This window comes from Bos mutus, chromosome 7 (genome assembly GCF_027580195.1).
Source record: "Bos mutus isolate GX-2022 chromosome 7, NWIPB_WYAK_1.1, whole genome shotgun sequence".
Lineage (NCBI taxonomy): Eukaryota > Metazoa > Chordata > Mammalia > Artiodactyla > Bovidae > Bos > Bos mutus.
The window spans coordinates 101,701,015-101,967,796 of NC_091623.1; the positions used below are offsets into that span (position 1 = coordinate 101,701,015).

The 266,782-nt window shown below is 44.1% G+C and overlaps 5 protein-coding genes, 1 long non-coding RNA gene and 1 pseudogene across 11 annotated transcripts; 5 read left to right on the plus strand and 2 right to left on the minus strand.

Moving 5' to 3' along the window:
- Nucleotides 1-25,593: 25,593 nt before the first annotated feature.
- On the plus strand, nt 25,594-64,182 carry SYNPO (synaptopodin). 3 transcript variants are annotated; one of them, XM_070374641.1, is made up of 3 exons: nt 25,594-26,231; nt 53,843-56,190; nt 61,465-64,182. In XM_070374641.1, the coding sequence occupies exons 1-3, from the start codon at nt 25,835-25,837 to the stop codon at nt 62,095-62,097; spliced, it is 3,378 nt and encodes a 1,125-aa protein (XP_070230742.1). In that variant the 5' UTR covers nt 25,594-25,834; the 3' UTR covers nt 62,098-64,182. The 3 variants fall into 3 exon arrangements, 2 of the variants coding, with proteins under 2 accessions (XP_070230742.1, XP_070230743.1); XM_070374642.1 differs by lacking the exon at nt 25,594-26,231 and adding an exon at nt 48,012-48,158; XR_011464866.1 differs by lacking the exons at nt 25,594-26,231; nt 61,465-64,182 and adding an exon at nt 31,430-31,679 and having other exon boundaries at nt 53,843-53,891.
- Nucleotides 64,183-65,682: 1,500 nt separating this feature from the next.
- Nucleotides 65,683-83,129, plus strand: MYOZ3 (myozenin 3). 3 transcript variants are annotated; one of them, XM_014478693.2, is made up of 7 exons: nt 65,683-66,023; nt 67,698-67,759; nt 75,084-75,238; nt 76,367-76,420; nt 76,498-76,633; nt 77,063-77,225; nt 80,426-83,129. In XM_014478693.2, the coding sequence occupies exons 2-7, from the start codon at nt 67,699-67,701 to the stop codon at nt 80,592-80,594; spliced, it is 738 nt and encodes a 245-aa protein (XP_014334179.2). In that variant the 5' UTR covers nt 65,683-66,023; nt 67,698; the 3' UTR covers nt 80,595-83,129. The 3 variants fall into 3 exon arrangements, with proteins under 3 accessions (XP_014334179.2, XP_070230745.1, XP_070230744.1); XM_070374644.1 differs by lacking the exon at nt 65,683-66,023 and adding an exon at nt 66,046-66,351 and having other exon boundaries at nt 67,681-67,759; XM_070374643.1 differs by lacking the exon at nt 65,683-66,023 and adding an exon at nt 66,047-66,351.
- A 5,238-nt stretch (nt 83,130-88,367) lies between these two features.
- RBM22 (RNA binding motif protein 22) lies at nt 88,368-99,760 on the minus strand. 2 transcript variants are annotated; one of them, XR_011464867.1, is made up of 12 exons: nt 99,602-99,760; nt 99,119-99,172; nt 98,192-98,221; nt 97,312-97,444; nt 96,155-96,255; nt 95,878-96,050; nt 94,524-94,724; nt 93,394-93,558; nt 92,448-92,536; nt 92,119-92,250; nt 90,448-90,630; nt 88,368-88,701 (listed from the first exon to the last, which is right to left on the minus strand). XR_011464867.1 is itself a non-coding variant. In XM_005897334.2 (11 exons), the coding sequence occupies exons 1-11, from the start codon at nt 99,653-99,655 to the stop codon at nt 90,500-90,502; spliced, it is 1,263 nt and encodes a 420-aa protein (XP_005897396.1). In that variant the 5' UTR covers nt 99,656-99,759; the 3' UTR covers nt 89,491-90,499. The 2 variants fall into 2 exon arrangements, 1 of the variants encoding a protein (XP_005897396.1); XM_005897334.2 differs by lacking the exon at nt 88,368-88,701 and having other exon boundaries at nt 89,491-90,630; nt 99,602-99,759.
- A 10-nt stretch (nt 99,761-99,770) lies between these two features.
- Nucleotides 99,771-101,391, plus strand: LOC138988570 (uncharacterized). Its single transcript, XR_011464868.1, has 2 exons — nt 99,771-100,030; nt 100,438-101,391. It is a non-coding gene; the product is annotated as an uncharacterized lncRNA (long non-coding RNA).
- Nucleotides 101,392-108,786: 7,395 nt separating this feature from the next.
- Nucleotides 108,787-141,744, minus strand: DCTN4 (dynactin subunit 4). Its single transcript, XM_005897333.3, has 13 exons — nt 141,579-141,744; nt 138,982-139,052; nt 136,682-136,860; nt 131,775-131,818; nt 129,593-129,700; nt 127,928-128,001; nt 127,595-127,707; nt 127,182-127,291; nt 123,088-123,161; nt 120,265-120,319; nt 119,112-119,219; nt 114,272-114,369; nt 108,787-111,379 (listed from the first exon to the last, which is right to left on the minus strand). The coding sequence occupies exons 1-13, from the start codon at nt 141,711-141,713 to the stop codon at nt 111,166-111,168; spliced, it is 1,383 nt and encodes a 460-aa protein (XP_005897395.1). The 5' UTR covers nt 141,714-141,744; the 3' UTR covers nt 108,787-111,165.
- On the plus strand, nt 112,345-112,545 carry LOC138988718 (U2 spliceosomal RNA; annotated as a pseudogene).
- Nucleotides 141,745-167,809: 26,065 nt separating the features above from the next.
- SMIM3 (small integral membrane protein 3) lies at nt 167,810-187,728 on the plus strand. Its single transcript, XM_005897331.3, has 2 exons — nt 167,810-168,108; nt 186,399-187,728. Exon 2 carries the CDS (start codon nt 186,410-186,412, stop codon nt 186,590-186,592), a length of 183 nt encoding a protein of 60 aa, XP_005897393.1. The 5' UTR covers nt 167,810-168,108; nt 186,399-186,409; the 3' UTR covers nt 186,593-187,728.
- Nucleotides 187,729-266,782: the final 79,054 nt, after the last annotated feature.

Here is a 266,782-nt window from a genome sequence, read left to right on the forward strand (position 1 = left end):
TGGACAAGGAGCAGGAAAGGTTGTGCGTGGGCAATGCTGGGAACTGAGGCAAGGATGCACCAGCACACGGAGGGGAGTTCCTTTTCTGCAGATTCTCAGCCTTTGGGAGCTGCCCGAGAGCCCTGGGCTTTGTGCCCTGTTCAGCCCCTGACTTGCTGTGTGCCTTCAGGCAAGTGTCCTCTCCGTCCTGGGCCTTAGATCTCTGCCTCATGCCCTGTGAATGCACTGGCCTGTTCTTACAGGTAAAAATATCTGTGTCTGTTCTGATTGACTGGTGCTGTGCTGGCTTGGATTTCTGTGATAAGAAGGATTCTGAGGCAGTGTCTGGGGCCAGAGGGAAATTAAGCCATGTACAGACAGTGCAATAGTGGCCCAGGAGCTGCATATGGCTAGTCGCAGCCTTGAGGGGGCTGCCAGTTCTGGCAGGGCACGACTCTGAAATGACGAAGCAGGACAAGCCGAGGTGCTTGGTGAACTCAGGTATGGGGCAGGGGCTGTCCCTGTGGGGAGCAGGGAGGAACCCTGCGCGGTGTTGGTGGCCTTGGCCCTGTCTTTGCCCAGCCTACTATGGACTCTCACACGTGTGCTGGTCCACACCCTGCCACCCAGAGGACCAGAGGACAGAGTTTCTCTGTAGAATCCTGTGAGCAGGCCAAGACTTGTGGCTGGAGGGCCGTGTGGAAGGCGACAGGGGAGGCTGGCAGGGTGGGGCTCAGGGAGTGCAGATGGGGCTTCTCTGCCAGGGGCAGCTCTTTAGGGAACAGAAACATGGGTCAGAGCTGGGGCTTGGTTTCTACACAAAGGGGCTTTCTGCCCATCCCTGCCCTGCAGGGCTGGGAGGCGGGAAGAGGGCAAAGCCCAGACTCTGAGTATCTCAGAGGGCTCAAATTGAATTTCCAAGCTGGGTAAAATCTCTTTTTTGGTCTTCAATTGCCAAGTCATGGTCCGACTCTTCATGACCCTATGGACTGCAGCACTCCATGCTTCCCTATTCCTCACCATCTCCTGGAGTTTGCCCAATGAGTGCAACGGTCTGGTGGGCAAAATCTCTACAGATCAACAAGTCCTCACTCCAGTCTATGAACAGGCTTTCCGGACAGACGGCAACTCTTAAAAGGTGGTAGAAGAAGGGGGTTCCTCCATCTCCCTCTCTCTCTCTTCTTGCCCCTAGTTCATGACAACTTTGTCAAGTTCCTTCCCATTTCTCTGGGCCTGGCTTCCCAGTTGTACGAGAAAGGAGAGATAGTCTTTAAAAGTCCTGCCAGGTCTCACATTTACAGACTCCAGTTTCTCAGGAATGACGGTGATGGTGATGAAGAGCTCCAGGGTTTACAGAGCACTCCCTACTTCCCATTCAGTTTACCTCCTAACAGTGAGGTGGTTAGTGCAGTGAGCATGGTAAGTATTAGTCCCCTAACTTTTTTAAGATGACAAAACTGAGGCTCAGAGAGGGCAAAAGTGTCTTCCAGGGACTTCTCTGGTGGTCCAATGGGTAAGACACCACGCTCCCAATGCAGGGGACCTGGGGTCAATCCCTGATCAGGCAACTAGATCCCACATGTCACAACAAAGATCGTGCACAGCCAAATAAATAAGTAAAATAAATAAATAAGGGCCTTCCAAGTTCATACGACAACGTGGCGGCTGAACCAGGACTTCCATGTCCGTGTCCAGACCTTAGTTCGCTTGTAACACTGGTTTGCAGGCTCCCAGAGTGGGACAGATGGGGCCTGGGCCAGAAAAGCCACGGTGGCTTCACCTGTCTGTTTTACATGTAGGAAATATTTTGAGGAGGAAATATTTGTGTCTAAAAAGAAATGAAAGCCTTGTGTTCTTCCAGGATTTCTCAGGTAGGAGCTGGGAAGGACCCATTTCTCAGCTGCACAGACTCTGGGTTGGGTAGCTTCGTCTGGGGTTTAACTGAGAGCTTCATGTGTTTAATGGAAATGAAAGGGATCCGCACAGTTTTTAGTATGTGATGGCGTTTGGGTGAAAGCTGGAAGTTTTCACAACGTAGAGAACCCCGCGGTATGAAAATGTCAGTATCACAAAGTGTTAATGCTGGAAGGATCTTTAGAAAACATCTGGCTCATGCATCCCTCCCCCACCCTTTACTGAGGGGAAACTGAGGCAAAGAAAGAAGAGGTTTGGCCCAGGTCACACAGCATCAGAGACAGAGACAGGATGTGGGTACTCTGACTGCCCAGAGATTTTCGGCACAAACCATTTTCTGGGGCAGGGGAAGGGGAAGAAGCCGAGGGGGCTGCAGCCCTGGGACCATCAGACGAGAGGTATGTGGGACCCAGCCGCCTGCTGATAAGAGACCCACAATGCCTTTCCAAAGGGATATTTTATCAAGATGTAATTTTTCTCGCCGCAGACACTATTTTCTTTCTTGCAGACCACGCTGGCCTTCGCGATAAGGCGCCCAGACATGTTCACACTGAGGCAGCCAAAACATGAGGCAGGAGGAAAAAAATTCCCTTCTTAATCTACCCCCCACCCCCACCACCATAGCCCAATCCCCCCCTCCATTTCCTCTCATTCTCTCCAAGTTCTCGTGCCCCCCCCATTCCCCACCCCCACCCCCACGGCTGGCTGGCCTCTTCCTGCCTTCCAGTAAGTCAGCCCGAAGGAGCCAGGAAGGTATGTGGCCCGAGGAGGTCAAAGGAGAGACAGGAGGGGTCTCCCCTGGGAGAGGAGGCCCAGATCACAGGCTCTCCGGCCATGTGCAGGGGTGGGTGGTGAGGGGAGGGCTTCCCCTGGAGCCTCTGCCTGCCCCAATCCCCACAGATGGAACACAGAGCTCTCCCTGGTTTGGGGGTTTGAGTTGGAGGTGATCCCCAGACGCTTTACCTCCTGACCCCCATTTCTGACCTCCTAACTCAGGGTTGATGGGAATTTCTGGGGAAGGGGCTACCCTGCCTACTTCTATGCAAAACCCCCCAGATTTAGGAGATCTGGGACCCATCAGTCATGGCAGAACCAGTCCCTTCTGTTCTCTAAGCTCTCCAGGCCTCAGTTTCCCCAACTGCCGGCTACAGGGGGCTGGATTCAGATGTCCTGGCCCTGAAATTCTCCTTCTGGCCTTTTCAGAAGATGGAGTTGTATCCCAGGCCTCCCGGGTGCTTGGCAAGTTGGCTGCATGCCCCCGTGTATCAGTACCCCGCCTCTGCTTTGCTCAGGAAGTCCACCCCGCCCTCCACATCTGGATGGAATTTACCCCCCAAAGCAACTCAATTACCGGTGATCTGATCAGGACGGATCATGTGTCAGAGGAGGCCCTGGTGAATGCTGCTCTGCCAGAGATGAGGGTTCCTGGGCCTGTGATCTACCCCTCAAACAGCCCAAGGGCCCTTCCTGGGGCCCTGAAGACACTGGGCCAGGTGGGCAGTGTTCTGCTGAGCAGGAGACTCAGAAAGGGCTGCCACCCCCTTCTCTGTCCTAGGCCCCCTATTCAGTTAAGACCAAATCAGTGCATAAAAGCTTAAAGGGGAAGGAAGGCGCTGTGTGAATTTTACATTGTTGATTCAGCCAAGTGTCCACTCAGTGGTGTTTGTGAGGGTAGCAAACCTCATGCCTTCTCTTTACACTCTGATCCCTAACAGGGCACCCTGGAAGGTAAAGGATACCTGCAGCTCACATGCAGAGCTGCAACAGCAAGGCCTGGGAACCCAGTCCTGGGTCTTGGCATAGCCTGTTTGGGAGAACCCCTGTATAGCGCAAGGGACTCAATGCTCTGTGGTGACCTAAATGGGAAGAAAATCTAAAAAAAGAGGGGATATGTATGTACGTATAGCTGATTCACTTTGCTGTGCAACAGAAAGTAACACAATATTGTAAAGCAACGATATTCAAAAATTAAAAAAAAAAAAAAAAAAAGCAGGGATTTCCCTGGTGGTCCAGCGTCCAGTCCTTAAGAATCCACTTTCTGATGCAAGGGAAGCAGGTTCACTCCCTAGCAGGGGAACTAAGATCCCACATACCATGGGCTGCAATTAGAGAAAGGTTGCATACCATAATGAAGAATCCTTGTTGCAACGAGGACCCAGCACAGCCCAAATAAAATAAATAATAAAACTTCTGGCTCGAGCAACCAGAAAAAAACAGAAAAGACAATCCCTGCTGTCTTCCTGTGGCTTCTGCTAAATGGGTGAATGAGGGGCAGTGAACATGGAGGTTTCCTATTTCTTCAGGTCTGCCTTCAAAACCCCTTATTCTGAGCTTATTGCTCAAGAAATGTTTTCCTGGACATGAGGGCTCCCAGCCACTCAGTATCCACGTAGGAAGGAGGGTCACTGAGCCCTCCTGCACTCCAGGCACTAGTGCTCTGTGCCCATCAGTATAGTGACCTCCCGGGAGCAGGGAGCACCAGGTTGAACAGGCCTGGGTTGAAAGTCCAGTGGATCAAGACCCTCGTGCTCAGCAGCCTGAGGATCACATGTGAGTGCCCACTGCCTTCCAGGTGACACGGCCCCACCACCCTCCGTGTGGGCTGGGCAGCCCTCGCCAGGCCGGAGAAGCAGGGTACATATGCACAGACATGCCACCTCCTTCCATCAGAAAATCAACAGCATCAGCCCAGCCAGTTGACTCACACTGGTTAAGAGCAAAGCACCGAGCTCAGTGCTGCTGCGGGGAGGCTGAAGTGTCTGAGGCCAAATCTCACTCCTCTGGAGGCCCACACTGTCAGTGGGATGGAAAACACCGACCCAAAAGGCAGTGAGGAGCCCAGGCCGGCGCCAGCAGGCCCTGCATGAGTACGACTATGCCCCGTGCAGGCAGAGGGCTTCAGGCCAACAGGTTAGCCTCCCTACCTTCCTCTTGCCATTGGTGTCAGGAGCGAGCAGATAATGCATCTGAAACACTAGCGAGTACCGTTCCCACAGAGTAAGTCCCCCATGAAATACCATCTTACTGTCCATCTTATGAAATAATGAGCATCGAGGCAACCACCTCTCACTTGCCTGGAAACCTTCCTACCTAAAAGAACCCAGCCAAGAACTTGTTGGAAGCTCCCCTTCTAAAAACACCTCTGAGCCGTCACCAATAAAGAGTAGCGAGCTTGTGCCCTGAAGCTCGTGGACCTTCACATCAGTAAACTGATGGCAGAAGCAGGAGTGATGAGCAGGTGATGGGGGTGCTGATCACTTGGAGAAGGGAAAGCTTTCTGGAGGCCCAAGGACGCCAAGCCGATGTGGGTAGAGGGTCTGGGTTGGGAAGGAGAGGGGAGGCTCAGGTTCGGACCAGGTTCCTAGAGGTCATGATTGCCTCTCTAACTCATTGACTGCTGTGGGGTCACTGTGGGGGTGACAAGATGAAGGGGCTTCTTTAGGAAGCTGATTCTGGGGGCTGATGTAGGTTCCAGCAAGGGGTACCTACTGGTAAGGACGCCAGTCGGGGCATGTTGGAACCTAGACAGGACTGAATGCCAGGATCCATCCATGATGTAAAATTCCAGACAGGGAAATCACCATGTACATGGTAAATCCCCCCTCACATCCTTTATATCACATGATCTTCATGATTCATCTTCCCTGAAACCAGGGAAGAAACCGTGTCCTTAGCAATGGGACCTCACACAGCTGTTAATGTCAGGGCGAGGCCAGGAACCTGGGGCTCCAGCTCCTGCATCATTGCTCCTCTTTTATGGAAGTTTTGGGGGTGCTCTGCCTGCCTGCTCTTATTACCTATAGAGATATTTAATAATAACACAGTGATGGACAGTCTTGGGCCCAGGGCACGGCAAGTGATGAGTGAGCCCTTAGAGGGTAACAAGCATTGATTCTGGAGTCAGGAAATCCTGGTTGGAGGCCCAGCCCCATTACCTACCACCAGTGTGGCCTGGGGAAGCATCTGAACCTCACTGAGTCTCACTTTCTCCCAACTGGGGAGAAGATGTCTGTAAAGGAGGCTCTTTCTCTTCCACAAGCCCTGGGAGGGTATGGGCTTGTCCCCTGTGCCCGGCATGGGGCTTGGGGCAGGGTAGAAACGCAGTCAATACCATCCTAATAAATTGTTCACATTTACCAGGGGAATTTTTTTCCTGTGTCAAGCATTACATTAATTACTCAACTAAATGGATGGTTAGATAGTTGGTAAGAAGAGTTTGGACTCTAAGAAGAATGGTGGGGGTTAGCGGGTGAATGCACATCAGTAGGGAAAGCGCAGACCAGGAGGAAAGGGCCCTGTCTGGAGGGAGCTGGGGAAGAGCTTGCCAGCAAAACATGCCAGCAAGCACAGAGTTCGAAGACGCAGGTTCAATTTCTCACTCTGTCATCATCTTGCTGTGTGACCTTGGTCAGGAACTGACCCTCTCTGGGCCTCTGTTTTTTTTTTCAAAGGGGACAGATGGAAGGCACAAGGGAGCTGGGAGCCAAGCTATCAGGGAGGGAGGCTCCCTCACCTGAGGTCTCCAGGCCTGTTGGGATCTGCCAGCCTGAAGGGGATTTCCTGGGGCCGGCCCAGTTTCCAGCCCAACTGACGTCTCCCCTGGATGGGTGCCCAGAACAGCTCTCTAGTGGAAAAGGCAGGCGGGCATTCTCCCAGCCCATACTTCAGCCCTCCCTCTGGGGTCTCCCCACCCCCAGCCTGACTTGGGGAAGTGGGGGATCCCTCCTGATGAAACAAGAAGGCACTGCCCCTTGGCTCAAGCTCCTGATTTGCTGTGTGACCTCAGGCAAGTCCCTGCCCCTTTCTGGGGGCCATGAGGAGGGCAAAGATTTCCAAGCTCTGTGGGGACGCTGACACTCTGGGATCCTGCTGGGGGCTGGGGGTGCTGGGAAAGAGACTTGAGATGGGAGCTGGACCCCAGGGCCTTGCTCTTCTTGCTGCAGAGTAGACGGTGGAAGGAGGGCAGTGGGAGGCCCCCAGGTGTCTGTGAGAGGGGGCAAGGCGAGCCTGGGGTTTGGGAAACATATTTACTTTTAAGTGTCCGGTGTCACCGGGGGTTTTTTCTTTGGGTTTTGAAATGCTCCAGAAGTCAGCACTCTTGTGCGTGTTTGCCGAGCAGAATATGGGCTGTATTTATTCATCCTTTAGCCCGAGCCCTTAAAAATATAGACGGCTAATGTCTTCAGTATGTATGAAATATCCCATATGCTCGGAAACAAAAGGGGCTCTGTTATTAAAGTTTCATTTCCACACGCCCCCTCCCCTCCCTCCCGCCCGCCCCCCTGACACCCTGCCCTCCTCCCATCCTGCTCAGCCTGCTCGAGACAGAGCAGGAGTGAGGAGGCAGGCGGGCAGCCGTGGCTGGAGCCTGGGCACAGCAGTCCCCATGAGAGAGGGTACGGATTCGGCTCCAGGTGAGGTGGAGACCGTGGAGGACGAGAGCAGGGTCTTCCTGGGGAGAGGGGCCTCTGGGGCTGCTGGGATGGCCAGTGGAGGGATGGGGGCCAAGGTGGCCCCTCTTGTGGGCGCCCTTGGGGCCAGGGCCTGGCAGGGCCCTGATGTCTGGGACGGAAATGCCCGCTCTGCTGCTAACTGAAACCACATGTGTCTCCCAGGCAGCGGGACAGAGAAGCCGCCAGGCCTGGGGCTGGGGACTGGGGGGAGGAGAGATGCAGGCTGGCCCCCACTGTGTGCCCAGGGATGGCTGGGGGTAGGGAGGTTCGGGGTCATTTGCATGTGTACAAGAATGTGCGCGATGCATGAGTTGTGTGTGTGTTCACATTGCATGGGCGGGTGGGCAGTGTGTGTGTGTGTGTGTGTGTATAAGCATATCTGCAGGTTGGTGGGGTGTCTGCTCGCAGGACCAAATGAGTCTCCCCGTGGCCTCCTGTGGCCTGAATCCTGGGCAGACTCCTACCTAACACTCAGCACCTGGGACCCTGCTGGCTGCCCCCTAGGAGGGTCCTCCGGGGATGAGGAGACAGCCGGGCTGAGCTGGTGGTGGTCCTTCTCTGCTGTACTCTGTAGCCACCATCCTCCTTCCTTTTGCCTCCAGCCCAGTTCAGTCCCCTCACGCCTGTACCACTTCTGCCCATTTCCCAGGGAGAAAGGCTGAGGCATAGAGCAAGGGGCTGACAACAGGCTCTTCTCCCTCGTCCACCTTCATCTTTTTCAGAGTGCTTGCCTCCAGGAACGTGGCACCTTCACTGTAGCCCTGGGAAGTGAGGAAACCAAGCCCAAGATAGGGGAGAGCTTGCTCATGGCACCAGGAGGACAGAATGGGGCTGCCCCAACCTGCAGGGGTCAGGGGATGACTGGGACAAGGGCTCCTTGGAGAACGGCTACACCTAGATTCTGCGGCAAATAGGGGCAACCCCCTGCCGGGGGCCCTGTGACCTGAGTCTTCTCTTCCAAAAGAGCAAGCCTTGGTGGGAGCTGGGCTCTGGGTTCTGGGGGTGACCCTGCCACTCCCCTGCTCTGGATGTTAGATGGGCTTCCTCCTAACTCTGGGCTTCAGTTCCCCATCCTCCCAACAGCAAGTGTAGACCAAAGTAGTATTTCCCAGAGTGTGGTGTGCACAGCATTGGCCGCTTGGAGATGGTGCCATGGGGACTGCCAGTTTTCATTTTAACAAAGGTTGTGTGTTATTTATACCCCCCCGCACATTAGGGGAAAATATATAAAATCCAAACCAGGGAGTGGATTTAAAGAAAAATATAAACCACCCAAATGAATGAAGACAGGATTGCTAGGAGATCCCTGGGGTCCTGTCCATTTTGGCAACAGACTCTCTTTATGTTTCTACCATTTTTAATGTTCACGAGAGTGTGGATTCTGGTTATCCAGGATCTAAAATGTGATCTGCCAAGTAGATCATTTTTTGGCCTCCACAAATTAGCAGCCCTGAAATTCCGTGATTGGAGTAAAAAGTTCAGTTGTCACCTTGCGGGGAGGGTTGGGAGGAGAGAGAGAGCGTGTGTGTGTGTGTGTGTGTGTGTGTGTGTGTGTGTGTGTGTGTCGTGTAGTGTTGTGTTATGTTGTGTAGGAAGGGACTGCAAATGGAATTGGCAGATCTGGAAAAAAGATCAGCCCATCTGAGGTTGAGGCTGCGTGCCCAAGGTCAGAGGCAGGGAGTTGGGGAAAGAGATTGTTCCCTGACTGACATTTTCAAGTGCTTTGTCTGGCCTCAGCCTTGCACTGAATCATCAGGATGGGTGGGTAGGCGAGGGGCCGCCCTAGCTTCAGCCTTTCCTGCCATTCAGCCCCAGCTCCCCAGCCATTTGGCTGCATTTTATGTGCCAACCCAGGGCTGGCCCAGGAGAGGTGCCCTGGGAGGGTGTGGGGGTGTGGGCAGCCCCTCCCATGGCAGGGCACCGTCACCTCTCCAGGCTGGGCTGGTTGGAGCTGGTATCACTGAGGATGTACTCCCTCATCTCCACCCTCAGCCCCTGGAAGACTCCCTGTTGCTGCTATTGTTACTCATGATGATGCCTCCTTTTCCATGGATTTTCACTGGTGATTTGTCTCATCACCAGCCCTCCAGGCTAGCGCACATCGCCCTGATGCAGGAAGTTCACCTCCCCAGACTGCCTGTCTTGTGTCATCCTGCAGTGGGAGGAGGGCATTCAGAGGGCTCACGGATATGGATGGCATCCTTGTGGGGATGAATGCATGGCCCCTTCTTGGGGAGGCAGCAGGTGCGGAGGAAGGAGCCCAGGGCAAGCGCCCTGACCATCTGGGGCCTTAGTGTGCCTACTGACCTCAAGAGGCTGAAGTAATTTTCTAGTTCTGCCCTGGGATGGACCAACATCCATCTACCTCTAGAGGGTTCTTGTTCCTCTGCATGCACGCCTGCATGCGTGTGTGCTCAGTCACTTCAGTAATGTCTGACTCTTTGCAACCCCATGGACTATAGCCCACCAGGCTCCTCTGTCCATGGGATTTTTCTAGGCAAGAATCCTAGAGTGGGTTACCATGCCCTCTTTCAGAGGATCTTCCCAACCCAGGGATTGAAGCCACATCTCCTGTGTTTCCTGCAATGCAGGTGGATTCTTTACTGCTGAGCCACTGAAGAAGCCCTCTTGTTCCTCTACAAAAGTGCTTTCCCAGGGAAAGTGGGGGACAAATCATGCGAGTTTGGGGAGGAGCTCCCTGAGCAAGGATGGACCACATGTAGTCATCCACACTCCTTGGGCCCAGGTTCCCTTGGGGGCTGGACTAGCTATCTCAAACCCTGGGGAAGCAGCTGGCCGAGGTCATGGCCAAAGTTCCTGCTTGTGGACCTTATCACATTCTAAGTGACTTTCAGTGGCCTTGAGAATGACCAGCAGCTACGCCCAAGACCAAGGGCAAACGGAAACCTGGACAGTTTTATGGGCATCGTTACAGAGAGATCAGCCCGGCCCGGGAGTGGGAGGTGGCCCTGATTAGCAGGGAGGACATGGGCTTAAAGAGCAACTTCTTCCTAAGGAAACATTCTCATCTGGAAAATGAAACTGTTTATATGACCACCTTGTGCTTAAACATATTCCCATGGTGGACTCAGCCATGGATTCGGATGGAAGGAGAGAATTGTAGTTAAACTTGTTGTAGCTTATCTACCCACAGGGATGCCCGAGAGCCCTGCTTCCTTAGATTTCATCTTGTTTTTCCTGGGTTTGCTGCACACAGGGTATGAAGCAGTGACAAAGCAGTCAAACCCAGATCTACTGATAATATTGACAGAAGGCAAAAGAAAGCTCAAGTTTGTTCTTGGGTGAGGAAAAAAAGAAAGGGATCAGGTGACCCTGAGCTCTTCTACCACAGCAGAAGTCCAGGCCCCTGCATCTCTCTCAGCTCGACTTTCCTGATCTGTAACATGGACTGTCACAAGGAGTCGGGGGTGATGGCACAGAAGGCCTGGCACACACTGTACCCAGCACTCAATAAATAGCATCTCCAAGGTATCAGGTCTGACCTAGGGAGGAAATGGCACTGCCACTCCACGGAGGGCAGGGGACACAGGGCGCGAGCAGCGAGACGAGGGAAGAGCACGGGCTCCCCCAGGCCTGGCTCCCTGGCTCTGAACCTTCCGGCACCTTCCTTCACGCTCTGTAAAGCTGGGCCACGGATAACACCTACCAACCTTGTGGGACAGCCATGGCGATTAAACAGGCCAACCTAGAACTCCCAGTGAGTAGCAGGTGCCCAGAGAACACTGCTCTAGCAGAGAAGGAACCTGGAGGCCTGAGGCCAGGTCCCTCAAAATCTTCACTTCAAATTGTCCCACTCATGCCCGGTCAGGGCCAAGGCGCCGGGAGTAGGAAGGCCAGGTGGCCAGAGGCTCCACAGCCCGGGGAAGGCATCCCCCTAGACGGTTTCAGAACCTGCCACGCACACCACCTTCTGGAGCTCTGGCCCGTCCCCGGGCGGAGGGTGGGCAGCAACAGGGCTCCTGTCCCTGCCAGCAGGGCTGTGGGGCAGGCTTCCCACCTGAAGGGTCTCGAGAGAAAGGAGGAAACGGAAAAGTGAGGCTTCGAGAAGGAAAGGGGCCTGTGTGGGGTCCAAGTGGGGCCAAGGCAGGAACCGGAGGGGTAGAGGCGAGAGGGTGGGAACCCTGCAGGGAGAGGGAGCTGGGGAGGCCCCGTGCCGACCCTGCCAGGGCCTCCTTCCAGCTCTGCTGCCTGGAAGCGGGAACCGGTTGAAGGAGAACCGGAAAGGAGAGAAAGAAAGCAAACAGACTCAGAGAAAAGCCTGGAGCTTCGAGCGCTGGGGTTGTTTGGTCTGGCGGAGCCACCTCCCGGGCCACTCCCAGCCGTTCTGCAGACAGACTCCAACAACCCCCGCCACACGGGGTGTGTGCACACTCACGCACACACACACACATACACAGATACGGATATCCAGGCATATAGACACGCACACACACAGACATATTTGTGTGTGCAGACACACACACACACTCACACACATGCATACATACAGACACAGACACATACATATTCACAAACACACACAAGGCACATAGACACATGCACAGATACAGGGCATAGAAGGTCTGAGGGTGAGGGTGGGTGCTGGGGACGGAGGGTTTCCATAGCATCTTCCAGCTTAACCACCTCGCTCCTCTCACCCCACAACATGCACAGCTCAGCCCTTCGCTGCAATTACAGTAACACCTCCCATGCACTTACCCTGAGCTCTAAGCTCCTTACTTGGATAAACTTGTTTAAGCCTCACAGCCACTCCACAAGGCGGGCACTGTAATTAGCCCTGGGGTGCAGATGGGAAAGTGGTCTCGGAGCAGCAGGGCCCGGAACATGGTGCCCCTCACTGATTCTGAGGGCACTAAAGCCCTGGCTCTGTGCCAGACCCTGAGACCAGCACGCTCAACCCCATGGTCCACACCACGTGACTGGCAATGTGCTGCTGCCCTTTTCTCAGGCCCTGGGAAGAGAGGGCACAGAAGAGTGGAGGCTCGGGGCTGGATGTCTGTGTGCTGAGCAAGGCTTAGCGGGAGGAAAGGCAGGGGGTCGGGGCAACACAGACTCTCACATCACACTCAGTGCCCTCAGGCCTCTTCTTCCAGCATCCCTGCCACAGCTCCGTGCAGTCACCTGCCTGACCCCTGACACTCAGTCTGCCTCCTAGACCTTACCATCCCGCATCTCTCACCCTCACATGGTTCAGCCAGCCAGCCACTGCCTCAACAAGTGTGTCCTGAGCTCCCTTAATGATAGCTCTGGATGCCTGTTGACAAAACATGTTTCCCTTCCATTATTTTATTTCATTTTTCGTGTGTGTGTGTGTGTGTGTGTGTGTGTGTGTTGGGGGGCTTATTATTTTCTTTCACCTTGGCTCCACCACTCACTGAGAATCCTTTCAGTCGAGAATCAAACTAAGATATATATACATATATCAGAGTCCTCTACTGGGCTCAAAATGCCAACTGCACAGGTCCAGGGTGTGGGAAATGTGGCAGAAAAATAGCAACAGCTTAGTGACGTCTTTGTGAACCGTATGGATAATATAATCCAGCAGAGATACAACTGTTGAAGGGGGAAGTTAATCTGATGTTATTCGGTTGCTCTGATGTTTATGTCTGGCTCTGCGATCCTATGAACAATAGCCTGCCAGGCTCCTCTGTCCTCCAGTATCTCTTGGAGTTTGCTCAGATTCATGTCTATAGAGTCAGTGATGCTCTCTAACCATCTCATTCTCTACCGTTCCTTTCTCCTGTTAGGCTGCATTAATAAAGATAGAATGCCCAGAATGAAGGAGGTAATGGTCTTGCCATAATCTGTGCTGGTTTGATTTTCCTGGTTTATTGTGGTCATGTTAGTTCTGAGAATCTGACAGATAGGCTGACAGTAGAGGAGGGTCAACAGGCTGGAAGGGGTAAGAAATTCTTTCCTGTATGAAACAGTTGAAGGGACTGAAGTTTAGCCTGAGGGAGAGAATAGAAAATACTCAGAGGATGGGGTTAAGCTCAGTAGGATAGAGTGTGGGGAGATTTCACCTCTCTAGAAAAGGGACACTAAAGATGGAATGAATGAGCTGCCCCTCTGGAAAGTGAGGCCTCTGACACTGAAGATGTACAGGCCAAAGTGGGAGGCCTGAGTGAAAGAGGCCAAGATCAGTGTCTCCTGACTCCAGCTCTTTCAACAGGTTGTGCTGAAGGGAAGGGGTCCCCAGGAGTCCTGAGCACACCCGCTCCCCTGGTCTCTCCAGGGCCTCAACTCCTGCCCCCGCCCCATGGCCCCCCAGGATGAGGACAGAGTCTCCAACAGGGTAATCCACAGGGAGGGAGGAACCCCTGGGCAGCACCCTTTATGGAGGGGTGGGTGAATGGAGGCAACGGAGGAGAAAGGGTTTGCCTGAAGTCAGTGGCTTGGACAAGATGGCAGATCATAACCCCAGCTTGAACCCAGACCTCCAGCCCTGGTTCCTGCCTCCCCAGCCTGTGAGGTCATTGGTGGACCAACAGTCTGGTTCTCCCCAGGGAAGGCTCCCAAGCAGAACCAGTCCACTCTTTTCCTCCGTCCACAGGGCCTCAGATTTGAGGTCTGCTCAACATGCATTTATTGAGCACCCCCTGGGTGCAGGCATTACACTGGCACCTAGGGGTGCGATAGCAGCTGCGCTAGAGTAGGGGGTGAACTTCCTCCCTCTGTCCTCTACAGATCACTTCTCATTTTTGAAAATACTTGGTTTATTTATTCATCTGATGGCTTACTGTCTGTCTTCCCTGCGCCACCCTGCCCTGCTCTCGACCTATCCAAGCCCCCACTGTACTCCCAGATCCAACAGCAGTCCAGGCTCATAGGGTGTGTTTAAAAACTGCTTGCCAGGGGTTTCCTGCTTAGGACTCTGCAATTCTACTTCAGGGGGAGCGGGTTCAATCCCTGGTCAAAGAACTAGGATTCCCTATGCCTTGTGGTGCGGCCAAAAATTAAAAAACAAAAAACCCTGCTTGCTGAATAAATGAATGGAGAGTAAAACTCACATGATGCCAGCCCTTGTGGAGCCAGAGTAACAACCAACACTTCCCAAGCCTGTCCATGTGCCAGGCACAGGGCAAAGTGCTTCTCTTGCATCATCTCATTTCATCCTCACAACAGTGCCTAGAAGGTCGTGCTATCATTCACCCTATTTTACAGATGGGGAAACTGAGGCTCAGAGAGATTGAGGCCCTTGTGACCCTTGTCACCTGCCACCTTGTATTATAGCTGTTCACGCCCCTGTCTCATGCCCTTCTGCCCACGCTAGACTCCTGAGTGGCAGGAACCACATCTGCTCTCCCTCTGATATCCCCAGTGTCCTGCACAGGGCTGGCTTTTCATGGCACTTAAAAGCATTTATTACATTCAATTGGGTTGAGTGAAGATTTGTGAAAGGAAAGGAAGACATGTTGAGTAAGAGAGGGTGAACAGAGAGCATTAAGCAAGGGGCATGAGTGTGTTCAGTCGCCTCCAACTCTTTGCAACTCTGTAGCCCGCCAGGCTCCTCTGTCCATGAGGATGCAGGCAAGGATACTGGAGTGGGTTGCCATTTCCTCCTCTAGGGAAGCAAGGGGCAGAGAGCAGCATAATGCAGTGTCATGCTGGGAATCATCTTCAAAGATCTTTTCACCAGTGTCTCTCCTACCCACATTCAGCTTGGGGACTCCCTCAAGAGCAGCCTGCCAAGGAGTTTCCAGGCTCTGCTTATTTACCACCAGTGACAGGGAGCTCAGCACCTATGAGGTAAGAGATGACCCAAGGGTATCACTCAGCCCAGGGTCAGGTAGTCCCCCGATAGCTCATTTTTACTGAGTACTTTCTCTGTGCCAGGCATATTAAATCCACAAGAGGCAGGTACTATTATTATCCTAGTTTGACAGATAAGGAAACCGAGGCATGGGGAGTTGTATAACTTGCCAAGTTCTCACAGTTGGTAAGTGGTAGAACACAGAACACAATTCAAAGCCCAGGAGTGTGGCCCTAGAGAGCCTGCCCTCCCAACCTGATACCAGTGTTGTCCATTGAAATAAATGCAAGCACATAAGTAACATTTTCTAAAAGCCACACTAAAAAAAAAAAAAGGTGGGAAAAAAGGAACCTGAGAAATTTATCTTAATAATACACCCACTTGAATCCAAAATAGTATCATTTTAGCATGTAATTAATCTAAAAAAGTCATTCATGAGACACTTTACATTCTTCATTGGGTTCTAAGTCTTGCAAATTTGGTGAATATTAGAGTACAGCTTAATCTGAACTCATCACATTTCCAAAGCTAAGCAGCCCTTGTGACTAGTGGCCACCGTACTGGACCTCACAACCGAATACTAGACTGCCTTTCAAGGTGCTTGCTGTGCTATATCCTAGAGCATAGGAAGCAGCCAATAAATGTCAGGCACTATGATGATTATTTTTATCATTGCTTGTTGTTGGTGATGGTCCAGGGGGAAGCTGGGCTGAGGCCCCAAGCCCTTGGCATAAGCACTGCTGTTTCTATTCTTAATGTGAGTCCTTCCAGCCAGCAGCTTGATGTCTCCCAGGCTAAGCCAAGCTGTGTGAGCCCTTGGCCTGTAGGTTGAGAAGAACCAGCCTCATTCTCTCTAGGATGGGAGGGAAGAACCAGGCTGAGGTCTCCATCTCCCCAGCTGAGAACCACATGAAGTGAGGCCTCCTTGGGGTTTGTAAGCCTGTGGTCCATCTGCCGTGGTATGTGGGGTAGCCAGGCTCACATCTGGAAGGGAGCGTGCAAAGGCCCCTCCTTCTGGGTCCTTGGAAGGACCACACCTTCTGTAGCACCTCCTGTATGTCTTAGGCAGACTAGGCCTTTACACAGAACAATCAAACAAATCCCCACCATTTTTAAAGTTGTTTTTCCATGAGACCCCATGAGTTAAATGGAATAAGGATAAGGGGTCAGCATGGTCCCCATTCCTCTGAGGTCCCTGGATAGTTGCTGAGCACTGGCAGAGTGGTTCTCAAACCTAAATTTCAAAACCTACCAAGCCTCAAAGGTTGTCATCAAATTGGCCTAGGCTGTGGCCAGGGCTCTGGGATACGTAAAAGATCCTATCTGCCTGATCTATCAGGCAGACAAGTTTGGAAACTGTTGTGCTAACCCTTTGGGGCACCAGCTCATCTAATTCTCACAGTAGCTAGGGTGCAGGTGTGGTTATAGTTCCCACTTTACAGATGGAAAGAAGCTCACAGAGGTAAAATAACCAGCCCAAGTTCAGACAGCCAGCAAACAGGCTGTCTAGGGTTTACTAGCAATGGTCTTAGCCAGTGGTGTGCAGTTAAATGTTTAACAAAATCACTGGACAATGACTGCAGCCATGAAACTAAAAGACACTTGCCTCCTTGAAAGAAAAGTTATGACAAACCTAGACAGTGTATTAAAAAGCAGAGACATTACTTTGCTTACAAAGGTCTGTATAGTCAAAACTATGATTTTTCCAGTAGTCATATATAGATGTGAGAGTTGGACCATAAAGAAGGCTGAGCACTGAAGAGCTGATGCTTTTGAACTATGGTGTTGGAAGAGACTCTTGAGAGTCTCTTGGACAGCAAGGAGATCAATCCAGTCAATCCTAAAGGAAATTAACCCTGAATACTCATTGGAAGGACTGATGCTGAAGCTCCAATACTTTGGCCACCTGAAGAGCCGACTCGCTGGAAAAGACCCTGATGCTGGGAAAGATGGAGGGCAGCAGGAGAAGGGCCAACAGAGGATGAGATGGTTGGATGGCATCACTGACTCAATGGGCATGAGTTTGATCAAACTCAGGGAGACAGTGAAGGACAAGGAAGCCGGGCGTGCTGTGGTCCATGGTGTCACAAAGAGTGGGACACAACTTAGAGACTGAACAACAACTACTCCAGAGGGAAAAAAGCCCTGATTCTTAGCATTTGCCTATATCCATGGTGTAATGACTCCCACCACAGCTCACTTCGAGCTACCAAAGCGATGTCACTGAGCACAGAGTTGGGAAGTGCTTCACACAACTGACTTTTGTGTCAGTAATGGGATCCAGCACATGGCTGGGCCCAGGCGCATGGTGAAACGGAAGTCCTGTTGAGTGGGAGGCAGATATGGTAGCAATTTGCTGAATTTTTAGTCATGGAACACTTCCTCAAATGAAACATTTGAAAGCCCCAATATTTCCAACACATAAAAAGCATATGTTATCAAAAGTAGAGGTTTATTTTATGAACTTAAATGATAATATCTTGCTTTTGTTAAACTAGGTGAGCCCCAGGGCAAGGTGAGGACTTGTGATCCTGGGCAGAGTAGAAGATGTAAAGAGCAGCCTCTTCTCAGAATCAGGAGCCTTGTGGGCCAGGCCCACTGCTGACCTCACTGTCCGTGTGGCCATGGGCACATCCTTGCCCCTCTGGGCCTCCATCTTCTTGTGTGTCCCGGAGGAGACTGGACTGCTCACAGGACCCCTGGGGTGTGGCCTTCCAGGCTGGCATTGGCTCTGTCGCACCCCCTGCCCAACTCCAGCCAGCCTTGTCCTGTATTTATAGCCATGACTTCAGTCTCTCCAGTTCCACTGAAGCTAGTTCCCAGGCCACATATTTATAAACCCAGCAGGGCAGAAATAGACGTGACGCACAGAGAACTTGGCTGACTTGGTGAGCAGGCTGGATTTGGTGTGTCCGATGGAATGGACTCAAGCCCCCAGTATCCCGGGTACCAGGACGCACGGGAAATTCAGAGCTGGAAGGGCGCTTGGAGACGCCAAGCCAAGCCCTGTGTGTGTATGGCTGGGGGTCACCAAAGCCAAGGATTGAAGGGCTGTGTCCAGGGGTGCAGAGGGCATGGCAGAACCAGGCCCATTATGAAGAGATTTTGGCTTTGTGCAAAATGGCTCTCCTCAAACCCTGGGGGACCTTCCCCCATCAATGAGCATGCCAGGTAACTTTCAGGTACCAGCTTGGTTTTTTTCCTGCTCTGGGACCATGAAAAGAGATTATCCTCTCTCAGCCTCTGTTTCCCCATCTGTTAAATGGGAATAGTAGTAGGTACCTATTTTATAAAGTTGTTATGGGAAATAAACAAAATCATACTTGATATCATATACCTGGATGGTGCCCAGCACACAGTGTTCAGTTAAATATGGCCCTTGTTCTAATTATATCCTCAGTCACCTCTTAACAAACTTAACAATTATAACAACAGCAACTGCCTCTTCACAAGCATCTACACACATTAACTTATTTAATCCTCACCACAGCCATAGGATATCATTATTATTATCCTCAAAATCATGGGATAACATGTGTTTCACATACAGGAGACCCTCTATCCACTTAATGAACTTGGGAAAGAATTTTCTCAAAGAAATAAAGCTAATATGTGAAATTGCATTTTTATATACTGAACCATAAAAATACTCAATCCTAAATGGTAGACAGGTTCTTAGCAGGACATGAAGGTTCTAAAGTGGTGAATGATCGAATAATCAGAATGTTAGCATAAGACATATCTCAGGGGCTTGCAGGATTTGTGTTCCTGAGTTTTCCATCTAATACGGATTGTATGTATTTTTAATTGCATATGAGAATTCAACATAATAGGGAACTTGAGGGACTTCCCTGGCAGTCCAGTTCAAAGCATAGTAAACTTGAAATACATATGCATATAAATAGAAGACAGCTCTACACGTGTGTGTGTGTGTGTATACATATGTATGATAGCACTACATATATATGTTTTCGCCACACTGCCACGGTATGTGGGATCTTAGTTTCCCAACTAGGGATCGAAGCCATGCACTCTGCGATGGTACCACAGAGTCTTGACCACTGGGCCGCCAGGGAAGTTCCAAGATAGCATCATATTAATGCCCCTGTTTTTTCTGTCCTAATGATACACACACTCTCCAGTTCCCTTTTCTGCTTAATTATTTTTCCATCACACTTATCACCCTCTGACATATTTATTTATTTTTCGTCAATCTCAACTAACACGTGAGCTTCACGTGGGCAGGGTGCTTTCTCTCTCTCTCTCTCTCTCTCTCTCTCTCACCGTGTACTGCCAGGACTTAAAATAGTGGATGGTGCAGAGCAGGCGTTCAGTAAATATGTGTCAAAAGAATGAATGAGTAAGCGACACTGTGCGTCTCCATCTTACAAGAGGGCGACTGGAATTCAGTTCCAGTTCAGAGTGGCCCAGCTATCATGGGGCTTCACTGGGGCCTGGCTGACACTCCTCTCTCCTGAGACTAGCCAGTGCATCCGGTTCAGGAGTTCTTCCCAGCCCCTCACAGCCACCCCTTGTCAAGGGACGGTTTCCTAATGCTTCTGGAGCTCTCCCACAGGATGCTCATCCAACACCAGCTCCTCATGTCCCAGGAGTAGGATGGGAACCCAGGGAGGAGGGAAATGGGGAGGAAGGAAGAGCAGTCGGAGCAGGCTGGGCAGCCAGAGTGGTGAGAGCTGCAGGTCAGACAGGAAGACAGGAGGCCCTGATTGGTCAGTCTGTCCCACAGGTCTGGAGGGACAGGTCAGTAACATTGGGTCACATTTCCATATCTTTGGGGACTGACTCTGCCCACTGGAAAATGCCTGGAGAGGGCACATCCAGTGAGGATTTGGGGACACCTACAACCTTGCATACTACCATCCCCACCAACCACTCTGCCTTTTTCTGTTGGGAAAACTGAGGCTTATTGAAAGGAAGTTATCCTTCCAGAACACAGAGCAAGATAACTTCAATCGGTGGGCTTCCTCAACCTCACCAGTTCTGGAGGTTGGAGGGGTTTGAGATTCTCCCTTTGGAGTCAATGGGGAAGAGACCCCACTCCAACCATGGCTCCCACCCTCTCCTGGAGACAGAAGCACTAAGGCAGGAACATACTCTCAGCTCAGACACCTGCGGACCACAACAGCTCTCCTCCTAGTGGCAGAGAGAACTCAGCTGTGGACAGTCCAGACAGTAACCCCCACCTCAGCCCCGATGTGAGGTGCTGCCAGATGGGTGGGGCAGGTAGGTGCACCCTGAGCCATCTGGATCAGTACTGGATTACCCCTTTCCCCAAGGTGACTCCATTTTCATCCCTAGGCTGTACAGTTAGTACCTCAGTCACACTCATTATTACACTTGATAAATATTTATTGAGTGATTCCTGTGTACCAGGCTATGTACCAGGCATTAGAGATAGTCTTTCCCTTCTCCCCCTCCCATCCTTCCATCCTTCCTTCTCATTCATCCATTTGTTTGGTAATTACTTTAACCATTAAGGCAGCACATTCTATGGATATGAGTGATATTTGGAGCTAGACTATCAGGATATGACCCCTGACTCAGTCACTCACTAGCTGCGTGAGCTTGGCCAGTCACGTAAGTTCAATTTCCTTATCTGCAAAATGGGGATAATAATAGCATCTTCCTTACAGGGCTGTGATGAGGGTAACATGAGTTAACGCACACTAAGTGTCTGGAATAGCACCTGACGTAGTAAACACTTCATAAACTGCAGCTATCATCCTTGTCATTGTTATTATGTGCCTGGCCCTGTGCCAGGTGCGGAGGAAGTTCTTCCAAAATGCTGCTCTCACAGGGATGCCTGCACGCCAGCTCTAGTTCCAGCCTCCAGCTTCTGCTCTGGCCTTGCTGCCTCCAGTTCCACCCCCAGAACAGGGCCTTGCACTGGCTCCCCCAGCCCGACAGGGCTACCCTCTCCATCACCTCTCAAGACAGCAGGAAAGAGTCCAGGCAGCTGAAGTCTGTCACAGTTTGACCATGTTCTGTCACCTCCCTTGGCCCTGCCACACATGCCTTAGCCTCTACCTATTCAGGCCCTTGTGGTTCTCCAGGTTCATCCTCAAATGGTCCTGCTTTCTGGCCTTCACTGGGTCTTGATGGACGGAGTACTCTCGACTCATCAGAATGCCAAGCACTTCCTGCCAAAGTCCGTCAAATTCAATTGAAACATCATCCTTCATCCCCAGGAAGCCCTCCTTCCTTCCCCTCAGCCAAGAATCATGAGACCTGCCTTTGAATCTGCATTTCCCTTTGTTTGCAACTTTTCTTTATCCCATGATCAATGGGGAGCCACAGAAGGTTCCTGAGTGGGTGAGCAGCACACTCAGAGATGTACTTTAGAAGAATGGACCAGATCCTACAGAGGATAGATGGAGACAGGGAGAGTTTGCAGATGGGAAGGCCAGGGATGGTCTTTCAGAGGAATAAGAGTTTAATCTTCCTAGACTCCTTCTCCCCTTTCTGCCTACTCTAGTCTCTTCCTTACACAACCAGATCCTGTGATTTCCCCAGCATTGACTTAGTAAGTCAGAGGAAAAGTCAAAAGTAGAACCCCAGGCCTGAGCCTGCAATGCATCCACTTAAGCCCTGACCCTCTGGATCCCCTCACTCCGTTTACTTCCTCTGCAGCTGCAAAAGCAGGCTGGGGGCCATGCAGATGATGGAGAGTCAGGGGAGGCCAGACTGGGCTTTCCATTTACCCAGCCTGTGAGCCAAGCATCCCTAGAGCCCCACAGGTGAGCAGCACACAGCCCTGGTCCCCCATCCACTGCCGAGTGAAGAAGGAGCCTGTATTTCCCTCAACAACCCTGGGAAATCTGGCTGTGTTTTCATCTGTTTTACAGAAGGGGAAACCAAAGCTCACAAAGAGTCGGGCAGCCAATGAATGGAGGAGACAGAATTCAAACCCAGATCTGATTCCAAGGCCAGTGCCCTTCCCCCATGACACAAGGAACAGCAGAAGGGACTATGAGGCTCCGAGGGCATGTTCCTTGAGCCCATTCATGGCAGAAGCCAGCCACAGGAGGAGCCCAGGGAGATCCTAGCAGCAGACCCTCTACAGCCTTGGACAGAGGCTGTAGAGATCTGATGCTCAGCTCGGCTTCCTGTCCTGGGGGCCCTGCTTGCCCTCATGGGAGGTCAGGGGAAGGAGGACGGGACCACTAGGGAGGCAGCAGGGGTTATGTGAGGGGCCAGAAGCAGGTGACTTGACACCTGGGCTCTAGCACCAGGCCTGCATCTAGACTTTCTCTACAACCTGGGTGGTCCCTTTCCTGTTCTGGGCTCAGAGCCCCCTCTCCGAGGTAAGCACTGTGGGTATGCTGGACTGTCAGCTCTGTGCTAAGGCTGGATGGCCTAGAACCTCGGCCTGCGTCCAGAGCAGGGCTGTGGCTTTTAGCGAAGCTGATATTAGAGGACCTCCTCTCTTGTCTGCTGAGACTGGAGCGGGCTGTCTCCTGCCCGTGGTGGAGCCCATACCAACAGTGTGCTATGTCTGAGCGCAGCCTCAGGGGCCCTGTGGGGTGTTGCAAACTAGTCTGAATATGTGAGTAAGAGGACAGGGGCCCAGCAGCTCTGCCACTCACTGCCCTGTGACTCTGGATGCTGAAGGTACCTCTACGTGCCTCAGTTTCCCCCTCTGTAGACAGCACTCACGCAGCTGACTCAAGGGAGTGTCAGGTCAAAGCCCTGGCCGAGCACCAGCAGATGCTCAGTAAGTGGTGGCTGCCATTATTGTTCTGGGTCCCAACACCCTGCCCCGGCCCCAGGCTCCCGAGTAGGGTGGGTATTCCAGGGCTTGGGCCCACACGGGACCTGCCCAGACCCCCCAGCTGGGTTGGGAGTCTTCCCTCCTTGGGAGGGAGACTTGAATTGGAGTGCTCCTGCCAACTCCTCCCCCCCAGCTTGGCAGTGTGAAGACAACGCCGGCCAAAAATATTTGTGTGGGTGGCGGAAAGTTAACTTTTCCGCCTCTCTTTTCTTTCCTGGAAACCGTGGCCACCGTCAAATAGAGCAAAACAGAAGCAGGCGTAGAGTGAGGCGAGGCCCCGTGGGGCGTCAGAGGGAGCCCTGCCCCCCTACACCCACTCCCGCCTCCTGCCATCTGGCTCTCTGGTGGGGCGGTGGCAGTGCTGGTGGGGAGAGCCAAAGACTTAGAATCATGGCATCCCATGATGCCGGCGTTGGATGGACTCTCCAGCATCATCTGGCTTAAGCCCACCATGGTGCCTTTGCAAAATGACTCCAGAGGGCAGAAAGCACCTGCCCAAGGTCTCAGAATTCTCCTGGCCCTGCATGAGATTCTAGATTCTTTGAAACTGTAGTGGCATAAATCTGGCAGCAGCTGGTGAGTGAGAAGGAATTTGGAGACGAATGAGACTCTGGAGCCTCTATTCTCTGGGTCCACCAGGGCCAAGGTGCCAGATCCAGGTTCAGAGATCAGCCTTACCAGTTGCTAGGTGTGTGACTTAGGCTGGAAGTCACTTGGCCTCTCTGATCCTCAATTTCCTCACCTCTGAAATGGGATAATAAAAACAGTACCTCCCTCACAGGGTTGTTCTGAGGATCTCTTTCAATAACCTAAGAGAATAACCCAGTGTGGAATAGGTGTTTAATATCCTGAGTGCCCATTCTCCTCCGAGCAGAAGGTTGGCTTCTCTGTACTGATTTCCCTGCCACTGAGGCTGCTGTAACAGGTGTCTCTTATCTTTCTGACTGAGGTGCCTGTTGGCCTCTCCCTGGTTGGCACTGATATGCTGCAGCACCTGGGAACATACTTATCTTTCCTCTGGTCTACCACACTCTGCCAGCACAGCTCCAGCCAGAAGCCAAGGCCTTGACATAGCCTGCTGAGGTGGGGGATGCCTGGCCCTGCCTGTGGACAAAGGCTTGGCCTCCAGGCACTGCAGCAGCAGAGGTCAGCCCAGGCTCTGAGGTTGCCGATGTCCACAGTCTTTCACGATTCTCAGGATTCTCACCATCCATGGGCGTGCAAGGATTTTCCCCTCCCTGTTTTGCAGTAGGATAAGAGAGTTATAGAGAGTTCAGGTTCTCCCAAGTTCACACAGCTAAGCAGTGGTGGAATACGAGATCTGGTAACCAATATCTATAAACGTCAAGGTTTCCTCCCAATGCAACTGGTCATCGACCCTGTTGTAAGCTCTACCTGCCTGTCCTGGGCCATCCGGCCCATCCCTACCCGGGGCCTCCACAAGTGATTTTCAAATTCTTGTCTCCAAACTGGAACTATCGCCTGCTCTTCAGGCCTCTGTGTGGAGCTGACCGTGTGCATCTCCCCCGGAAATCCCAAACTGAATTCATCTCCCTGCTCCCCTGAACACCTGCTCCTTCCATTTATCCCTGATCTCTATTAACGAAATCACGCTGTCACCAGAGTGACGAACTGGGCTGCATCCTAGCCTCCTCCCTCTTCCTCCACACCCACTCTCCATCTGCCTCCCAGCCCAGCCAATTCTTCCGCCCAAGTTTCTCTCCCATATCTCCTCCTTGCATCCCTATAGGAAGCCTCCATCCCCTCTCTCCTGGATTATTCTCATTTTTAACATTTATAAATGATCATACTGTTATTATTATTGGCCCTGTTGTCATTCACAGCTCCCCCATCCACAGCTCCATGAGTCAGAGTACCATATCTTCTTTATCCCCATTGGGTTGTCAGGACTTTTTGTGGTGTCTGAAATGTAAATAGGAGCTCAAATTTTTGTGTGTGTGGAATGAAAAGAATAGTTGATATGTATTAAGTTATGACTCTGAAACAGTCTTAAACCCTCTGCAACACATTTTCTCACTTAATCCTCATTGCAACACTGAGATGGAAATATTACAGTTCCTGTTTTACAGATGGGGATGCTGAGGTTCACAAGGTCATGTGGCTTGTTGCCCACCACACAGGTGGGATTCTAGCTCAAAGCCTGGGCAAATCACTGCACCACATCCCTTGGTGCAGAGCCTCCTCAGGGGGTTGTGCCCCTCGTCTGTACCCTCCACACCAGCATTCCTGTGATTCCTGTGGCACATGTACCTTTGGGCCACATGAGAGAAATTTTTCTAGGAGGTGCCCAAATAAATATTTTTAAATAACTAGATATTTATTTAATGGGTATTAAGGGGGGAAATGACTTAGCACAACATAGTTGTGGTTTTCTGCAATTATTGCTTAAGATAAGCCTAAAATAGTACAAGTTATTTAAAGTTGATTTATGGGAAGATAATAAGCAAATAAAGTGTCAGGTGGCATAAGGGTATAGCAGAAATTGGGGATGTTGAATGACTAAAGCTTGGGACTTTCCTGCAGACACGTGAGACCGAAATCCCAGTCAGTTCTCAGGGTCCCCCTAAAGTGGACTCAGAAATTCCGCCTGTAACACCCAGTGAACCATCTCATGCGCTGTTTCTTGTCTCCCTTTGCAGATAGATCGTCTTGAAGGGGAGGCCTCACAGACAAGAGAAAGGTTAAGAAGGAAGCCTTGGGGGTCCATCACCAGCCCCCGTCCCAGCCAGGAAGGCTTGCAATTGGACCCCCTTCCAGCTCTGTGAATTGGCTGAGGAAGGAAGGGCAGCCAAGAGCCAGAGAAGGCCCCAAGAAGAGCAGAGACCAACAATCACTCAGGCGCCTCTGCCCAGCCCCAGTGCGGGCGCCAGCTTCTTTGTGTCCGTGAGGAGAGGCTGAACCATGCTGGGCCCCCACCTCCCACCCCTACCCCCGGCACCCAGCGAAGGTGGGTCTACCCCTTGTGCCTTTGGGGTCCCTGATGGCAGCTACAGGTGTCTGGCCTTGGAGGCCGAGGAGAGCGGCGGTGAGGAGGGCCTGCAGGGAGAGGCAGGGCTCACAGACTTGGAGGAAGACCAAGTGGCCAGCAGGAGTGGGGACAAGGCCTGCAGAGCCACCCAAGGGCCACCACAGCTTCCCAGAGCCCTGGGCACCCAGCCACCCAGCTGCTCCAGGGAGGCACGAGGGGTTTCCCAGCTTGACAACAGAGCCAGTCAGGCCGGGGACCCCGTGAAGTTCCGGCAGGTGATGACAGCCAGCCTCAGCCCCAGCCCGGGGCCCAGGGTTGCCCAGAAACCAGGTAAGCTCATGGCCCTTTTCCCCTGAACTGCCAGAGTCATGGAGGACCCCATAGGTGCTCAACATGTACACACACCTCTGGCCATATTTTCCCATGGTACACAAGAGACCATCCGAGTCCTGTGGGCCTGCACAGACTAATAGCTGTGGAGACACAGGGGAGGCTGTGCCATCCGTGTCATTCCAGCTGGACCACATCTAAGCACACTCTTGGCTCTGCAAAAGACAGCACGTGAGAAGGCTGTGAGAGAAAGCCACGTTATCATGCTTAGTTAAAAAAAGCCCATCGTTCACTCTTGTCTGCCTGTTAATCGTTCGTGGTAACAAATGACCTTGGAGTGGGAACAACTGATGGGATGGGACCATCTCGCTGAACACACTGAGTGCCAGCTAGTTGAGGGTGCTGGGGACGCAGTACTGGGTCACACAGGTGTGGTCCCTGCCCTCATGGGGCTTTTGAGGTAGAGACTGAGCCTCTGGTCTAAACAGACCTCCTGATCTTACAGGTGGGAAACTGAGGCCCAAAGTGAGGAAGAGACAGCTCCTGGTCAGCCTGTGGGTGGTTGAGTTGAGCCCATATTCCTCATCCGGGCTTCAGTTTTCCATCTGTTAGAGGTGACAGAGGCACGTCACTTGGACTGCAGTGAGGACCCAATGACAGTGTGTAGGGGAGAGCTTGGTGAACGTGGCATGAAGGAAGGAAGGAAGGATGATCAATTTCCTATGGCGGCAGGAGACAGCTGAGCAGGGCGGGACAGGGAAACCCACACTGAATCACCTCCACTGCCAGGCCCATGGAAACGCTGAAGTGGGTCCAGATGGGAGGACGTGAGCCGGGCCATGCTCACTCAGGCATGAGATGCTGCTAACAGATGCTGGGGCGCAGGGCATGTGGGGGACCCAGGCCTGGGAGGGCTTGTGCGTCAGGAAACTGAAGGAGCACTTCATTTCTGTGCAGGCGTTGCTGACACCCAACCTGGCATCTCACCAGCCTCCTGCCCACTCTCTTTTCTGAAATAATTCTCTCCAGGGTCTGACCAACCCCCATGGCCACCATTTCCTATTCCCTTCCAACAGGGAGCAGGGAGGAGGGGACTTAAAACCAAGGAGGGGACTTCGAGGCATCTAGCGCAGGAAGGGCGGAGGGTCCCAGGAGGATCCAGCAGCCTTGAACTTGGAGACAGGCCTCCAGGTCCCCTAGAGCTGGGAGCCCCAGGATCTGCTCCCTCCCCTCTCATAGACCATGGCTAGGGTCAGGAGACAAGGGTGGCAGTTCTGGACCCCCTCAAATCCTTTCCCAGTTTCTTCATCCATGAAAATAAGAACATGATCCCCATCTACCTCACAGAACTATCATGAGGTTGTAGGGTAATTTAGATAAGCACGTAAGGGATGTTGATAGCAACTAAAACAATCACCATCAGTTCAACAACACAATAGCTATTATTTGTTGAGCCCTATGTGCCAATTCCACTGTGCTAAGAGCTTCACATGTATCACTTCATTTAATCACATAACAATTCCCTAAGGGACATACTGCTACTATCTCCATTATACAGATGAGAAGACTGAGGCCCAGAGATTATAAGTGACTTGTCCAAAACTCCCAGCTAACAAGCTCTAAGGCCATCATTCAGTCACAGTGTTTTGCATGTGGGCTTTGCTCTTGGCTACCACTGCATTCTGAATCTATATGGGAGAGTGTTGGGGAGAGAGTTGTCTGCTGATATCTTGGAGGGGAAGAGACCGTGTATGGAGAGACAACCATTAATGGGTCCTGATGGCTTCTCACATGGAGCTGGTCCATTTCATGGTATCTCATTCTTGTTGATCTTACTCTGGCCTTTCATGGTAGGTTTTATTATCCCCATTGTACAGGTGAGGTAATTGAGGCTCAGAGACTTAAGCCCAAGGTCCTAGTCAGCACTGGAGCTGAGACTATGATCTTATTCTTCTTGCTCACAATCTGGTTCATTCTTCTCTTTAACATCCAGCCAGATGGTTATCTAGTTCTGTCCTGAACATTTCCTAGGACAGAAGAGGCTGGAGTGACCTCAGGAGGATGCAGTGGGCAGGGAAGACTTCTCAGAAGTAGAGGCAGAAAGGAAGCTGGGTCTTGCAAGAGAGCAGAAACCTGGGTGGTCTTGGGTTGGAGCCTACACTAGCCTTTCTGCTCCCTTGGGAAAGGGAGTGGCCACAGTCCCTTCTCTCTGCCTGGAGATCCAGAGGGAAGAGGCCTGTGGGGCTGCCAGGTTATTAGTGGATTAGGGCTTCCTTTAAAAGCTTCCTCCCATTATTGCCAAAGGATTATAAGCATCTTCAGACAATTGCATCCATCCTTCCACAATTATACCTGCCTCTCTTGAGTGCTCCCTGAAAGTTTTAAGCATGGGCCAAGGCATCTTCTGCATTGGGCATCCAGCACTTGGGATAGGTGGGACCCAGTGCCATTTCTCTAAGGCCTGGGTACCAACTGAGCAGGGTAGGATGGAGTCCTTAGCAGGCTGGAGGGTCAGGGGATGCAAAGAGATGAAGTGGGCAGCAGACTGCAGCTCAACTTTCTTGCCATCAACTACTGCCAACTTGAGAGAAGAAACGTGGGAAGGAAAGTTACCTAGGGCTCCTGATCAGCGCTGGTTAGTCTATAGCTCACCAGAGAGCCCCCTGCTGTCCTCTCCACAAAGTCTCAGCTGATCATAACTGGCAGGGCTTATTGAAATTATTCTATAGATAATCTTGTGGAGATTCTAAAGTCTAGAGATGGCAAGTAGCTTGTCCAAGGTCACTCAGGAAGCTGGTGGCAAAGCTAGAGCTGGAACCCAGGGTTTCTACCTTCCAGTTCAGCTGCCAGGCCCTGGGCTAAATGCTTTGTGTGGGCTATTTCGTCTTATCTTCTAAACAACCCTAAGAAGTGCACGCTTTTCTTAACTGTTTCACAGATGAGGAAACTAAGGCATAGCAAGTTTAAGTGACAAGTCAAAGTCTTAGGCTGGTGGGTGGAGGAGCTGACATTTGAACCCCGGGAGGTCTGGCCCATGCTTTCCACCACCCTCTGTGCTGCACTGTCTCCATGGAGACAAGGCAGCAGGCTGTTTTTCACCCACGGGGCTGGGGAAGGTTGGGCTCTGGGGGATGGTGGGGGATTCTGCCAAGCCATACCCTCTCCTCCCAGGGAGACCAGGGATCCACTGCCAGTCCAACCCCTCCTCTGCCCAGGGCTTTGGGAGACCCACCTTCCCTCCTCTCCAGGCATTGTTTTTGGGGGCCTGGGGTATCAGGAGGATTTGGAGACCTTCCCAACTCTACTGGACACAGCTCTGAGCCTCTGGGGTGGAGATGGGGGTATGGATCTGGGTTGTCAGGGTAGCCCTGCCCCTGGCCACGTCTATCCTGTTGAGGTAGAGGAGTCAGTGTCCATGATGAGAGCTAACAGTGGTCACTGGGCCAGGGACAAGGCCCTTGCTCCTCAGGCCCGTGGAAGAGAGGCCAGAGGCAAGGCCCCACCTACTCCCCTTCCCTCCCTTCACCAAGGTGACCATAATAGGGGGTGATGGTATAGAGGCAGGGATCACACGTTCACACATGTACCCACACATACACACTCACACCCCCTGCAAACATAGGTACAAGCAAGTGATGTCTACACACCACGTTCTTATGCAAATACTCACGGGTATATATTCACATCTGCACACATGTGCATACACGTACTTGCTCTCAGATACCAACACACCCGTGCATAGGGTAGGCATTGGAACATACCCTCCCACAGACCCCTGCCTCACTCATGCAGGTCTAACTTTCACATGTGGACACATTCATCAAATTTGTATACATAGCAGTCCCATCAGCAAACATACAACCACACACATTCCTTCCCTTAGATACAGGTTAAAAGCATGTTTTTCTCTCCATTTTCTTTTGCTCACACACCTACACTGTGCAATCTCTCTTGCAGGCACACACGTTTTTTCTACAGGCATATCCACTCTGCACACCCACTGTCACACGCCCACATACAGACCGAACCACTTTCTGTCCTTCCTTTTCTCCATCTTTTTCACTTTCATACCCACCCACGCAGTAATCCTAGCCTCCCTCCCTCTCTCTCTCTGTCTCCCACACAGTTTGTTTCCTGGTTTCTCACAGGCTGGGCTGTAGCGCATGCACTCACAGAGCTGGCAATATCCTGCCTGATGCCAATCCCCCAACCCCGTCAGTGCCTGCTCCCCCCACCATGCCACCTGGGGCAGCCCTGGCACAAGAGCAGCCACTGGGTCAGAGGAACTCTCTGTGGCCAAGAAGCCAATCAGAGGGTCAGGAGAAGCTGGGGAGGGCTTGTCCTGTCTGTCAACTGACCCCATGCACTCTAAGTCCATCCGCTGAGGACAGGGGACATCTCAAACCAGGCCACTTGCGGCTCTGCATTTCACAGAACCTCAGGTGGGTGGGCTTACGTCACCACATTTCCAACTTCCTCTAGCAGAAATCTAAACACAGAACCCTGATAGAAAAAACATGCAAGTGGAATCATCCTGGGTAAGGGGGTGGGGTACTTGGAACCCAGGGAAACTTTGGTGAAAACCCAGGACAGCGTTTTCCAAGTGTGGTTTTGTTTCAGAATTGCTGGGGGAATGAGGGTGCTTATTATTCCAAGTCCACCGCCAGCCCTTCCACCACTGGGAGGAGGCACCTGATAGTGAGATCTCAACTTTCCACAGCATCCCTACTTGATCCTGATGCACGATGACCCCGCCATGGGCCTCTGAGCATCACTGCCTCTGTTGTTGCTGGCTCACCAGTTAAGTCAGCGGATGGCCCCAGACAGCCTGGGAGGTGACAACCTTCCTCAATCCCCCTTTGCCTAAGTCCCACTTGGCGGGCTGGTGATATTGGAGGTGCTGTCAGTTATGGGGGACAGGATCACAAAGACAGATTTAAAATGGAGTTAATGGGAAGGACAGAGGAAAGTGGGTGGGGGTGAATAGATGCGAGACAAGAAGAAACTGAGCGAAATAGCAGCAGAATTTAGGGACCGACCAAGAGAGAGAGAAATAGAGGAAACAGAGACACACTCAAGCAGTAGAGAGTGAGGCTAGGGAGAGGAAAGAGAGGAGGAGACCCGCGGGGAGACTGCAGGCCGAGCCCCAGGGGGAGGGAATCGCACCTCCGAGGGCTGGGCGGGGCGGGAGGGGCGGCGCTAGGGCCCCGGGGAGCGGGCGGCTGGAGCTCGGCTCGCCAGCCCGCCCAGCCCTCCCGGCTCCGGGTCCCCACGCAGCCCGCTAGGCGGTGGTGGAGGGGGCCGTGGCGGAGGCTCCGAGGGGCCACCGGTGTGGGGTGGGGGCGGCGGTGGGGGGTCTCGCTCAGGGTGGGGCGCGCTGATGGACTCGGCCAGGTGCGCGGAGGTGGCGGCGCTGGTGAGATCTGGGACCAGGCGCGGAGGCTGGAGGTGAGTGAGGGGCGCTGGCCGGGCAGGGTGCCGGCGCCCAGCAAGCCTCTCCCCTTCCCACCTGTGTCGGTCCGGGCGCCGCCCAGGTGGAGGTGCAATCTGGGCTCCAGTCCCCACAGGCAGGGTGACCTTGGCCAAGTGGTTGCTACACGCTGGGCCTCAGTTTCCCCACCTGTACAGTGGGGCGGCAGAGGAGGGGGTCTGGGGAAATCTCGAAGCCTCGAAGCAGCTCAGCGGCGGAGGAGGGGGTCGGGGGGAACACCCCCGACGCCGGGCAGCTACTCCCCGAGGCTTCGTGGGAGATCCAGCCCTCGAGCCCCAAGCCGCCAGCAGATCGTGGCTGGGATAGCCCCGGGCTCGCAGGTGGGCGACAGCCGGAGGTGTGAGCACCCGTACCAGTTCTGGGGAAGAGGGGAACGGCTGGTCTCGTGAAAGCTGAAAGCGGCGGGTTGGGTTGGGCTCCTTGCTGGGTTGACCAACATGGGCGCCTGTGGGGCAGAGGGAACGGCGTGTGCTGGGCCCGCGCCCCCGCCTCTTCCCGCGGGCGGGGTGCCCACCGCGCTGTGCCCGCTAGGTGCGCAGGATCTGGGCCCCGCAAACCGCAAACCACGCGGGGGTAGGGGGGACCTGCTCAAGCCCCACCTGGGGAAATCGAGGCCTCTCCTGAGTGCCTACGGGGGCGAGGTGGAACTGCCCTCCAGGCTCTACATCACATTCTCACAATTCGCCCTGTGTGCCAAGGTGATTGCTGAGGCCGGACAGCTGAAGGGTGGGGCTCCTATCTAACTAACCACTGCACCGCCGCCTCAGCGGGCTCCGTCCAGAGCCCTGACAGGACCTTTTTGAGAACTCGGAAGAGGACTTCTCCCTCCCTCCCCACCTCCACTCCAGGTTATAAGCTAATTCTGGATGGGGACAGGACTTTCTGTGTTCCGTGGGTCTGGGTTGTTCACAAAGGACAAGAGACAGTGGGGAAGCATCATGCGAACCGGTCCCCACCCTACCCCAAGTGGCAGGTGGCACGGGAATACACCATTTTGCTCTGTGATCTTGGGGCAAGCCCCCTGCCCTCTCTGACTCCCAGTGAGAGGGTGGGCGGGTGGCCCCTGAGGGGCTACCTGCATTGAAGACAGCAGCCACTGGTAGAGGCTTTAGGGGCAGTCAGAGGTTACCCCACCCTTGTCATGGTGCAAGGATTAGGATGAGATAGGATGCTGTTCAGAGGGACTAGGGTAGGCTAGGTAAGGGACTGGAAGCCTTGCAGGTGCCAGCCTGCCTGTCCCCAACCCCAGGCCTGGGCCCCATCCTGTCTTGGGGGACAGCACCAGAGACAGACTGATGGCCTCTTCCTCCTCCCAGACCTGTTGTGTTAATGTCAGACAGTGGGATGGCACCTTGAGGGAGATGAAAACACTGTGCGTGGGGCGGGAACCCCTGCCTCTGTCTCCCAGTGGGATCTTGCATTGGTTCTTCCTCTCTTCCTTATCTGTACAATGAGGGCAATGGACACAAATCACCCTAGTCTGATATTCAGAGAACTTCCCAAAAGTGAATTGTTTGCTGCTATGCCAACCTTGGCTCCCAATCGCCACTTTGCAGGCTGGCCCTTGGGACCACCTCCCTTCTCTCCAGTCTAGTACCTAAATGAAACTGTGGTTGAAATCAGGATTTACATGGTTAAAATAAGGTCTTTAACTCCTTCCTTCGCTTGTTATCTGTTACTTTTCCCCTAAGGTGAAAAAAAAAAAAAAAAAAATAAATAAAGACAAAAAACCCTGTGGCATTTCTAGCCTGGCCTGGTTCCCAACTAATCCCCAGCCTCTTCAGTCAGCATTTTATCTAATCTCTCCATTTTAGAGCTGGGGAGACTGAGACCAGGGAGCAGAAGAGATTGGCTCGGGGGGTTCTGTGAGGAGAAGACAGCAGAGCCCCCTTTCCTTGGGACAGAGCAGCTCCTCGACAAGCAGGAGGGCCAGTGTAGCCGAGGAGCCTCTGGAGAGATAGGAGAAGTACAAGAGGAGCCTCCTTCACGTCTCCTCTCCAGCCGTAGTCATGTCCCATCTCCCTGGGTGACATGCGTTTCCCTGAGCCCACCCCACAGCCTTGGGCGCTGGGCTGGGCAGGGGTCAGCCCACTTTCTCCACCTGCCAGGACAGCCATGGGCCAGGGAGAACACACCTCCCGGCCTAGGGGCCTGGCCTGGGAGGCACCTTCTCCTTCAGGGCAGCTCCCAGGCTCCCAGACATGAGCTCATCGGAGCTGCTGGTGCCAGAAAGGGAGGGACTGAGGGGGAAGCAGGCCACACTGCCCAGACTGGGGCACTGAAGGCCCCTGGGGCAGTGGAGAGGCACAGCAGCCCAGGCCTGGCAGGCTCTGGCCCCACTGTAGTGTGAAGGCAAGGAAAAGGCAGGTCAGCAGAGGGTCAGCTGGGGTGGGGATGGGGGCGGGCTACGTGCTGCGGGGGGTCCAGTGCAGAGGTGCAGGTGCTAGGCTGACCTCTGCCACTTGCCTGCCACGTGACCTTGGGTGAACCCCTGTATGGACCTCAGGGTCCCTGTCTAATTAGGGTGCACGGGTCCTTAGGCACTGGGGTACAGTAGTGATGATAGACAAGTTCCTGCCTTCAAATTGCATTTTAACTGGAGGGAGAAGAAAAAGGAAAGCAAAGAAATCAGCAGGACAGTTTCAGATAGATAAAAGTCATATGAAAAACAACAAAAAGCCATGTTGCAAATTTGGCGAGCACTTAAGAGGGGCTTCTTCGTGTTGGTGCGTAGGGAAGGCCTCTCATCGGAGGTGACACCTGATCGGAAACCTGAATGGTATTTGAGGGTGTGGTCATGGCAGGCTTTGTGGATTTGGCTTGTCCAGAACTTGGATCTAGAAGAATGGTAAGAATTTGGTTGGGAGGAAAGATGTTTCAGAGGATGGTAAATACTCTAAACTAAGAGCTGGGGGTGCGGAGTGGGGTGGGCATGGGCTGTGGGTTGTGAAAATGCCTTCATCCTCAGCGCTTCGGGCTGTGGACCCAAAGGAACCCAGGCCCGTGAGGGTCATGGGGTGGCTGGGCTCTGCTGAGTAAGGCCTGTGAGTGTGAGTGTGAGCTCAGAGTCTTTTGTGAACTGTCATTGGACACTGTGGCTCAATTGCTACCCGGTGTGGCCAGAGGAGGAGTCAGCATGGGGACAGCCTCCAGGCCCTGTAACTCCAGAGGTGCACAAAATCCCTCTCTCCGGAATGAAATCTTCACCAACTGGCCGCTGCCTGAAATTCCACCATCCTAGCTTCATCTTTTCCACTCAGTGAGGCAGTATAGCGTAGGGCTGTGTTGACCCGACCCTACCCTGCCCGGCCTCCCAGGGCTGCTGCAGGTGAAGCAAAATTCTGTCTACTCCTGTGCTAGCCACTTCCTGCATGCCTGATACACAGACCCTGGGGTTGGACCCCTGGACTCTCTCTGGCTTTATGGGAGATCTTGAGCGTGTTACATAACCTCTCTCGGCTTGTGTTTCCTTGTCTATAAAACAGAAACAATAGCAGACCCTATCCTGTACTGTTGTTCTAAAAATTTAATATGAAGATAAAAATAACTATTACCTTTCAAATAGTATTATCATGTTTTGATCTCTGTTAAAATAGCAAGCCCTGGAGAAGACAGACACTCGCTCAAGACTCGTATCTCAGTGTATGTTACTTTTTGACGTTTAGCCAGAGACAGGTTTTTATAGTGGGAGGATGGGCACAATATAGTGGCTAGGACCTGGATCGAGCTTCAGGAATAGATACTTGAACACTCTGCCTCAGCTAACAGGCTGGTGGTCTTGGACAAATCATTTGTTCCCTTGGGGCCGCAGGCTTTGGTTCTGAGCTACTATGGAAAGGACTAGGAAGGATGGAAGGGGATTGTGAGTGGGAAGGAGCTCGACAGACACGAAAACCACTGGGCTGGCAGGAGGGGCAGCCACCAGGGTGGGGGAGGTGGGGGCAGGCTGGATGCGCCCCAGAGATAGGAGAGGGGGCTGACGTGAGACTGAATTACGTGAGGCTGCACATAATCCTCTGGAATAAAATCTCTTGGAGACTAAGTGTTTGACAGATAAAAAGCCAAAGTTCTTGGGAAATAGTTATCTTTTAGGGTTACTGTGTGCCAGAGTGTTTTAAGTTCTTTACATGTCAGCAACTCTATGAAGTAAGTACTGTTATAAGTACTATTACTATCAACAGTTTACAGATGTGAAACAGAGGCACAGAGAGGTTAAGTGAGCTTCCCAAGGTCACACAGCTGGTGACCGGCCAGGTTCAAAATCAGGCCTTTGGCCCCAAAGCCTTTGTGCTTAACTCCAGTACAGCATGCTCTCTCCTGCCTTATGGAGTGCCAGAGGCTCAGAGGGGCCAAGCCACGTGCTTGAGAACATAAGTCATTCCCCTCTGACCCTCATCATCCCTGCCCCCTAGGTGCTGGAAGGAGGAGCCTCCCTGGGTCTGGGGTTCTGAGGTGCACCCTTGAGCCAGCTCAGCCTCTTGTCTTCCCCTCTCCCCTCCTCTGGGAGCAGGTTGGGGAGGATCGAGTGCACTGGGAGTGCTGTGGGCACGGGAGGCTCTGCCAGGGCCTGACGAGCGGGCATCCTTAGTGTCGGTCGTGACGCCTGAGTGGATCCCAAAGCTGGAGTCTGGCATGACTCCCATCACTGGATGGACGGGCGAAACTGAGGTCAGAGAGTCCAGGGACAGGCCCAAGGCCCCAGGCCTGAGCCTGTCACACAGGCTCCCTGAGTCTCCTCTCATACTTTCCAGGCTGCTCAGGACTCGTGGGCTTCATGAGGATGTGGGACTTGGGGACCCTCCCACCGATGGCCAAGGTGGCCCCTGGTCTCAGCCAGGACGTGATTCCTGACATGGCACCTTTGAGGACGGCACATGAAGCTGGGGGATGGGGAGGGTGCTGATTAAAAAATAGACTGTCACGCGCATGAGGAACAGGCCTGCACCGCCCAGCTCTCGCCAGTTGGCTCCCAATGCCCAGCTGCCAGGCCCCACTCAGGGCTCCTGCAGGAGGCCCCGCCTACCCCAGCACTGGCTCTGGGCCTGAGGCTGGATGCTCCCAGCCACCTCGCCTCTCCTCCTCCACCCCTGCCCCACCTCCAGGCAGATGGTGCCCTCACTGGGCCTGGGTGGGCCTGTTGGCTTTAAGCTGTGCAGTGGGTAGGGGGGGTGGAGGTCTGGCATCCCCACACACTGGCTGTGTGGCCTTGAATGCAGCCCTTTGCCACTCTGGCCTCAAACACGGAGGAGCAGTGTTACCAGCTAAAGCTCTTTCCTGCTTCCAGAGCCTTTCTCAGATTCCCCTGCTCATTTAGACCTGACCACCAGCGCTCCCCATTCAGAGAGGTGATGTGCCCTGTGAAGCCCACTCAGCCGGAGTGTAGCAGGGCAGAGGGTTAGAACCACATCATCTTCCAAGTCCTAGTCCCTTACAGCTTCTCCAGGGTAAGAACAGTCACTGAGAACCACGGAGGTAGATGTGAGCACTGTTTTTATTCATTTGTTCCCTCATTCAGTCAGCAAATGTTTATTCAGCCCAACTATGGCCTAGGCCATAAGACTGGAAAAGGTCGATTTTCATTCCAATCCCAAAGAAAGGCAATGCCAAAGAATATTCAAACTACTGTAGAATTGCACTCATTTCACCTGCTAGCAAGGTAATGCTCAAAATCCCTCAAGCTAGGCTTCAGCAGTATGTGAACCAAGAACTTCCAGATGTACAAGCTGGATTTAGAAGAGGCCAAAGAACTAGAGACCAAATTGCCAGCATCCATTGGATCATAGAAAAAGCAATATAATTCCAAAAAATATACCTACTTCTGTTTCATTGACTATGCTAAAGCCTTTGACTGTGTGGATCACAACAAACTGTGGAAAATTCTGAAAGAGATGGGAATGCCAGACCACCTTACCTACCTCCTGAGAAACCTGTGTGCGGGTCAAGAACAACAGTTAGAACCAGACGTGGAACAATGGACTGGCTTAAAATTGGGAAAGGAGTACGTCAAGACTGTATATTGTCACCCTGCTCATTTAACTTATATGCAGAGTACATCACGCAAAATGTTGGACTGGATGAAGCACAAGCTGGAATCAAGATTGCTGGAAGAAATATTAATTACTTCAGATATGCAGATGATACCACTCTAATAGCAGAAAGCAAAGAGGAATTAAAGAGACTCTTCATGAAGGTGAAAGAGGAGAGTGAAAAAGCTGGTTTAAAACTCAACATTCAAAAGCTAAGATCATGGTATCCGGTCCTATCACTTCATGGCAAATAGATGGAGGGAAAGAGGAAACAGCAACAGATTTTATCTTCTTGGGCTCCAAAATCACTGTAGACGGTGACTGCAGCCATGAAATTAAGAGACATTTGCTCCTTGGAAGAAAAGCTATGACAAACCTAGACAGCATATTAAAAAGCAGAGACATCACTTTGCCAACCAAAGTCTGTATAGTCAAAGCTATGGTTTTTCCAGTAGTCACATACAGATGTGAGAGTTGTACATAAAGAAGGCTGAGCACTGAAGAACTGATGCTTTCAAACTGTGGTGCTGAAGAAGACTCTTGAAAGTCCCTTGGACAGCAAGGAGATCAAACCAGTTAATCCTAAAGGAAATCAACCCTGAATATTTACTGGTAGGACTGATGCTGAAGCTCCAATACTTTGGCCACCTGATGCAATGAGCCAACTCACTGGAAAAGACCCTGATGCTGGGAAGGATTGAGGGCAGGAGGAGAAGGGGGTGACAGAGGATGAGTTGGTTGGATGGCATCACCAACTCCATGGACATGAGTTTGAGCAAACTCTGGGCAGTAGGTCAGGGAAGGTCAGGGAAGCCTGGCGTGCTGCAGTCCGTGGGGTCACAATGAGTGGAACATGACTTAGTGACTAAATACCAACAAAAATGGCCTAGGCATGGGGGCAGGGATACAGCAGAGAAATGACAGTCGAGGTCCCTGCCCTGAAGGGGCTCCTGACCATGGGGCAGGACAGACTGACATTAAAACAAATATTGATGGAATTACAAATCTCATGAGAATTTGGAGGAGAGGTAGAAGGTGCTGTGGGAGGAATGTGACCTCCTAGGAAAGGTGCGTCCTCCCTGAGACCTGTCAACAGACCTCAAGGAGAGGTATAACCAGAAAGGGACAACTGAGGGACATGGGGAGAGAGGGTTCTAGGGAGGAGTAGCAGCCAGTGCAAAGGCCCTGAGGTGCAAAGTGCTTGATGCCTGTCTGAGTCCTTGAAGGAAGGCCAGCATGGCTGGAGTGTAGGGAGGGCAGACACCATGAGGGGAGCTGCAGTGCAGCCTGGAGGGGCAGTAAGGCTCGTCTTGCGGGGCCTGGAGCCAGCAAAGGGGCTTGAGGCCGAGCCTAGAAGGGAGGAGCTGTTCCTAGTGCTGGTCTTAGAGGCTGGTCTTGCCTCCTTTCTTTTCTGTTTTCCCTCCCATTCCCATCCTGACTGTGCAGCAGACCCCTGCACGCTCCCCCAACCACTTCACAGGATGACAATGCAGAGTGCTCACACCTGACCTTCCTCTGCCTGGATCTTGTTTGCATTCTAATAGTCCGTGTTTTCATCCTGCCTCCCAGGAGGGTTCCAGTCCCTGCGGCCTTGAATGCAAGCTGAGGAGGGCCAGATCTTGGGCTAGAGGCTACTGTCACTCCAGCTGAATGCCTCTGTTCAGGTGGGAGCCTGTGGACCAGGAGGTTCAGCTTTTGGCTGAAGGAAGGCCTGCCGCTGGACCGAAGCCCACTGCCTGAAACTGTGGCCTGTCCCCTGTTCCACTCCAGGCACGTTCATTCAACCCCAAAGCCTTGCTAAGACCCAGCCCTAGGAGGAGTTAGGAGGCCTGCGTTGTGAGCTGAGCTCTGCTGTATGCTTTTGGGCATAATTGTATTCATTTCTGGACCTTGGTTTCTCCATCTATTTTATAGAGAAATACTTGAGTTTTCCTGCACGCAGTGTATGGCCATCATGGATGCAATATCAGCATCACCCAGAAGCTTCTTAGAAATGCAGACTCTGAGGCCCCACTCCAGACCTCCTGAATCAGAATCTGCAACTTAACCACATCCCTGAGTAATTACTATGCACATTAAAGTATGAGAATCACTGTTTTAAGTCAGTCGTTTTTAAACTTAAAAAATGTTTTAATTAAAAGCTATAGGATCTTCCTCCCTCTCCAAAGTCTTACAGATGAAATACATAAGAAGGGAACCACCCACTCTGTACTTATTCATCACATGAATGAGGGGGGATCGTGGGGGCTGGGCCTGGGGCACGGGCTTTATTGAGACGGCATCAGAAGTGGGGAGGAAGAGGAGCAATTCTGGTGGGAGAGGGTGGGTGGTGCCTGACTGCCCAGGCCAGCTCTGACCTCCAGGGTCTTCAGACTAATGGGTTTGGAAAAGTGGGCTTGAAGAAAGGACGCTTGACAGTCCAGAGTCCAGCAATGCCTTTCCCCGCTTGTCCCCATCTTGGTGTCCTACTCTGTTCCCTGAGAAATCCCTGAAAGGGTAGCCGGTGCTATTCTTAGCGTGACAGGATGGTGAGGAGAGATCGTGCTGGTGCATTATTTATGCCTCTGAGTCAACAGGATTGCATTCAGGTCTCCCAGAACACGGCCCTCCCCGGCGGCCTTCATCACTGCCCTACCAGGACCCAGGACCCAGGGCCCCTCCCCCTCTGGCCCTGACCATCCCTGCTCCATGCCTCCAGCTCCCACGCTGGGCAATGGGTCATGAAAGACAATGGCGAGCTGGGAATCAGAAAGAAGTTCGCGATATCATCTCATTTCTCACCCATTCGGCGCATATTAACCGAGCATACGGCACGTGGTAGGCGTGGGTTCCTGCCTTCCAGGAGCTCACACTTAGCCTGCGAGTTAATGGTGCTTTGTCATCGCAAGAGCCTGTGTGCCAGGCCAGATGCTGCAAACTTCACATGGAAGATCTTACCTTCCCAATCACCCGGCAGGATAGGAATTATGAGACCCCTACACCAAGGAGGAAACTGAGGCTTAGCATATACCAGGTAGTGGTTGCTCAGCTGGGATCTGAACTCAGGTTGGCTGGAGCAGAAAGACCATTCCAGATCAAATGGTAGCATTGAGCATTAGGGCTTTGGGAAAGCCCTGCATTACCTGGTGAGAAGGGCATTTCTGGCTGAGGTTGTCCCATTGTCAGTGAATCCTGAGCGACAGGAGAAGCACCTGGGGTGAAAGGATTGTGTTTGCTGTGTACACAATACCCACTGTGGGCTAGAAGGCAACGCCTTATGGGATGAGGTGACAAGGCCCCAAGGTGGCACATCTCAGAGGAGCGAAGCCAAGGACCCTGGCTGGGAGCCAAAGACTTGTGTTCTGTGAGATTCCAAACTTTCTCTGCCTCAGTTTTCTGGTCTGTAAAATAGCATCACAATCTCTGCTCTACTTCTTTCTCTGCCGATGTGAAGCTGCTAGGAAAGCTATAAAAGTGTGCACATATTCAATGATAATTACTGCATAGAATTATTTATATAAATATATTTTCTTAAATGTATTTTCTGTTGACATGGGGTCTATTTGCCAGACTCTGTTCCAAGCATTTTCCTATTTGTTAATTTACTTAAAAACATGTTTATAAAATCAGGAGCTCTAGGGACTTCCCCAGTAGTCCACTGATTAAGACTTCACACTGCCACTGAAGGGGGTTCGGGTTCAATCCCTGGTTGGGAAATTAAGATCCCTCATGCCACAGCCAAATTTTTTCTTTAATTAAAAAATAAGATAAAATCATTGCTCTAAAGCCCTTTGAGTCCCCAACCTGGCAGTACTTCAGAACCCCTCAGGGAGACCGTTAGCATGAATATTCTGTGGTCCTGGCTCTGGGGCACAGCCCAGGAATCAGCATTTTGGACACACACACCCCCCACCCCAAGAAATTCTGCAGCACCTGTAGGTTTCTGATCTGGGCCAGAGAGGTGAAGGGACTTGCCTGAGGCTTCACAGTGAGTTGGAGACCAGATAGAGACTAAAACCGAGGCCTGAAGTTCCTGGTCTGGCCCTTCCTCCTACTCATCAGCTGCCCCTGAGCACCTTAAAGGGATGAAGCCAGGGATGCAGATGACTTTGATGAGCAATGATGCCAGAGCTGCTGGTACCGTTTACAATGCTGTGCTAGGCATTTTACATGGCTTTTCCATTTAATTGCTGAAGGGATATAAAGGGGGACATTTTCCACAGCAACACGATCCCTTAGGACATTTGAGCATCATGTGGCCGATTTTAATGTTGACCTGGAAATGGGAAACCATGACTGAGATGCAGAGATGCGGAGAAGGGAATTTGAAACCACACATCAGGTCATGTGCCCTCCAGACAAAGGTGGTCTGGTGACCTCGTTACCTGGAGACAGGGCAGGCTGGCAAGAGGGAGACACGTGTGTCCGCCCACAGGGTGTGTACCTGTTGTGTCTGTGTCGATCTGTCACCTGAGTGCCTGTGTGTCTCCACGTCATGTGTATGGTTGTTCTGTGTGCACACATTGGTGTGTAGGCTCTGCCACCTCTGTGGGTGCACGTGTGTGTGGAGGAGGATATGCTGTTGCCGGCTAGGCTCTCGCCAGCATTAAGGAGGTATTGAGAACGTGAGTGTTGCAGGGTGTGTGTGTGCGTGTGTGCACGCAAATAGTTGCAATGCAGGGGGGTCCCCGAGACCCTGCAGGGCAGAGGTAGAAAGGCCACTTGAGAAAATGTTTTCCTTATTCATGTCCCACCTCCACATTTCATGCACCATCCTCAAACCTGCAGGGTGTGAGCCTGCCTTCGGACCTTAGCCCTAGCAGTTCCCTCTGCCTGGTCTCCCCTGACATGCACAAGCCTCACTCCCTCACCTTCTTCGCTTCTTCGCTCAGACGTGACTCCCAGTGACGTCCACTTCGATTACCTTATGTACCTTTGCACACCACTCCCCACCCCATGCCATCTGTGTATCTCCTTCTCCTGCTTTATTCTTCTCTATAGAATTTACCATGTGACTTAGTTGTACAGTTACTCATACGTTTATTATTTGGCTCCCCTGCTAGAATGCAAGCAGGGATTTGTCTATTTCTCTTCATAGCTATGAACAGTGCCTGACCCTTAGCTGGTGAGCAATAAATATCAGTTGAATGAATGAGTTCATGCACCACCTGTACTTACTTGTTTCCTTTAAATTGTCTAACTTTTGTTACTGAGATATCCACTTTTACCTCCCCCTAAGTACTCTTGCCTGGAAAATCCCATGGGCGGAGGAGTCTAGTAGGCTGCAGTCCATGGGGTCATGAAGAGTTGGACATGAACGAGCGACTTCACTTTCACTTCTCACTTTCATGCATTGGAGAAGGAAATGGCAACCCACTCCAGTGTTCTTGCCTGGAGAATCCCAGGGATGGGGAGCCTGGTAGGCTGCCATCTATGGGGTCGCACAGAGTCGGACACGACTGAAGCGACTTAGCAGCAGCAGCAGCAAGCAGTAATATACCTTTGATGTGTTTATTATACTCCTTTTCCAATATACGCGTGAAATTTACATAACTAGTAAGATGTTAAGTATCAGTTCAGTTCAGTCGCTCAGTCGTGTCCGACTCTTTGCGAACCCATGAATTGCAGCATGTCAGGCCTCCCTGTCCATCACCAACTCCCGGAGTTCACTCAGACTCACGTCCATCGAGTCAGTGATGCCATCCAGCCATCTCATCCTCTGTTGTCCCCTTCTCTTCCTGCCCCCAATCCCTCCCAGCATCAGAGTCTTTTCCAGTGAGTCAACTCTTCGCATGAGGTGGCCAAAGTACTGGAGTTTCAGCTTTAGCATCATTCCTTCCAAAGAAATCTCAGGGCTGATCTCCTTGCAGTCCAAGGGACTCTCAAGAGTCTTCTCCAACACCACAGTTCAAAAGCATCAATTCTTCGGCACTCAGCTTTCTTCACAGTCCAACTCTCACATCCATACATGACCACTGGAAAAACCATAGCCTTGACTAGACGGACCTTTGTTGGCAAAGTAACGTCTCTGCTTTTCAGTATGCTATCTAGGTTGGTCATAACTTTTCCTTTTGCTCCCACTCAAGGTATGGAGGTGCCACACTCTGGGGATCACTGCTTTCCCAGTGAAGGGGGTAACTTCACTGGGAATCAGAGAAGTCTGATGTCTTCTCTGAAACACATGGACAAAATGAAGCTCAAAGAAGATCAGGAATTAGTCCAACATCTAGTCCATACTGTGACAGAACAGACACTAGAACCAAATTTTCTGATCTCCAGTCTGCTTTCCTTTTGCAGTGTGAAGGACAAGGGGAGGGTGGGGCTGGATGATTCAGCCTCTCCTCTGGCTGGAGGGGAGCCAGATACACCCAGTAACTGGCGAATGGCATGGGAGGAATTGGTAGCCTTCTGCCCACTCAGGGCTGCAGGACTACATACTGAGTGGTGGGAGCTTCGACCACACCTTCCCTCCCAGGAGTCTTGGGTCTGGGGGCCACTCCAAGGGGGCCTGGGCACTCAAATCCAGCAAGAAACAGACCTGGGATTCAAACCTGATTCTCCCCTGCCACAGCATGTTAGCTAGAGGTTGACACTAGAGCACCTTTGCTGAGAGGATGCTGGAGTGGGAGGGGTGTCAGGGGGAGGGAAAGGTTGCACTGTGCCTGATTGTGAACAGAAGAGGGAGACCAGACCCAGAGATAGCTGGAAGGGGGAAGGAGACATCCAGCAGCCTAGCCTGGGAGAATTATACAGAGGTAGGTTTGTGCAAAGGCTGAATTTAAATCCCCCTCAGGTATGCACAGTGTTTTATGCTATAGAAATAATTTCTGCATTTCATTTGCTCAGCAGTGACTCTGCAAAGCAGATATAATCAGCTCTAGTTTCCTAATAAGGAAGCTGAGACCCAGAGGTGAAGTGACGTACTAAAGGCAACCCTCACAGGATGCTCTGTTGAGCAGGACATGGGAAGGGAACAGGCTGCCCCTCTGGTTGGATTTGGTAAAGGAGGGCTGTCTAAGGGAGGGCGGGCAGGCTGAATAGATACAGCAGTGAGAGGGTAGACCACTTAAGATTCCCAGCGCCTTCCTCAGCAGATATGAGTGAACCTGAGACCAAAAGTGAGTTGACAGGGCTAAGGGAGCTGCAGAAAGGCGAGCTGTCTACCCCAGGCCTGCAGTGAGGATGCCTCCTAGGGAGAGGCAGCAGCGTGCCCACCCTCGTCCCCAGGACAGGCTCTGCTCTACAGGGCGGGCAGGGCAGCAAGCTGGGACTGCTGCGTGCTGGGGCCGTCATTATCATTCCTCCAGGGTTTTTTCTCCTCCTTATTTATTTTTCTGTGAGGAAGGAATGTGGGGAATTTACCACAGGGTGCTGGCCTTGCTTTCGGCAGTGCGGCGGCCTCCTCTATGAGAGGGAAGCAGCACAGACAGATGGCTGGGGAGGTGGAGGCGGAGGAGGGTCCCGGCTGAATCTGTGGCCCCAGCAGTGGGGAGGTTATGTAACCCACCCGGAGGCCCGGGGAAGATACCATGGTGCTTCTGGGCTCTGAGCATGAGCCTGCTCATGTACATAGCTCCCTGGAACTCAACCTGGACCATCCCAGTCACCATCAGCCTCTGGGCAAGCCTAATGAGTGGGGTGTATCCCCCCGTCAGAGGTGCTTTCCTCTCCAGCTGTCTTGACTTGGGGTATGAGTAGAGGTGGGGTAGGGGAGTCAGGTGGGGATTGTCTTGAGCTTTCCAGCCTCCATAAGGCTGCCCCATTGCTTGGAATGCTTCCACAACTCAATCTTTTCAGAAGGAGGGCATATGCCACCTCCTCCAGGAAGACTTCCCAGGTTGCTTCATCCTCATTCATCTCTCTTTTAGGCTCTATGTTCTCCTGGCACTCAATGGAATATTTTGCCTCTTGGATCTAACACTGCCATTTGAGTTTCATCTCCCTTTTCACCTACGGGCTTGTTACTACCTCTCTCTTTCCTTTCCCTGCTTCCTCCAGAAACCACTCTCTAGATCTGGGATCTAGGATCTCAAGGAATCTGAGACCTAGACAAATCTAGAATTCGTCTCCTGGGATGCCTGGTGGAGTAAAATGGGAGGTGGATTTGGATTGTGGGAGCCCTCCTGGGTGATGACCTCTGCTGAGTCTGGAGAGGATGGGAACAGCTATGGCTACAGGCTGCCACAGAACCAAGAGGAAAGGCTATATTTGGGCTTTCCAGTGGCATCAGTGGTAAAGAACCCTCCCACCAATGCAGGCAGATACAAGAGATGTGGGTTCGATCCCTGGGTTGGGAAGATCCCTTGGAAGAGGGCATGGCGACCCACTCCAGTATTCTTGCCTGGAGAATCCATGGACAGAGGTGCCTGGAGGGCTACAGTCCATGGGGTCACACAGAGTTGGACATGACTGAAGCGACTTGGTACACCTGGGCTGGGTGCTGGGGACCCTGAGATAGACTGGACCCCGCTCTACTCGTGGGAGAGGCACAGGTTGGGGGAAATTCTCTCTCCTCTGCCCTCGCTCACCACTTGTTTGTCTCCTGGATCAAGTGTTTTCTCTGGAAAGGTAGGGTGCTGTAGTCCTTTCTGTACACTCAAGGCTCCCTGAGCAGAGAAAATGGAGGCTGCTGCAAGGAGAGGGCTTGGGGGTGGGAGCAGGCCTGGTTCAGCAGGGCTCGACTGGGAGGGGGAGCCTGGGTCTGAGCTTGGCTCCCTGGGAACCAACCCTTTCCAGTTTGCTGTGCATCTGGGGCTGAGCTTGCCTCTACTAGCTAGTAGAGTAGGTGGAAGAAGGTGATGGCTCCTGGCCTTCAGCAGAGGAGGACCGCACAGCATCAGCCAGCAGTGATCAGTGCCTGTGGACTACAGGGTTAGCTGCTCACCAAGGCCCATGCCAATCTGACCTGGGGGCCCTTGACTTGGCCCACCCATCCTGTGCTGCCTGATCCCAACCCCCTGCCAGCAGGAGATACAGGAGCTGGACCAGTCCCAGCCTCCTTCTCTTTGGGCCTCGGTTCCTTGGCTTTCTCAGTCTGTTTCCTCTAAACCCCGTCCTGTTGGAGGCCCCTGGGCCAGGTGGAACAGGGCAGGAGCATTGATCTAGGAGTCTGAATGGGTTGATGGGAGCTTCCTGGAGGAAGCAGCAATTGGGCTGGGCCTGGGACAGTAGGTGGGGAGACTGTGCTTTGTGGGCAGAGCTCTTAAGAAGGAGGGGCCCGGGCGTGGAATCAGTCCGCCTCCCAGCTCCAGCTCCACCCTGCCTGTCTCTGGCTGGATGGGAGACCTGGGGTGAGTTTGCCGATTCTCTGGTCTTGTTTTGTTCATCCCTAGAACAGCAGTAAGGGGGCCTCCTTTATGAGTTGCCGTGAGGATTCAACGAGAGCACACAGGCTACACCTTTGGCTTGGCAGTGTCTGGAGCAACTCCCTTGGCTGTGGCATCCTCATCGACTTCATCATTTCGGCAAGCCCCCAGGAAAGGTGCAGGGGACAAGGCAGAAGCAGTTGAGACCCTTGCCCCTAGGCTCTTGCGCTCTCTGGGGGAAATCAGACCCAGACCCTGACTGCTGCAAAGCAAGACGTTGGGAGGAGGCAGCATGGCCCATGTGATGGGTCCTGGGCTGGTGCTGGGCAACCCTAGGTTTGAATCCCACCTCTGCCTCTGACTAGCCATGCCACCTTAAGCAAGTCACTTCACCCCTCCGAGTCCATTTCTTCTCTAATGCAGAGCTGAGGGGACCACTGTCCTCCTGGCTGCTGTAAATGAAGGAAAGGCCTGGCATGGGGCATGTGGTGAGCATGCCCTGGAGGAGAACTCTCACTCAAACGAATAATATGCAAAGTGATGAGGTTGTTAAGTGGTGCAGATAAAACCTGGATGATGTGAGGACTGAACCTATAGAAAGGACAGGAAACAGAGCAGTGTTCTGGGTGGAGGGGTCTGTGCAGACCCATAGCAGAGGCTGGAACTCACAGGGCAGGTGAGGGAAACACGCGCCTTTGGACCCCCTGTGACCCTTGCTGAGGATGCAGGGAGCAGTGAGCAAGCTCTTGGGCAAGCCCTGACTGCCAGGATGAGGCCTGGCTGCTTGACGCCCCACGTCCTGGAGAGGAGGAGAGAGGCCCGACACAAGTGGAGTCAGGAGGGAGAAAGATGAATCTGGCAGCTTGGGGCGGGTAGATTGGCGGGGGAGAGACTGGAGGCGGAGAGGCCATTTAAAAGGCTGTTGCAAAATCGGTTTTCCTGATAAAGAGCTAGGCTGAGTCATCTGTGGAGGAGAGAAGTCAGATCCAGCTCCTCTGCGTTGCCGTCGATGTAGGATTTTCCTCTCTGTCAGCTAGTCGATGGGCTGCCTTTCCAGAAGGCTTTCAGAACCGAGGCCGGCTCGGCATCCAGGGGGGCGCAGGACAGCAGGGAGGACCCTGCCAGAGTGAGTAAAGCGAGTCTCGGTGGTTTGGGGTGTGTGACTCAGGGCATAGGGCATCCTTCTCTGGTCTCAGGTCCCCCCGGGGCATTAAGGGAGAGGCATGCAATGACTTCTGCCAGCCTGTTGATGGCAAGGCTGGAGCTAGGTCTGGGGCTCTCCACTTTCATTCCTATCGTCTCCCGTCTGGCAGTCCTTCTCACCTTAGTATGAATTATTCGCCTCTGAGAAGAGACCTGGCAGTCTGCCGGGACTCAGTCAGGTTGTGCTCACCAGGACTTTGGCGTGGATGGAGAACTCCCCAGGGAAAGAAGCCTGTGTCATTTCCTCCTTTCAGTAGGGAGGATGTGGGGCAGGGGCTGGCAAGGTAGCCAGGCCATTACTCAGGCCCAGTTCATCTTCCTGCCCCCAGCTGAGGCTGAAGTTGTGCAGCGGCCAGCCATTGGTTCTTTCCTGACCCCACAGAGGGGCAGTTTACCCAGCCTGTTTACCTGTCCCATTGCCAAGACTTCCAGGCAGCCACAATGGGCTGTCTCCAGCCAGTCTCTCTTCCTACCTCTGGCTTCCCGACCCTCTCCACCCTGCTCGGGGCCCAGGCACTCCCATTGACGGCAGCCGTGTGAAGAAGCATTTCCTTGAATTCTCTCCCTGTCCTGACCTTCTGCTCTGGCCTCCGTTCACCTGCCCCGCCTCCCTCCTTTGGATCCTCGGTCAAGAGGCCTGATGGTCAGCAGAACAGACAGCTGCCAACAGAAGTGATGGGGTGAGAGAAAGGGCTTATCACCGCCTGGGCACAGCTCGAATTCAGGTCTCCTGACTCCCCACAGTGCTCTTTCCACTCCACTAGTTTTTTATGTCCTAACAGTCATTTCCCCCTTAGTAACAATGAGTTTATCAGCTCTTCTCCTGAGACGAAGAAGGGGAAGAAAGCATCAGCCACTTTAGGCAGCTGCATATGCAGAGGAGAGAACATCATGGTGGGTGCTGATTGTCAGATGTGGGAACAGAGGGGCCCGCAGATCAGCATCGGAGAGCACTAGAGCCTCTATCCACACCCCTGCCACCAGAGTCAGGGTCCGGAAGGCAAGGTGGTTAAGAAATGAGATTCAGCAACCAGGCTTGGGAGTTTTGAATCCCAGCTCTGCTATTTACAAGTCATATGACCCTGGGCAGGTTTCTCTGAGCTCTAGTTTCATTTGCAAACTGGGAAGAATAACAGTACTTATTCCTCGTGATTGTTGGGCGGATCGAAGGAGATGATGGGCATAAAGTGCATGGCGCAGCACATTACAGTGGGCCGCTGAGGGCTCAGTCATTGCAGCAGCCACTGCGAGCTTCACTCTAGGGGTGTACTCAGGGCTTCTTATTCCCCTTCCCCACTTAGGGATTCAACCCTGTCAGACCCAGGTCTCCTGACCCTGGGGCAGCTCTGCCCTCATCCCTGCATCTCCAGAAGGGTCGGTCTTTCAAGGATCACCACTGAAGAGACTGGGAGAAGAGGGGGGTGTTACGGCTTTTACGGGTGCAAGAAGACTGGGGGCTCAACAAGGGGACTGCCCGCTGTGGGCCACAGCCATCTCTTGTGTCTCTGACACTGGGGACCACAATCTTGAACCCAGCTAGCTGGGGCATCACCAGGGGTGGCAGTTCCCTAGTCTGGGGAATTTGGGGTGGAGCTGCCGCCCCTGATGCCCTGCAGTGGGGGGACCTGAGGTGCCTATAGTTGGCCCAGCCCCCCATTCTCTCAGCTTTGTTTGTGCAGGGTGGCAAAAGTCGTCTGGATTGCTGGCTGGGCCTGGTCCAAGCCTCCTGCCAAATTCCTTTTCCATGGAGTCACTGCGGGCTTGGATGGGGGTACGGGAGCTCCCTCGGAGGCAGGGCTGTCTCACCCCCTGGCCTTTTCTGCTGGGTTCCTCTGGTCTGGGAACAGTAGCGAGGGGAAGGGTTCCAGGCTGGCTGGAGGTCAGCAGACCAGGTCCTGGCCCATGGCCTTCTCTCTGACCCTCTCCCTCTCTAAAGCCTCCCAGGCCAGCTTCTCCTTGAGGGCCCTTCATGCTCTGACACTGGAGCATTTTCTAGCCCTGTGACCCTGAGAACCAGCCTTGGGATAGGACTGAAACAGAGAAGCGAAGAGAAAAACAAAACAGAAGCACAGAGGCTTTGGAAGGTCTGAATTATACACACACTGAGGCCCTGTCTAGGAGCTTGGCACTGTGGAAACTGCTGGCTGGAAAGCCTGGTGCTCCCTAGAGTCCTGAGAGCCAGGGGTGAGCCCAGCCCGCCCCTGCTTTCCGGCTCTGTGACCTTGGGCATTATCTCTGAGCCTTGGTTTTCTCATCACTAAAAAGTGAATCATAGGGGCTTCCCTGGTGGCTCAGTGGTAAAGAATCTGCCTGCCAGTGTAGGAGACACAGGTTTGATCCCTGATCTGGGAAGATCCCACATGCCGAGGAGCAACTGAGCTCATGTGCTACAACTGCCGAGTCTGTGCTCTAGAGCCTGGGAGCCGCAACTGCTGAGCCCAAATGCCACAGCTAGAGAGTAGCCCCCACTCCCCACAACTAGAGAAAACACACATAGCAACAAAGATTCAGCACAGCCAAAAATAAATAAAAAGGTTTTGTTTTTTTTAAGTGAATGATAGTAATTTGTGCTTCATAGAATCGTTTCAGAAATTAAATAAGATAGTATGTGTGAAGTCCATGTCTGGGTACACAGTAAGAGCCCAATCAGTATGCGCTACGATGGCTGCAGCTGTGTCATAAGAGCTGCTGGTGGGCCCAGGGATGTTTACCCTTACTGTGCCCTGAGGGATGGGACTTGTGGCTGAAGTCTCTGCAGGGCTGTAAGTTGGAAAGAGAAAGCTCTTTATCTGTGTGGCGGTGGGGGGCAGAGTCATGTCAAGAGGTGGGAGTTAACATAAGGAGTGACTTTAGAGCTGAAGAATATTAATTAGTAGAAGGCGCATCCTTAGGTTAGTGAGCACCCTGCCAGTTGAGTGTGTAAGGCTTAGACACTCAGGGACGTGGTTTCAGGGGTGCAGGAATTGTGTGGGGCGGTGGACACGGTGACAGCCATCCCTGAGATTCTGAGGTTCTGTGACTTGGGGCAGTGATCCCTGCCTGCCGATCACTCTGGAATCCCCTGCTGTGTGACCATTAGAGAGTCATATCCCCTCAGGACTATGATCTGTGGAATGAATCTCCTTTGCTAGAAGCAGCTCTGACCCCTTCCAGGGAGTCACGTGGGGTCACCAACTGCCAGCTCCATTCCAGGGAAGCATGAGGCCTCTGTCCTGTCTACTTGGGCTGAAAGACAATGACCTCCCTGGCATCTATGACCTCATCGTAGCCTCCAAACCCTAATGTCAGTGCTTTTATTGCCTTCTTCTCAATTAAGGGAACTGTCTCCGAGAGGAGCAGTCACTTGCTAAGGTCACACAGCTAGCAAATAGCAGAGCCTGGATTTGGCCCGGGAGGCCTGGTTTCTAAACAGAGCAGAGGAGAGGGACATGGCATGAGCTGAGCAACTCCTCCTGTGTGGCTGGCCTGCCCCTACCTAAGTTCCCCCCCGGGAAGCAGCCTGGCTCAACCTTCAAAGCTGTCATCTTTTATCGATGGGGTGATCTAGGCAGGAGAGGAGCCCTACCACGAGCAAAACAGGTATCAGGGGCACATGGGGCAGGCTGTGTTATAGCTGTTCTGCACAGGTGGGCACAGGTGTGTATGGTAGGGAGCCAGGTGGTGATGGGAGGAGGGAAGGAGGAGGCTGGGGCCAGAGAGCCTGTGGCCGCTTGAACTGGCTGTTGGCAGTCATTGTGCTCTGTGTGCCTCCCCTGGAGTGAGCTCCACCTTGAGTCATCTCCAGACCTTGATTTCTTCATCTATAAAATGGGGCTGATAGTGAAAAAGCTCCTTTGTAAGGGCCCTTCCAGCTCTGAGAGTCCATGAATTCTGAGCCTTGCTGGCAAGATGCCTAGGAAAACTGTCCTGGGAGACCCACTCAGCATGTCACGGCCAGTGCTAATAAGGGCAAGGTAGGAGGGAGGGCCAGGTCAGATTCCTCAAGAACTAATTAGCTTCCTCAGTGGGGAGGGGTGACAAAGGGAGCAACTTTCCCAGCCGCCGACTGAGCTGCTAGCCCTGGCCAGAGCCTGTGCCATCCATCTGTGCACAGGGCCATTTGTTCACGTGTCCATTTCTTCATTCCTTACTCAAGAAACACAAAGTGAACACTGACTTTGTGCCAGCTGGGCACTGGCAATAGAAAGAGGAATGGTGGCCTGTGGTGAATTTACAGATTACTAGGGCCTGACCCCACCTGATCCCTGACCTCAGTCCCCAGACTGAACCCTGACTTCCACCGACTCTGTCCCCTGTAATTCCCAAAAGGGACCTCTGGGACAAGCAGGCGGCTTGAGCCTGTGCTGTGGCCCACACAGAGCTGGTTCTGACTCGAGCCTTGCCACCCTTTGCTGTGTGATCTTGGGTGAGTTACTTACAAGTCTCTGGACCTCATTTTCCATTTCTGTAAAATAGGGGTTTCTAGGGTTCTTGTGAGGATAAGATGAGGTAATGTGCTGTTCTAGTATAGTCACTGCTGAAATTAGCTCAATTTATTACTTTTATAACATTAAAGTGTGAGAATTTTTAAATGATTGTTTAAATGAAAACGGGAAGAAATTTTTTCAAGGACTTATAAGAAACCATTAACGGTTGCTACCTGATTTGTGATGTGGAGCACTCGGAGGGAGAGGAACTTTTTTTCACCATATACCTTTTTATGTGTTTAATTTTTTTTAGTCCATGTAAATGCATCACCTATTCTAAAAAGGGAAAGCATTAGTATTAACAGATGGCTATACTCTGAGTTTGAAAGTATAAACGGCCCTAAAAGATGCAGAGGTGTCCTGCCAGTTCATTCATGCAGATAGTAATGCTTCCTGAGTGCTCACTTTTTGCCAGGCATTATTCTAGGGCCCAGGGTTAGGGGATGAACAAGTCAAAAAAGGTCATTTCCCCCTCAGAGCTTATGTTCTAGGCAGGGAGATGGATAATAGACAAGGAAACTTATAAAGAAGATAATACTGAATTGTGTTGAACGCTATGAAGAAAACAAAGAGATGGGTTAGGAAAGGGTAGGGCTGATTATAGAGGAAGACCCCTCCACCCCAGAGAGGTGAGTCCTGAGTGATAAGAAGGAACATGGAATCCCCCTGGGAAAAGACCATTCCAAGTAGAGGGAACCGCAGGCGCAAAGGCCCTGGGTCAGGAGCAGACCTGTCATTTTCAAGGCCCAGAACGTCAACCTGGGCAGAGCCCAGTGAGAGAGAAGGGTGGCATAAGACACGTCCAGGATGTAGTAGGGCCTTGACTGCTGGGGTGAGGTGTACTTGCTGAGTCTGGGAAAGTGCCTTGTCAACAACCTTCAGGGGCAATCCAAACAAGGGGTTGGTGAATACTGAAAGGGTAATCCAGGAAGGTTTTACACGGTGGCATTTGAGCTGGGCCATAGTGGTTGGGTCAGGGATCTTTATGAGGAGAGGAGGTTCTAGGAAACGGTGAGTAAAGATCAAATTCCAGAGGAAAAGGCCACTTGTAGTTGGGCAGCACGGGTGACCATCTGTCTGTCTGTGTACCGCTGTGGCTCTGCAATCCCATATGCTAACTGGGCCTCTGTCCCTCCCGCAGCGCTGGGCCGGAGTACTAGCCTCACCGAGAAGGATCTAAAAGAGGCCAAGGCGAGGAGCCAGCAGATCGCTGCCCAGCTGACCACCCCTCCCAGCTCCAACTCCCGTGGAGTCCAGCTCTTCAACAGGCGCCGGCAGAGGGTGAACGAGTTCACCTTGGAGAGCCACGGCCAGAGGGGACCGAAGTCTAGCCAGGAGCCCCTCAGAGTGCCCCCCGCCAGCCCTACAGGCCATGCCCCGGGGCTCAGCCTGAGTTCCACCTTGCTCCCTGAGCCAGGCCCTCCGAGAAACCCCGCCTGCCAGAGCGCTGACACAGGGGTCCCCAGTCACAGCATGGAGGGCTGCTCGGAGGAAGCCAGCCTGCTCCGGCACCTGGAGAAGATGGCCAGTGAGGAGGAGGAGGTGCCTCTGGTGGTTTATCTAAAGGAGAATGCAGCCCTGCTGACGGCCAACGGGCTCCACCTGTCCCAGAACAGAGAAGCCCAGCAGAGTCCCCCAACCCCACCTCCGGAGGAGGTCCACAGCCCGGCTGCAGATGCCAACCAAAACCTTCCCTCAACCGGCACCACGCTTGTCACGCCAGCTTCTAATGGCAACCACAACCTGCCAGCCACAGATGTCAATCAGAACCTATCGGCAGCCATCACCCCACAGAGCCTGCCGCTCTCCAGCGTCCAACAGAATTCTTCCGAGGTGCAGCTCCCTCCTAATGACGTGGTGCCAGATTTCAAACCCAGCACCCAGTGTGCTGGCGGGCAACCCCAGGAGCCAGCCGTGGAGGTGAGATCCAGCACGCTCCTAATTGATAAGGTATCAGCTCCACCTACCGCCACCAGCACCTTCTCTAGAGAAGTTACTCCCATCTCCAGCTCCAGGCCCCTGGGCCCAGATTTCATGTCCAGCTCCCTGCTCATTGATGTCCAGCTTGGAGCCCCAGTGGTGTCCACAGAGCAAGAGATGTCCGGGCGGACAACTGCCACCACGCCCACCAAACTGTACAGCGAGGTCCACCTCACGCTGGCCAAGCCTCCATCCGTGGTCAATAGGACGGCCAGGCCCTTTGGGATCCAGGCGCCGGGCAGCACCGGTCAGATGGAGCGAAGCCCCATGGTAGAGAGACGACATCGTGGGGAGAAGACCCCCGTCCCCCAGCCCCCCAGTGTGGCAGACAGGAGCCCCCGGCCACAGAGACACGTAATATCCCACAGCCCCATGCTGGAGAGGAGGCCCGTGGCACAGCGAAGCCCCGCCTTGGAGAGACGCCCCCTGGGAAACTTCACCCCACCACCCACCTATGCTGAGACCTTGTCCACAGCCCCTCTGACTTCCGGGGTTAGGTCTCCCCCATCTTATTCTGCCCTGTACCCCAGCTCCGACTCCAAGCCTTCTCATCTAAAGGGCCAGGCAGTCCCTGCCAGCAAGACGGGCATTTTGGAGGAGTCGATGGCCCGCAGGGGCAGCCGGAAATCCATGTTCACCTTCGTGGAGAAGCCCAAGGTGACCCCGAATCCAGACCTGCTGGACCTGGTACAGACGGCTGATGAGAAGCGCAGGCAGAGGGACCAGGGGGAGGCGGGCCTGGAGGAGGAGCCCTTCGCCCTTGGGGCCGAGGCCTCCAACTTCCAGCAGGAGCCCGCAGCCCGGGACAGGGCCAGCCCTGCCGACGCCGAGGAGACCATCCCCGAGTGGGCCTCCTGCCTCAAGTCACCGCGCATCCAGGCCAAGCCGAAGCCCAAACCCAACCAGAACCTCTCGGAGGCCTCGGGGAAGGGGGCTGAGCTCTACGCCCGCCGCCAGTCCCGGATGGAGAAGTATGTCATCGAGTCTTCGGGCCATGCTGAGCTGGCCCGCTGCCCGTCACCCACCATGTCCCTGCCTTCATCCTGGAAGTACTCCACCAACGCACCTGGCGGCACCTTCCGAGTAGCCTCCCGGAGCCCGGCTCGGACCCCACCTGCCTCGCTCTTCCACGGATACCTGCCCGAGAATGGGGTCCTGCGTCCAGAGCCCACCAAGCAGCCGCCCTACCAACTGCGGCCCTCCCTCTTCGTCCTCTCACCCATCAAAGAACCTGCCAAGGCTTCGCCTAGAGCCGCCTCGCCTGCCAAGCCCAGCTCCCTGGACCTGGTGCCCAGCCTGCCCAAGGCGGCTCTCCCACCGTCACCTGCCCTGCCTCGGCCCTCCCGCTCCTACACCACCACTGGCCAGGATGGCCTCCAGCCCACCGCAGTGAGCCCCACCTACAGCAGTGATATCTCGCCCGTGTCACCCTCCAGGGCATGGTCTCCCCGAGCCAAGCAAGCCCCCAGGCCCTCCTTCTCCACCCGGAATGCGGGGATCGAGGCTCAGGTGTGGAAGCCATCCTTCTGCTTCAAGTAACGGACCCCGCAGGGATCCCACTGCCTGTCCGAGCCCCTGTCCGGGGACCGGATGGAGAGCAGGAAGTGGCACGGGGCTGAGTCAGGATTACGGGGACTCAGGGCTGACGCTGCCACCAGCTAGGTTTGTGCCGTTTGGGCAAGTCACCTCCCCTCTCTGAGCTATCACAGCCCCTTCCCTCCCGCGAGGTGGCTGGACTCCACGTCTGAGAGATCTGAAGTCTGCTACCAGTGGGGAGAAGGGTCACAGAGAGAGGACCACTTGGCCGGCCCTAGTGAGACTGGGGGCTTCTTCACCTGGCCTTTGTGAGCTGTAGGGCTGCCAGCGTCTTGCTGAGGAAAGGCCTAGAGGGGCCCTAACAGGGGCTTCTGCAGCACACAGAGCTTGCCCTTGCGGTGAGACGGTCCAGCCCAGGGCCTGCCGCCCCAGTGGGCTGTCCTCGCCGTGGCCCTGGCTCCTGCCTCTTTCTGCCTGTTGCTGGATTCTCACCTGCACGGGTCTGTCTCTTCCACCTCTGCCTTCCGGACACTGTTTCCTCTCCGCTGCTTCAGAGACCTCTGCCTCGGCCTCCACACTATCTCCTCTCCCGGGTTCTGCTGGATGAGGACTCAGCCCGCCACTGCTGGCTGACGCTTTTCTTCTGCCCCTCTGCTCAGCTGCCTTCACGCCCTCTTCGAACATCTGGCTCTGCTTTCTAGACAGCTTATGCAGTTCATCCCAGACCTCAGTCCTGGTTCCACCTGGCTTGCCCTCACTGTTCTGGGGTGTGGGAGGTCCCCAGGGATCCCCGAGAGAGAGCCCAGGAGAAGGCTCTGCAGAGGTGGGTGTGCAGCTGGGAGAGAGGTCCCTAGAAATAGATCCATTGGCTATTTTGGTTTCACCCTCAGCCCAGATCTGCACGGCTGAAAGAACTCATCTACATGCCACAGAAAGGGGCCCCAAGGAGAGAGGCATCTCGGCCCCCCATTTGCTGTGTGACTTTGGTCAAGTCACTTTCCCTTCCTGGGCCTCAGCTTTCTCATAAACACAATGAGGGCCCTCCTAGCTGTGACAGTCTGTGAGAAATGAGAGAGCGGGACAGGCTGGTACTTTGGGAGAAAGGTCCTGTAAGTGACAAGAGAGTCCCCTGGGAAGAGAGGGGAAGGAAATTAGGACAAAGGTGTCCTAGGTGTCCAGAGATGTCCTAGATGGGAAGTAGATGTCTGTCAGGGCATCCGGGGAGGGTGTGGCTAGGAGGCCAGGAAATCAGAAGTTTAGGCTCAGGTTCAGGATTGCCTGGAGACAGACCATGGGAGCACAGCAAGGGCCAGGGCGGGAGCACGGCAGCCCAGGGAGGGGACCGAGGAGACCTTGAGGTCTGGAGGAAAAGGCTGGGACTTAGGAGATCTGGATTCTAAAATATGGCCTCCATGTGTATCTTTGGGTCTCAGTTTCCCCCTTGATACTGTGAGGGCTTTGAGTCAGGTAGCCTGAGATCCTTCCCATCTCTGACACCTTTGATGTGCTGCGGCCCCCAAAAACCACGTTTTGTGGGGGCGAGAAAATATAGACGCAAGAGGCAGAATTCAGATGGAAGCCTCCCAAGACCGGGGGCTGAGCGCCACCCACCCTCTCTTTCCTAGCCCTATTTCTGGGCTCCCCAGCGGATCAAGGGGTGGTGGAGGCGGTGCCTGTGCTGGGCTGAGCCTGCAGTTTTCGTGAGCTCTCCGCTCGTTGCCATGGGAACCGGGGGTGCCTTCCCAGTGAGTTCATTCTGCCCAGAACGTGGGGGCATGTGTGGGGGAGTCATGCGTGAGCTCAGCTCCTTCATGCCAAGCCCCTCCCAGGACAGAGTGAAGGCCGTGCTCCGGAGCCCTGCTCCCTTCGACCCCCGAGGGTCAGCAGTGGAAGAGCCCACCCTCCACCCTGCAGTCCTTCGGCCAGGCTGTCTGAGCTCTGCCCTCAACTTTGTTCTCTCTCCTGTTCTCAATACACTCTGCCTCAAATCTGTCTCGCTTCTTCTTTTCTTCCATGCTCACTGGCTGGTGGTCTGGGCCCTCTCCCTCCTCCCCGATTCTGGCCTGGGAAGTGGGGTGGGACCGTCCAGTTACTGTGTGTGAGCCTGTGGTGAGAGTCCGCATGCTGCCTGCATCTGCTGAGTGTCTGGATCTGCTGTGGGTACAGATGTGTGCTGGCTTGGAAGTAAGGGCTCCCTTCTCTCTTCCCCAGGTCAAGCACTCAGGGAACCAAAATCCCTTGGAAGACATGTTCTGTTTCCTCCTTCCTTTGGAGTTTGGCCAAAAAGTCTGTAGATGGGAAAAACCCACACTCCTTATGGTCCAGATTTATTTGAAATCTTTATAAGTGCCTTTAGCCAGAGCACGTACACTTTTTTTCCCCCTTAGTTTCCCTCAGCATCCCACTCTCCCATTATCTAAATCTGGGAGCTTCCCAGTCATCACTGCATACAATAAGTTTCTTCCCCTTATGGAGCCAAACAAACTGCCATCGAGAGCCAGAAAAAATGGGTTCCAGCCTCATATCTGCACCTGACTCCTTGTGTGACCTTAGACAACCCCTAGGCCCCAGTCTCCCCTTCCACGCAAAGAGAGGATTACAGAAGCTGTGGGCTAGCTGGCTGTCTTTGGTCTCTGATATTCCTCTTTGCTCTACTCATGCCCACCTCACACACATGCCCTGCTTTGGGGCTGGTGCTGGGTTAAGTGGGTGCTCATTTCTGAATTTTCACCCATGTGCATTTCCAGGAAGCTCTGAGGTAGATGATGAATTGAGATCTTTTTCAGAAAGTGAGTAATTCTGATTCCCTGCAGCATTTTTGTATTATGTACTCCCCCCACCCAGGGTGCACATGCACACGGACACACACACACAGTCAGTACCCAGCCAGGGCAGTCCTGATGAGGTCAGGCCTTGGCCCAAAACCAAAAGCTGAGGCCTTGCTCACCACTGCCCCCAACCTTCCAACCCACACATTCTGAGAAGTAAGTTCTGTTACTCCTTCCACTTACTGGCCCTAGCCTTTCCCTTGAAGCCACCAAAGGCAAAGGCAGTCCTTAGAGATGTCAGACAGTTATCATAGCTCCTCCTGCCTCAGCCCGCTCTTTTCCTGGCTGAAAGCCCTGGTTCCTCTGCCTTAGTGCTTGTTGATAGGCTTGGATCATGAACTCTTGGCCCCACTTCCCACAGCCCAGCTGATTGAAAGATTCCTGAGATGGCTCACAGACAGCAGCTCGCACTGTCTCTGGCTCATATACACAACTGTGACCCTGGAATAAAAGGGGTGGAGCCCATGCTGAGCTTTAACTTTCCTACTTGATGATTGGAGCCTTGGATGTCCCCAGGAGGTCCCTAATATTACCAATCCCATGAAAACTCTTTAGACTGTGATACATTCCTCTTTAGGTTAAAAGTCTCCATTTCTGAGTCTGGGCCCATCTAGTAGCTGCTGCATTGTTTGGAGAAGACAAATAATTTACCGTTTCTTTTTAATTGAGAGAAATGAGATTCTGACTAGCTGAGAGGTTGACTGGTTAGGCTGTGAAAGTTTACTGATTGGATGAGAGAATGGAGCTTATGAGTGGTTCTAGATTTTGACTGGGTAGGAGACACTGAACAGACCAGCTAGTTCTGGACTCAGAGATGACTGCTGGTTAATTTGGATTGGATTGCAGACTGATTGGACTGACTTTTGCTGGAATCTGATTGGCTAAACAGATGGATGGTTTAGTATAGTAGTCCTCAACCTTTTTGGTACCAAGGGCTGGTTTTGTGGATGACAATTTTTCCGCCAGGTGGGAAGGGGTGGGAGTGGGATATGGCTTTGGGATGATTCAAGGGCAGTAAGGTTCATATTCTTATGAGAATCTAATGCTTCTGCTGATCTGAGAGGAGGCAGATCTCAAGGGGTAATGCGAGCAATGGGGGGCAGGGGGTGACTGTAAATACAGATGAGGCTGGCTCGCTGGCCACTCATCTCTTGCTGTGTGGCCTAGTTCCTAACAGGCCACAGACCAGTACCAGTCCATGGCTCGGAGGTCAGGGACCCCTAATTTAGCAGATACATGCTGGACATGGGTCCCCAAGATCTGTACTCTCAAACCAGTTCAAACTACTTAAGCCCGCCTGCAGCCTTTGAGCAGCAGTCAGTCACACATACATTTCCTGGTGGGGCAGAACAAAGCTATTTATACCTCTGAACTTCATTTTCATCGCTGTAAAATGGCTTGTGATAATACTGGCTACCTCACCACGCTGTTGTGAGGATCTGATGAGAGAGGAAGGACGAGAACAAACTTTGTAGGCTGGAAAGTCCCTAAGGAGGTAGGAAGCAGGTATGATTGTGCAGAGCAGACCAGTGCTTTATAACCTCAAAGAGGGTCACCAACTTGGCCTCACCAATTCTGCTTTCCCCTACCCCATGCTGGCAAGAAGTCCAGGGAAGGGAGCAAAGACCCAACTTCCTTTTATGTTTTATCTGTCAGTAGGAACTTACGTGATCAAGGATCCAAGGAGCTACTAGGAGGTGACCATGGCAACACAACAGGGGGATTGGGACTGAGAAGGCCCTTCCCTAAGTCCAGGCTTAGTAATAATGATCAATATTTTTGGTTTTAATTTTTTTAATAGATAGTATATCCATATCTATCCATAATAGATAGTATAACCATGGATATACTTCTATGGATAAGTTCAAAACCTTAAACTTATATAAAAAGTAATACATTAAAAGTCTTATTCCCACCCCTGTGGCTGTGTACCCTGCCCAGTTCACCCTACTTCCCAACAGAGACGCACTCTGAAAGGATTTTCAGTGTGTCTTTATGGTAACTAACATCTGTTGCACACTTAACCTCTTCTAACAAATCTTCTCATACTGTGATATTCTTTTACATAAGTTATCTATTTACTGCTCACAACAACCCTCTGTGGTACAGGTTGACATTATACTCCCATTTCACAGAGGAGGAAACTGAAGCCCAGAGGCTTCCAGTTGTTTTTGTTGCTGAAGCAATTTGACCAAGTTCATTCATTAAACAAAGGGGTCTATCTCCAAAGTGAGGGATCTTAAACCACCCGGCTCTCTGTGACACACAGGGGCAAGAAGCATGGGCTCTTTCAAGCATCTGAAAGATGAACGTTGGGCACTTGCATTTTACTGCAGGCACTACTAACTTCAGTCCAAAACCCCGGTATAGAGGAGCCCAGCACTAACGCCTGCCCCCAACCTCTCTGCTCTCTCTTCAGGACCGCCGGGAGAGCTTGCCCACCTCTCCGCCCTGGACGCCCGGCGCATCCCGGCCCCCCAGCAGTCTGGATGGCTGGGTGAGCCCGGGGCCCTGGGAGCCGGGCCGTGGGAGCAGCATGAGCAGCCCCCCGCCGCTGCCACCGCCGCCGCCCATGTCCCCCTCGTGGAGCGAGCGCTCCGTATCCCCGCTGCGATCTGAGACGGAAGTGCGGCCCCCCAGCCGCCAGCTGCAGGCGCTTCTGGCTCGAAACATCATCAACGCGGCCCGGCGCAAGAGCGCCTCCCCGCGGCCAGCGGGCGCCGAGAGCCTCCGGCCCTTCTCCCCGCCGAGGGCGCCGCCGCCGCCGCCACCGCCTCCGCCGCGCATGCGCTCACCGCAGCCTTCCCGTCCCGGTCCAGCCGCGGCCCCCGGGGCCACGTTCGCTCCCATCCCCCGGAGCCCATTGCCTGCACCGCCTAGGCCCTTCCCCTACCGCCGCTCGCCCACAGACTCCGATGTGTCCCTCGACTCCGAGGACTCCGGGGCTAAATCACCCGGCATCCTCGGCTACAACATCTGTCCCCGCGGGTGGAACGGCAGCCTGAGGCTCAAGCGTGGCAACCTCCCCACCGAGGCCTCCTGCACCACCTAATAAGCCTTCCCCGCCCGCACCCCATCCCTGCCCTGGGAGGGCCGAGCGGGAAAAAGTGTCATCGGGCTTGGGAGATCCCAGCACCATGTCCCCAGGGGGTCTGGCTACTTTGACAGCCCCAGAGATCAGGGGTCAGCCGGGGAGAGCTCTGGGCTTGGGGGTGGGGTGATGATCCAAATTTGGGTTCTAGCCCTTGCTCTATCATTCAGTCATTGTGGAAAGACCTTTCCAATGCTCCTCAGCTTTCCCATCTGTTTAACAGAGCTTTGGCCAAGGCGATCTCAAACCTCTAAATTACCCCTTCTATTAATACACACACAAGCAGGGCATTGTATGTATGGCCCCCTAAACTTGCTGCACTGCAGGATTCCATACTCCTCTCCCACCTTTCTGGCTCTGACCTCTGGAGTCTGGCAAATGAGGGGGTGTGTTCCGAGGATCTTATGCCTGAGTTGCCTGTCCAAGTCCTGGCTTGACCATCCGCCTCCCTGGCACCAAGTCCCAGGGAGCAGCTGTTTTCCATCCCTTCCCAGACAGGCTCTATTTTTACCATGATGACCTTTAGAGAGGGTCTCCCAGGCCAGCTCAAGGTGTCCGGCTGGCCTCTCTGGAGAGAAGAAGCAGGAAGATTCCTCCTCTCAGATCCCTCTCATGTTTTCCCCGTCCCAGTTCAGACTGCCTGGGACATCTGTAGCCAGAGAAGAGAGTTGTAAAGTGATATTTCCCCCAGGCCCAGAACTTGGGCTTCCAGGAATGCTATAGGTGTCTGCAACTCATCTGTCCCTTCTGGGCCCTTTCATGGCAGACTCTGGGCTCAGAGCTGAGCTAGGGAGAAAACAGTTTGACCTGGAGCTATCTGTTATCCTCTGGCTTTACTTGATAGCCCTGAGTTTGAGGTTGCCCACTTGGAAAGAGGGAGGCAAAGAGTTGTTATGGGCAGTATGCAAGCCATGGCAAGGATGCATAGAAGAGATTCTAGTAGGGAATGATTTGGCTCAGATGACCTCTGAGGGCTCTTCCAGTCCTGAAATGCATTCCATAGTATTAGGAAGGAAGGGAGAGTAAGTAGTACTGGAGGACTGGCTGGGCAGATGAGTCTGGGTGGGTGAGTGAGGGGTTAGACCAGAGTCTGCCTGTGTTTCTGGTTCCTTAGGAATTACCCCCACTCTTCAGTTTCAGGCTCAGCATCTGTATTGTGCCCAGATGAGTAGGCACTGTTCTGCCTCATCTCTTTCCTGTCACACTCTGGGCTAGCCAGTGTCTGGTGCCCAGTAACACTGGGGAGCCTGGCTGCAGGCCCTAGCCTGCCCCTTAAGCTGTAGTGACTCTGGTTGGGAAGCCTGGAAGGGACACAGGGAGGAATGTGCCTCAGTCCTATAGTTTCCAGAGCTGGCTCGTGGTGCCCTCTAGAGGTTTAAAATATCAGTTTCAGGATCCTAAGTGTGGGGGTGGGGGTGGGGGCTGGAACTGGCTGAGGATCAGAGGTATGTATGTAAGAGAAAGGTTACCAGGATGTTGCCAAAGGTGAGGGACAGAGGGTGATTTTGGGGGTTAGGGGTAGACTTACCCCACCCCTCAAGTTGATATTAGACCTGGAACCCCTTAGTGAGGCTAGGCAATCTGGGGTCAGGATGGGAGAGAGAATCAGGGTGAGGTGCTTTGGAATAAAGGACTGATCCCAGAGGATTCCTCAGGCCTAAAGACTGGGAACATAGGCTCTGGTGGTAGGAAGTTGAGAGGGTGCTCCAGCTTGTCAGTGATGAGTGATCACATTACTGAAGTCCCCTCCTGCTTCAGGGACCCTTGTAGCATGGGAGGCTGGGGCTAAGGGCCTTTTTTAGAGAAAAGACACCATCAGGTTACGGTTAATGCAATGGCACAGAAAAAGCCACTTCTACCTGCATTTCCCACAGAGAGCCAGCAGGAGGCAGCCTTGGGAAGCTGCAGTTCTGTCTGGCTGTTCTCTCCCTGTCACCGCCTTCTCCCCTAGTCCTCTTCTCTAACCCACTAGAAATTGCCTGGTCCTGCCTTTTGCCTCCTGTAGAATTCAGCTCTGGCCCTCAATAAATGCTTCTTGCATTCTTCTGTCCCTTGTGTCATTTTCAGCTACGTCTAAAGCTCTTCTCTTTCCCCAACCATGGAACAGTCCATGGGCTGTGGGGTGGATGAGAATGTTTGATACACAAGGGATGGGTGCTTGGAAAGTAGCAACCCTGAGGAGAGATGGGGGACAAAGATAACACTCTGGGCCACAGACGAAGTCCCTGGGTTGAAGTTCTCATCTTATCACCTACTAGCTGGGTGACCCTGGGTAAACCCACTCCTTCTCCAGGTCCCAGCATCCCTATCTGTATAATGAATGAGTCAGTTGAGGGGATGTCTCAAGGTGGTATTGCCTGGGCCCTGACCACAAGACACTGTCACTGCAGTGGTCAGGGCCAGGCTGCATCAGGGCCCAGCACTCTAGGGCTGCTTCCTGATGACGGGCTTCAGGCAGGAGGAGGAGCTCCTACAAGAGGTAACATCAGAGTCCAGGCAACCCTAGAGAGCTCAGGACCCACACCATTAGCAGTGCTCCTCTTCTGATGGGGGCGTCCTTTGCAGAGAAGGGCATCATGGCTCTACTCACAGGTGAAGCCAAGCCTGCCCTAGGAACATCCCTCACCTTCCTCTAGCAGAGACAGAGCAAAGGACTCTGAGGATCAGGAAGCTGAGTTCAGGTGATCCAAAGCAGAGTCCAGGCTTCTTAAGAGAGATGCCCTTGGACAATCTATCTGGCACACAGGTACAGGAGATCACTTCCCTGGACCCAGCACATCCCTGCCCGTCCCACCTTTCCCTGGCAGCAGTTAATGCACCTCTGACACAATCTTTATCTTCAGCAGAAACCTCTCCTGAGCGGTGTCCCCATGCCTACTGGTGAGTCTGGTGCCCAGACACCTCAAACCAATTTCATTCCAAACTTAACTAAGTATCTGCCCCCCAACCACCGTTGTTTTCCTTGAACGACTCAAGCCAGAAGTGGAAGTGGCTCTTTCCTCATCTCCTGCAGCCAGTCTATCACCACGACCTGATAATTCCCCGAACCCCTCAAGCCCCTCTCCTCCTCTCCATGCCCTCTGTCACCGCCCTGGTCCAGCTACCCACTGGCTCTCGCTTGACCACAGTGAAATCCTCCTGCCTCCAGTCTCGCTCCCGCCAACCCACTTTCCACAGGGCAGCCAGAGATATCTTTGGAAAATGCCATCTGACTGCTCCATTCCACTGCTTTAAACTCCAACAGCCCTTTATAAAACTTTGCTTTTGAAAAGCCTGCTGTGATCTAGCCCCTGCCCACCTGTCTGGCCTCATCTCTCAGCACCACCCCAGCCCCCAGTCCTAGCTGGCCCCTAATATCCTTATACATGACGCAGCCTCGGCCTGCAATTACCCGTGCCCCTCTCTGCCCCGTGAACTCCCACTCATGCCTCGAGGCCCAGCTCAAATGTCTCCTTCTCTGGGAGGCCTTCCCCACCCCCAGGCTGAGCGAGTGGCACCCTCCCCTGGGGCCCTCCCAGAGCATTTCCCATGATGCGCTGCAGAAGCTGTTTACGGGGCTGACACGGGCCTGGCTGAGCTCCTTGAGGACAGAGCCCTGCCTTATTTATTTTCAGTCCATAGAGAGAAGCTCAGAGAATGTGAGAAGGTAGAGGGAGAGAGAGAAGAAGGGAAGAAGGCAGCAGAAGGAAGAAAGGAAGGCAGGAAAGAAGGAAGGGAAAGAACAAGTCAAGCAAAGACATTGGGGGATAATTCATTCAATCACCTACCCACCCATTCCATCACTCATTCAACAAATATCCACCAAGTTCCTACCAGGCCCCACTCTAGGCACTAAGGATATCGTTAGCAAGCTCAGGAGACCGGTGACTCACTCTCGGCATTTCCAGGTGACTTTGGTGTGTGCGTGTGTATGTGTGCTGTACGTGTGCATGCAAGGCCTTCTGTGTGCGAGGGCTTGCTGCAGGGGCACCTGTCTTCTCTGGGGCCTGGTGCTTTTAGCATCTGTCCCTGGATCCTATTGCAGCCCGAAATAAGGCTGTGAGCCACCACAAGGCAGGGGCGACTCTTGTCAGCTGAGGCCGGAGCTGGCTGCAAGGCACACCCAGCTCGCCGACCCCCTGCACAGACACTGACCATCGACTCTCAGCTTCCCGAAAGAGGTGTTAATCTGAGGGTCTGACACCCCCTCCTGCCCACTGTGCTTCCGTCTCTCAGGTACCAGGATCCAAGGGGAGCTTGAGGGCTGTGGGGAGCGGGTGGTGGAGAAGAGTAATTCCAGAGCCCCTTCCCCCTACAGCAAAGCAAGGACCCTGCAGAAGGGCTGGGAGTGTGGGGCCTTGTGGAAGCCTGGATCCTAAATTGGGAAGGGAGGGATCCTAACCTCTCAGTTAAACGGGGAGGGGTGGCTAGGATTCCAGCTGGAGGGTAGGTTATGACTCTGCTCAGACTTCAAGATCTTTCAGCAACAGAGGGAACAGGGTCCCTGTCTGTCAAATGAGGGGTCCTTCCCGATGTCTGTAAATTTCTGTAAGGAGAGTATTTGTCAAGAAACAGATTTGGAACTGTGGAATCCTAAGTGGTCACAGTGGAGCATGCTTCACAAGCTCATGGGCCTCACCCCAAATGCATGCACGTGTGCTCATGTTTGCATGCAGCTTTAGGTGGCACAGAGAGACACGGAGCTGGAGAGCTGCTTGCTCACACTTACCAAGGGAGTCAGAGAGACTGATTAGAATCCAGGTTGCCAAGCTCAGCACCCAATGACCTGGGGCCAGGTATGGGTACGGGAGGGGAGATAATGGATGGAGGCAGATTGTTTTTCTAAAAGAAAGAATATAGAAAAACCTGGCAGCAAAGCAGAGGGGCATAGAAGTGGGTAAGGCTGTCAGGAGGCTCAAGGGCTCTGCCTTCTCTCCTGAGGGCAAGATAGGGACTCTAGACTTGGGGCCTACAGGGCTTCTCTGGGGCTTTGGGCCTCATTTTATTTTAAATCACCTCCAAGATTCCTGGGACACACCATAGATGCAAATGGGGGACTGGTGGAGGAGGGAGAGAAGCAGAGCACCATGGAAGGGAGCCGAAGGATGGGGGCTACGAAGGGGCTGATGGCTCTTTCAGCTTCCTTGCACCAGCCTGTGCCCTCAAGCTTCAGAGCTGAATACTGGGGACATGAGGGGCACACCTTGAAGACCCCAGTGCAGCCCCAGCCTAACCGGCCATGCTCCTCTCCCCCAGACTTCAACCTTCAACCTCTTTAAGCCTCTGAGTAGAGCTCACCCGAGTCAGTGGACAACAACAGTCAGACACCCCCACCTCCCCTTCTAATGTCCCAGAAACTACTCTTGATGAGCCTTGTGCTTCCTTAGCAACCTGGAAGCAGATCTGCATGACCTTGAGCATCTCCCTTGCCCTGCATGGACCTCAGCCTCCTCTTTCCCACTTGGACAGCCCTTGCTTGAGACTGGAGTGAGATATGGCTATGTGGGGCTGAGGCTGGGTGGATCAAGGACTAGGAGGAGCGGAGGCAGCTGGACCCATCTGTAGGGGTGTCTCCTCCACAGGATGATCCCCAAGGAGCAGAAGGGGCCAGTGATGACTACCACGGGGGACCTCACTGAACCAGGTAAGGCTGCCCCAGCCGCTGGGCATCCCTCAGATCCCATCCTTTCTTGGTCCCAGGCTATAGCCACTCAGCCTGCTGGCCCCAGGCCTGGGCAAACAGGTGTGAGTTCCAGGCCAGCCTGTGGAATCTGCCGCCTGGGCTGGGAAGTTTCCCGAAGCATTGGGAGGGGCCTGGCCCTGATTTCGGGGCACACGAGAGCTGAGGTTGAGTGCCATAGACTAGGCCCTGGCCCCACCTGAGTCATTCCCTCAGCCCCAGATTGAGCTCTGAGGGTCCCAGATCGAACCCTACCAATGGCCCAAGCTTCCCACATAATTGCCTGTGCTTTAACTGGGGGTCTCACTGAGCAGCCACAGCACGAGACAAGGGGTCAGGGGAGAGTGGGGCAGCGGAGCAAGAGCAGGCTGCCCAATCTGAGACAAACCATTTCACGTAAAAGCTGATTCATCCAGTGGATAAATCATCTAAAATACATATTTATTAATTTTATAAGACCTCTTCCAGAACTCTTGGCAAAATTTTGGAGTCTTTATTTGGCCTACTTCAGAGCATTTTATGTATTTTAAAAAGAAATTCAGCTAAGTCAGAAGTCTCACACTTTTCTGTGAATCATAGTGACATGGCGCTGTTGCTTAAAAGTACAGATTACTGAGGGAGCGCACAGTTACTGAGGGAGTCAGGGGGCTGATCAGAATCCAGGTTGCCCAGCTCAGTGCCCACCGACCTGGGGCTGGGTATGGGAGGTACAGATAGAAGCAGGTTATTTATCTAAAAGAAGGACTATAGAGAAACCTGGCGGCAAAGCAGAGGGGCACGGAAGTGGGTAAGGCTGTCAGGAGGCTCATCCCAATATCCCTACCCAGGAGTTCTGATCCAGGGGACCTAGGGAGGAGGCCAAGCATTAGCCACTTAGACAAGTACCCAGATGGTTCCCATGCAGGAGAGCAGTGAACCAAGCTCTGATAAATCCCTGCCTAAGGACTTTGCTGCAGTTTTGCCTCCTTAGGTGAGGTGTTCTAAGAACTGTTTCATCATGTGTACAGCTTTATCTGTGAGGCATACTTTTAATCCATTTTGTGTGTTCTTGCCTCCTTTTGATGGTTTCATTTTTTTTCATTCCATGATTTTCATGCTGAAATATGTAAGCTTTGTGAGATATCGAGGCTCTAAATAGAAGAACCAGGCAAAGCATTTTCTTTTCTTGTCTAATTAGTTACAGACCCCCCAATGTTGATGCACATCATTTATGCCAGACTGGAAATAAGTTTTTTGTTGTTGTTGTTGTTGTTGATTATTGCTAGAGTATTAATTAAGGACAATTTTGAAACTAAAGAAAAGTAGAAAGGGAGAAAAATCGCATGAGCTCATCACCAAAAGACAGCCATTGTAAAATAATAATAAAACACTGTTCTTGTGCACTTACTGTGTCTCAGATATGGTGCTAAGAGCATTTGAACTTTTTGTTATGTATATAACCCTCACAACAACTCTGTAAATTAGATACGATTATGCCCATTTTTTAGATGAGAAAACAGAGACTCAGGAAAGCCAGGAAATCACATCCTCTGTAGATGCAGAACAGATTTGACCCCAGATCTCTTTGTCTCCTAAACTGCTCCTTTACCACATGGTTACATAAATAAAACATTCATTTTATAAAATATTCAGACAAAACAGATATGAATGACTTTGAAAGCGAAAGTTCCTCATAATGAAACCATCTGGAGATAACCATTGTTAACAGATTTGTGTAAATCCTTCTTCTGTTCATATATAAACATTTATATAAGCACATACACACGTGGGCTGAATACTATACACTGTGTTCGTCATCTTAAATTTTTTTTCACTTTGCAGCACACCACATCTTAAATTTTTTTCACTCAGCTACATACCACATCTTAAATTTTTTTCACTTAGCAGCATACCACAGACTTCTTCCCATCTTAGTATAATTTATCTCACCCCTCCCCTCCCCCAGCATATAAGATATTATATATATTTATACACCCTCCTCTGACAAGGAGGCCATGAAGGCTTGACTAAGGTTAGGGGTAGAGCCTGAGGATTCCTGAACAAGTGACTTGTTGAGATTGCACTCCTAGGAGAAGGGAAGTGACAAAAGCAGGACTGGGCAGAGGAAATTGCTAAGGAAGGAAGTGGGTTCCAGAGCATAAATTAATTGCCCTATAGAAATCATCTCAGCTAAAAAAAAAAAGAAAGAAATCATCTCAGCTTTAGCAGGGGGGCTGTTGCAGCCTCTACTCACCGGGGCAGTTCTCTGCAGAGGTGGCCGTTGTGAGCTGTTAGTCACTGATAAAGGGTGTCCAGGCAGCATCCCCTGTAAGACTGATTCCCCGTTTTCATAATCTGACACCTCACTGCAGCAAACATCCTCGTACGTATATCCTTGGGTGTATTTATTCAACTTTTCTCCCCAGGGATGAATGCCTAGAATTAGAATTGCTTAGTCAAAATAGGTTTCATCTATAGCTTTTTTTTTTTTTTTTTTTTTTTTTTTTTGTCTTTAAATATTGAGTTCAGTTCATCTGAACAGCAGTTGAGAATATATGTCAGGGGACTTTTATTACATATTTTAGGTATGTATTTAGGTATTACATATTTAGGTCTTTCATCTGTTTAAGACAGAGTGCATTGTCTCGTTTGAAAGAAAACAAAAACAGTGCAAACAATTTCCAGCCCTCCTTTGTATATCCCATAAATAGTCACTGCTCATATTTGGCATGTCTCCTTGCAGATTCAATACATGCATAAGCATATACTTATTTTTTTAAACATATGAGTGGGATCTTAGAATACAAATTCTTCAGAAATTTGCTTTTTTCCCCCCTCTTAATCTATAGTGGATTTCTTTCTGATTCTAATGTGTAGAAGTTTCTTTCTCTACATTTGCTGAAAGAATGAAAAAACCATCAGCCTCCTTTTTCAAAGGCCATTTAGGATTCCGCTGAGTGGGATGAAGCGCCACACTTGCACGGCCCTCAGAGCTGACTGCTGACCACATCCGTCTTCCTCCCCCAGTCACTCTCTCTACTGTTCTCTGGGACAATTTCAGCAACCGCTCTTCTCAAACCTAAAGTACCTCCTCCCCGACTTCCATTCTCAGCTGGTGACCTTGCTTCTTATTTCACTAGAAAAGGAGCCAAAGGAGACTTCTGCAGGCTCCCGCCTCCACATCTGTCCGCTTGTTTGCCTCTGTGTCCCTGTCTCGGTTTTCCTAGCGTGAGAGGTGAACTCTCCATGCACCTGTCCGAAGCCAACGCTTCTAGCTGGGCGCCAGACACCCTCCCTGCTCTCTCCCCCGCTCTAGGACATTCCTTCAGTAATTCTCCTCTTTAAAAACAAGCAAGCAAACAAATCCCTCTTGTTTCCATAGCTGCATCCAGCCGTGGTCCTTCAGAGCACAGCTCCTCAAAGCTGCTATCTTTACTTCCCTCCTCTCTCTCTTTTCAACATTTTATTTAACCAACTTATACACACACACACACCAAAGTAGAGAGTTCAGACCCCCGAGGTCCCCCTTTTATTCTTGGAGTCCAGAACAAATCCCAAGAAACATGTCATTCCACCCCCCCAACCCAAACACTTCACTATGCATCAAAAGTAATAAAAAGCACATTTCCTTACATGTAAAGGTATTAACACACTGACCAAAATGAGCAATACTGATTTAATACTATCTAATAACCAGTCCTGTAGTCAACTTTCTCCAATTTTCTTGTTTGTTCACGGATATCTAAATAAGAGCCACTTTGGATTCTAACATTATCTAGTTTCATGTGTACAACATTATATTTCTACTTCTGTACACACTAGAGCATGAAAAGTGAAAGTGTTAGTCCTGTCCAACTATTTGAGACCCTGTGGGCTGTAGCCCACCAGGCTCCTCTGTCCACAGAATTCTCCAGGCAAGAATACTGAAGTTGATAGCCATTCCCATCTCCAAGGGATCGCCCCAACCCACGAATCACTCTGGTCTCCTTTATTACAGGTAGATTCTTTACCATCTAAGCCACCAGGGAAGCCCATACACTATAGCATGCTCACCACCAAAAGTATGGTTTCTACCTTTCACCACAGTTGACCCCTTTACTCATCTCGTCCTCCCTCTTGGCCCCATTCCCTTCTAGCAACCACTACTCTGTTCTCTGTATCTGCATGTTTGTTGATGTTTGGTTTGATCATTCATGTTGGCTTTTGTTTATGTTTGTTTTTATATTCTGCATGTGAGTGAAATCATATGGTTGTCCTTATCTGACTTATTTCACTTAGCACAGCACCTTCAAGGGCCCTTGTTTTTATTTGGTAGCTATGTCTCTTAAATCTCCCTTAATCTAAATCACCGTCACCCCCTCCTTTTTTTTCCATGTCATTCACTCCTTTGAAGAAACTGGGCCAGATGCTCTGTCCAAGTCCCACATCCTAGATTTGGCTCATTGCTTCCTCACGGTATGGTTAAACTGTTCCTCAGTCCCTTTTCTCTTGAACCTTTTCCAATAAGGCTTTCACACCCAAGTACACCACAGGGATTGCTTTTGTGGAGATTACCAATAATAACCCCGTGTTACTAAATATAATGGTCAATTTTCAGCCCTCCTCTGACTCGACACGTCAGCAACATTTGACTCTGTTGATCAGTTCATTGTCCCTGAAACACTTTCAGCCTTTGGTCCTAGGACACCACAGTCTTTAGATTTCCTCCTGCTTCTCCCCAGGCTCAGGCTGTTTTCATCTCCTCGATCTAAATGTTGGAGGCTCTGAGGCTCAGTCTGTAGATGTTGGAGGCCCCGGGGCTCAGTCTGTAGAGCTCTTATGCATCCTCATAACCTTGGTGATCTCAGCCAGCCTCCAGGCTCAGAATGTCATTTAGAGAGCTGGAACATGAACCCACGTGGATCTGATTTTAGAGATGACACTGCCTACGCTGTCCATACGCATCCCGCTCCTACCAGCGTCCTCATCATCTCCAACACTCCTCTGTTCCCAAAGTCCCCCTTTGTTGGGCCAGCATGAAATGTGCATTTTGCTGGTGGGGAAGCACAAAGGATATGCATAGGCCCCCAGATTACTGACAGTCATCAGCCCCGAAATCCTCCTACATGGCTGTAATGACTGGTCCTAACCATGAGGAAAGAAATCAACAGAAAACTCTTCACTGAAAAACGACGATAGCAAATACCATTTGTGTACTCCCAATGTCCCAGTTTTTACATCCAAGTCAGTTTTCTCCCACAAACATTAGACTCATAAATCCAGCTCCCTCCTCAGCATCTCCAATGGGATGCCTACAAAACTCTTCACACCTTATTCTCAGTTTTGGAGACCATTAGAGGAGTTTGAATATGGGTTAGGCATTACATTGATATAAAACAAAAATTCATTCACTTGAAAAGGAAGAGAGCTTTGAATAAAAGCAAGTTACAAAGAAGCTATGTTATGATTTCATTTTGGTTAAAAAATAACATGAATATATGGTCAATTAAGAAGATGGGGGGCTTCCCTTGTGGTTCAGTTGGTAAAGAATCTGCCCGCAATGTGGGAGACCTGGGTTCAATCCCTGGGTTGGGAAGATTCCCTGGAGAAGGGAAAGGCTCCCCACTCCAGTATTCTGGCCTGGAGAATCCCAAGGACAGAGGAACCTAGCAGGCTACAGTCCTGCTAGGACTATACTCTGGACTGTATAGTCCATGGGGTCGCAAAGAGTCGGACACGACCGAGTGACCCTCACTTCACTTCACGAAGACAGGAAAGGCATACACACTAACGGGTTAGGGGTGGTAATCTCTGGATGGTAGAAAATGGTGTTCTTCTTTCCTTTTTCTCTTATGTCTATATTTTCTAACTCTCTTCAATGTACACATATGCTGTTTTGGTGGCACTAATGGTAAAGAATCCACCTGCCAGTGCAGGAGATGTAAGAGATGCAAATTCGATCCCTGGGCTGGGAAGGTCCCCTGGAGGAAGGCATGGCAACCTACTCTAGTATTCTTGCCTGGAGAATCCAATGGAGAGAGGAGCCTAGCAGGTTACAGTCCATATAGTCGCAAAGAGTTGGACACTACTGAGCAACTTAGCATGCACACACAGCACATCATGATAAAAGGCTATTTTAAAATGAAAAGAAGACATGTCTAGACCTGAATGCTTGAGAGCGGCTGCTGCATCCTCCCAGCAGCTCAGGCCAGAAACCTTGCCATCACCTCCACTCCTCTGTCTCTCTCTCACATCCCACCCCAAGGGCCTTCCTTCAGAAGATATCTAGAATCTGATAATTTCTCATCACTTCCACCATTATGGGCACACAGCTGCACAGGAGATTCAGGGACTAAATACACCTGGCAAAAGAATATCTGAAATGATGCTTGATTTCAGCATCAGTTCAGTTCAGTCACTCAGTCATGACTCTTTGCGACCTCACAAATCGCAGCACGCCAGGCCTCTCTGTCCATCACCAACTCCCGGAGTTCACTCAGACTCACGTCCATCGAGTCAGTGATGCCATCCAGCCATCTCATCCTCTGTTGTCCCCTTCTCCTCCTGCCCCCAATCCCTCCCAGCATCAGACTCTTTTCCAATGAGTCAACTCTTCGCATGAGGTGGCCAAAGTACTGGAGTTTCAGCTTTAGCATCATTCCTTCCAAAGAAATCCCAGGGCTGATCTCCTTCAGAATGGACTGGTTGGATCTCCTTGCAGTCCAAGGGACTCTCAAGAGTCTTCTCCAACACCACAGTTCAAAAGCATCAATTTTTCGGCACTCAGCCTTCTTCACAGTCCAACTCTCACATCCATACATGACCACAGGAAAAACCATAGCCTTGACTAGATGGACCTTTGTTGGCAAAGTAACGTCTCTGCTTTTGAATATGCTATCTAGGTTGGTCATAACTTTCCTTCCAAGGAGTAAGCATCTTTTAATTTCATGGCTGCAGTCACCATCTGCAGTGATTTTGGAGCCCCCAAAAATAAAGTCTGACACTGTTTCCACTGTTTCCCCATCTATTTCCCATGAAGTGATGGGACCAGATGCCATGATCTTAGTTTTCTGAATGTTGAGCTTTAAGCCAACTTTTTCAATCTCCACTTTCACTTTCATCAAACACAGGCAAATCACACTCAGAGGAGTCATCTCAGCCCATTGGCTGGGCAAAGAATCCACAGAATGACACCCAGTGTCAGCAAGCATAGGGAGAAACTGACATACTTGTACATAACGGACAGTGCTGTGAAGAGGTCCCCTTAGAGTCAGCAGCCGGAGTATCCTGAAGGTTTGGTGGTAAGAGCTCTCTCTGTCCTCTCCTGCAGTTCCTTTGCTGGACCTGGGCAAGAAACTGAGCGTGCCCCAGGACTTGATGATGGAGGAGCTATCGCTTCGTAACAACAGAGGGTCACTCCTCTTCCAGAAGAGACAGCGCCGCGTGCAGAAATTCACCTTTGAGTTTGCAGCCAGCCCTCGTGCTGTAAGCTCCCACTGCACTCACAGGGAAACTGAAGGCCAGTCATTAGCCTAGAGCCAAACGACGAGCCAAGTGAGAACATCTGGCCTCTACAGGGGCCGCTCAAGTCCAACTAGGGGATGACTGTGGCATCGCCATCAGACTGACGCCTGCCCTGCTCTGTGATCTTAGAAGAGTTAGCTCTTCAGGCATGTCTCCCCAGACACGAAACATAAAGTGGGTTGGACAGGGTGAGCCATGGAGTGAAGGGACCCTGGCTCCTGTGAAAAGTGCCGAAGGACAGTCAGGTGTTCTGGGCTGAATGTGCAGCAAGTAGGATTTAGATTAGACTTGAGCTTGATTTAAGATGGAAAATACAGAACACCTCTCTCTTCTTCCCACTGGAAGAAGGTAAAGTCATCTAAAGAATGGGGCTTCCCTGGTGGCTCAGTGGTAAAGAGCCCACCTGCCCATGTAGGTAACAGTTCCATCTCTGGATCAGGAAGATCCCTTGGAGAGGGAAATGGCAACCCACTCCAGTATTCTTGCCTGGGAAATTGCATGGACAGAGGAACCTGGTGGGCTACAGTCCATGGCTCGCAAGAGAGTGAAGACATGACTTAGTGACTAAACAACAGCAAAGAAAGGAAACAAGAATGACCTGTCCTTAGACTTCAGAGAGACGGCAGGCAGTCTCAAGTACTTCTGATGAACTCAGGGCCTGCCATCCTGCTCCACTCAATTTCTGGATAAAACAGGAGGGGGCACCATGTGGCAGAATAACAAAAATGACAAAACATCTACCTTTGCTATGTGCTTACGACAGTGCTAGCTAAGCCGTGTGCACGTGTCGTCTCGTTTAATGATCAGAGAGTGATAGTATCATCATCATGCCCACTCTATACAGAGAAGGAAACTGAGGCTCAGGGAGGTTAACAGAAGTCCAGGGGCAATACAATAGCCGCTAACATATATAAGAGCACTTCTCTGTTCCAGGGTCTAGAGCTCTACATTATGAACTCATTACCCCAACATCCCTGGGAGGTGGGCTCTAGGATTATGCCCCTCCCCACCCCCTGCCTTTTTCAGGGGAGGCAGAACCCTGGTGAGCCTACCTGTGGTTTACTTGCCGCCCACCTCCCAACCCCACAGGTCGTGGCAGGAAGTGCAAAGGAGAAGGTGACAGGAACAGCAGAACCTGGGATGGTGAGTGTGGACAGAGATTCCCCCAAGGAGGGAAAGCCCGGGGGAAGGGGTTTCTGAGCTTTTACTCCTGTGCCCAGGTTGCCAACAGCCATGAGGGGCAGAACTACCGCTCTGAGCTCCACATCTATCCAGCCTCTCATGGGGGCCCTGGGGATGCTGAGTCCATGGCCTCCCGGCTGGTGAGCACCTACAACCCCAGCGCCCTGGCACCAGGTAAGTGGCCTCCCCACGTCCCAGGACCAGGACTGGAGGATCAGAACATGGGTGTGTTCCCTGATGGGGCAGGAATAGCACCCAGAGAGTATCTAGTCCATCTCCTTACACACACACACACCCCTCTCTGCAGATACAGCACAAGCCCAGAGAGGCGCAGCTGTGTCAGGCCACAGAGTGTGCCAGAGATGAGCCAAGACTAGAGTCTCTGCCCCAACTTGCACTTCCCCTGCTCCATCCTCCCCATTTCCAGGGATGGGAAAGGGTCCTCTTTGCTGCATCGAGTTTGGCATCACATTCCACTCCCTCCCTTGACTTCCCTTTCCTAGGTCCTTCCTTCCCATCCCCAGGTGGGGTGTGGGGGCCAAAGGAGAAGGGAACCCAGGCAGCCCACTCGTCTGCCTCCCACATGCCATACTCCACCCCTAGGTTATGCTGAGCCACTGAAGGGCATCCCACCCGAGAAGTTCAACCACACAGCCATCCCCAAGGGCTACCGCTGCCCGTGGCAGGAGTTCATCAGCTACCGGGACTACCTGGGTGAGGGCGGAAGTCACACCCCCAGTCTGGCGGAGTATCGAAATTTCAACAAGTAAGACAAGGCGGGGCTGCTCAGGGAGAGACCTGGGAGGAGGATGCACTGGAGCCAGTCACAACCACAGCAGCAGCTGCATTTCCTGAGCACTTTCTACATGCCAGGCTCTACCCCAACGCCTTGTATACATTTATTGAGTTCTGCTAAAACACAATATAACTCTTGTGCCTTAGCACTTAGTAGGTGCTCAGTAAATGCACAGGGAATGAATGGGTGTATGTGGCACACATCTTGTTGGATCCTGCTTCACAACAGGGTGGGGCAGGTGCTACAATTTTTCCCATTCTGCTGGAGAAGAGGATTATCAACAATCTGCCCAAAGTCACACGGCAAGAAAGCAATGGCAGGGCTGGGATCCACATCGGGTTTGTCGGACTCCAGAGCCCAGTTTCTTGTTCTTCATCACTGCTGTGTGCCGCCTCCTCAATGGATGTGGAAGTGAGAGTCCTTCCCTGGGTGGGGGCCCCAGATCTCACCAGTCCTAGGCCACTTCAGCCTTTCCCTTTCATCAGTGGTCTGGAAGAGGCCTAGAAAGTGACCTTGAGGTTGCGCCACTGTGGGAAGTGGCAGTGAAATGTTGGACACCAGAGGTGAGAACAATAGTAAGTGGCTCATAGTGTTTAGAGCGTGGGGCTTCATCAAGGGCTTAATGCAATCTCTACCCCTGGCTGTGTGACCTTGGGCGAATGGCTTAACCTCTCTGGGTCTCCAATTCCCACCTGTAAAAGGAGACTCTTATAGTGTTAATACCTACTTCATAAAATGGTTGTGAGGGTTGCATGAGAGGCCATGGGTAAAGTTTCTGGAAAGTGAGAATCTCTCAAAAAATAGTAGCTTCTATTATTACTATTTACAGGTTATTATTATTTTCAGGGGAGAATTTGAAAGGGATAAATTTAATGTTCCACTCTAGGGGCCTGAAAACAAATTCCAGCAGGCAGGATGGGAGCCTGGCGCTGGAGGAAGGCGTGGGGCTGGGGGATGCATTTCAAATGCAATTGGCTTCCTTACTCTGCTGCTATTTATGAGAAATTCTCTGCTGGCTTGGGCTGCATTAAGTGAGAAAGTGGAGGGTCCACAGAGAGGAGGCCACAGCCCAGCTCTTCTGGCACCTGCTCAGACCACATGTGGAGACTATCTGCCTGGCTTGGCCTTGAGACCAGGTCCCCTAAGGAAGGGTTGAAGGAGCCGGGGTGATGGGCCTTGAGAAGAGAGTGCTCTGGAGGGATGTGACTGCCCTCAAACAGCTGAGAGCATGGGAGGACCATGATGGGAAGAACAGGGTCCAACAGGCATCGTGTGAATCACAAGCCATTGGCAGAGGATTGGGGATTTCCTGCCAGGAAGGACTGGGCTGCTGCTTCTCCCGGGGCCCTCCAGCCCTGCCTGTCTAGCTATTTAAAACCCTCAGCAGACATCAGTGCTAGCAGGCAGCTTCCAGGCTGGCCAGAGCAGGCTGTGGCCCCACCGATCTCACGCTATGACGGGCTGAGGCATGTTCCCACCAAAAGAAGGGGGGTTCTTAAGGAGCCTCAAGGCCAGACCCTTCCTGGCGCAGAAGAGGCAACTGAGGTAGAGAAGGAAGGGACAGCAGTGTTGGCAGTCAAGCTGTGCTCAGCATCCACGGCCCGACCGTGAGCTCTGCGCAGCTTGGAAGCGGCCTGGCCTGCTCCTGTGGGGCCCGGCTGTTGCCACCACCGCTGGGGTGGTCCAGGCAGAAACACTGTCCTGGCTGGAACCTGGCTCCTGGCTCAGGAATGGTCCCAAGCTGCAGGGAAAACACTACATGAGCAATGCTCTTTGTTCTCTTAAAAGTAAAAAATAGTTTGAAAATCATGTATTTATATTATCTTAAAAAAAAACACACACACACAACCCTGCTGCTGCTGCTGCTAAGTCGCTTCATTCGTGTCCGACTCATTCTGTGCGATCCCATAGACGGCAGCCCACCAGGCTCCGCCGACCCTGGGATTCTCCCATCAAGAACACTGGAGTGGGTTGCCATTTCCTTCTCCAGTGCATGAAAGTGAAACGTGAAAGTGAAGTCACTCGGTCGTGTGCGACTCTTAGCAGCCCCATGGACTGCAGCCCACCAGGCTCCTCCGTCCATGGGATTTTCCAGGCAAAAGTACTGGAGTGGGGTGCCATCGCCTTCTCACGTACAACCCTAGGCAACTACAAATGAAAGTAGGGCCCTTTGTTCCCCATCCTCCAATCCCGGGTCTCTTCCCAAAAGTAGCACTGTTGTCAGGTCGGTGTGTGTTCTCAGAGCATCTACAAGCAGCTACATACCTATGGGGATGTAGCGTTGTTTGGTTTGCATGTGTATGTGTGTCTTTTGATATTTTGAATCTCATCCTATAACTTGCTTTTTTCACTCAACATTATGCTTTTGAAATCTCTTAGTATCTATAGCTCTGTTCATTCCTTTTAAGCTGTTACATAGTACTCTGCCATGAATATATTGATCTTATCCATTGTTCTGCCAGTGGGCATATGGCTTGTCTCTGGTTTGTCACTAATCACTGCTCATATCTGCTTCCTTGTGCATATGTGCATGCACTTCCTAAGCCATATGCTTACAGGTAGAGTTGCTGGTTGACAGAATTTGCACATTCTCAGGTTTAAAGGATCCTGCCAAATTGCCCTGCAAGGTAGCTGCACCAGTTCACCCTCCAGCCAGCAGTATATGAGTGAGAATCTCTCCACCATTCACTAACTTTGGCCCGTTACCAAATCACTTATTCTTGTCAGTATTGTGGGTGAGAAATGGCATGTCTTGGTTGTAATCTGCATTCTCTGATTCTGAATGTTCTTTCTAACTCTCCTTTCTCTCTCCAGTTTGTGATATATTTTTGTAAGGGGAGATGTCAAAAGGAAGGAAAAACCAGATTCCAATTCTTCCCCCTTCTGGACTCTATTTAAGGGGAGCTGAGAGTTTTGCTAGGACAGGCCAATTTTCACTCTGAAAACATCATTCTTATTAATATTTACAAACAACGAGCTATCCTGACTAGGGGCAGATTTGGGACTGGGCAAAGCTGGAGAAACCTGTTAAAGATAGTATAAAATCTTTTGCTGAGTAACAGAGAAACGGAGGCCCAGAGAGGCGGGGAGGGGACCACACGCGGTGACCCCCATGTCTGTTCTGCCACCCCGCTCCCACTCAGCCTCTCCTGCCGCTCTTCTCTCCCCAGGACCCCGGTGCCCTTTGGAGGACCCCTGGTGGGAGAAACCCTTCCGAGGGCAGGCACTCCCTTCGTTCCGGAGCTCACCAGTGGCTTGGAACTCCTTCGCCTCAGGCCCAGCTTCAACAGAGTGGCCCAGGGCTGGGTCCGCAACCTCCCAGAGTCTGAGGAGCTGTAGCTCCAGCACCTTCACTTCCCTCATCTCAGAGTTCGAATAACACCTGGAGCCAAGATTTGTGGCCAGCACTTCAGTTTACAAAGGGCCATCACACACAAAACCTTACTGCAAATGGCCTCAAAGTCACAAAGTTCAGCAGTTCCCAATGTGGCTTGCTTCAAAATCACCTGGGGGTATTTTCCTACAGGTTTCTGACCTGCCCAAACCTGCAGCATCAGAATCCCCTGAGCAGAGGATCTCTATTAGTAACTCGCACTCTGAGCTGATCCCAAGAAAACTGGTCCCTGGTTTGTGTCTTTAGGAATCGAAGCCTCCAGTGACTTCACATCCAGCCTCCACTCTCTCCTGCTCCTGTACTCTAGCTTAGTCTCCCCCAGTGACAGGGAGCCCACTAGCTGCCTATTTACCTGTGAAGCACTCTGATAATTTGTTTTTCCTTTTACTGAGACACAGATGGTCTTTATCTATTCACGCTGCTAACATTTACTAGCACCAACTGTGTGTTAGTTGCTGTGCCAGCCATAGGGAGAAGGTGGGGAATAAGCCCAGGCCCTAGCCTAGAAAGAGGGAGGAAAAGACAGTAGCGAAGACAGATTTGTAAAGTGGTAAATCACCTTAATGCTCCCTAAAGCACACTGACAACTGAGGAACCATGTGAAGCAGAGTGGGGGGGTCTCTAACCCTGGATGTGGGGTGGGGACTCTGGAAGGTGTCCCAGAGGATTTGAGTAGGGCCTTGGAGGACTGAAGGGAGGGGGGTGTGACAGGGAGATTGTGGAGATGAAGGCATTTCTGGCAAGTGGGTGGTGAGTGCAAGGGTGCGGAATTGTCACGGGTACCGGTGTGAAGAAGGGGGACGGCAGTGTCAGAGAAGGCGGTGAGTCCTCAGCGGGGCGGAGTGGGGTGGGCTGCACTAAGGAGATGGGGAAGTTATTAAGCTGGGGAGTGAGGGGTCTCGCTGGTTGCTGTGTGGGGCACAGACTGGAGAGGAGCAAGGCCAGATGCCGGGAACCCTTCAAGGAACGAGGCCTGGACTAGGGAGACAGCCATGGGGTCAAAGGAAGGAGCACCCCTCGGCACCCTCCAGGGCAGATGCAGAGTGGGGTGCTTACAAGGACGACTCCCTTCCACCCGCTTCCACTCACCATTTGGAGCAGACCCCAGGCTAGATCTCGTTGTAATGCCCACCAGGCGTAGTTCGGCCTCTGCGCAGGCTCCTTGGAAAGACGGGAAGGGAGCGCCTCCCTGCGGGTGTGGGTGGTGGTGCTGATGGCGGTTGCTTTTTACTGGGTGCCTCGGTAGTCGTGCTGGTAGCAGGCGTTCTGGATCCCCCATTTCTAATTTTCAGTACAACCTTGAGACAAAGGCGTGGTCTCGCCTTACAGATGTGGCTATCCAGACCTAAGAAGGGGAAGTGACTTGTCTGGGGACAAAGCCAAAGTGGGGATCTGTCCAATTCCAGTGAATATCACTCCACTGGGTGGCCAAGTCAGTGCCCGTTCAGTCTGGAATCACCTAATCCTGGTGTCATGCTTTTAGAGCTTAAGAGTGCAGGCTGGGGGTCAGACTGGATGGGGTGGGTTCTAGTGCCACCACTAGCTGTGGGAACTCGAGCAAGTCATTTCTCACCTGTGGGCCTCTGTTTCTCCACTTGTAAGATGAGGACAAGAGTACAAGACCCTGCATAGGGTTTTGTGAGCATAGTGATGGACACACAGGTAATAAGCAGTCAGATTTTAGGCAACTACTGCTCTTGGCTGGATACGAAGTAGGCTCATGGAAATGTCACTGGAGGTGTTAGGCTGAAACCTGAAAGAGAGCCTCCGATGACCATAGGGCTCCCTTTGGACATGACTTACTCCTTTCCCCGCTGCCTCCCTCTGCCTCCTCCCTGACTCCCTCTCCTGGGGAGAGGAGAAGGCCACAAATCTAGCTGATTCCCAGGTGTGCATGCTAGAAATCTAGCTGGTTTCCAGAAATAGAAAGAAAATGGCTGCATCTTCCTTCTGCTCCGGAGGAGTTTCTCTGTGCCCCACCCAGTCTTAAGGGGCCAACAGCTGATTTAGATTTACTTGCAATTGATGTGCTGTCTTGAATGTGGGAGCTGCCATTTAAAGCTGTGTTTCTATGAACTGAAAGCCAACCGTTAAAGGGTCTGAAACAAGGAAGAGAGGATATGGACTGTCTTGGGTTGGCTCTTCTGTGCTCTGAGGGTAATGTTAGCCAGCGGGTATGAAAAAGAAGCTTGCTGCACCCCAGAGTAAATCCTCATTCCTTGTTTTTTCTGAGGTGTTAAAAAAAAAAAAAAAAGGAATGCTTATTGTAAAAGTAAATAAATAAATGAAGTAGTAAAATGTGAAGGTATCGGTCCATAGAGCTCCTCCCATACACAAACGGAGCCCTTCCCTCCTTCCTGCTTTCTGCCCCATTCCCATACATACACCAGAGGTAACCACTGCTAATTGTTTGGTCCCCTTAGAATTCTAGACTTAATTGAATAAAGACGTACATGTATATAGATGCATAAGTACAGAGACATGTCTTTCTTTTAATGGGATCATACAGTATTTGTTGTTCTGTATTTTGCTTCTTTATTCAACAAGTAAAATTTGGATCCTGAAAAAGCAGGCCATTAACCTTTCATGTAATTTGGGAGCCTAGTATGCCCTTCCCATAAATTCTGTACTTTTGCCTGCTTTTGTTCTTTACGTGAATGAAGTCGTACAGTGATATAGAAATGAAAGGGGCTGCGAGTAACCCAAACACTGGGACAACGGGCAGCAGACATGGCAGCAGTGGCCATGAATGCACTGCAGTGACACGACACGGAGGCGTCTCAGCAACAAAACTGAGCAAAGGCAGGCAGGCGCGCAAAACATGTTTACTGACGCAAGGAGGGGTTTAATATGAAATCAGGACTTTTGTGATTGTGAAGGGACATAATGCCCCTTCTGGGGAAAGCTGGACAGTTTCTATTTCCAGATAAATGTGATTGTTATACAGATATCCACTTAAAACATTTAATTTAGTTGTGCATCTGTTGTTTACGCACTTTTTTGGTACATGAGTTACATTTTACCAAAACGATCCCTCCTTTTAAAAAAGTTAGTGGACACGGGAATCCCCTGGCGGTCCAGTGTTAGGACTCAGCGCTGTCACTGCTGAGGGCCCAGGTTCCCTCCCTGGTCAGGGGACTAAGACCCTACAACTGTGGAGTGTGGCCAAAATAAATAAATGATAAAATAAATTAAAAAGTTAATGGGTAGATTGATTGTCCAGCATTACTAACAAGAGTTCCAGAAGGAGTTTTGAATGACTTGGGATTCTCCGGATTTGATCAGAGACATAAACTCACATAATCTTCACCCCGTCATGAGAAGGATAAACTAAAGCCACACTTAGGAACCATGGCAGTGAACACTCACAGAACCCCAAAGTCACAAAGATACTTTGGAGGCTCCAGACAAAAAAGGTCGACAGCAATAATGGAAAAACATCTTCAAGAAGTGAGAGCAGAGACTTTCCTGGTGGTTCAGTGGTTACGACTCTGTGCTTCCACTGCGTGGGGCGAGGGTTCGACCCCTGGTGGGAAACTAAGATCCTGCAAGCTGCGTGCCACAGCAAAAAAAAAAAAAAAGTTAACTTTCAGAGAAATAAATAGGAAGAGAGTTTTCATTAATCTCCAAGATAACTATAAAAGAACATTTTTTGGGCAAGATCCATAGAGAAAGCATAGAATGTAAGGAGCAATGATGAGCAGAGAAATCAATTCAACAGAGAGCAGGAAGAGTTAAAAAAAAAGCGAAGGCACATAAAGTGGTATAAATATATTTAAATATATCAGTTATCACAATAAATACACATAGATAAGACTCACCAGTTTAAAGACAGAAACTCACAAATTGGATAAAAAGTAATTCTAGCTCTATGCTGTTCACAAAGCAGCACTCCTGAAAATATGACACAAAAATAAAATAAATGGAAAAGGATAAGCCAGTTAAATATTATCCCAAAGAAATGTGCTCTAGCCATATTAACATCAGACAAAGGAGACTTCTGGCAAAAAAAAAAAAAAAAGGATTATTGTGATAAATACCCTTATATAATACACTAAACCCATAATCACAGTGGAAGGTTTAACACATTTCTTTCAATTGTTGACTGCTTGGCAGACAAATAATGGATATGGATATAAAAATTTTGAACAATAAAATGAAGTGTAGAATCCTGCCTCATTAAATTAGACAATACTCATTATTTTCAACTACCTATGAAACACTTTAAAAAGTGAATACATAAAATTAAAACTTTTGTGCATCAAAAAACAGTCAAGAGAGTGAAGACAACCCATAGGAGATTATAACTGAAAGAATAAGGTAAATATTCGTGAATTCAGTGATATAATGAAGTGACTGAATAAACAAATACATGAGGGGCAAGGACAGATCTTCCTTCCCTACAAAAGACTTAAAATAATACATATGGGTACCACCCCCTCCAGGAGGTGGAACTTATTTCCCCTCCTACTCATTACAGACTGGACTTACTGACTTGCTTCCAAAGGGCACAGGAAGGAAAAATAGTAACTTTACAGACACCACTTTAACCAAGTGATCAAGGTTAACATCATCAACTCAACTTCCTGATGTAAACGGATGAGAAGGGCACTCCCACCTTGTGATATTTCCCCCAAGTTCATAAGCCCAGTCTAAACAAATACAAACTCAGAGACATTTACAAAATACCTGACCAGTTAGTCCTCTTTAAATCTATCAATTTCATGAAAAACAAGGAAAGACTGAGAAATTGCCGCTGCATTCTCTATTCGGGAGAAGGCATCTTTCCACCCAGTTGACTAAACCAGGCACTTGACGGGTTAGTGGTGAGGAAGAAGGGTCACCCTAGAACCCTCTGATTTCACCTCCATTTACTTCAGGTCCCCATGGACTTTTGATTTGGCTTTCCAACATTCACTCTTTGCCCCATGGGCCTTTACTGCCTTTATCCAGCTGTCATGAGGCTATACCTTCTGAGCCTTCTCCAAGAGGGGAGGAGCTCAAAATACTACAGGCAGTGAGAATGGTTAGGAGGTAAGGCACTGTGACCACTAGACAGAGGTTAGGTAGTGTGCGAGCTGGGAGTGCTGAAGTGAGGATTTGATCTCAGGTGTTCTGGCTCTAGAATCTGTTTAAATCATCATTACTCTCACCCAAGTACTAACCAGGTCTTACCCTGCTTAGCTTCCAAGATCAGATGAGATCTGATGTGTTCAAGTGACATGGCTGTAGCAAGGTGGCAGGATACAAGATTAACATACAGAAATCAGTTGCATTTCTTTACACTAACAATGAAAGAGCAGAAAGAGAATATAAAAAGAATACCTTTTAAAATCATGCCAAATAAAATACTTAGGAATAAATCTGACCAAGGAGGCCAAAGAGTTATATGCTGAGGACTTGCTTTTGAATTGGAAGAAGACTCTTGAGAGTCCTGTGGTCTGCAAGAAGATCAAACCAGTCAATCCTAAGGAAATCAACCCTGAATATTCATTGGAAGGACTGATGCCAAAGCTCCAATACTTTGACCACATGATGCAAAGAGCCAACTCAGTGGAAAAGACCCTGAAGCTGAGAAAGACTGAAGGCAAAAGGAAAAGGGGGCTGCAGAGGATGAGATGGTTAGACAGGATCACTGACTCAGTGGACATGAATTTGGGCAAATTCTGTGAGACAGTGAAGGACAGGGGAGCCTTGCATGCTGCAGTCTGTGGGGTCACAAAAGTGGGATATGACTTAGCGACTGAACAACAACAACAAATAAAATGTTAATAAAAGACATTAAAGAAGATTCAATAAACAGAAAGACATCCCATGCTCTTGGATTAGAGGAATATTGGTGAATTGGCCATAGTACCCAAAACAATCTACAGTAATGTGATCTATATCAAATTACCCATGACATTTTTCACAGAACTAGAACAAATAATCCTAAAATTTATATGGAAACATAAAAGACTCAGAATTGTCAAGGCAAATCCTGAGGAAAAAGAACAAAGCAGGAGGTATAACCCTCCCAGAATTCAGACACTACTACAAAGCTACAGTAACTGAAACTGTGGTATTGGTACAAAAACAGACACACAGATCAACAGGACAGAATAGAGAACCCAGAAATAAACCCATACACCTACGAACAATTGACCTTCAACAAAGGCGGCAAGGTATAAAATGGAAAAAAGGCTCTTCAACAAGTGGTGCTGGGAAAATTGGACAGTTGAATGTAAATCAATGAAGTTAGAATACATTCTCACACAATGCACAAAAATAAACTCAAAATGGCTTAATAACTTAAATATAAGAAAAGACACCATAAAATTTCTAAAAGAGATCATTGGCAAAACATTCTGACATAAATCGTACCAATGTCAGTCTCCCAAGGTAAGAGAAATAGAAATAAGCAAATGGGACCAAATCAAACTTACAAGCTTTTGCATAGCAAAGGAAACTATAAAAACAAAGAAAGACAACAGAATGGGGGAAAATATTTGCAAATGATGGGGCTGATAAGGGCTCAATTTCCAAAACAATACTGAGCCCACACAACTCAACAACAAACAAATCCCATTGAAAAATGGGTAGAAGACCTAAATAGACCTTTCTCCAAAGAGGACATACAGATGGCTGATAGGCACATAAAAAGATGCTCAATATCACTATTAGAGAAGTGCACATCAAAACCGCCATGGGGTACGACCTCACATCCGTCAGAACGGCCACCACTAAAAAGTCTGCAAATAGCAAATGCTGAGGAGGGTGTAGAGAAAAGGGAACTCTTATACTGTCAGTGGGCATGTAAGTTGGTGCAGCCACTATTGCAAACAGTATGGAGGTTCCTGAGAAAACTAGAATTACCATATGATCCAGCAATCCCACTCCTGGGCACATATCTGAACAAAACTGTAATTCAAAAATACACATGCGCCCCAATATTAATAGCAGCCAAGACATGCAAACAACCTAAATGTCTATCAACAGATAAACGGATGAAGACGTGGTACATATATACAATGGACTACTACTCACCCACAAAACAGAATGGAACAATGCCATTTGTAGCAACATGAATGCCACTAGAGGTTATTATACCAAGTGAAGTAAGTCAGAAAGACAAACATCACATGATATCACTTATATGTGGAATCTAAAATATGGCACAAATCAACCTATCTACGAAACAGACTCACAGACATGAAGAACAGACTTGTGGTTCTCAAATGGAGGGAGAGGGATAGACTGGGAGTTTGGGATTGGTAGACGTAAACTATCACATACAGACTGGATAAACAAGGTCCTACTGTATAGCACAGGGAAATACAGTCAGCATCCTGGGATAAACTATAATGGAAAAGAATATTAAAAAGTATGTATGCTGCTGCTGCTAAGTCACTTCAGTCATGTCTGACTGTGTGACCCCATAGACGGCAGCCCACCAGGCTCCCCCGTCCGTGGGACAAGAATGCTGGAGTGGGTTGCCATTTCCTTCTCCAATGCATGAAAGTGAAAAGTGAAAGTGAAGTCGCTCAGTCGTGTCCGACTCTTAGCGACCCCATGGACTGCAGCCTACCAGGATCCTCCATCCATGGGATTTTCCAGGCAAGAGTACTGAAGTGGGGTAGTATACATGTGTGTAACTGAGTCACTTTGCTGTACATTAGAAATTAACATATGTAAATCAACTATGCTTCAATTTTTTAAAAAGTAAAAATCTCCACTACTCAGTGTAAATAAAAAATGAGTTTTCTTTATTTTTTGTGATCAGATCTGACATCTTTTATGAGAGTAACACTAGCTGCTGTTACAGATAGATCCTCAGGACTCAATGGCTTACTCTAACAAAAATTCCTATCATAATGCTCTCCTTTTAGCAGTGATAGAGGAACCCAGCCTCCTTCCATTGTGTGACTGCCATCTTCCAGAGATCATCCTCCTGTGCATTCAGCCAGCAGATGGGACAGAGTTCATAGCTCTGAGTGGGTGAGGTGTTTCTACAGCCGAGGTCTGGGAATGGCAAAGTTTACTTTTCGCCAAGTGAACCCCTGGCTATGTTCTCTAGAGGAAAAAGAAATAGAGTTTGGTAAGCACCTCTGAGTTTTTGCCAAAATCTAATTGCTCATAATTCTGATTTACTTAAGGCTAATCAAGTACTTACTTTATACTTTGTTTGCTTATACTTTTTAAAAAACACTTATCCATAGCCAGCTAGTAAACAAACATTTAGAATGTTCTCAAAAAGGCAGGAATACACAATTGGATAGTCAAGATTACATATATATATATATATATATATATATATATACATACACAGATATAGTTGAATTCGAGATAAAAAACACTGCTTACATTACCAGACTGGCTAAAAATCTCTTACATGCTCAAAAGTAACCCTCCCTCCACCATCACAAAAAACCCTACCCGAAGGGTGTCAGAATATTTGGAAGTATCCCTACATTGCTTCACATCTGATACTACTAGAATTAAATTGTCTAAGTGCTTCTAAATTAATTTTAAATCTTAAAATGGGCTTGTATCAATTTTTCCTGATTCCTTTTAAAATGACTTATATAATACTAAGATGACATTTTAAAGCTACCATGTATCCATAACCACATGGCAGGCTCTGTGTTGAGTGCCTTCTGTGTATTATCTCATTTCAACCCCACAAGTAACCTTTGACATAAGTACTAAAAGGGCCTGGGTCTTTTAGACTAGATAAAGATCAGAATCAAAACAAAAACATATCTAAAGCAAAAACATATCTTTATATATAACTTGTTTCTAACTCCCACTGACCTCAACTTCAGCTACCAAGGATAAAGAAAACAGAAATAAACCTATGACAACATTTGGAAAATTGACCCGTTTTAATTTTTCAAAACAAAAATACAACACAACATCAATTTTTCTTTTTTTTTTTGCCATCTACAATTCAATTATTTCCAAATATTCTAAGACCAAACAGAATCCCCTGCCTAGAACAGGGGATTAAAATGAGACGCTGAAGTCACACAAAGGTGAATGCTGAAAATCGACATTCCAGCCATAGGCCACAAGTCTTCCATTTAAACACACTCTTAATTCTTTTCCTTTCACAGTTTGTTAAAGTGTTTTACAGGAAGTTCTTTAAAATAATTTCATCTCAAATACCAGGTTTCTTCAATGATACACAGCTCCATGAAATCTGTGTCTCCATCTGATTGATAGGAATAAAAAGTAATTTTTGTCTTTTTTGGTAGCGTGAAGAAGTAAAACTATCAGCCAGATTCCTTTAGTAATAAATCAGGAAAGGAGAGATAAGATCTGGGTTCTGCTGGGTGCTGTTTCTATTTGTCTTTCAAGAGTGTGACTATAGAAGCATTAAATCACACTCTTGCCACTACAATGATTAGTACTAGTAATCTTTTTCTAGATGATAAAAAGGAAAATATCCAATGGACATAAAAATGGTCAAAAATCGTTTGCTTGTTTTTCTTACTGCAGGTCATTTCCCACCCCCCACCCGCCAAAAGAAGATACAAAATGAACATATGGTTGGGATGGCAACTCCGTTGGACATTCCAATTCACCCAGTTACTTGTTCCCCATACAGATGAGGGGAAGAGGCATTAAGTTTTATTAGTAATGTTATAGCAGTAACCAGATGTGTTAATGGCAGCTTATTTCAGGTCCATCAATCCTTTGAGAACACACAGAGGAAAATCATGGCTGTTGTTCTCCAACTGCCCACATCTGAATACATTCTACTACCATGGAAACTACAAAGGAAGGAAAAATATATTTATTCCGGGATTCATTTACTAGGATTTTTAAGCGCCCTCTCTTCTGTAGAGCCCCAGAGCGGTGATGAGTGCTAGGGGCTGCTGTGCTTCCCGGCATGTGCTCCCATCCTCTGAGGGTCCTGAGAAGGATAATGGATTGGTCCTGGAGCCCTCATGAAAGGAGGGGGTGGTCCCATGGGGTGGAACATGTGTGGTCCAAAACCTACAGATGGGAGAGAACAAATCTGTTAGGTTTGCAATTCTCTTGATAACCTTTCAAACCATGAATCTTTCTAATGTCCAAACCAGCTACACATAAATCAAACTGACATGGTGCTTCAGAAAATGCTGGCTTACAAGACTTGCTTAGGAATGTCTACCTGCATGACTTCTTTGGTTTTAGAAACTTTTCCCCTCAGGACGGCTAAAAACAACTCCATAGGTCTCAAGGTATTGCTAGTATGTCACCTGAGCCTTTGCTATCTCTCAAACATGCCAATCCTACCAGATAGGATTTGATCAGAATTTGGGAGGTGAGGGAGAAATCAGGCAAGACCCTGTCATCGTTAATCTCAATGCTTTATACTAGAATGAAGGTTGTTCAGAAACCAGGACTTACTCCAGCAAGTATGGGAACTCTGCCCAGGCGAACCGGTTACTTGTGATTTACTCACACAGTTCACGCTGGCACTGACAGTGCTGTACAAAGTGCTGATCCCTGAACTGTTTATTACTTGTCACGGACAAGATAAAGAGCTAGAGTCAAACTGTAACTTCATTACACAATTAAGCACACTGTTTAGTTCATCTAACAATTTTTTTGTTAACACGACTTCCTTAGGAGCTTCCCTGGTGGTTTAGTGGCTAAGACTCCACACTTCCAATGCAGGGGGCCCAGGTTCCATCTCTGGTCAGGGAACTAGATCCTGCATGCCACAACTAAGAGTTCCATGCCACAACTAAAGATCGTGCAAGCCCCAAGTAAAGATCCCTCATACTGCAACAAAAACCTACGATTCTGCGTGCGGCAACTAAGACCTGGTGCAGCCAAATAAATAAATAAAAAGATTAAGGGAAAAAAAGACTTCCTTAACGAATTTACATTCTGGTGCAAACTCCTTGTCTTGCTGCAAGCAGATGACACCCACAGCCTACCCTTTAAGCAATGATGCTCTAGGGCATCAGTTAAGATATAGAACAGAGAACAAACTGATGATGTTAAGTTGCTTTACAACTTAAGTTTAAACTTAAGTTTGTCCAACTCTTTGTTATGCTATGGACTGTACCCTGCCAGCCTCTTCTGTCCATGGGATTTCCCAGGCAACAATACTGGAGTAGGTTGCCATTTCCTCCTCCAAGGATCTTCCCAACCCAGGGATCCTCCTTATGTCTCTCGAATTGGCAGGCAGGTTCTTCACCACTAGTGCTACCTGGGAAGTCCTAAACTGGTGATAGATCGTTGTAATCACAGTAACTCCCATTCTGATGATACATATACTTAGATCTTTAGAAAACTGGTGACTTCCTTCTTAGCAAGCCAGTAAAAAATGAAAATACCCGGAATGACAACAATCAGATTTACTTGCAGACATCTATGGAGCAGACCCGAAGGCTTAGATATGTTAGACATGACGGTACAGGGTCTGGACAGACTTCAGGAGGATTTTCCTGAGTTAAGTCTAACCCATTTCCCTACTTCCTAAGAAGTTACCTGGGGGTGGAGGCGGGGCAATACCAGGTGGGGGTGGCAGGGCAATGTTCACCACGGCCGGAGGACCACTCGGGGGTAGGTTGAAGTAGTTGGCAGAGGCTTCTTCTTCTGCGGCAGGAGGAGGAGGAAGCGCTAGAGAAGAGAAGAGAGCTAGTTAGAGCAGAGACCACTGTGCAACAGTTCCACTACCCTGAAATCCTGAGGGGTCCTGCTGGGAGAACCCAGCTGCTGGGAGCCAGAGGCTGGTCTCCTCTAACATTCGAGGAAGGTCAGGGCAGTATGAGTATCTGAAGTTAGCAAGCTACTGGGTAGGCAGAATCTGCACTCACCTCCTGGGAGCCCTGGAACGGGCTCGAGCTTGATTCCAGAGTCTGTGGTTCCGTCCTTCTCCTTTTCTTTCCCTCTGGCTGCCTGGGACCTGGGAGACACAAACATTCACGCTATCAGCACTTGGTTCCACCTTCTCTCACACCTCTGTTTCTCACGTTTCCTAGTCCAGCAGAGCTCCTTCACTCCTGCCTCCTCTTCAGCACTCACTTTTTCCTCATAAATGCCACAGTGCACAGTGAACAGGAGCAAAGGTTTTGAAGACAGAAATACTTGGTTTCAAAATTTGCTAGCATCGCTTTAGGGGATGCAGGAGGCAACAACACTGTGCTGAGCCCAGTGTTCAGGAAGCACTCTATGAGGCCTGCTGCTGCTCTGAGAGGTCTCCCTGGCTCCAAGCCAGAAACTTGTTCCACTTTTGAACGTTCAGGGCATTTTACCTGTCTCTCTCTTATGCAATAAACACTTTCAGGCTTAAATTAGCTGTTCTTCTTCACTAAACAATTGGCCTTTAAGGACAGAATCCAGGTCTATTTAATTCATGTGTAAACTCGCATGCCCTAGTATTATCCTTGACCTATAATATCTGGTCACAAAACACATGAACCTTCAAAGCATCAGATTACTACACAAAAACCCTGAATAAATTTCCAAAGTAGCATCTTCCTGATATCCACAGGAACGAGCATCAGACATAATGAAAAGTTCTTTTTAAATGTCCTACTGATTTAAGGCCGTTCACCAAAAGCTTACTAGCCCCCAGATAATGAAAAGGTTTCTTGAAAATTTCAATAATGCTTTTTCTTTTTTGGTGTGTCATGCAGCATATGGGATCTTAGTTCCCTGACCAGGGATCGAACCCACACCACCTGCAGTGGAAGCACAGAGTCTTAACCACTGGCTGGCCAGGGAAGTCCCAATGCTATTTTAATATAGTCTCACGCTCACCTTCCCCATTTCACGTTGAGCCTGCGGCCATTGACAATCAACTTATTAAAGGACTTCTCGGCAGCCACTTCTGCAGCCTGCCTTGTAGCAAACTGGATGAAAGCACACTGCTGTCTTTGTACAACAGTGATGGTCCGGATCTCTCCAAACTGATAGAAGTGATTCCTGAAGGGATACAGGTAGAGAAAAACGAGAGCTGACAACACAGACATTCCCAGGAGGCTGAATATGGATTTAATAAAAAAGAAAAAAGAGTTAATACTCTTTCACTGATTCACCACGAGGCAAGTGGCCTCACGGTGATCTGCCTAATTACCTGTAGGTGGTCTCCCCTATGCCTACTGTGGTTGCCCCTACTGTGGGCACTGTGTACTGAAGAAGGGAAAGAAAAAAAATGAGTAAAGGCTATCAAACATCTCAGGGCTTTTCCTATGGAGGAAAGGGGGCTCCAGTAGGTTCCCTAAGGATGTTAAATCCTAGATAAGAGGTTAGCAAAGTACTGTGCCCAGGGCTGATGAGCCAAGAATGTTTAAATAAAAAATGTCATAAGGTTGCAAAAAAGAAGAGAAAGAGGCGGTGGAAGAGCCTGCCATCCCTGGGGAACTGTCTAGCTCACTTAGTTTGATGTAGACAGGCTAACAAGGGCAGGTTCTACACCTGGAAGAGTGTCTTCTCCACGATCTTTGCAAGAAGTAATTTCCACCACTATCTGCCCAGATGTCTTATCTAGCCAAGCAAAATACAAGAATAACACAAAATTACCAAATACCAATCTCTTTAAAAAAATCAACAAGTTAAATCATCTATTTTTTTATAACTGCAAATCTCTCTTTCTTCTGTGTAATTAATCATTCTTGGTTATGTGCCATCTTTAGAAATTCTAATGGTTATTAGGTCAAATAGAATCTCATGTAATTATTATCCTAAGCAAGCATGGAATAAGCACTGTTGAAGACTATTATCTGTCATCATAAAGAACTTTATAAAAATTCCAGTCAGTACGATACTATAGAGCAACTAAAAAAAATGTACTCAGTACAGAATTATCATGTTTTCTCAAGTTTTTGCCAAAAAATATTATTCCAGGGCAGGTGAAAGTAAAGATAACTCATAAAATTATACTCACAAACCTTAGATCGGTCTCAGTAATGGTATCGCCCAGACCACCAACATACAGTGTGGTGATAGTCTTGTCCTCTGGTGGGTCTAGACGTGGCATTGTTGAAGCCCGCTTCAAGAGTTTATCTGCCACAGGGTCATTGATTCCATAATACCGGTCTTTAATGTTCTGATCAGCAAGGGGGTCATCTGGATCTGTTGGTTTTTCATGTCTATGGTTCAAGAAAGAACAATGCATAAAGGTGAAACAAAGGAAAAAATTTTACAGGTATCAAACAGCAGCAGCTATATAAAGACCCCTGAAATGTTTTTTGAACCAGATACCATGGCCATACCAAAACATAATTATTAAAACAGAGCTAATATCAAGGAACTTACTGTATCACACAAGGATGTGCTAGCCTCCTAAAAGTCACTTAAATGGCCATAGGGTGGAAGTTTCCTTATAAACAGATGCTTTTTGGGCTTCTCTGGTGGTACAGTGGATGGGAGTCTGCCTGCCAATGTAGGGGACACAGGTTCAGACTTCACATGCCGTGCAGCAGCTAAGCTGGTGCACCACAACTACCGGAGCTCGCATGTTCTAGGGCCCGTGAGCCACAATTAATGAGCCTGTGTCACAACTACTGCAGCCCAAATACCTGGAGCCTGTGCTCTGCAACAAGAGAAGCCACCACAATGAGAAGCCTGTGCACCATAACAAAGAGCAGCCTCCACTCACTCCAAGCAGAGAAAAGTTCACACACAGCGACAAGGACCCAGAGCAAGCAACAAATAAATAAATGTGAAAGAAATGCTTCTCGCACAATTCACTTCAAAACCAAAGGTAACCACAACACGGTTACCCCTCTCTAGGGCAACGGTTCTTAATGTATCTGAGGTCTTGCATTCCACTCAAGACCTTGATTAATCTATGGACCCAACCCCAGAAACAGGGAGAGCTAATTTTTTGTCGGGGTGGGGTTTACCAACTCCAAGGTAAAAACTCCTAATCCAGATGACTGGCAGTCTTGACTCAAACATACTCACATTTTAGAAGTCTGGCTTTAATCTGATTTCAACTATACACTGAGATTCAAGCCAGTCGTACCATGAGAGCCAAGACTGACATCGTAGGTAGGAACCTGAGGTCAACACTGATATTTTATGGCAGAGCAATTTAGTCTCCCAAGGCTTGCTTATAGGTAAAGGTTCCATTATACATAAAAACAACAATTCAATCTCTGCTCCTAAGATATAAGATACATGACACTAGCTGAATAAACTTTAACATTTTGAAGCATAAATAGTTTAGTCTAGCACTTTCCCCTTCATAGATAACTAGTCATCTGAAAGCAAACACTGAAAAAGCACTTCAGCTCTTGCCTGTATGGACACTCCTCTCCTCTCTTACATTCTCCTTTCACCCAGAAGGAGCAAATGTGCGGTCGATTCCTTTTGTAGTAGGGTGTGGTCCGGGCCAGTTTGAGCAGCATGTCACTGGTGGATGTGGCTTTCCCCAACATGCCAACTGGCCGCGTTCCATCAGAGTTGGAAATCTACAGAGGAATGACACATTCCGAAGGTAAATTACACAGACTATGTCAATCCCCTAGGATTCTTTCATCAAATATAAAACTATATCAGGCAAGTGACAGCACACCTCTCTCTCCATATTTTGTGTGTAGTACTCTTTGTTGACGTCGGACTTTGGCATGTCATCCTTAAAAGACAATCCTGCATCACGAACCTGGATGGGCAGACCTAGAACAAAGGAAAGGAAGAAAAAACTCAAGATACATTTTAAACCATATCCAAACTGAGTACGTAGACAGAATAATATAACATCATTCTTCCTTTCTCCACTTTATTTGGTAATAGAAGCTTTATTTTAATTCAGAATCTGTAGCACTGTCAAGCTAATACTACTACAGAGCATTCTAAGAAATTATCCAAATTCCTAAGTTTTCATGAAATGAATGTTTAAATATTTTAGATGAACAAGCTCTTACTGTAGTCAGATTTGACCTGCAATTAATAACGCATCTAGCTTTTACTATATCATGATTTAAAACAAATGTAAAAACTGTATTATTTTTAGTCCTGTCCTGCAGATCCTCTGAATAGTCATAATCATGTAAGGATCACTGTACTGCAGAACTAGAACACTCCCTTAACAAACATACAAATAATATTAAACGGTATGTGACCAGGACTCTGATTAGCAGAGTTAACTTTCTGAACATAAATAAACTCAGATTTTCCTTTTTCATTTTATTGTATAGCAGAAACTTGCTGAAAGGATGTTTTTCTGAAAAACAAAAAGTCACCTGCAGTTAAAAAGTCACTGCCGAAAGAAGTTACTTTGAAACAGTAGCAATACAGCGTATCTCAGTCCTAACAACATAGTTGAATCAAAAACCCAAAGCACAATTAGCCTGAACTTTGGTAGGGATTGTGGAAGAAATGTTCTGGATCTAGACAGGAGTCTAAGGCAAAGAAATTACCTGTCATAGCAACAATGTCTCTAACTTACCTTGGCTATAAAGGTATACAGAAGGCCTTAAACCTCCCTTCTGTATAAATAGTATTTAGTATAGTTGTGTTGATTAATTACCAACCTTTCTTAAAATCACTATTGTTGTTCAGAACTCTAGAATAACCTAGTATGGTTCTTTTCTTCTTGGGAAAAGCAGAGCACAACAGAAATTTCAAAGTGGGTCAGAAAGAGAGACAGGGTGAGAAGAGGGAGACAGGAAGACCGCTCTGTTGTTTAGAGCAGCTGCACACTTTCAGAACTATGGGACAAGTCAAACATACCATATTCTAGGTCTAAAAGGCAGGTCTGACAGACATTCTTCAATTTACTGCAGGTCTGGCACACTTCAGTCTTCTTGAAACGCATGCGGACCCCAGGGCACCAGCGAAACACTGTGAATGGCCTGGCACAGATCTGGAACACAAGATAAAGCCACAGAGTGTTAACGGTCCTGATCTGGACAATTAATCCAGGAGATTTAGTAACATCAGGAGATTCAAAGAAAGGATCCCCAAATCTAGGGTTTAGAGGAGATCTTAGCAATCATCTAGTCTAAACAGGATCTGATGTTTCAATCCTTTACAACACTCTTCTTCAGTAGTTTAAAAACTCAAAAATCAAAGTCCTCCCACTCTAGAGGTCACCAGCATTAACAATGTAATTCTTAATCTTTTATGGGGTAAGTAGGGAGTGTCCTATACTTCTTTAAGAATCTTATATCTATGACCTTCCCCCTCAGCTTAAAAATGTTCATAGGCATAATCACAGAGGATGAGATGGCTGGATGGCATCACTGACTCGATGGACGAGAGTCTGGGTGAACTCTGGGAGTTGGTGATGGACAGGGAGGCCTGGTGTGCTGCAATTCATGGGGTCGCAAAGAGTCAGACACGACTGAGCGACTGAACTGAACTGATAATCACAGAACATTTGGTATATGCAATCCCAGGGGGTTCAAAGACCAACCAAAGACATCAAGTTAAGAATCCCTGCGTTAAATGGCTCATTTTCTTACCCCTACCTAAATAGTTAACAGCCAAAGAGTACATAAATGATACATGAATGCATGTGTCACACTCACTTTTATAAAGGACTTCAAACCTCAGGGAGTCAAAGAAAAAAGGAAAATAAAACTAAATCATTACTCTTTAACACACTTACTTTGCATTCCTTCCCATACTTTTCTTTGGTCTGAAATAGAAAAAATAGAGGAGTTACAGACACGGGGAAAAAAAGCTGATGCCTGTTCCTTCTCTACACAGTTTCCAAGAAAAGTATCTGGAAATCCCTGGCATCTTAAGGGGTGGGAGAGGGAAATGGGACCCTACCCTTTTTGGGGAGGAGGGCAAGGAAGGGGCTGGGATATAATCTAATCACATACAAACTATGACCTCTTAAGAATTTTATGGATCCAATTCTTAGATTCACCTCTGGCTCCCAAGTTTTCTTCCAAGAACAATTTCCTAATGGTTTCCACAGTCCCTAAAGCACAGAGGATGCAGCCAGGGCCAGTCCATTTTCCAAAGTTTAGTCAGAGGTAACTACTCTAGACTCATCCTGTGATGGTACTCTGTATATAGTGAATCAATACCTCCGAGATTGATCACAACACAGCCCTAATTATTAAATATAAACTGCTGCTAAGTTTACTCTTATTTATAAGGAGAGAAAGTACCTTACACTCAACACATTATAAGGTGTGGAAGCTAAAAGGCACTTGAGTTCAGTCCTGGTTCTCCTAATTTGCTGAGGCCCCTGGAGTCAGAATATCTGAACTTAAATCCCAGTTCCACACCTTACTTGCTGTATTGAAAAGACATAAACTTTCTTTGCCTCTGGTTAACAGATCTGACTCCTAGGTAAATGTTCAATGGATATTAACTATTATTATGACTCCTAGATCACAGACCGTCGCCGAGTTCCAAAGTGAGAGAGCATGACAGTCCTTTGCAAATTCTTCCTACGCTTCGGGTTAGTAAAGAAGCATCATTACTTCTTCGTGGCTAAAAGAACTACATGACCGACAGTGTGCGAGTACCACAACATGGACAGAACACATACAGTAGGTCCCGTTTTACACTCACTCACCATTCGGATATATGGGTTTTCTCCAAGACACGTCTGGCACAGAATAGGGAAGTCCTGGTGAAAATGGGAAAGCTGGTTGAACGCCAAGCTCCAAAGGCCTTGCCGTCTCAGCCACTGTCGTGCGGCGCGGGGGAGGGGGCGAGGAGCGAGGCTGGGGAACAGGGGGAACCCGTGGTCCAGCACGGGCCGGGTCGCGGGAGGGGGCGCTGTATGCACTTCCGGGAGGCGGCGGGAGTAAAGACCCGCTCGAAAAGAGTGGAGGGAGTAGGCACAGAAAGGGAGCTGGTCCCAGACCCTGGCTAAACCCCCTCCATCCAAGCCCTCAGGAGGGCCTCCCTCCAGCCTTCAGCCGTAGCCGAGTTAGGCCGCGGTGCTGGCTTCTTCTTGGAATTCCCTCGGCCGCACCGCAGCCACGTCCCTGCCCGCCCGCTGGAGCCCTGACTTCGCTGCCTCTTTCTGTCCTCCTCCGGCAGGCTCACTCACCGCATCCTCCCAATTCTGCCTGTTGTAGGTGTTGGAACCTAGAGAGGTCGCCATCTTGAGAGCGTCTGGAGGCAGCCGCAGCTTCCGAGTTGGGAGAGGACCGCCACAATCCCGTCAGGCCCCGCGGCTGCCTCTCGGCACGTCTACGTCTTATTTACGCGTCTTGCGCGCCCTTGAGGGCGACACCTTGTGTAATGGCATCGCTTGCTTGGAATTTCTTAATAATTGGCCTCCAGTTACTTCCTTCCAGTGGTGACAGCCAGGAATGAAGAGTCACAAGTTCAACTGGTTTATTTAAAAACTGAGTGAAAGAATAAAGGAACTATAATGAACGAGGGCCTGGAATCAAAGCAGCGTCGACACCAATGAACGCTTATTATGCTAAAAAATGGGAACGTCTTGCGGTGACTATCTCATTTAATTCCCACAGTAAGTCCGCTTTAGGGTGGCCAGATTTAGCAAAAATGCATAACGTCTAGTAAAATTTGAATTTCAGATAAACAACGAAAGTTATTTTAGTATAAATTTGTTCCAAACATGCTTACACTAAATAATGACTCGTTTTTCTGAAAGTGAAATTTAGGAGGATGTCCTGTACTTTTCTGGCAATCACTGCCCTCTAGGCAAGTGTGACTGTACCTCGTTTACAGAAGGAAACCGAGGTTTAGAGAGATTAACTTGCTTCTGATCGTGTAGCTAAAAACTGGTGAAGCCACAAATCCAAAGACAACAGTACTTTTTTCCAACTTCTTAAATGAAAAGCCTTATGGATCAACACATGTATTGTTAAGTCATTTTTGGATCAACTATCCTTTTGGGTTTGACTTCTCTTGCAGATGGTGATTGCAGCCATGAAATTAAAAGACGCTTACTCCTTGGAAGGGCTTCCCTGTGGCTCAGACAGTAAAGCATCTGCCTCGCAATGCAGGATACCGGGGTTCCATCCCCGGGTCAGGAAGATCCCCTGGAGAAGGAAATGGCAACCCATTCCAGTACTCTTGCCTGGAAAATTCCATGGACCGAGCCTGGTGGGCTACAGTCCATGGAGTCACAAAGAGTTGGACATGACTGAGAGACTTTAAACTCCTTGGAAGGAAATTTATGACCAACCTAGACAGCATATTAAAAAGCAGAGACATTACTTTGTCAACAAAGGTCCCTCTAGTCAAGGCTGTGGTTTTCCAGTAGTCATGTATGGATGTAGAGTTGGACTATAAAGAAAGCTGAGTGCAGAAGAATGGATGCTTTTGAACTGTGGTGTTGGAGAAGACTCTTGAGAGTCCCTTGGACTGCAAGGAGATCCAACCAGTCCATCCTAAAGGAGATCAATCCTGGATGTTCACTGGAAGGACTGATGTTGAAGCTGAAACTCCAATACTTTGGCAACTTGATGCGAAGAGCTGACTCATTTGAAAAGACCCTGATACTGGGAAAGATTGAGGGCAGGAGAAGGGGACAGCAGAGGACAAGATGGTTGGATGGCATCACCGACTCAATGGATGTGAGTCTGAGTGAGCTCCGGGAGTTGGTGCTGGACAGGGAGGCCTGGTGAGCTGTGGTTCATGGGGTAGCAAAGAGTCATACATGACTGAGCGACTGAACTGAACTTGGCATACTGTATTTGAAATTCATCCATATTGTTACATATACCAGTAATTTGTACCGTTTTATTGCGAGAATTTCACTGTATGGATGTATTTGGGGTTAAAACACACACACATTTGCCAATTAATGAACACTTGAGTTATCCAGATTTCAGTGAAAACAAATAAAGGGATTATAAACATTCACATACAGGTTGTTGTATAGACATAGGTTTTCATTTTGCATGTGGATTGGGATTGCTTGATCATATGGTCTATTTTTTCCTGTATAGGAAAGTGCTTGGGTTTATCTGAGCTTAACACATTTGTGATTTGTTTTCCTTCATTGTATTTTGAAAATTCTTAACAGTTATTTCTTTAAATATTCTGCTCAGTTTCTTCTCCGTCTGGGACTCCGACGATGTATTAGACTATATGATATCATCCCATAGACCTTGAGAGCTTCCCTGGTAGCTCAGACAGTAAAGAATCTGCCTGTAATGCAGGAGACCCGGGTTCAATCCCTAGATTGGAGAGATCCCCTGGAGAAGGGAATGATAACCCCCTCCAGTATTCTTGCCAGATAATTTCATGAACAGAGGAGCCTGGCAGGCTACAGTCCATAGGCTCACAAAGAGTCAGGAACAACTGAACAACTACTATATATTATTATTCTTCATAGACATTGAGTACTGTTTTCTTTTTGGGAGTTTCAGTTTGGATAATTTCTGTTGACCTGTTTCTGAGTTTCCTGATTATTTCCTCAGGTATGATAAGGTGTTCTGATGAGCCCAGAGAAGATATTCCTCATCTCTGATCTTGTGCTTTTCATTTCAGTTTGTCCCTTTCTTATAGTTTCTGTTTGCTGAAATCTACTCATGTATATTATCCCAATTTTCAACTAGATCTTCAACATGTTAATCAGAGTTAAGTCCCTGACCAACAGTTCCAATATCTAGATCATATGTGAATATAGTCTTATTGTCTATCACAAATGGGTTGGTTTTTTTCTTGATTGTGTATCTCAAAATTTTTATTGAATGCCAGTTTTTACTTATATATCAGTAGAGACTGAAGTCAATAGTATTAATGTCTGGAAATAATCAAGTCTCTTATTCTGTCAGGCCATTTGTTTGGGGTTTGGTCAATCTAGGCAGGAACTGGGCTAGGTTTGCGCTTTGTTGTTGCTATGCTTGCCTTTAGCGTATCACAGATTTCGAAGATATTAAGAAGAGGTGGCAAGAATACACAGAAGAACTGTACAAAAAAGATCTTCATGACCCAGATAATCATGATGATGTGATCACTGACCTACAGCCAGACATCCTGGAATGTGAAGTCAAGTGGGCCTTAGAAAGCATCACTACGAACAAAACTAGTGGAGGTGATGGAATTCCAGTTGAGCTAATTCAAATCCTGAAAGATGATGCTGTGAAAGTGCTGCACTCAATATGCCAGCAAATTTGGAAAACTCGGCAGTGGCCACAGGACTGGAAAAGGTCAGTTTTCATTCCAATCCCAAAGAAAGGCAATGCCAAAGAATGCTCAAACTACCACACAATTGCATTCATCTCATATGCTAGTAAAGTAATGCTCAAAATTCTCCAAGCCAGACTTCAGCAATATGTGAACTGTGAACTTCCTCATGTTCAGGCTGGTTCAGGGGCAGAGGAACCAGAGATAAAATTGCCAACATCCACTGGATCATCGAAAAAGCAAGAGAGTTCCAGAAAAACATCTATTTCTGCTTTATTGACTATGCCAAAGCCTTTGACTGTGTGAATCACAATAAACTGTGGAAAATTCTGAAAGAGATGGGAATACCAGACCACCTGACCTGCCTCTTGAGAAATTTGTATGCAGGTCAGGAAGCAACAGGTAGAACTGGACATGGAACAACAGACTGGTTCCAGATAGGAAAAGGAGTATGTCAAGGCTGTAGATTGTCATCCTGCTTATTTAACTTATATGCAGAGTACATCATGAGAAATGCTGATCTGGAAGAAGCACAAGCTGGAATCAAGATTGCCGGAAGAAATATCAATAACTTCAGATATGCAGATGACACCACCCTTATGGCAGAAAGTGAAGAGGAACTAAAAAGCCTCTTGATGAAAGTGAAAGAGGAGAGTGAAAAAGTTGGCTTAAAGCTCAACATTCAGAAAACGAAGATCATGGCATCTGGTCCCATCACTTTGTGGGAAATAGATGGAGAAACAGTGGAAACAGTGTCAGACTTTATTTTGGGGGGCTCCAAAGTCACTGCAGATGGTGACTGCAGCCATGAAATTAAAAGATGCTTACTCCTTGGAAGGAAAGTTATGACCAACCTAGATAGCATATTCAAAAGCAGAGACATTACTTTGCCAACAAAGGTCCATCTAGTCAAGGCTATGGTTTTTCCTGTGGTCATGTCTGGATGTGAGAGTTGGACTGTGAAGGCTGAGCGCTGAAGAATTGATGCTTTTGAACTGTGGTGTTGGAGAAGACTCTTGAGAGTCCCTTGGACTGCAAGGAGATCCAACCAGTCCATTCTGAAGGAGATCAGCCCTGGGATTTCTTTGGAAGGAATGATGCTAAAGCTGAAACTCCAGTACTTTGGCCACCTCATGCGAAGAGTTGACTCATTGGAAAAGAGTCTGATGCTGGGAGGGATTGGGGGCAGGAGGAGAAGGGGATGACAGAGGATGAGATGGCTGGATGGCATCACTGACTTGATGGACGTGAGTCTGAGTGAACTCCGGGAGTTGGTGATGGACAGGGAGGCCTGGCGTGCTGCGATTCATGGGGTCGCAAAGAGTTGGACACAACTGAGCGACTGAACCGAAGTGAATGTTATTTTGTCTTTTGGTTGGGACTGTAGAATTTTTCTCAAGTGTTCATCCTTAGCTTTCCGCTGTTGTGCATACCTGTACCATAACGACAGGTCTCTATGCCCTTTGCCCATGCCCCCAGCAACTGCTTGCTGGGTTGGTAGTCAGAGAGAAGTCAGGGTTCTTTGTTCTAATTCAGCCTCAGTCTTAAGTCCTTTGTGCCCAGACTTGGGAATGAGTCTCTTCTCAGCATTCTTGTCCCTCCGTTCTGTGGCAGCCAAACCCCAACTTGTATCTGTGGTTGGTCTTGAAGGGGGAGTTCCCTGCCCCTCTTGCATTTGCAGGAGGCCTTTAATGGTATTGGTATAAAATCCTGGGGCTCAGGATTGAATCCTGTCCCTTCCAAGAGCAGAGGTTTTTTTCTTACCTTGGCCCAGCAGCAATGAGTCTTTACCTGTGCCCTATGTAGACAGGGTTTTCTGCTCCCCTTTCTCCCCAGTGGCTTAGGCCTTTTTGCTCTTACTGAGGTAAGGACCTAGGCAGGGAGAAGCAAGTTTTCACGACTTTCCTATGCCTCCTTCCTTTGCACGTCTCCAAACCCAGGGAGGCTCTACAGAGGTCCAGCACCCCTACTCCTCGCAAGTCTTTCTCACGAACATGGGGTAGAGTTTTTGGAAAGAGCTGGTCCACGCATCCATGGTCCCTCTATATCTCAGGCTCCCAGGGGTTTTATACTATCATCTTAGCTTCAGTTTGGTCTTTAGCAATTCTTTAATATTTTAGTCGATTTTCTCTTATCTGCGTATATGGTGGTCAACACTTCTCCCACACTCTGCTACAGGTGAGCAGGTCTACATCCTGTCTCCTTGGAGGGGTTTGTCCATCCTTGAAATTAAGGCTAGTTGATTGCCGTGCCACATCGGCCATCTGACAGACCCAATAAAATGCATGATTTTGTCATCTATCCAGTTTTCTGTTTGAGTCAGGGTGATACCCTTTCCAGATATCTACATCACAGGCATAAGAGGAACTTCTGAGTCTCCTTTTACTTAATATATTTTAAGAGGAACACTTTTAAAATCACTTTGGTAATGTTAAATCGTATCACGTGTGTAGATGTAGCCTTAAGAACAGATACAATGAAAACGAAACAGTACTTTTCAGTAAGCTACTGTTGTCTGCCAAAGGCTGAGCCAGAAGCCCGTTTTTTGTTGTTGTTGTTGTTGTTTTTTTAAGTGTTACATAGGACTTCCCAGGGGGCCCAGTGGATAAGAATCTGCAAGCCAATGTAGAGAATATGGGTTCCATCCCTCGTCCCGGAAGATTCCACATGCTGTGGAGCTGTGTGCCACAACTCCTGAAATCTGTGTGCTCTAGGGACCTCAACAAAGAGTAGCCCCCACTCTCCAAAACTAGAGAAAGCCCTGGAGCACCAATCAAGACTCAGAACAGCCATGAATAAATACAATAATATATATATATATGTATGTGTGTGTGTGTGTGTTACATAAAAGAACTGATACTTTACCTTTGATGTAACAGAAAGATGGGTGGGGAGGGGAGCAGGGCATGAAAATGAAACAACTTTTTGACTGTTTGAGTCCATGTTATTTAATGTTACTTTTGCTTCACTGTCTTGTGTAGACAGTTTATACTGTAAAATAAATTTCACTATAGATGTCCCTGGTGATAGATAAAGGGGGATAGATAAAGGTTGACCCTTGTACAACACAGGTTTGAACTGCATGGGTCCACTCATACACACTCCCTGCCCCCTGTCCAATAAACACATACTACAGTACTACACAATCTGCAACTTGGTTTTATCCATGGATACAGAGCCCAACTATAAACTTACACACAGGTTTTACCCCAGTGGCAGTGTTCTTAACCCCTGCACTGTGCACTACTCAAGTATCAACTATATTGCAATTGAGCAAGTGATTTAGCTCTTGAGTTTTTTAATTTACTCCAGTCTACCCTTTGACTGGAATATACTGGGTTGGTTCAAAAGTTCGTTTGAGTTTTTCCTTAACAATTTATGGGAAAAGCCTAACAAACTTTTTGGTCAATCCAGTGGAAGAAACATTACAAAAGGGCCTGGATTTGGCTCTGTAGGGGTGTGCAATACAGCAAAGGAGCGATACACATTCAAAACCCAGTATTAGGAAGCGGCAAATGCCCTGGAAAGGTTAGGTGCTAAAGATTAAGACCACATCTAAATGGGATGGAGAGAGAGGTGAGAGCAGGAAATTAACTCTGGAGAAGGCACAGAGAGGAAAAAGTATCCTAGGCAGAGGTGACACCAGCACAAGAGAGGTCAAAGCAAGTAAGATATTTGGCTTATGACCAAAAAAAGCATATATGTATGATACATATTATATATCTATAAAAGATACATATTATATATACATTTTAAAGATAAAAGGTCAACAGCTATGTAAACAAGAAAAAGGCAGATGGTATTATTTAACAAATACTAGTTGCCTGCTACTTGCCAGGCATTGCTCTATGTTCTCGGAGAAGGCAATGGCACCCCACTCCAGTACTCTTGCCTGGACAATCCCACGGATGGAGGAGCCTGGTAGGCTGCAGTCCATGGGGTCACTAAGAGTCGGACACGACCGAGCGACTTCACTTTCACTTTTCACTTTTGTGCACTGGAGAAGGAAATGGCAACCCACTCCAGTGTTCTTGCCTGGAGAATCCCAGGGACAGGGGAGCCTGGTGGGCTGCCATGTATGGGGTCACACAGAGTCGGACACGACTGAAGCGAAGCAGCAGCAGCTCTATGCTCTGCAGATCTATCAGTTAAAAAAAAAGAAACACTATGGAACTTATATTCTAGTACAATGAATCAATAAAGTAGTATATACTGCTGGATGGTGATTAGTGCTACTGGGGAAAAAAGCAGCAAAGAAGGTGGATATGTGTCTATTAGCAGAGGGCAGTTTACATGATTACCTAGAGAGGTCATAGAAAGCCTAAGGAGGAAGCAATTAAACATAGATCTGACTGGTGGGGGTTTGGGTCGTACAGAAGTCTAGGAGAAGAGTTCTCCAGGCAGAGGGAATAGCCAGTGCAAAGACCCTGAGAGGGTGCCTCCTGGGGTGACTCAGGAACAGGAGACCCCTGTGGCTGGGATGCAGTGAACACAGGGATGTACTTGATGAATTCAGGGAAGTAGTGGGAGGCAGTGGGGTTCAGTTCCTATAGGTCCTCCTAAGTTATTGTAAGGACTTTGTTTTGCTCTTGAGCAAGCTAAGAAGCCTAAGGATTTTAAGCAGCAAAATGATTCTGGCTGCTATGCTGAGAACTGACTAAAGAGTGGGGCAGGGACCAGGATGGCTTCAAGATCAATTTAGACCTTACCGGATTAATCATCTAGGGTTCTATGTGGATGACTCTGACTTAGCCCAGAATAGTAACACTGGAGAGGCTGTGGAGTGGTCACAGTTTGAAGACAGAACTGAAAGGGGTTCTTGCTGACTTACCAGGTGTGGCATGTAAGAGGAGTCACTGGTGATGTGTGATGATGTGAGCAACTGAAGGTACACAACTGCCACCCGCTCATTCGCTTCAGTCATGTCTGACTCTTTGTGACCCCATGGACGGCAGCTTGCCAGTCTCCTCTGTCCATGGGATTTTCCTGGCAAGAATACTGGTGGGGGTTGCCATTTCTTCCTCCAGGGGATCTTCCCCACCCAGGGATTGAATCGGTGTCTCCTGCCTTGCAGGCAGATTCTTTACTACTGAGCCACCTACTGGAAGACATCTAGTTAGGGATGAATGTGCTGGAGAGGCAGATGCGGCAACAGAACATCCAGACTGTGGTTCTGGACTTTCACGGACCAGGGCTGGTACGTAAATTGGGAATGGCTTGGAAAATGGGTGAGGTCACTCACAGTGAGTATAGAAATAAGACCTGGCGTATGCTCCAAGGTTAGGAAGATGGGCCACAACTAGCAAAGGGCACAGAAGCAACGCTGCCAGAAGGGCACAAGGAAAACCGGGAGAGCTGTGTTCCAGAAACCAAGAGAATTAATTCTTTCAAGCAGGGAGGCATCCGCTGGTAGATGCTACCCACGCACTAAAGAGGTAAGAACTGACAACTGACCATTGTATTTAACGGTGTGGACTGTTGGGGACCTTCACAAGGACTGCTTTGGTGATGTGGTGGTGGCAGCCTAAGTGGAATGGGTTCAGATGAAAATGGGAGGAGGAATTAGAAGGTAAAGCTGGCAGCTTTGCTGAAAAGGGAATAGAAAAATGGAGTGGTGGTTGAAGAGGGGTGTTAGATCAATTTTTTAAGATAAATCACAGCATGCCAATGGAAATGATGCAAGAGAGGGAGGGGGAGAAACTGCTGAAGTGCATTCCTTGAATAGGTAAGAAGGTGAGACTGAGCACAGTAAGTGGTGGCACTGGCTTTAGATAAGAGGAACATGAACAATTCACTACAATAAGAGGAGGGAAAAGCTGAGTACAAATGAAAGTGGATGAGTGGCTACTTGTACATTTAAAAGGTATCTTTGCAAGCAATGATCCAGGAGAAAAGTTGGTAGAGTCCTAACAATGTAACATTTACACAACAGTTCTGGGATAGGGAGCTCAAGCAACATCTACCTATATAATGTTACAGTGAACTAAGTTGAGGTTTTACCTTAGTTCATTTTAAGATATGAGAAGGGAGCATGCCCCACTGACTCTCAGGCTAACTGCGGACTCCACCCTCCCCAAGCACTGGCATGCTACTCCAATCAGCCATCATGAAACCAAACAAGACACATTCAAGCTTTGTCTGCTTTATTTCACTACATGAAGTTAAGCAATAAGGCAAAATAGTAACCTGTCATTCATAAAGACCAAGGAGTGCCTCTCATTCCCAAAATGGACCAAAAAGTCTATTTCTTTACAAATATGCGTGACATTTAGCTCATTAAGTCTATAAACAGTCTGAACAAAAGAAAACTCTAGTGGGCCAATCAAATCACAAATTCAGATTAAGTTCCCCAAATTGCAGTTTCTAGTGCTAATGACATCTAATTTGCTTGCAGTGGTACACACTCACCATACTTTAAAAATCTTGCACCTGATCTAATACAAAAAATGAACAAATAAAAGTCCAAATTCACCAGCTGCAGATATTGAACCATTTCTCCTAACACACAGAATTACCAGCCTGTAGTGAAAACTATCTCGAGCAAACAGTAAATCAAGAGCTCTGTTATTCTGCAAGCTAATTTGGCTTCTGAGGAAACAATTCTATGATCAAAAGTGTTTTTGTGTTTCTGTGTCACACGGGGGTGATGAGACCCGTTACTTCAACACTGTTATTTCTGGGAACAAACACCAGCTATATGCCATAAATGCCTAACAGTGTGTAGTCTGTGCAAACGTGTAAACACAGGACGTTATTCTCTACCTTGAGGCTTATCTCCTCCACTGGCAAATATGCGGCACTGGCGTCACGGCAGGCTGTAGCGGGCAGTGAAATAGAAATTAATTTGACACTTTGTACAGTCACAAAAACTTGAACTATTTCTACAGTTTGCAAATTTGTCATTATACAACACGCTGCCCCAACTCCTAAGAGACTAAGCCTTACTACTGTCATAATATTAGAGATATGAGTTCTTTTTTTCTTACACTGCAGCATATATATTACTCTGTGGAATATTGTTTCATAATATTGGTTTGATCTTAAGAGTACTATTTAGTGTCTTTCAAAGGTTTCCTAAATATTTCTACTTTCCAAGGGGAGCTGAAAAGTTACTGTGTCCTATATTTTAAATTGCTATATATATTTTTTTTAAACTAAAGGCTTGAACTTAGAAACAAAACCAGGGTATAAACAGGAAATTTCTTTCCCCCAAAAGTCTGTTGGCCACTTGCTAACATTACATTTATGGAAACATGGTGCAGGTGGTGGTCTACTTTGTCAAGTCTCATTTTAGAAAACATCACAGAAACTAAGGTTGGCAAGCCAACTCCAGGATACCAAGTGAAAACAGCATGTGTGTTGTTAGGCAAGTATTCTGGGCTGCTTGTTGAACTATTTTATGGTTTATGATCAAAATGGTCTTATTTGACAAACCTACGATAAAAGTCATAAACTCAGGAAGGAGGAAGGTTTTTTCTTAATATCCAGTTTTGGATTCAAGAGATTACAAATGTTACTTTCCTCTTCAATCACTGGAAAGAACATTAGCTCAGATCATGATAAAAATCTAACCTTTAAGATATTTTCTGCATTCCAGAAGTGAACTTGCCCACCAAGTTTTCTTTGGGCTCTTTCCGGGTCCCAAATACTCAACAACTTACTGAGTTAAAGAGGCAGAGAGGAGAAGGGGTATGGAGTAAGACATATAAAGCATGCCTCCCTGTGGCAGCATCAATCCCTGGATATTGTGGCAACAGTTAAAATGAATAGAATTTGCCACCCCAGTGACATGACATGCAATTGCTTCCTTCTCAAATTTTCCCTAAGAGAAAAGTTCCATATTCTGCTGGGAAAAAGATTTTTACAGCAACTAATACATAAGTATCCTACATTCACTTAAAGAGGTCAAATGAAGGTGCCTTAACTATTTCACAGGTCCTTCCAATCATCGCAAAACCAAAGACAACGTGACAATTCTATTTTCCTGTCAAATGGATGGAAGCCAGGAGGCAAGGGAAGGGATATATATTTAGAGTGCTAGAGTATATCCAGTGGAATGCAAAAAGCAGTTGGTACAACACTGAGACCAGTGCCAGGTCATCAATAGCAGGTCTAACTTTTGGTTATTTTACGTTTTCATCTGTGAGACTGATCCTTTATGAGATCAGGTCGGGAGATAGGATGGAGTTTCTCAAGTGGTCAATTGAATGCCACTCCAAGGAACAGCCACATCCTTTCTTGAGATGGAACTATGCTGTTGTGAGTCAACGTGCAGGGTTCAGTGAGGGAGACACAGACTTACGGGTGTGAACAGAGGAGAGAGCCAGAGGTACAGCAGTCGCTGTGTTCCTAACGCCTTGCCTACACGCCCACCCTGCTAGGAACAGGACTCAGTAGTGCATGGTACATCATTATAAACAAGGTCTAACGAAGCAGCGGCTTCCACATTTTAACGCAGATTCGTGGTGATACTGTCCTTGGGGATCTGCCCGCCAGTGGAACATTTTAAGGAAGAAGCGGGCCCAAGCTGAGTTCCACATGCTGGGTGAGCCAGATGACTTCTGTGCCTTGGTCAGTTTCTTCGATGGGGCGGATGGGAGTGGCCAGGTTTTTAAAATCATGCTTCATCTTAAAGCACACGGTCACTTCGCCCTCCTCACGTTGTGGGGTCACTTTGATGAAAATACCCACTTTGTTGGCCTTTCTGAAGGCTATAATGCTATGAAAGGAAATAAGCACAGATTAGGCAGGTCACAGGTCAGCCAAGCCAGTTAGACTCACAGTCATTTTATGGCCCACAGGAAATCTCCGACGACAAAATATGACCAGAATCCCGTTTGTCAACAATGAAGAGTTTCTTCAGCAAAATGCCGATCTCCTTATTTTATTACAAAAGTAAAATACAGTCATAAAACTTAAGATATGAAAAAGTGAATCTTTCTTCTTATTTTCTTCTTCAGTACACAGAGAAAAACTGTCAACAGTTTGGCTCTTAACCTACTACGTATTTTTCCACGCACTTACTCTTCTATGCTTTTTTAACCAAGACAAAAGGGACACACTATTCTGTAACAAGTTTTTTCCCCACTGTTTATCACAAACACCTGTCCATATTGGTGCACATAGATCTCCTCCATTTTACTTAATGGGTGCATAGCAACCATAATTTGTTTACACCGATTTCCTGTTACAAACGTATCTTCACATTAACTTTTACAAACATGTGGTAATATTTCTACAGGATACAGACTAATGCTAACTCAGAGTTTTGAACAATTTCTAGAATATCATAAATCAGTGTGTCTTGTAAATAGCCTCTGTGAATTAGGAATTTTTAGAAGAGAAAAAAATCTCTAGTTCAAGTTTCCACCTCAGTTTTTTGATATGCACTTGAAGTTTGTGTTTAAACAGTTTAGCTTCAAAAGTAAAAAACAATGAAATAAACAGAACTTGATCTACTATCCAAATGATACTCAACTACTCTAAGAAAAGTAACTGAAACTAAACATTTACATATTATCCACTATTATGTTACTATTAATTTCCAGACATCTGGAAGTCCTAAAAAGTACAATAATGTGAAATATAATTAAGCATTATACTAGCACAACCATTTTGAACCAACTAAATCTTTTATTTATATTAGATTCATTTAAAAAATTCAATTAAAAATAGTTAAAAAAAATTCTTTCTAGCCTTAATTTCCCAGGAAACCACTGATCAAGTGTAGTATCTGTTCTTATCAGTTTAATATCTGATACATCCTCTGTCCGAGGACAATATATTAAATGGATTTTTGGGATTAGGAGTTGGAATAGGAGCTTGCTCCATCCACTCCACGCATCGACCTGGTATTGCAGTACTTCCAGGAACGGTGCACCAAAGAAAAAAAAAAGAAAAAAAAAAAATTCAGATTCTTGGTGCCTACCTAGACCTGCTGAAGAGAAGCTGTGGGGATTGGTACTCTATATGGAATTAAAAAAAAAAAAAAAAAAATTTAAACACCCAACCTGGTGCTTTCTGAAGTTAACCCAAGTGTTGCAATCACTGTACTAACCTCATCTTTGCAGTCACTTGGTTTTTCTAATTTGGCCCATGTTGTTATATTTGTTCTCTCCAGTATCTTGGTGAGGAAGCTTTTAATCATTTTGTTAAAAAGCCTTAAATATGCCCTATACTAGTGTACTAAATGCTATTGCTTTTCAGCTCAAAGCACATTCTTTGTTTTCTTATTTTCTTGGCTGCACCACACACCTTGTGGGATCTTAGTTCCCCGAACAGGGATGGAACCTGGGCCCTCTGAAGTGGAGGTGTGCAGTCTTAACCACTGGACTGCCAGGGAATTCCCTAAGCCCACTTTCTGTATCTTGCTTTGTGACACAGGATTCTGCTAACCACACTCCTGCTTTTTAGGCTGGCTCCCCGTCAGGCTCCCTTCAGGGGCTCTAACAGAGACCAGTAGCCTGTGGGAAGAAGGGCTGCTCCTCCGGGGGAGCCTCCTATCTCTGTGCAGCTCCAGCGGGCAGCACTCCAGCGATGCATCTTCACTCAGGAAGTGGCATCTCCAGGTGCAGTTTTCCAACTGCATAACCAGCTTCAGCACGCCACTCCTCCTCTGCCAGCCTGCCATGCCAGCACTAGTCAGGCAGTGTCCCCTCCCTCCCCCATTTCCCAGAGGTCTGAGCTGCAGCTCCACGGGACTCCTCCTTCCTTCAAGCTTCTAAATTCTAATCATTTTAACCATTTCTCTTTATCCTCTTAGCCCTAGGGATGGTAAATGCTTCACTGAATTGCCATCTCTGGGATATTTCAGATTTCTTTTTAACTTTTAAAGTTACCCAGTTAAGTCTTCATATTAAATTTTCTCTGTTCAAATAACAGATGTGATTTCTGTTTTTTAGACTGAAAGCTAACCAAAGTATTCCTCATCTGGGAAAGGTTTCGCTTTTACTTCTCAGTTAATAACTGAGAAGTATTAGGTATGAGAGAATAAAATCTATTACTCACTCAGAGGGAAAGGTGGTGGGCAAGTCGACAAATCTAACGATAAATCTCTGGGGACAGAGTACTGTACCCTGTACACAACCATTAAAAAACACACACCTGAAAATTTTTTACCATGGGAAACACAGGTTAAAAAAACTGCTTACAGAATGATCCTAATTATGAAAATGTTACTGGTGTTTATCTCTGGTGGTGAGATTTTATTTTCTTCTTCATATATATGATTTAATATATCATATAAAAATGGGCTTCCTTGTGGCTCAGCTGGTAAAGAATCCACCTGCAATGTGGGAGACCTGAGTTCGATCCCTGGGTTGGGAAGATCCCCTGGAGAAGGGAAAGGCTACCGACTCCAGTATTCTGGCCTGGAGAATTCCATGGACTCTATAGTCCATGGGGTCACAAAGGGTTGGACACGACTGAGCAACTTTCACTTTCACTTCACTAATATATCTTCATATATATCAGTTAATAATAATAAATAGGAAGAAAATATTACTTAAATTCAGGTAAGAAAACTGAGATCTATCAGTGGGCCTCCTGTAAACCAGCCAACTGTGGTATGTGGGTGGGTGGGTCGGGGGCGAGTCACAGAAAGATCACTTACTCAGGATCGTCCTGAAAGTCCTGGGGTTCTGCCAACTCGTCATACTCTGCTGCTGCATCCTTGCCGGCTAAAACGAGCTCTTTGGGAGGCACCACCACCTGGAGAGCAGCACAGAGAGGCTGGTCTCAGAAGGGGTCAATGCACTGCACAACATTCATCCAACAGAATACAGCAAAGTACTGCCCTGACCCAGACATACAGAAGGAAGCAGCAAGTTTCAAGAAACATACAACATTACTTCACTTACAAAAAGTTTAAAAACATATTGTTTGGGAATACAGACATTTATGATAAAAGATTAAGAACAAAGAAATTTAAGGGAATGAAAAAGTCAAGAGAGTGCTTAGTTCACTGGGGTTGCCATGGGTAATTCAAGTGGGAGGACACGGGGGCTTCAATTGTGCCTTCACTGTTTCATTTCTTAAGGGGCTGGAGGAACATGGGTGTCTGTATATTGTTCTCTATACTCTGTGGTATAAAAAAAGAAAAACAAAAAGGAGAAACACATAAAACATAAAAAGAAGAAACATATAACATAAAACAAAGGAGAAACATAAAACATATAAAGGAGAAAAACACATAAAGGGGAAGCTTAGAACTTCCAACAACGCAAGAGAAGACTCTACACATGGACATCACCAGATGGTCAATACTAACATCAAACTGATTATATTCTTTGCACCCAAAGATGGAGAAGGTCTATACAGTCAGCAAAAACAAGACTGGGAGCTGACTGTGGCTCAGATCATGAACTCCTTACTGCAAAATTCAGACGTAAGTTGATGAAAGTAGGGAAAACCACTAGACCATTCAGGTATGACCTAAATCAAATCCTTTTTGATTATACAGTGGAAGTGACAGACTCAAGGAATTAGATCTGATAGACAGAGTGCCTGAAGAACTATGGACGGAGGTTCATGACGTTGTACAGGAGGCAGTGATCAAGACAATCCCCAAGAAAAAGAAATGCAAAAAGGCAAAATGGTTGTCTAAGGGTGCCTTACAAATAGCTGAGAAAAGAAGATAAGCTAAAGGAGAGAAAAGGGAAGATACACCCATCTGAATGCAGAGTTCCAAAGAATAGCAAGGAGAGATAAGAAAGCCTTCCTCAGTGATCAATGGAAAGAAATAAAGGAAAAACAATAGAATGGGAAAGACTAGAGATCTCTTCGAGAAAATCAGAGATACCAAGGTAACATTTCATGCAACGATGGGCACAATAAAGGACAGAAATGGTAATGGACCTGACAGAAGCAGAAGAGATTAAGAAGAGGTGGCCAGAATACACAGAAGAACTATACAAAAAAGATCTTAATGACCCAGATAACCACAATGGTGTGATCACTCACCTAGAGGCAGACATCCTGGAATGTGAAGTCAAATGGGCCTTAGGAAGCATCACTACAAAGCTAGTGGAGGTGATGGAATTCCAGCTGAGCTATTTCAAATCCTAAAAGATGATGCTGTTAAAGTGCTGCACTCAATACACCAAAAATTTAGAAAACTCAGCAGCGGCCACAGGACTGGAAAAGGTCAGTTTTCATTCCAATCCCAAAGAATGTCCAAACTACTGCACAACTGCACTCATCTCACACGCTAGCAAAGTAATGCTCAAAATTCTCTAAGCCAGGCTTCAACAGTATGTGAACTGTGAACTTCCAGATGTTCAAGCTGGATTTAGAAAAGGCAGAGGAACCAGAGATCAAACTGTCAACATCTGTTAGATTACAGAAAAAGCAAGAAAGTTCCAGAAAAACATCTACTTCTGTTTTATTGACTATGCCAAAGCCTTTGACTGTGTGGCTGTTTCCACCACAAACTGTGGAAAATTCTTCAAGAGATGGGAATACCAGACCACCTTACCTGCCTCCTGAGAAATGTGCATGCAGATCAAGAAGCAACAGTTAGAACCAGACATGGAACAACAGACTGGTTCCAAATTGGGAAAGGAGTTCATCAGTCAAGGCTGTATATTGTCACCCTGCTTATTTAACTTATATGCAGAGTACATCATGCGAAATGCCAGGCTGGATGAAGCACAATCTGGAATCAAGACTGCCAGGAGAAGTATCAATAACCTTAGATACGTAGATGACACCACTTTTATGGTAGAAAGGGAAAAAGAACTAAAGAGCCTCTTGATAAGAATGAAAGAAGATAGTGAAAAAGCTGGCTTAAAACTCAACATATAAAAAATGAAGATCATGGCATCTGGTCCCATCACTTCATGACAAATAGATGGGGAAACGGTGGAAATAGTAACATTTTATTTTGGGGGGGCTCTAAAATCACTGCAGATGGTGACTACAGCCATGAAATAAAAAGATGTTAGCTCCTTGGAAGAAAAGCTATGACAAACCTAGACAGCATGTTAAAAATCAGAGACATTACTTTTCTGACAAAGGTCTGTCTAGTCAAAGCTATGGTTTTTCCAGCAGACATGTATGGATATAAGAGTTGGACTATAAAGAAGGCTGAGGGCTGAAGAATTGATGCTTTTGAACTGCAGTGTTGGAGAAGACTCTTAAGAGCCTTGGACTGCAAGGAGATCAAACCAGTACATCCTAAAGGAAATCAGTCCTGAACATTCTATTGATAGGATTGATGTGGAAGCTGAAATTCAATACTTTGGCCACCTAATGCAAAGAACTGACTCCTTGGAAACGACCTGGATGCTGGGAAAGATCGAAGGCGGGAGGAGAAGGGGACAACAGAGGATGAGATGGTTGGATGGCATCACCAACTTACTGGACATGAGTTTGAGCAAGCAAGCCCCGTGAGTTAGTGATGGACTGCCTGGAGTCCTGCAGTCCATGGGGTTGCAAAGAGTCAGACACGACTGAGCGACTAAACTGAAGTGAAAGGAGAAACAGTGGTTCCAACATATTTTTTGAAATGGGAATACTGGCTATGTTTATGGCCATGAAAAACAGTTTTCTTCACACTTAGCCTTTGGTTGTAACTAGGCTTCAACTTTGCTCTGTTAGAGGTTAACAAATAACAATGTTAATAACATTTCTAATTATGGAAATAAATGTGGCTGGGGAGCTGAAAGAGAGAGAAAAGCAGCAAATTCATAAGCTGGGTATATTTATCAGGTACTTATTTCTATCTGGATAGAGACACTGGATAGACAGCTCATTAGTGTTATTTTAAAAAGGAGCAAGGACAGATGAGTGTCATCTCTCTTTGGAAGTGATGCCGGGAAATGATTCCATTAAAAAGCAGAAGGAAAAATAAAGAGATAAATTCTCTACTAATAAGCATAACTCAAATAACTAATTAAAGATATAGGCATCCTTTCTGCTGATTTGTTATGAATACCATGCTGAATTACGAGACAATAAAATGGCCTATTATAGAGAAAAGTTCTTGTTCTAAAATTTCAAGTACTAAATGAATCATGAAATAAAATGTAGAAAGGTCTCAGTTCATTCATTCAAGTAATAGTGAGAGTCAGAATCGCCTATTTTAATATTTAGTGCCACGTATACTCTCACCGACTCGATGGACCTGAGTTTGAGTGAACTCTGGGAGTTGGTGATGGACAGGGAGGCCTGCTGTGCTGCAATTCATGGGGTCGCAAAGAGTCAGACACGACTGAGTGACTGAACTGAACTGATACTCTATGCAGGCCTTCCCAGGTGGCGCTAGTGGTAAAGAACGCACCTGCCAATGCTGGAGACATGAGACGCGGGTTCAATCCCTGGGTCGGGAAGATCCCCTGGAGGAGGGCAAGACTACCCGCTCCATTACTGTTGCCTGGAGAATCCCATGGACAGAGGAGCCTGGCAGACTATGGTCCACAGGGTTGCAAAGAGTTGGACATGACTGAGGTGACTTAGCATGCACACACACATGCATACTCTATGTAAGCAGAGGGCATCTAGCTGAGGCACATCAGCTTTTAAAAGGAAATGTCATTTCCTTTGCTTCTTGAAGAATGAGTATGCCTCAGGCAGAAAGAGAGGTATGGGCATGTCTGTCAGCAGAGTGGGATGGGAATTAAGAATTCTAGGTAAAATGAGTAGCATATATAATTCTCCAGGAACATTAGAGTTTATGACCCATTGGATCTGCTTGGATATCAACCATTAATGTGCATGATCTAGAGAACGCTAGATTTAGTTGTTCTAGGGAAGATCGTAATGGAAGAAAAGAGATGAGGATATTAAGGAGCTCTTAAGCTTTGCCACAGAGAAGGCGATGGCACCCCACTCCAGTACTCTTGCCTGGCAAATCCCATGGATGGAGGAGCCTGGTAGGCTGCAGTCCATGGGGTCGCTAAGAGTCGGACACAACTGAGAGACTTCACTTTCACTTTTCACTTTCATGCATTGGAGAAGGAAATGGCAACCCACTCCAGTGTTCTTGCCTGGAGAATCCCAGGGACGGCGGGACCCGGTGGGCTGCTGTCTATGGGGTCGCACAGAGTCAGACACGACTGAAGCGACTTAGCAGCAGCAGCAGCAAGCTTTGCCAAGGAATTTAGTTTATTCCAATGTCAGAGAGACACCAAACAAGCAGCCTGCCATGATCAAAGCTAAATCTTAGAAAGACCATCCTAATGGCAAGAGAGAAGATGGGCTGGAGTGGAAGTGGGGGTGAACTAAAAAAAGGAGTTAGAAAGTTACTGTCCTAGTCCATGTGAGAAATGATGAAACCCTCAAAAAGGGCAGTGGCAGTGTGCCTGCGGATGAAGTAGAAAATCTTAGAGGTGAAATCAAGGGAACCTGAAGACTGGATGTGAAAATAATGAGTGTGGAATCCTTTAAAGCAGGTCAAATGAGGCCACTCTTGGGAAGTCAGAGTCACTCAGAATGAAGCAAAACACTCCTACCTTAGCAGTGCTGTTGATATTATCAGGGTCCCCCTCCTCGCACTCCAAAAGAGTCACATGGGTAAGGTTCTCCACTGGATTCGTGAGAGTCAGGAGGACCTGGCTCTCCTGGAGAAAAGGAAAGGTATCTTTCAGACATGCTCCCCTGCTGCCACCTAGGTCCACCTTCTCTCATGATTATATCACAAAATCATCACCCCGTGTGCCCCCGCCTCCCACCATCACTCTTGAGCACCCCACCTGTACCTCTGCATCACTGCATTCTTAAATGCTCATCAACTCCTATATTACTTATACACTAGACTATATACTCTCTAGAGTTGCTATTTCACTGAGGAAATGAATCAGATTCCATAAAAAGGGCCAGTTACTCGATCCAGAAATTCTGAGAAATATACATTATCTAAGTGACTGTTTAAAGTTTGTAACTCTTACCCTACCCAGGAGGTCACTAGGACTTAAAAGGAAGCCCTCATAAATAAAATATAGAAGCCACAGGCCAGCCAGATGTATTAATATAGCAAAAAAAAAAAAAAAAAAGGCATATCAAGACTATAGAAGACTTTTAAGATTTCTTGAACTTTTTTGGCATGCTCTAGCAAAAAAAAAAAAAAAAATCTTTGAAATGAACAAGGACTATAAAAGTGTCTTTATTGCTGCAGAACATTCTGTAATTTGTTGGGAGGCATGTGTGGGAGTTAAGGACTCAAAGAACAGAGGGGCTGCGGTAATGAAATCTATGACAATACACACACACACACACACACACACACACACACACACAGATGGTGAAGAATCACACACACACACACAGATGTTAGAGAATCATACACACACACGGTGTACACACACACACACAGGAGGAGAGCTGAAGCTGCCTGTGGGATCTAACATCTCCTTTTTTACCAGCCATGATTCTACCACCATGTAATGTGCACCCTGCTCCTTCTGCATATATTTCAAAGATGCTATAATCAAGAATCCCAGCTTAAGGACACTTAAAATCTCAGTCCCTTTATTATTTCAAACTTTCTTCTTTTCTATCTCTTGCTCATTGAATCCCCTGTCAAATATGCACAGCCACCACATACACTAAGCACACCTCCTCGATCAATTAACTCTTTCTCTTCCCATTAATATACATGGTACTAACCTTCATGTAGCGAAGGTTGGGAATTGACATGATTCTCACTTCTGGGATATAATTGCTGTAAGTGAATAAAAAATGCATTAATGTTCACTGCAGTCTCTTATAAGAAATGATTTCTTCTTGTTAATTAGAACAAGTCAGAGAAAACTTTAAAGATTCTTCCTATCACTACAATAAGAATTTAAGACGTGAAATCAAACTGGTAATGAGTTCTTTCTGAAATCTCACGCGTACCTCTATATATCCATGCATCAAGGTGGATATCTCCCTTATGTATTTATATGTCTTTTGAGATTTTTATTAATTCATTTCTGTAAATCTATAAGGCAACTGGCAATAAGATCCAACACTGATTTAATAATACATTACAGGGGTACAAAACCAATACCACATACTAACCAAACACTTTTACGTAGCATTTACTATGTGCCAGGCAATATTTGAAGTTTGTTAAAAATATTAACTCATGTAATCCTCATTGCAACTGCATTAAACAGGTATTACTATTATCCCCATTATAAAGATGAAGACACCAGGCTTAGGAGAAGCAGCCTGCTGGAAGCGGCCAGGATTCAAACCTAGGCAGTCTGGCTGCAGGGTCTTGCTCTTAACCGCTCTGTATGCTACCTCTCTGAATAAGACAACAGAATATTGTACTTATGTGTGCTTGTTCTGGACTCAAAACCATTGGGGTTCAAATTCCAACTTAGTATTTATATACTAAGATATTCCTTTGTAAAGAGCAGGGCAAGATATTTAGCTCTTTGTGTCTTGGTTTCTTCAATCATAAAATGAGAACATTGAAAGTTCCTTTTTATTGTGAAGAATAAACAGTATGTACAAAAAGTACTTGGAACAAAGCACACATAAATGTTATCATGCAAATATTAACTGAAGATAAAATCTTTTGCAGAAACACTTCAAGAGGGTGCGTGTAGGAGGGCATCTTAGCATTATGGTATTTTAACTTCCGACTAGGTATTTTTCATGATGGTCATCACGATTATCTGAGTAATTTGATATAAAATTCAAGGGCCCCCACTATCAAAGATTTGGATTTAGCTGGCCTGATTTGTGGCCAGAACGTATGTATTAAGATTCCTTGGTGACTCTGCCATGATGCCGGGAAAAAAAAAAACACTTTTTTCCCCAAAGAACTCTTAAGAAACTGATGTGAAGCACATCTGGCCATTCGGGATTTCTGCAAGGAGTGTAATTCTTAATTAGGAAAGGAGTTCGTACCACATGTCACTTCTGTAGTCCTAATCAGTCATGCATTAAATAACAGTAGTGAGGAAAACAGAACATACTGTATGGGGATTTAGTTACAAAGCATTTGCAAACGTAATAGCTCATTTGATCCTTCTTAACAAACCCAAGTGGAGAAGGAAATGGCAACCCACTCCAGTGTTCTTGCCTGGAGAATCCCAGGGACGGGGGAGCCTGGTGGGCTGCCATCTATGGGGTCGCACAGAGTTGGACACGACTGAAGCGACTTAGAAGCAGCAGCAGCAGCAACAAACATAAGAGGATGGCAGGACTGGTGTTATGCCCGTTCAGAGATGAGGAAAATCAGTTTAGACAAATTCTGTGACAGAACCCATATCTGGCCCTCCTAGTTCCTTCCTCCTAAGTTACCAGACCAGCACTTATCTGCCATTTGACTGACAATGATTTCTTTTTAATTGTTGTATAATACTCTACACGCATGTATCTCAATTTAATCAACTATTTCTTTGTTAATGGTTAATCAGTTTGACATTAAAACTGTTTCCAGCTTTTTACCATTAAAATGTTACAACACACATCTTTTAAAAATGTATCTTTATAATTACCGGTCTTTATATATTGCTTTCATTTCTATAGAATAGATTCCTGAGATAGTACTACCTGGTTAAAATGTGTATGTCATTTTGTCTTGATATTTCAAGTCACTCTCCAGAAAGACTCTAGCAATTCACTCTACCAACAATATGTACAAGTATGTTTACCCACATTCCCATGAGCACTCGGAACTAATATTTAAAATTTTCCTATAAAGTCCCAGCATCTTTCCATGTATTTACCAGCCATTTGGAATTTCTGTGAGCTACATATTCAAATCCTTTGCTCCACCTCATCTCCCCATCCCACCCATTCCAGAGATATTCAAGTTTTATTTATCATGCAGTAGCAAATATTCTTTCTTACTTGACTGTCTCAGGACTTTGTTGTCCATTTTGTTTTTTATAACTCATATTTTTCTGCTAAGGTCAAAGCTGGCTATTTTCCTTACTAGCTTCTGGGCTTCCTGCCTTATTCAGGAAGGGCTCTCTCACCCTAAAGTCAAGACAATAATTTACTAATTATTCTTTTTGATAAATGATGTTCATACACAAAATTCCCTTCTACTGACAAGTCCCAGTGAGTTAACATGAATTTAATTATTTTCATCCCATGCAACAAAGCACTATCAGAACATAGTTCAATAATAGTGTTACGCGATACTCTTCCATATGCTATACTTCTATTTTTTTACTTTATTTTTTAAAGAGATCATTCCCAAACTTAGGTACTTTATCATCTGGAATGAATGACTCTCCAACCAACAACATACCACATTGCCAGAGACCATACTACTACATGTCCCTGATATAAACACCTTGGATTCTGTGTCTGTAGACTTGCCTTAAACTTCCTGTTATGTATTTCAAAACCAAAACAAGAACAGAATAGCAAGATTACTCTGATGTAGCTTGTCTCTTCTTTTTTAAGCCAAGAGTAAGCACATTTCATAGTGGGGGAAAAACAAAACAGTAACCTGAAACATCAATCCCAAATACTCACACAGCAACCATCTGGATTTTGAATTTGATAGATGTTGGATTAAATTCTGGCTTGCTCAGATTATGTTCACATTTCTAAAAAGAAAAAAAATACATAACATGTATCAGAGGAAAATAAGAATAAAATCTGCTGATCTACACAGCTGCTGAATTCAAAAGCACAGCATTTAATACAGTTTGATTTTGCTGCAAGATCACATATATTTTAAAACAGTGTATATTAACTGATAACCAAAATATAGGAAAGATGATGTTTTGGACTTTTGGAAATAAGCAACCACACTATCAAATATTATAACCTTTAGTGCTTCAAATTGAAATAAAAACTAACAAATACTTTAAAAAATTTTTTTATTTTTAAATTTATTTTTGGCTATGCTGGGTCTTCACTGCCATGCACAGGCTTCCTCTAGTTGTGGTTAGAGGGCTTCTCATTGTGGTGAGTTCTCTTGTTGCAGAGTATAGGCTCTTGGAGAAGGCAATGGCACCCCACTCCAGTACTCTTGCCTGGAAAATCCAATGGAAGTAGGCTGCAAGTCCATGGGGTCGTTAAGAGTCGGACATGACTGAGCGACTTCACTTTCACTTTTCACTTTCATGCATTGGAGAAGGATACGGCAACTCACTCCAGTGTTCTTGCCTGGAGAATCCAAGGGGCAGGGGAGCCTGGTGGGCTGCCGTCTATGGGGTCACGCAGAGTTGGACACGACTGAAGCGACTTAGCAGCAGCAGCATAGGCTCTAGGTTCGAGGGCCTCAGTAGTTGCAGCTCGAGGGCTTAGTTGCTCCACAGCATGCAGGATCTTCCCGGATCAGAGAGCAAACCTGTGTCCCCTGCGTTGGCAGGTGGACTCAAAACCACTGAACCACCAGTGAAGTCCGTAACACACACTTCTAATTAAGTGTGAACAATGTGAATTTTGCTGAGTTTTCCTCTTTCCTGTTTTCTTTTCTTTTTGGCTGTGGCTTGCAGTGGCATGTGGGATCTTCCCCAATCAGGGACTGAACCCATTACCCCTGCAGTGAAAGCATGGTGTCCTAACCACCGGACTGTCAGGGAATTCCCTTCTTTGTTTTATGTTATTTTTATTAGTCCTTTTTAATTTCCTCTCTACTAGTCTAAAAGATACCCATTCTTGGTTTAAGTGAACTTAAACACCACACTGACTTGTAGGAGGTAGGTGTAGGTACTGTAAATATTGTCTGTATTTCACAGATGATAAAAATGGGGAAAGGTAAATAATCTGAACAAACGTCACAGAGCCAGTAAGATTTGGAGCTAGGATTTAAATCCAAGTGCTGTGATTCCAGATCTCATGCTTTAGAATAAACAATTACTTGCTTACTATCTTGAATTGGCTCCACCTATATCCAGTTAAAAAATTTTTTAACTCTAGAAAAAAAAGAACAGTGTAAAGATACCAGTTACTGATCCTACTGTTCCTCTCCTCAGAGCCAACTAGTTTCTCATGTATAGCTGATGAGCATAAAAAGTATACACGTACATCATCTTTCTTTTTCACAGTAACACAAAAGAGAACATTTTATATTCTTCTGCCTTTTCCACCAAATCTATCTCGCAAATTATATACCAACACACACAGAGGTATCTCTGTGTCCTATTTAATAATTCTGTAACTTATTTAACCAGACCCAAATTGATAAATGCTTCCACAATTTTGCTACTACAAATAACACAACAATGAGTAATCTTGTATGGAAATCACTTCCCACATGCATATATATATCTGTAGGATAATTTCCTAAAACTGCATTTGTTATTTTGATGGATATTGCCAAATTGCTAACTTCTGCCAATCTGATGATTATGAAATGGTTTCTCATTGCAGTTTTAATGTACACTTCCCGATTACTGTACATGTTTGAGTATCTCTCCTCTTTACTGGGAACTGGGATTCCGTCTGCCATAACTGGCACATTAGTATCTACTTGTCAATTTTATAATGGGGTATTATCTTTTCCTTACTGATTTGTTATACTTCTTCATATATTCTGGATACTAATTCTCTGTCAATTACATACTTTACAAATTGCTCTTCTCAGTCTGTGATCTCTCTTTTCATTTCTTTATGGGTTTTCCTTGTAATGGGGGTACAAATTTTAATGTGTCAAATATGTAATTTTATCCTTTATGGTTTATCTTACTTATGGACTACTTACTTCCTTAACCAGAAGCCATAAAGCCATATTTCCTTCTAGAAATATTGCTCTTCATATTTACTCTTTAAAGTTTTCAAGGTTCCTAAAATTGACTTCTGTGTATCATGTACGTTAGAGGCCCCATTTTTTTTTTTTCACAGAATCATTTGAGATGGTTTCACAAGCTATTCTTTCCCCAGTGACTTGAAAGGCCATTACTTGGTAAAATCAAGTTTCCTGACATGCATAAGTCTATTTCTGCTTTCTCTATTCTGTTTCAACAGTCTATAAATCTAACATAAACAAATATTTTTTGTATGTGTGTATATATGTATATATTCCCTCTTTTCTTACATAAAAAGTTATGTGCCTGTTATACACCCTGTTTTTTTGCATTTATAAATACATCCCATGTTATGACATTATTTCTTATAGATCTACAGTACTCATTGGGTAGATGTATCCTAATCTCGGTCGGAGAAGGCAATGGCACCCCACTCCAGTACTCTTGCCTGGAAAATCCCATGGGCGGAGGAGCCTGGTAGGCTGCAGTCCATGGGGTCACTAAGAGTCGGGCACGACTGAGTGACTTCACTTTCACTTTTCACTTTCATGCATTGGAGAAGGAAATGGCAACCCACTCCAGTGTTCTTGCCTGGAGAATCCCAGAGACGGGGGAGCCTGGTGGGCTGCCGTCTATGGGGTCGCACAGAGTCGGACACGACTGAAGTGACTTAGCAGCAGTAGCAGCATCCTAATCTCGACATATTTTGGTTTGTATTTGTAGAGGTGTATCTCCAGGGAGGTTGATGGGTCAATACAATATTGATTTTTTGCCTGCTGGATCTGTCCATTTCTGAGAGACAGGTGTTGAAGTCTCCAATTATGATGGTGGATTCATCTATTTCTCCTTATAGCTCTATCAGATTTTGCCTCACATGGTTTGACACGCGATTGTTGGGCAAATGTACATTAAGAATGGTTATATCTTCTTGGAGAACTGACCTCTTTATCATTATGTAATATCCTTCTTTAGCCCTGGTAACTGTCCTTACTTTGGAGTCTGCTCTGTCTAAAATGAATATGGCTACTCTTGATTTCTTTTGATTAGTATTAGCATGGTGTATTTTCTTCTTTCCTCTGATCCCTTCCTTCCTCTATCTCTCCCTTCTTTCTTTCTTTCTTTCTATGCTTTGTTTGAATCAGGAATTAAAGTCTATATACTGTATTTGTTTGGTTGATAGGCCTGTCTCTTCTAATCTAATGCTGTGTTATTTGATAATAGCAGCTATTAGTCACATGTCATTATTTAAATGACTTTCATCTTAGAAAGACTCAGGACCCACAGCTGCACTACCGTATTTCAAGTGCTCAGTAGGCTACATATGACTTGTGGCTAACATGCTGGACTGTAGAGATAAGGGACATTTCCATCACTACAAAAAGTTCTGTTGGATGGTATTGATCTAAAATGTTTCCTTTCCCTTTTTTGGGTATTTTTTCTTTTACAGGATTTTTTCTATTAACTGAAGAGACTGATGTTTCATAGATTCCCAGAGCCTAGATTTGCTTATTTTTCTTTCTTGCTTTTCTTTTAAATTGATTTTTAAAAATCAGTCCTTTTTGTTTCCTCCCTACTCTCCTAAAAGCTTCATACTCTTTCAGTATTCTTTAGGGGTTAGCAGTATGAACTTAACCTTCAGATACCCCAGCTTCCACTTGTGTAAAATAAGGCTAACAACAGTACTTACCTTACTGAGTTAGGGGCTTTAAGCTTATCTTGAAAGCTTTAAAACAGTGCCTGCACACTGGAACATTCTCTATAAACATTTTCTAGTTACTACTTTCCAGAGGTTTTGATACTGACCAGATCCCAAGTGCATTTATTTTTGCTTTTCTCTTACAAAATGACAACTCTACAGAGAGGAATACTTACTCGGCAGCGCAGGGACCGTTTGATCAGAAGATGCTTATGACGAGGATAGAGCTGTGAAGCACAGACTGGCTGGAAGTCAGGCTGTAAGAGGCGCTGCTGAAGGGTGGTCACTAGCATGAAAGGCAGAAACCACGCTTAGTTTAAGTGACTCGCTCAAAATCAGATGTATATGTGATAACTACACAAAATAACACTGCCTTTGTGACTAGCACTCTTCAAAAAAAAAATATGGAAATTTGACAGACATTTCTTCAAATGATTACCTCTATCTTATTTTCTGCATGATTCATTTTAGTACTAACAACTATACCATTAAAAATCTCAAATCAAAAATAAAAATCACAAGGCATAGAAGTAACAAAAACAGAATTAGATGTAAAATAGAAACAAAGTAGAATCATGTATAAAATTACCCTCTGTTAAATTTACTGGTCTCGTATAATAGTCTTCAGGTAGAGGTTCCACTTCATCTACAGCCTGAGCTGGCTCAATCTTTATCTCCTTTTGGTCCTCTCCTTCTTTAAGGCTAAAAGATAAAAGCAGTCATTTCTCAAGGGTCCACCTAAAAGTCCATGATACCGCTAACTGAAGTACTCCTCTATTGTGGAATATTCTTTCTGGCTAGGTTTTTCCTAAATATGAGCATCTTCTTCCCCACTGGCAACTGTTACTTTAAAACCACATTCCTTCAACATGCATTCTGATACTAGCTTTTTCCCTCAAAGCCATTTAATGTCCAAACTTACGAAAGTCCAGCAAGGGTACTGATGGTTGTACCAGCTCGTGGTCGCTGAAGCCTGGTTCCAAGACCGTATTTGTCCTAAACAGAGTTAAGAAATTTCTCTTAGAAATTCTATTTGTATATATGTTATGTATCAAATAAAGAATTTGGGGAGGGACAGCATGAGAAGCTCAGGGAATAAGCAAAAAATAAAAAAAGCTAATTTAATAAATGCTTCTTTTAAAGAGAGTAAGTGTAGCCCCACATCATCTTATTCTTAAAATGACAACAAAAGCACCAAACATGGAGACTGAAACTATATTAATACAGTGAAAATGAGTAAAATGTGATTTTTAATCTAAAAATACCTAAGCAATGGCTTAGACCAGAAAACTATGTGAACTATCTAAGACACACGACGAATGTCTTCTTGGAACACCAGTGATCATCTGCTAACTTTAGGGTCAGCAAGAATCATAAAAGAACTTACCACTACATGAATAGTATGTTGCTGTAGGCACCAAAATAGCAGCAGGTTGCAACAGAGACAAAAAAATGCAGGATAAGATACAAGCAAACTCATACAGCAGGCAGGTCATAGGCGAAAGTTGGAAGAGTAACACATTTAATTCCAATTCCTCCCTAAATACACTACTACACATACTGATTATACCACTGGATTGTTCAAAAAAATTCACGGAGACATCATAAAAATCTCTGGCAAATGTGGATGCTTTGCAAGTTGTAATGTTTTATTAAATTCTAAGACATTTTTATATGACTCTTACCAATTCTTAGGGTTTTAATGGCTTAACTAATTCTCAGGCAGAAGCAGTACAAGAATTTATTTAACCATTACAAGTCTCATTCCCTTCAGTGTAAAATGGGAATATACCACCTACTACACAGGACTGTTGTGAGGATTAAGCACAGTAATATGCATAAAGAACTCAGCACCGAGTTTGATACATCACTGCCATTCAAGAAACATTATTTATTAAATGCCAACCTGCTTGGCTCCAAGCAAACACACAAAAAGTAAATTATTCTGGGAGCAAATAAAACTTGGGGGGACAACGGCAAAAACTTCAAACCCTAATTTCTCATTTCTAATTGGTAGTTTACAAACTAGTAAAGAATAACTTTGATCAATAATTTCTATCAAAATTACACCTGTATATATTACTACTTATTTAACCATAAAAAAGCTCAGTATAAAAGTCAGTATTTTTCACATTGGAAAAATACTGGAAGGTGCCAAAAAATTATGATAACTGAAGTCCAGAAATCACTACTACCAGGATGCCAGAGGTGGGTGGACTACATGTGTAACATGAGTAAAATCTACCATTTGTTCATATTCTTCTGACTTTCTGTAATATGCAAAAGCTGTAAATGTGGGTGCCTACAAAACTAATAGTAACCTCTTTAGGAAATAAGAAGATGATAGAGGGGAGTGATGGAGAAAGAAACACATATGTACTTAAAACTCAAAGAACTCAAACAGACCTAATGATATGGCAAAAGCATACCCATTGGACTTAGACACCTATCACCTAAGGGACCTTTTTTTGCTAGCCATCATTCAGGAATCCAGGGACAATGGCCACTTTCTGAAATGTTCACCACTCTTATGCCATACTGGTCTTGATCAGTGAATTGGAAACTCCTCTTTATACCAAGTTCTCACCGAAAAAGCCAAAGGCATATAGTTTCTACGCCGTGCCAGTTTCTTGCGATCTCGCTCAACCTTCTCCTTCTGAGCAAGCTGCTGGTAATATTCAATCAGTTTGTTCATCTGTAAGAAATCAAAGTATTTGAAACAGCTAACAAGAAGCTTAGGAAATACATCAAGTAAACTGACTAGAGATATAATGAATAGAAAAGACACATTAAAGTGGGCAAGTGTCTCTTCCCAGAAAAGAATCTGTCTTCCTTACATGATCTATTTTCAGAATTGAAATGGAACTTTCAAGTTCAACAACAGAAGAAATGAGCAATGAAAAGGCATGAAAATTCCATGTTCTCTTTTCACTGCTCTTTTACTTCACTGCTTAATTCCCCTCACAACCAATCCTATTTTCCTGGCATGGCCACGGGACCATCTATTTCCAAGTGTGACATTTCATACTCTATTTTCTCGACTCCAACATATATTTTCATTTCAAAAATATAGTTTAATCATAAAAGACATACAACTGTGAAAAGTTCAAGCAATATAGAAATATAAAGAAAAGAAAATTTCTCTTTTATGTCTCATGCCCATGTTCATTCTTCTCCTCACCACAGGTATCCACTACTACAGGTTAGAAATCTTTCTTACACACAGCCACAGGTATGATATATTCTGTATACATTAAAAAATGCAGGCATAGACATAGAATTTTTATATGTGCAAAATAAATATAGATCTTTATATTTTTCATATAAGGGGAAAAAAACTTGCTCTTTCAAAACTTTTTTACTTTATGTGTGAATTTTCCACTCAGTACATATATTAATAGATTCACCTCATTCTTTTTAAAGGTTGCATCTTATTAAATGGTACAGGTGTCCTAAAGGTATTTAACCATTTCCTCTGAGAGCACTTAAATGGTCTCCTGATACCCACTCTTGTTCTATCAAGTCAACAGTAATTATCTTTTAGAAACACTTATCTGATCCTGTCAGCTCTTCTGCTTTAAAGGCTTCTCAAATGCCTTAACTTGGTCCACATAGTTCTGCACAGTTTGACTCCAAATCCTTTTCTCTATTCACCTACCGCAACGCTCCACTATGGCACACTTGCCCACTGGTCTACAACTTGCTCCTTCCACTTACAAGCTCTTTGCCTTGGGTGTTCCTCCACCCTAAATTCTTTCCCTTCTCTGCCTGTTGTCCTCAGATCCTAGTGCAATCCTCAGATGTAGACTTATCTAATTCAAATTCCCTACAATAAATGCTCACGCACAGCTTCTCTCTCCTTCACATTACTTTGAGTTTTTCCTTTATCTGGGGATTAACTGATTTTGTTTTCCCATCAGTCTTAAACTCTGTGAGAGGAAAGGTCATATAATCCTATTGCTCAGCATGGTCCCTGGCACACAGAATGGAGCATATGCTTGATAACTGCTTGGTAACTGAATATACATATTTTCGTGCATAAGTACAAGTATTTCTGTATGTCAGAGTCCAGGAAGTAGATACTGCTGAGAGACCAAGAAAACTGTACTAGTTCACACTGACAATAGTATATGAAAAGGTCCAATTGGATACACTCCCATCCAGGATATTTTCAGTATTTCTAATTTTAGCTGAGGTCATAAGTGAATAATTATTAATTATTATTTAATTTCCAGTTTGACTGTACAACTTCATTTCAATCACATTTCACCATCTTTCTAATACTCTGCTTCCGAGGCAACAAAATCAGTCCTAATTTACACGGCAGAGATCAATTCACTGTGAACTATTAAAGGATGTCTACATCATGATTGCTACTGATTTCAAGAGCATCTTCTAAATTAGTGGTGTCTCCAAGACTTAAGATGTTTATATGCTGATATGTTTACATGTTGATGATATGATATTTCCGAGAACAAATGGACCTTTAACTTAGTTCGTGGGTATATGGAAAACAGAAACATATTATTTCCTTTTTCCAATTCACAAGCATACAGAAATAAAATTACTCTTAGGTTTCTCTATTAACTTAAGTCAGGCTGGAAAAAAACTGTCATTATGATTTAATGTCTTACACGAGAAGCACTTTCTAAGTGTAAAAGACACCAAAACACACACCATGGATTTATAAGCCTAAGCCATATTCACTGATAAAATGGTCTTTTTCCTCATTCCTCATGTCATCCTCTCTCTGATGACCCTTTACTTACCCGTTGCGTGTGAGGATTTTCAGGTTCCTGCCAACCACCACTAGCTGAAAAATAATGGAATATTAAACAAGGCTTACATAATCTGATTTTATTTTCACAAAAACAGGTCATCTGCAGGCCACAGACTTAAACTTAAAAACATAAAATCACAGAATTTTCAAGAAAGAGTCCTAGAAATTACATAGGCCAGAGTGCTTAGAATTAAATTCTTTCTTTAAATATAATGATGGTGATAATAATCACCACCACTAGGACCACCTCTACAACTAATACATGTATAATTTCTCTGCCAGGTATTTGAAATGTATCAAACTTCATTGTATTCTCATAATAACCCTCTGAGGTAGGGACTTTCATTATTAGTCTCATTTTACAAATGAGGAAATTGAAGCTCAGAGAGTTAAATAACTTGCCCAAAGTCAAGGAGATAGTAAGTAATAAAGCCACAATTCAAACGCAGGCAGTCTGACTCCAGAGAATTTGCCCTTACCTATAATATTGTGCAATTTCTATGACCTTGGTTTAGAGAAGAGTTTCTTAACATAAGAAACAAAAGCACAAACAAATCATAAAGGAAAAAATTATTCCAGAAAGCTGAAAGTAAAACCGTAACGAATACTTTCAACAAATGGTACTGTAACAATTTACACAAATTTATAAAAAATTAACCTCAACCCTTAACCTCACAACATTTACAAAATTTGCCATGAAATGGTAATAAACTCACACTTAAAAGCTAAAACATAATATTCCTGGAAGAAAACAAAAGTGAAAATCTTAACAACCTTGGGTTAAGCTAAAGTTTCTCCACTAGGACACAAAAGGACAAATTATATATAAAAAAATTGATAAACTGAACCTCATCAAAATTAAAAATTTGTGTTTTTCAAAAGACGCTGTTGAGAAAATAAAAAGGCAAGCCACAGACTGGGAGATAATATCTGTGAAACATATATTCAACAAAGGGCTTGTATCCACAATATAGAACTCTCATAACTCAACAAAAAGATAAAAGCTTAGTTTAAAAACAGGCAAATAGGCAAAAGATTTGTACGAACACTTCACCAAAAAAAATACATAGATGGCAAATAAGCATATTAAGAAAATGCAACTTAAAACCACAATGAAGTATCACTATACTCACTAGAATGGCCAAAATGAAAAAGACCAACAATACTAATGGTTACTGAGGAAATGGAACTCTCCTCCTTTGCTGGTGAGGACCTGAAACTGTACAGCCTAACTGTACTTAGAGAAACAGTACTCTAACTGTACTTAGAGAAACAGTTTTCAGTCAAGGTAAACAAACACTTAACCCCATGACTCAGCAATTCAATTCCTAGGTAAACACTTGTGAAAAATGAAAACACATATTTACAGTAAAACTTGTAAGCAAATGTTCATAACCAGTTTTATTCATATGAGCCTCAAACTGGAAAAAATTTCAGTGTCTATCAACTCCAGAATGAATAAACAAAATATGGTATACCCATACAATAGAATACAACTCAAAAAAACCCAGCAAAAACATGAAAGAATCTCAGAAGCACTATACTAAGAGAAAGAAGCCAGACACAAAAGATTAAAACACGCCAACTATGTAGACTTCTAAAAAAGGCACAATTACAGTGAAAGAAAGCAAATTAGTTGTAGTCAAGGGCCAGGAGGTGCGGGGAAGGAACTGACTAGGGCATGAGACAACTTTTTTGGGGTGACAGAAATATTCTATATCACCACTGTGGAGGTGGCTATGTGGCTATACATATTTGTCCAAAATCAAAGCATTCTACACTTAAAATTGCTGAGTTTCATTATATGTAAATTATATCTCAATAAAGCTAAGCCAAAAAAGGGAAAAAAAGTAGGAGGTACCATTTCACAACCATGAGTTTGGAAAAACTTGGAAGAAATCAACAGTACCAAGAGCTGCCAAGGATGTGGAGCAGTGAATAGTTCACTCATATATTTGTGGGAGCAAAAATTGGTAAACACGTTTTGGAGAGCTAATGATGTACACATCTTACAACCAGCAATTTTACTTTAAATTATGCAGAGAAATCCTTGCTCCTATGACAGGAAACACATGTAAGAATGATTCTAACAGCACTGTTGTTAGAGGCAAAAAATTGAAAGCAACCTAAACATCCATTCGGAAGAGACTAAAAAAGTAAACTGTGGTTAAGCCAGGCATGAATCACTGACCATCACTACTACACACCACAAACAAACTGGATAGAGAGAAGTTGTAGCAGGATACATAAAACAAGGTTCTATTTGTTTCAAGTTGAGAAACACACTTGCTAATGGCTACATACGTTATGTGGAAAACTGCAAAAATATGTAAAGAACTGATGAAAACCTGAATTCAAGACCGATGACCATCTCTCTCTAGGAAACAGAAGGCAGATGGAATGGGAGGAAGGCTATACTGGGCTGACACTGTTTTAGTTCTGTTTAATTTCTTAAGTTGAGTGGTAAGTTGATGAATGTGTATTATTTTTATAAAAATAATTTTTTTCCCAAATAAAAACGACTCCTGTTGAAGGTGATACGGTAACTCCTTGCAGGAAATGGCAGCAGTAACAACCTTTAGTACAATATTTATATTTTAAAAGCTGTTTTACTTAAGGCAAACATGAAAAATAATTATGTGAAAAAAATGTTTCAGTAATTAGAAAAATCTTAAGTTTTACCTAATTGCATTTTTAGAACTGCTGATTGATTCTAAACACAAATTTGAGTGCCATTATGATCTCATTATAAGTTTTTGCACATTACTGACACAAAGGCTTACTTACAAATAAACAAATAGTTGTAACTAAAGTGGTTTCAGGGCTTCTCAGATACCAATGACATCATGGAAGAAATGAAATTATTTGTACTTCTTAAGAGCTCCGAGTATTCAATTATCACTGTCAAGATACCCTCACAGAAGCTAGATTTCTAGAAATAAGCACAGGCTTTAAATTCTAAAAAATAAATTATCCAATCCTAATGGTTTATAGTTCAAAAAGTATCAAAAAAAGACTTACAGAGTAACAAACTGAGAAATCTATTTGGATATCTAGGTTTTGTTTAATCTGATAAAAACAAACAAAATACAAACATGGAAAAAATACACTTGAATTCACTGAACTAAGTGCCACTTTGAGGTTGTTTTTTACGTTTAACTTAAATTCATAAACAAATTTAAACAATTTACTTGCTACACTGACATTAAGACACAAATATTTACTGACAATCTAAAAAGATGGTACAGAAACTTTCCAATATAAATATCATATTTCAGGAAATACCTACCCACCAACAAACACTTTAAGAAACTTGTTTGTTAAGTTTTTGTTTTTGAAGAATGTTTTATCAATATAATGTATGAAATTAGGAAAACAACCAAGAGCTCAGGCATTCTACACCAAAGCGCAAACTCGAGAAAATCAAGAATTAAGTTTTAAGAACAGAGTTGAATCTGAAAGAACTTCACCCATTTTTACTACCAAATTATATAAGAAACTATAGGAAATTTTTACCTAATGTCCATCTTTATTTGAGTTACATCAAATAACATAGTAACTTTTTAATTGGCTTCCTCATGTATTAGTAAGCTAACTATTTTTCAAACTTTAAACATCTTGTATTGGGGTACAGCCAACTAACAGTGCTGTGGCAGTTTCAGGTGAACAGCGAAGCGACTCAGCCATACATACACATGGACCCATTCTCCTCCAAACCTCCCTCTCATTCAGGCTAGCACGTAACACTGAGTTCCATGTGCTATACAACAGGTCCTTGTTGGTAAGTTGACATTTTTAATGAAAACCTAAAAATGGTAATTTTTAATAAGTCTAAAAAATGTTTAGAAACTTAATGAAATTTCAGAAAGAAAAAAGACAATGGAGAGTTAGCAGTGCTACTGTTTATATAAAAAACAAATAGCAACTCAAGATTCTGAACTGACTGTAATAAAGAGTGTGTGTCTGTTATTAACCATGGAGTACAGAAAATGAAAAAATAAAGGAAGTTTCCTAGTAAAGATTAAGTGCAACCTCTGCTTTGAAACACAAAAATGATGGAAAGGTAATTAACATTTTAGACTGTCTTTAGGTCCAAACACACATAACTTTTCTGTATCACTTATGATATATATAGATGTCTCTTTAAGCATGTGTTTGAATGTTCCAGGACATGGAATTTTTGGGTAAAAGAATAAAAGCAATTTAAAAGTTTAATAAATGTCAAACTGCTATCTAAGGTGGTAGCAGACAAACGATTTTCCTATATTTCTGTCATACTACCAGATTTTAAAAATTTTGCCAAATCAATGGATTAAGTTTTAATATGCATTTTCCTGATTACTAGTAAAACTGAAACATATCCTTTTACATATTTATTGACTTAAAAGAAATCATCTCACCAAGTTGTGTGCAAAAAAATAAATTCCAATGATCTGTGCACATTCTGGTTATTGAACATTTTTATTTCCATTTCTGAGGGCTGCTGTTCATATTGACATTTTTTTTTTTTCTCTTGGGTAGCTTCCCTATTGATTTATAAGGGTTCCTTATTTTTGCTTATTTATCTGTAGTCTGTTAAATATGATATAAGATTGGCCACTTTAATCTTTGAAGTTTGTTCATGGTGTATTTCACCATCAGCAGCAATTATTTTTTATGAAGAACATTAATCTTTTGATTGTAAAAAAACATGTCAGATATATAAATGCTATTTTACCAACCTTAAGAATACCCAGTTTCCAATGAAATATGAGAATTTGGGAACATAGAAGATTTAGTGGCAAAATACTCTGAATTTATCACCTACCTCCCAACAAGTAACAGAATTCATGATTTGTGTGCAATTACAACTCTGCTGATTTCACAAAATCTCATGCTGAAGTCCACCTCACTCACCCACAGATTTATCTGCCATGCCCACATCTCTAGACGTCCAGCGACAAAATCCACAGGCCAAATAGTAGGCTTTCTTCATGGTGGTCTTGGCTGGGTCATCTGGAAGCTGTGTAGAGATGCTTGTTGCCCGAGTGGAGAGGGTGTGCATACAGCCAGGACAGTCAAAGCAGTTGGCACATCTAGAATACAACAAACAACCACTGATTCATTCAGCAAATATTTACCAAGCATCTACTACGTCAAGACATTGTTCTATATGTCAGGAATTCAAGAGAGAAATATAAGGGTGGCTCCCAAACAAAAAGAAATCAAAAAGTACTCTGAAGAGACTTTTATAAACTGTTTTAAAATTTCAAAAACATTACATGCTAATTATTTTTTAAAACGTGTCATCATCACCAAAGTTCCTGATAACTACAGCATGACCCAAGCCTATTTCACAGAGGGAATCACTGTTAACAGTCTGGAGTTAACTTTTAGACTCTTCTTAAGCTCGCACAGACCACAAAGATTCTGTGGACAAAGAAACGTCACAGCTTATGACTTTAGAGAGGACAGACCAATTGAACAATGGAAAACTGAGAGGAAACAATTCAATAAGCTGTGAAATTGGGTTTGGAAAATAACTGCTTGTTTGCTGTGCCAGAGAGCTGAAACAGATACCAAATAATGCTACCAAGGTGAAATGGTTCAGAAGGGTGGCATTTTCAGGGCTTTCTGCTCTCTTCAGGCATTACTTTTCCTAGTGAACCAGTCAACATTCCCCTACAGCGGCCCCCATGCCTTTCTGTTTTTCTAGTAGAAAGTTTTCTACTTTTCTACCATCTGAGATGATCAAGACTGTACCTTCAGTCATAGACTTGCTCTGAAGTTCCATAACTCCGATTTTCTGTGATATTTTGCTACTGGACAATATTCTCAAGTAAGAATAATAATAGTACCTACCTTAAAGGGATACTTTGAGGATTAAATGATAAAATAAAGGTATGGATGGCATACAAAGCTGGTTTATACGGACCTGTTTCTCCAGGACAGGAAGGACAAATAGTGGTTTATATCCATGGAGGTACAAGGTGTGACTGGTTGCAAAGGACTTCCACACCATGCTAAAAACCAAAATGGCACCAGTAACAATGAGCATATCTACTACTCAGATCTTGATTTTTAATACCAATCTCTAGTAAAAGGCACAAGGGCTCCTTGGAGAAATGGCTCTGGGACAGAAAATATAGGTAAGCCTGGGGTAAGTAGGAAATTTCTCAAACAACTGAATAACGCTTCACTCCCCCTCAATGCCATAAAATGATGGGGGTACGCCAAAGGGAGACAGAAGTCTACTAAAAGAGGGTTATAATGGCCAAAGCTGGAAGAACCTGAGTTAAAAAAAAATAGTAGTATTGGAGTATAACCTGAAGTATACAAAAATATTCACAAGTCCACACTGCTTTAAGTAAATGATTAAATAAATAAAAAAGAAAAAAGAGAAAAATCTTCCATGTAAAAGAATTCCAAATAATTCATGGAGATAGCTCTTATGGAAGGGAAGCATAGCTCGCTACTAGTTAAATGTGGGCTGTATTAGTACATTTCCTTCCCGAGTATGGTATGGAAAAGGAAAAGGGGATTAAAAAAAAGGTAACTTTACATCAGAATAATCTGACAAACAATAGCTCAAGCCAAGTAATCAAGGTTAACATCTACAGTGAAAAGTCATATTGGTGGTATACCTCTGATATGACGTGGTGAGAGATACACTTTACCTATGTGATCCCCGTCCCCATAACACATTCTCTCAGATGATGACAAAAGCATCAGACAACTTCCAATCAAGGGACATTCTACAAAATATCTTACCAGTACTCCTCAAAACCAAGGAAAGTCTAACAAAACTTCACAGCAAGAGGGGCCTAAAGAGATATGACTATTAAATACAATGTGGGTATCCTGAATAGGATCCTAGAACAAAAAAATGAGATTAGGAGAAAAATTGAGGAAATCTAAATTTAATAACAATGCTACCAATAATATTCATTAATTGAGACAAATAATACCATACTAATATATGACATTTACAACAGGGGAGACACGGTGAGGATTAAAGGGAATTCTCTGTATCATCTTCACAATAATCTTAAGTCCAAAACTGTTATAAAATACAATTTATTTTTTTTTTAAATGCAAGAGTCACCTCTGGCAAAAAAAATGATGCTAAAAAAAGAAAAACAGCTAATTTCATGTGTTTTCTTACCAGCTATTAAAATATAGCTGTGGAAAATAGGAAAAATGGATCCCAGTCTTACCTGTTCTTTTTTAGTTTGGCTTCAGCCGATGGCATATTTTCTAAACAACTGGGACAATAATGGGAGTCCACCTAGAATGAAACAAGAAATCAAAAAATCATCTTGGCTTGTGTATATACCTGTAACAAATAGTGAAATTTAAAATAAATTATTCTGCAGCAGCAGGTAGAGACCATCGTTGTGGCAAAGAACTTGGACTGTTTCCAGCATAGGGTTTATTCTTATAAAAATCACCTGTTTTTTTCTTAACCTCTGAATTTCCTGAAATCCTTTTATTTTTCTTTTCTGAATTTTCCTATTCCCTTTCACCAGGGTTTTATGTATTAGACATGTTAAACTATGTTTATGTTAAAGAAGACTCTATGATAATCTAAATAGATTAACACATAATCCAATTTATGAAGCTGTGATCAAATATCCTTTTATCTAATCTAGCTTTATGGGACTGCAATAACTGGACTGCACTTTAATAGTTAAGAGAGATTTTAAAAGTTCTCTAGTTACTGATATATTTATTACATGTTCACTGAAGAAAAGCATAAACTAACAGTTACAAAGTCACCTATAGCCAACCAACTAGAGATTTTTAAATGGCAAATTAAACTACTAAGTTAACAAGATAGTCTTATTGTATTTAGCTCGAAAACATAGTATAAAAATTAAATTCACTGATAAAGTTGCTGCTCAAATAGTCACCAGGAACACAAATACAGTACTGTTAACTTATATTTGCACTTATCATAAAACGCAAAATGTAATTCATTTCTTTTTGTTCCTTTCTGAATTATGCTCCTCCCTTCAAGTGCAGCTCCAATTTCAGGCTCCCCATTAGAACTTTCTGGACTGCTTCAGCCCTCATTGGCATCATCCTTCCCCAAACCCTAATGGCTTCTGTTTCACAGGTGCACACCAGTCCATAAAAGATACAGTCACAGACTGAATGTCCTAGCTAATGGTGTCCTTACAGATTATGAAAACTAGCTCCCTACTGATCACCAAATGAGAATCTAATCAGTAAATTCTGGAGGTGAAGCTGGACAGGGAGGCATCATAGAGACAAAGGACCTGCCAAAGGGATAAGCATACAAAGTGCTAATAGAGAAAAATAAATGCTGTATATAATACAGCATTGATTTTTCTTTTTCCCTTGTGTTATTTAACTGCTTTTTCTGACTATTCTGAATAGTATGAAAAATATTCTCAATAAAATTGTAATTAATAATGTGTAAAATGGCTTATAGTATAGGACATATTCTCATAAGCATTTTTAACAGTCCAGGGATCCTGACTGAAGTCCGCTGAATCAGGCTGCTTGGTTTCAAATCCTGGTCCTTCCTTCCTTCCTCAAATTTCTGGCTGTGTGACATAATGCAAACATTATGTGTGTTTCTTTAACTGTGAAGTACAAGAGTCATCAGTCACTTCTGTCCTGTCCGACCCTTTGCGACCCCTGGGCTGTAACCCACCAGGCTCCTCTGTCCATGGGATTCTCCAGGTAAGAATACTTAAGTCGGTTGTCATGCCCTCCGCTAGAGGTTCTTCCCCATCCGGGTATCGAACTAGCATCTCCTGCATTGCAGGCGGATTCTTTACAGACTGAGCCACCATGAAACCCCTTATAACGGTAAAGTGGTTTTTTTTAAAAAGGTATTTATTCTGTTGGTTTGTAGAATGATTAAAGAAGATTATGTAAAGCACATGGCATACAGAAAGTACTGAATAAGCAGAAACTATGTATTATTAATACTAATCAGCTTTTCCTTCAGGAGCCTGCAAGTAACTCAAGAGCAGGATTTATGTCTTAACCCGTCTTTTAATCCCCAAAGCTCACTGAATGAACACGTGCCAAGTGCTGCAGACGTTTTGGGGATTTGTTATTCGTTGATGATTTTTCCCTCCCCAGGGTGGGGTCTTCTACATTCTGAGCAATCCCACCTCCAAAGCCCACATGTATCAGTGAAGGACAGAAATGTACCCCCAGGAGGAGCGCCATAAATATAATACTTTGAGCTTCTTAAACAAGAGATCCGATTCTAAACGCTTTTCTCTCAGCTCACTCCATCCCAACCCTCTTCTCTGCAGCAGGCCGTGGGCTGGGCCAGGAAACAGAACAAGGCAGTCAGAAGGCGGGGTTTCTGCCCAAGGAGGGACAGGCAGAACTTCCAGGATAGGAGGCGCTTGGATGACAATGACCGCACTTTCCCACTACCTCAATCAATCCTGGGAAGACCGTATCTCGCCCCTCAAGGGGCCTTAACTAAGCACCCCCACATCTTCCCCCCACCACAACCTGCCCAATTACCAAACCCCCTAGCAGATGGCCAGGGTCCCCAAAGTCTAGTTTGTCCAATCAGAAGACGCGCTAGAACAGAAAGGCCGCTCAGCCCCACCCAAGGCCGCTCCTCCTTTCCAAGTGACAAATTATAAGCAAATTAAATCACAGACAAAACTGAGTGACGGAAGACAAAGCCAATCAGCATGCCAGGAAAATGACTACCCGCCTCCAACTGCCAGAACTTCCCCGCTGGTCGCGGTGACTAGGGGGAACGCCTCCCCCATCCCCAACACACACACTCTTCACGGGACGACTGCATTACCTCGTGAGACACACATTCCAGCGACCGCAGATCGCTACAATAGCGGCAGAAGTAAAGCTGCGACAGCGGGGCCCGAACCTTCTTTTCTCCCTGGACTAGATAGAGAACCCGCTCCGATTGCAGCAAGGACGCCATCTTGTGGGGGAGGAGTCAACGACGCTCCCGTCGCATCACGTGACCCGAGGGCCGGCGTTTTCCTAGCCTTCTTCCTTACGTATTTCAACGTAGACTTTGACGTAAGCTTTCCGAGCAAGTGGGGCTTTGCGCAGGACGAAAGTCAAAATGCGCATGCTCAGCTGGGATACCAGCTTTCTACCCCAGGTTGGGGCCTGTCCTCCAAACTTCGGCTCCCCAAGCTCGTCCCCCTCCGGCATTTTTGTGAGTGTCAACCGCCCGGACGGAGCTCAGACCGTTGTTTTGCTAGATGTGGAATCGCAGATCAAATCCAGACAGACTCAGTACTGTTCTTTCCTTCATTTCTAACAGGAAGGTTGCTCTTTTATTTAAAACTCTCCCGCTCTCACTTTCCAAACAAATCTCCAGAAGTTAGATGGAGGGTTTCTGAGACAGAGTTTCTTGGAAACTAGAAACTTAAGAGTGCACACCAGCACTTCCCCTCCGACAATCTTACTATTGACCTATAGGAAACTTTCACAGATACTATCTCCTTTGTAGTTTCTTAGCTCAAGCTCTTGCATGCAGAAGCTGTATCTCATTTCCTGGTTTTCCATATTTAGCATTAGAACCAAGTCTATATTGTGGATGTTAATGAAGCAATGAAATCAATGAATAGTGTTGCTAGGTGTCATTTACATTTTTCCAGTGCATGCATTAAGGCTTAGACATGTAAAATGACCACTTACAGCTAGGCTGGCAGAGACTGGAACCCATGTTACCTGCTTCAGTTTATTGCTTTTCTCTTTGTACTAGAATTGAAAGTGAAAGTCGCTCAGTAGGGTCCAGCTCTTTGCAACCCCATGGACTATACCCATGAAATTCTCCAGGCCAGAATACTGGAATGGGTAGCCTTTTCCTTCTCCAGGGGATCTTCCCAATCCAGGGATTGAACCCAGATCTCCTGCATTGCAGGTGGATTCTTTACCAGCTAAGCCACAAGGGAAGCCCAGTGTATTACTATCTGTCTGATATTAGAGTTGGTGACTGAGAAGAAATAGAACTGAACAGTAATAATAGTTAACGTTTATTGAGCACTTACTGAATGCAGGACACTGTGTCAAAACTACGTAGTCTCATTTAATTTTCACCAGAACTCCAGAAGGCAGGTGCTATCATTATTTTTATCTCACAATGCAGGACAGTGAGATCCCAGTGCTCTTCTCTTCTCCCTGGAAAGCCTGGCCATAACTGGGCAGACTGAGATTCCTCTGCTCTGTGACTAGTAGTCACCAGTAGCAGAATCCCTAATGCATAGGGTAGTTACCAGCCTGGGCCCTGAGAAGCAGCAAGGCCCAGGCACTGGCATGGGAGGCAGGCACTGGGAACAGAAGGGGAAAGTGAGTCACAGGAGGATACCCGGCTTGATTTCTGAGGCTCACAGGGCCAGCCTGCGTCAGTGGTGCTGGCAGGTTTTTACCAAAACAGACAACAGCCACAGGTTGGAGTTTGCTGATGCGTGCTATTGCTTCCTGGGGTAGTAGACTGGGTAACTGAGAATTATCATATACTAGAAAGATCCTAGTTCAATCCTTGTAACTTTCAAATAGAGAAAATGAAGTCCTGAGAGTCGAAGGAACATGCCCCAGGGTTTCTCACTCCTGGTAAAGTAGTATTCTGTGTTCTGATTCCACAAATGCAGTTCCTTGCACACTATGTCAGTTCATTCATATTTACAGTTGAGTAGGAAACCAGTTGCTGTCCTAAAAAGAGAAGAAAGAGAAAAAAGTGGAACATTAATGAATAGCCTACTCATTTTTGCCCTGGAAGTTTGCTGGGATTGCATCATTCCCATTTGGGACACATGAGTTTCACATCTCTAGAATGCTCTCTGCTTGGCTTCAACAGGAATTTCCCAAGCATACCTCAAGCCTAACCAAGGCTTGTCCCCTTCCCCTGACTTCCTCTGCTTGGTGGACTAACCATTTCAGTTCAGTTCAGTCACTCAGTCATGCCTGACTCTTTGTGACCCCATGGACTGCAGCATTCCAGGCTTCCCTGTCCATCACCAACTCCCAGATCTTGCTCTAACTCATGTCCATTGAGTTGGTGATGCCATCCTACCTTCTCATCCTCTGTCATCCCTTTCCCCTCCTGCCTTCAGTTTGTCCCAGCATCAGGGTCATTTCCAAGGAGTCAGTTCTTTGCATCAGGTGGCCAAAGTATTGGAGTTTCAGTTTCAGCATCAGTCCTTCCAGTGAATATTCAGGACTGATTTCCTTTAGGATTGACTGGTTTGATCTCTTTGCAGTCCAAGGGACTCTCAAGAGTCGTCTCCAGCACCACACAAAAGCATCAATTCTTCAGCACTAAGCTTTCTTTATAGTCCAACTCTCACAGCCATACGTGACTGCTGGGAAAACCATAACTTTGACTATTTGGACCTTTGTCAGTAAAGTAATCTTCCTGCTTTTTAATATGATGTCTAGGTTTGTCATAGCTTTTCTTCCAAGGAGCCAGTGTCTTTTAATTCCGTGGCTGCAGTCACCATCTGCAGTGATTTTGGAGCCCAAGAAAATAAAGTCTGTCACTATTTCCATTGTTTCCCCATCTATTTACCATGAAGTGATGGAACCAGATGCCATGATCTTAGTTTTTTGAATGCTGAGTTTTAAGCCAGCTTTTTCACTCTCTTCTTTCACACTCATCAAGAGGCTTTTTAGGTCCTCTTCACTTTCTGCCATAAGGGTGGTATCATCTGCATATCTGAGGCTATTGATATTTCTCCCTGCAATCTTGATTCCAGCTTGTGCTTCATCCAGCCCAGCATTTCGCATGATGTACTCTGCATAGAAGTTAAATAAGCAGGGTGACAATATACAGCCTTAATGTACCCCTTTCCCCATTTGGAACCAGTCCATTGTTCTATGTCTGGTTCTAACTGTTGCTTCTTGACCTGCATACAGATTTCTCAGGAGGCAGGTAAGGTGGTCTGGTATTCCTGTCTCTCAGAAGTAGGTGTTTTTCTGGAATTCTCTCCCTTTTTCTTTGATCCAACGGATGTTGGCAATTTGATCTCTGGTTCTTCTGCCTTTTCTAAATCTAGCTTGAACATCTGGAATTTCTCGGTTCACATACTGTTGAAGCCTAACTTACAGAATGTTGAGCATTACTTTGCTAGTGTGTGAGATGAGTGCAATTGTGCAGTAGTTTGAACATTCTTTGGCATTGCCTCTCTTTGGGATTGGTATGAAAATTCACCTTTTCCAGTCCTGCAGCCACTGCTGAGTTTTCCAAATTTCCGAATGCTTCTCTGTGGCAGCAGGGAACACTTCCTCTGTGCTCTGGTGAGGATGCAGGGAGCTGAGATGGCATCCTCTTTTGGCTAAAGTTTGCAGAGGTGACTTCAGGTTAAACACTGCTGCCATTGCCCAGTTGCTGCTGGTGCTGAAGGCAGACCACAGGCCCCTCAGGTGCTGGCTGATAAGAGATACTTCGTGGCCATGCACTCTCTGTGCCACTGATCCCTTACTCCCGCTTGTTTGTCCACTCACCCCTGAGAACTCGCAACTGACACAAGAAGTTCATAGCTCTCAGTGAGAGTGAGATAAGGGCACAGTCATGGAACTACAGAGCCAAAAGTGACCTTCAGTTCAGTTCAGTTCAGTTCAGTTGCTCAGTTGTGTCTGACTCTTTGCGACCCTGTGAGTTGCAGCATGCCAGGCCTCCCTGTCCATCACCAACTCCTAAAGTTCACTCAGACTCACGTCCATCGAGTCAGTGATGCCATCCAGCCATCTCATCCTCTGTCATCCCCTTCTCCTCCTGCCCCCAATCCCTCCCAGCATCAGAGTCTTTTCTAATGAATCAGCTCTTCACATGAGGTGACCAAAGTACTGGAGTTTCAGCCTTAGCATCATTCCTTCCAAAGAACACCCAGGACTGATCTCCTTTAGAATGGACTGGTTGGATCTCCTTGCAGTCCAAGGGACTCTCAAGAGTCTTCTCCAACACCACAGTTCAAAAGCATCAATTCTTCGGCGCTCAGCTTTCTTCACAGTCCAACTCTCACATCCATACATGACTACTGGAAAAACCATAGCCTTGACTAGACGGACCTTTGTTGGCAAAGTAATGTCTCTGCTTTTGAATATGCTATCTAGGTTGGTCATAACTTTCCTTCCAAGGAGTAAGCGTCTTTTAATTTCATGGCTGCAATCACCATCTGCCTTGATTTTGGAGCCCCCAAAAATAAAGTCTGACACTATTTCCACTGTTTCCCCATCTATTTCCCATGAATTGATGGGACCAGATGCTGTGATCTTAGTTTTCTGAACGTGGTCCACTGGAGAAGGGAATGGCAAACCACTTCAGTATTCTTGCCTTGAGAACCCCATGAACAGTATGAAAAGGCAAAATGATAGGATACTGAAAGAGGAACTCCCCAGGTCAGTAGGTGCCCAATATGCTACTGGAGATCAGTGGAGAAATAACTCCAGAAAGAATAAAGGGATGGAGCCAAAGCAAAAACAATACCCAGTTGTGGATGTGACTGGTGATAGAAGCAAGGTCTGATGCTGTAAAGAGCAATATTGCATAGGAACCTGGAATGTTAGGTCCATGAATCAAGGCAAATTGGAAGTCGTCAAACAGGAGATGGCAAGAGTGAACGTCGACATTCTAGGAATCAGCGAACTAAAACGGACTGGAATGGTCCATTATAGTACCATTATATCTACTACTGTGGGCAGGAATGACCATTATATCTACTACTGTGGGCAGGAATCCCTTAGAAGAAATGGAGTAGCCATCATGGTCAACAAAAGTGTCCGAAATGCAGTACTTGGACACAATCTCAAAAACGACAGAATGACCTGTGTTTGTTTCCAAGGCAAACCATTCACTATCACAGTAATCCAAGTCTATGCCCCAACCAGTAGTGCTGAAGAAGCTGAAGTTGAACGATTCTATGAAGACCTTCAAGACCTTTTGGAACTAACACCCAAAAAAGATGTCCTTTTCATTATGGGGGACTGGAATGCAAAAGTAGGAAGTCAAGAAACACCTGGAGTAACAGGCAATTTGGCCTTGGAATATGGAATGAAGCAGGGCAAAGGCTAATAGAATTTTGCCAAGAGAATGCACTGGTCATAGCAAACACCGTCTTCCAACAACACAAGAGAAAACTCTACACATGACATCACCAGATGGTCAACACCAAAATCAGATTGATTATATTCTTTGGAGCTAAAGATGGAGAAGCTCTATACAGTCAGCAAAAACAAGACCAGGAGCTGACTGTGGCTCAGATCATGAACTCCTTATTGCCAAATTCAGACTTAAAATTGAAGAAAGTAGGGGAAACCACTAGACCATTCAGGTATGACCGAAATCAAATCCCTTATGATTTTACAGTGGAAGTGAGAAATAGATTTAAGGGACTAGATCTGATAGATAGAGTGCCTGATGAACTATGGACAGAGCTTTGTGACATTGTACAGGAGACAGGGATCAAGACCATCCCCATGGAAAAGAAATGCAAAAAAGCAAAATGGCTGTCTGGGGAAGCCTTACAAATAGCTGTGAAAAGAAGTGAAGCGAAAAGCAAAGGAGAAAAGGAAAGTGACCTTAGAGATTAATTAATCCTCTCCCCCTATTTTCAAGATGGAGAGCTGAAGCCCAGAGAAGGGAAGAGATCCACCCCAGATTCCCAAAGGACGTTAGAGGTGAAGCTAGGGCTCACATGCAGATCCCTGTTTCAACTTTATACCCTTTCCACATTTAGCTGGACTTCCATCTCTCTACAGTTCACCTTCCAACCCTAAAGCTTGCTTCTAGGAGACTGCCAGTGTATTGCTTGAATTGAATAAAAGAGAATTGAAAATTAGATTCCAGCCTAAATCAGCAATACAATCTTCAACTATCTGAAACCCCTAAATTAAAAAAAAAAAAAATTTTTTTTTTTGGTCTTTAAGTAACTTCTTTAAGAAGGTAAAGGAAGAAAGAGGAGAAGGAGGCTGGTCACAATTTTAAATAGGGTGGTCAGGGTTGGGCTCGTGAGAAGGTAAGATGGGAGCGAAGATTTGAAGGAGGTGGGGAGTGGACCAGGTGGCCATCTGGGGAAAGAGGTTTCCGAGCAGTCTGAGCAAAGTTTCTAAGGCCTAACTGAGGAACAGCAGGGAGGCAGCGGGGCTGAGAAGGACTGAGCAAGGGGGAGAGGTATAGGGGTGCAGCTCATGTAGGACCTTGAAGGCATTTTAATGACGTTGGATTTTGCTTTGAAAGATGTAGGGGGCCATTACAGAATTTCAAACAGAGCAGTGATATGATCTAAAGTACATTTAACAAGTGTCACTCTGGATGCTGTTTTGGGAATGGACTTCAGAGGAACAAGGATAGAAGCGGGGGTTCAATCTGGAGATTACTGCAGTGACCCAAGCAACAGGCAACAGTGTTATGGACCAGGGATTCTGACTATATTTTGAAGTAGAGCTCACAGGATTTCCTGATGCCAAACTCTGGAAAGACGTGTATAGAGACTGGCATATGAAGGGTAGTTTGGAGTCTCATCAGAGATGTCCTTGTTGGGCTGGGGGAAAATCCATTTCATGGTTTGGCCAAACTCAGCTGCTGGGAGATTATTTCCTCAGAAATTATCAAGACTCTCTGTTTCTTGTGCCGGAGATCAAAACAAAAAAGCATCACGGAAAGGATTAGACAGTTTTATGTTTAAAGGAAGCGGATGAAGCTAGTTTGTTTGGTCTCTAGTTAACTGTGTTCCAAGTCACAAAACATGATGATTGCCACACAGGAAAGCATATTTCACAAGAGGCCCAGAGAAGGAGCCAGCCCATTACCAAACTCATGAATCAGATCTTTAGAGCTGCAGCTCAGGCTGAGAATGGGAAGCTGGTGTGGGAGCACCCAACCCATTAGCAATGGTGCCAAGAGCTCTTCCAAACAAGTTTTGCCCTTCATCGTGCAAGTAAAGTGTGTTGAAAGTTAAAGCAACATGACAGAACATGATAAATTGCTACCTAAGCATTTGTTCTGAGGCCACAGAGTTTAGCCCAGTCTCTTCATTTACAAGTGAGAAAATAGTTCCAGAGGGAGGAAGAGTTTGTCTGAAGTTACACGCATCTCCGGCTTACTCAGTGAACACTGAGCTGCTTTCCTTTATTATGTTTGGACGATTGGGATCTCCAGGCTTTCCCACCCTCTCATCTGTGCCTCTTGAGTGCCTCTTACAGCTCATTTCTGGGAAGCTCTTTTAGACTTTTGAGCTGTTGCTTTGCATCAGAGACTCTTTCTGCCCTCCCAGGGAAGCTCAATGGGATATTTTGTTACTTTTGACTACCTGTAGAAGCCAGCCTGCAACTTTTCCTTCAGTGGTATTATACCCTTGTATATCCCCTTCCTCCCTGTACCAGGTTTGGTCTGTGCGACCAACAGCATACAACAAAACTGGCGGTGACACTTGTGAGATTACATTATGAAATTTCTATGCGGGTGCCCTCTTGCTGTGTACAGTGCTCTCTTATCTCTTGTTTGGGATAAGCAAGCTGCTGTTTTGTGAGCAGCCCTATGAAGAGGCTTGTGTGGTAAGGAACTGAAGCCTCTGCCAAGAGCCAGTGAGGAGCAAGGCCTGCCAACAACTAGTGCGTGAGCTTGGAAGTGGATTCTCCTGTTCTAGTCAAGTATTGAGATGACTACAAACCCAGCTGATAGCCTGACTGCAGTCTCCTGAGAGACCCTGAGTTAGAATGGCCTATCTAAGCAGCTCCTGGACTTCTGACACTCAAAACTGTGAGATAATAAATGGTTGTTTTAAGCTGCTAATTTTTTTTTTTTTGAGATGGGGTTCACTATCAATTTTATTTTGACTCTTTCATTTTTGAAAAATGTAAATGTTAAGAAGTTTTGTTCACATGAATAGGTAGGAAAAAATGAAGTTTTTCTCACAGCACTGTCACACAATTCTTTATGTACCAAAAATTGCTTTCCTCTGAGTTATGTACCAAAAATTCCATCATGATCCTCAGAAATTAATTTTCATGATTCATTAACTGACAATTCCATTAGTCACTTCAGCAATTTTGTTGAAAGCAAAGAATTAGCAACCACTTGTGTTGCAAAAGTTCCTGTAAGGCAGAGATTGGAGTCATTCATTTTTCTGTATCAACATCCTTGTTTTGGCTGGCCCAGTTTTTTAGTGCTCAGAGGTTTCTGCCCCCTGGGGCAATGCACCAAGTTCAGCCACATTGGGGGTAAAGGGGAAAGAGGATTGTGTTTCTTCTATAAAATGAGAGAAGGGCTGTTGAGAAAGAGGAGATGGGGAAGGAGAACCTACCTGTCAGAAACTCAGGTACGTCATTTAAAGAAGTCAGTTCAGTTCGATTCAGTCATTCAGTCATGTCTGACTCTTTGCGACCCCATGGACTGCAGCACACCAGGCTTCCCTATCCATCACCAACTCCCAGAGCTTGCTCTAACTCATATCCATTGAGTCGGTGATGCCATTCAACCATCTCGTCCTCTGTCATCCCCTTCTCCTCCTGCCTTCAGTCTTTCCTAGCATCGGAGTCTTTTCCAATGAGTCAGTTCTTTGCATCAGGTGGCCAAAGTATTGGAGCTTCAGCTTCAGCATCAGTCTTTCCAATGAATATTCATGACTGATTTCCTTTAGGATTGACTGGTTTGATCTCCTTGCTGTCCAAGGGACTCTCAAGAGTCTTCTTCAACACCACAGTTCAAAAGCATCAATTCTTTGGTAGTCAGCTTTCCTTATGGTCCAACGCTCACACCCATACATGACTAATGGAAAAACCATAGCTTTGATTATTTGGACCTTTGTTGGTAAAGTAATGTTTCTGCTTTTTAATATGCTGTCTAGGGTAGGAATTCAAGAGTCTAGAAATTGTTTTCTTTACAACTGAATGTGCCAAAGGACTCGTGACAACTCTTCATGTTGCCATGAAGAACATACATACATATCTATCACAATTTTCTCATCCTTTCCTTCATGGCTGGATACTTGTTTTGGCTACTGTAAATAATGCTGTAATGAACACAGGGGTGCAGATCTCTTTTCAAGTTAGTGCCTTCTTTTTCTTCTGATAAGCTGCTACATTTACAGATACTTTGTCACACAGGAATAGATAACATAACCAGCTTCCTTTCCCACTACAACAGTTAGTCTTTTTTGCACTGCGACTTGTTCCATCTCTGTCCTGTCCACCATCCTTGTCTCATCACCTTGTGCCTTCACATGTATCCTCATCACGAACACTCCTGAGGTCAAACTCAGACGTCATCAAACCTGCTAGACTACACGTGGTACCAGTTGGAGCAGATTGTGGACTTCACTTGGAATTTGAGAAAAGCTGAATAAAGCAACTACTTGCAAAAGTGTGAGTAGGGCAGAAGGTAAGGAATATTGTAGTACCCCAGGGCTAGTAGAGGTAGGCAGCTGTTTACAGCCTGATGCCTGATGAAATAAGGTGAGGGAGCACTAGTTGGCACCTCGAGACAGAGAGAACTCTGTGAAGAAGGCCCCCTGACAGGAGTTGAACCTGTCGGTCCAGGACCCAGCCAGGCATTGACATGCCAGCTGGGAGGGTAGAATGCAAAACACCTCAGTTCCTGCTGGTGCTTTTCTCTCAGCTAAATCCAGCAGGAAGACATCAGGGAAACCTATGTTAGTTTGGCTTCCCTTAGAAAACTATGCAATAAAGGCACGAGTAAAAGTCATTCATTTGAGAGGTTCAGGGAAAACTAGTAGAGAAGGGAGGAAGTGACGCAGGGAAGAGAAAGTAGCCAGGAAGTCTGTGTTATACTAAACCAACTATCAGAGTGGGTGCCTGGAGCTGAGTTCCACAGAGCAACTCAGGGAAACAACATAAATGCATGCCTCATAAGGGTCTCATCATTTCTGCTGTTACAGAACTTCACCAAAGGGTGAGGGAGTGGGGGTGTTTATACCTCTAAAGTCTTTGGTTGAGAGCTGTTCCTGGGGATGACTATTAATTCCTGGATATGTATAGAATGCCAGGCCAGCAGATTGGCCTTGTGTGGTTCTGGGAAAAGCCCTCAGACACAAAGATGCAGATACAGTAGCAGTTGGAAGTCTGCAGAGAACAGAAGAGGGTGAAGTCTGAAGGTTTTGGGCAGGGCATCAACAGGGTCTGCCGCAGGGCCCAGTAATGTGGGCTGGATGCAGTAGAGATGCCCCTCCCCATATACAACACAGAGTGGAGAAGTGTGTGAAGGGTGAATCTGGAGGGACAAATAAAACTTACATGCATATCTAAAGTAACTAGGTAATCACTTTGCTGACAAAGATCCATGTAGTCAAAGCTATGGTCTTTCCAATAGTCATGTACAGATGTGAGAGCCAGACTGTAAAAAAGACTTGAGCACTGAAGAATTGCTGCTTTTGAACTGTGGTGTTGGAGAAGACTCTTGAGAGTCCCTTGGACAGCAAGGAGATCAAACCAGTCAATCCTAAAGGAAATCAACCCTGCACAGTCACTGGAAGGACTAATGCTGAAGCTGAAGCTCCAATACTTTGGCCACCTGATGCAAAGAACTGACTCATTGGAAAAGACCCTGTTGCTGGGAAAGATTGAAGGCAGGAGGAGAAGGGGATGACAGGGGATGAGATGGTTGGATGGCATCACCGACTCAATGGACATGAGTTAGAGCAAACTCTGGGAGATGGTGAAGGATAGGGAAGCCTGGCATGCTGCAGTCCATGGGTCTCAAAGAGTCAGACACGACTGAGTGATTGAACAACAACAGTATTTACCAATACTCTGTAAAATTTAGTAGCACTGTTTGCTTTCAAAACTGCTTTTTCTTTTGAGTCTCACAATTACTTCCTCTATCACTGCACTTCCTCTATCTTGTATCTAGTGCTCTGATTGTGCATTAACCATGGCAGGAATTACTCCAGTACATGCAGCAGAAAACAGAGGCACAGAGAGGACTTAACTCAGTAAAAGTCAGGTTGGTGCAGGGCATTTAGAATCAGTTCTGCCACTTAGTGGCTGGGTTATCTTAGATAAGTGAACTTATCCTCTTTGGGAGGTTAAGTTAATAACATTGAGGGTACTGACATTTTCACAACAGAATTGTTGCAAGGGATAAGTGGTATAATGCATGTAGAATCCTAGCTACATGGTATGTGCTCTTAAAGGAATGTTTTTTAAGTAAGTAATCTTTTTTGAAGAAAAAAAAAAAAGCAAAGGCTTTTATTACATATATTTTTCTTGAGCTCATAGTTTACTTCAAAAATTAGTTCAACTGGACTGAGATATTTTCCAGTAATAGGCATTCTCTTCTCTCTCAGCTACATGACTGTGTGATAATTGAACATCCTGGAATTAAGCCATGAGAATTGATTCAAATAATAACCACATTAATGAGACCACATGACCGCCACTCCACTTGAAAGCTATAAAACAGAAACTTTCATTTCCTTTTCTTTATTCCTGTACTCTCAGAAGCCTGTTTTATCTCAAATTCCACATATTTGGAGAGAGTTATTTCATTTTACCTTCTTGCCTAATCATTAGTTCAGAAAGTTCTTTCAGCTGCAGTTAAAAAAAAAAAAAAAAGTTGTCAATTAAAAAATGCCTGTATCTAGTTTTCAGACTAAAAGCATATTTCTTTTCAGAATTAGCAAGCAAGTGGGGCTTCCCCAGAGTAAGAAGGCATTTTGCCCAAGGGTCTGTAGAGCACAAAGACCTTGAGAATTTTTCCAGGGGAAAGGGAAGCAGAGGAGCACAGTGATCAGAGGAATCCTGGTGCCCACAGCCTGAACTCTCTGGAAAGAACTGAGCTGTCTGGGGGCCTGTAAAGAGGGAGTTTATGTCTGAGCCAGGCCACAACCATACCTGGAATGAGATGAATCACCCCGCATGCATATGCTTTTAACTCAAAACTGTGGTCATCTTATGATCTGTGAGTCTTAGCTTTAAAGGGATTTTGGAATAAGTGTCTTAAAAGAATACCTAATTTATCTCCGCCCCCCCTTTTGGGGTCAAAAGACCCAGAGAGGGGTAGGGACTCACTGAAGATCACTTTGTAAGCTAGTTAGAGCCAGCAGAAGAAGCCAGAATACAGTATGATTTAGTGGCAGTTTTATGCCCATTACTTTGTGTCCATGGGGCACTCACTTCCCTCCAACTCCCCAACTTTCCACCATTCCAACGGAATCCTCTATTGTGTACCTCCAATGTAGGGAGCTCATGACACCCCAAGAAAGCTCATTCTGTTCCATTTTCAGACAGCTCAAAAAGAATTCTTCTTTAGAGTGAACTAAGAACTGCTTCTCCTTGGCTGACATTCTGGGTCTAGGCTGGCCCTCAAGGTGGTTCTCTCTGTCCCAGTGTACCTTAGAGCTTTGCTCAGAGTCCACATGGCCTCCAAGAACCCCCCATCTCTGCATCCTGGTTTCTTATAATCCTGTATTTTTTGGACTGCTTTAGAAGCTGAGAGGAATTTTATATTCTCAGTTCAGTTCAGTCGCTCAGTCATGTCCAACTCTTTGCAACCCCACAGACTGGAGCACACCAGGCTTCCCTGTTCATCACCAACTCTCAGAGTTTACTCAAACTCCTATCTGTCGTGTCAGTGATGTCATCCAACCATCTCATCCTGTGTCGTCTCCTTCTCCTCCTGCCTCCAGTCTTTCCCAGCATCAGTTTCTCATTTCCAATGAGTCAGTTCTTCACATCAGGTGGCCACAGTATTGGAGTTTCAGCTTCAGCATCAGTCCTTCCAATGAGTATTCAGGACTGATTTCCTTTAGGATTGACAGGTTGGATCTCCTTGCAGTCCAAGGGACTCTCCAGAGTCTTCTCCAACACCACAGTTCAAAAGCATCAATTCTTCAGCACTCAGCTTTCTTTATAGTCCAACTGTCACATCCATATATGACTACTGGAAAAACCATAGCTTTGACTAGACAGACCTTTGTTGGTAAAGTACATACAGAATTACCTAGTTAAGGTTTCCTTGAGACTGGATGGCTAGAAGTAAACACAAATGTGATGGCTAATTTTCTGCATCAGCTGGGCAATAGTACCTAGATACTTGGGCAAACACTTCTTGGTGTTGCTATGAAGGTATTTTTTAGATGAGATTGCTAATTTAATAAGTAGACTTTAGTAAAGCAGATTATCATCCATAATGTGAGTGGGCCTCCTGCAATCAGTTGAAGGCCTTAAGAAAAAGACTGTCCACCTCTGAAGAAGTGGAAATTCTGCCAACCACACTTCCTCTGGGCCTCCAGCCTGCTATTCTACCCTAAAGATTTTGAAGTTTTCAGCCTCCACAATCATATGAGCCAATTCCTTAAAATAAATCAACCTGTTTCCCCCCATCTCTCTTTATCACACACACACACAATTGGTTCTGTTTCTTTGGATAACCCTGACTAACATATGTTTTCAAGTGTAGGACTTTGCCTTTAGGCAGAACTTCAGACCTCTCAGCATCCTTCAGTCATTCATTCAACAGAGAGAACATTATTCTGAACCAAGTGCTGGTGATAGAAAGGAAAATATTGCAAAGACAGTTCTGAACTTAGGGCCTTGATAAACTCATGGCTCAGAATGTAAAGCATCTGGCTGCAATGCGGGAGACCCAGGTTTGATCCCTGGGTTGGTGAGATCCCCTGGAGAGGGAAATGGCAATCTACTCCAGTACTCTTGCCTGGAAAATCCCATGGATGGAGGAGCCTGGTAGGCTACAGTCCATGGGGTTGCAAAGAGTCGGACACGACTAAGCGACTTCACTTACCTTACCTTAAACTCATACTCTGACCAAAATCATAGTGCAGAGTGTCAGAATGATACAATGCAATCAGGATAGTCCTGGGTTCCTGTCCAGCTTTGACAATTGCCAGCTGGTGTCCTTGGGGAGTCACTCACCCTCCCTGAGCTTCAGTTTAGTTTCCCCATCTGTAACAGGAGGGAATTGGATTAGATGATTGTTAATTTTCCCTTTGATTTTATATATTCAGTGTCCTAGTTTATTGAAAATTCAGGAAGGGAAGAACTGTAAATAGTATCAGGCAACCAATGGGATGACAAAGAATGCTGAAATAAGACTGATAAAACTAGATGCAAAATTGGTTAGTGTTCTAAAGGGCAATAAAAACATCTACTTTAGGGCTCAGGAAAAAACCTATAGATGAATATATAATTTATATTCACTATGTATACATAGTGAAAGGAGTGTGACAAAGCTGTATATTGTCACCCTGTTTATTTTAACTATATGCAGAGTACATCATGCAAAATGCTGAACTGGATGAATCACAGCTGGAATCAAGACTGCTGACAGAAATATCAATAACCTCAGATATGAAAATGATACCACTCTAAAAGCAAAGAAAGTGAAGAGGAACTAAAGAGCTTATTGATGACGGTCAAAGAGGGGAGTGAAAAAGCTGGCTTAAAACTCAAAAAAACTAAGATCATGGCATCCAATCCCATCACTTCATGGAAAAGAGAAAGAGAAAAAGTGAAAGCAGAGACAGATTTTATTTTCTTGGGTTCCAAAATCATTGCAGACAGTGACTGCAGCCACGAACTTAAAAGACACTTGCTCCTTAGAAGGAAAGCTATGACAAACCTAGATAGCATATTAAAAAGCAAAGACATCACTTGGCTGATGACAAAGGTCCAAATAGTCAAAGCTATGGTTTTTCTAGTAGTTATGTACAGATGTGAGAGTTGGACCATAAGGAAGGCTGAGCGCCAAAGAACTGATGCTTTCTAACGGTGCTGGAGAAGACTCTTGAGAATCCCTTGGGCTGCAAGGAGATCAAACCAGTCAATCCTAAAGGCAATCAACCCTGAATATTCATTGGAAAGACTGATGCTGAAGCTTAAACACCAATACTTTGGCCACCTGATGTGAAAAGCCAACTCATTGGAAAAGACCCTGATGCTGGAAAGGGTTGAAGGCAAAAGGAAATGAGGGCAGCAGGATGAGAGCACGGAGTTAGTATCTCACACTAACTCTGTGAGATAGTGAAGGACAGGCAAGCCTGATGTTCTGCAGTCCAGGGGTTTGCAACAAGTTGGACACGACTGAACAACAGATGTATACCAATAAGCAGTGTTACCAGTCATAAGAAGAGAAAATTGAGACTCATAGACAGTAAATGCTTTGTCCAAGTCACATAGTTAGTAAGTACCAGAACTAGGATCTATTCCTAGTGCTGTATCCTCTCCGAATAGTTTGTCCAGGTATAATTTTGAAAATGCTAAAAGTATTCATATATATAGTAAGCATGTATCAAAGTTTTATTTAGATGTTTAAACAAAGGAAATATAAGATGACAAAGAATGCTGACAAAATATTGCTGTTAGATGCAAAATTGGTTAATGCCCCATAGGCCAGTAAAAACACAACTTTGGGGGTTATCTTTTCTATCAGACAGGAGTAATTTGCATCTCTACTGGACAAACCAACCAACCAACTAACCAAACAAACAAACTATACCTTATCAAACATTCTACAAGTTAGCATATAACTTTATACAATTATAAAATCTCTGGACCCTAATTAACAGTAAATAGTAAATCAAACAAACATATGTATTTCTAGAGAATCAGATGAACTTTAGGCAACTTGTTAGGCCATGCTCTTAAATGATGTTGACAAGACATCTGGTCATCCTTTTGATTTATTCCTGAGTTCTGGGTAACTTCATCAGTTCACCTCTATGACTAAAAACTTTAAAAATTGTTTATGATCACAAAAATGGCTGGTTTCATTATACATTGGGGATATTTGACCTGACTCATTTACATAGAAGACTCCTTGTTATATGGTGGTCAGCAAATCTAGAACTCGTGGTGCTGAACAACTACCACAGCTGGAGGACTGATTTCTGCTTGAGATTTCACAAGAAGCTAGGATTGAATGTTCATTACCCACTATCATTCCGAACATATTTTTAACTTGACTGAGATATAATTCACATATCACACACTTCATTCACTTAAAGTGTGCAGTTCGTTGGCTTTTAATATGTTCACAAAGTTGTGCAACTATCATAACAATCAATTCTAGAAGATTTTCATTATTCCAGAAAGAAATCTCACCTTCTTTAGATGTTGCTCTTCAACCCCCTAACTACTCTGACCCCTGCTGCTGCTAAGTCGCTTCAGTCGTGTCTGGCTCTGTGTGACCCCACAGACGGTCTCCCACCAGGCTCCTCTGTCCCTGGGATTCTCCAGGCAAGAACACTGGAGTGGGTTGCCATTTCCTTCTCCAATGCATGAAACTGAAAAGTGAAAGTGAAGTCGCTCAGTCGTGTCTGACTCTTAGAGACCTCATGGACTGCAGCCCACCAGGCTCGTCTGTCCATGGGATTTTCCAGGCAAAAGTACTGGAGTGGGGTGCCACTGCCTTCTCCGACTCTGAGCCCTAGGAAACCATTAATGTTTCCACCTCTATTGATTCACTTGTTTTTGATGTTTTATGTGAATGGAATCACATAATATGTGGTCCCTTGTGACTGGCATCTTCCATTTAGCATGATATTTTCAAGGTTCATCTTGAAGTCTGCACCAGTACTTCATTTTTTTTTTATTGCTGAGTAATATTCCATTGTAAGGTCATGAAGAATTACTCTGTTTTCCTTTCAGAATTTCACAGTTTTAACTCTTTCATTTATGCCTTTGATCCATTTTGAGTTAATTTTTGTATGTGGCATGAGGTGGGAATCCAGTTTTACTCTTTGGCATGAGGATATCCTGTTGTCTCAGCACTTTTGTTGAAGAGACTGTTCTTTCCCCCACTTAATTGTTTTGGCACCCTTATAATCACTTGACTGTAAATGTGAAGGTTTATTTCTAACTCTTCACTTTTATTTCATTGATCTATATACCTATCATTATTCTAATACTGCACTGTTTTGATTACTGTAGCCTTGTAAGTTTTGAAATTGAAAAATGGGAATACTCCAACTTTGTTCTTATTTTTAGATTGTTTTGGGTACTTAAGGTCCCTTGCATTTTCATATGAATTTAATTTACAAGCTTGTCCATTTCTGTGAAAAATACACTTGGGCTTTTGATAGAAATTGAATCAATGTGTATTTATTGAGACGATCATGTTATTTTTGTCCTTGACTCTCTTGATGTGGCATAGTACATTGATTTTTGGATGTTAAACAACCTCGTATTTCTGGGATAAGTCCCACTTGGTCATGTTTTTATGTATCTGTGGTCTTGTTGCTAGGTGCATATATGTTTATAATTTCCTGATGGATTGACCCATTATAAAAGTGGCTCTTTTTGTATAGTTGGATGTACACCTGCCATTTCATTTTTTAAATATCTCATATGCATTTTTGTTCTTTCATTCCACCTTTACTGTTTTCTTTTGTATCAAGTAGTATTTTCTATAATTTAATGATATTTTAAAATTGCTCTTCTTTGCTCATCTATTCCAGCCTGAGAAACCCAAAGCTAAGAAATTACCCTCTATCAGATTTTACTTGCAGTCCCTAAAAGTAAGTGACTTCATCTTTTCTCAAGGCCCCCAACATTTGCTAAGCTTCCTGACCTGCCAGCAAGTGAACTTCTTCCTATCTTACTAGCATAATGCTGGGCTCTGTAAGCCATAAAATAGGTTTATCAGGCCATTCTCCTGGGAGGATTCATGGTCTAGCTTCCACAAGGAAGTACAACTCCTGGACCTTAATGGTTACATGATCATATTTTCTCAAAAGTAAAACTATTTGAATAGCTTTGTTTGTGCAATAGATTTGTTCAGTTACATCCTGATAGAGATTAAGGGCAGATTCTTTGATTCGTGGCCATTATTCTTTGCAAATAATTACTAGGGGCTCACTAAAAGTCTTCACTTTTGAATTCCAAGGGGTCAGTGAGAATGAAGTATCATTTTTAAATATTTCCTTTTAGTTTGTATAAGCATAGCTTGCCATATTGGGGGTTAGAGAGATCAGGAAGAAAGCAAAAAAGCAAAAGAGAAAAAAGGCTATTCTCACAGGCACAACAAATATAAAACATTAAAAACAGTCCAACGACAATATTCTACAACAAATGACCACAGTCCACAATTATGCTCCCCTCATCAACACTAGGCTTATATGATTTATTCCTGACTCACAAATCTTGGACCAGAAGCGTACTTCCATGAAGCTTTCACTTGTGGACTAGCAAGAGTCCTATCGATCCTGCCTCAGTGCTGTAGTTCAGTCTATGGGTATCTACTTGTGGCTGCAACGCCAGCTAGTATGGAGAAGTGGTGCCTGGTGCAGTCTTTCCCACCGAGACATTGGGACTGTCCTTGGCTGAAGACTTAAGCGTGCAGTAGAAGACTTGAGGCAAGCATGCAAGGAAAGCCAAAACCTCTTGATCTTGATCAGACCGATGGCTCTGTTAATTTATTTGAGAAAACAACTAATACTGATTTTATTCTAAAATCCTACTGATTGCAGACTTTGTCAGGGTTTCCTCAAAGGTAAGAATATACTGTGGACATGGGGATACTGATAAATCTACTTCAAAAAATGGACATAGGGAAGACAGAACTTCCTTTTTGATGGAACAGCTTGTCCCATTTTGTGGGCTTAATATATAATGTGTATCCTACAACAGTATTAAGCCAATTAAGAAAACAGAGCATATCAAACACACCTAAGTAACGTTCTTATCCTTCCTGACTGTGAATGACAAACCATGGATTGTAAGGTAAGAGGCCAAGCCTTTGGTATTTTAGTCATCTAAAATAGAAAACAACAAAGATGGTTTGACATGTAAAAACACATTAATACTTACATTTTTATAAGCGACAAAACAGATCTTGGGAAGGTAATATTGAAAAGAATTTTCAAAGAACCATCAATAGCTTAAAACAGAAGCACAGATACCTGGGGACAATGAATGATTGTAGCTTGGCTACTTATTAACCAGAGTGACAATGCTTGCTTGCTTAGTCATGACTGAGCATGTCTGACTCCATAGACTATAGCTTGCCAAGCTCCTCCGTCCATGGGATTCTCCAGGCAAGAATACTGGAGTGGATTGCTATGCTGTCCTCCAGGATATCTTCCTGATCTAGGGATCAAACCCGGGTCTCCTGCATTGCAGGTGGATTCTTTATCACCTGAGCTACCAGGGAACACTGGTACTAAATAAACATAACTGTAGGTATAATTATAAGGAACTTCAACTGTTTAAAAATGAGGAACTTCTGCTATTGTTTCGTTTTGAAATAATAAAGGGCACGACAAAGTCAGCAGAAAGTACAGACAGTTTCTTCTGGTTAGATATATAATATTTGATATCTGGGCAGATTACACCGAAATTAAAATTAATTTTTACTATCTCTTGCTGAGAACAAACTAAATTGTGGTGGTGGTGGTTCAGTCGCTCAGTCGTGTCCAACTCTTGCGACCCTGTGGACTGTAGCTCACCAGACTCCTCTGTCCATGGGGATTCTCCAGGCAAGAATACTGGAGTGGGCTGCCATTTCCTTCTCCAGGGAATCTTCCAACCCAAGGATCTAACCCAGGTCTCCCACATTGCAGGTGGGTTCTTTACCAGCTGAGCCAGAAGAGAAGCCCACAAACTGAATAGTCCAAGACAAGTTTGTCATTTTAACATAGAGAAAAAAAATCAAATTCTACTCTTGTATTAATATAACAGTTGGCATCAAAGAGCTTTTTAACAAGTTTTATGATTAACAAGCCCATTAAAGCAGAACCAATTTTGCCAAAATTTTAATGTATTTCATTGCTTCTTTTGAGACTTATTATTTGTAGGTATTATAAACCATAGAAAACAAAGTTTTCTTTCCTTTGAACTTCTACAGTGTACTCATTCAAATTTTGTCTCTTACTAATCTTTCACATTCTGACACAGTCATTTATTTTACCTCAAGACAAATTGCTCTTTTATGTTGATAAAACCAAGCTCATAATCTTACATACACATTCATATTTCTTTGCTACTTCAATTCTTAATATAGTCTCAATGGCCCATATAAATTAAAACTTTTTAAAATTTATACATTTATTTGAAGAGAACTGACATTATCACAACTAGATTCTTTTCTTCTAGAAAAGTGATACGTTCATATGTTTGCTTGCATCTTATTTTGTGTATCTCAAAAAGATTTTTCTTGTTTTCATCATATTGAATAAAATGGGATCCTAATAGAATAGATAGCCCAGAAATAAACCCACAGTGCCTATGGTCAATTAATCTTCAACAAAAGAGGCATCAGTATACAATGGAGAAAAGATACTCTCTTCAGCAAGTGGTGTTAGAAAAGCTGGACAGCGCGTGTAAAGCAATAAAGTTAGAGCATTCTCTCACATTATACACAAAAATAAACTCAAAATGGCTTAACGACTTAAATATAAGACATGATACCATAAAACTCCTAGAAGAAAATAAAGACAAAATACTCTCTGACATAAACTGTACCGATGTTTTCTTAGGTCAGTCTCCCGAGACAAAAGAAATAAAAGCAAAAATAAGCAGATGAGACCCAATCCAACTTAAAGGCTTTTGTACAGCAAAGAAAACTGTAAACAAAATGAAAAGACAACTTACAGAATGGGAGAAGATATTTGCAAATGATGTGACTGAGAAAGGCTTAATTTCCAAAATATACAAATAGGTCATACAACTCAGTATCAAAAAAACAAACAACCCAATAAAAAATTGCAGAGCTAAATAAACATTTCTCCAAAGAAGACACATAGATGGCCAAAAGGCACATGAAAAGATGCTCAACATTGCTAATTATTAGGGAAATACAAATCAAAATTACCACAAGGTATCACCTCTCATTGGTCAGAATGGCCATCATCAGAATGTCTGTAAGTAATAAATGCTGGAGAAGGTATGGAGAAAAGGGAACCTTCCTATACTGTTGGAGGGCATATAAATTGGTGAAGTCACTACATAGGTTCCTTTAAAAACTAAAAATAGAGCTAACATTTGATCCAGCAACCTCACTGCTAGGTGTGTGTCCAGAAAAGATGAAAACTCTATTTGAAAACATACATGTATCCCAATGTTCATAGCCACAGCATTTACAATAGCAAAGACATGGAAGCAGCCTAAATGGCCATTGTCAAATGAATGGAGAAAAAAAGAGGTGCCCCCTATAACGGAATATTATTCAGTCATGAAAAAGAACAAAAAAATTCCATTTGAAGCAACATGGATGGACCTAGAGATTATCACACTAAGTGAAATAAGTCAGATAGAGAAAGACAAATGTCAAATGATAGCACTTATATGTGAAATCTAAAGAAATGATACAAACTTAATTACAAAACAGAAATAAACTCACAGACACAGAAAACAAACTTATAGTTACCAAAGGGGAAGGGGTAGAAGGGATAAACTAGGAGTTTGGGAGAAGGCAATGGCAACCCACTCCAGTACTCTTGCCTGGAAAATCCCATGGACAGACGAGCCTGGTGGGCTGCAGTCCATGGGGTCGCTAAGAGTTGGACACGACTGAGCGACTTCACTTTCACTTTTCACTTGCCTGCATTGGAGAAGGAAATGGCAACCCACTCCAGTGTTCTTGCCTGGAGAATCCCAGGGACGGGGGAGCCTGGTGGGCTGCCGTCTATGGTGTCGCATAGGGTCGGACACGACTGAAGCGACTTAGCAGCAGCAGCAAATACAAAACAAGCGAACATCAAGGTCCTGTTGCATAGCACAGGGAATTTATATTCAGTATCTTGTAATAACCTATAATGGAAAAGAATCTGAAAAAGATTATATATTTATATATAATATATAACTCATTGTGCTGTATACATGAAATTAACACATTGTAAATCAACTATGCTGTAATTTTTTTTAAAAAAAGATCATACCCATTTCTCTTTTTTTTCCAGCACTACTGAGATATAATTGGCACTTAACACTGTATAAGTTTAAGATGTATAACATGTTGATTTGATACATTTACAAACTGTAAAATTATTAGCACCATAATATTAGCTACCACCTCCATCCCATCACATAGTTACCATTCCCTTAGTGTGCTGAGAACATTAGGTTCTACTCTCTTAGCATATAAATTACAACATTTAACCAATGTAACTGCCTTCTATTTCCTCATGGAGATAACTGTAAGCAAGTAACTGAATACACTTTGAAATACACAAACATTTAGCTACTAGCAAAACAAACATTACAAAACCTCCTCTGGCTACACGCATAACTTTTACATTTCTTAAGGTGGCAAACTAAAGATATATACTTGCTGCTGTTCATTCATTCATGTCCAGCTCTTTGTGATCCCATGTACTGCAGCACGCCAGGCTTTCCTGTCCATCACCAACTCCTGGAGCTTACTCAAACTCATGTCCATTGAGTTGGTGATGCCATCCAACCATCTCGTCCTCTGTCATCCCCTTCCCCTCCTACCTTCAGTCTTTCCCAGCATCAGGGTCTTTTCCAATGAGTCAGTTATTTGCATCAGATGGCCAAAATATTGGAGTTTCAGTTTCAGCATCAGTCCTTCCAATGAATATTCAGGACTGATTTCCTTTAGGATTGACTAGTTTGATCTCCTTGCTGTCCAAGGGACTCTCAAGTCTTCTCCAACACCACTCAAAAGCACCAATTCTTCAGCACTCAGCTTTCTTTATAGTTCAACTCTCACATCCATACATGACTACTGGAAAAACCATAGCTTTGACTATTTGGACCCTTGTCGGTAAAGTAATGTCCCTGATTTTTAATATGCTGTCTAGGTTTGTCATAGCTTTTCTTCCAAGAAGCCAGTGTCTTTTAATTTTACGGCTTCAGTCACCATCTGCAGTGATTTTGGAGCCCAAGAAAATAAAGTCTGACACTGTTTCCATTGTTTACCCATCTATTTGCCATGAAGTGATGGCACCAGATGCCATGATCTTAGTTTTCTGAACGCTGAGTTTTAAGCCAGCTTTTTCACTCTCCTCTTTTACTTTCATCAAGAGGCTCTTTAGTTCCTCTTCACTTTCTGCCATAAGGGTGGTGTCATCTGCATATCTGAGATTATTGATATTTCTCCCTGCAATCTTGATTCCAGCTTGTGCTTCATCCAGCCCAGCATTTTGTATGATGTACTCTGCATGGAAGTAAATAAGCAGGTTAACAATATACAGCCTTGATGTACCCCTTTCCTCATTTGGAACCAGTCGGTTGTTCCATGTCTGGTTCTAACTGTTGCTTCTTGACCTGCATACAGATTTCTCAGGAGGCAGGTAAGGTGGTCTGATATTCCCATCTCTTGAAGAATTTCCCACAGTCTGTTGTGATCCACACAGTCAAAGGCTTTAGTGTAGGCAATGAAACAGAAGTAGGTGTTTTTCTGGAATTTTTTTGCTTTTTCTATGATCCAATGGATGTTGGCAATTTGATCTCTGGCAAAGGTTTGATCTCTATGTAAAGGCAAAGGTTCCTTTGCCTTTTCTAAATCCTTTCTTTGGGATTGGAATGAAAACTGACCTTTTCCAGTCCTATGGCCACTGCTGAATTTTCCAAATTTGCTGGCATGTTGAGTGCAGTACTTTCAAAGCATCATCTTTTAGGATTTGAAATAGCTCCGTCACCTCCACAAGCTTTGTTCATAGCAATACTTCCTAAGGCCCACTTTACTCAATAATTGTATTAGACCAGAGGAATATGTCTTATTTTACTATTTTACAAGCGAGGCAACTGAGCCAATAATGGTTATTTAGCTACTGACAACTTAGAATTTTGCTTTCCTGATTTCTAATCCAATATACCACATTATTTCTCAAAACTTGTACATGGGCAAGTGAAAAATATACCAAAGAAAATATATTGAAGAAGAAAATTCTTGCACAGATGTGATTAACAGAGAAGGTATCTGAAATGGTTTACATCCTAGTGGAGGAGCCTTTAGACAGTGTTGTGATAGAAGCTAATGATATTAGACTACAATTTCTTTTATTCAAATTCCCTCTACTAGGGGGGAGGGGAAGATCTCCCAATAAGTTGAGCTCCTGATGGTTTTCCCTTTGGAGTACTTGTAATGGAGGATCAAGAAAGTGAAATGTGAGTGGTTTCCTGATTTTTGTTGTAACAAAAGCTTGTTGCTGAAATTAGCTCTTCTCCCCCTCCTACTATCCAAACACAGCATCCATTATTCTTCCCTTCCAAAGCCATCTCAGCAAAATCAGCCCACCTGAGACACCAGACCTAATGTAGGACATCTCCCATAGGATACTCAAGCCTCCTCTCTGGCTTGCTTTTTGGGCAAATTGTGACTAAAGAGAGACTGCTGCTGCTGCTAAACCGCTTCAGTCGTGTCCGACTCTCTGCGACCCCATAGACGGCAGCCCCCCAGGCTCCTCTGTCCACAGGATTCTCCAGGCAAGAATACTGCAGTGGGTTGCCATTTCCTTCTCCAAGGCATTTATGCATGCTAAGTCGCTTCAGTCATGTCTAACTCTGTGTAACCCTATGGACAGCAGCCCACCAGTCTCCTCTGTCCACAGGATTCTCTAGGGAAGAATACTGGAGTGGGCTGCCATTTCCTTTTCCAAAAGAGAGACCGAGACACCGCCAAATGTGAAGGCAGACTAAGCCTGGCTGTAACTAGCTGTCTGGGGCCTCTGCAGTCCCTAAGAAGGAAGCCAGTGTTCACATAGGGCACTTGGAGTTACCAGCAGTCCACCCAGAGGAACCCCCTCTCTGTCTCCGATAGCCAAAGAACATTTTGTGTTGAGATTGTCCTCCCTTAACTTTTTAATTTTTCCCTGTCACCAGTTTTGTATTCAACCATTCAGAATTCTCTGGGTACTTTAGGATCCTGTTTCATTAAAACATGCTGTTGGGTAACAATTGCTAGAATTTTCTTCAAGTCATTTTTCATGTCAGTCCCCTTCATCCTCATTGTTCTCCCTCTAAAAAACTGGCATCCGGTAGGGATGCTTTAAAGGTCATTTCTGCTGACCCTATCACTGACTCAGAGAAAAGAGTAGGGGTTAAGTCCGGTGCCTACACCACACAAAATTTAGTCCTGGGCAAGTATAATTCCTACTGTACATATCTATTGGCCAAAGGAAGAAACTGAAACACATCTGGTCTCTAAGACTCCTCAAGGTTGCACTGATGGTCAAGGTCTGAGCTCTATTTTTTAGAATAGTAAGACTGAATAACGCTGTGTGCTGTGGGTGTGCGTGCTAAGTCACTTCAGCTGTGTTCTGCTCTTTGCGACCCTATGGACTGTGCCTGCCACGCTCCTCTGTCCGTGGGATCCTCCAGGCAAGAATACTGGAGTGGGTTGCCATGCTCTTCTCCAAGGGACCTTCCCGACCCAGGGCTGGAACTCGCATCTCTTATGTCTCCTGCGTTGGCAGGTGGGTTCTTCACCCCTAGTACCACCAGGGAAGCCAAGAACGCTGGGCTACTGAATTTAAATATTGTAGGTGCCAAGATGGGACTGGGAGTCTCCCTCACTGGGTGGATCACAGAGGCGTGCAGGAGATTGCAGAGTTGGCACTGTCCTGTGGAAGCTGGGGTGGAGAACTGGTAGGGCCTGGGAGGCCTCTCAGACACTGGGGTCTAATGGGCCTTAGACTGGGTCCTTTCACTGTTAGCACAAAATAAACAGGAGATGCAGAGGCATGTTACAGCAGACAACCAACCGACTTCATTCTGGCCCTCCAACTCTGTCCCTACAACAGGACTGGGAGGCAGGTGTCGCTGCCCCCATTTTACAGAGAAAGCAGCGGTCAGGAAGATGAAGCCTCTTGTTAAGGATCCTATGCTCAGTACATTGCAAAGGAAGAGCTTTGAGTTCTGCTCCTTGATTCAAACCTCCTCCCAAACCAAACTCCACCTTTCCCACGTACAAGACTACAGCTGAAAAGGATCACTGAGGACACATTTTAGGTCAACTCTCTCTTGGTTTACAATACAAGGGAATGGAGATCCTCGACAGAAGTGATTGCTAAGGTCACAAGGCGTGCGCGTGACAAGCTGCACTCTCGGGAACCAAGACTCACTTTCTTCTTTCCTGTGCAGCCTCCTGGGGAGGTGGGGGAGGGGCTGCAGCTACCGGGGCCCTGGCGTTCCGGGGCGGTCCCTGGCGGCCGTGCATTCCACAACCACCCGAGCACAGCGAGCCGGGTGCCGAGCTGCGCGTGCCGGCCACTCCTGCGCGCTCCCGCCTGCCCGCGGCTCCGAGCTACCCGGCACGTTGACGGCCGAGGTCCGAGGGCCAGGGGTCGCATCCCTCTGCTGTGGAGCCCGCCGTCCCCAGGACATCTAGAGAAGCGTTCCAGCTGCCTCTGCCCCAGGAACTTTTCGCAGACCTGGCACGATCCAGCAGCGGCGGTGGCCGCGGGTTTTCAAAGCAGCTGCGCGGATCTCGGGTGAGTGGGGTCATCGGGTGCCCTTCGTGGGCTCCGGCTCTCGTGCTGCCTCTACCCAAGTGCCCTCCCAACTGCCCTCTTTTTATCTCCTTTTCCCCCCTCATTTCTCCCTCTTCACTACTTCTGCTTTTTCTTATCTCCTTCTGTCCGCCCTTAAGTTCCAGCGACCTTCGGCGCTCGATCTTGAGCCTCCCGGGAGGCCGGAGCTCGTATGGGTGGGCTCCAGCCCTCCGGGAGGCAAGTGTGTTCCGCGTTTCCCTGCCCCTGCCTGTGGTCGCGGGAGGAAAGGGGGAAGCGCGCCCCGTCCTTGAGCAGGTTCTGCTCTCTCTTTGCTCTCCAGGCGCGGCGGCGGAGCTCGGCTCCCGGCCTTAGCGCACCCGCTGTGGGCGCTGCGCTGGCAGTTTGGGTCTTTGCACCCTCCAGAGCAGCAGGCTTTCTATCTTACTTTTCTCAGAGCCCTGCGTGGAAGGCGCCGGAGTTGGAAGTCAGGGGTGGTGGGTTCCAGCCGTGGTTTGTTACTAGCAGTTCTCTGCCTGTGAAATGGGAAAAATACCCTTTGAATTCCGATCAAATGAGAAAGGGAAAGTTCCAAGTATCTTGGAGACAAAGAAGCCTTCCTCCCAAGCTCCTCCTGCCTCTTTATTTAGGGTTGTTCCGACTGCCAGTTCTCCCGCACCGCTCACCCGCCTCCACAAATTCCTTGAGGGTAGGCTCTGTCTCTCATCCTCAGCACCTGGCACAGGACGCCCAATACTGCCTACTGAATGAAAGAGAGATATAAATCTTAAAAACCTCGTACAACTGTTAAGGTTGCTTTTTGAATTGAGTGGCCAGTCTGGGCTCTTATTCATGCAGCTCCTGACTCACTTGTTCTAGTCTTGTAGGCACCTGGGGGCTCCTGTGTGACCCATTTATCTACAGATTCCCTCGAAGCTCTAGGCTGCAGCGGTGAGAGCCCCTCAGTTATTCAATCATGGAAGATTCCCTGATCATCTGCTAGGATCTGTGATCCCACTGTTGGGGGTAAATAGTCCATAATCCCGCAGGACTGTGAAGGCCTGAGTAGGCGTGGGGTAAGGGGTTGGGGTGGGAAGAACTGTTTCCCTGGGAGTCAGGAAACACTCTGAGTACCTTGAGGGGTATCCATATCTGGACCTTGCCTTTGCCATCCCCGTAAAATAAAGAAGTGGAGGTGGAAAAGTTGGGTGTCTGTGGTTAAATGGGATGTGCTTTGGGGTTATTCAGGCCACTCAGCAATCCTCTGAGCACATCCAAAACAGCCCAGCTGGGCGTCAGGACATCAGGTACTTCTGTAGTAAAACCCAAGAAAAGCCAAGGAGAAATGCTTCTCTGCTCTAGCGGAGACCTCGAGTTTCCAGCGGTCTCGGGGTTATGAATCATGCCACGGGGGTTATAAGTCATGCCCCATCAAATCTTCCCAACACTTGACCACTCAGCGCGTCAGCACTGTGGGCTCCGCAGCACACAAAAAGGTCTGGGGATTTCCCATTTCTGGCCCAGCCTGAGAATCCCTGGGCTGTGGTGAGGTGTTTGAGACAGAAAACCAATCAGATGCTCTACTTTGGGAGCTGAGTACGGCTGGGTCACATACTGGGCTCTGAGGTGTCAGACTAAGGGGACAATAAGAGGTAGGTACAACCTTAGATACTTTCCCAGCCATATTCTGACCCTTCTTTTAAGAAGAGTGCTTCTGCTTCTTCTCCATGAAAGCACTTCTTCTGTTTCTTCTTCTATGTTTTAATAGAAACCCAGAAAATATTTCCGGGGACAGAGGATCTTTATCTTGACTGTCTTACACTGTTGCTATTGGCAGTGGTATCAAAGACAGGCACGTGTCCTCCCACTCACAGTTTGTAAGAGTAAACACTAGTATTACCACACCCTGCTGACGGCTGCCTGGTTGGCCAGGTAAGCTGAATAATGTAACAATAATCATATTTGTTATTGTTTAGTTGCTAAGTTGTGTCCGACTCTTTTGTGACCCCATGGACTGTAGCCCGCCAGGCTCCTCTGTCCATGGGATTTCCCAGGCAAGAATACTGGAGTGGGTTACCATTTCCTTCTCAGAGGATCTTCCTGACCCAGGGATCAAACATGCATCTCCTGCATTGGCAGCAGATTCTTTACCACTGAGCCACCTGACATTTACTGAGCACTTGCTATTAGCCAGGTATTATTCTAAGCATTTTATATGTATTAACTCATTTAGTCTTTACCAGAATCCTATGAGGTAGGGATCATCATTGCCTCCATTTTATAGATGAGGAAACTGGGGTCCAGAGAGAGTAGCTTACATATATCACACAGGAAGTAAGTGGCAGAGCTGCAGTTTGAACCCAGGCAGTTTGGCTTTGGGGCCTATACTCCGAACCTCATTGTAATTGAGGGGATCTAGGTTCAGATCTTGCCTCTGTCAATTACTTACAGGGTGACCTGGGGGAGTTAATTGAGAATTTGGCAGCCTCTTGACCAGTGAATCACTAGGCCCCCTAGTATCAGTTCATCTCACTCATAGACAGTGAACCTCAACTGAGAGTGATGTACATCTGGTGTAAAGATTAAGAGTTAGGGAACCAGGAAGGGTAACAGGTCAGAATTATGACTTCTTGGCATATCAGAAAGCAACAAAACAGATCCAGTGACTAAACTGTGTACTTCAAACTGCTTAGTTGTGTACACATACAGCTTCGTTATTTTGGTGATTTGGATCCTGGTGGGCTAATTGGGCATGTGAATTGCTGATGACCCACTGCATAGGATAGGATAGGGGGAAAAGACATGGAGGAAGGAGGCAAAAAGACAGAGAAGACAACCGGGCTCCCCAGATCAGTTACGATCAAGATGACACATCTGGCACACACATCTCGCCTCCTAACTCCCTGCCTCAGGCTGACACTGACATTCAGGACTTTTCAACAAACCTCTATAGGGACGGAAGATCCTTCTTAACTTGGTGCTCTGGCCTCTACTGAGGGACTGTGAAGCATCTGTCTAGCCCTCCCAGACTTCCCGCTTCCTTCTTCTTGGTCAGAGAAGTAACAAGGGGGCCAAAACAGGAGACTTTTCTCTTTGAGTGCCCTGGTGGCATCTTAGGGAACATCTTGGGGCTGTTTAAAGATTCATCTTTTTCCCTCACTCTTTTCTAGATTTTCTTGATTGGTTTTCAACCCAACGCCATCCTGACTGGGGCAGGGATCTAGGGGCAGCAGAGTCAGTCTTTGAGAGCTGGCCCTTAAGAGGTCACCTTGTCCATCCTCTCCTATTGACCTACAGGAAACTGAAGCTCAGTTTGAAAGAGGAAAATACTCAAGATCGCACCCTGCATTCATTTTCTAATGCTGTAACAAATCACCACAAATTTAATGGCTTCAAATATATTGTGATACAGTTCTAGCAATCATAGGTCTAGTATGGGTCTCCTTAGAGTAAATCAAGGCATCATCAGCTTGTGTTTCTCTCTGGAGCTTTGAGGGGACTTGGTCCCCTGCGTATTTGAGTTGTTGGTAGAATTCAGTTCTGTGGTTGTAAGACCAAGGTCACTGTTTTCTTGCTGGCTGCAAGCTGAGAGGCATTCCCTCTTCTCAGGCCACTGCATTCCTTGGCTCATAGCCCCCTTTCTCCATCTTCAAAATAAGCAACAGTGAGTCAGATCCTTTTCCTATCATATTTCTCCCACTCTTCTGCCTTCCTTTTCACTTTCAAGGATGCATGTGAGTAGATTGGGTTCACCTAGGTAATCAGGCTAATCTCCCCATCTCAAAGTCCTTAACTTTAATCACATCTGTAAAGTCCCTTTGCCTTGGCTCCTCCCTCTGAGTCATGCTTCCTTGTTCATATTCAAAGTTTTGAGGACCAGGACATGCAGATCTCTGTGGAGTCGTCTTTCTGCCTACCACATACAGTGAGGCCCACTTTAGGAGAATGGCTTGTTCTGGATCACACATCTTGGCAGGAGATTTCCACCACTGTGGTGCACTTGCAGCTCTATCAGTGACACCCCTCTTCCCCCCAGTTCCCCAACAGTCCACCTCATGGAGAGTGTCATTTGTCAGCCCAGCAGCAGCAGGCACTTAGTCAGTGGCAAATAGCAATGGTGGACGGTGGAGGCTTAAACAGGATACTGTGGATTTGGGCCTGGGTTTCTCCTGTGCTGGCTCCCTGCTGATTTCTAAGACTCTGTGATTGGCTGGGTCAGATGGTACGTGCAGTCGTGAATAGCTCTGGCTTGATTTCTAAAGTCTTTGAAATATCTTGGTGTTTTTCCATTTTTCCAGCCACAGAAGAGCAGATAGAAACTCAGGCAGGGAATAAGTCTTTGTACTGTTAAGAATTTTGAAGGCGATAGAAGCCAACTGGGGTAAAACGAGAACAGAGTTCTCCCCAGAGACCTGGGGTCATTGGAGAAAGTCCTCTGGTTTATTTGTTTCACATTTTTGATACTTGTGTGTCCTGCCCATTCCTTCCTCTGGCCCCTTTCTTTAGGACAAAGCTCCCTGGTGAAATGGACTCCTTGCTGAGTTGGTAAATGCTTGAGGCTAACTATAACACTGTTTCCAAGAGTAAATATGAGGCTGGGATGGCCATTTCACACTGGACTTGGCATGAGGAATCCCCTCCCCTTTTATCAGCCTCCCTGTCCTCTTTAGAGAACAGTGAGAGAAAACTCCATATTCTGGGCAGCAAGTCCCCAGCCCCTACACCTACATCAATGCCCAGCCCCTGAGCACAAGGAATTGAAACTTGAATTTGAACCACCAGCCCAAGCAAGTCGGGAAGAGGGAAGTCTAGAGGATGTTATTCAGAAAGGCCAGTGCTTGTTTGTCTAGTACATATAGGATGAACTGGGAAAGAAAGCGGCCCCATAATCCTTTGGGAACGTACAGAGATCGAATCAGAGGGTGTCATTTTATTTAAAAGATAATGTTTTGACTTTAAGGTCATTGAACAGGGGTAAACATCCTTTCTGGACCTCCCCCACTAAGTTCCAGGAGTTAAGTCAAATCTAATGTTCCCCAGTCCATATTCATTTCTTTGTCAGTCTTATATTCATCGGACACTTACTGTGTGCTAGGGCCTGTGATGGGTGCTGAGGGAACAGTAGTGAACAAGAGACTTCTCTCTTCTTTGTATTTGCTTCTTCTCTCTTTGTATTTGCATTTGAGTCAGCAAAGATGGCCAATAAAAACAAACAAGCAAAGAGGCCAATCTGAGGCTGTGAAAAGTGTGTGCAGAGAATAAAACAAGGTATGAGACAGAGAATGGCTAGTGGATGAAGGTGGTAATTTAATAGAGAGGGTCTGGAAAGGCTTTTTCAAAGACGTAACGTTTAAAAGTTGAGGTCGTGGTCATTGAGACACTGCATGTTGAAGGGAAGATTTAAGATGATCTAAGTGCATTCTAGGAAGAGCGAACAGCAAACAAAAAGGTCTTGAAATGGGACCAGCCCTCAGGATATAAGTCACTAAGTAGCCCAGCTACTGGGTGGCCAGTGGGATCCCTTCTGTCTGGCCTAAGTGCTTCATTCTTTTCTGACGATCCCACCAGCTCTTTCTGAGGGTGGAGCCTCGGGAAGAGGTGCTGTGAACCAGGCCATGCAGGTAAACCCCCTGGTCCACTGCCCTGTGAGCCATTACCTTGTTGCTGACATTCTGCAAGATGCTTCAAGAGACTCCTCCAGCTTCAGCGACTCAGAGCTGGTTCTGGCTGCCTCCTCTGTGGCTTCCGTGTCTAGCGGAAAGAAAACAGCAGCACTTGGTGCTCAGTCAGAGCTATGGACTAAGTCCACACCTTCAGGAAGTCACCTGCCTCTATCTGCCTTTTCTCCCACTGTGGCATAATCAAGCTTGAAGCAGCAGGAAGTCACTTCTTTTATTGTGTTCTTCCTTGGAAAACTCCTTGGTGGTAAAACCGGTTGGATAGCCGTTGGCAGTCTCTCAAAAGTTAACTGTTAGCTGCGGTTCAGATGTGGAGAGTGTGCATTTCCGGTGGAAGGTTAAAGATGGGAAGACATCAAAGGCTGTTTGTTTATGAAACTATCACTGCAGTTTCTTGATCAGACACAGAGCAGTCATGGTGCCTAAACTCAGTGGTAGGGGCCACTGAACTTTGTGTGACTTTAGGAGCTGTGGTCGCTAGCTCAGTTTAACATTTATGAAGCCCTTACTGGTGCCTCAGACAGTAAAGAATCTGCCTGCAATGCCGGAGACCTGGGTTTGATCCCTGGGTTGGGAAGATCCCCTGGAGGAGGACATGGCAACCCACTCCAGTATTCTTGCCTGGAGAATCCCCATGGACAGAGGAGCCTGGCGGGCTACATTCCATGGGTTCGCAAAAGTCAGACACGACTGAGCAACTAAGCACACACACTACTGTGTACCAGGCAGTGTCCAAGTAAGTACTTTGTATGCGTTACTCATTCAACTTCAGGGCATCCCCGTGAAGAAGTTACTATTATTAGTTAATATTATTCCCATTTTTACAAATGAGACTGGAGCTTTTAAAGGTTAGATTTCCTGCCAAAGCCACTAGCACTACATATGCTCCCAATATACCAAGTAACTCGTCAGCTCTGGGCTTTGTTGATGATGGTTTTCTACTAATCCTGCCTTTCTCCTTGTTTGTTTCTTTTGAACTCCTACATATCTTCAAAGTCCATATCAAAACCCCCCTTTTGGGTGAAGTCTTCTATCTTACATAGACAAAAACAAAGGCATGAGAATTAATATTTTTTTTGAGCATCTATAATTTTCTAGGACTCCATACATATTATCTCCTATTATCCTCACAATAGGATGTTGCAGTGCAATGCTTCTAATGTCCTTATTTGGAAGATGAGAAGACCAAGGTTTAGAAATTTTAAATAACTAGCCCAAAGTCACACTTCTATGGGTAAAAAACAGAATTCAAATCAAGTACTCTTTCTGCTTTTTTTTCCTGCTTGGAGATGGCATATGGTTTGTACCTTCAGTCTACTTCTCTGCCTTTTATTGCAATTTGTGACTGTAATTAATGTCTTTTCCTCCAGAAGAGTGTGAGCTTCTTAAGGAAAAGCACCGTATTTATCTCCACACCCACTCCCCAGTGTTAATCACAGTGCCATGAATGTTTATTGAATTAGACTGAATTGCTACTCTACTAGTTTCATACTTGGACTGGAAAAATAGGTCAGACTAACCAATGCTGCTGCTGGTTGATTAAAAAAACATCATTAATATGGATTAAGCATCTATCAGCTTCTGTAACGTCTCAGATGGTATTCGGGTTTGATTCCTGGGTCGGGAAGATCCCCTGGAGAAGGAAATGGCAACCCACTCCAGTATTCTTGCCTGGAAAATTCCATGGACAGAGGAACCTGGCAGGCTACAGTCCGTGGGACTGCAAAGAGTCAGACATGACTGAGCAACTAACACTTTTACTTTTAAGGATCTATCATCTTTGTTGATAAAGTGAAGTACAGTCCAAGTTGGGATGTTACCAAACTCTAGCCAAAGCGGGTGAATATTTGCTTAGGCCAGAGAGTCCCTGTAGTCAGGGATTGTTAATCAAAGGATGAACATTTGTAGAGTGCTTACTGTTTGTCAGAACACTACTAAGTACTATATGCAATTATCTCATGGAATTCTCCTTAACCCTATAAGGCAGACTATTATTTTCCCATTTTTGTTTTCAGCTGAGTAAATGGAATCATTAGGAAGGTTAAGTAACTTATTCAAGGCAGGTCAGCTAGAAAGTGGTAAATCTCTTGGATTTAAAACAGCCACATTTAAATCCAAGCCAACTGGCCTCCTAGTCTGGCCTTTAACACTACTGTGTAGTCTGAGTGTTTCAGAAATATTTCCTTGTTGTTTCCAAGTATTCTTTATACTTCTATGAACTTCCATCACCTTACCAGATTACAGTAGTTTGAGAATTTGTTGATTTAAGAAATGTTTATTCAGTACCTATACCACTGAGTAGAGAGGGAAGGCAGTCTGTGAGGACAACTGTGCTGGGTACAATCAGTGCTGGGGAAGAACTGTAATCCAGGCAAAGTCCATTCCGCTCCCAGTTTTCAACTTCTATGCATGTTGGCTTTCCCCTCCAGTTTGGTGAAATCTCTCATTACAAGTAGGATTCTGGTGTCTCCCTCTCTTCTCTGATGTTCTTCCCCATGGTGAGGAGTAAATAAGTTACAAGGTTTACCCTTCCCTTCTTCCCTGGGTTGATTTGCATTTGGACCTTAAGTCAAAGAGATGAAACACAAAGGGTGGAATTCTATCCATGACTGATTCTGACAGGACCCTGCTTTGCTTTTTAGCGGTGTGTCTGTGTGTTTCTGGAAAACCATCTCACTGCCTCACCTTTGAGGAAGTTGCTTAGGACTCTGAGCCCAAAGTTCCCCCTAGGTGTTTACAGTAAAAAGGTATAGTCAAGAAGCCTGTGGAAAACAGTATGGAGGTTTCTCAGAAAAGTGAAAATAGAATTACTATATGTTTAGCAGTCCCACTCCTGGGCATATATCTGGACAAAACTTTAATCCAAAATGATACATGCACCCCTATGTTCATAGCAGGACTATTCACAATAGCTAAGACGTGGAAACAACCTCAATGTCCATTGACAGATGAGTGGAGAAAGATGTGGTGAGTGAAGTGTGAAAGTTGCTCAGTCATGTCTGATTCTTTGTGACCCCATGGACTATATAGTCCATGGAATTCTCCAGGCCAGAATACTGGAGTGGGTAGCCTTTCCCTTTTCCAGGGGATCTTGCCAACCCAGGGATTGAACCCAGGTCTCCCTCATTGCAGGCAGATTCTTTACCAGCTGAGCCACAAGGGAAGCCCAAAGACATAGTACATATATACAATGGAATACTAGTCAGCGATAAAAAAGAATGAAATAATGCCATTTGCAGCAACATAGATACAACTAGAGATTATCATACTAAGTGAAGTAATTCAGAAAGAGAAAGACAAATACCATATGATATCACTTATATGTGGAATCTAAAATATGACGCAAATGAACCTACCTGTGAAATACAAACAGACCACAAACATAGAGATCAGACTTGTGGTTGCCAATGGGGAGGAAGTTGGGGGAGGGATGGAGTGGGAGGTTGGGGTTAGCAGATGTAAGCTATTGTGCATAGAATGGAGAAACACCAAAGTCCTACTGTGTAGCACAGAGAACTATATTCACTATCCTATGATAAAACACAATGGGAAAGAATATGAGAAAGAATATATATGTATAACTTGAATCACTTTGCTATACAGCAGGAATTAACACAACATTGTAAATCAACTATACTTTGATAAAAAACAAGGAAGCCTGGCTGGCTCTCATTCTTTATATTAGTTCATTCTCTATCACTGCTTACTCCAACCTGCTGCCCCACTGCCTTCTCCTGACTCCCATCTGAAATGGGATAGTGATGGAGTTGAAAGAGAGTGCTGCAAATCTGGAGACCTGAGTTGTCCCCTGAGTCCTGCCATTAAATTGCTTTGATGACCTTGGGTAAGCCATGTCCTTCATCTGTAAAATGGAAGGTAGACTAAAGTAGATAGTGTCTAAATCCTGTGTAGATTTCTAGAATATCATTGGTTTGAAGAAGTTTCATCTCCGCAGAACACTCAGTAGGATGTAATATTGCTGTATTAGTTTTCTATTGCTGCCATAACAAATTACCACACTTTAGTGGCTTAAAACATACATATATAATCTTAGTTTCCCTGAGTCAGGAGTCCAAATACAGTTTAGCTGGGTCCTTACAGAGATGCAGTCAAGATGTCAGCCAGGCTGCCCTGTCATCTGGGGACCCAATAGGGAAGAATCTGCCCACAGCTCTTTCGGGTTGTTGGTAGATTTGTTTCTTGCACCTCAAGGCCAGCAGAAAAGTATCGTTGACCTAGGGAAGGTTTCAGCTTTCTTTTAGCCTTCCACCTTATTAAGTCAGACCCACCCAAGGTAATCTTTCTGATTATAAAGCCAGCAATTCTGGGGCCTTAATTACATCTGCAAAATCCCTCACCCTTGTTATGTGACCTAACCTAATCACAGGGTAACTCCAGGGAACAGATTGTGGGAGCCATCTTAGAATTCTGCTTCCTGTCATTGTTTTACAGAAATAGCCTGTTTGCAGTTATAACTGGAGCATATTCTTTCCTGAGTCAGGTCAAATGACTTAGCATATGAAATCAGTTCTAAAACTTACTTGTTCCTACACTAAAACTACCCTGCTTTGAACTTGCTTTTGGAACACAATATATTATGCTTCCCTTTATTCTTATATAATTATCCTCCAAGTTATTTTCTTCCAATACTGTTCATGAATATATAGTTATGCATTGTTGTTGTGTCAGTCGCTCAGTCATGTCCAACTCTTTGCAAACCCATGGGCTGTAGCCTGCCAGGCTCCTCTGTCTGTGGGATTCTGCAGGCAAGAATATTGGAGTTGGTTGCCATTCCTTTCTCCATGGGGTCTTCCTGACCCAGGATTCAAACCCAGGTCTCTTGCATTGTAGACAGATTCTTTATCATTTGAGCTATTGAGGAAATAATTTAAATTTAACTTATTTTAAGTTAGTTTTTCTATTTGAAATCATATATTGTAAAAAAATACTAAAGAGTCATCTTTGTCCTTAGGTGATTCTTAAAAGTATTTTGTTCCATCAATATTTGAGAGAGATGTATTGAACTCCCCCACCATAATTGTAAATTTGTCTATTTCTTATAATTCTGAGATTAAGTATATAAAAATTAAAAATCATTGGATCTTTTGTTATCTCTAGTTATACTTTTTACTTAAATGTCTACTTTGTTCAATGGTAAAACAGCTCTACTAGCTTACAGAATTCATGATGGATGGTATTTCTTTTGTTTCCAATTACTTTCAATATTTCTGAACCCCCATGTGTCTCTTGTAAAAGGTATTTATATTTTTATATACTCTGATAGTTTTTGTTAGTTTTGGTTTAAATCTACTATTCTTTATGTGCTTTCTATTTGTGTCACACGTTCTATTCCCCTCCCCTTCCCTTGTTTTCTCTGGAAATTATGTATCCATTTACTACTGTTAAATGGCTACCCTAGAGATTACAATATACATCCTTGATTTCACAAAGTTCAGTGTTACTAGTTATTTTGCCCTTTCCCAGAAAATAAGAACACTTTGATTCTGTTTCTTCTCCTTATTATTATTGAATATTTAAATTTTCTATTTTATCTAAAATTTTATTTCATCTTAATTCTCAGTTATTTTTGTTCACTTTAAAGAAATCATTGTTTTCTAGATTGCATTGTTTCTGATGAGATGTTAGCTATCAGTCTAATTGGTTTTCACTTGAATATAATCTTTTTTTCTCTTTGTCTTTGATTTTCAGCAGATTTACTATGATGCACCTAACTATGGATTTTACTTGCTCTAACTAGAACTTTATAGGGCTTCTTGAGTTTGTGAATTCATATATTTAATCAGCTTTGAAAAATTCTGCTATTTCTTACTGTAATGTTTTTTCTTCCCCATTCTGTCTTCTTTCTAGGACTCCAATTACATGGATGTTGTATTGTGTCACTGCTTCCTCTATACCCCTCACCCAGTTTATTTTCCATCCTTTTATTTCCCTGCATCATTATATTTTTTTCCCTCTGATCCTCCAGTTCACTAATTCTTTTTTTCGGCTATGTTTCATCTGCTGTTAAGCCTATTCACTGAATTTTTATTTTCAATTATTGTATTCTTCAGTTCTAGAATTTCTATTTGGCTCTTTTAAAAAATCTGTTGTGTTCTTTCTTATAGTTTTCAGTTCTCTGTCAAAATTCTCAATCTTGTTTTATTTTCTCCTCAAACATATTAATCAAAGTTACTTAAAATGTGTGTGTCTGACAACTGCAATATCTGGAGCCCCTGTAAGTCTTTTTCTATTGTCTGTTGTTTCTGATGTTTCCATTCTAGTCGTTTTGTCTTTTTTCCCTGCTGCTTATTTTTAGTTATGATTGGACATTATATTTGAATAAGAAATTTGAATAAAAGTTTGAATTGTGCTGTTATCTCCTCTACAGTGGATGTAAGTTTGCTTCTGCCGACACCTGGAGGTGCTAGCAATCTAGAACAAGCTTAATTCAATTTCAAGGACTGTGATGATTCAAAGCTGGGTTGCAGTCTTGGGGTTTAGTATACTTCTTGTTCACTCCTGGCACTAAGAGTGCTCTTTGAAGTCCAAACCCAAAATGCAAGGGCTTTGTTCTCTCTGTCTTGGCAGTCTTATACTCCTGAGTCTGTCAGAAACACTGTTAGTCTCCGTCCTCCACTAAGGGAGATGCTGCTTCAAACACCAGGCTTACCTCCCTGGATTTGTCTTCCCCAGATCTTAGCCTGGTAATTCTTCATTATTTTGCTATTTCTTAGTGCCTTTGAGCAGATTTTTTTTTGGGGGGTCTAATTTTTCTAGTTGTCCTCAGTAAGAAAACAGGTCAAAATTATCTAGCTTGACATTACCAGAAGTGAAAATCCTAATCTTTACAGATTCTCTTTTTCTTTTTCTTAATTGAGGTACAGTTGGCATATAACAATATATCAATGTACAACATAAATGATTCACAATATGTATATGCCATAAAATAATCACCACAATAACTCTAGTTACCATCTGTAACCATACAAAGTTACAAAATATTTTTTATGATGAGAACTTTTAAGATTTACTCTCATCACTTTTCAAATATGCAATACAATGTTCTTGACTATGGTTACCATGCTGCCTATTTGTTAATCAATTTTTTTTGTTGAGTTGTATGAGTTCTTTATATATTTTGATTATTGACCCCTTGTCAGATATATGCTTTGCAAATATCTTCTCCCATTTAATAGGGTTGCCTTTTTATTTTGCTGATGGTGTCCTTTGCTGTGCAGAAGCTTTTTAGTTTAATGTAGTCCCACTAATTTAATTTTACTTTTGTTGCTCTTGCCTTGGAGTCAGATCCAAAGAATCTTTGCCAAGAGCAGTGTCAAGGAGTTTACTGTCTATGCTTTCTTCTAGTTTTATGGTTTCAGGTCTTTAATCTACTTTGAACTAATTTTTATATATGGTGTAAGATACTAGTCTTGATTATTTTGCATGTGGCTGTCTAATTTTCCCAATGCCATTTGTAAAAGAGACTATCCTTTCCTTATTGTATATTCTTGCCCCCTTTGTAGTAAGTTAATTGACTATATGTGTGGGATTACTTCTGGGCTCTCCATTCTGTTCCAGTGATCTGTGTGTTCATTTTTATGCCACTGCTATTTTTGTGTGTTATTACTATGATTTTGGGGCTTCCCTGGTGTCTCAGACAGTAAAGAATCTGCCTGCAATGCAGGAGACCCGTGTTCAACCCCTGAGAAGATCCCCTGGAGAAGGAAATGGCACCCTACTCCAGTATTCTTGCCTGGAGAATCGCATGGACAGAGGAGCCTAGTGGGCCCCATGGGCCCTAGATAGAGTTACTAGTCCTGATAGTGCTCAACCAAAAACCACATTGGTCTATCAGAGAGGTGAAAATTACTTGTGGGGGAAGGGAGTCTCACAGTTGAAAGGTAGATAGCACAGATGAGACACTTTGAATTCAGTTATTCTAATACTTCTGACTTGTAGAAATTTTTAATTTATGAAATTTATACATATATATGTATAAATATATATATATAGTTGGCACTAGAAGATTTGCCAGATGATAGAATTGACTGGAAGGATTATTATCTTGTAAACAAACTTTCAGTTGCTTAAGAAAAACAGTCCCAGAAGTAAAACTTGATGTTTCAGAATCAGGCAGCAGGGAACCTGCACTTTCCTTCCTGCTGCTGCTGCTGCTGCTGCTGTCACTTCAGTCGTGTCCGACTCTGTGTGACCCCATAGATAGCAGCCCACCAGGCTACCCCGTCCCTGGGATTCTCAGGCAAGAACACTGGAGTGGGTTGCCATTTCCTTCTCCAATGCATAAAAGTGAAAAGTGAAAGTGAAGTTGCTCAGTCGTGTCCAACTCTTAGTGATCCTATGGACTGCAGCCCACCAGGCTCCTCCGTCCATGGGATTTTCCAGGCAAGAGAAGTGGAGTGGGGTGCCATTGCTTTCCTTCCTAGTTTGGACCAAATAAACTACTTGATGGATGGGATGAATATTTTACCTTTGGAGAAGGTACAATGTTTTCCTCCTTTGAAGGAACTACAATTTTTTACTCTTTCACTTAGTCTTGTTAGTAGATATAAAATAGTCCTTTTGGGTTTCTTAACTTTTCCACTGAATTGTCTAAACTGTTTAAGTTTGTGGTCTAAAGTGGAGCCAGGGTGTCTCCAGGTCACAGGGCAGGTGGTGTAGGGCCTGGAAGGCACCTGTGATTGACAACGCAGTAGCTTCTTTGTCCGTTCAGGGTGACTTTAACATAGTCTTTTAGATAAACATTGAATATATGTTAAAGTTCATCTTTCATTAATGAGGTAAATAGCAGATAAAGTATGCCAGTTTGAGTTAACAAGAATTTAGGCCTGACTGCTGTTTTGCCTCCCATGGTCATAAAAACATTGTATTTTTAATCAACGATAAGGTTAAATTTATGACATGGTTTGTGCCATATCCTCTGACATGACCTATTAATCAGAAATCACAAGTGATATATCTGCATAGCAAACAATGAGCTTGTTGATCTATAGTTACTCATTAGATGTATCAAGAAACAGTTTTACATCCTCACAAGGCGCCAATCACCCAGATGCCAGAGGTCAAACAGAAGTCAGCTAGCAGCAGCTTAGCTGAGTCCTGCTTTTTCTCAAGTAAAATTTTCTAGCATGCCATTAATAGTGCTGAACATATGGTTTGTGTAGTTCCTCTTTTGGGGAAAAATTTTTTTTCTTTCACAGTGGGGAGAGGTGGAAGTGACCGGAATCTCTGTTACGTGGGAGGGAACAGGTCATCAGAGAGCACGTGGGAGCACTCAGAGGATTGAAACAGGGAGATGGAGCCCCCGGTGCCCTCTGACACGTGGCCGTGTGTATGTCCAGCCTTAGAGCCCCGGAACAGGGGCTCCAGAAGGGTCCTCAGAGAACATTACGGCCGGTGGCTTTCAGTCTGTGTTTTGAGAAGCCCAAGGGGTCAAGGAGCAGCTAAACAGTTCTGCTGTACCAAGTGAGCAGGCTAGCTGGGAAAAATTATGTTCACAGATTTTTTCAGTTACAAGAAAAAAATGACTTCAATTTCATCATAAAATGTACATTTTGGTGTTACGGTTTAGTATTGCTTTTAGTTTGAATTGTTTATATGAAGGGGGTGGGCACCCTAGTGTCTAGTGTTTAATGCCTGCTCTAAGGATGTTTATACAGCTCTGCTGATGAGATAGGACCCCCAACCCACTCTCTCTGGGCCCTCCCCAGCAATCTGGAGCAGCTCCAATTTTATCTGTTTTTGTGATTGGGTTTTAAACAATTTCATGTGTGAGAAAATAATAGTGATATAGTCTAGAATACAGATTAGAGACCGAGTTTCTTTTATTCATCTATTTGTTCTGATTTGTTTCAGTTAGGGTCAGTGATCTGATCAGATTTAGGTCTTTGAGTGATTATTCTGGAAGGGGGTGGGCTTGAAGTTGAGGGAAAACCTCAGGACCTCAGTTTTGCCACCTAGGAAACAAGGCTGATGTTAGCTTCAGTGGGTTTTGGTTGTGGATCAGCCCTGGAGCTCAAGTTCCTGTAAATAACAGGTTTTCCTTATGAAAATCAGCCAGGGAGATTATGTGTTCCTGGCATTTGGAGTTCCAGAGACTGTTTGATGTTAATGGGTTTACCAGAAAGGGCTTTTGTGGGGTTCTTTTGGCCCAAGGCAAGCTAGCTATTGATGTAATCAGGAGGCCACAACGGATGATTTCCCCCACCCCGTCTCTCTTCAACAGTGTGCTTCTCCTGTGACTCATGCTTCAGTACCTTAGACCTTGGAGAAAGTGACCTTGTTTCTGAGGCTGAGGCAGGGCCGGCCTGTGCCTCTTCCTCCAAGGCCTGATAATCCCCCTGACTGATAATCTGGTGGCCTGGAGAGCCTTGCCAGAGGCCTCTCCTCCATCCTAGAACTTGCCCACATCTATCCAGACCGACTACAGAGTACAGAGGAATCAGTTCCCACAACATGGAGCCAGGAAGAGTTGTAGAAGCCATAGAGATCATCTCGTCCAGGGGTTCCCAAACCCAGCTGCACATTCAAATCACCTGGGAAACATGGGGAACAAGGTCCCTCTGGCGTCTAATTCTCTGTAATGGGACTCTGAATCGACATTTTTTAAACTGTCCTAAGGTGGTTTTCACTTAGCATGGTTTATGGCATTTAGTGACTTGGAACAATGCATGGTGTATAGCAAGCACTCTATATTTGTTAAATAAATGAATGGAAATTGTTGCACAGTAGTCCATTATATGGATATACTCTACTATATATGGCTACTTCTGTTGTGTTGGTTTCTATAGCAAATGGTACAGAAACAAACTTCCTGGTATGCACGTCTTGGAGGCTGTACCTCGGGTATGGTAATCAGTAAACTTACTTAACGCAACCACAGTAGGCACAGAGCCCAAAGCCATGAAAAAGGAAAGGTTACTGATGCAAGGAGAAGCAGGAAATAGGACTGAAATTGGGAATTTTGCCCAGGACCTTGAATCACAGAATTATAGATCTTTTAGATCTAGAAGGAACCATAGGAGACTGTTCTAGCCTGTGACTTCTGGGCAGAGAATGTATCACACCTGTGGCTTTCGGGTTGCATACTTACCTGGGGAGCCAAAGAGAACTCACTGGAAAAGTGTGTGTCTGGGGGCTGCGGGATCTTTAAAATTTTTGACAGGAACATTGACATGTGACACCTCTCAGACATTGTGACAACTACTAGCTCAAGACAGTTTACAGTCTGACATTAATCATACTGCATTCCTTTTGGTGGTGCTACATTTTGTGATGCTGAGTCTTTGGCGGTTGCTATGATAGGGCAAGCACTGCGCACAAATGAACGTGGAAGAGGAAGCGAGCACGGCCCCATCCCATCTGACTCCACAGCTCAAGAAGTTGTGCAGTGCCTCACAGTTGCACACGTGTCGTTAGGAAGTAACTGGCTCAGAATGAAATACAGACTTTTTTCTTTCAATTTGTGTGTATTATTTTTTGCAAACAGCCATGCCTTTGTTAGGACATAAATGCTTAGTAAATTGAACCTAACTACATGACAAATGGAACCGCAAGGTATTTCTTTTGTCCTGGAGTGCTGTGAGAAAATTACTGACACAAAGGATGCTGTGAATCAAAAAGTTTGGGGACAACTGATTTACGTCTTTTAGCTGCAAGTGAGAGAAACTATACGGACACTGGCTTCAGCAAAACCAGAGTATTATTCGCATATATACCGGGGATGTCCAGGGCTGCAGATAGTGTCAGATTGGCTGGGTTGGGGTGCTCACCTGAAGTTGTCAAGACTCCACTTCTCTTTCCATGTCTAGGACATGCTCTCACATGTGGGTGAGATAGCCCCATGCCCATCCTTTCCAGACTCACATCCTTTCATTTTAGCAATCCCAACAGAAAGCATCATCTTTCTCAATAGTTTGCGCACAAAAGTTCCGGGAGGACTTTGGTTGACCTAGCCCGAGTTATTTGCCTATCCCTGAGTAGAGGCTTTGGAGATCTGTAACGGCCAAGCTTAGGGCACAGTCTTTCCCTGTGCTCAGGTGCGTGCCTTAACTAAACCACACAGAAAAGGTAGGTTCTCCAGGAAAAAGGAGGTTCTGTTACCAGAAGAGGAGAAGGGGTGCAGGACCAAAAGCAATGAATTTTCCACCTTACAGATGAGGGAACAGTCTGGGGGTATGATAGTTTAATAGTTCAACATGGAGGCTCTGGAGTCCTAGCCATCTGGCTTTGTTTCCTTGGGCAAATTAACTACATCTACACCTTTTAAGGCTTTAGTGTCTTCATCTCTAAAGTGGAAATAACTGAAGATAAAGGCCAAGAAATAAAAAAGCACGATGATAATAGTCCCTACCTCAGAGGGTTGGTGGTTGAAGTAAGGACTGAGTGCGTTAATACACATAAAGTGCTTAGCCTAGGGCCTGGCATATAGGAAGCCCACAGTAAATGAGGCTTTTATTATTATTAATCAGGCGACATCAATAAGTACACAGCAGCTGGTAGGTGACCTACCTTCTGACTCCTAGAGCAGGTTTCCATCCCACTAGGAAGGCAGGGAGAAGGCACAGAACGGTGATCTGCTCTTTCCTGTTTGTGCAGAGTGCAGCAGCATGGAAGCCACCAGCCAGATCCCCATGGAAGCTGTGCTCCCCAAGCACATCCTGGACGTCTGGGTCATTGTCCTCATCATCCTGGCCACCATTGTCATCATGACCTCCTTGTTGCTGTGCCCGGCCACCGCAGTCATCATCTATCGCATGCGATCCCATCCCATCCTGAATGGGGCCGTCTGAGAACCTCCCGGGAGGGGTGGGTGAGGGATGAGGACAGCGTCCTGACCCCCAGCATCTTCCCCTTTCCTAGAACAGCAGCAGGGGGAACTTTGCAGCGTGGACTTTGGAGCTCGACATGTGAGGAGACCTGAGTTCTGGCTTTGATTCTGCCACTGGCCAGCGGTGTGAGTTCGGTCCAGGGACCTAATTCCATGAGTTCCAGGTTCCTTATCTTCCAAACGGGGATCATGCTCCCTGCCGTCCTACCTCATGGGGTTGTGAGAACCCATGACCTGGTGGAGGTTAAAGCTTGTTAGTGAGCAGATTCACAGGTGTTAACTGTTGGCTGTTGATCAGCTTTGAAGAACCATAGACCCTTATTACTGATGAGAGCCTTCAAGGTGATGAGGGAGACCCTGGGGCAGAGCAGCCTTGCCAGTGACCCTCAGGTGAAATGAAGCAAAAACTTCATTCCAAGGGACCTCGTTCCAAGGGACCAACAGCATGTGGCTCAATGTTGTTTTCTTTGAGGTGCCACTCCCTCGAGTTTTCTAATTTGGGAGGGAATTAAGTGTGGCAGGGGGAGGGAGATGGGTGGATCTTCCCAGGACACCAGAAGCTCTGCCCCCGTGCAATCTGGAGGGGGCTCCACCATTTTTTGGCAATGACAAGGGATCTGGGGTGATGGACTTCATTTTGCATTAGATTTGCAAAGCTTTGACACTCAAGCAGTGTTGGCAAATGCAGAATGGCTGAGTTCCCTGGCCAGCTTTCAGGATCTCAGTCCCCATCCCCTGTGAGCTCCTCTGCCCCAGCTCCTGCATAACACATACTCCCTTCATTCCCTCCCGCCAACACTACAACCATTCCAAGGTATAGGCTTATATTTTAAGAGATGTTCCCAGGAATTTGAAACTAACTCAAACAACAATGTTTATTTTTAATGCTATGACTTATATTTATATGTATAGGGAGATTTCTGGACTACTTGAGCTTTTTGGTCAAAACCAGGAGCATCTGGAGATTGGTTAAATTATGTAAGAAGATAGCACAGGTTATCAGGATATTATTGTGTGAAAATTATATACTTTTACTTTGATCTGATTTCATTGATGTACACAATTAATTTCCAATAAAGTGCTAGAATGTAGAATGAACATGTCTGAAGTCTTTCTTTTTAAACAGCACCTGTTAAACTCAGTAAGAGGATTCCACAGAATTTATGGCCTTAGGGACAGGTTGAATGTTGGAACAGAAAGGGAAAGAGGACAATGAAATTGGCTTCCAGGGGTCTAGCTCGTGGGTGAGTAGTTGTGTGCTTTACACAAAGAATGCAGGGAGGGGAACAGATTTTGGAAGTAAGATGATGAGTTTAGTATTGGGTTGAATATGCTGAGTTTCAGGTGCTTGTGATATGCAGGTGGACCCTTTCAGGCTGCTACTGGAAACCTGGGATTATGTTTGGGGGGATTATCTGTGTATGGTAGATATGCTACACAGGGGGACAGGAACACCCAGGCAGAGTACAGACCGGGAGGAGTTAGGCCCTAATGCAGTACTGGGAGGATGGCTAAGAGGAGTGGAAGGGGAAGGGGGAGGCAAAGCAAGGAGACTGAAAGGCCATGTGATATCAACCGACTATGAGAAGGATGCAACCGTACTTTGTAAGTGAAGGAAGGACGGGAGGTTAGGAAGGGGAGACAGTGGGAACAGACAATTCTTTCCAGGAACAGAATGTAGTATAGAAGTAACAGAGGAAGGTTTAGGAGAAAATGGTCAAGGAGGGATAGACATATAAGATTCTGATTGGTTTGCTCAGTACCTATATTCCAACATGCCTTCCTGGGTGGCAGAGGCTGGAAAGTAAAAACTATACTGAATGTGGAAAACTCCCATTTTCCTAACTAAACTTTACCCAGAGATTCATACATGATTTGGTGATGGTGGTTTAGTTGCTAAGTTGTGTCCGACTTTTTGTGGTCTCATGGACTGTAGCCTGCCAGGCTCCTCTGTGAGATTTTCTAGGCAAGAATACCAAGGTTGCCATTTCCTTCTCCAGGGGGTCTTCCTGACCCAGGATTGAACCTGTGTCTCCTGCATTGCAGGCAGAGTCTTTACCTGCTGAGCCATTGGGGAACTAAATAAGGGAGGGAGGGAGGTTGGCTATCAGGCTGTGTTCACCCATCTGAGGCTGGCACTGTGTAGCCTCAGCTACAAAGGCGGCCAATGGGTGTGTGTGCCCCATGCCATGTGGTGTGTTCAGTCATTCAGGCATGTCCAACTCTTTGTGACACCATGGACTGTAGCCTACCAGGCTCCACTGTCCATGGGATTTCCCAGGCAAGGACACTGGAGTGGGTTGCCATTTCCACATGCCCACGTGTGCTCTTTTTTTTTTATGGATTTTTTTTTTTTTTTGACCATGCAGCATGAGGTTCTTAGTTCCCCAACCAGGGATAGAAACTGTGCAGAGTCTTAACCACTGGAGGCATTGGCGGTGCTGATGTGAATCCAATAAGAAGCAGTGGACTGGGAAACTTCTGGGTATGGGCCCGAAGCTGTGTGTGCTGCCCAGCCTTCCTGAGTCATATTCCTGGTCTGTATACTGGAGGGTATCTGAGTGAAGTAATTCAGAAAGAGAAAAATAAATATTATCTATATGCATATATGTGGAATCTAGAAAAATGTTATAGATGATCTTATTTGCAAAGGAGAAATAGAGACACATGTAGAGATCAAATATATGGATACCAGGGGGAAAGAAAGGGTAGGATGAATTGGGAGATTGGATTGACATATATACACTACTGATACCACATACAAAATAGATAACTAGTGAGAACCTACTGCATCGCACAGGGAGCACTACTCAGTGCTCGGTGGTGACCTAAATGGAAAGGACATCTGAAAAAGCAGGGGCATATATATACATATATTTGATCCATTTTGCTGTTCAGTAGAAACTAACACATTGTAAAGCAACTATACTCTAATAAAACTTAATTGAAACAAACAAACAAAAAGTGGATGGTATCAGAATTAAATGAGAAAACCCTCCAACAGTTTTAGGTTTTCTGAACATGAAGACTTTTAGGCAGTCCACCAGATGGCAATAGAGCTCTTTTTTTCCATGTGGAGCAGTCAGCTCACAGAAATTTCCAGGCAATCCTATCATGTTTCTGGCAGCTCAAGAGTTTATTTTACATTTCTGCCTTCAGAGACTCCGGATGTAAGTAACACAGGGACCACCCAACCCAGCCTCCCCTGAAATGAAGGAACCCCCTTATTAACCATACAGTTGCCAGCTGCTGCCTATTTGGTGTTTCTCTGTGTGGCCCTGGGCTTCCCTGGTGACTCAAGATGGTAAAGAATCCACCTGCATTGTAGGAGACCTGGGTTCAAACCCCAGATTGGGAAGATCCCTGGGAAGAGGACGTGGAGACCCTCTTCAGAATTGTTGCCTGGAGAATCCCCATGGAAAGAGGAGCCTGGAGGGCTACAGTCCATGGGGTCGCAAAGAGTCGGATGTGACTGAGCAACTAACCACACACACACATGTGTGGCCCTAGGCCACCTGCATCAGGGTCACCCAGGAGCATTTGCTAACACACGCAGCCCTCAGGACCCTGTTTCACACTCACTGAGAATCCCTGGCAGAGGGTCTTGAGTGTCTGCTTTGTAAAAACAACCTCCCTGGGTGATCAGAGAGCAGGTTAAAATCGGAGAACCGTGTTTCAGGGAAAAGGAATCATTTTCTTGCTGAAACTACTGTCAGAATTCTTCCTTTCAGTGAGAGAGGAGGGGACCCAGGGGCAGCAGCTTGACCCTCTTGGGGCCACCCTGAAGAGATCAAATTCGTTTTCCTTGTGACAGTGCCTGAACATTTTGAAGATAGCTCTCATGACTTATCTCATCCCATCATCTCTGAGTGGAAGATTCACATTTTGCATTAGGTGTTGGCTGTCTTCCTCCTTCCCTCCCTTTCTCGGAGTCAGTATAGCAGGAGATTAAGAGCAAGGGCCTGAAGAATATGGGCTTCGTGATTCGCTAGCTTTGTGGTCATGGGCGAGTAACATAAATTCTTTGACCCTCAATTTCCTCATCTTGTAAGATAGATGTAAAATTACACTTACATCACAGAATTGTTATGAGTATTAAGTGAGGTCACAGGTGCAAGGTGGAAAGATAAAACACACCAAATACTCAATAAATGTGATCTGTATGACAAATCTCAGTTTCTCCACCTGTCTGATGGTCACGACAGCTTCTTCTGATCCTTAATGGGAAGGATTAAATGAGATAATGTAAGTAGAGGATTTGACCAGCGTCTGACTCATAGGAGTCTTTCAATAATGGTAACTGTCAGGTAGCCCATAATGTAAAAATACCAAAGTAAAACACCAAATGTAAAAACACCTGTGATCCTAATGGGTGGGATTTTAAAAATCACTAGTTAAAACCATGAGAAATTTCCCTACTGACCCCCTGAGGATTGGCACTAAATACACCAATGGCCCTAGAACTAGTATAAAAATTATACCTCTCCTCCTTTCAGAAATTATTTCATAACCAATTCACAATTAGTAAAATACCAAGTTTTCAATTTCTAAGTTTTAATTCTCCACAGAAATGGCCTTCTAAACTTTTAAGAGCACAATCTTCAAAATCTTTAAGAAAAATTAAACTTTAGTCAGGTCTTTACATGACTCTTGCTAAAGAGAGAGAATGGAAAAAGGATTGTGAGATGATGATGGTAATAATAAATTTTCCTTTGAAACCCTTAATCCCCAAAGTTGAAGAAGCAACTTTTACATTGTCTAAATCACACAAATAATTTAATTCAGGTATATGAAAGACTCTTCAATTTCCATAAAGATTTACATGCTAGAAAAAAAGTTTCTGTGTTAACAGGTCTCTAACAATATTTATCAAAATCGTAGAAATGATTGTATGTGTTTACATTTGGACAGATACCGTTATAGAGTGAATTGTTTACATGCAAAATCTTCTAAGTCAAGCAGACTGAATTCCTCTCTGGCTTCACCAGTGTGTTTCTTGAAAATAGCTGTCTTGGAACTTCGCTGCCCTTATAAGTAAAAGGAGATCATGTTTATCTCTACAGGGCCCCTGGAAGGATCATGACATGCTCTGGACTTAAAATATTTATAGAGAGCCGGGCCTGTGTAAATACTCAATGCTTATGTTATCTAAAAACAAAGAGGGATTTTCTTGGTGGTCCAGTGGTTAAGAATCTGCCTTGCAATGCAGGGGACATGGGTTCAATCCCTGGTTATGGAACTAAGATCCCATATGCCATGGAGCAATTAAGCTTCTGTACCAAAACCAATCCCAAAGTGTGTGTGTGTGTGTGTGTGTGTGCATACGTGCACATGTGTGTGCACATGCGAGAGGTGGGGGGCAGGGGAGGGAGGGGTTTCCTTGCACCAATAAGCAATTCTCAGATACCTAGGTGTCCAATAATTCAACTCAATTCTGGCACTATCTACCTGGGAATAGCATTAGATTCTACAGGGAAAGAACTCAGTCCCATAAGACCACCCTCTACTTCAGATGCCAACTGCAAGCCCAGGTTGTTACCTGTCCTTCTGACTGGCTATAAATCAGAGGTTTCCCTGACCTCCTTGTGTTTGATTAATTTTCTAGAACAGCTCACAGACCTCAGAAAATTTACTCCCTACATTACTCACTTATTAAGAAGGATATTAAAGGACTTCAATCAACAACCAGATGAGGAGACGTATAGGGCAAGTTTCCAAACAAAAGGGTTTCTGTCCTCACGGAGTCTGGGGCTAGGTATGCAGGAACTTAAAAAAATTCTGGCTTTCCTAACCAGGAAGCTCTCCAAATCCCCTCCATTTGGGTTTCTATGGAGGCTTCATTATTAGGTGTGATCAATTAACTCATTGACCATTGGTGAGTGATTCAACCTCTAGCCTCTCTCCTATACCCAGAAACGGAGGTGCGATTGAAAGTTCCACCCCTCTATTCCTGGGTTTGGTTTCCCTGGCACCCAGCCCCCATCCTTAGCTGCTTTCCAAAAATCACCTCATGAACATAACCCAGATGTGGTGAAAAGGGGCTCATTATGAATAACAAGACACCTATTTCACCTTTATAGCTCTGAAGGGTTTTCGGGAACTGAGAACAAGAGATCAAATATTATAACAAATGAGTATTGCTCTTACTGCTCAGGAAATTCGAAGGGCTTGGGGAGTTGAGAGTCAGAACTGTGGATGAAGACCAAAAATATATGAGAAATACACTTCAGTCATCTGAATGACCAAATATATGTATTTCTTATAAATTATAATATCACAGCAGCTAAACAATCTGAGAAATTAGGGTAAGGTAAGCTAGCTAAAGCTGAGTTGGAGGGTTGTGGTTGGTGAATGTCGGGATTCCTTGTATTTCCAGTAAGTGACTGAGTTTTCAATAGGTGATGTAGGCTGGACCATGGGGTCGCCCTCCATTTTCTGGGTCCCAATATATGAATTAAGTTTATCACACCAAATGTGCATATGTGCTCAGTCATGTCACAACAATATAAGGAATATATTTTAAGGAATTTTAAATTGTTATTAGTGGCTTTAGAATTTCCACTACTGGAGTCTTTTTTTATACTTATACTTTTAATTAAGATTTATACCTCAGAAAACACACTTAGAATTGTGTTAGGAAAAAATCCAATATGAAAGTTGTTGTGTTGTTGAACACGACGATTACTTGGGTCATGTACAACAAAGAGTGGATATCTACTCTAAAAATGATGATATTTTGTGATCTAGAAGTTGAACAGCAAATGGCCAAAGAATAATTTATGGAATCTCTGAACATCAGGGCAGTAGATTGCTCTTAATTATTTTTCCTATGTTCATACTTAGTACTGAATTATTTTGGAATTTTGGGAAGTTAAGCTAAATAAAGTACAACTTTCCATTTTGTTGCAAGAAGACTGATGCTTTCAGAAGGGACTAATACTCTTTCTTAGTGTAATGGATTAAATGGTGTCCACTCCCTCCCACCCCAAATAGGATGTCCACTGCCTAATTCTTTGAACCCATGAATGTGAACTTATTTGATGAAAAGTTCTTTGACGATGTCATTAAGGATTTTGAGATAAAAGAGATCATCCTGGATTATTTGAGTGGGCTCTAAATCCAATGACAAGCATCCTTATGAAAGTCACTTAGAGGAGAGACAAACAGAAAGAGGAAGAAGTAATATGACCACAGAGGCAGAGACTGGGAAGATGTGGCTACAAGACAAGGGATGCTCAGAGCCACCAAAGGATAGAAGAGCCAGGCAATGCATTGTCCCCCAGAGCCTTTGGAGGGAGTGTGTCTCTGCTGACACCTCAACTTCAGACCTCTGGCACCCTACACTGTAAGAGAATAATTTTCCCTTGTTTTAAGCCGCTAAATTTGTGGAAATTTGTTAAGGCAGCCCTAGAAAACTAATACACTTGGTAAACTGATGTGGGATGATAAAGTTTTTCAACAATTCCATGAATGGACTAAAAATGCTAGAGAGTAAACATTATTGGATAAGGAGGTATAACATGATACAAACTGAAAAGGGAAAGGAGGAGGAAAGGGGAGAAATAGAGAGAAAGAAGGGTGGTAATCAATGTGATTGAAGCTTTGCCAGCTTTCCAGGGATAGTACAAACTGCTGGGGCCCAGGGCAGGCTGCCCCCAGATATGCCACAATGGCATATTACTTTGAATTACAGTTATTTAAGAAGCAACCGACACAAAAGGGACACTTTGACCCTCTTCTCTGTCTCCCTGAAAGCAGGAAATAAACCTCCCATGTGAAAGGTGCTCTCCCTGTTTCTGGAGGCAGAAGGACACCCTTTTCACCAGAGATGAGGAATTCAGGCCAAGAAGTCCGTGTGAACAAACGCTTTTACCTCTTTAATTCACTAAGCCAAGCCAATATAATTCTTTATATTATCAGAATGTTTTAAGATGAAGCACATCTTTAGGCATAGGGGAGCAAATACATAGTAAAAAAAACTAATTCTTTTAGAAGATACATCACCTACAAACATACATGTACCTAATAAAATAGCTTTAAAGTTGATAACACACAAAATAATAGAATCAGAGAGAAAGTAAGATACTCACAGTAAGAATAGGCTAAACATATCTTTCAATTATCGACAACTCAAGAGGAATAAAACCACACAAGTAATCTTATCTTGATAAATATAGATATATAGACATCTGTAGTGAGCAATTAAAGAACACACATTCTCACCAAAACTATAAAACACATTTATAAAAATTGATTCTGTAGTAACTAGGTCATAAGCTATTAAGAAATACCAATAACCTCAGATGTGCAGATGATACCACCCTAATGGCAGAAAGCAAAGAGGAACTAGAGAGCCTCTTGATGAAAATCAAAGAGAGTGAAAAAACTGGCTTAAAACTTAGCATTCAAAAAACTAAGACCATGGCACCTGGTCCCATCACTTCATGGCAAATAGATGGGGAAACAATGGAAATAGTAACAGACTTTATTTTCTTGGGCTCCAAAATCATTGCAGATGGTGACTTCAGCCATGAAATTTAAAGATGCTTGCTCCTTGGAAGGAAAGCTATGACAAACCTTGACAATGTATTAGAAAGCAGAGACATCACTTTGCTGACAAAGGTTCATATAGCCAATACTATGTTTTTTCCAGTAGTCATGTATGGACGTGAGAGTTGGACCATAAAAAAGGCTGAGCACCAAAGAATTGACGCTTTCCAACTGTGGTGCTGGAGATGACTCTTGAGAGTTCTTGGACAGCAAGGAGATCAAACCAATCAATCCTAAAGGAAGTCAACCCATAATATTCATTGGAAGGACTGATGCTGAAGCTGAAGCTCCAATACTTTGGCCACCTCGTACAAAGAGGTGACTCACTGGAAAAGACCCTGATGCTGGCAAAGATTGAGGGCAGGAGGAGAAGCGGGTGACAAGAGGATGAGACGGTTGCATGGCATCACTGACTCAATGGACATGAGTTTGAGCAAACTCCGGGAGATGGTGAAGGACAGCAAAGTCTGGTGTGCTGCATTCCGTGGGGTTGCAAAGAGTTGGACATGACTGAGTGAACAACAAGAAACTCATCTTCACAAATTTCAAAGAATAGGCATGTTTATTGACCACAACACAATTGGAAGTTAGTACAAAAAAGGTGAGTTTAATGCCTAATATATTTGAAAATTAAAGGCACATGTATAAATAACCCAGAGTTCAAAGAAGAAACCATGTAAATTAAAATATCAATAAATTAATGATTATGAAATCACGTATCAAAATCTTTTTGGTTTTGTAAAAAAAAAAAAGCTTTTTGGTTTTGCATATTTTATTGTATACTCATGGGTTATTATCTTAGAAATGGAGACTGCAGAATAAAAGTGAGTCCAAATAAAGAAGGTAAGAAATGTACAATAAAATCATTCCTGATAAAGATATGTGAAGATGCTAAGAGCAGATTTAGTAAGAAAACAAAGGAAACCAATAAAAATGATTGATTAGAAAACAAAAGTAAAATGGAGAGAATCAAGAAAATCAAAAGATCATCCTTGGACAAGAGAATTTAAAAAGACACATAACTACCAATTCAGTCTAGATTAAAATATGGTAAGAGAATACCAGAAAGTAATTTGTATTGATAATTTCATGACTATTTCTGAGAAAATAAAACTTACTATATATCAAGAATAAAAAACCTGTAGTCCCTATAACAATGAATAAAATTACAAAAAAAGTTATTATCTTCTCCTATACAAAACACATGTACAGCAAGTTATATAGGCAATTCTCCAACAATTTCAAAAAGAGTTAATTCTAATCCCTTACAAAATCCCCAAATGTGAGAAAAAGAGAACCACATCCCAAGTTTATGCAGTGAAGCTAGTTTTACTTGATAACATAGTCATATGAAGGCAGGATAAGAAAGGCACACTAGAGTGCCTTTTCACACATGAATGTATATATAACAATTAAATTATTGGCACAATAAATCCAACAGTCACTAGATGATTTTTCATTATGACAAACAAAAGTAAACATAACTGGAGTCCCACAAGAAGAAGAAAGTAGAGAACAAGGCAGAAGAAATATTTGAAGACATAATGACTAAGAATTTTTCAAAAACAATGAAAGACATCAAACCAAAGTTTCATGTTTGAAAAACCTCAGATAGAATAAATGATGAGCAATGTAAACAGCAACCCCCAAATAACCAACCAAATATCTCCACCCTTAAATCTAAACTCATTATTTTTGAACTTCTGACCATCAATGATGAAAAGAAAATTTTTAAGACATCAAGAAGATGAAGACATTAAATCAGAGGAATAAGGATAAGAAATACATGTCCTAGCAGGGAGTCAATGGTATGACATCTTTAAAGTTCTGAATCTCAAAACTGTCCATCCAGAATTCCAGTCATAATAAAAACACCTTTCAAAGTCAAGGTGTCAGGAGCCCAGTTATTGGAGCAGCCAATGACAACAAGGCAAAATAAAAATAACAGACAAGTTTTTAACTACTTACTGTCATAGTACAAGCAAGAGGCTAAACAGGAGAAAGCATTGACTCCTCCATTCCATTTTCCCTCATGGAATGGTAACTCCTATTAAGGGTTAAGTGGATTAGCAAAGATGTGGGGCTTGTCTCACTGCTGAGGGAGCCCCTGATCTGAAAGCTCCTGCAATTTTATGAACCTGGAGGCTAGGGGCAGGGAGAGCAGGGAAGACTAGACTGGAAAGGTATTGGGTACTGAGTCAGTGTGGAGAACATGGGTTCCCTCCTCTGTTCCCAACAAAGGGGTTTCAGCAGAAGTGTCTGAGGAAGGCTTCTGCCAAGAGACCCCAATAAAGAGATCTCCAGAGACCCTTGAACCAGGAACGCTGATATACAAAAGAGCACGTGTGGCTGGGTGGACTGTGTCATTGACTGCAATTCCTTTCAGAGACTGCAATGCACAAGCTGTGTGCCAAGTCTAGGCTGGTGTGAGGAGGGCAGCCGGATAAAGTTATAAAAAATTAATAAACAGAAACCTCAATTAAATAGAGTTGGGAGACCAGAAAGGGGAGCTCTCACACTCAGCACCACTGCAGAGCCCAATAGGAAGAAGATTCATCTTCTTTCCTGGCAAGAACTCAGACAGTGAAAAGCCGTGAATTCTTTATTAACTACAGCCCCCTCCCCTAATTTCCTCTCCTCCTCTATAAACATTCTGTGTGGGGACTTGCATGTGGCTCCCCATTGTTGCAGATCCCGAGTTGCAATTCTCTGCTGATCCTGAATAAACCCACATTTGCTGGAGAAATATTTGTCAGTCTATTTGTTTTAGGTCAAGAAAGACTTTGTAATTGCCTATGGCCAGACCTGGAAAAAAATCACACATAGGTTTTTAATCAGAAACAGGACTACTTGCAAGGTAAATTAAAGACTCTATGAGACAAATACAAGTTGAGAGAATTGATTACCAGCAGAATATGCTACAAAAATGTTAAGGACATTCTTTAGGGAGAAGGAACATTATAGTAGACAGAAACTACAACACCAAGAGTGAACCATAATATAAACTATGGAGGTGGGGTGATTATGATGTTCAATGTCACTTCCTCAATTGCAACAAATGTGCCCCTCTGATGGGAAATGTTAATAATAGAAGAGGCTGTGCATGTAGAGGGGTAGGGGAGTCTATGAGAAATTTCTCTACATTCCTCTTTATTTTGCTTTAAACATAAAACTATCTTAAAAAAAAAAAAAAACCAACAAGGTCTCATAAAACAGAGAAACAAAACACCAAGCCATCACTCTTGCCATCATTTATGTTTTCATTAGTCATGAGTCACAGAGCCCTTAGGTGTTCCTTACATGCTGGCTCTCCTGTGTCGTGCTTTGTTTTGTTTTTTGTTTTGCAAAGTTGCTTCAGTCGTGTCTGACTCTTTGCAACCCTATGGACTGTAGCCCACCAAGCTCCTCTGTCCATGGGATTCTTCAGAAAAGAATACTGGAGTGGGTTGCCACGCCCTTCTCCAGGGAGTCTTCCCCACTCAGGAATCGAACCCAAGTCTCTTACATCTCCTAATGGGTTCTTTACCACTAGCGCCATCTGGGAAGCCCTTGAGCACCATATGCTATGCTAGGCAGTTTACTGACATTCTCATTAGATTTCCATGAGTATTATTTTTAGAAAATAGAAGTTCAGTTCGAGCTAACACAAATTGAGCATTTCATGTGTGCCACACCTTGTGCTATCTACTTTTCACAATTGTCCTATTTAATCCTCACCACTAACCTTTGAGGTCATAGGTTCTATTATTTTCCTAACTCATGGTTGAAAAATCCGAAAGACAGAGTGCTTAAGTAATTTGCCCAAGCACATACTAGTAGGAAGCATTGGTGTCGGGATTCCAAAGACACATACGCAAAGCACTAGCTAGCTACATGATTGACTGGAAAAAGTGGAAACGACAGCAGAATGAATACGGCAAGAAAACTAAAGCATTATAAAGAGCAAAGCAGAAAACTGGAGACTTTTCCACCTGGAAAAGATAAGATTAAATGTTGGAAAACAGTGCTAGCTATCTTTAAATGTTTCCAAATTCTGGAGGGGAGAGCAGTCATGCTCTATGTGGTTAGAGCTGACTTGGATCACTGGGGGTATATTCTCATTTAAAGAAGAACTTTAAAGTATGGAGTTCCCTAACATCTCAGTGGGGAGCTTCAGTAGGTGTTCTAATGTGCTGGAGTTTACCATAGTGCATGACGCTAAAAAGGGAATTTCTGTAAGTCAGACATGGATCTTGGTTGACTAAGAAAGCTGGAACTTCTGGAGGGACAACCTGGAACCAATGGCAAAATGCTCCATTTTAAAAAAAGAGCCATGCTGCCACCTGGTGATCATAACAATTATTATTTTTTTATTATTTTGTTTCTGAGTCATTGGAAGAAAATCCATTAATATCCATCAATAATTAAGATATAAAAATTTCCTTAACTTGTTGACCTTTTTCCTTCAGTGCATTGTCTCTGTAACATTCCCTCCTGAAAAAGGCCTGTTTTGTTTTTACATTTTATTTCCGTAAGTAATAAATTTTTGCATCTATATTCTTATCCAGTTATCTGATAATTTCTCTGCAACAATTTTCTTAGAAAGGAAATGCTGCATCAAAGGGTATTGTTTAATTTTTAAACTTTTTTTAAATTATTTTTTTTTATTGAAGGATAATTGCTTTACAGAATTTTGTTTTCTGTCAAACCTCAACATGAATCAGCCATAGGTATACATATATCCCCTCCCTTTTGAAACTCCCTTCCATCTCCCGTTCCATCCCACTCTTCTAGGTTGATACAGAGCCCCTGTTTGAGTTTCATGAGCCATACAGCAAATTCCCGTTGGCTGTTCATTTTACATGTGGTAATAAGTGTTTCCATGTTACTCTTTCCATGCATCTCACCCTCCCCGCCCCCACCCCCCGCCGTGTCCATAAGTCTATTCTCTGTCTCTATTGTTGCCCTGTAAATAAATTCTTCAGTACCATTTTTCTAGATTCTGTATGTATGCGTTAGAATACAGTATTTTTCTTTCTCTTTCTGATTCATTTCACTTTTGATATGCATTTTCCTATCGTCCCTCTCAGAAATATTGTGCCAACATGCCATCATTTTTAAGGGAATCTTCTTCCCTGCACCCAGATCTACATAAAATCTTCAAGCTGTTTCTTTGCCTATTCGAGTTTATTCAATTGTATATGAGTAGAACATCCTCTTCTGTAAGTTTGTAGTTTCTAAATACTACTTACGTTGAATATTCAGATACACACTTTGTAAATATTTTTGGTTTTATTTTCTGCTGTTTTTTTTTTTTAGCCTGTTCACCTTTACTTATTGATTTGAAAGGTTCTTTATAAAATAAAGTAATACTTTATTATAAAATATTGAACATCTTTATAAGCCAGGCACAGGGCTGGTAAAATGCATGTTTGAAAATAGCTCAAATTCTGTGGGAGTTTTTTTCTTTTCTACCCCATCAACATGTAATAGGTTTTAAAAAATTAACTATCAAATATGCACTAGGCATATCACAGTGCTGGTGATACATTCATGCATTTCTGCCCTGTTGCTGTTTAGTTGCTAAGTCATGTCTTTAAAGAACAATATTGCACAGGAACTTGGAATGCTGTTGTGCTGTGCTCAGTCATGTCCGACTCTTTGCAACCCCGTGGACTGTAGCCCACCTGGCTCCTCTGTCCATGGGATTTTCCAGGCAAGAATACTGGAGTAGGTTGCCATTTCCTCCTCCAGGGGATATTCCCCACCCAAGGATAAAACCCGCATCTCCTGCATTGGCAGGCAGTTCTTTAGCCACCAGGGAAGCCCTTTGTCCTGACTCAGAAGTAAACGAGTCATTAAAAAATAATTGCATTTATGGTTAAATAGGGAACAATGCAATGGCACCCCACTCCAGTTCTCTTGCCTGGAAAATCCATGGACAGAGGAGCCTGGTAGGCTGCAGTCCATGCGGTTGCTAAGAGTCAGACACGACAGAGCGACTTCACTTTCACTTTTCTCTTTCATGCGTTGGAGAAGGAAATCGCAACCCAGTCCAGTATTTTTGCCTGGAGAATCCCAGGGACAGGGGAGCCTGGTGGGCTGCCATCTGTTGGGTAGCACAGAGTCGGACACGACTGAAGCGACTTAGCAGCAGGAGCAGGGAACAATAGCTAAGTTTGCCTCCTCTCATGTGCAGAATACCACTGCTATGACACAAAATTTTTTTTAAATTAATGAATCCTTATAAGGGCCAGAAAAAAGAGAAAAATATTCTATAGGGATTACAAAATTTATATGAAGATACTGTGAATCAACTTGACAATAAATTTGACAACTTAGATGAAATGTATTAATTCCTAGAAAACATGACTTGCTAAAACCAATTCATGAAAAAATAGAAAATCTGAACAGATCTATTAAAACAACTGAATAAAACATTAAAAATCATCCCATGAAGAAATCTATAAGTTCAGATGATTTTCAAGAGAAATTCTTCTAAACATTTATAATGGAAGAAAGCAAAAATCTACCACAAACTTTTCTAGAGAATAGAAAAACATGGCTACTCTTTACCACATTTTGTAAAGGCAATGTAACTTTGATGCCCAACTTGATAAAACATTATAGGAAATGAAAATTATAGGATACCAGGGCTTCCCTGGTAGGTCAGCTGGTGAAGAATCCACCTGCAATGCAGGAGACCCTGGTTTGCTTCCTGGGTCGGGAAGATCCACTGGAGAAGAGATAGGCTACCCACTCCAGTAATCTTGGGCTTCCCTGGTGGCTCAGCTGGTAAAGAATCTGTGTGCAATGTGGGAGACATGGGTTCGATCCCTGGGTTGGGAAGTTCCCTTGGAGAAGGAAATGACAACCCACTGCAGTATTCTGGCCTGGACAATTCCATGGACTGTACGGCCCATGGGATCACAAAGAGTTGGACATGACTGAGCGAAACAGTCTGTTGCTGCTGCTGCTGCTGCTGCTGCTAAGTCGCTTCAGTCCTGTTGAACTCTGTGCGACCCCATGGACTGTAGCCTGCCAGGCTCCTCTGTCCATGGGATTCTCCAGGCAAGAATACTGGAGTGGGTTGCTATGTCCTCCTCCAATGCTGTATTATGGCTTTATGCTAAAAAATTAAGTGCAATTACATAATAGGTAAGTGAAATAGGAAACAAATACTGAAATGATGGAACTAAATCAAAATAAACATTAATTCCACTGAGTGTAAACGAACTATACTAATTAGAAGTAAAGACTATTAGACTAAATGGAATACTGAACCACATGTTCCTCATGTGAGATGTAACATAAATATGCACTTTATCACACAGTCATGTCTGACTCTTTGCAACCCCATGGACTATAGCCCACCAGCACCTCTGTCCATGGGGATTCTCCAGGTAAGAATACTGGAATAGGTTGCCATGCCCTTCTCAGGGGATCTTCCCAACCCAGGGATCAAACCCAGGTCTCCTGCATCGCAAGCAGGGCCACCAGGGAAGTAACATAAATACAAAGCAAACTAAAAAGTTATTTCAGTTACAGGAAGAAAGCCCCATATAAAGTCTGACAAAAGGAAAACTTGGGTACTGTGCTAAAATTAGTCAGAGTAGGCTTTATAGAATAAATAACTAGACTTATGAGAAGACACTTTAGAATTGTCTAAAATTCTAAAGTGTCTAAAAAGTTCAGTTCACTAGGAATATATAATAATTGTTTCAGCCTAAATAGCAGCAGCCATTGAATAATGGCATATTTTTGTGTTGTGTGACAATACACTCATTTTCACTAAATCAGTATTATAAAGGAGATAAAATACACCCTTGATCAGGAAAAGATGTCCTTATGTCCTGAAGCAAAAGCAAGGCATTCTATCAGGTGAACTCTGTTGCCTAGCTTAAGTTTGGTGGTTCTGTGACTCTGAGTTTCCATGGTGTTTGAGTCCCTGCTTCTAACCCCAACCAAGTCAGTTGTTGAGGCAGCTAATGCCATTCTCTCTGTCCTGTCTGGAAATTCCTGTAGTGGGAATAGATTCATCTTGGCCCCAGTGTGGGAGAATTCATAACCTTAACAGCTGGAATCAACGCTCCTGCAAGGTGCCAGAATGACCAACTTGGGACAAGAAGAGGACTTAGCAGTTTATGTGTTTTCTCTAGAGCACTGGCTTATCCTGATTTAACACAAAATTAGGCTTTTTATAGCTTAGATTAGAATGCGTCCTTACGGCTTGACTTGGGTAACCTCACTGTGAAGGCTGTAGGTATGGATGAGTTGGATGATATTAAATGTTGAAGACAGGGCACAATGACTGTCATGTGTAAAACAAATATGAATTAAAAAAAAAAAAAAGAAGCTTGACAAAGATACTGCTGATAAACTGACGGAAACTTTACCCACCTGGCTGGACAGATTGAAGTTAGGGTTGCTCAGACTAAAGTCAGCTTTAAGATGGCAGGTTCCACTGGATGTCACGTATAGGGCTTTGAGCAATGCTGTTCAGACCTGAGATACGGTTTCTTGCACTGCCCCCTACCCTCCCAATTCACCCTGTTGGGTCTCCTCTGTTTTCCCATCTGCTCCATTTTTTCTCCACGCACCACTCTTGCATCTCTGTCCCTTCTTCACTCATGTATTTCCCCTGCCCCTCTCTCTGCTGCTAAGTTTCAGACAACTTTTAAGGAGATCCCCAGGGAGGTCTGGGGAATGAGGGCACAGCAAGGAGTTCAGGTCTTATTTCACACAGTCTGTCTGGCTTCTGCCAGAGCCCTGAATGGAAGGCCAGAGCTTTGCACCAGGGTGACAGGTTCCAGATCTGGCTCTCCTGTTAACTGACCACCTGCCTCACCAAGGAGCCTCAATTCCCCATGTATGGAACCATGAAAGACCCAGAATAGCCAAAGCAATCTTGAGAAGGAACAATAAAGCTGGTGGCATCATGATCCCTATATTACAAAGCCACAATAATCAGAGTAGTACAGTACTGGCATAAAAACAGACACAGATCAATGGAGCAGAAAAGAGAGCCTAGAAAATAAACCACATGTGTAAGGTGAATTAATTTACGTCAAGAGGCAAGAATACACAGTGGGGAAAGGACATGCGTGTGTGCTAAGTTGCTTCAGTCATGTCTGACTCTTTGCAGCTCCATGGACTGTAGCCCACCAGGCTCCTCTGTCCATGGGATTCTCCAGGCAAGAATATTGTAGTGGGTTGCCATACCCTTCTCCAGGGGATCTTCCCGACCCAGGGATCAAACCCACGTCTCATACATCTCCTGCATTGGCAGGCAGGTTCTTTACCACTAGGGCCACCTGGGAAGCCCTAGTGGTAAAGAAGGGGAAAGGACAGTCTCTTCAGCAAATACTGTTGGCAGAACTGGACAGCCACACACAAAAAGAGTGAAGCTGGACCACTGTCTTACACCATGCACAAAAATTAACTCCAAATGGATGAAAGATTTCAATGTAAAACCTGAAACCATAAAACTCTTAGGAGAGAACATAGGAAGCTCCTTGACACTGGTCTTGGCCATGATTTTTTGGATTTGACAGCCAGAGCAAATGCAAGAAAAGCAAAAATAAACAAGTGGCGCTACATCAAACTAAAAAGCTTCTACATAGAAAAGGAAACCATCAGCAAAATGAAAAGGCAACCGGTGACTAGGAGGAAATAGTTGCAGATTACATACCTGATAGAGTTAATATCCTATCCACTCTCTCCTTCTCTCAGGAAACATTTATCCACAATTTCTAGTGTGACCTCACAGAAAATTCAACACATACACTGGTACATCCAATTTACACCATAAGAAGAAGCGCCGTTCAGTGGGAACACAGACTCTAGAGTTGCCTTGTTCAGTTTGGAATCCTGGCTGCCCCTTACCTGTGTAGTCTTGGGTAAGTTAACAGTTCCCTCTGGGCCTTGTTCCTGCAGGAGATAGGTTCTAAAGCGGCCCCCAGTGATCGCTGCCTCTTTCTAGTCACAGTCTTACATAATCTCATCCTTTTGAGTAACTTGTGTCTAACAACAGAAGCAATGATGAGGAGATCATACTTCCACTAGGTTCCAGAATTGTATGGCTTTTATATTGCTGGCAAACTTGCTGTTTTTCTGAGTTTGATGGAGCAAGCTGACATGCTGAAGAGGCCCACAAATAAATGAGAGTGGCAACCAGCTAATAGCCAGCAAGGAACAGAGGCCCACAACACAACAGCCCTGGAGGGACTGGATTCAGCAACAACTTACGTGAGCTTGGCAGCAGATCCCTTCTCAATCAAGTCTTCAGACGAGTCCTTGGAACTGGCTAACACCTTGACTGCAGCCCTGTGAGAGGCTGAGGGCATGCCCAAATTCCTGAGCCCTAAAACTGTGAGATGATAAATATGTGTTGTCCAAAGTCGATATGTTTTTGAATAATTTGCTACATAGCAATAGATGAATAACACGTTTCCCTCTAATGTAAAAAAGAGACGGCAGCACTTACTAACATATTTGTTATGAAGATTAACGAATGTGTTCAAGGATACAGAACAGTAACTAGAATATACTAAGCATTATGTAAGTGCTTTTTAAAATAAATAATTTACATTTACACCAAAAAGAGAAGATAAAAATGTAAATGTTCCCCACCAACTTTATGGACTCCTTGAATTCCATTCATAGACTGCCAAGGGCCTTATGGACCTCAGGTTAAGAATTCTTGGGTCTAACATGTACCCTCCCCCAGTGTTCACTGCAGCAATATTTACAATAGCTAGCACATGGAAGCAATGCAGATGTCCATCAACAGATGAATGGATAAAGAAGTTGTGGTACATATATACAACGGATTATTATACAGCCATAAGAGAAATGCATTTGGGTCAGTTCTAGTGAGGTAGACGAACCTAGAGCCTATTATACAGGGTGGAGTGAGTCAGAAGAGAAAAACAAGTGTCATATATTAATGCTTATATTTGGAATCTAGGAAAAAGGTACTGATGAACCCATCTGCAGGGCAGGAACAGAGATGCAACCACAGAGAACAGACTTTGGACACAGTGAAGGAAGGAGAAGGTGGCAGAAATTGAGAGAGTCGCACTGAAACATATACGTCACCATATGTAAAAGAGATAGCTAGTAGGAAGTTGCTATATAACACAGAGTTCAACTCGGCACCACTCTGTGACAGTCTGCAGGGGTGGGGTGGGGCTGGGGTGGGAGGAAGTTCAACAGGGAGGGGACATATGTATAGTCATGGTTGATTCACATTGTTGTATGAAAGAAGCCAACACAGTATTGCACAATTATTATTCCCCAATTAAAAATAAATTAAAAAGAATTCTTGGGTCTAGAACAAATGGAGGGCATTAGGCAAATGTCTTCTCCTGGCTTCTCCAAATAAAAACCATCTTTTCCTCCTGTACCAGAGAAGAAAGGTCCTCTTAGGTCCCACTTTCTCCTAAGCCCCAAGATCCATGCTCTCACCACCCCATCTAATTCATCACCATGTCTTGTTGATTTAATCCCTTTATGATTCTTGAATTTGGCACCTCCTTTCTCTTAACAATTACTGTCCTAAATCAGGTCACTATATCTTGCCTAGACTGTTGTGGAGCCTCATATTAATAACTGGTCAGATTCCACAGACGTTCCTCTTAAAGCCATTTTTCAAGAAGCTACTGGAACCCTTTTCCTAAAACCTAAACATCATTTGTCACAGTCTTGCTGTAAACTTCTCTGGTACCCTCTGGCCTTAAAATGCCTTCTGTGGCTTGATGCCTGCTGACTCTATCCTCAGCACATCCTCCCGTCTATGTGGTAATTTCTAGCAATCTTGCACAACTTTTGCTTCCTGACCCATGGCCCCATGGTATTCTGAGGCCCCCAGATCTGTGTTCACTTCACTATCACTGTCCGTGACTGGCAATAAGCCTACTCCTTGTGGTGGATCCAAATGTTGAATGCAGCACATCTTGTGAGTTCTATGAATATCTCTCTCCTTCCAGAACCTTGGAAGAGTAGACTTAGGCTCCCATATCCCTCCAGAGGGTCACAGGGTCTATAGCAGGGCGGCACTATGTTTTGGGGGAGGGAGGTTGTTGGGGGCCAAGGACACACGGGTGTGAGACGGTGACAGTTCACAGTGGACAAGAGAGGATTAAAAGCGGCCAGGCGCAGTGGCTTAGGCTGAGGTGGAGGCTCCTGAGAGAGCCAAAGAGTTGCAGTCTTGTCGGCTGCCCACGTTGCAGCACACAGCGAGGCTGCAGGGAACTGGTGCATCAGGCTAGAGGATGGCCCTCCAGACTGCCCACCATGGTTCTACACCCTGCGTGGGGGCCAATCTGCGTCCACGGGCTCGATCATCTCTGGTACAATAGGCTAAGTGGTCAACAATCACTGACCCTGTCCCATCCTCAGTTGCTCTGGGCTGTCCCACCCTCTGGAGGTTTGAGGCTAAAAGGGGGTTAGTGTGAGGTGTGTGCATAGGAAAGCACGTGGGAGCCCCAAGGTGGTGAGTCCAAAATGTGGCAGGAATGGAACTGGATCCAGACAGGGAAGAGCTGAACCAGCAAGTTCCACCTTCCTTTGCCTGTGGAGAAGATCCACACACACTTGGATACCCAACGCCAAATTCTCCATGTGCTTCTTACAGAGGAAGGTGCTGAAATCCACTCCCATCTACTTAACATCCTACTGGATCTGTCCCCGCTGGAACTGAGTGTATTAACTCATACACTGCACATCTTCTACCATCTCCATCTTATGCCTGAGTAAAGTGAGGTTCCCAAGGCTACAGGCTACTAAGGAGCGAAGATGGATTTCACACCAGGTAGGTGAGCCCTGGAAGCCCTAAGGAACACATGCCCTTGCTCAGGTTGTTTGGACAGAAGAGCAGAGACCAACTACAAGCAGACTCTCAGTAATAACACAAAATACATGAGAGGTGGAGGTGCTTCGGGTGAACTAAGTTCCAGACACACAGAGGTTTAGGACATGGTAGGCAAATTTTTTCTGTAAAAGGCAAGATAACATTTTAGCCTTGTGAAGCCATATGGTCTCTGTTACAGTCACTCAACTCTGCCACAGTGGCACAGAAACAGCCATAGAAAACATGTAAAAGAAAGTTGTTTTCCAGTAAAACTTTATTTCCAAAACAAGTAGTGGGTTGGATACAGCCCATGGTTGGCTGACCTCTGGTCTACAAGGAAAGCTAAGCTGCTCAGATTGATGAGCAAGTGAACTTGAGTAGGGCTGGGGGTAGGGAAGGGTGGGGGAGTTCAAGTCTGAGGTTTGAGAGTCAGTAAGGCTGTCCCACACAGTTCTGCAGGCAGCTCACGGCACCAGGGCGCCTGGCTCCCCTGGCTTGGAGCTGAGGGTGAGATCCACAATCCAGGCTGCGTTTCTTTGACCAGCTGTGTGACCATCACGGTGCTGGCTTGCCTCAGCCCGGAATCTACTAGCCACACTGCCTGAGGGGCTAGGTCTGCCTAGAGGGCCCCTTTGTCTAAGGGCGCTAGGTATGGGTTCACCGCATTTACCAGACACTGCTTGTAGGAGTTAGGGAAACAGATCCTTAGGAGGCTGATAAGGAAACTGGGACAGGAGGTAATGTGTCTTTTCAGCCATCTTCACAAAAGATAGCCTTAAGCAACAAATCTATGTTGCTGCATTACATGGTTCACATGGCTCAAGCCTACAAAGACCTCAGAGCTGACCAGGTGAGTCTAGGCGTTTCAGTCCCTCCCTTTAAGAATCATAGAGCAGAACAAAGACAGTGATGCAAAGAATACACTCAATGTGGAACTGAAGCTGTTAGGTGTCTCTGTGGCAGGACTCCCAAATATGGTATGGATTCAAAGGAAGGAGAGATATGACATGGCCCCAGAGGTTCACCAAGCCTTTGTGGAGGAAGAGACCTTCGACTGAGTGTATAAGGAGATTGTGGAAAGTAACACCAGACAGGGCGATTGAGGATGTTCAATGGGCCTTGCGTGCCAGAGGGAGGGATGGAGGGAGGGATTTGCATGTACTTATTTTAGCAGATGGCAGGGAGCCATTCTATGGACAGAGGAGCCTGGTGGGCTACAGTCCATGAGGTCACAAAGAGTCAGACATGACTGAGTGACTAACATGATGAGATCAGTGATGTACTTAACGTACTTAATCCAAATTAGGGCTTGGCCTGTCAAGAAAAAGAGGTGGATGTGAGAAGTGAAGTAGAATGCACAGGACTTGGTCCCTCTTTGAAAAGAGCGAGGAGAATATGGCTAGGCCAAGGGTTAACAGCCCTGTTTGAACTTAAGATAGCAATCCACAGGCATGGATCTGCACAGGCAATCAATTCGCAGGCAATGCTTCCATCTGAAAGTTGCCACCAGTTGCTCTTTTTACCTTCAGGTGTGTTGCTCTTTAAGTGCTGGAGATCTTTCCATTTACTGGAAAAACCTCCCAAGACTATCAGGGAAGAGCTCTAGCAGTGCTCAGGCCATCCCAGCTGGGACAGAGTGGATTTATCTGCCTTTGAGGCAGAGGACTGGAGAAGGCAATGGCACCCTACTCCAGTACTCTTGCCTGGAAAATCCCATGGACAGAGGAGCCTGGTGGGCTGCCATCTATGGGGTCGCACAGAGTCGGACACGACTGAAGTGACTTAGCAGCAGTAGCAGCAGCAGAGGCAGAGGGCAAGAAGAGTCTACCTAAGATTCAGGAGAAAACCACGCCATGGTGCTTTGCTGCTACAAAGCAGTTGGTGCTGTGAGGCTCATGTGAAAACATGAACTGCCTTTGGAATCTATTCTGCAGCTGTATGAACAAAAAGTGTACAAAAATAAAGGGGTATGAGGACATTCACTTGTGCTCTTTTTAACACTTGAACTGTTCAAGCAAAACATGAATCACTACCATATGACAGGATGTTAAAGAGATTGGACTTAACATCAAAAATTCTTCTAATTACAAGCCCTTGAGTTATTCAAAGGAGAGGGAGAGAGGCCTTTCACTCATTTCCTTCTCTATTTGTTTCTTCCCCCTCAGCACAGGTCATGAATATCTTCGGAGAAGAACATCAAGATCAGGTCAGCATCAGGTTGACTTCACATCATCTCTGAGCTAGTTAAAGTCATCTCTTCTGGTTATGCTTAATGGGGAGCGAGGACTCCAAGAGTCCTCCTAGCAGTCTTATGGGAGCACGTACTCTTGCCATCATGAAACCTGCGATACCTGGCAAAAGGATGGCAGCAGGGGCAGGGGAGGCAGCAATGATGGCAGGTACTATGACATGGCATCCACCAAGTCTTCACACTCGGGGCAGATCAACCCAGCACTGGCAGGAGCAACCTTCATGAATCCAGGAAGAAGCAGAACCAGCGTGGCCAGGGCAGGTGCTTCCAACATGTACCCACCTATGAGGTAGCAAGGCCTGTGAGCATCTCCTTGTCCTCAGAGGGCAATTCAGTATGTCGGCAGGAGGTACCAGTCTCTCCCCAGAAGGCAGCATGGGTGTGATGCTTGCAGAAGATACCACCAGCAAGCCTGTATCAGAACAGCTGAAGTTCCAGTGGTGGGATCCCTCATCTCAAGCTTGCAGACTGAAAGCTGCATGATTAACAGGATGGAAGCCAGAAGGTCTCCCAAACCATGCTGAAGCCTAGAGGAAAAGAAAGGAAAATGACCAAACTCCTGATAAAAGTTCCCATCACCATATGACTGGAAGAAGACAAATCAACTCTTAATGCCATCCTTCTGCTGGCCCTTTGCCTGGCACGGAACCACCAGGGGTGAAAAAGAAGGGAAAAGGCGGCAGCAGCCCAGGATGTAGGGGACACAGATCCTCCTTCAATGGAAAGCCAAACAAAAACAAAAAGCCACTGGCCACAGCCTCATTCACTGGGTGTGTGGTCAGATTTCTCTTCCTTTCTTACTTTCCACTAACTTCAATATAATTGTGAAAAGCCCTGTACTCAGGTCTGGGTGGTGAATCTGGGGAAGCGTTTACTAATCCTCTTCTCAAGGACTTCACTGTAGAGTACAGTGTATTGCCATCTTTTCTGTTACTCTCTTTGCGTGCTCATGAGAATCATTAATGCTGAATCACAAACAGTACAAGGTAGACTGAGGAGTGTCCTCGGATAGGAAATCACGTACAGTAAAGCTGAAATGATCAGAATGTTTTTCTGTCTGGACTATGGGCTCCAAAAGAATAGGGTCATAGCACACAGGTCAACTCAGCTGTGCAGTGGGAAGAAAACAGTCTGCGGCTGCCTCCTATGTGCCAGGCGTTGTACTTGGCCCATAACCTACATACCTAATTCTCATAACAATTTTAGAATTAAGGTATCAACATCCGTTTTACAAATTAAAAAAACAAAGGTTCACAGGACTTGAGCAACTTACCCAGAGTTACATAGGTAATAAGTGATAACCTAGGTCTGTAACCTAAGTCTTTCTTACTATCTTAACTATGGCAGCAGTTCACAAAAGCTAATAGGCAAAACCTCACTTACATTTTAAAAAATCTTATATTGACCTACAGTAAAGTTGCAAAAATAGTGGAGAGTTTCCATATACTCCTCACCCAGCCTCCCCTAATGTTAATATCTTAATCCTGTAGTACAATGATCATAACAAGGAAATGAACATTGGTAACAATATTACTAACTAAACTAAAACTTTCATTTGTTTTTCATCAGTTTTGCCACAAAAGTCCTTTTTTCTTCCAGGATTCCATTAAGGATCCCACATTAATGATTTTTTTCCACAGTAGTTTCATGCTAACAAGGATATGAATAAGGTACATACCTTATATTTTGCTGAAATCTTAATTTTATGACACATAAAGTAAATGATACTTTGTAAATGGTCTATAGGCTCTTGAGAAAAAGTTGTATTTGTACTCTGCTATTGTGTTGTGGCATGTCCTATAACTGTCAATTAGGTGAAGATGGTTCAGAGTCATGTTTAAGTCTACTGTGTCCTTAACGACTTTCTTTCTACTTGTTTTGTCAATTACTGAGATACTGTTATTGACATTCCTGAGTATATACTATAGATGTGTCACTTTCTTCTCACAGACTTATAGCTTTTTGCTTCATGTATTTTGAAACTTTGCTATTTGGTGTACAAAGAATTAGCATTGTCTTATCTTCTTATAAAATTGGCCCTTTATCATTTCTACATGGTCCTTCATCCCTGTAAATATTCTATACTCTGAAATCTAATTTGACTGCTATTAATATAGCCACTTTCCATTTCTCTGGATTAGCGTTTGCATGCTATGTATTATTTTCTATCTTTACTTTTCAGCAACATTTGCATTTTATTGGGTTTCTTATAGACAACATATTGTTGTGTCTTGTTTTTTTAATCTAATTTGACAGTCTGACATTTAGTTGGGTCTTTTGGCTTCACTATGGTTCAGCTGGTAAAGAGTCCGCCTGCAATGTGGGAGACCTGGGTTCGATCCCTGGGTTGAGACAATCCCCTGGAGAAGGGAAAGGCTACCCACTCCAGTATTCTGGCCTGGAGAATTCCATGGACTTTTTATAGTCCATGGGGTCACAAAAAGCTGGACATGACAGAGCAACTTTCACTTCACTTTGGACCATTTATGTGTAATGTTACTATTGATATGCTTGTGTGCAACACCTTTCTCTTTGTTTTGAACTGGCTTATCTCTTTGCATTCTTTTTCCTATTAGACTATTTTTAATTATGTTTAATCCGGTCCCATCACTTCATGGCAAATAGATGGGGAAACAGTGGCTGACTATTTTTCTGGACTCCAAAAATCACTGCAAATGGTGATTGCAGCCATGAAATGAAAAGACGCTTACTCCTTGGAAGGAAAGTTATAACCAATCTAGACAGCATATTAAAAAGCAGAGACATCATTTTGTCAACAAAGGTCCATCTAGTCAAGGCTGTGGTTTTTCCAGTGGTCATATATAGATGTGAGAGTTGGACTATAAAGAAAGCTGAGAGCCAAAGAATTGATGCTTTTGAACTGTGGTATTGAAGAAGACTCTTTGAGAATCCCTTGGACTGCAAGGAGATCTAATCAGTCCGTCCTAAAGGAGATCAGTCCTGGGTGTTCATTAGAAGGACTGATGTTGAAGCTGAAACTCCAATACTTTGGCCACCTGATGCAAAGAGCTGACTCATTTGAAAAGACCCTGATGCTGGGAAAGACTGAGGGCAGGAGGAGAAGGGGACGACAGAAGATGAGATGGTTGGATGGCATCACCGACTGAATGGACATGGGTTTGGGTGGACTCCGGGAGTTGGTGATGGACAGGGAGGCCTGGCATGCTGTGGTTCACAGGGTCGCAAAGAGTCAGACACAACTGAGCGACTGAACTGAACTATAATTTTGCTTTACATTATGATGAATTCTTAGATAACTATTTATAGTACACATCTTTAAATACAGACCACCTTCAAGCAATATTAAACTTCATGGCACTTTGAGGATCATATAATAATACACTTCCATTTACCTCATTCTTGTGTAAGTACTATTCTTATCACTCATTTCTGTATATGTCATAAAACTACAAATATGTAATTTTTTTAGCTTTAAATAGTCAATTATCTCCTGAAGAGATTTAAATTGTAAGGGGAAAAGAGTCCTGTATTTGTTCTAGATTTATTTTCAATGAATTTCATTTCTTGTACAAATTCAGATTTCCACATGCTCTATTTCCTTGAGATTACAGGCTTTCCTTTGACATTTGCAGTGAAGCTCTGTTGGCAATTAATTCTTTAACCTTTTGCAGGGATGAGTAAGTATTTTACATTTGTGTATGAAATTCATTTCTGGTGGGTAGACTGTAGACTAACAGCTTAAAAAAAATTTTTTTTAATACTTAAAAGAAGTTACCCTTATTTTCCTCTGACATGCATTTTTTTCCACTGACAAGTCTGCTGTAATTCTTATTACAGAATAAGAATAATGCATCTTTTTTCTGTTTCTGGACTTCAGATTTTCCTTTTATCATTAGATTTAAGTAATTTAATTACGGTGTGATTTTGTGCAGTTTTCTTCATGATTCTCATGCTTTGGGTTCACTGAGCTTCTTAGAGCTCTGAGTTTTCACTATCAAACTTGAGAAATGCCAGCCAATATTCTTTCAGAGCACTTTAGCACTATCTCAATACAATGCACAATAGTTAACTGACAAAGTCAGAGACGGATGGGTAATGCTCATGATTACAGTGCATTTACATGCACACAAGTCATGTCACTCAGACTGATGCAGCAACAGGTGATTCATCACTGTGAACTGCAAATCATGGTTGCCAATATCGTAATGGGGGGGAAAACAGTGACAGTGACTAAAAAAGGTAGATAATCTATGCTGTATTCATCTGATATTAAAAAGATTGTTGCTTTCAAACGTATTTTGGGGGCTGTTGCATTGGTTTTGTTTTCCTCCAACCTTCTGTACCCATTATAGAAAACTGGAGATTTTCATATCAAGTAAAGGTTTCCTGAGACACATGACTTTCATTACCCAAACCAGGCTAGTCCCAGGCAAACTGGAATGATTTATTACTCTAGGGCCAAGCTTCTCGGAGCCTGTCTGGAGAGCACCAAAGCTAACAAACCATGTTTTCACCCACCTCCCCAAGAGAGTTGATTCACCTAAGGAGAGGATTTGATATGGACGGCAGGAATCAGTATCACACAGGGGGAAGAGAAGCTCAGTAAAAGAACTCAGTAAGGGAAAGAGAAAGAGAAGAACCTGTGTTACGAACTGGAATCCATGTGGATGAAGTTTTGACCACAGTAGTGGTCTCCCCTGTTCTGATAAATCAACTATATGATGGTCCGTTTAAGTGGAATTTATTATTGCACTGATGGAAACCTGACAATAGCAACTCTAATCCCCAGGAGACTTTAAACTTTCATATACTTCTAGCACAAAAAACAGTAAAGATAATTTTAAGAGAAAGGAAAAGAATCCATATTTTTCAACAACTGAGAGACAGGATTTGAATGGACAGATCAGAAAGTACCCAGAAGTTTGAATCATATTTCCACCAGTGTCAGACATATAAACTGTTATCAGTAACAAGACTATGCAATGTGAAAAAAAGAAAGGCCAAAGACTATGACAAAAATATTCTGCCAAAATTTACTGTTTCAGAGAGCCAAATCATGGTAGAAATTCAATGTACTGACATGTCTGTAATTTTTACTCTAGTTAAAAATAAGCGTATTAGAGAAATTGATGAAGAGTAAAAAGATGGGAATTACAGATTTTCAGAACAAGGTCAACTGTGATGAAGATGTTTCTAGTAGAACATGGAAATTCAGAAGACACAGAGAATGAAGAGACAGGAAAAAAACTTAGCACACAAGTATGAGTAATTACTAGCTCTCTGCTGCTACAGTTAGCAAACTGAAGCATACTCTGAATCTCTGAAAGTGATCTCAGTAAGTTCCATAGAAAAATTTATTTTATATCTTAAAAGTTAAAAGATTGTGAATCTAGGTATCAAAATGGTAACACTGTTAATGGCAGAGAGATGATTAGATGATAAACTACATGTGATGTGCATTCAATTGAATATGTAGTTAAAGGGAAAATTGGCTTTTTCATACCAACTTGGCTGTGGATGAGAGAAGGTGAGAGGAAGTAAGGAAGGAAGCAAGGGAGGGAGGGGAAAAGTACTTTAAAAATTGTTCAATATGGTTTTTATGAGCTAGACTATGAAAACAAAGCTTTTGAATAAAATATGAAGGCCGTATTGAAAAATGCAGAGAAAAATTGGGAATAAAGAAACTTTCTAAGTGTCAATTCCAAAGTAACAAAGGTTGGGCAATTTTGGAGATGTGTTAGATAAAAGAAGAATCTTGGGGAGGGAAGAATAAATGCTTTAATCCAACTGGTGCTCTCCAAGCACATTCATCCTTGAGGCCAGGCAAGCCCATGCCATGGAAAATGTTCATGTCTTCCAAAATTGAAGAGAAAGAACCTGGGCAATGCCAGAGAGAGGTTTGCTCCAAACTACCCAGAAATCAAACTTCAGAAAGATGCAACAGAAACTATGCCTTTGGAAAAGGATCAATCCCAGATTAAAGACTTTACAGTCATTTTATTGCAGAACATTTTTCCTCCCTACAGAAGAGTGATAGGGAAACTGCATTGATCTTTACCCCGTCACTACTCTATTAAGTTTTGCTTAATATGAACTATTCAGCCAAAATGGACAAATTAAATATATGAAGTCCTCAATGGGTGATGAGTGGCAATGCCAAGTCATGTCCTCCTGGGTGACTGTTGAGGATGACTTCACCTATTTTCTAGTTGTCACTCTGCACAAAGTCAGCACTGTGAAATGTATGGGTCTATAGAAGGCAGATTAGGAGGAACTGAAATTAGACAAATGCAGCAGCATTTTGGACATAGATTTACTTAGATCATGGAAAGAAGAACAGTCCCAATTGGCAGCTGGCGTTGAACATTATTAACAAATTGAACAAATATTAACAACATTGTATTTCAACTCAAAATTGTCCCTGCTTGAGACAGACATCATGGCAGAGTTAAAGGACTGCAAGAACTGGAAGCTGGGTGTTCAGAATCCCAATCTCAGTTCTGTTAACAGGACTAAATTCATCAGTGAATGTCTTTAGACCTCAGTTTCTCCACATGGAAAATGAGGGATTGGGTTCAACATGTAATTCAATGTAACATAAATCAAGTGCCTCATATGCTCCAGGAATTTTACTGGAATAAGAAATTGTTAGGATTCAAACCATTTGGGGGCTCCTGTTACAATTCTCCTTAAAGAGGGATCCTCACCTTTTGTCTGATTGATATGCATAGAATGTATTACTAGGGAAGAAAATTATCAGACTGTTTTTTCTAAACTGTTTTTCAGAGTACTATACATTCTTTATAATGCCTAACTGGGAGGATCAGAAATATATGGAAAATAAATAGCACCCATGGATATAAAAAGAAAACTAATTCATTCCATCTTAAGTATTTTTTCACATTATATATTTACTTTTAAAATATGGACATTTATATATTTTTAACTTAGTATTTTCTGAAATATTCATTCATGAAATTAAATGCTTTTAGAGATTCATAATTCATATTGTATTTCATATCTCTGATTACTTTTAAAGTAAGAAATTTTAACTTTATTTAATCAGGTATTCACCCAAATTAACACTGGGGAAAGTTTTCTTCAGGAGAACGTTTGAGAAAGTTTAAATTATCTCTAAGTTATCCCCTTATTTGAAAGTGGGTTGTATCTACAATTTGGGCTTCTTTCTACTTAACTTCTTGTGATAGTTTGTCTTTTGCTGTAGTGTACCGAGGTGGACCTCTCATCTGCTCCATTATGGGAACCAGGCTACTCAGGGTGGTAGAATTAAGGGAAAGGGCCCCTACATTATTCTTAACTGAAGGCAGACTAAGGGAGGCTGAAGTTTAAAGTCCACGTAGGAATCTATTGTATTGGGCAAAAAACATCTTTTTTACAACGGAAAGATTGAGAATAATAAGTAATTCAGCCAAAATAAAACCAAGATTCCTAACCAAAGTAGTGCTACCAGGAAATGACCCTTCATATTCTTGCTTTCCAAGCCTTCAGTCTCTATTAAATACATATATAACTCTTTTAGATAATCATTTACTCTTGCAAGTCACCACCTTACTTCACCAGGCCCCAACAATAGACAAACTCAAATGACAGTCATCGCATTGCCCCAGCCCACTTATGTTTAGATCTTCCTTGCACCGCAAAGAAGAAAACAACCATGGAAATAGCAGACCACAGTTAAAATAATACTCAAAATTATCCATATTATTATTTCTGTCAAGAAGGAAAATAGAGACATCAACTAGGATAAGTAGCACTGTCTGTCAGTACATACTCAATTTCTCAAAAGAGCCTGATATCTAGTTCATGCTGAGCTTAAAGCAGAGTACCATTTCTCTGTCTTTTAGCTTTGAATAACACTTAAATTCTTTACTGTGGCCCCTGTCTACACTAGAGGGGGTGGCCTTGTACTAATCTGATCATGCCACACATGCTATTACCATTTTTAAATCAACCAGTGAAATAATTAAATCACCTCCCTGGTATCTTACAGACAAAACAATCATTTCAATGATTTTAATATAATTTAACTGTTTATTGTGTCATTGTATAAATGTTATGAATAAAAGAGGAACTTATGTAGGGATAACAGAAAACTGCGACTTCACTGTGTTGCCAGTCAACAATTTGCTGTTAACAATTACTATATTCATTATTTAAAATCAGACTCTGCTAAGAAACCCAACCTCAAGAAAAAATATTTTGAATTTAATATCACACCTCACACTTAGTAGCAAAGTTATGCTAACAACCATAGTCCAAGTAAGCCTTTGAATACAATAATTCAATTTGGTATTAGGAGGTTGCCTAAAAAGTATGGTGCAGGGACTCAATCAGTTTCCGTGCTATTAGAAATTCAACATTACACAAGAAACACAGCTGTTAAAACACCACTCAAGGCGATGAGATGTAATAATATAGAAACTAACCTGCCAATAGAAATAGTCATTTCCTTCTTCTGGTTGAGTCTGGGGTTGAGGACCAAAGAGGTCACAGTTAAGCAGAACTAAAGACTCAACGAAGAACATGCCGTTTCCACCTGCTCTGGTATTTTCAGAGTGTGGCTTTCAATTCTGTCCTCAGGGATCTGCCCAGCTTGCCTCAGGTTCTAGGTGCCAGCCTGCAGCTGGACACACCAGATGCACTACTTTGGCATCACTGTTCTTGATGACAAAGTGTGGGGAACTTCCTAATCCTGTAAAATGTGAAAGGGACAAGGAACCCAATTAAGTAAGCAACATTCAAAAATTGTTTGGATCCTAGGTTTTAGACATCTAACCAAAAAGAATGATTGTCCACCTCTTGTGTAACTTAGGTAAGAAGAAGATTCTGTAAATAATTTTCTCAGAATGAATGATTACCCTAAGAGATCAAAGGTAGCTGAAAAAGAATAAGAAATCTTGAAGGAATGAGGTATTAACAAATAGTCAAGGAAAGAAGTCAAGTAATAATAAGAAGTTGAGTGTTAGGATTTATAGTAATCTCAGAGGCTTGTTGAGGACAGTTCTGATTAAGTCATTACACTGCCACAGATGTTGAACTGTCAGAGCAGATTCACTGAGAAATTCCCTGGGAAAAAGGAGCTTTGCAAAGAAATACAAAAACAACCAAAATTGTCTAAGAGAATCCTAACTGAGTCCAAGAAAGCAGGAATCAGAACTCTTGAAACTTTTTGGATTCAAGAATATTACTCAGCCATTAAAAAGAATACATTTGAATCAGTTCTAATGAGGTGGATGAAACTGGAGCCTATTATACAGAGTGAACTAAGCCAGAAGGAAAAACACCAATATAGTATACTAACGCATATATATGGAATTTAGAAAGATGGTAACAATAACCCGGTGTATGAGACAGCAAAAGAGACACTGATGTATAGAACAGTCTTATGGACTCTGTGGGAGAGGGAAAGGGTGGGAAGATATGGGAGAATGACATTGAAACATGTAAAATATCATGTAAGAAACGAGCTGCCAGTCCAGGTTCGATGCACGATACTGGATGCTTGGGGCTAGTGCACTGGGACGACCCAGAGGGATGGTATGGGGAGGGAGAAGGGAGGAGGGTTCAGGATGGGGAACACATGTATACCTGTGGCGGATTCATTTTGATATTTGGCAAAACTAATACAATTATGTAAAGTTTAAAAAAAAAAAAAAAAATATCACTTGCTACTTCCAGAAAACTACTCCAAATTAAAAATTTTCAAGCTTCTTTTGCATTAGTTCAAGCTTAGAAAACATTCATGTATTCCAAGTCCACACCTACATAACTCCAAACATTCAGCCAGACTGGAGTGATGCCTAGTATAATTACAATAGGCAATTAAGTTTGAGAACCATATTTCTAGATGATAACCAAAATTTTTATAATAACTTAAAAGCAGAAATAACTCTGTATCTTGATTCATTTAGCTCTTATCTATGAAAAAAAGATATTTTTATTGATGGAGTCATGATACTTGGCTTAAGAAAAAACCATATATTCTGAAATTCTACTTTCAAGATCCCCAAAAAACTTGTCTTACTCTTGGGACAAATGCAACTTAAAAATTTATCTGGACTTTCCTCCATAGACTTTGCACTATGAATCAGTTGCAAAACTAATGCTCTTATAATCCCACTCCCCAATGATATGGGTGTCAGTGTCACAAGAGCCTCCTCTCAGGTCAGCAACAGCAGGTCTGATTCATGGAGCTTCCTGGTCGACAAAGAGGAACGGTATCATGAACACAAATAAGTCATTACCTAGGTGAATTAACCTGCCATAATCAGTGGGTGATTCAGTCCTTTCACAGCTGAATTCTTATAGATTCCATCTCTATCCTCTCAATCTCAACAGACGTTCAGACTCTCAGATTACTACTGCTGAGGTCATCCTTTCTCCCAAGCACTGTCTCCTTAGCTGTATGGAATCCCAGGTCAAGTTCTCTGCTCTGACAAAATTTATGTTAAGGCACACTTAACTTCAGCTACCAAAATCTCCATGTTCTCATGCTCACATGTGAGAGATTTTATTTATTCAAATCATTTAGCAAATTACTATTGGATATACACAGCTATAGATGAAAGGTTTGTATCCCTTCAAAATGCTTATGTTGAAAACTAGCACCCAAAATGATGCTATTTGGAGGCAGGGCTGTTGTGAGGCAACTAGGTTGTAAGAGTGGAGTCCTCATGAATGGAATTAGTGCCCTTGTAAATGATACCCCAGACAGCTCCCTCACCCTTTCTGCACTATGAGGACACAGTGAGAAGACCACTGTCTATGATTCAAGAAAAGGACTCTCATGAGACACTGAATTGGCCAGTGTTTTGATCCTGGACTTCTCAGCCTCTAGAACTGTGAGGATAAATTTGTTTTTAAGCAGTCTATGGTATTTTTGTTAAAGCAACCTGAATGGACTAAGACATCTACTGTATGACAAACATGTTCCAAGTCTTAAGGATAGAACATGCATTGTCATGAACAGTAAGGAGGTCAGTGTGGCTGGAGCACTGACAGTAAAAGCAGGTGGTTAGTTATGGCTTATTTGTGTTACAGTTTCTTCAAATAATGCCAAGTCACTGTTATTATTCCTTCAAGCACAGCTGAAGGACAACTGCAGCACACTGTCTGTCCTCATGCCTGGACTGTTACAGTACAATTTAAATGTTTTTACTGGAAGTCTGTGGAATTACTACAAGGTTTTCCCTTTGGAAGTGAGACATGACCTCAACTCAAGAACTTTTAAAACTCAGTTCCCTCTGTAAGCACTTTTCTCCATTAGGGCTCACTCCTTCACAATCTTCAATGTCTGAAAGTCATTGTAGCAAATATACTTATAATGAGAGTACAGATAACAAGAGATTGCTCTGTTTGTGGTGTGTGATCCCACTGGAAAATATATGCATGTATAGCCCTAGGAAGGCTAACACACTGCCAGTTTGAAACTTTTATCTTAGTCCCTTTTGCCAGACATTTTTCTGTTTTTTACAGATTTCTCTGCTAATGCTATGAGAAAGGTAAGTACCCTCATCCTCATTTATAGTTGATAAAGCTGAGATAGAGGGAAGCTAACAGATTTGTTTAGTGTCTTCTTGGCAATGAACAGGGATTCTGATCCTAGCTCTTAGCCTACAGGTATAACCAATTAGATAACCTGTATAGGAAAAGCAACCAAGCCAAACCAACCAACCAAACCAACAAACAAAAGCCCCTTGAATTCTAAGATTTCATCACCATTAAAATTAAAATAACTGATTCTGGGATTATTGAGTAGAGACAAAGGGGCTTCTATCATGAGTTGGGTAGGGCCAACCATATCAGTATCAGACTGGACCTTATCCTGCCTATTCCCAGATGCTACTTCAGAATATTCAGTCATTTTCACCACAAGTGGTAGAACTTCCATCTCACACACACACACACACACACACACACACACACACACACACACGTACACCCCCCAAAATGTGTGGTAATCCCTTATTTTGTATAGATAGAAAAGAGGTGAACAAACTCAGTATCTTTCTCTTCTGCTGGGCCTGGATTTTCTTGAATATAGATAGTATTTAAATAACATTACAAAAATGTTCCGAGCTTTGGAGATGGAATGGAGCAACTCCACTGCTGTTTGCTTGCTGTCTCTAAGCTGAGACACATCAGAGAAGAGGTAAGTGAAAACAATGTGGGGAGGGACTGTTCGGGTCTTCCCAGCCCGTCAGAGGCTTTCCCACACTCTAAGGGCACATTTTAGCCAACATTTCACCTTCTACTCAGTACTAAAACCAGGTCTTCAAATGGATATGGAGGCTCAAACAATGACTCGTGTATAATGTGAAAAAATACAAACAATGAACATTCATTGTAGAAAAAAGGGGAATGAAAATAAGAATAAAGCAAACATTATTTCTTTTTTTTAGAAACAAAGTGAGAGAGATGAACTATTTCAGCTGGAGGAATATGAAACAAGCAACTGCCCAGAAGCAGATTTGTATAGATGATTGGAGGTCAAAGGCATAGCACTATGGGGAGGGAAACTTGCACCACAAAGGTAATTAGGCGTTGAGTTGACAAAGAGCACTAAGTGTCAGAACAGAAGTTTTCAATCTACCTTGAAGTCCTTAGGGAAATACTTTTTGAAGAATTATTGCACAAACTTGTGACTTCATTTTGTAGGTTTAATGAAACATGTTTGCATTCCCACTTTAGTCATATAATTCAGCAGGTCACTAACGTAACAGGAAGTCTATTACAAGTAGACTGAAAGGAATTGAGAAATTATTAAAAAAAAAAAAAAGCAAAACAACAAAAAAATGTGTTCAAGAATGGCTGTCCTTCCCCGTTTCCTCAAATTTCAGTATTGTTTAAATAATGCTGTATTTGAAACAAGTAAGGCAATAAAGTAATAATAATACTCTACAGAGTGCGTAATGAAAGGTCAAGACACTTCATTAGTTGGGACCTGGTCTAAATTTTTGTCTTATAAGATGAAACCACATTAAAATATTTTATATTAATAGTTGAGTGTGCTTCAGTGGGAAAAGTGTTTGGATTTCTACAGAAAATGATTTTATTTTAGTAGCTTGAAACATCATCCACTGGAAATCAAAACTGAAGTTCCTAATTTACAAACTACTCATAGAGATTACCTACCTATATCCACATTGTTCATTTGGTACTAATTCCTCTGCCTCCAACCACATTCTCAGAGAAGATAAGAACAGAAGCCTGACAGGGCATACTCTTGAGAAGACCCCCTCAGCCCCCAGAGCCAAAATAAACCACCAGGGAGACACAAACTTGTTGTTGGATGTAACATGCTGGGGATGTAACATGCTGGGAGGTAACATGCAGGCAGACTGAGGGTTAGACAGAGAGGGCCAGGGGGAGAGAGATGGACAGGGAGACTGAGATGGCAGGGCAGCATGGATAAGAGAGAAAAAAATTGCTTTTACAATGAAAAATTGGTGTAAGAGTGAAAAATTGGTGTCACCAGGAAGTTTTGTGATACAAATAATAGAAGAGGGATGCTGATTTTAATAAAGTTGTGGAATACATACTTCTATATTACTTTAAATATTTTCAAAATAGATGATTAAAGTCATGACTATGTGAGTTTTGGCTTACCAGCAAAAATAAGGATCTGTATCTGTGATTACGTAAACTGTTCCAGAATATAACTTTACTGAGTATCTTTTCTGTGCCAAATACCACAGGCTTTTGAAGTAACTGTGGAAAACTGACACTGTTATCATTCCCTTCTGAGGGTAAATGGTAGGAAATGCAGTCTTGTTTTGTTTCAGTGAATTTTTATCCAAGTAGAAGCAGCACTAAGAGACCACAAGATCCAGGAATCAGCACATGGAAACTTCATAGCCTGGGTCATGACATACTGGTTGTCCAGATAATGAAACTGAAACTTGCAGTGGCAACTGCAGGGTGATCAGTGAGAGAAGATCCATTCCACTGTCTAGCATCTTAAGGGAGAAATAGACTGGGAGGAAGGTGTAAGTTAAAACTGTAAATTAAAACTGTAAGTGTGGGTTCACTCCGTCACATTATAGACCAGATTGTCTCCATAGTGACACAACTGTCTGAAGGAAAGGAGGGAATGCTGAGAAAGAATTTCAAACAGATTGTTCTTGAGGCTCAGTGAACAAGAAACTGTGGTCAACTAAGTACATACATCCCTTCCTTCCCAGTGACCCAAGTCCAAATACAGGTCTAGCGGACTTTCTTGGGAGCTTCACCTCCCAGTACTGATTACCACCAGAAAACCTCTCTTCACTCATTGTAGATACCAGAGTTTCAAAGTGTTTCCTGTTCTCTGAAGGATGATGCTTTCTGAAAATGGAGAAAATCAGTTTCCTATCAATAAGCATAACAAAGCAGGGATCCAAAATTACACACATTTGAAAAGGAAGGTCATCTAATGTACTTTTACTTCCATCCATGAAAAGGTAACAGCCTCACAAAAAGTTCTCCCATCCTAAGTGAGTGAACTGAAAAAAATTTCTGAAACAGCTATTTTCAGATAATGGACAATAGGTAATACAGGATTGTGATCAGTGACGAAGGGAAACAAGCAAACCAAGCCCTAAAATCACCCCAGTTGTCTACCTGGTGATTTCCAGGCACCTGCATAAAAAGTGGGAATCAACAGAAACCCTGCCATTCTTAGAGAATTGTGTCCAAAACTCTTTAAAGGAATAAAACAAAATCTGTCACTCAATAATGTAAAAATCACACATCCAGCATACAATTAAAATAAGTAGAAATGGGAAGAAATAGGCAAATGTGACTGGTAACCACAGGAGACAAAGAAGAAAAAGCAAAAACGGAGTGAGTGGACAAGGGATTTACACATATGTTCAAGTATTTTAAAAATAAACATAATGAGATAAATGGACAATATAAAGAAGAATGAAATGGAACTTCTAGATATGGAAAATATAATATCTGAAATTATGTCACTAAATGAAACTAAAAGCAGATTTAACTCTAAGGAGAAAAAAAAAAAAGAAAAACAGTGAAATTGTAGGTGTAATAGTAGGCATCACACAAAATAAAAGATTTTAAAACAAATTTACCGAATGACAAGAGTCTTAGGACATGTGACATATATCAAGCAGTACATGGAACTGGAGTCTTAGAAGAGGAAAAAGAAAAAATAATTGTTGAAAATATTTAAAACAAGTTGAAAACTGTAATAAAATTCTATACACGAGATAAAAAATTCTAAAGCAACCAAAGGAAAAAGAGAAATTGCACGTAGAAGAACAAAAAGGTAAGAATCACTGCAAACTTACTGTCACAAATAACGAAGGTCAGCAGAGAGACAATTTTATAGGGTTAAAACGGAAAATTTTCTATCTAAAATTCTATATCCAGCAAAAATGTTGCAAAACATTTTCACTTCCAAATTAGTTCTTTCAAGTTCAAACATCTTTAGGAACCAACTGAAAATGTGTACAACCATGAAGAAATCATTATTTTTTAAAATATATTCAACATCAGCTATAGTACACACAGTTTAACTCCGTTATGAATGTAAAAACATTAAAACCTTTCTTTGGACTATTGGAGTCTCATTTTGTTGGAGTATAGCAGCTTGTTAGAATGAAATAATGAATTTTGTGTGTACTACAACTGAAATTTTCTCATGGGTTTCTTAATTTAGTAAAAATATAGTTTTAACTATGACTCCAATATTTTTATTTTATTACCATCATAAAACATACAGTTCGGGAATTTCTTGATGGTCCAGTGGTTAGGACTCTGCAATCTTGCTGCAAGGACTTGAGTTCAGTCCCTAGCTGGGGATCTGGGATCCCACAAGGCATGTAGCACGGCCGAAAATACAACAAAACAAAACAAAAATACAGTTGATCCTTGAACAATACAGGTTCAACTGTGCTGGTCCACTAATACACAGATTTTTTTTCAATAAAAATATTGGAAACTATTTTTGGAGGTCTGCAACAATTTGAAGAAACTTGTAGATGAACTGCACAGACCAGAAATATTGAAAAAATTAAGAAAAAGTTAGGTATGTCATGAATGTAATATATATTATACAATGTGTTATTTTCATGCACTGGAGAAGGAAATGGCAACCCACTCCAGTGTTCTTGCCTGGAGAATCCCAGGGACGGGGGAGCCTGGAGGGCTGCTGTTTATGGGGTCACACAGAGTTGGACACAACTGAAGCGACTTAGCAGCAGCAGCAGCAGACTACTTCAAATTAAGTCCTGAGGGATCAAAAATTATACATGGATTTTCTACGGCAAGGGGCAGGGTGGTCAGCGCCCCTAACCTCTGTACTGCTCTAGAATCAACTGCAATTTCACAGTCAATGTTAAACTTTTGAGCTAAATTTATACTTTCAATTATGTAACTTGTTTCATGTTCAACAAAATGAGATTCCAAAATTTTTTTTCACTGTGTGAACTGAATAAAAGAAACAAATTGTTATTAAAATTAACTAATTTTCTGGTTGATGCAGCTAAAGACATTGATAAAAACTGGCCTCATTCAAACTCTTGGCAAAATTCTTCCAGTGAAACAACACAGTAACATTAGAATGGAGCACAAGACAACCTGAAGGAAAAATGAACAAAGCTGTTTTAGAAAAGCAGTTTAGAAAAACAGTGACTAAATAAAAGGACATGTGCCACAAACTGACATTTAAACCCCCTTCTGCTGTCTTATATGTAAATGTATCATCTTTGGCTAGAGTCTTCTTAGGATACTTACTTTCTAAAAAAACGCTGACGCTTCTTCAGCTAATTTTCATGGGGTCAGTGATATCACTACTACTCTTAAGGCAGGTGGAAAATACTTCCTGTAAGGAGCACACACACAATCAACTCTCTTTAAAAGAAACACAATTTAATCATCTAATATTTTATTAAATGTAAACTTTTCAGGTTTTCTGGCTCAGTGTTGCCCAAAAGATTCATTGCCAAATGGGAAAATGTTTAAGCCGTAAAATAGCTGAAGGTTTATACCACAGAGTTTGTGGCAAAATCATCCTAGCTAGTGTTCAGGCTACTCTTTGCAACACTGCACACGGGAGGAGCATTTATCTTCTGCTTCCCACATACACCTCGTCGCAGCTGCTGTGTAACTGCCCACGGGAGTCAGGAGCTGAGGGAGTACGGCTCACACGAAGTTCCAGTCACTTGCTTCAGTCTGAAATCACTCTGCAAGGCCAATCCAGCTCCAGAGCTCCTTGTGGGATCAAGTCTGTCTCATCACTGCCTCACAGTTCACCTTGCGCTTTCTCCACTTTCTTCCTAATAAAAGCTGCACTCAAATGTTCCTCTCCAATCTGCTTCCCAGAGATCTTGAACTAAGACCCAAGAGTCTTTCTGGGATCCAGCATACCACATCTCTCAAAGGCTAAAAAGAAACTGTGCAGGTGTAGGCTTGCCTGAGAGCTGAGAAGAAAATCTGGGTAAGTGTTCATGGAAGCTGCCATGCAGGATACTGAGGTGCAAAGAGATGTTTGGGCCAGTCAAGGCTGCCGTGAGCACAAGAATGCATAGGTGGTAGAGCGCTGAGATCTAGAGAGACCTGCTGGGAGTTGGAAAGAGTAACATGCATGCTTTCTACTTAGACTTATGAGTTCAGTTTGCTGACTGCTGTACAGAGGATTTAGCAATCTCTTATGTGGAAAGGGAGAAGAATACAGATAGGTAATAATATAAGCTTACAGAAAATAAGAGCGATATTATCCAAAGGATGCTATGTTTGGTTGTAAAGCTTTAAAGGGTGATTTTCTTTAAGCCCTGTGATGCTACAGTTTGCGTGAGAGAACGTGTCCTGTGTTTTCAGAAGCTATACTTATTAGAAAAGGGGTATTCAGAAAAGGCTTCTCCTTGCCACTATCATTCAGAAACGGTCCTTCCCTTGCAGCAGCCATCAGAGATTAAGGCATCTCAGGCTTAAATAAGACATCCCCATCCACAGCTCAGAAACTTTCACAGGATCTACAAAGAGAAGAATTGCTCTGAGCCCTTCTCTGCCAGTTTGTTTCAATTATCTGTTTCTATGTAACAAGTCACCTTCAAATTAGTGGCTTCAATCAGCAACAATTATCATCCTGGCTCAAGAGTCTGGATTTGCTGAGCTTACCTGGGTAGTTCCTTCCTTATGCAGTATGAGCTGTGGCTGCAGTCATCTGGAGGCTCAACTGGTCTGGAATGTCCAAGATGGCTCACTGAAGGCTCAACTGATTTGGAATGTCCCAGATGGTGGCAGTTGGAGCTGCCTAAAGGCTGGGATTTCTTGCGGGGCTGTCAGTCAGAGCACTTTGATCTTCCTTTATATGTCATCTTCAAGTGATTCACTTGGGCTTTCTTAAAAGTCTGGTAGTCTCAGGATAATCAGACTTCTTCTATGGTGACTGAACCCTAAGAATACAAAATTAGAAGCAGTCATGTCCTTTTAGGTCTCAGGACAGGAGTAATATAATAAATAACACTTATGTCACATTCTATTAAAGCAAGCCATCAGATTCAAGAGGAGGGGACCAAATGAGACCTCCAGGAGTCATTCATTCCTGGTCACTGATGTAGAGATTACACAGCTTCCCAATATTTCTATTTTCAAACTGAAATGTTCACAGTGGTTATCCTGTCCCTCTTTCTTCATTGGACGTTATGTATGAATTTAGTCTCTGGATTAAGAGGCAGATGTGAAACTTACGCAGAAACTGTCATGCAATGCTGAACTTTGAGACTAAGCCAAATGATAGGAATTCAGGTCGCCTCCCTTAGGGAGGATATTTTGCACATTAAAAGAAGGTAAATATCAAAGTAATGTATTAGATAATACATATTATAATGTTAATATAGTATAACATAAAATATATCCTATAATACACAAACTATATAATAAATATACCTTAAATATATACTTTATCATATACAATATATTAATATAAATAATATTAAGAATATTTTAGAGATAATGTTCTTAAAATTGTTTGAATTCTGAAGAAAATTTTTAAGGTAAATTTTGTGAAGGAGCCTGAGCCTGTGCCTGATAGGAATCTGCTTTCTGACTTCAGACTATACTACAAAGCTACAGTAATCAAAATGTTACCAAATTTGCAAGCCCATGTGCCTGACACACACTGAGGCCCATCAACACTAAACAGAGTTTGGAACAGAGAAAGGTTTATTACAGATTCATACAAGGAAATGGGTGGCTCATGCCCTAAGAACCCCAAAGTTACTGAAAGCTTTCAGCAGTCCCTTTAAAAGCAAAAGGTGAGGGATGGGAGTGTTGGTTGTTGCAGACTTCTCCATGTCAGATTCTTTGTTCTTGAGGTCTGGTCATGGTCAGGTAACTATATTCCTGTAAATTTCTACCAGATGACTGTTATTCTCTCTCCTGAACATAAAGGGCAAAGTCCCAAGGTGTGACTTTTACCCTCCAAGGTCCCAGTCCTGTCTCAGAGGAGACAGATCTCAGCTGGAAGCTCCTTCAGGGACAGGTTCCCACATCCTGCCCAGCTGTCATCCCTTAGGGAGCCAGGCACCCAACCCAACTGGCCCTTAGTCTTCTCAGGCTGCCCAAAGCAGGAGACTAGGGCTCACAGACTGTAGCCCATACAGACAGCCGCCGCTATTAGGTTGTAGAGACGGGGACAGGGGAGAGGCTCACCGCTGCCTCAAGGCCTGGGCCAAAGCTAGTGGAGGGCCTTAATGAGAGGCTCTGGAGTCCTGCAGGATGTAGTCTCTAGTTTGTTCCCCAGAGCCTCTAGTTCACTCACTGGTCCAAGGCTAGGTAAGCTGGCGGGCCTCCAGGAGAAGGCCTGAATCTGCCTCTTACCTCACTTTGCACCTGATGACCACCACACTACCACCCCTTGGCTGAATCATTTTCCCAATGGTCCCTCATTGACAGTTACCACTGGGCAGGGCCCACTGCAGTGCTGAACAATAGCTGAGCAGGACAACTAACAGTCACTCACTGACAGTTGGCTGCTTGTGGGTGGGGCCCACTGAGGCATCAACCAATGGCTGGGCAAGACCTAGTTGCCTAGTAACAGGATGTGGAGTAAATTAGGCATAGCAATGCTACATGCCCAGGGCTGTGCTCTTCCTGTTCTGTTACAAAAACAGTATGGTACTGGCACAAAACCAGACACAAAGATCAGTGGAATAGAGTAGACAGCTAGAAATAAACCCACACATTTTCAGTCAATTAATCTATGACAAAAGAAGCAAGAATAGAAAAAGGGAAAAGATACACTCTTCAATAAGCAGTCTGGGAAATTTAGACAGTTACATGTAAAAGAATGAAATTAGAACATTTTCTCATACCATACACAAAAATAAACTCAAAATGGATTAAAGAGCTAAATGTAAGACTGAAAACCATAAAACTCCAAGAAGAAAACAGAACACTCTTTGACATAAATTGTAGCAATATTTTATAAAAATCTGTCTCCTAAGGTAAAGAAAAGAAAAAATTAACAAATGGGATCTGCATAGCAAAGAAAACCATTGACAGAATGAAAAAGACAGCCTACCAAATGGGAGAAAATATTTGCAAATCATATACCTTATAAGGGTTAATATCCAAAATATATAAAGAACTCATACTGTCTCACAACAAAAAGCAAACAATTCTATTTAAAAATGGGCAGGGGAGCTGATAGGCATTCTTCCAAAGGAGAATTTCAGATGGTCAATAGACATGTGAAAAGATGCTCAACATTACTAATAAGAGAAATGCAGATCAAATAAGTATCCCCTCACATTTGTCAGAATGGTTATTATCAAAGATACCACAAATAATAAATGTTGGTGAGAATGTGGAGAAAAACCTTTTTTCCTATGAAGAAACTGTTTGTAGGAATGTAAATTGGTACAGCCATTGTGAAAAACAAGATGGAGGCCCCTCAAAAAACTAAAAAAGGAACTGCAATAAAGATCCAGAAATTTCATTCCATGGTACATATCTGAAGAAAACAACACTAATTCAAAAAGATACATGCATCCTAATATTCATAGCAACATGAATGACCATAGTCAGCAACAGATGATCAGTCCCTCAACAGATAAAGAAGACGTGGTGTGTATATACACACACACCCACACACAAATGGAATATTATTCAGGCATAAAAAGAATGAAATTTGGGGATTTCTCTGGCAGTCCAGTGGCTAAGACTTCGTGCTTCTATTGCAGAGGGCACAGGTTTACTCCCTGGTCAGGGAACTAAGATTCCACATGCCATCTGACCTCAAAAAAAGGAAAAAAAAGAATGAAATGGACCTAGTGGGTATTAGTGAACTAAGTCAGAGAAAGACATATACTGTATCTTATCATTTATATATGGAATCTAAAAAATAAAAAGATGACTATAATGAAACAGAAACAGACTGACAGATGTAGAAGAAAAAAAAAGTAGTAGTTACCAAAAGGGAGAGGTAGGAGATACGGAGGTACCAACTATGTACAAAATAAACAAGCTACAAGAATATATGCCAGAAAAAAAAAAGAATATATGCTAGAGCACAGGGGGTGAGAGGGTAACAGGCAGGAAGGCCAGAGGTCCCCAAGTGGCAGGAGGAAATAAACTGCACGTGGCAGATGCTTTTTTTTTTTTTTACTTCTCTACACAAATTTAAAAGAGGCTTTTAATTCTGTGTTGAGGACACCTGGTTCTTCCTTGAGCTAACCAATGCAGTTTGTTTTTTTTTTTTAATGGAAATGTTTTTCTTAAGCTGTGTAATGAAACTATGTATTTGCTTTGGAATCTGCCTTTCTTCAAAATGGTTCTGCCTAAGACTAACTTTTTTTCTTTTCTCAAACCTTAGGCTGATAATGGCTCAACAAACCAGCATTTATGTCAATTGTTTTATGGCCAGGGGATGACACACCTCTTGCCATCCTATCTCAAAAATGCATATTGTGGGAGAGGGGCCTGGTAAAACTCCCTCAGCCTTGAGGTGTCTTTCTTACCTGACTAATAGCTTTCTAACAGACATAAAACACCTTGCTAAAAACTAGCAAAGGGGCATTCTTTCTGTCCCCTTTCTGTCTATGTCAGAAGCTTTCCCTATCTCTGTTATACTTTAATAAAACTTTGCTACACAAAAAGCTCCAAGTAGTCAAGCCTTGTCTCTGACCCTGGATCGAAATCCTCTCCTCTGGGGATAGGATACGAATCCCAGCAAACACACGGCTTGCAGCAGCAACCTTTCAGGAATATATCCAATATTTTATAATAACTGTAATGAAATATAAGCTATAAAAACTTTGAATCACTACGCTGTACACCTGAAACTAATACTATCAATGAATTTTAAAAAGAGGAAAAAAGATACAGATTAAAATTAGATAAGGGGACTTACCTGGCAGTTCACTGGTTAAGACTCCATGCTTCCATGAATAAGAATTCATGCTTATGAATTGGAGCAAACTCTGGGAGATAGTGAAGGACCGGGAGACCTAGCATGCTGCAGTCCATGGAGTCATAAAGAGTTGAACACAACTTAGACTGGACAATAACAACAACTCCCAGCTCAGGGGAGATAGGTTTGATCCCTGTTTTGGGAACTAAGATCCCATATGCCACATAATGCAGAAAAAAAAAAAAAAATAGCCAAGGAAAAGGAAGAATCTAGAAGAACCATCAGATGCAGATTTTGTCCTCTCCCCGTGGACTGATACAGACATTTAATTCCCCTAGCAACAATGAGAGACAACATGCACAAAGTATTACCAACCCACAAAGTTCATCTGAGCCGGGTGTCCAGAGTTTTTATTCAGGATCAGTCATTTAGAAAAGGAGTGACATGGCTGACCTTAGTTACTTAGTCTCTCAGATGTCAAACTGCTGTCAAGTGTACCAAAGCCCCATGTAAAAACTGAGCTTTTATCAGTCACAATATTCCAAAAACTCAGAGGTTAACTTCTGGGAGCCTGGCAAGGGTCAAACCTTTCTTTGGAACATGCAGGTTTTAGACAACCCAGGCCTACTGAATTTATCCTTTACTCCAGAGAAGCACGTTCTTTCTTGCAATCCGGAAACTGGTGGGGCCTAACAACAGAGGTAGCATTAGCAATGACAACACTTACCACGCACCCACTACGGGTGCTACAAACATGAGAGCAACTGAGGATGCAGACATAGGACAGTTCATCTCAGGTCTGGCTAGAGCAGCCTTCAGGTACCCAGGATGAAGTGGAGCCAGCATGGCCATGGCAGGCATTTGTGAAATATACTAAAAATGTTTAAAATGGCTATAGAAAGAGCTACAAGCCTGGCCTTGTCATGGAGGGCACTTCTAGTATGTCACCAGGAGCTGCTGATCTCTCCCCAGGGGGCCGTATGAGTGTGGTGATCATAGAAGCCTGTTGCAGTAGTGTGATCCCCTCATCCCAAACCCACAGGGTTAAGGCAACATGAGTGAATGAGTGAACGGCACAGAAACGTTTATAGCTGTAAATGCTTACATTTAACAAGAGGAAAGATTTTAAGTCAACAACCTAACTTTATCTCTTAAATATCTGGGGAAACAATCTAAACCCAAAGCAAGCAGAAAGAAGGAAATAATATAGATTAGGGAAAGTTGCCTGAAAAATACAGTACAGGAACTCAATATCATTTCTCTTCCAATTAGAAACTCAGCAGTGTGCACTCAGTCTTAAAACATTTTTCCAGGCAATGAGATATAATTATAGACAAACTAACCTGAATGAGAAATATTTATTTCATTTTTCTGGTTGAGACTGGTGTTGAGGTTGGAAGAGGCCACAATCTTTTTTAGCTCAGTTACCAGGACTGAAAACTCAGTGAAGAACAGGCCTTTCCCATTTGCTCTGTTATTTTCAGAGTGTGGCTTTAAATTATGTCTTTGGAGGTCTCTCCAGCTTGCTTCAGGTTCTGAGACCATCCTGCATCTTTACAAACCAGATGGACAACTCTGGCAACTCTGTTCTTGATGAGAACATGTGAGGAACTTCCTGTTCCTGTGAAATGAGAAAGGAACAAGCAGCTCAGTTAAGAAATCAGAAAGTGATTTGATTCTACTTTCAGTATTCTGAATATGATGGACTAAATGGAAAGACGGCCTATCTCCTGTAGAGTGCTTAGTCACTCAGTCAAGTCTGACTTTTTGTGACTCCATGGACTGTCGCCCACCAGGCTCCTCTGTTCATGGGGATTCTCCAGGCAAGAATGCTAGAGTGGGTTGCCATGCCCTCCTCCAGGGGATCTTCCCAATCCAGGGATCAAATTCAGGTCTTCCACATCACAGGTGAATTCTTTACTGTCTGAGTCATTAGGGGAGCAACAGTGAAGAATTTCCTTCAAAATAAATGATTATCCTAAGGAATCAAATATAGAAGAAAAAGGCAAGAACAAGTAATTTTTAAGAATTGAGATAAAAAAATATGAAAGAAAAGAAGATAATAATGAGAAGCTGAGTAAGACTTTATAGTAATTTCAGAAGCACCCTAAAAGTTGGTTGAATGATACAGTTCTAATCAAAAGTCATTATACTACAACAGAAGTCAAATTGTCAAAGCAGAGAAATTATGCACCTTAAAGGCAAATTTTACTAATCATTAATTAAGGATACAAGCAAACAGAAAGCATAACATCTATCTCTGGAAGGGTCCAAACTACCATATACACTTCCAAAAAACATATTTTTGTTCTAGGATGTATTCTGGTTTCAGAGTTAGAGACCAGTGTTCACTGTGCATGATGGACATGTGCTGTACAAGTCAGTTCTAGGGAGCCATTTAAGTCTAGAGCTTCTAATCTTTATGTATTCCATCAGCTGTGCAGAGAAGGAACCTACAAGACTAACTTCTGTTCTCTAAGTTTTGCTCTATAATCAGTAAATTTCAAATTTCTTCACAATAAGCAATGCAAAAATTCAGATAAAAAACATTCTCAGATGAGAACTTCTTTGATTATCTTTGTACTAGGAAATTTACATTGAGGGTTACATAGCTGCTGTTAATTTTCATTTTGCAGGGAGCTGCATAAAATGAACTGCAGTGCTGAGAGCAGCAGGGGAATGAGTCAGCATATGTCAGATCACTCCCAGATGCACTCCACAGACACCATACTGTACAAGTTCCACATTGTGGAACTTAGCTTCTTTTAGGTCACCTGGTCAAAGACAATGACATGCTTCTGAGCATGCATGAAAATGGATGTTGGGCTCAAATGAGAATGTTTCTGATCCTCACCTTTCTGAACTATCCTCTGGACTCATAATTCTTCACAGTTTCAAACTTCTTTTTATACATTTCCCAGCTCTCCGTTTCTGATCCATATTGAGGACCAAAAAGGCATGCAATGCAATCAGGGAAAAAGGCTAAAGGCAGAAACATGAAAGATGGAATGATCTAATTTAGAGCAAATTAGAAATAGAAATGATACAATCAGTTTGCATCTGATGAAATTCAAGCATGTTTCAATATATGCATTACAGCAGACTTCAATGAGGCAGAAAATCATGAACAATGGAGACAATTAGAGGAAGCATGCAGAGATACACAGATGTGCCAATGGCCCTTGATATCCAAATTTTCAGACTTGGATTATAGGTACTATCTTCTCAAAAGAACACAAAAAGCTCAAACGTATACAAAAATTTTATATATTATATAAGTAAGATTAAAATATACTAAAGGAAATGAAGAGGAAAAAAATTTTAAATCTGTGATATAAAAGATACAATCAATATAAAAGATACAATAATGATCAAAAATTTAAAATTTAACAATATTTATAATTAGTTATGTTAAAAATAACTCATAAAACAGTAAAAATTACAACTTGTATCAAGTGAAAGCTATATTCGCCTACCATTAAGAAACTCTTAGGTATCAATAAAAAAAGTGTGAAAGTGCAAGTGTTAGTCACTTCGTTGTTTCCGACTCCTTGCGACCCCATGGACTGTAGCCTGCTAGCCTCCTCTGTCCATGGAATTCTTCAGGCAAGAATACTAGAGTGGGTTGCCATTGCCTTCTCCAGTGGATCTTTCCAACCCAAGGACTGAACCTGGGTCTCCTGCATTGCAGGCAGATTTTGTACTCTGAGCCATGAGGGAAGCCCATAGATAAAACGATGAACATTATATATGAAACCATTATATTTTCCCTCCAAAACCTGTTTCTCCAACATTTATCCCAGACTCAATGAATAACAGTTTCATCATTCCAGTTAGATTGGGCCAAAAAACATCAAGCAGTTACGAAACTTCTGTTTCTCTCATGCTCATTTCAGGAAATCCTACACGCAACAAAATCTGCAGAGTGTATGTGCAATACATACTGTCTGTTTGGTGTTCTAAATGAACCTGGGAACAAGAGAGTTCAAAATCTTGGTACTTGTTGGCTTCAGCATAACTAGAAAGAGTTATCACTTGATATTTTCAGAAAACATCTCCATATTACCATATTTCAAGCTTTCTTTCCTTTAGCTAGAGCTTAGAAAACATTCCAGCTCCAAAAATTCAGCTGGATTAGATTAAACCTTGTATTCATAATGAACACTATACTTTGAGAATTATTTGCATAAATGATAATCTCAATTTCACAATAACTAGAAAACAAAAATTACTCCATATTATGATTAATTTGGTTCTTGCTATGAACTAGATATTTTATCATGGAGCCCATGATACTTGGCTTAGTTTTCCATAGAGATCGAACTTATGTGTCAAATGTCATGCAACACTATTCAGACTTTGAATTTAAAATCTAAGGGGATTCAGCATAAGAAAAAACATTTGGGACAAAGGAAATCATTCAACTGAGATGAACCATATATATCTATAATAATACATATAAAAATTATAGTGAGTTAATAAGCATTTTAGAAAAATGCATTTAAAATGTTTATCCCATATAAATACTTTCAAAATAAAGCAAAACATATTAAAAAATTAATTAAAATGTAGAAGAAAGAGTTGTCAAACAGGTCACTTATACTGTTATTTAATTTTTCTTGCCAGTCTTTAACCTCAAGTCACATGCTTATTATAATTTTTGAGAGCTTTGATGTTTGTTTCTCAAAGCATTCAGTCCAGTATCTTAATAACGGCAATGTCAACTTAAGAACTTATCTAGACTTTTCTCTACAGAGTCTGCCAATTGAATGAAATGTCAAACAAATCCTCTCATGATCCCAATCCCTGGGATATGGCTGCCAGTATCACAATAGCCACTATATTCAGAGGCCAGCATCAGCAGGTCTGATTCACAGAGATTTCTGGCTAATAATGGGGGAAGACACCATAAACACAAAGAAGTTATAAGAAGTTATAAATTAACCTATCAAAATTACTGGGTGATTTAGTCTTTACATAGTTGCTATTTTATCATAGAATCCATCTCATTTCTGACAATCTCAACTAATGTTCACTAACTCTTACTAAGCTCCCAGGTCAACCTTTTCTCTAACAACCACCTTTTCAGCCATAGGCAATCCTAGGTCATCTTCTCTGCCCCTACAGAATATGCAATATTAAGTAACATTTAATACATTTAATGGGCTTCCCAAGTAGCTTGAATGGTAAAAAACCTGCCTGCAATGTGGGAGACCTGGGTTCAATTCCTGGGTCAGGAAGATCCCCTGGAGAAGGACATGGCACCCACTCCAGTATTCTTGCCTGGAGAATTCCATGGACAGAGGAGCCAGGTGGGCTACAGTCCATGGAGTCGCAAAGAGTCAGACACCACTGAGTAACACTTTCACTTTGACTTTCAATACACTTAATAGCTGCAGCTACCTAAATCCTTTTCCCCAACACAGAATGAAGAAATTCTCATTCAAGTAATTCAGCAGAATTGACAGAACTGTTCTAAATTTGGGGGACATCTCCAAGAACAGTGATGAGAGAGTGACTTAGAGTACTAGGATCAAAACCAGGGTAACAATAACTACTGGAGAGGAAATGTAGAAAGAGAACCCTCTTGCAGTGTTGGTGGAATGTAAATTAATTCCGCCACTATGGAGAATAGTATAGAGATTCCTTGCAAGATCAGATCAGATCAGTCGCTCAGTTGTGTCCGACTCTTTGCGACCCCATGAATCGCAGCACTCCAGGCCTCCCTGTCCATCACCAACTCCCGGAGTTCACTCAGACTCACATCCATCGAGTCAGTGATGCCATCCAGCCATCTCATCCTCTGTCGTCCCCTTCTCCTCTTGCTCCCAATCCCTCCCAGCATCAGAGCCTTTTCCAATGAGTCAACTCTTCGCATGAGGTGGCCAAAGTACTGGAGTTTCAGCTTTAGCATCATTCCTTCCAAAGAAATCCCAGGACTGATCTCCTTTAGAATGGACTGGTTGGATCTCCTTGCAGTCCAAGGGACTCTCAAGAGTCTTCTCCCACACCACAGTTCAAAAGCATCAATTCTTCAGCGCTCAGCCTTCTTCATAGTCCAACTCTCACATCCATACATGACCACAGGAAAAACCATAGCCTTGCCTAGCCGGACCTTTGTTGGCAAAGTAATGTCTCTGCTTTTGAATATGCTATCTAGGTTGGTCATAATTTTCCTTCCAAGGAGTAAGCCAAGCATAAAACTACCCTATGATCCAGCAATCCCACTACTGGGCACATACCCTGAGAAAACCATACTTTAAAAAAACACATGTACCCAGTGATCACTTCAGCACTATTTAAAATAGCCAGAACATGGAAGCAACGTAGATGCCCATCGATAGATGAAGATAAAGATGATGTGGTACATGTATACAATGGAATATTACTCAGCCATAAAAGGAACACATTTGAGTCAGTTCTAGTGAGGTGGATGCACCTACAGCCTGTTATACAGAGTGAAGGAAGTCAGAGAAAAACAGCTACTGTACAGTAACATATATATTAGGAATCTAGAAAAACGGTACTGATGAAACTATTTGCAAGACAGGAATAGAGATGTAGATAAAGAGAACAGAGGGCTTCCCTGATAGCTCAGTTGGTAAAGAATCCGCCTGCAATGAAGGAGACCCTGGTTTGATTCCTGGGTCAGGAAAATCTGCTGGAGAAGGGACAGGCTACCCACTCTAGTATTCTTGGGTTTCCCCTGTGGCTCAGCTGGTAAAGAATCAGCCTGCAATGCGGGAGACCTGGGTTTTATTCCTGGGTTGGGAAGATCCCCTGGAGAAGGGAAAGCCTCCAGTACTCTGGCCTGGAGAATTCCATGGACTGTATAGTCCATGGGGTCGCAAAGAGTTGGACACGACTGAACAACTTTCACCTCACTTAAGAGAACAGACTTGTGGACACAGCAGGACAAAGAGAGGGTGGGACGAATTGAGAGCGTAGCACTGAAACATACACATAACCGTATGTAAAACAGATAGTAAAAAATTGCTGTATGACACAGGGAGTTCAACCTGGTGCTCTGCAATGACCCAGAGGGGTGGGATGGGGTGGGAGGTGGGAGGGAGGTTCAAGAGGGAGGAGATATACTTATGGCTGATTCACATTGTTGTATGGCAGAAATCAATACAATATTGTAAAAAAATTATCCTCCAATTAAATTAAAAAAAACCAGGATAGTAGGAATTCTTGTTATTTTCCTTCAAATAATATGAATTACTGTTCATGTTTCTTCAAGAAGAGCTGATATACAACTGCAGTGTGCTCTAGGCATAATATCAAATTTTAGGATTTTCTTAAAGGTATGCAATTTTATAAAATGCATCAACATATAAATCTACTGAAAGAATACTAAAACAAAATATATATGCTCTATAAATGAAAAATTTTATTACAAAATAAAAATAATTGAGTAAATAGTGTGTGATATATTACATAATTTTAGGTTCCATTGCAAAATGGTAACATGGAAACCCTTGTTCAAAACTCAAAGAGAAGATTACTGAAAATTCTAAAATATAAAGATTTTACCTTTAAAATATTTATTACTTAGAAAATATAATAGAGGTAATAGTGATATATAAGAACATAAATTTTTAAGTTGTAAAAACTATTTAGACATAATTTATATAAAATAATGAATAAAATACTGTATTCTTATGACTTCTTGATTGATCATTGATTTTTTTGGCTTACCTTTCTGCAAATTTATTAGGTCATCACAATTTATAGCTTTAGCACCTTTACTTTCACATGGGTATAACTGAAAGCAATATGAGGTAGTTTTAGTAAATGTAAGATTATACCTAATTTTTTAAAGTATCTAACTTTGAAAAGAATCTTTCTGCTACTGGAACTGTTACTGGAGCTGTGATGAGTTTTTTTTGGTGGTGACAACCCTGGAACATATTTCTGATACACTATTTTGAAGGATAAACTATAGTTCATGTAAAGTTGTTAAGTCTGACATAACACTTTTTCTGGAAAGATTTAACTCTTTATACAAGTGAGTTTCTTGTCTGAATTGAAAGGTTGAGTGAAGTCTCTCAGTCGTGTCCGACTCTTTGCGACCCCATGGACTGTATCCTACCAGGCTCCTCTGTCCATGGAATTTTCCAGGCAAGAGTACTGGAGTGGGTTGCCGTTTCCTTCTCCAGGGGATCTTCCCGACCCAGGGATTGAAGCCGGGTCTCCAGCATTGCAGGCAGACTCTTTACCATCTGAGTCACCAGGGAAGCCTGCAATGGCAATTTAATGAACTACAAGGTAAAATTAATTTTCAAGGTGCCTTCTGAATAATTGGTTTATGCAAAGTTTCATATAAAAATAGTGCTTTTTTCTGTTAAATTGTGTGATCTTTAAATTTAATTTCTATCTTTAAGCCTATGGGTACTTGCTTGTAATGACTCAGCAATTTCCAAAACCAGAATAATACTAATAACTTTCTGATATGTTTTATTGCAATGTCCACATATATGATGTTATTTTATAATATTTTACTGACAAAGTTTACAGGCTGGGCGTCTGCAGTACCTGTCCCAGTGCTCAGAACCAAGAGGTAATCATTGCAAACACTTAGGGATGAGGTCTGGAAGCAAACAGCCTACCACCCAGGTCCTGTGCTGTCCCATTTGAAAGCTGTTCCCCCTGTACTCTCTTGGGGCTGTGCCCACCGCCACTTCTGCTGCTGCTTTGGGGCCTCCCATCTTAGGGCCCCTGTACACATACAGATATAACCACTAGGCCAGGTACTCAGGGACAGTGTACCTGCCTTGCTCACTGGCTGCAATCAGCAACCACCATTTATTGCTGCTCACGACTCTGTGGATTAGTTGGGCTCACCTGAATAGTTTTTCTCTGTATGGTGTGAACTGTGGCTGCAGTCATCATAAGGCTCAACTGGTCTAGAATATCCACGATGGCTCACTGGAGGTTCAACTGATTTGGAATGTCCCCGATGGTGGCAGTTGGTCTATGCTGTTGGCTGGAATCTCAGGTGAGGCTGTCATTTGGTGCACTCTGCTTCTCCTCCATGTGGCCTCTCCAGGTGGCTCACATAGGTTTCCTTAAAAGTATTGTAGTTTCAGGATAATCATACATTTTCCTTATGGTGGCTGGAAACTGGGCCCTGGCAGTACACAATTGGAAGCTGTTAGGACTTCTTAAGGCTTAGGACAGGAGTTAGTTCAAATGTACTTCTGTAGTATTCTACTATTTAAACAAGTCACAAGACCAGTTTAAATTCAAGAGGAGGGGACTAAATGAGGCAAACTCTAGGAGTTGTTCATTAGTGGCTATCAGTGTAAGAGACAACCACAGCCAACCAGTCTTTCTCTTTCAAAATTGGAAATGTTCACTGTGGCTGGTCTGTCTCTGTTCTTTCATTGAATGCTGGATTTGGGAGGCAGGTAAGTTGTAATTTTTAGTTCACAGGTCTCTGAATTAAGAGAAGGTATATCTGAAACTTACATAGAAACTATGATGAAATCTTGAACCTTCAGCCTTAGGCCAAAATGATGGAAATTTTGGTTGCCTCCTTTTGGGAGGGGGTGAGGATATTTTGCATGCTAAGTTAAAGGAGGTAATACTTGTGGCCATACAAGTGGACCATGCAAATTTAATTATTTTTCAAAAATATTTTCTATCTTATCAGAGCCTTTGAACATTGCTATGACTATTATTACATTAAAAATTACCCAAAACTCATGATTAAAAAAAAATACAGGTTTGCTATTTCATAGATTTTGTAGCTCAGAAGTCCAGGAACAATTTAACTGGATCCTTTGCTTCAGTGTTTCTCATAGATTGTAATGAAGTTGTCAGTCAAGGCTGGGGTTCATTGAATGTTCAACTAGACAAGGATGTACTTCCAAGCTTACTTGTACTTCCAATTCATTTTTTCACCAGTTTTCTTCCTTGTTGGCTGTCAGGTAGACCCTCACTCAGTTCCCTGTCATGTGGCACTCTCTCCACAGTGCAGCTCTCAACATGAGCAGAGTACTTCATCAAAATTAACAAGGAAGAACTTCTACTAGTACGAGATTTTCATCTTTGTTACATAATAACAGCAGCGACACCCTGTCACCTTTGCCATGGTCTCTGTTAGAGGCAAGTCACAGATCCTGTGACCACACTCCAGGGAATTGCACAAAGGATGACCGTATAGGTGTTGGTATAAACGGGGACGGTCTTCAAGTCTGTCTGCCACACGAAGTCCCTCACTGAGGGATAATTAGAGTTTTGTACCATTTAAGACCTGAACATATGCTTATTTCAGCTAAGGGATGTGAATTATGTGCTCCTTTGAAGAAGGTCTTTAAGAATCATCTTTTACCACTTTCTCTTTTTTTTCCTTGCCTCTAAGACGAGCAATATCCCAGATAACCCATCAACCTGCATCCTGGAGCTGATGCACTCTAGATATGTAAATGGAATAAGAAACTCTTTGTTGCAAATCACTAAGATTTTGGGGGGAGGTGTTTATCTGCAACATAACTTAGTTGAAACTGACTGACACAGCTGATCCAAGAGAGACATCCCTGGGGGTGAAGCATCCTCTGGCTAGCAACAGGGGAGAGCTACTACTTCCCAAGACCAGGAGGGATGTGGGAAGTGGGGGAGGGACAGAAAGCGTGAACACATTGGCCTGCTCTCTGATCTTGGACTAAGGCTGCCCCTTGACAGAAAAGGACTGAAAGTCAGAGCCTAGCAAACATTAAATAACCCTTCTGGGACAGATGAAGGAAGGAAGAATAATTTATAGGGGAGCTGAGAGGAAATGACCAGAGAGGAAAAAGGAAAACCAAAGAGTGGTGGGATGGAAAAGAGTGATAATGGAATGAATACGCAATCACACTGAAAGACTCTTCTCAGGGTTGCATTAATTTAAGGTTAGTGTCTATCAGATTTGGAAAATAGATTTTTACATGTGATACAAAAAGAGAGATATGTAATTGCCATGAAACAGAGTATGGTGATATGATGTATTGAAATGACTAGTCAATAGTAAAGTTGTAGAAAGGAGTTCTAGACCACCTTTGAAAAAAATTTGGGAAGAGATGCAAGATTACCCTTGGATAATTCTGAGATTGGAGAGAAAAATAAAATGATTTGTTTGCAGACAATTTTGTGTGTTAGAAGATGCAACATGAATGAATTCCATTCATGAATACCTCTTTTTTTCTGGAAGAATCAAAGTAGGCCATCTGCTAGATAAGGTAGAAATAATGTCTTAGAGTTTAAATTGAAGAGCAAGTATGATGAAAGTAGGTTACTGTGACATGTGCAAAGTTGGGAAGATGTACTCAAGAAATGTGGTGTCAGAATATAAAATAACAAATGTGGAGCAGTAGGGTAAAATATAGTATTTGGAGGGTAGCCACAAGAGTGGGAAGCCGAAGGTGAATTGAGACATGAGACAAAGATCATTGAAACTAAGCAGAAAGATAAGGATTCAGATTTATTTTCACCAACACTGATATTAGTAATGCTAGTATTATTAATAATATCAAATACTACTGAATGCTGGCTCTGATGCCAGGCACTATGCAAAGAGATTAACATTTATTATTTAAGTCTTCGTAATGTCTATAAAATTAATACTATCCCCATTTTACAAATAGTGATAGTGAAAGTAGCTCAGTCATGCCTGACTCTTTGCGACCCCATGGACTATGCGGTCCATGGAATTCTCCAGGCCAGAATACAGGAGTGGGTAGTCTTTCCCTTCTCCAGGGCATCTTCCCAGTCCAAGTAGTGAACCCAGGTCTCCCACATTGCAGGTGATTTTACAAATGAAGACACTGAAATTCAGAGACATGACATAATTTACCCAAAGTCATAAAGATAGAAAATAAATGAACTGGGATTTGATGACAAGTCTGTTTGATTGTAAAGCCTAGATATGAAGTGTTAACACTATCCTTCTTTCTAACATTAGCTTACTTTGGGTGAAATGGGTATACTGGGCTAGTTTAGGAATGACAGAAAACTTGTTGATGGAAATAATGCAAATATTAATTTTATAGATTTAAATAATAAATGTCAATCTTTCTGCATACTGCCTGGCATCAGAGCCAGCATTCAGTAGCATTTGATATTAATAATACTAGTATTACTAATATCAGTGTTGTTGAAAGTGAATCTGAATCCTTATCTTTCTGCTCAGTTTCAATGATCTTTGTCTCAATTCACCTTCAGCTTCCCACTCTTGTGGCTACCCTCCAAATACTATCTTTTAGCCTACTGCTCCACATTTGTCATTTTATATTCTGCTTTCAGGACTTTCTTTAAACTCTCTTGCAGTGCACGTCTGTTGGTGATAAATTATTTCAGCTTTTGTAGTTCTGAAGACATTTTCATTTAACCTTTGTTTTTAAAATATATTTCTAATGGGCCAAGAATTCTATATGGACAGTTTTCTTTTTTTTTAGTAATGTAAAGAAGTTACTCCACTGTCTTCTTGTTTGCATTATTTCCACCGACAAGGTTTCTGTCATTCCTAAACTTGCTCATCAGTACATAACACATTTTTATTCTCTTTCACAGTCATTCTGCCTATATATCCAATGTTTTTTTCTCTCTGTTGAATACACCTAAGTTAGTTCTTATTGCCAGTCATGCAAGATTGATAAAACAACCCAACACTACAAAGCCATTCAAAGAAAGCATTTCTATTATCTCCAAACTCATCCAGTTGTATATATTATATATGTACAGCTTTTTTTTTTTTTGAGTCATACACAAATAAACTGGTCTTAGGGAAAAAAACACTATTTTTCATTTCTCTTTTGCAAAGAAGTAATATCTCATTAATACTTACCCTAGATCAGTATCAAGGGGGGAGTATCAAGAAAGACAGGATATAAGGGACAAGAAATTAAATGTATTGATGGCAACTTTTATGCCACTTATAAGGTAAATAACAGTTGACCTAATTTAATAAAACTGTCATTTTGGGAGTAGTCACACTATCAATACTATTTTACAAATTAAGAAAGCTGGACCCTGAAAGATTGAATGATCTATTCAGGGTACACACCCAGTGACTTGCAGAGCTATGATTTGAACCCAGCTGTGCTGATGGAAACACTTAAGCCCATAACTCTTCTCCAAAGGTTACTGTGGGCTCTAAGGACAGGTAATGGGTTCACAAGTCACTGCTACCAAATCCCCTGATTCACAGAAAGCCTCTGCCCTGCTAACCCTCTGCCTTATTCATCTCCCTAATTCTCTTCTTATTTTCACATAGCACCTGTCTGGTCTAAGAAAAGAACTCTCCTATCTCCTGCATGAGTGCGGTCAAGAATCCTGACTCCCCGCAAGGAGTCTGAAGGGTCAAGTTTCAACCAAACATTCAATACAGAGAAAAGGACTAACTAGGACTTTGTACAAGTGTAGCAACAACCACATGTAGAGTAACAAGCTGGACCAGCTGGAGATAGGACACTGCTACTCATTTAACCTCTCCTGGCCTCAGTTTCCTCTGGGTCTTCTGAGAAATGCAGAAGAAAGCAATACATCCTAATTTGTTGTGGATTCAAATCTGTCTCTGCACTTTAACATTTGCGACCCTAGGGCAAGTCCCTCCTCTCAGAGTCTCATGCCTTTGCACACTGCTCTGAGCCACAAGTGAAAGGTATCAGGAGTACAGTTGAAATTGCTGTGCAAAGTGCTAAATGGAGATAAGTGATCATCCGATGGTACTGATTTGGACTGTTGATCCATATGACCATGATATTTTACATGACACAGTTTGGTGGTAAAGAATGTGACTGGAGCCAAAGTTCCTAGCTTGGATGCTGGCTCTGCTATTTGCTATCAGTGTAGGCTTGGCAAATAACATATATTATATGCTCCCTAGTTTCCTTTTATTTAACAAGGGGACAATAATAGTATTTAAATCACAGAATTATAATTAAGAATTACATGAGTAAGTACACATGAAAGGCATAAAAGTGTTCCTGGCAAAATCAACCAATTATATATTCATTTACATGAAATTTATATAAATCAATATCATATATATAATATGCTGAAAACTTGTTGGCAGTAAATGGAAAAACCAGGATGATATAGGGGGTCATGATTAGACCTGCTAGGCTGGGTAGTAGATGAGGATGGGGTTCACCTTCCTCATTTTCCCTTCTCCCATGCTCCAGAACCCTTTGTGATTGTTCTGTAGCTCTGTGAAGCAGGTCTGGAAGTCCAGACCAGAGTGGGTATTCTCTGTGTTCAGCTTCCTGGGGTATAAGTACATTTTAAGTGATAGAAAATTTGGCTGGTTGCTTCTGAAATTTATTGAGTCCTGGTGCATTGGTTCCATCCTTTACTTTTGCACAAAGTTGGGGTCTCCTTTCTGCCTTGATACTGCAGCCAGTGGTGCACATAATTATCAATGTTTGAAAAAAAATAGGCATTTGTCAGATAAGGGAACTCTAGGCTCAGTCCACAATAGAGACTGACTTGACTCTTATTTTTCCTTTTCCTATTCCCACTATTCTAAATCAATTATTGGAATGGAGAGATAATAGGAATGGGAGTTCTCAGGAGAGATTAATATATATCATTTGACTAACAAGACTGGTTGGGTGGACAACAGATATAGCGGAGACTAGAGTTTCTAACCAAAGTTCACAGACCATCTGCTTAGATGTGGTAACTGTGATTCATGGACCATGGACTGGTTCCTAAAGAGAGTTCAGGGCACCTGAAGAGAACAGTCCTTCAATACTTATTCAGCAGCTGCCTTCCTATTATAAGTGTTAGCTGGCCAAGCCTCTCCCTTGTTTTGGGGCTGACTTAAGAGAGCAATGTTGAGCCTCTAAAAGCCTCTAATACAGATTCTACTCATGAAGCAGAATCCTACAGAATGGAGCATACACATTCCAGAAAATGTGAGTTTCTGTGCCCCTTTACAGTGGACTACTCTCTGAAATATCAACTGAGGACAAAGGCAGTAAGTCATTCTTTGAGTTTGACATAGAAGAATCAGTTGAAAACACACACCTGTGTCTGCCTTATGTATGCAAATATGCACTGTATCTATGTCTGCCTTATGATTTTCTCACTAACATTTTGACATTAAGTCTTAATTCCTGGGGCTCTCAGGGCAAATTGTGAAATAGTCTTTCTCAGCTGAACATTCTACAAAGCTTCTTATAAGATCTCTTTCTCCTCCTTTCAATATGGAAACAGTACAGATTTCAATTTTATCTATATAGAATGTCACTGTACTCATTAATGAATGTCTGCTGCTTGCTTAGAATTGGAAGTATAAGAAATGGATCCCCTTCTTCATTTTTTCCCTTGTTTTTCACATCAACTCAGTGGCAGGAGGAGAAAGTGGGAACTTAAAAAGCTCAGGTTTTGCTATTCAACCCAGGTCTCTCCGGGGGATATCTTTTTGCTCCTTTCATGGGATCTCAGGTCCACAATTGTTGGGACATCAGTTCCTAAAGCCAGCCTTCAAAAAGGATAGCCCCCTGAGGAGAGCACACTGACAGTAAATCAGAAACTGACACACTTCTAATCCCTTCTGTCTCCTCCACATGAATTTCAGTGGAGCTGGGCAGTGGGTTGCGCCCACAGAGGTGGTGTGAGATGGCAGAAGCAGTATAGGTTGCTTTGGAGGCAACATTTTGGGACCTGACTTTGTACAAGTTGTTAACTTTCATGATATTCAGCCTCATTCCTTGAGAGAGCATCTGGCTTGCCACCCTCACAGGAATGCTGTGATTGTCAGTTGGGATCAATGTACATGGAAGCACTTTGTAAATGACACAGCACTGCACCCATGTCTGCCTTATGATTTTCTCATTGACTTTTTGACATTATGTCTTAATTTCTGGGGCTCTTGGCAAATTTTGAAATAGTCTTTTCTCAGTTGAACATTCTACAAAGCTTCCTATAAGATCCCTTGCTTCTTCTTTCAACCAATAGGCTATTTTCCTAACTTGAGAGCTTCCCTTAAAGGCACCAATTTTCTCTTTGGAAAAAATTAATCTCTTATTTTTCCATATATCCTTCTTCCTGGCTTGTTTCTGGAAATTCCAGGACCCCATAGGAGTCGGGATGGCACAAAAAGGGGACATATGGAGAATGGAGAGTGAAAGGAAACCTTGGGTTGAGATAAGGGTACCAGGAAATGTGGACATACATGCCATTTGCCAGGTCTGCTCTGCCAGCCTGTCCCCATTCTGCTCTTGGATGCTATTTTTACCTCTTGTCTCTTACAGGCACCTGCACCGGCTCTTTTGATGTGGCTTTTTAGAGCAGTCAGAGCAAGATCCTGCCCTGAGGAGTGTAAGAGAGCAACGGTAGAAGGAGATACTCTGTTGCAGAAGGATCTGGGAGAAGTGCTGTTCTGACTCTGTCTCCTCTGGGACTCATGAGTCATCACTCTCTCTGGCCTCCAACTTCCCACTGGACCGAACTAACCTCTTGGTTTCCTTGTTTTCATCATCAACACTGGGTGCCCAACTTCCATCAGAGTTCCATTTCACGCTGAATCCAACAATATCGATGGACCTTCTTTCACACACCTCTTCCCTTTTCCTTCCTACCCCCCAAAACACTCAGATTCTGGACCCTATTTCACAACTAGACCCCTTTTGCCTATGTACCCTAACTCCTCACCTGACCCCACACTTCTGAAGAGACCTTTCCCTCTTCAGCCATCTATATTTCAAAGGCTGACTATATAGCTAAAGCCACAAGCCCCTTAGAGGAAACCCTTAAGCAGATCAAGGAGAAGAAAAATTTCATCTCCTGCATGCTTACCTGTGGGTGAAGAGGGCCAGATGGCCACGTGGTCATCCCCCTAAGGTTTTACTCATTGGCTCAGGCTGGGGAGGGGATCAAACAGGACAAGAATCTATCACCAACTTAAGAGAGAGAAGATCCTAAGTACCATAGGAAACCCTTAGCTAGAGAAAAGCAAAAAGGGAATGCAGAATTGGAGACCTCAAAGAGGACAGCCTCTACGCAGGACAGTCTTATAGCAGGGACTTCTAGTAACATGTCATCCTACTACCTTCCATAAGGCTGACAAAAGAGTACTTAGAAAACAGGACTAGACATGTGATCCAGTGGTTTTATCCACTGAATAGAAGACAGATTCATGGCACAAAACCAGGGCACTGTCAACTTCTGTGCAGAGCTCAGATTCACTAGAAATCAGAACTGCATCTATGTGCAAAGGGGATATTGAAACTCAGAAGAAAAGTCAGCCACTGGCTAGATCCTAAAGAAAAACTGAGATTAGGTACAGAACTAATCAAGGAAAGAAAGTCTGCCTGAGTAACTCAAGGCCCAGGCTGAGTTCAAAGAGATATTTTCCTGTGATTACAAAGATCCCTACATCACTGTGGAAAAAAGGATGAGGAACACAGCCTGACCCCTTCAAGTAGACTCTTAGATTGCTAAATGCTCTAAACAATAGGTAAGTCACAGAATCATAAAACTCATGAAAATTGTGAGCTTCCAGAATGAGCTACTGTGTTTGAACCTTGTCAGGGAGCCTGGACCAAGGATGCCAGGTCCAACAGACCATTCTCATACCTGCCCCAGGATCTGTCTCTGGGGGAGGATATTTCTTCAGTCATAAAGTCCTTCTCTATTCCCTTTCTGTTGCCTGCAAAATTTCTCTCAAATGTTTCTATACAATCAGAGAAAATTAGCTGGTTCTCTCACTACTGAAGAGATTGTGCTCAGTTTTTCATAGTCTCAAATATATTTATTCTAAAAGGAGAATGGTGTCCTTTGTCTCTGCTGCATTTGTGACATTTAGAGTATCCCAAGAACTGGAGCTTAGAGAAAAGCAAGCATTCAGTTTTTCTCTCTGGTTGAGACCTGGCTTAATTTCTTGAAGCTGATGAGAGTTAGGGAAGGCCAGTGATGGTGGCATCGTACCCACTACCATCTCAAGTTGCTCCATTGACCTCTCTGAAGATACCCTGCTTAACACTTATTATAATACTACCTTTATTAAAAAAAATTCAGAAGCTTTGAAAAATAAGAAAACCCATTAATTCCATGCCCAAGAGCTGGACTTAGCTCTCCCCCTGTTCCATCATTATTTTGAACTGTATATTACCATGATTGGAATGGCTGGGGTTACACAGGCATCAAAAAGGGCCAACATTTCCTACAGAACCTCCAGGAATAATAGGCAAAAAACTTCACACGCTCCCAAAATGGAACTGGAGTTTGGGAGTCTTAAGTTTAGAACGGTAAAGAGGAATTCTCCATGACCACGAATACTTGGGTGGGGAAAAGCTTCCACCTGTACTCCCAGAGCTCCTTATATTCCTGATGTAGGCTACAAATACCCTGATAACTCAGAGGTTAAAGAATCTGCCGTAAATGTGGGAGACCTGGGTTCAATCTCCGGGTCAGGAAGATGCCCTGGAGAAGGGAAAGGCCACCCACTTCAGTATTTTTGCCTGGAGAAATCCATGGACAGAGGAGCCTGATAGGCTACAGTCCATGGGGTCACAAAGAGTTAGACATGACTGAGCAATTAAGCCCATACACACACAGGTTGGGAAAATAAGCATTGCTTTCAACTTCTTATAGTGATCTTAAAATGTACAGTGGACCACAAATTACCGTTTCCTCTCTCCATGCAATAGGCTCTGGAGCAGCAGGAAACACAGAATCTCTAGCTGTTTTTAGTGAGTGGAAGATCAGAGGAAAGTTGAGGGTTCAGTTCAGTTCAGTTGCTCAGTCATGTCCAACTCTTTGCGACCCCATGAATCGCAGCACGCCAGGCCTCCCTGTCCATCACCAACTCCCAGAGTTCACTCAAACTCATGTCCGTCGAGTTGGTGTTGCCATCCAGCCATCTCATCCTCTGTTGTCCCCTTCTCCTCCTGCCTCCAATCCCTCCCAGCATCAGGGTCTTTTCCAATGAGTCAACTCTTCGCATGAGGTGGCCAAAGTATCGGCGTTTCAGACTCAGCATCAGTCCTTCCAATGAACACCCAGGACTGATCTCCTTTAGGATGGACTGGTTGTATCTCCTTGCAGTCCAAGGGACTCTCAAGAGTCTTCTCCAACACCACAGTTCAAAAGCATCAATTCTTTGGTGCTCAGCTTTCTTCACAGTCCAACTCTCACATCCATACATGACCACAGGAAAAACCACAGCCTTGACTAGATGGACCTTTGTTGGCAAAGTAATGTCTCTGTTTTTCAATATGCTATCTAGGTTGGTCATAACTTTTTTTCCAAGCAGTAAGCGTCTTTTAATTTCATGGCTGCAATCAGCATCTGCAGTGATTTTGGAGCCCCCAAAAATAAAGTCTGACACTGTTTCCCCATCTATTTCCTATGAAGTGATGGGACTGGATGCCATGATCTTCGTTTTCTGAATGGTGAGCTTTAAGCCAACTTTTTCACTCTCCTCTTTCACTTTGATCAAGAGGCTTTTTAGTTCCTCTTCACTTTCTGCCTTAAGGGTGGTGTCATCTGCATATCTGAGGTTATTGATATTTCTCCTGGCAATCTTGATTCCAGCTTGTGTTTCTTCCAGTCCAGCATTTGTCATAATGTACTCTGCATACAAGTTAAATAATCAGGGTGACAATATACAGCCTTGACGTACTCCTTTTTCTATTTGGAACCAGTCTGTTGTTCCATGTCCAGTTCTAACTGTTGCTTCCTGACCTGCATATAGGTTTCTCAAGAGGCAGGTCAGGTGGTCTGGTATTCCCATCTCTTGCAGAATTTTCCACAGTTTATTGTGATCCACACAGTCAAAGGCTTTGGCATAGTCAATAAAGCAGAAATAGAGCTCTGGAACTCTCTTGCTTTTTCCATGATCCAGCGAATGTTGGCAATTTGATCTCTGGTTCCTCTACCTTTTCTAAAACCAGCTTGAACATCTGGAAGTTCACGGTTCATGTACTGCTGAAGCCTGGCTTGGAGAATTTTGAGCATTACTTTACTAGCATGTGAGATGAGTGCAATTGTGTGGTAGTTTGAGCATTCTTTGGCATTGCCTTTCTTTGGGATCAGAATGAAAACTGACCTTTTCCAGTCCTGTGGCCACTGCTGAGTTTTCCAAATTTGCTGGCATATTGAGTGCAGCACTTTCACAGCATTATCTTTCAGGATTTGATATAGCTCAACTGGAATTCCATCACCTCCACAAGCTTTGTTTGTAGAGATGCTTTCTAAGGCCCACTGACTTCACATTCCAGGATGTCTGGCTCTAGGTGAGTGATCACACCATGGTGATTATCTGGGTCATGAAGATGTTTTTGTACAGTTCTGTGTATTCTTGCTACCTCTTCCTAATATCTTCTGCTTCTGTTAGGTCCATACTATTTCTGTCCTTTATCGAGCCCATATTTGCATGAAATATTCCCTTGGTATCTCTGATTTTCTTGAAGAGATCTCTAGTCTTTCCCATTCTGTTGTTTTCCTCTATTTCTTTGCACTGATAGCTGAGGAAGGCTTTCTTATCTCTCCTTGCTATTCTTTGGAACTCTGCATTCAGATACTTATATCTTTCCTTTTCTCCTTTGTTTTTGACTTCTCTTCTTTTCACAGCTATTTGTAAGGCCTCCTCAGACAGCCATTTTGTTTTTTTGCATTTCTTTTCCATGATGATGGTCTTGAGCCCTGTCTCCTGTACAATGTCTTGAACCTCCATCCATAGTTAAGTAGAGGGTTAAGGTCTTAGAAAACCTGAGATATGTATAATATCATATATGAAATGAATCTCCAGTCCAGGTTCGATGCACGATACTGGATGCTTGGGGCTGGTGCCCTGGGACGACCCAGAGGGATGGTATGCGGAGGGAGGAGAGAGGAGGGTTCAGGATGGGGAACACATGTATACCTGTGGCAGATTCATTTTGATATATGGCAAAACCAATACAATATTGTAAAGTTAAATAAAATAAAATTTAAAAAATAAAAATAAAAAAATAAAATAAAAAGTAAAAAATAAAAATAAATATTGCTAAGACTTAAAAAAAAAAAAAAAACTGAGAATTGAAAAACTTAGTTTTATCAGGTTTGGAAAAGAAACTCCCTCCCCTACCCCCACCCCATATCTTCAGGTAGCACTCAGCTCACTCTCCAGCCAGTGGAAATGAGCTGAACCCAGATTGATAGATATAAACATCGATGCATGTCCTGAGTTAACTTCATCCATTCTGCAGAAGACAGCCCCACTCTCAAAGTGTTTGACAATGAGATTGTTTTCCAGAAAACAATGTTTTTTGAATGCTAGAGAAACTAAGCCCATCCTATGTACACAGAACTGGATGAGCTTGAAAGTGTCTGATATCTGGCAGTTACGCAGAGGTGGATCATCACATGGGTAGACCAAGGAACAAATTAAGGACTAAGTCTATGGAATTTACTCATCTCAGAAGAAACCTTTGAACTCAATGAATTCTCCCTGCTGAGTGGAGATCTTATGGAAGGAAGCCCCATTCTACAGTGCTTGACTTGATGATTCATTGTAGGGCAAACAGATCATACAGCCATACAATGAAGGGATGATTCATGAGGCTGTCACACAGCATCTACAGAAAAATGACAAGTGTAGGGAAAGGTTAGGCAATGAGTGCAAAAGGAAAAAATAAAGCAGCTAGTGGGAAAGAATGGGAACGTTTCATCATCATTAATCATGACACTCCCTACCCCACCACACAACCTACAAACACACAACCCCCCTAAGTTGTTTATGAGGGTCTCAGACACCACAGAGTGTGCCTCAGAGCATGGAGCTAATGTATCACAGAAGGTTAGAAGGGAATTTAGATTTATCACAAGGAAATAAGCATTTTTATCTTTCTAGGTTAGGTGCAGAACATCAAATTTCTAAGTGCTTCATTTTATTAGGCTCCAAATTTATTAAGATCCAAATCTGGGCTGGATGAAGCACAAGCTGGAATCAAGATTGCCAGGAGAAATATCAATAACCTCAGATATGCAGATGACACCACCCTTATGGCAGAAAGCAAAGAACAAGAGCCTCTTAATGAAAGTGGAAGAGGAGAGTGAAAAAGTTGACTTAAAACTCAACATTCAGAAAACGAAGATCATGGCATCTGGTCCCATCACTTCACGGCAAACAGATGGGGAAACAATGGAAACAATTACAGACTTTATTTTGGGGGGCTCGAAAATCACTGCAGATTGTACTGCAGCCATGAAATTAAAAGACGCTTGCTCCTTGGAAGAAAAGCTATGACAAACCTAGACAGCTCATTCAAAAGCAAAGACATTACTTTACTAACAAAGGTCCATCTAGTTAAAGCTATGGTTTTTCCAGTAGTCATGCATGGATGTAAGAGTTGGTCTATAAAGAAAGCTGAGCATCAAAGAATTGATGCTTTTGAACTATGGTGTTGGAGAAGACTCTTGAGGGTTCCTTAGACAGCAAGGAGATCCAACTAGTTCATCCTAAAGGAAATCAGTCCTGAATATTCATTGGAAAGACTGATGTTGAAGCTGAAACTCCAATACTTTGGCCACCTGATGCAAAGAACTGACTCCTGGAAAAGACCCTGATGCTGGGAAAGATCGAAGGTGGGAGGAGAAGGGGACAACAGAGGATAAGATGGTTGGATGGCATCACCAATGTGATGGACATGAGTTTGAGTAGGCTCTGGGAGTTGGTGAGGGACAGGGAAGCCTAGCATGCTCGAGTCCATGGAGTCGCAAAGAGTCAGACACAACCGAGTGACTGAACTGAACTGAAATTTACATTTTAATATAACTCTTAATGTGATCATCACAGTAAAATTATAAATATAAAAATTACACAAGAATTTCACTTGGGAAAGCACTGTCTAGCAGCAGGTACAAAGACTACATATTGCCACATCGACAGACACATAAATGAAACTGGTAATAATTGTTCATATGGCAATTTCAATAATGACAAGGGGAACAGTGAGGTGAATGGGTCCCACTACTCTGAGACCTAGTGCTAGTACTCAGGCTGGGCCACAGTCAAATGATGCAGCAGCTGGCCAGGCTGAGGGCACAGCAGCTCCTCCTAGGGTTTCCATTGGGTGGTCACAGAGATGGTCTTTGCACACAGATGTAGCTGTCACATGTTATTTTTCGAGTTCTAGCTCTTTATTCTATTCAATTCAGTGGTAGCGTCTGTCAGGTGATCAGAGAAAAACTAAGCCACCCAATTCTGGAGGCTGCCCCACGTTTCCTGTGGAGTTGATGTGAATTTCCTACATGAAGTTCTCATGGACTTTCACACTAGAAAACAGCAAGCCTTTCTGTGGATCAATGGTGTAGTTGGTGCTCTCATGAAGCTAGGAGAGAGGTAGAGGCTCCTGAGTTTCAACTTCTCAGTGAAATGAGTTACCAAGTTGCAAGAAGCACATGGCCTATGCACCTGTCGTAGCTGCTATAGCCACATGGTTCTTACTGGGCTGGCTTTGTCACTTGGCGACTCAGCTTGTGCTGGTCCTGCTGTCCCCTCACCACCAGGAGATCCCTTACTATCACCCCTTGGTGCCTAGAGTAGGTGAACTGGCCCATCTTACTCAAGGTGTGGCATCTCTGGCCTCCGAGAGACCAGCTGGAGCCCTGGCCCTGACTTTTCCTCCAGTGGAGGCATTTGTGGGCTGTACCCAGAGAAGTCACATTCATTTTTAACCCGCTCAGCTTGGCAGGCAGATTTTTATCTATGTCAAACCAGTCATTAGATCCTCTTTCCTCATAGATCTGGTTGAGGACAGCAGCATTCTTCCTGGGTTTCAGGCAGTTGGTCACAGATAGCTTCTGGGGCAAAACCACTTGTGTTGAGAGGGACATGGGTCTCTTTTTCTTCTTCCACATTGAACATACACTTCTGCCCACTGGCCAGGAATTTCAAGTTTTCAGGCAGCACTGTGATGGACATGAGTTTGAGTAGCCTCTGGGAGTTGATGAGGGACAGGGAAGCCTAGCATGCTGCAGTCCATGGCGTTGCAAAGAGTCAGACACAACCGAGTGACTGAACTGAACTGAAATTTACATTTTAACATAACTCTTAATGTGATCATCACAGTAAAATTATAAATGTAAAAATTACATTTTTACATTTTTAACCTGGCCTGGTTAACTCAGGGAAGTCTGAAATTCTGAAAACAGGACACAACCAACAGCTTTTTTTTTTGTATTCACATGTGATCCAAGAAAGCTGGACAAGAAACCTCTGCTACTAACTAAAGGAAGGAGACTAAGTTTCCACGTAAGTATACATTCTAAAAAGGAGGAAATATCCAACAAATACAGATACTAGAGAAGCTTTTCCAAATAATGCTTTATAATTACTTATTAAGATCATTTTCTAAGAGATCAGAACCTCAGAACACTATGAACTATTATTTGAAAATACAAAGAAAGTTGCACCTTTCATAGTCTGTTCTTTTAGTATAAGTTTCATTTCTAATGATAAATTTTTTAAATTTATAATATGATTTTCTTCTTGTCTTGTTTCTTTCCTTGTGGTATATATATATTTTTTCCTTTGGCTGCACCATGCAGCATGTGGGATCTTAGTTCCCTGACAGGGATCAAAACTGTGGTCCCTGAGGTGGAAGCCCAGAGTCCTAACCATTGGACTGCCAGGGAGTTCCTCTTGTGATATAATTAACCCATACTGAAGTGCAGAGTTTTAAATGATATTGTTTGATGAGTATTAAGAAATGCATAACCATATCAGAATACACAACATTTCCATCAAATGAGAAATTTCCTTTATGTTCCCTCTCATCTAATCCACTCACTGAGGCAAACGCTGATTTCTTACACCATAAAATTGTGTCTATTTCAGAATATTGTATAAGTGAGGTCATCTAGATTTTACTAACACTAAAGAAAAACATGAAATTATGTAGTAAGTTCTCCAAATTTATACTTCCTTTATAAGAATTTTTTGGCTATTTTAGGTCTTTTGCATCACCATATGAATTTTAAAATCAGTCTGTCAAATTCTACCAAAAAAGAAAGTTGTCTGCTGAGATACTGGTAGGGATTGTGTTGAATGTATAGACCAATTTAGAGAGACCTGATATCTTAACTATATTGAGTCTTCTAACCAACAAATCGGATATATTTCTCCATTATTTTTGTCCTTTTTGTTTCTCTCAGCAATGTTTTACAGATTTCGGAGTATAGGTACAATATTGTACACATTTTGTTAGTTGTATTCATATCTCATATTTCTAATGCTATTGTAAGTACTGCTTTTTAAATTTCAATTTGTGTTTTTAGTATATGGCTATAATTTGATTTTTGTATTTTGATCTTGTATACAATGTCCTTACTAAATTCACTTTTTAGTTCTAATAGCTCTTTTTGTAGATTACTTATGATTTTCTACATAGATGAGCATATGATGTATGAATAAGGGGAATGAAACTTCTTCTTTCCCAAACAGGATGTCATTTTACTTTCTTGGCTTATAGGACCAGCTAGGGCCTCCAGTACATTACTGAATGAAAGTAACAGAAGTCATCCTTTTCTTGTTCTTGATGTTAGAGGGAAGATGGTTCATCTGTTCCCATTAAGTATGATGCTAGCTCTTGGTTTTGCACTTATTATTATCTGAATAAAGAAATTTGTTTTCACAGATGTTGAACTTTGTCAGGTACTTTTTCTACATCTACTTACATACCATATTCTTTTTTAGTTTATCACTGTGGTGGCTTCCACTGACTGAATTTCAAATGTTAATCCAACCTGGCACTTCTGAAATAAAACCCACTTGCTGCTGCTGCTGCTGCTAAGTTGCTTCAGTCGTGTCCAACTTTGTGCAACCCTATAGATGGCAGCCCACCAGGCTGCCCTGTCCCTGGGATTCTCCAGGCAAGAACACTGGAGTGGGTTGCCATTTCCTTTTCCAATGCATGTAAGTGAAAAGTGAAAGTGAAGTCACTCAGTCGTGTCCGACTCTTCGAGACCCCATAGACTGCAGCCTACCAGGCTCCTCCATCCATGGGATTTTCCAGGCAAGAGTACTGGAGTGGGCTGCCATTGCATTCTCCGAAAACCCACTTAGTCTTGATGTATTATCTCACTTATATAATGAAGGAATAATTTTGGTAAAATTTTGTTTAGAATTTCAAAATCTATTCTAGTGAGGGAGCCTGGTGGGCTGCCGTCTATGGGGTCACACAGAGTCGGACACGACTGAAGCAACTTAGCAACAGCAGTATTGCTCTGTTTTACCTTTTATATTATACTTCTGGTTTGTATCAGGGTAATGCTGGCCTTCTCAACTTTTGTTTTTGTTTATTTTTTCTATTTCTTCCATTTAATCCTTGCTGAACTCAATTATTTCCTTTCTTCTGATTTATAATGGGTTTCACTTTTTCCTTTTTCTAATTTCTTAAGGTGGAAACTGAGTCATTGATTTATGACCTTTCACCTTTTCAATGTACACATTTAGCACTTTATAGTTCCCTCTTAGTATTGCTTCAGAGGCTTTTCAAAAATTTAGATCCATTGTGCTTAATTTTCATTCAGTTCAGAATACTTCATTTCCTTTCTAACTTTTTTTTAATGAGCTTGTAGTATGACTTACCAGAGAAGGCAATGGCACCCCACTCCAGTACTCCTGCCTGGAAAATCCCATGGACGGAGGAGCCTGGTGGGCTGCAGTCCATGGGGTCGCTAAGAGTCGGACACGACTGAGCAACTTCACTTTCACTTTTCACTTTCATGCATTGGAAAAGGAAATGGCAACCCACTCCAGTGTTCTTGCCTGGAGAATCCCAGGGACAGGGGAGCCTAGTGGGCTGCCGTCTACGGGGTCACACAGAGTTGGACGCGACAGAAGCGACTTAGCAGCAGCAGCATGACTTACCTTGGTAAATGTTCTGTATGCAGATGTGTATTCTGCCACTGTTGGGTAAAATGTTCTACAAATGTCAGTTAAGTCAGGTTGGTTGATAGTGGTGTTCAATTCTATCTACTATATCCTTGCTAATTGTTTATTTCCTTGTTCTATTAATCATTAAGAGAGGGATTAAGAACTCCAACTACAATTGAATTTGTCTGAAATCGACAGTTAACACAACAGTAGTGGGGGACTGTCACACCCCATTCATCAATGGACAGATCAACCAGACAGAAAAACAATAAGGAAACACAGACCTTAAATGACATGAGACTGGGTGGGCTTCACTGATATTCATAGAGCATTCCTTCCAAAAGCAGCAGAATACACATTCTTTTAAAGTACACATGAAACATTTTGCAGGATTTAGCAGATGCTGGACCACAAAGCAAGCCCTGGTAAAATTAAGAAAACTGAAGTCATATCAAGCATCTGTTCTGACCACAATGCTATGAGATTAGAAATCAACTACAAGGAAAAAAAAAAAAAAACAAATACAAACACCTAGAGTCTAAACAATATGCTATGAAACAACCAATGGATTATTGAAGAAATGAAAGAGGAAATCAGCAAATACCTAGAGACAAATAAAAACGAAAGCACAATGAGTCAAAGCCTAAGAAATGCTGCAAAAGCAGTTCTAAGAGGGAAGTTTATAGCAATACAATCTTACCTCAGGAAACAAGAAACAATCCCAAATAAACAACCCAATCTTCATACCTAAAGCCACTAGAGAAAGAAGAATAAACAAAACCCTAAGTTAGTAGAAGGAAAGAAATCATAAAGGTTAGAGCAGAAATAAATGAAATAGAGACAAAGAAAACAATAGAAAGGATCAATGAAACTAAAAGCTGGTTCTCTGAAAAGATAAAATTGATAAACCTGTAGCCAGACTCATTAAGAGAAAAAGTGAGAGGGCTCAAATCAATAAAATTAGAAGTGAAAAAGGAAAAGTTACAACTGGCATTGCAGAAATACATAGCATAATAAGAGACTACTACAAGCAACTATACATCAATAAAATGCACAATCAAGAAGCAATAGACACATTCTTAGAAAGGCACAATCTCCCAAGACCAAAGCAGGATGAAATAGAAAATATGAACAGACCAATAACAAGCACTGAAATTGAAATAGTGATTTAAAAACTTCCAACAAACAAAAGTCCAGGAGCAGATGGTTTCACAGGCAAATTCTATCAAACAATTTAGTGAAGAGTTAGCACCTATCTTTCTGAAACTCTTTCAAAAATTTACAGAGGAAGGACCACTCCCAAGCTTCTGCTCTGAGGTCACCATTAACCTGATACCAAAGTCAGATAAAGATATCATAAAAAAAAGAAAATTACATTCCAACGTAACTGATGAACACAGACACAAAAGTACTCGATGAAATACTAGCAAACCAAATCATACACCACGATCAAGTGAAATTTATCATAGGGATACAAGGATTTTTCAATATCTACAATCATTCAGTGTGATACACCTCATTAACAAATTGAAAAATAAAAACCATAAAATCCTCTCAATAGATCCAGAAAAATCTCTTCACAAAATTCAGTACCAATTTATGCTTAAAAACTCTCTAGAAAGTGGAAATAGAGGGAACCTACCTCAACACAATAAAGGCTATATATGACAAACCTACAGCTAACATTATTCTCAATGGTGAAAAGTTGAAAGCCTTTCCACTAAATTCAGGAACAAGATAAGGATGTCCATTCTTGCCATTTTTATTCAACATGGTTTTGGAAATCCCAGCCATGGCAGTCAGAGAAAAAAAAAAAAGAATCCAAATTGAAAAAGAAAAAGTAAAACTGTCACTGTTTGAAGATGACATGATATTATATATTGAAAAGTCTAAAGATGCTACCAGAAAACTACTAGAGCTCATCAAAGAATTCAGTAAAATTGCAGAGTACAAAATTAATACACAGACATCTGTTGCAATAGTATACACTAACAATGAAAGAACAGAAATTAAAGAAACAATTCTATTTACCATTGCACCAAAAATAATAAAATTCCATAGAGATAAACCTACCTAGGGAGGCATAAGAACTGTAGTTGAAAAACTCTAAGATGCAAATAAAATAAATTGAAGATGACACAAACAGATGGAAGGATATACCATGCTTTTGGATTAGAAGAAAAAATATTTTTTAAAAGACTATACTACCCAAGGCAATCTACAGATTTAATGCAAACTCTATCAAATTACCAATGGAACTTTTCATTGGTAATCTGGTTGAACTAGAACAAAAAAAAAATCTTAATTTGTATAGAGGTACAAAAGACCCCAGATAGTCAAAGCAATTTTGAGAAAGAAAAATGAAAGAAAAACAAAGCTGGAGGAATTATGCTTCCTGACTTCAGACTACATTACAAAGCTACAGTCATCAAAACACCATGGTACTGGCACAGAAACAGAAATACATATCAGCAAAACAGGAGAGAAAGCCCAGAAATAAACCCATACATCTATTGTCAATTAATCTACAACAAAAGAGGCAAGAATATACAATGGAGAAAAGACAGCCTCTTCAATAAGTGGTGCTGGGAAAACTGGACAGCTACATCTAAAAGAATGAAATTATAACATTCTCTAACACTATACACAAAAATAAACTCAAAATGGATTAAAGACTTAAGTTTAAGACCAGATACTATGAAACTCTTAGAGGAAAACATAGGCAGGACACTCTCTAACATAAACTGCAGGAATATCTTTTTCAATCCATCTCCTAGCGTAATGGAAATAAAAATAAACAAATGGGACCAAATTAAACTCAAAAGCTTTTGCACAGCAAAGGAAACCATTAAAAAAAGAAGACAAGCCACAAAGTGAGAGAAAATATTTGCAAACAATGCAACTAACAGAGATTAATCTCCAAATTTTACAAACAGCACAGGTGGCTCAAAATAAAAAAAACACTCTAATCAAAAAATGGGCAGATTCCTTAATAAACCTTTCTCCAAAGAAGACATACAGATGGCTAACAAACACATGAAAAGATGCTCAACATCACTCATTATCAGAGAAATGCAAATCAAAACCACTATGAGGTACCATTTCACGCCAGTCAGAATGGCTGCGATCCAAGTCTACAAGCAATAACTGCTGGAGAGGGTGTGGAGAAAAGGGAACCCTCTTACACTGTTGGTGGGAATGCAAACTAGTACAGCCACTATGGAGAACAGTGTGGAGATTCCTTAAAAAACTGGAAATAGAACTGCCTTATGACCCAGCAATCCCACTGCTGGGCATGCACACTGAGGAAACCAGAAGGGAAAGAGACACGTGTACCCCAATGTTCATCGCAGCACTGTTTATAATAGCCAGGACATGGAAGCAACCTAGATGTCCATCAGCAGATGAATGGATAAGAAAGCTGTGGTACATATACACAATGGAGTATTACTCAGCCATTAAAAAGAATACATTTGAATCAGTTCTAATGAGGTGGATGAAACTGGAGCCTATTATACAGAGTGAAGTAAGCCAGAAAGAAAAATGCCAATACAGTATACTAACGCATATATAAGGAATTTAGAAAGATGGTAGAAATAACCCTGTATACAAGACAGCAAAAGAGACACTGATGTATAGAACAGTCTTTTGGACTCTGTGGGAGAGGGAGAGGGTGGGATGATTTGGGAGAATGGCATTGAAACATGTATAATATCATATATGAAATGAGTCGCCAGTCCAGGTTCGATGCACAATACTGGATGCTTGGGGCTGGTGCACTGGGACGACCCAGAGGGATGGTATGGGGAGGGAGGAGGGAGGAGGGTTCAGGATGGGGAACACATGTATACCTGTGGCGCATTCATTTTGATATATGGCAAAACCAATACAATATTGTAAAGTTAAAAAAAAAAAAAACAGCCTACAATAGAAAGAGGGGCAGTCTAACACAGTGGTTAAGTGTATAGACTCTGGCATCAGAATATCTGGGTTTGAATTATGATTTCTGATGAGTGGAAACCAAGTTACTCTTTGTTTTGCTTTTACTCTTAATATCTCGATTTTCTCTTATGTATAAAGGAATTAAAGACAGTTTTTCTGTTTTCTTTTAAAGATGGAAAATGTGTGCTGACCTTTAAAGCAGTTTTCTGGCTTTAAAATATTGATACCAGCCTTTGTATAAAGATGCCCTCTTTTTCAGTTTGGTGAAGACTCTGAGAGGAGGCTGTGGTGACAATGGCATGCACTGGTAAAGAGATAGGCCATGATGAGTGTGCTGCCTATTACCAACAAGGTGATGATGGTGAGAAAGTAGTTCAGTCCTTTAGGAGAATGAAGATGATCCCGGATTACCATCTCAAGGATTACCTGAGATCCCTCACAGCTCTAAATTCACAAAACTAGCTGCTGGACAGTAACAATGATTTCCTAGAGAATTCTATTAATTTTCAATCTCCTCACCAAGTCAGAAATTCAGTATTTCCCTATCACAGAAACATATTAAAACCTCTGTAATTTAGTTAGAGCACAAGCCATTAGAATGCAGAACCCTCAATTTGCATCATATGTTGTATCACTGAAAGTCCTTATCAAAATGATTGAATGGGTTCCTCCGGGGCTACTGCAGATAAGGACTCAAACATTGAGAGACTTAACCAGCACAAGAGGAAGGTGAAATTCCTGACTATAACTACATGAATAGAAATGATACTAACCTAGCTGTGCCTGGTGTGTAAGCATTATGATGTAGAGCTGGCAACAAAACAAAAATGATACCTAAAATATTAAGAATCAATGTGGGGAAATATGTCAAGAATTCATCTGCAAAGATAACATAAAGAGAATTTTATGGGTATTTTATGCTCATGATTTTTTTTCAAATTGATTTTTATATGAGTATGAGCTAGGAATCAAGGGGTTTTGTTTTGTTTTTTTGCACATGGATTTCCAAATGTTCCAGCATTGTCTATTGAAAAGACTATCTTTCGTCCATTGAGTTACCTTGACAACTTTGTTAAAAATCTGTTGTATGTGTGGTTTAATTTCTAGATTATACTATTTCATTGACCTATCTATTCTTATGACAATACTTATGACAGTACTTGATTACTCTAACTTTAAAATAAGCCTTGAAATCAGGTAATATGAGTTTGTTTCTTTTCAAAGATACCTTGTTTATTCTAGGTCTTTTGTATTTTCATATAAATTTTGGAATCTGGTTGTCAAATTCTACACAAATGCCTGCTGAGATCTTTTCTGTGGGTAATTGCAATAAATACATAGATCAATTTGAGGAAAGTTCATACCTTATCAATATTGAATCTTTTCATCTGTAAATATAGAATATCTCCTTGTTTACTTAGATATTTTGTGAAGCCCATTTATCAGGTCTAGTAGATTTTTAAAAATTAACTTACTTTTCAGCCACATCATGAGGCATGCAGGATCTAAATTCCCCAACAGGTTTCAAACCTGTGCCCCCTGCATTGGGAGTGTGGAGCACTGGCCCACCAGGGAAGTCCCTAGAGTTTTTATAGCTTTTGAAATCTTCTGTGTAGACCATGTTGTCTGTAAATAAAGACACTTTTATTTTCCTTTCCTGACTATACTCCACTCCCCTATTCCACCCCACCCCTGTCTTTTCACTTTCCCTACTGCACTGGCTAAGATCACCAGTACAATATTCACCAAGGAAAGTACAGCAGACATCTTTAACTTTTTCCCAATCTTGAGGCAGTCTTTCACTATTAAATATACTAACTTTAGATGTTCTATAGCTGTCCTTCAACTATTTGAGGAAGCTGGCCTCTATTCTGTTACTGGGTTTTATTCTAAATTGATATATTTTTGTCAAATAATTTCCCCCTATATATAGAAATGACCATATAGTTATACTTTCTAGGCTCTTGGTATGTGGAAATATACCAAAATCTTTTCTTTGTATACTGGACCAACTTTGCATTCTTGAATGAAACTCTGCTTGCCCATGATGCACCTTTTTTAAAAAATACATTTCTAGATCTGATTTGCAAATAGTCTATTAAGAATGGCTATGGCTATGTTCAGGAAAAATATTGGCCACTAAGTATTTTCTTGTAATCTCTCTGGCTTTAGCATCAAGATAATGGTAGTCTCATAAAGTATGTCAGGGATCCCTCCTCTTTTCTGGAATAGATAATATAGAATTGGCTTTTTTTCTTATTTAGTTGTATTCAAATCTTTTCAATAACTTTAAGTCTCTGTAGAACCTGAATATGCCTATGATTTCTTTTTCTTGCCTAACTGTACTGGCTAGCTCCTCTAGTAAAATGCTGGGGAGAAAAAGAACTGGTAAAGGTTAAACAAGAAGGCAAAATGCTAAATCTGAAATTAGATTTTATAGAAATCTATTATCAGATCAATGAGGCTGCCTGGGCGTTGTGATGGTGGAAGGATCAAACAGGAAGTCTATAAGGTAGGAACCATGCAACTGTTCAAACCTACATAAGGCCCAAAGCTGTCACTATACGAAACACTCTCCTCACCAAATTTCTCTATATTCTCAATATGATCCTTAGTCGTTCTCATGTCTCCATAAGAGCAGTTAGGACATGTTTCAAGAGGAAGTTTCAGAGTAGCTCAATCTTAGACCTTCTATCTAAGATACGAATGGTCAGTTATATCCGATGTCAGTGCTCTCAACTCAGTGCTCATAATGAGATCAGAAATTTGCCCACACAGGCTCCCACATCCCTCTCTGTCAGGCATGCCTTCTCCCCCTGCAGAAATTCTCATCCAGTTTTATAACAGACAATTCACACCATGCAGGAAACAGATAAGGTGGGCATGAAATGTGAAGAAATCAAGTGGAAACTGACGGACAAAAGATAAAAAGAACTAATGTTAACTGAAAATGTGCTCTACACTGTACTTCTATTTACCAGTAAGAAAAAATATTCAGATAGGTAAAGCAGGCTTGCCTGAAGTCATACAATCTTTTGAGTAGTTGAGCCAGGATTAAAACCCAGACAATGTGGTTCAGTACCAAAGTCTTTCCATGATACCAAATTTTCAGTAAGGAAAAATAAATGTTTCAAGAGGACTAGGAGACATGGTCAAGAAGCATCAGTTTCAAAAGGATTCTTCCAAAGATACAGATCAACTTATATGCTTGAAATGGGAAAATGTGCAACTATCATCTTTGCTGGATCTGATCAACCTATCCTTCCATCTTCGTATAAGAATTTTACATGTATCTTTAGGGGGTCATCCTAAGCCCCTCACCCCACTTTTTTTTGGTCTCACTGTGCAACTTGATCTTAGTTCCCT

What these genes read in the sequence shown, in the direction of transcription:
- SYNPO (XM_070374641.1), top strand. Translation starts at nt 25,835, where the DNA reads ATGCTGGGCCCCCACCTCCCACCCCTACCCCCGGCACCCAGCGAAGGT. An exon ending in CAGGGTTGCCCAGAAACCAG is followed by an intron (nt 26,232 to 53,842) that starts GTAAGCTCATGG and finishes TCCCTCCCGCAG; the next exon opens with CGCTGGGCCGGAGTACTAGC. An exon ending in ATGCGGGGATCGAGGCTCAG is followed by an intron (nt 56,191 to 61,464) that starts GTGTGGAAGCCA and finishes CTCTCTCTTCAG; the next exon opens with GACCGCCGGGAGAGCTTGCC.
- MYOZ3 (XM_014478693.2), top strand. Translation starts at nt 67,699, where the DNA reads ATGATCCCCAAGGAGCAGAAGGGGCCAGTGATGACTACCACGGGGGAC. An exon ending in TTGCAGCCAGCCCTCGTGCT is followed by an intron (nt 75,239 to 76,366) that starts GTAAGCTCCCAC and finishes CCAACCCCACAG; the next exon opens with GTCGTGGCAGGAAGTGCAAA. An exon ending in GAACAGCAGAACCTGGGATG is followed by an intron (nt 76,421 to 76,497) that starts GTGAGTGTGGAC and finishes TCCTGTGCCCAG; the next exon opens with GTTGCCAACAGCCATGAGGG.
- RBM22 (XM_005897334.2), bottom strand. Translation starts at nt 99,655, where the DNA reads ATGGCGACCTCTCTAGGTTCCAACACCTACAACAGGCAGAATTGGGAG. An exon ending in AGTATGGGAAGGAATGCAAA is followed by an intron (nt 97,445 to 98,191) that starts GTAAGTGTGTTA and finishes CTTGTGTTCCAG; the next exon opens with ATCTGTGCCAGGCCATTCAC. An exon ending in GGAGAGGAGTGTCCATACAG is followed by an intron (nt 94,725 to 95,877) that starts GCAAGAGCTGAA and finishes CTTGAACCATAG; the next exon opens with ACATGAAAAACCAACAGATC.
- DCTN4 (XM_005897333.3), bottom strand. Translation starts at nt 141,713, where the DNA reads ATGGCGTCCTTGCTGCAATCGGAGCGGGTTCTCTATCTAGTCCAGGGA. An exon ending in AACGGTCCCTGCGCTGCCGA is followed by an intron (nt 123,162 to 127,181) that starts GTAAGTATTCCT and finishes TTTTCTTTTTAG; the next exon opens with AAATGTGAACATAATCTGAG. An exon ending in GACTTTCAGGACGATCCTGA is followed by an intron (nt 111,380 to 114,271) that starts GTAAGTGATCTT and finishes TTCCTTTCATAG; the next exon opens with CATTATAGCCTTCAGAAAGG.
- SMIM3 (XM_005897331.3), top strand. Translation starts at nt 186,410, where the DNA reads ATGGAAGCCACCAGCCAGATCCCCATGGAAGCTGTGCTCCCCAAGCAC.